This window comes from Notechis scutatus, chromosome 9, assembly GCF_049901735.1.
Source record: "Notechis scutatus isolate UNSWTSFEM ecotype Mainland chromosome 9, rNotScu1.2, whole genome shotgun sequence".
Classification (NCBI taxonomy): Eukaryota; Metazoa; Chordata; class Lepidosauria; order Squamata; family Elapidae; genus Notechis; species Notechis scutatus.
Window position 1 is genome coordinate 17,614,449 of NC_142017.1, and position 281,538 is coordinate 17,895,986.

At 41.7% G+C, this 281,538-nt stretch overlaps 6 protein-coding genes across 13 annotated transcripts; 2 read left to right on the forward strand and 4 right to left on the reverse strand.

The window, feature by feature from the left end:
* Window positions 1-6,301: 6,301 nt before the first annotated feature.
* SMPD3 (sphingomyelin phosphodiesterase 3) lies at window positions 6,302-83,150 on the forward strand. Of its 2 annotated transcripts, none has more exons than XM_087971658.1 (7): window positions 6,302-7,928; window positions 24,866-24,941; window positions 33,830-33,985; window positions 37,844-37,933; window positions 38,790-38,853; window positions 50,946-51,108; window positions 83,086-83,150. In XM_087971658.1, the coding sequence occupies exons 1-7, from the start codon at window positions 6,585-6,587 to the stop codon at window positions 83,098-83,100; spliced, it is 1,908 nt and encodes a 635-aa protein (XP_087827784.1). In that variant the 5' UTR covers window positions 6,302-6,584; the 3' UTR covers window positions 83,101-83,150. The 2 variants fall into 2 exon arrangements, with proteins under 2 accessions (XP_087827784.1, XP_087827783.1); XM_087971657.1 differs by lacking the exon at window positions 83,086-83,150 and adding an exon at window positions 54,682-55,313.
* PRMT7 (protein arginine methyltransferase 7) lies at window positions 78,086-117,892 on the reverse strand. 2 transcript variants are annotated; one of them, XM_087971656.1, is made up of 18 exons: window positions 117,535-117,892; window positions 116,331-116,504; window positions 115,411-115,447; window positions 114,854-115,003; window positions 110,861-110,969; window positions 106,429-106,541; window positions 105,161-105,402; window positions 103,339-103,522; window positions 102,021-102,148; window positions 101,645-101,783; window positions 99,122-99,205; window positions 97,409-97,456; window positions 95,591-95,680; window positions 94,911-95,072; window positions 93,856-93,930; window positions 88,888-89,048; window positions 83,150-83,246; window positions 78,086-80,788 (listed from the first exon to the last, which is right to left on the reverse strand). In XM_087971656.1, the coding sequence occupies exons 2-18, from the start codon at window positions 116,492-116,494 to the stop codon at window positions 80,627-80,629; spliced, it is 2,145 nt and encodes a 714-aa protein (XP_087827782.1). In that variant the 5' UTR covers window positions 116,495-116,504; window positions 117,535-117,892; the 3' UTR covers window positions 78,086-80,626. The 2 variants fall into 2 exon arrangements, with proteins under 2 accessions (XP_087827782.1, XP_026544118.2); XM_026688333.2 differs by having other exon boundaries at window positions 117,489-117,591.
* Window positions 117,893-117,929: 37 nt separating this feature from the next.
* Window positions 117,930-125,680, forward strand: SLC7A6OS (solute carrier family 7 member 6 opposite strand). Its single transcript, XM_026688332.2, has 5 exons — window positions 117,930-118,231; window positions 120,563-120,916; window positions 123,546-123,746; window positions 124,064-124,178; window positions 125,038-125,680. The coding sequence occupies exons 1-5, from the start codon at window positions 118,034-118,036 to the stop codon at window positions 125,166-125,168; spliced, it is 999 nt and encodes a 332-aa protein (XP_026544117.2). The 5' UTR covers window positions 117,930-118,033; the 3' UTR covers window positions 125,169-125,680.
* A 1,379-nt stretch (window positions 125,681-127,059) lies between these two features.
* SLC7A6 (solute carrier family 7 member 6) lies at window positions 127,060-175,839 on the reverse strand. Of its 3 annotated transcripts, none has more exons than XM_087971659.1 (10): window positions 175,629-175,839; window positions 157,026-157,596; window positions 149,798-149,923; window positions 143,180-143,324; window positions 140,864-140,987; window positions 135,862-135,965; window positions 134,004-134,100; window positions 132,310-132,459; window positions 130,122-130,305; window positions 127,060-128,988 (listed from the first exon to the last, which is right to left on the reverse strand). In XM_087971659.1, the coding sequence occupies exons 2-10, from the start codon at window positions 157,552-157,554 to the stop codon at window positions 128,897-128,899; spliced, it is 1,551 nt and encodes a 516-aa protein (XP_087827785.1). In that variant the 5' UTR covers window positions 157,555-157,596; window positions 175,629-175,839; the 3' UTR covers window positions 127,060-128,896. The 3 variants fall into 3 exon arrangements, with proteins under 3 accessions (XP_087827785.1, XP_087827789.1, XP_087827786.1); XM_087971663.1 differs by having other exon boundaries at window positions 175,609-175,629; XM_087971660.1 differs by lacking the exon at window positions 175,629-175,839 and adding an exon at window positions 172,254-172,274.
* Window positions 175,840-187,626: 11,787 nt separating this feature from the next.
* Window positions 187,627-220,864, reverse strand: LOC113426019 (receptor-interacting serine/threonine-protein kinase 2-like). Its single transcript, XM_026688335.2, has 12 exons — window positions 220,743-220,864; window positions 206,583-206,757; window positions 203,586-203,739; window positions 202,315-202,470; window positions 200,493-200,641; window positions 198,473-198,522; window positions 197,784-197,942; window positions 196,773-196,858; window positions 196,332-196,400; window positions 194,272-194,419; window positions 190,084-190,272; window positions 187,627-188,680 (listed from the first exon to the last, which is right to left on the reverse strand). Exons 2-12 carry the CDS (start codon window positions 206,732-206,734, stop codon window positions 188,382-188,384), a joined length of 1,611 nt encoding a protein of 536 aa, XP_026544120.2. The 5' UTR covers window positions 206,735-206,757; window positions 220,743-220,864; the 3' UTR covers window positions 187,627-188,381.
* Window positions 220,865-248,969: 28,105 nt separating this feature from the next.
* Window positions 248,970-272,859, reverse strand: LOC148129845 (cytochrome P450 2J2-like). Of its 4 annotated transcripts, none has more exons than XM_087971667.1 (9): window positions 272,840-272,859; window positions 268,483-268,645; window positions 267,865-268,017; window positions 257,802-257,962; window positions 257,210-257,383; window positions 255,371-255,509; window positions 250,932-251,119; window positions 250,442-250,583; window positions 248,970-249,284 (listed from the first exon to the last, which is right to left on the reverse strand). In XM_087971667.1, exons 3-9 carry the CDS (start codon window positions 267,989-267,991, stop codon window positions 249,094-249,096), a joined length of 1,122 nt encoding a protein of 373 aa, XP_087827793.1. In that variant the 5' UTR covers window positions 267,992-268,017; window positions 268,483-268,645; window positions 272,840-272,859; the 3' UTR covers window positions 248,970-249,093. The 4 variants fall into 4 exon arrangements, with proteins under 4 accessions (XP_087827793.1, XP_087827795.1, XP_087827794.1 ...); XM_087971669.1 differs by lacking the exons at window positions 257,210-257,383; window positions 257,802-257,962; window positions 272,840-272,859 and adding exons at window positions 260,731-260,904; window positions 261,321-261,481; window positions 272,316-272,717; XM_087971668.1 differs by lacking the exons at window positions 255,371-255,509; window positions 257,210-257,383; window positions 257,802-257,962; window positions 272,840-272,859 and adding exons at window positions 259,212-259,350; window positions 260,731-260,904; window positions 261,321-261,481; window positions 272,316-272,717.
* Between the last annotated feature and the right edge of the window lie 8,679 nt (window positions 272,860-281,538).

Below are 281,538 nucleotides of genomic sequence, written 5' to 3' on the forward strand. Positions count from 1 at the left end.
TCTACACTTCCTTTAGGGACCTTCCAGTAGGGCATACTGAAATATTTAAATTTACTGATAGAAGGGAATATTTCTAGCTCCGGGTTCAAATATGTGGGGTCCTTGGTGCTCTCTGCCCTCGGTGAATTTCTTGCAGCGGTAGAGCACTGATGATGTCACCTAGTTTAGCATGGAAACATCTGCAAGAAAACCACCACTTATTTAATTTAGTACTTATATGATATTGTGTTTTTTTTTTTAGGCTTTGTTCATTTGTATAACTATGTAAGCCATCCTTTGTAAGCGTTTTCTCCTATGAACTTTTAACATCGCTAACAATCACAATTTTAACTTCATGTTGACCCTGCTGGACTGGGGAAACAGCAAGCATTAGAAATGAATGGAGATTTTAATCTGAGCCTTCCAGGAGGGTGAACTCTTAATCTTTCTGTTTTTACATTGTGCAATGCACACACCATTTCGAGGAAGCCTGCTGAGTATGGAATAGACAGTCTAATTAAAACCATCATGGTTATTTCTTCCATGTAAATTTGGGGGGAACATTTCCCCCACTCCCGCAGTCTGTATGGCAAGAGTTGGTTCTTTCCAGTGACTATTTGACTCTCTGCCTACCAAAAATAGCAATAGCCCTTAGACTTGTATACCGCTTCACAGTGCTTTACAGCCCTCTCTAAGCGGTTTACAGAGTCAGCCTCTTGCCCCAAACAATCTGAGTCCTCATTTTACCCACCTTGGAAGAAGAAAAAGGCTGAGTCAACCTTGAGCCAGTCAGGATTGAACTGCCAAATTTCAGGCAACTGGTAGTCAGCAGAAGTAGCTTGCAGTACCGCACTCTAACCACTGCACCGCCGTGGCTCATAAAGATCTTCATTTTGACTGAAGAAGTTACTTGGATGAGTCACGAAGCATCTCAGTTTAAAAAAAAAAAATTAATCCAGTTGCCACAATTTAACCTTTTAAGATGACCTCTTTCAGTTTCAAAACCAAGTGAAGAGAAGACCGAGGAGAAGAATTATAGCGGTTCTCCAATACTTGAAGGACTGTCACAGAGGAAGAGGAGGATCAATTTATTCTCCATAGCATCTGAGGGCAGGACAAGAAGCAATGGGTGGGAGTTCTTCAGAGGAGATCCAACCTGGATTTAAGGAGGAATTTCCTGACAGTGAGAACGATTAGGAAGGACTCGAAGCCCTCTAAGATCCTTTTCAGCCCTCTGATTCTATGAAAATCATGGGAATCTTGGGCATTAGTCCAGTGTTTCTCAACCTTGGCAACTTTAAGATGTGTGGATTTCAACTCCCAGAATTCCCCAGCCAGCGAGAACCACTGGTGCAGAATAATACAATTTGTCTATGTGTTAATTTTGTTTAGTCTCCGTTTTTCATTTTTGTGGCTTTTTGCAGAAGAACCTTCTTTTATATTTGCCTTAAAATATATGTGTCTTTTTGTGTGTGTGTGCTTGCTTTTCCAAATGTACACTTTTCTATTTGCAGTTTTAGCGATGTGTACCCACGTTGGTGGTTTTGGCAGGCAAATTAGCACCCCCGACGGAACAGTGTTTCTACAGCGCTTACAAAAACTGTATCATGTTGGTCCCTGGGATCGTTTTGTATTTTAATTGGCGAGATACACTGCAAAATGTAGAAAATTATGACTTCTAGAGAATAGATCTACATCTCACGTTGAACATGCAAAAATAGATAAGGACACGTTAAAATGCCAACTAAGCTAAACAAATTTATTTCTTGGCTGGAAAAAAAATGTATGCAGCTTGGATGATTAAAGATATGACTCCTGCTTTTAAGAGTTCATAACTATAAGGTTGGAGAGCCTCTATCATGATTTACAGAACAGCTACAACCAGAATGATCTTCAGAAGCTGCTTTATTCAGCCATTCCTCTTCCATGCAAACTCATTTTTTCCCCTTCTTTTAGACCAGTGTGGGACCTTGGGAACTTGAAGATGGATGGATTTCAACTCCCAGAATTCCCCAGTGCTGGCTGGGGAATTCTGGAAGTTGAAGTCCACCCATCTTCAAATTGTCAAGATTGAGAAACACTGCTTTAGACTGTGAAAAAAAAAATGCTCCTGGAGCATTTATCTCTGGAATTACATTTCACAGTAGGTTTTGTTGCTGTTGTTGTTGTTGTTGTTATTGTTCCAGCTATTGATTCCCCTGGACATTTCAAGGCTGATTAGCCTAAGACTGATTAAAATGCAAATATAATATAATTTAAGAATTATATGCTTATAATTTGGCATAATTTGCTAAGAGGCAGTTGGTGCTACATGACAATGGCATTTCAAACACACACACACATGCGCGCAGAAAGAGACAGAGAGAGAGATGGGGGGAGAGAGAGAGAGGGAGAGGGAGGGAGAGAGGGAGGGAGGGAGGAGGGAGAGAGAGAGAGAGAGAGAGAGAGAGGGAGAGAGATGATGATGATGATGATAAAAACACCGTTCTCACTCAACCAGCGAGAATGTCTTCCCAGCAAGACTTGAAACTGCTATAAGACTGTGTTTTCTTTCCAAGATGTTCTGCTTCTCATCCAAGAAGCTTCTTCGGCTCATGAACTGAACTGAAGAAGCTTCTTGGAGGAGAAGCGAAATGTCTTCAAGGAGAAACAAAGTCCAGTTGCATCTTGGGATATAGGCTGAGGATCATCTCCGAAACCAAAAGGGTTGTACATCTCTGTTCCTTGTTATTGCTATGTATGATAAGAGATTGGCATTGATAGGATACTTAAAAAGGGTTGAATCAGACTTGTGGTATCAACCTGTACTTCTCCTATTGTTTGCTTAGAGTACTTCCTAGAATTATAGGGATGGAAGGAGCCCTGGGGCCAGTGGTGGGATTCAGATTTTTTTACTACTGGTCCTGTGGGCGTGGCTTGGTGGGTGTGGCAAGGGAAGGATACTACAAAATCCCCATTCTCTCCCCACCCCACTAACCTGCTTTCCAGCTCCGTTCTCCTGTGCAGGGCAACCAAAGAAGACCCAGCCGATCAACTGGGACTCAATGGGAGGCAGAGAATAGATGGGGTTGGTGGGGCAAGTCAGAGGTGGGATTTGCCGGTTCTCCGAACTACTCAAAATTTCCGCTACAGAACTGGTCAGAACTGGTGTCCAAAACTGGTCAGAACTGGCTGAATGGGGGTCTTCTGATCCAACCCCCTGCCCAAGGCCTTATACCAACCCAGGCTAATAGCTGTTCAATCTTTCCTTGAAAACCTCTAGCGATAGAACACCTAGAACTGAGTGAGGAAGTTGTTCCATTGATTAACTGTTCTCACTGTCAGGAAATTCCTTCCTTATTTCCAGGTTAGATTTCTCTTTAATCTTAATTCATTGCTCCTTGTCCTGTCTGCAGGTGATAAGAAGAATCAACACCCTCTTCTTTGTAACAGCCCTTCAAGTATTGGAAGATGGCTGTCATATCTTCTCTAATCCTTTTCTTCGTTAGACTAGATATATCTTGTTCCCTTAGCTCCCAGACCCCTTATAGAATAGAATTTTTTTTTAAATATAATAATTCCATCTTCAGTTGAACAGCATGTTGTCTGGGTACAAATATCTTTGTTAAACAATAATCAAAATTGCAACATCATTCGTTACATAAATATTAATTCTACAATAAATAAAATAGTAACATTCCACGTATTAATTCTACAACATTAAAATAGCAATATTCAACACACTAGTCATAATATTTACTTATCTCTTTTAACATATCTTCTTTATTTTGTTTCTCTGTTTCTAACTTCCATTTTTATTATTTAACCATTGATAAAATAGATCCCAAACCATATAGTATTCAGTTTGCTCTTTGATTGCCAATCTATTCCTTTCTGCACATTCTAATCTTTTCCTAATCACATTCTCATCTGTAGGTATCTCTTCACTTTTCCATATTATGCAAATATGATTCTAGCAGCAGTTAATATATGTATAACTAAATATGCATTTTCTTTACTGTATTTTTCGGGTAGAATCCCCAATAGAAATATTTCTGGTTTTAAATCAATATGCTGTTTTATCATTTTTTCCAACCACATATGTATTTTTGTCCAGTATTTTTTTTTCTTTTTTGCTTTTGGGCAAGTCCACCACATATGATAATATGACCCAGGTATTTGGTGGCACTTCCAGTATTTAGCCGATTTGTCTTTAAACATCCTTGCCAATCGCGTTGGTGCAAAATGCCATCTGTAAAACAAGTTTTCTTTATATGCAGTTGACATTGTTAATTTATAGCTCCTATCCCACAATTTTTGCCATTTATCTAATTCAATTGTATAACCATTTTTTTCACCCGAGCTATCATTTACTTGTTCATCCTCCAGTTTAATGTAAAGTAAGTAGCTATACGTTTTTTAAAATCAATTTTTCCTCTGAGCTTTAGAGCTCCCGGTGCCTTAAGAAAGTTCAAAACATTCTCAAATATCCATCTCATCCTGGGCACCCTTTTTTTGAACTATTACCATCTGGCAGACGGTACAGGATAATAAAAACAAGGACAAATAGGCTGGAAAACAGCTTCTATCCCAGGGCAGCAGCTCTTTTAAATTCTGCTGTATAGTGCAGTGTTGGTGCGGTATTGGGGGTTTACGGTTCAATGTGCGGAGTGCGAAGGATGTGTGTTTGTGTCTATTTTCATGGTCATGATGTGCACTGAAGATGGTGTGTGATTTCGTTGTACAAGGTGCAATGACAATAAACTAAACTAAACTAAACTATCCATCACTTCTTGTCCTACCTTCTGGTGGTTTGAGAATAGATTGACTCCCTCTTCTTTGTGGCAGTCCCTGAGATATTGGAACACTGCTATCATGTCATCCCTAGTCCTTCTTTTCATTAGACTAGACTTACCCAATTCCTGCAACCGTTCTTCATATGTTTCTCTCTTCTACACAACCCAAAAAGTTAAATCCTGGCCTTGGCACTCCTCAGGGCAATTGAAATCCAAGTGCTCTATCCCCATGTTTCCAATTGCCACTGTTTTGCCTAGGAGATAAGATAGACTGGGTTGTGTAAGGGTGATCATCAGCATGGTAGGGAGAAAACTACCATGATGAAAAAGGCGAGGAAGGCCTCCCTAAGGGGATATAGAGAAAACACCGCCAAATGTGCTCAACATAAATAACATGCCAGATATGTTTTCAGTGATTTATGCTCCACTCCTGTGCAAGTTTCTCCAGAAATAAATCGGAATAAACTGCATGGGACCTGCTTCTGAATAACAACCAGGAGGAGCTGGTAAGCTTGATTTGACAGCTCCTTCATTTAGCCACATCTTCATTTTACCCAATTAAAAAAAAAAACCACAGCATTTTAGCTCCATCAATTATCCTCGTTCTTTCTCCTTCATTGTTCCAAACACAAAGAGGCAACGATTGGCTTCTTAGTGGGTTGTTATATAAAATGTTTCCAGCACCTTTTTCCCTTTTTAAACTCTACAGGTCAAAGTGCCAGAATTTGATTTTCTTTTCTTTTTTCTCATGGAAAATGAGCAATCAAACAGAAGGCCTGGAATAATTTTGTAGGAAGAATCACCAAGGCGAGGTGGCTCAATTATAGCAACGGTCTGGAGGTTGGACAATCCAGATGGATAACTTGATAGGATGCTCTTTTTTTGTAGTAAACCTCTTTGATCTAGAACAAACAGATGCTAACCCACTGAGTTTTTCCCCTGGTTATATAAACTATGGCTTAGAATATTAGTGAACCAAGCTAATGGTTTATCCCAGGGGTGGGATTCAATTTTTTTTTACAAACGGTTCTGTGGGTGTGGCTTGGTGGATGTGGTGTGGCTTGGTGGGCATGGCAGGGTAAGGATACTGTAAAATCCCCATTCCCTCCCCACTCCTGGGGGAAGATTACTGCAAAATCCCCCTTCCCTCCCCATCCCATTAACCTGCTTTCCAGCTCCGTTCTCCTGTGCAGGGCAACCAAAGAAGACCCAGCCAATCAGCTGGGACTCAATGGGAGGAAGAGAAGAGATGGGGATGGTGGGGCCAGTCAGAGGTGGGATTTGCTGGTTCTCCAAACTACTCAAAATTTCCACTACCAGTTCTCTAGAACTGGTCAAAACTGGCTGAATACCACCCCTGGTTTATTCCAATTATGGTTATGCACATCATAAGCTTTGTGTAATGTGTGAAGGCCCCTTGTGATTGTAATTTCCTTGTTGCCGGCACATATCTCATAATTGACAGCTATTCTCAATCTCCTTCTTTTTTTCTCTCTCTCTCTCGCTTTCTCTTGTACCTTTTCAGGCACTTGTACCTTTTCATTGCTCATGTCCCGATAACCTACATGCTGCCTGCAGTGAGAAATGAGACAACCTGATGCCTCTAGATCTTTGATGCTCACAGGAATCCTTGGCCCACCTTCTGCTCCTCCTAAATGAAGTTGAGTTGGTGTCCTTCCGAGGATAAATGCTCATTGCAGTCCAGAGGACGTCAACTGCCAGGAGCATGTCCGTTCCCCCTCTTGGCCTGCAAACCCAGATTCTGATGGATGGCGGACGGTGGTGACACCATGTAGAAGGTGCTGAAGGGGGTGTCCTAACTGAGTTGCAATGGTTTTATACACTTCCCCATTTCCTAACGGCTTTCTTTCTGCACTGCATTCCTTCTCCTGGGGCTTAATCTTCCCATGCTATTGGCTCGGGGACCGGCTCCTGGCTTCGTTTGTGCCTACCACTTACGAGAAACGGCAAAGGGGAGATGACCCGTGCTACTTCCATGCTCTCTGCATCATCATCACCACGCCCATCTACTTAGCATTGCTGGTGGTGTCCCTTCCTTTTGCCCTGATCGGCTTCCTGTTATGGTCCCCTCTGCAGTCCGTGAGACATCCATACATTTATTCCAGGCTACAGGACAAAAGCCAGATCAACGGATCCTCCTTACTCACTGAGTGGAAGGCGGCCAACAATGGGAAAAGCTTTTGTTTTAGCAGTGCCAACGTCTGCTTGCTGCCAGACTCCTTGGCAAGATTAAACAATGTTTTCAACACACAGGCCCGAGCGAAAGAAATTGGGCGAAGGATCCGGAATGGTGCCAGCAGGCCCCAAATCAAAATCTACATAGACTCTCCCACCAACACCTCGATCAGTGCCGCCAGCTTCAGCAGTCTTGTTTCGCCACAAGGGGGAGATGGCAATAACCGGGCGGCCAACACGGGCATTAAGAGAACCACATCCATAGAGTATAAAGGGGAGAACGCCGGTCCTAACCATGAAGATGGCAGAGATCCCAAAGCTGGAGGAGATGCTGGGGATGGAGAAGATGGCAACACTTGCATCGTGCGCATCGGTGGTGAGGATAACGGCCACGTTTCAGACCTAGAAGCCGATGGGATGGGAAGCCACATGAATAACAGCAAGGGAGCCGTCAACTGTTCGCCTGAATCAGAAGCAGAGATCCCGAAAGGTCAAACCCCCAACCATAAGCAAAAAGAAGGGGATTCTGGAAGCTTGGATAGCTGCACTGCCTCGCGAGAATCCCTAGTGAAGATGCGCTCTGGAGATGGCCCAGTTGACCAAAGCACCGTGAACAGTAAACTCCTCTACAAGGCCTCGCTTATGAAGAAGACCTCGGTGAAGAAAAAGAAGAATATGGACGAGCCCTTCGACCACGAGATCTCGGCTTTCTTTCCTGCCAACTTGGACTTCCTGTGCTTGCAGGAAGTGTTTGACAAAAGGGCGGCAGAGAAGTTGAAAAATCAGCTGCACCACTACTTTGAGTACATTCTGTATGATGTTGGAGTCTACAGCTGCCATGGCTGCTGTACCTTCAAATTTGTGAACAGTGGCCTGCTTTTTGCCAGCCGCTACCCAGTTATGGATGCTGCCTATCACTGTTACCCCAATGGAAAAGGAACAGATGCCTTGTCTTCAAAGGGTGCCCTGTTTCTCAAGGTAAGAGCTTTGGTGTACAGAATACTGCCCTGTATGTGTCAACAAGGGATGAACACAGTTTGCAAATGCCCAATTTGCAGGGTGGAAACTTGGAAGTGAATATCTTGCCCTCAAGAAGGGAAGCTTGCTAGAATTCAGAACTTTGAGACTGGATTCACACAACATATTAGAGGAGGCTAACATGCTGCTTGAGACAGCATGTTAGATAGCTAGATGATAGCTAGATAGCTAGATAGATAGCTAGATGATAGCTAGATAGATAGATAGATAGATAGATAGATAGAGATAGATAGATAGATAGATAGATAGATAGATAGATAGATAGATAGATAGATAGATAGATAGATAGAATGTATTCTTTATTGGCCAAGTGTGATTGGACACACAAGGAATTTGTCTTGGTGCAAATGTTCTCAGTGTAAAAGATACATTCATCAAGAATCATCAGGTACAACACTTAATAGTCGTAGGGTACAATAAGCAATCAAATCATACCATGGAATCATACTGTGGAAATCCAACTATTGTCTTAGCATGTTATATGATCCAGGTTCTTAAATTAAGACACAGTATGATTTATTGGGTGGACATGGCATGTTATATGAACACAGGGACTGCGTTATGTTAATCCAGTTTTAGGATTCAGCATGTTGTGTTAATCCAACCGAATCTGACAGATTATCCTGCTTTTCTACCTTTTGGATATATCTCTCCTTTTACTTGAGAACTCATATTTAGTTTATTCCATAATTTCCATGGCTTCTCAGCTATGTGTGAGTCTCTAATTTCCAGAACACAATAGAAATCCTAGGAATTAATTATCTTGTTAGCTTTCTTAAACTCAGAGTATAAACCCACGATGAACAAAAGCTGTCATATGAAGAGTTGATGCAATATTTAGCTTCTTTTCATGCTTACTATCCTTTGTCCTTTGAGGGCTCATACCCACTTTGAACAATTAATCTTAATTTCTTCAATATGTGACCAAGTTAATGACCCACAATAACAGTTTTAGTTTGACTTTCTGCTTTTGCTTAGTTGTGGTTTTGGTCATTTAAGTTTACAGAATGGATACAGGCTCATTCAATTTCCCTTCAGTGATAGTTTCCCCTATGCTACAAATGGAAAATGGGACATAGAAATAGGGACTGGTCATCAAAAACAGTTTTTGGATGATTAAGAATTCATCCCATGCCTTGTGCTTTGTGTGGGTGTGAGCATGCCCATGTGTCTCTTGGTTTTAATTGCTACAAGCTGATTCGTTTAGAGTATAATCCTGCAGTTGAAAGAGACATGGGGCTGTTTAAATTTTATTTATTTATTTATTTATTTTCAGTGGTTGCCCAAATCAACCAAGTGACACTAGGTAGCTTACAAGTTTAAAATTTTTAAACAATTTAAAAGACATTAAAAAAATAAAAACATCCACAAAAGAAATACATATAAACAGCAACCATGATGATTAATCTGTTAATAGTGAAGCCAAGTTATGGGTCCCTTCACACATTCCATGCCCCAGGGCCAGGTACACAGTCAGGTTTTAAGAGTTTTAGAAAAACTAGCAGGAATGTCATAGAATAACAGAGTTGGAAGGGACCTTGGAGGTCATCTAGTCACTCCCTGCTTTAACAGGAGACCTGTACCACTTCAGACAAATGGCTGTCCCTTCTCTTTTTAAAAGCCTCCAATGATGGAGCATTCACAACTTCTGAAGCAAACCATTCCACTGGCTGATTGTTCTCACTGCGGGGAAGTTTCTCCTTAATCCCAGCTTGCTTCTCTCCTTAATTAGTTTTCTTCTGTTGCTTCTTGTCCTGGTGCTTTGGAAAATAGGTTGACCCCCTCTTCTTTGTGGCAGCCCCTCAAATATTGGAATATGCTGTTACATCACTCCTAGTCTTTCTTTTCCCTGAACTAGACATACCCAATTCCTGCATCCATTCTTCATATGTTTTAGCTTCCACCCCCCCTAATCAGTGGTGGGATTCAGCCAGTTTGCACCTATTTGCAAGAACCATTTCTTAACTTTCTGAGCAGTTCAGAGATCTGGTTGTTGGAAGAAATCTCCTTTTGTTTTTTTTTTTCCATTAGGGACCCTAATCATCCTTGTTGCTATCCTCTGTACTCTTCCCTCAACATCGTATTCTGAACTCTGAAAGGAGAATATTCCAGATTGCTTTTTTCCCCTTCGCTGATTCTTCCTGATACTGGGAAACCTCAAAGGGAGCATGTTAGAATCAGTTAGAAAGGAACAGCAGGGAGAATTATTGGCAAAACTACTTTTTTTTTTTTCACCATCTGGTGCAATGAAAGTAAGAAGAATGAAAACGTGCCATCTTCCTTTCATTTCAAGGCGACATCGAAGAGGCTCTGATCAGTGGTGGGATTCAAATAATTTAACAACCAGTTCTCTGCCCTGATGATTTCTTCCAACAACCAGTTCACCAAACTGCTCAGAAAGTTAACAGCCAGTTCTCCTGAACTGGTGCAAACTGGCTGAATCCCACCACTGGCTCTGATCTGTCAGAATACTTCATTCAAGAAGCAGAACATCAAATTTCTCTTTTTAAGAAAACCTTAAAATAGAATGAAGAAAGGTACTGGTAAAGACACTGGTTCTGTTTAGAACATAGAATATCAGAGTTCGAAGGGACCTTGGAGGTCTTCTAGTCCAGCCTCTGGCTCAAGCAAGAAACCCTATAACATTTCAGTCAAATGGCTGTCCAGTCTCTTCTTAAAAGCCCCCCGTGATGGAGTATTCATAACTTCTGAAGGCAAGCCACTCCGCTGGTTGATTGTCCTCACAGCTAGGACATTTCTCCTTAGTTCTAGGTTGGATCTTTCCTCAGTTAATGTCCATCTGTTGTTTCTTTTCTTGCCTTTGGGTGCTTTGGAAAATAAGTTGACCCCTCTTTTAGTTCTTCAGCATAAAACTTTTACAAGTGTGCTGAGAGAGAGAGAGAGAGAGAGAGAGAGAGAGAGAGAGAGAGAGAGAGAACCATGAGTGGCAGATGATATTTGAGAGAAATAAACACTCAGCAGGGACCAAGCTACTAACTGAAATGTTGGGGAGGAGGAGAAGGAGGATATGCATCCTGGGCAGAAAGCAAACAAGGAGGATAATTAATTAATTTCTTTTTAAATGCATCCGTCTTCTGGAGTGATATATTTCAGGAGGAGAGGAGCGAGGCAGCCTTCGCATGAATTGCTGGCTCACAGTTTAGAGCAACAAAGGAAGGCAGGGGAGGGAGGGAGGGAGAAAAGGAGATAGCAGCTAAAATGTTGAACAGAGAGTGTGGGAAATAACCAGATAAACGGTGGGAGTATTAAGAAGGAAGCACAGAGAAAAGGCGATGGGATTCTGTGGAAATGTCTTAGAATAGCAGGAGGAACCTGAAACTACTCGGATTTTGGGGATGACATCGCATCATTTAACAAGCTGAGGCATTGCCCGTGTTTGCCAAGAGCTGTTGTGTTTGTAGACCGAAAACAAATGAAAGATCCGCAAATTTCCCACCTTGGTTAACACGTGATTTATGATTGCTCTTCCCCCAGAGTTGCCTGCTTCACATGGCAGCTATAGAAATTGAATAAATAAATAAATAAATAAATAAATAAATATATATATATATATATATATATATATATAAAGTAATAAAATATAACATAAATAAATAAAATAATAAAATAACAGAATAACAGAGTTGGAAGGGACCTTTGAGGTCTTGTGGTCCAACTCCCTACCCATGGCAGGAGATCCTATACCATTCTGAGCAAATGGCTATTTGATCTCTTCTTCAAAACCTCCAGTGATGAAGCACCCACCACCTCTGGAGATAAGCTGTTCCATTGATTAATTGTTCCCGTTGTCAGGAAATGTCTTCTTAGTTCTAGGCTGGATCTCTCCTTGATAAGCTTCCATCCATTAACTTTTTACCCTGCCCTCAGGTGCTTTGGAGAATAGGTTGAGCGCATCTTCTCTGTCATAGCTCTTCCAGTATTGGAAGACTGCTACATAAATAAATAAAAAAGAACACTTTCTCCAACACCCATAGGAGAAGCCACTGTATTAATAAAGAGAGAGCAAACCCCATTCTCTTCTAGAACTGAAGATGTCACCTAGGTAGGCAATGAAATATCTGCACTTCATTTTTTCTTTGAAGACGTTTTGCTTCTCATCCAAGAAGCCTCTTCAGCTCTGACACAATAGTGGGGAAGGATTTATATTCCTTGCAGACAGCTGGTCATTTGCATCCTTTTAGAGGGTCGTTGAGGCCACTTGGAGGTTTATCTGTGTCCACAGGGTCACCTGAGTCTCCTGGTTCCTGTAGTCTGCAATTTTTTTCCTCTGGAAATCCATTGCTACTACTCCCACAGTATTCAAAGGGTGTTCATCCCAAATTGTACAGCTAAAAGTCTGTAGAGATTCTCAATCATTCAGGTCGTGGTTCCCACAAGCTCCCTGAGAAATTTACTTGAGGAATTGACCTGTTGGTCAATTCCTCAGGTAAATAACTTGAGGAATTAGCCAACAGGTTTATCTGGGGGCAGAATATGTAATATTAAAACCCTCCTGTCCCTGGCTGTAAAAATACAGTGAATTAATTCTGTCACCCTTGCACGACATCTCCGAGCTGCTGTTTGAAGCATCTGCTTCAATTACTGAATGATTGGGATCGGTCCCCTGTGAAGCCAGTGAAACTGTCCAAATGGAAGAAGCTGAGAAAAGTTTCAGCAAGAAAGAAATTAACAGAAGGTACGTTTTTCCCCCTTAAACAAGATCATCTCACTCCCTAAGCAAGAATGAAAAGGCTTTGTTTTATTTTTAATTCAAGTGAGTGTTTTTTTTTTAAAAAGAAAGGAACTCCTCAATTGGATAGATTTCATTCCAATCACTGTAGAAAGAATTTCAGATAGTAACAAAAAATATCAATGATAGAATCAATTACGAAGGGGCACCAGGGAGAATTCATGGTTGGTCTATCTAGCACCTAAAATAAAGTTTTATCAGGCTTCAAGAGAATCTGGTACCAAGATTTTATTTTAATCTGGTCTGCATCTCCAGAATATAGTTGGTGTTCAAATCTTTGGTCCTCTTTCCACTTGTGCATATAGACAATGCCATGTAGAATACAAGCATTTTCTTTAAGACCATCTCCATATATTAAGCCATATATTTTTCAAACTTGGCAACTTTAAGAGGTTTGGACTTCATTTCCAGGAATTCCTGCAGGGTTATTCATGGAGTTGAAGTCTACGTATCTTAAATTTGCCAACTTTGAAAAAGACAGTTTTAAATCTTCTACTTATACTGTAGCTTTAGCAATAGCAATAAACTTATATGCCACTTTACAGCCCTCTCTAAATGGTTTACAGAATCAGCCTACTGCCCCAAACAATCTGGGTCCTCATTTTACCGACCTCAGAAGGATGGAAGGCTGAGTCAACCCTGAGCCTGGTGAGATTTGAACTGCCAATTTGCAGTCAGCCGGCAGTCAACAGAAGTAGCCTGCAGTACTGCACTCTAACCACTGTGCCATCAGGGCTCATAGCTATAGATAAGAACAGTGTGCTATTACATTTCTTTTTGTTCTGTTTTGGTGAGATGACCTCCTCCTCCTCCTCCTTATCTTCATCATATCCTAGAATCTGAATTGCTTCTAAATCCTTGGCAGAAAACAGAAGCCACCTCAATTTAGAGAATGTAACTGACTGGGTTATTGGAATTCTAATGCTAATGTTAATGGAATTCAAGAAATATCTTCTCAAATCTTCATTCGTATTGACAGATCCTTTGTAGTTATTATCACTCATATTTATTTGGCTCATAACCCTGCAAGAGGAAGAGGAGGAGGAGGAGGAGAGGAGGAGGAAGGAGAAGGAGAAGGAGAAGGAGAAGGAGGAGAAGAAACTGCAATTTCTCCCACCCAGCACTTACCAGAGTGGCTGTTTCATGGCTAAAACTCCCACTGATTGAGGAATTCCAGGAGTTAGAGCTTTTCCAACTGTAGAGACTTGATGCGGGCCAATGCTCTAGTATTATTGATCAAGATCTAAATGTATTCCTCCAATCTGAGACTCTAGCTTGGAGTTTCAATTGAGAAAATGCGATGTGAACATCAAAAGTAACATCAAAGCTGGTTGCTGTGTGCCAACAGGGCATCTCTTCAAAGAGGAAAACAGTCCAGAATTCCGCTAGTGATGGCATAGATCTCATTTATAGATCAAACTGTTGGCTTGCTTATATAGAAACAGAGACAAACTTACCCACCAAAGTTTCAGCATTTCGCAGCTACCTTGAGCTCATCTTTGGTGGACTTGTCAGCTTTTAAAAACAAGCCTTCTGCATTAGGCCTAGGCAGTAATCTAAATATTTTATAATACATATGCTGCGTCTGCTAATGCAAGCCTTGGCCAGAATCCACCCTTCCTGGCTGCATTCAAGGATCTTCCCTCAACTCAGCATGTTTCAAATTGTCTGCATCTCCAATCATTTCCAACTAGGAGGGAAATAGGGAAGAGGAAATTACGAAGAAGCATTTCTGGCTTTCTGTTGTTAAGCAAAGCAAGACAAATTGCTTTAATAATAATGTTCTTTGCTTTCTTGGGTAAATTGGGTATGTCTAGTCTAATGAAAGAAAGGACTAGGGGAGATATGATAGCAGGATTCCAATATCTGGCACAAAGAAGAGGAAACCAAGCTATTCTCCGAAGCACCTGAAGGCAGGACAAGAAGCAATGAAGGAAAACTAATCCAGGAGAGAAGCAAACTAGAACTATGGAGAAATTTCCTGGCAGTTAGAACAATTAATCAGTGGAACAACCTGCCTCCAGAAGTTGTAAATGCTCCAACACTGGAGGTTTGTAAGAAGAGATTGGACAGCCATTTGTCTGAAATGGTATAGGAGCTCCTGCTCAAGCAGGGGGCTGGACTAGAAGACCTTCAAGGTCCCTTCCAACTCTATTATTCTATGTATTATGTTTAATAATAATCTTTTTCATTGCTTTTCCTTTTTCTCTGTTCTTCTCAATAACTAATGTAGTAGTGATAAGTCTTCCCACTTTTCACATTCATGGGCTGGACTGATAAAGCATACTAAATCTTAGGTTTGGGCTTTGGAAGAAGGATTCTTGCAATTAGAGACCACGCAGTGCCCAAAGAAATAATCCATAACTTAGAGAGACAGATTGCATCACGCTCAAGTTAATGGTTGGAATTCCAGAAACTTGAAATTCCACATTTTTGAGTAGTTCTAGTGTGCTCTGCACAACTAGTCGTGTTCTCCAGCAATCCCAGTAACTGTAAAATGAGAAGGTATTTTTCATTTAGGATGGAAGAAAATGTTATAGCCCTCCTAATGTTATTGAAAGTCTTATTGTTCGTGAATTCAGCTAATCCCCTTCCAAATATTGTGCGGGTGATCACTTCCAACATGTAGAATCCCAGCTTTTAATATAGTGGAGTATATCTCCTGAATCTGTGGCCATGTGGCTTTTTTCCAATCCTATGAGCAGGAAATCTCCAAGGGTTTCACCTTCTGGAGTAGAAGAAGGATGATCCATTTCTCTCCTTGGCTTTCTAAGCTGCTTATGCCAGCAAATCTCTTCGCCTTTGGCCTCAGTGCATTCACCCTGATGTTTTTGAACAGGACCCCACTGTCTGGGTTCACCCCAGATGCTTAATCTGCTCAGCCAAAGACCAGCAAGCTGTGTTTACACCATTTGCTAAGCTTGGTTTATTTTAATTTTAATTAGTGTGTTTGTTTTTTCTGGGAGGCCTAGTGCATGGAGTGAAATCAGTCTTTTGGGTTAGTTCATGATCCAACACATTATGTGAACCCTGAAAATGGGTGGACTCATAAATAGATCGAGCTTGTCTTCCAAACTTAGCTGTTGTGGAATGATGGTGATAAATACCTTTGCAGGAAGCCATCATTGCCAGCCCACAAGCTAATAGTCTGAAGACCCTGCTCAGAATCACTTCTGCAGTCCGGCCAGCCACAATCACAAACACCTTATGGCTTGGTGGCAATAAAATGGCATTCTAAGATCTTCCACCAATTATTAAGCTACCCAATTGGAAGTCCCCGGAGAACCTTCTAATAGTTCCTCACTTAGGGTGGCAAGGCAGATGGAAGCTTCCAGTGACTATATCTCTGCTCCTTGGGAATATCTCATCAGCACCCAACTTATTAGCTTTTAAGAAATAATTGAAAACAGAGCAATTGAGGACACCTTGTTACTACCTATTTGTGCCCCGATCATACAGGTAGTTTTAATTATTCTGGACACCACAATATGAACATAATGTTGGGACCCTAGAAGGGGTGCAGAGAAGAGCAACAAAGATGATTTGAGGGCTGAACCAGTGGTGGGATTCAATTTTTTTTACTACCAGTTCTGTGAGCATGGCTTGGTGGGCTTGCCGTGGCTTGGTGGGCATGACATGGGAAGGTTACTGCAAAATCCCCATACCCTCCCCACCCCACTAACCTGCTTTCCAGCTCCATTCTCCTGTGCAGGGCAACCAAAGAAGATCCAGCCGATCAGCTGGGACTCGGGAGGAAGAGAAAAGATGGGGGCGGGGCCAGTCAGAGGTGGGATTTGCCGGTTCTCCAAACTACTCCAAATTTCCACTACTGGTTCTCCAGAACCTGCTGAATACCACCTCTGGGCTGAACCATATGATGAACGATTGAGAGAACTTGATATGAGCCATGGTGGCGCTGTGGTTGCAATGCAGTACTGCAGGCTACTTCTGTTGACTGCCGGCTGCCTGCAATTTGGCAGTTCGAATCTCACCAGGCTCAAGGTTGACTCAGCCTTCCATCCTTCCGAGGTTGGTGAAATGAGGACTCAGAATTGTTGGGGGCAAGAGGCTGACTCTGTAAACCGCTTAGAGAGGGCTATAAAGCACTGTAAAGCGGTATATAAGTCTAAATGCAATTGCTATGTCTAGTCTAATGAAGAAAAAGAGGAGACACAATAGCAGTCTTTCTCTACTTGAGGGGCTGTCACAGAGAAAGAGAGGATCAACATATTATCCGAAGCATCCCAAGGGGAGGACAAGAACTCGTGGTTGGAAGTTCATTAAAGAGAGATCCAGTCTAGAACTAAGGAGAAGTTTCCTAATATTGAGAATAGTTAATCCGTGGAACTGCTTATCTCCAAAAGTTGTGGGTGCTCCACAACTCCACAAAAATCTCCCTGGAGATTTTTAAGAAGAGATTGGAAATCCATTTGTCTGGAATGGTACAGGGTCTCCTATCTATCTGAGCAGGGGAGTTGGAGTAGAAAACCTGCAAGATCCCTTCCAAATCTATTATTCTATGTTCAGTTATTTTATATGATGACGGTTTTGTACTTATTTATTTATTTTATTTATTTGATTTGCCAATTGTTTACAAGATAATAAGTATAAATGTATACATAGTTGTGAATACATGAAATGGTTACATATAAGAAAAATAAAGAATAAGAGAAACAATAGGACAGGGACGGTAGGCACGTTGGTGCGCTTATGCACGCCCCCTACAGACCTCTTAGGAAAGGGGTGAGGTCAATAGTAGACAGTCTAAGGTTAAAGTTTTTGGGGTTTGGGGAAGAAACTACAGAGTCGGGTAGAGTATTCCAGACATTGACCACTCTATTGCTGAAGTCGTATTTCCTGCAATCAAGTTTGGTGCGGTTTACTTTGAGTTTGTATCTATTGTGTGCTCTTGTGTTGTTATGGTTGAAGCTGAAGTATTCATTGACAGGTAGGACATTGCAATGTATGATTTTGTATACCATGCTTAAGTCAGACCGAAGACGGCGTAATTCAAGGTTTTCTAGTTCTAGAATTTCAAGTCTGGTGGCATAAGGTATTCTACAGCGAGTAGAGGAGTGGAGAACTCTTCTTGTGAAATATTTCTGGACTTTCTCAATTGTGCTAATATCAGATACGTAGTGTGGGTTCCAGACTGATGAACTGTATTCGAGTATTGGTCTAGCAAATGTTTTGTATGCTCTGGTTAGTAGTGTGATATTTCCAGAGAAAAAGCTACGTAGGATTAGGTGTTGGAGTAGAAAACCTGCAAGATCCCTTCCAAATCTATTATTCTATGTTCAGTTATTTTATATGATGACGGTTTTGTACTGTAGATATTTAGCATAATTTGATGAAGTTATAACTTCTGAAAGCCTTTTTGATTGTGGCAGGGAGAAAATTAATAATCAGACTTGGGGAGGCAGGCCTGTTGGGCCGAAGGTTAGATTCTGGATTCAGATTTCTGTCCTTTCAGATTTGCCCTAGAAATGGTCAGCCATTTAATGAAATGCATGTACCCTAAAATACAATTATCAGGGGGTCCTTAAGCATCCTATGATGATAGCCTGGGAGAACAGCCATACTTTAAATACTTACAGAACATCATCCAAGTGGAAGCCACACAGATCTCTCTGGGGTGGGTGGTGGAGATATCATGCCATTACAACAGAGAAGTTGCAGTTCCATGCAGTTTTTCTCAACCTCGGTAATTTTACAATGTGTGAACTTCAACTCCCAGAATTCCCTAGCCAGCATGGCTTTATGGGGAATTCTGTGAGTCGAAACCCGTACATCTTAAAGTTGACAAAGTTAAGAAACACTATATTTAGTTTTAGTTTACTTTATTGTCCTTGCACCTCGTACAATGAAATTAAATACCATCTTCAATGTACATTATGACTATGAACATAAACACAAACACACATCCTTCACATTCTATACATTGAATTGAAAACCCCCGATACTGCATTAATATTGCACTATACAGAAGAATTCAAAAGAGCTCCTGCCCTGGGATAGAAGATGTTTTTCAGCCTATTTGTCCTTCTTTTTATTGTCCTGTCCCGTCTACCAGATGGTAATAGTTGAAAAAAGGGTGCCTAGGATGAGATGGATCTTTGAGGATGTTTTGAACTTCCTTAAGGCAGTGGGAGCTATAAAGCTCTTCCAAAGAGGGGAGAGGACAACCCATGATCCTCTGGGCAATGACGTTCACCCTCTGGAGTGCTGTCCTATCTGCCCCTGTGCAATTGGCAAACCATACAGAGGTGCAGTAAGTTAAGATACTCTCTATGATGCAGCGGTAGAAGGTCATCAGCAGTTTTTTCTTTCAGTTGTTGTTTTCTGAAAAGTATCAGGTAGTGTAATCTCTGCTGGGCCCTTTTGACCAGGGCTGCAATGTGAGCACCCCAGGTCAGGTCCTCTTTTATGGTAACACCCAGAAACTTAAAACTGGCCACTTGCTCCACTCTGTCTCCATTGATAAGCAAGGGCTGGAGGTCTGATCTGTTCCTTCTATATAGTCCACTATCAGCTCCTTGGTCTTATTGGTGTTGAGGACCAAGTTATTGCCTCCACACCACAAAAGCAACCGGTCCACCTCATCTCTGTAGGCAGACTCACCCCCCTTGGAGATGAGATCCACCACTGTTGTATCATCTGCAAATTTAGTAATAGTATTATTACTATAATAGCTGAAAAGTTAGATGGTATTATTTGATCCAAGAAAATCCAAAGACACCGACTGTGCAGCAACCTTACCGAGAGGAGCCAAAAACATAGGAGAGAGGCAATTCCTTTACGTATTCTTCTTGTAAAGAAAAAATCCTGGACATTTCTTGGGCTGGAAATTCTCACCCCTGTTCATGCTGGACAGGGAATTTTGGAAGTTGCAGTCCATCCACACTTAGGGCTAAAATCTCATCTTCAGAACCTTTGTTGAGTGTCCTCTTCTGAACTTCTTATATTTGACAGTTAACCTGCATGTTTCGGTCTTTGGAAAAACCGAGCTTCCATTTCTCTCTGTTTCGTTCTTCCTTCTAACGATCTTTTCGCCATTTCATCTTACGTTTCTTTAGCTCCCCCCCCCCCAAGAATAATTTTCCACCCATCTGGTGACCCCAAATTCCACAAAAAGGGGGGGGGGGGGTGTTTACCCCAGCCACCGGGTATTCCAACTGAATGGGAAAGAAAGCAACTGGCCAACGATTGCAGCTCTTCCCATTAACATTTCATACTTACATTTCATTCTCTTTTAACACGTTTAAATAATAGATCAACTTAGCATAACTAACAGGGCGGCTTTATAAAGCACAAGAAGAAGTCTCTGTAAGCAAGCATGCCAAACTCATAAAAAAATGGATTTTTTGCAAATGTTGTTTAGACCCAGTTTGAAGCCAATCATGTGGTGGGCACTCAGCGTAGAAGCAGGGAAGGCAAAGGAAAACCTTTCAAAAGCTTTAGGTTGGAAATGGCTTTGTGTGTGTGTGTGTGTGTGTGTGTGTGTGTGTGTGTGTGTGTGTGTGTGTGTGTGTATTTTAGCCGGTGCCATAATGGCTTTGCCACACAACTCTCCAGAAAGGCTCACTCAGCTCCCACTGTGCAGCTTTGCTAGAGAAATATGCATCCTAGAAATGGTCTCCTTTCTAAAGTTACAATCCCTGGAATACAATCTGGAGGATGAAAACGTACACAAAAACCAAACTCTATGCATTAAATTAAAGGCGATGCAAAGCACCCTACATGTGGTTGCATCCTGTTTAAACATAGAAGAACACGGAATCATAGGGCTTGGGAGGTCTTCTTGTCCAAATCCCTGCTCAAGGTAGGATAGGACTGTATGCCATTTAGCTCAAGTGGTTGTTGAATCTATTTCTAAAAACTTCCAGCAATGGAGCACCCACAATTCTAGGAGGGAAGCTGTTCCATTAATTGTTTTCCCTTTCAGGACATTTCTGCTTACTTCTAGATTGGATCTCTTTTTGACACACTTCCACCCATTACTTCCTATCCTGCCCTCTGGTGCTTTGGAACAGGGGTCTCCAACCTTGGCAACTTTAAGACTTGTGGACTTCAACTCCCAGAATTCCTCAACCAGCAAAGCTGGCTAAGGAATTCTGGGAGTTGAAGTCCACAAGTCTTAAAGTTGCCAAGGTTGGAGACCCCTGCTTTGGAAAATAAGTCAATCCCCTCTTCCTCTGTGACTGTTCTGACCTAGGCTTCCCAAGATCATGAAGCAAACTCCTTGTCCCAATAAAACCCCTTTTTATTTAGGTTAAAGGGAATTCCTCTACAGCAAAGTCCCGGTGAACAATCTTCCATAAGATTTCTCAACTACAGACCTTTATCAGGCTGGAGAGTTGCCAGGCCAATATCTTCCAAATGCCACACTGTAGCAGCAATTACTTGGCAAGAAGTCAGGAACAGATCTTCACTCTAATGAACTGAACTAATTGTCTCCTGCAAACACCATTCTCCTTTTGCTCCTCTTTATTTTTTATGGGAGGGCCATTCACCATCCACCTGTGGCTTTTCTCCCAAGTCAACCCTTGTTCCTCAGCTGTTCCCTTCTTCTGGCAGCTCTGCGCATGCGCACACTGGGAACAGGCTCCAGCTGTTCTTCTGCCTCACTGATCTCCGACTCGGAAGGCAGCTGATTAACTGTCGGATGCCCCTGGCTCTATCTCTGCCTTCGACGTCAGAGCCTTCCCCAGACTCCAGGACTGGCCCATGTTCCTCCCCAACCTCCTCACTATCCGAGTCTGCCGCCAGCTCCTCTGGCCACTGGCGGGCCACAACAGTGATGGCCCCTCAACTACTGGAGGACAATTATCATTTTCCCACTAATCTTTCTGTTTGATAGCTAGATATATCTAGTTTCCTCAACCCATTCATCATACGATTTAGGCTCCACACCCTTTATCATCCTTGAATCATTTATCATCTTTAGCATTTTTGATAAAGATGATAAAGATCTCATTGATGTCAAGATTATTCTTGGCTCTAATTATAAGATGGGGGGGAACCTCTTTGATTTGTTTAGCATGCAAAATGGGGCCTCTCCTGCAGCTGCCATCAAAGCGTCCATCTGATACAACAGCAAAAGATACTATTTTGCATTTCAGGGTGCAATTTGATAGCCATTTCAGGGATCTCTTAAGTCTTAGAGAGCTGATGGAAGAAGGCTTGTAACCAGCCTAAAGGTTTAAGGAGTAGCAAAAATTTATGGAGGAGTTTATACCCTCTTTCCGAGGCCAATTACATTAGTGGTGGGTGGGGGGCTGGACTAGCAGATCTCCAAGGTCCCTTCTACCTCTGTTATTCTATTAAACAAACACAAAGGGAGACAATTTTGGTTGGAGATGAGAGAATTTCACGGAACCATCGTAGGAATGAGTCAATCAAGTCCCAATCCAGTTTTCCATAAAACTCTGCCCCTACATTGTTTTAAATGTATTCATAGTTTGAGTGACACTTGGAGGTACCACTTTTTAGAAGAAAAGGCTGAAGAAGGGTTAAGATGATGATTATGTACCATCAAGTCATTTTTGACTCTAGTGACCTCCATGACAATATTTCCTCTTCTGGTCCTTCATGTCTTCCATTAGTGTATTGATCATCTCCCTAACTCAGTTTATCTTCCTTTCTGCTGGTTGTTCTCTTCTTCTCTTTCCTACCCCTTTTTCAAGCTTCGGGGCCTTCTCCAGAGAACTAGATCTTCACATAATGTCTCCTCAAGTGAGAACTCTGGGTTTATTTGTTCAATGATCTATCAGTTTGTTCTCTCCACAGTATTCTCAGGAATCTCCTCCAACACCAAAGTTCAACAGCATCCATTCACTTCCTGTTCTGCTAATTCAAAGTACAACTTTCACCACCATAGTGTGTCATAGGAAATACCATGACTTGGATGATTCTGATCTTTAAGAATTATACAAAATATTGTATTAATCTAAAAATCTCACCCCGGAATTGACCCCTGAAACTTGCCATGAATTTCCCAGTGCAAGGTTGAAGCGATCTCCCTATTGACAAAGGCCAAAAGCCTTTTCAAGCATTGTGAACAAATTTCAGAACAGTCCATAACACAATTTTTCTCTTATGCCAGAGCATTTTCCCCTTATGCCTAAAAAGAAAATTGTCGTCTCATATTACCATTCCAAAGTCAATCTATTGTTGTGTTATGTTGTAGTTGTTTGAATTTTAAGTGGGAATAGGGAGGGAAACCAGATGAAAGCCATACAACAATAGTGGCCAATACTCAGAGAAACTGATTGCAGAATTAAATCCAGACAATGCAGGGAAATTTTACATACAGAAAAAAGCTCAAGTGGAGAAATACTATTAGATTGAACTTATTAACACGGGAGTTGGTTTTTCTGAGTCTAAGTGCTACCTGGAGGTAAAATGCAGTATGGGCAATTCTTTGACTTCTATACTGTCAGATTTTCCCCACCAGTGACACCCTGGATATATTAAGACTACATATCCTATAATTCTCACCCAAGAGAGTAGATGTAGAAGAAGAACAGGCAGAGCTGGGAGTTGGAGTTAAAGGCATCATTAGTTTAGAGTCCTTGCCTTGCTATAATCAATCCAAGTCCACACATACCCTTGAATTCTGTTGTCCCTCATCTCGCACCAGTTTAATGCTGAGCATTAGTCCCCAGATTCTTGTGTACAGTCTTCAGTAAATCATTTATGCTCCAATCAACATGAATGGAACTGGTAGTAGATGGGAATTGCAGTCCCAACATATTTGTTGCTATATGAAGACACAAGGCTAATTCCAGCTTCAACAGCCCTTTGTCATGCTTTCTTGGGATAGCTTTGAGCTGAAAGGGGAGATTAATCAGAATAACAGAATTGGAAGGGGGCTTCGAGGTCTTCAAGACTAACCCCCTGCTCAACCAGGAAATGCTACACCATTTCGAACAAATGATTGTCCAACCTCTTCTTAAAAACCTCCAGTGAAGCACCCACAACTTCTGGAGGTGAGCCGTTCCATTGATAGATGGTTCTAACAGTCAGGAAATTTCTCCTTAGTTCTAGGTTGCTTCTCCCCTTAATGAGTTTCCACTCGTTGCTTCTTGTCCTGCCTTCAGGTGCTTTGGAGAATAGCTTGACTCCCTCTTCTTTGGGGAAGCCCCTGAGATATTGGAAGACTGCTATCATGTCACCCCTAGTCCTTCTTTTCATTAAAATACCCAATTCCTACAACCGTTCTTTGTATGTTTTAGCTTCCAGGCCACTAATCATCTTTGTTGCTGTTCTATGCATTTTTTCAAGAGTTTCAACATCTTTTTTTATGTCATGGTGATCAAGGTAGACAGCTACAAGTTGCCATTTTAAATCTCCCACAATCTCCTGGTGGAGAAAGATCCAGAGCATTCTGGGAAAGCGATACCATGGCAGGGATTGAATATGAAATTCTAAAAAAAAAATCTGTTCTGGCAAATTGAGAACAAGAGCCAGAGGGCCTGACTAATATCTTTGTAGTTGCCAGAGGGCATAAATGCTGAAGCTAGTTGTCAAAAGGCATATCTGATGTCAAGACCATTTACTACTTATGGGCTCAGCTACCTCAATCCTCTCCAAAGTAAAATTAAATGGAAGCAAAAGCCAAATGTCCCTCATGTGCACATCTAGAAACAAGATATGCCTTCTGACTGGATCACTTTCCAGCCTAATCTTTTTCTGATTGTTCCCTCTTGGCACCCTGTTGAAAGTGATCAAATGTGCTGCTTTGCAATCCTTTTCTGGAAAATAGGCAGTTGTTTGTAAGTGATTAATATATTGTTGCTAACTATTTAACTTGTAAACACAGTCCTTCTTTTAAAAGCAAAATTGAGTCCTTTTTGTTGTATGAAAATATTGAGAAAAGAAGATGCTATTTTTAAAGCAGACAAATGTTCACCCATATTTTAATGCCATTAATTTCAGACACGTCTATTCCCTTGCTGTGTGGTTCTACCTTGAGAATGGATCTGCTCGTGTAAAATAAAACAGATCTTGTGTTTGATCATTGGGTTTTGAGGTTAGATGGAGACCAAATATCTCACTAACTATTCTCTCTCTTTCTCTCTCTCTCCCTCTCTCCCTCTCCCTCTCTCTCCTTCCAATCTTCCAGGTGCAAGTGGGAAGTACACCTCAGGACCAAAGAATTGTAGGATACATTTCCTGCACCCACTTGCAAGCTCTGGCAGGTAAATATGGATCTGTTCTTTCAATCATCCTTATGTGGTATGGGAAAGTTTCTATGGTTTTGACTTCATCTGCAGAAAACAGGTTGGATCATTCTTCCTTGGACGATCTCCTATCAATGCCACACATTTTGAACATAAAAATGTCGCATGCAGGATTAGACTAAGGTTTAATACTCTATGGAACAACAACACCAAGCTAGGCGGTAGCAGCCAGTCAAGCTTGTCTAGTCTGGGAAAGCTAAGCTGAATTCTTCCCGCTCTCTGTCTCTCTCAACCTCTCCAAAACAAATTCTGTTTCATGAAACTGAGGAAGGTAGATAGAAGAATTGCAGAATAATTTTTCTGCATGCCATTAATATATATTCAGTGTGCTTCAACAACGTAGAGCAATATAAAAATGAGATGGAAGAATATCAGAGTTGGAAGAGATCTTGGAAGTCTTCTAGTTCAAACTCCTGGCTCAAGCAGGAGACCCTACACCATTTCAGACAAATCTGTGTCCAGTCTCTTCTTGAAAGCCTCCAGTGATGGAGCTACCACAACTTCCGAAGGCAAGCTGTTCCACCATTTTATTGTTCTCACTGTTAGGAAATTTCTTCTTGGTTCTAGTCTGCTTCTCTCCTTGGTTAGTTTCCATCAATTGTTTCTCATCTTGCCTTTTGGTACGTTTGGGAAAAGAATTGATGGATGGGCATATGCAGAAATGGAACAAGATATGAATAAAGGAATCCAGGAGCCTCATGAATTTATAATATGCCTTGGCTTTCTTCAGTGGCTTTGCAAATTAGTTTTCCATGTCTAGCATGGCTGATCCTAACATATGGAACGTGATCTAAAGCAAGTTCCATCTTTCAGTAATGATGTATTTCCTAAACATCATGCAATAAACCATTCTGGTACATATAAATCTTTTCTAACTATCACATGAATCTTCAGAAAATGATGCCTGTTGAAAATCAACTTGTGAGTCTCATCGGGTGAAAAATAATTATAGTTCATTATTTCTTGGTTGCATAAAAGTACTTGGAAACAGCTTTGGATGCCTGTCGTGCTTAACTAGTCCTATTTCAATAAATAGTTGTCTTTTTTTACCCACAGTAATGCAAAATAATCTAAATATTATATGAATCTCATCTCAAAATAAACGGTGTGTCATCTGGTAATGCTTTGGGATTAAGTTCTACATTCAATGTTTCTTTTAAAAATGAAAACATCCAAATTAATGATAGGTGGGTGAAAAGTCACTTGACAGAACAAGTGCCTTTTTAGTAGATATATCCAGATTCTTAGCTTTTCAACATTTAACATAAACAGTTGCCAAAGGTTTAAGAGGATGGCTTGTTCTGAATAAATTGCTACATGTAGTACTGGCGATAACAAAGTAAATAATTGTTTTTAAAGAAGGAAAGAAAAGTTAGCATGAAGTAGTGATAAAGAAAATTAGGGCTATCACATTTGACCAACAAAACATTGGAAAATCATTTGATTGATTGACTGAGTGATGGGTTTAATTGATTAATGGATTATTAACTCTTAGCAATCATATGTATATTCTCCGGGATTATTTGCTCACAGCCTGGTCCTTCAGAATAAGAGAATAACAGAGATGGAAGGGACCTTGGAGATCTTCTAGTCCAACCCCCCCCCCCCACTCAAGCAGGAGAGCCTATACTATTCTGGACAGCAATTCCTTCAGCAATTCCAAAAATGGACTTATCATTTGGTCTCTGGTCCACTCACCTGGCTGTTCTCTTCTCTGCAAGCTATGAATGTGAAAACTTAATCAGTGGGTTTCTATTAGGTGTTGTGTCATAGCTTATTGATGAAACAGGTGAATACGTGTTCTGATCCAAACCCTTTTCTAATAAGACAAATAATAACCAAAGAGAACAGAAACCTTTTAATGATTCTTGCGAATCCCCGGTTAAAAGGCTGCTGCAAACTAATTAACTTTGATAAGCACAAGTTTTGCCAAAACTGTGCTAGTCTGCCAAGAATAACATATAAGAAATATTTCACAACACAAGAGTCTTCAAATACCAACTTAAAATACTGTAATGTCCATGAGGCTGAGTTTCAAAACGTCTTTGCTTCTTGCAAAGAACGTTCGCTTCACAGCTGGCTTTTATCTTCTTGAAGGAGGGGTGATTACCTTGCAGCCTTACTCCCGAGTCACCCAGGCTGTTGTGGCTGCTCTTTCCTGTGAGCAATCCTGCACGCATGCACACTTGGCACAGGCTCCTCGGGAACTTCTTCATCACTACTGTCAGCCCCCACAATCTCTGAAGGCAGCAGTCCACTCCCTAATGGTCCTGGCCTCTCACCTGAGTCCTCGCTCTCCTCAGCCATCCCCACCTGCTGCCGGCTAACCACAACAATACTAGACTCCCACAGTAACAGAATAATAACAGAGTTGGAAGGGACCTGGCTGGTCTTCAACCTCCTGCTCAAGCATTGAATTCCACAGGTTTTAAAGTGGCCAAGGCTGGACACCCCGATCTCAATTTTTCTCCCCTCAAAACGTTTGATGGATTTTGAGCAGCACTCCACAAGGACAGTTCAGCAATCAGCTAACGAAAATATACCATGCATGTAGTGCGCTCATATGCTGTTATTGGCGATTTCAAAGGAAGCCTTCCAACCAACAGCGCATTATCTTAGAATGATGGATGAGTCAAAGGAGTCAGAGAAGGACATTTACAGCCAGTGCCTCTGACTGGTTGGCCGGCAATAAATCAAATTCTACAAAGTAAGGACGAGCGCCATAATGATGCAACCCTGGCTGTATGTAGAGTCCTTGAATGGACACACTTTGCCTGACTAGACAAATACACCGTCGCACTGCATCTGTCACCTGTAAAGCTACGGATGTCAAGAGCCCACGTTCAGTTTGCATTTTGCACCAAAAGGTTTTTTTTTCCCCCTCTCTCGCTCTGTCTCTCTGTCTCTCTCTCTCTCTCCCCCACCTGGTTAGACTACACAGAAGAGCCTTTTGCCTTCAGCAGCTCACCAATCCCTTCCTTCATCATCCCTTTTGCAGACATAATAGCATTGATTCTAATATGGGCAGCTCCAGGAATGTTGAGCCCAACACTTCTATTGCAAAGTAAGCAGTTCTTAAGCAAATTTTAACCTCACGTTGTGACCTTTTTGGCCACGGCTAATAAGTGATTCACTGCAATTAAGTGACTCATATGGTTGTTAAGGCAATCTTGCTTCGCCCGTTGACTCCCTCGCCATTGTCTGGAGAAAAAAGAACTGGGGATGACATGAGGGGAAGAGCACCTGGGAAATTTTGAAGACGAGGATTGGAGCAGCTTTGAGCCAAACTATCACATGTCCTACTTCTTGAAAATTCTTCTGGCTGTTTGTCACCGTGTGTAGACAGTGGCACAAGCAATTTCTGGAAATCAGCCATGCCCTCTTGGTAATAGTATTAAAAAGTGCCAGAGCCAACATTAAGAGTAGAATACAGGAGAGGCAAATCCACTTTGCATCCAGGTTATTTTAATTTAGATACCGTAGAATCAAGTTTAATCTTGAAGCCTGCAGCTATTGTTTATTCAATATCTCAGATCCATATTATAAAACATCATATAAAAAAAAGGATTGTTCCATGGTAGTTCTATCTGGGGAATAGACTAGAGGAAAAAATCTGTATTGTTAGAGATTTTTCTCTTGGTTCTGGGAAGGTTGACTCTGTAAAACAGGGGTCCCCAACTCCAGGGCCACAGCCTGGTACCGGACCATGGCCCTGTTGGAAGAAATATCCATCTGGGTTCTGTTCCAAGTGGGGAGAAAGACACTGGAAACATGGAGGCTGATTGGCAATATAGTTTATTGGTGGACAGGACCACATGGGTTTGAGGTCCTGGACAGCTGAGCACATGGAGTGGAGAGTGAGGGTTATTTATACCCTCTCTTGGGTCTAGCCCTTGAGCTTCCTGTTCCTGCGGCGAAAGCATGTATTCTATTGGTTGTCAGACTCCCAGGGGGTCATAGCTGAGGTTGTCTGAGATATGTTTGGTTGAACCTTGCTGGGTGATGATGTAATGAACAGATTTGTGTTCTGTGGGCAATTCCTGTTGTGTTTTAATGGCTTTGTCCTGGTTTGGATCTTGAGTGATGGACTAACCCTACCATTATACCTTTGTTCAAAATATCATGTCTTGAATGGATTATCAAATTTGCATTTCTAAAAGCTGGCCTCAGCTTAGCATCAGCTTAGGGGCAGGGAACTATGGCTCTGAATTTCTGTCTTTAGAAGCATGTTTCGCCTTTTCTCATCCAGGGAAATATAATATTCTGTCTTTTTAATATTTCCTAAAATACTTCATTCTTCTAGGAGGGTTGGGTGCTAACTTTCCTCAGCCCTTTTGGAACAGGGCCCTGCAAGGCACAGATGTGGGAAGTTCCATTGCACGAATGGCGGGCGCTCATGTTTGTGTGGGAAGCTCCAATAGTGACAATGTCAGGTGCATCTGCCACTTGCATAAATGGACCTGTGAGTGCATGCCTGCTGTTTGTGTAGAAGCTTCCCTTCTTCCCACCACCTGCCGGTCCACAAACTCAGAAATATTTGAAGACCCTTGCCATAGAATATGTCCTCCTAGATCTATAACATGAAGACCAACATCAAGGATGCATGTAAGGTCTTGTCCTGGAGCAGTGATCTCCCATTCTGAATTTTGGAAAATATATCTATATCTACAAAAGCGGAATACCACTCACACATCATCACAAAATCTCCAGAATCGTAAAGCCTACTAACTTGAAATTTGGCACGTATGTTCCTCTTGGCTTCTAGGTGCTCGCTAAGAAAGGATTTTTTAAATGACCATCAGAGTATTAGCATTTCCTATATTATTATTATTAACACGCTCTGATGCTAAGGAGTTCTACTCCCCCTCTCCCCCTGAAAAGAAACCTGTCCCAAATACAAAACACAAGCAGAGGAGAGGAATTTCAGTTTCAGTTTTAGTTTCACAGCACCAAGCAGTTTTAGTACAGAACAGTTGAGCTAAGCCACGCCCAGGCTCCTTGCCGTCTCCTTCGTGCTCACACAGCAAATACTCAACTCCCTCACACACTGACTGACAGGACGCTAGCCAAGATGAATACCGATGGATGCTGGTAGGCAGAGGCAAAATTTCCCCCCCTTATTTTCCTCCCCAAATACTAAGCCCGATCACATAGTTTCATAGCGAAGCACAGATATCAGGGGTGGGATTCTACCAGTTTGCACCTAATCGCTAGAACTGGTTGTTAACATTCTAAGCAGTTCGGAGAACCGGTTGTTAGAAGAAATTACTGGCCTAATCCTGTAAGGAAGGCAGGAAGGAAACATTCTGGTGTTGCTTACAGAAACTGCCTCTCCGCTAACCCTTATTACATTCTTGGCAGGACTAGACTTCCTGTCTCAGGAACATCTCTGGAGTTTTTTTTCCCCTCCTTTGCTGGTACTTTGCTTGTGTGGAGTGACCATTCAAAGTTACAATGGCACTGAAAAAAGTGACAGGACCATTTTTCACACTTACGACTGTTGCAGCATCCCCACAGTCATGAGAGACCAGGCGAGGAGATGCGTGCCTCGATGTGAGTGATATTGAGTTGGCCACACCCAACCAATAACATGACCACCAAGCCACGTCCACCCAGTCACATGACCTCCAAGCCACGCCCACCACCTAAGCCACGCCCACAGAACTGGTTGTTAAAAATTTTGAATCCCACCCCTGACAGATATCGAACTAGTATATATATATTGCCATAGCATCTCCTTCTCACCCAGTCTCTCTGCTTAAAGTCGGTTGGTCCTTTTTTCTGCTAGGAAACAGCTCAAAGTGCAGTGAAATCCCCGCTGAACGTTATTTCAGATTCAAGCTTTTTAGAAGACCTTTCCTGGAGATGCTAGCAATTGCAGCTGGGGCCTCTTATATGCAAATCTTCCTTTTGAAGCAATGCAAGGCTCTCCAATGAATATTTAATCACCTTTAGTCTTTGATTTTTTTTCTCTGTAATTGGCTCTCTGCTTCTTGTTCCAGTCCCACTTATTCATACTTAGATTTCTCCAGGTGCCCATCTAAAATTTATACTCGTTTGCTTTCTGATTACAGGTCAGCTAGGAATGCCTGCATAGTTTTTCTCTCTTTTGGGGGAGGTAGATGCCAGTTTATTTTTATTTTATTTTATTTTGGAAAAAAAAAAAACCACTTTTTATTGCTGTTTCTGCCTCTGAATTATCTTGAAGTACCCGTAGCCAAGGAAAACCAGCTTTTCAAATTTCAGGCAGGAATTTTCTCCTATACAACGAGAGCCGCATTTGCAGCTCTTTGTTTCATCTCACTGAATGGCAACCGCTTATCCACAGTGGAAAATCAGAACCTAGAGCTAATTAATATCTACTGCGGTCCGAGCCATTTAACTTATCGTAGTGGGTGGTGGAAATGTTCTCCGGTGTCTTGGTTAAAAGGGGGGAAATGGAATCGGAAAAATGCTTTGGTGTGGTCGCTTCAGAATACTAAAAATGTCATCCATTAATATCCTCACCCTGCTTTTAAAACACCCATTATTCAAATGTGGTTGTGAATTATACATGTTAATATTTTGTCTGAAAAAAGAGAAACACATTTTTCTTTTTAAGTGTATCACTTGGGTTATTTTTAACCAATTGATCAAGCTCTTCTGGATTCACGACATAAGCCTAAGGTTGAAAATCAGATGCTGCATGTTTTCTATCCTGCTCTACAGAGTGGAGAGTTGGTCTCTGACAGAAAGCCACTTGAAGAGACCAGAAGCACTTGAAATGTGGATTTTACAGGCGGCTGATATGTATAAGCTGGGTTGACAAAATCAGAAATGAGGAGGGGATAAGCTGCCTGGGAAAGCCAAGGGAAATCATCAAAACCATAAAAAAGTGAATGTTTGAATATTTTGGACATGGGATGCAACACCCGGAAAAATACGCCATACATCACTTAATCCTCCAGGGAAAGATTGAAGGCAAATGAGATCCAGGCAGAAGAAGAACATCATGGCTTCAAAATCTAAGGGACCAGTCTGGACAAAACTCAACAGCACTTTTTGTCCAGCTGTTGATAAAAATAGGATCGCCAACATGATCGCCAATGTTCAATGATGGATATGGAAGAAGAAAGAAGAAAGAAGAAAGAAGGAAGAAGGAAGAAGAGGAGGAGGAGGAGGAGGAGGAGGAGGAGGAGGAGGAGGAGGAGGAGGAGGAGGAGGAGGAGGAGGAGGAGGAAGAGGGAAGAGAGAAGAGAGAAGAAGAAGAAGAAGAAGAAGAAGAAGAAGAAGAAGAAGAAGAAGAAGAAGAAGAAGAAGAAGAAGAAGAAGAATTGGTCATGAAGTTGTGTATAGGGAGGGAAAACCTGGGATGCTTGAGACCATCCATTAGTTTGGGTCAGGTTTCTGCAAGAAACTGGTAATCTGTATAATTACTCAAACCTTCTTATATACAATACAGGTAATCCTCGATTTATGACCACAATGGAGCCCAGCATTTCTGTTGCTAAGTGAAAGATTTGTCAAGTGAATTCTGCCCCATTTTACGACCATTCTTGCCACAGTGGTTAAGCGAATCATTGCAGTTGTTAAGTTAGTAACATGGTGGTTAAGTCAATCTGGCTTTTCCCATTGACTTTGCTGGTCAGAAGTTCGCAAAAAGGGGTGGCCCCAGGACATGACCCCAGGACATTGCAGCCAGTTGCTAAGCATTGGAATTTTGACCATGTGAAAGTGAGGAGGCTGAAATGGTCATAAGTGTGAAAAAATGGTCATTAGTCAAGTTTTTTCCAGTGGTGCTGTAACTTTGGACGGTCCCTGAATGAACACTTCTAAGACCCTGTGTTTGGGTTCTGGAATTTGGGTAACCTTCCGCATTTAACCATTGGCCCCAGCTGCTGAAATGGTAACCAAATTCACTTTGTAAAGCAGGGGTGTCAACTCAAGGACCAAGGGCCAAATCCTGTTTGCAGGGTGCTTAGATCTGGCCACGGGGGGGCCCCCCTGGAAATAGCAAAGAACCAACCCGCAGTGCCTCTGTGTTGTGGTTAGCCGGCAGCAGGTGCAGATGGCTGAGGAGAGCGAGGACTCAGAATAGAGGCCAGGACCATCAGGGAGTGGACTGCTGCCTTCAGAGATTGTGGGGGCTGGCAGCAGCGATGAGGAGGTTCCCGAGGAGCCTGTGCCAAGCGCACATGCACAAAGGATTGCTCGGAGGAAAGAACAATTACAACAGCGCAGGCAACTTGGGAGTAAGGCTGCAAGGTAATGGCCCCTCCCTCAAGAGGATAAAAGCCAGGTTTGGAAAAGCATTCTTTGCAGACAGCAAAGAAGCTCTGAAGCTCAACTGGTGGACATCTTAGTTCGTGTTTGGAGAATTTTGTAAATTAGTCCTTATCTCTGGGTTTTTGGCAGCATTGACGAACACCTTGGCAAGGCTCTTTCTTGTCGGAGCTAATTAGTGGAAAGCAGCCTTTTATCTGTAAAGGAACAGAATTCGTGATTAAACCTTGAAAGGTGGGGGCTGCTGCCTTTGTCTGTGTTTGCTCTTTGGGAACCCGGTTGGGTCAGAACACTCTGCCACCAAAAACGGAGCTCCATTTTCACTGGCAGAGCACCTGGGCTACCACAGGCACCCCAGATATGAGTGACATCATGCTGGCCACGCCCACTCTGGCCACCTCCACCATGCTCCCCCCTCCCGAGGTCAAACACAACCCTGATGTGGCCCTCAGTGAAATTGAGCTTGACCACCCCTGTTGTAGAGGGTAGGTGGCATAGACACTTAATAAATAAATAAATAAGTACACCTTCTTAATTAAAAATTGGTGATTAAATTTGAATGGCTTGCTTTGTCCTTTCCACAGAGGACACAACCGTTCGATGCGAACAACTGGATCTGCTTCAGGATTGGCTGGCTGATTTCAGAAAATCTACCTCCTCTTCCAGTACAGCCAACCCAGAGGAGCTGGTGGCATTTGATGTGGTCTGTGGGGATCTGAACTTCGACAATTGCTCATCAGGTGAGGCTTTTTTTCATCTAAAACTCAAAACAACTGACGCACCCAAAACCCCAGGGAGCATTCTGTGTGATGATCCCCTTTAGAAGTTTTCATTGAGGTTGTAATTTATACACACACACACACACACTCACACACACACACACACACACACACACACACACACATATAAAAGCAAAATACCACTCATGCATCATCAGAAAATCTCCAGAACCGTAAAGCCTACAAACTTGCAATTTGGCACGTATGTTCCTCTTGGCTTCTAGGTGCTCACTAAGAAAGGATTTTTCAAAATGACCATCAGAGCATTAGTGTTTCCTATATTATTATTATTAACATGCTCTGATGCTAAGGAGTTCTACTCCCCCTCCCCACCTGAAAAGAAATCTGTCCCAAATGCAAAACACAAGCAGAGGAGAGGAGTTCCAGCTTCAGTTTTAGTTTCGCAGCACCAAGCAGCTTTAGTACAGAACAGTTGAGCTAAGCCATGCCCAGGCTTCTTGCTGTCTCCTTCTTGCTCTCACAGCAAATACTGCTTCAGTTTCCAAACAGCCCTCAACTCTCTCACTCACTGACAGGACTCTAGCCAGATGAATACCGATGGATGATGGTAGACAGAGGCAGAATTTTTTCCCCTTATTTTCCTCCCCAAAAACTAAAGTCGACCACATAGTTTTGTAGCGAAACATGGGTATCGAGGTAGTTTTTAATATAATAGAAACAGGGGAAACATTTGAAAGGCATGTTGGCATTTTCCTCAGCATCTCATTTTGTGGGTTCAATGGAAACTAAAAGGGTCCTTTCCAGGAAACTCAAAGAGCCCAAGATGGCTTCCTACTTGCCAACAGTGGGGCATTCTTAGAACATAGATTAAGAGGACTGAAAGGGACCTTGGGAGATCTTCTAGTCCAATTCCTGCCCAAGGCTTTGTAGTACTCTGGCCAAATGACTATCCAATCGCTTCTTAAAACCCTTCAGTGATGGACCACCCACAACTTCCAGAGGTGAGCCCTTCAAGGGGTTAACAGTTCTCACCATCAGAAAATCCCTCCTTCGTTTCTAGGATCTCTCCTTGATAATCTTCCAGCTATTCCTCCAGCCTGCCCTCTTTAAGAACTAAATCTAGAACAAGACATCCTAGGATGTAACAATGGAACTCAGTTGAATCCAAGGTTCTTCTGGCATGTCGTTCATTTGTTATGAATATGTTCTGATAAGTCCTCCATTACTTCCCCTGCCCTCCTGTGCACTTGTTTGACCCCATCCCAGGTTACAGATTTCCCTCTTTCCTATGGACAAGACCACTATCTCTGTCATTTATAACAGGGGTCCCCAACCACCGGTCCGCGGAACAAGTCCTACCGGGCCGCTGGTTGCTGGGCGCCGCCATCTTTTTTTGATGAAAAAGTGCTTCCGGTGAGCTTTTCCGGGTAGAAAGCTCACCGGAAGCACTTTTTCATCAAAAAAAGATGGCGGCGCCCAGCTGATGCCGGTACCGGGCCGTGGCATAAAAAAGGTTGGGGATCACTGATTTATAACATGGGGGAACATGTTTTGTGAGGTTGCATTTTCCTGCCCTACTCATTGATAAGGTCAAGGCAAAGGTTCCCCTCGCACATACGTGTTAGTCGTCTCCGGCTCTAGGGGGCGGTGCTCATCTCCGTTACAAAGCCAAAGAGCCAGCGCTGTCCGAAGACGTCTCCGTGGTCGTGTGGCCGGCATGACTAAAAGCCGAAGGTGCATGGAATGGTGTTCTCTTCCCACCAAAGGGGTCCCTATTTTTCTACTTGCATTTTTTACATGCTTTCAAACTGCCAGGTTGGCAGAAGCTGGGACAAGGAACAGGAGCTCACTCCGTAATGTGGCGCAAGGGATTCCAACTGCCGAACTTTCTGATCTTTCTGATTGACAAGCTCAGTTTCTTAGCTACTGAGCCACCATGTCCCTTGTGCTCATCGATACCCACAGGGCAATTTGATCTCCACCCAATAAAAGACTATGTCCAAAATGCAGGTCCTTTTAGACAATCCAGTTGTCTAAAATTACCTTCCATGCACGGGTATATTTTTAGCTTCAGACGAAGTTGGCTACACCTTCCCCCTCCCCTTTTTCCCCCTCCTTTGCTAAAACCTCCCATTTATGAATTGTGTTGCCTTGACAGTAGACAATGATCAATGACATCATTAGTGCTTCTGGAAGAGCTACTTCTGGGCTTCCCTTGAGAGAAGCCAGGGAAACACTGCAACCTCTTTCTCCAGTGGCACAAAGGAAACATTATTAAGAGGTGCTGTTAGATAACTGCATTTGAACAGGGTTAGATAGATGGTAGATGAGACCTTAATGTGTTCTGGTACTGAACAACGCTCGGCAAAGTTAAATGGGAATCAATCCCCTCCTATATCCTGCAAAACAATACATTAAAATATCGACCCTTTGCAATTGCTTCCTTTTCTTCTATGATAAAGCCTGTCTTGGCAAAATATATTAGACACAGTCCTAGGGACTAATAATAATGATTAAACTTGTAGACTGCCCAACTCTTAACAACTCTCATAGCAATCCAAGAAAGAAATGATCATTACAGCTATTAAACATATTAAAAAAGGAAAGATAAAAGATGGCAAGACTAATGAAGTGAGAGTTCTCAGTCTCCCTGAAAGCTTAAGTGAGGAGTTACATGTACACGTCCATTCCATTTTCTTGGTTAGATTAAAACACAAAGCTAAACCATCCATGTAATTCAAATACAACCATTAAAATCCAGTTAAAAACTATAACAGGAAAAAAAAGGAGAGTGCATTCTACCAGCTAGAATAGTTTTGAATACAAAATTTACCAATCCTCAAACAAACTTTGTAATGGCTATCCATGGATCCCCAATTTGTCAGGCACAAGGAAACAGAATCAATCGTAAATAGCTGAAGTCATTAACTTTATTGTTTATCACCTATGTTACAAGTATATATATATGCCTAGACTGCTTGCCTTCTCCTGGGAATGACGGGATAAGATTTTGGGAATCTCAAGCTTATACCTTTTGCAATGGCGCAAGGACTCTAAGCTAAATACACACTTGATCTCCCCCTCCCACACTAGCTGGCAGTTTCCCAACAAATTGGCTTTTTCCACTCCAATTTTGTGAATACAAAATTTATCAATCCTCACTTTCTAAAACTCTTTGGAATGGAATCAATTTTATAGTCGAAAAGAGGAGTTAAAAAACAGTTGGTCAAAGAAAACTTCTTGGCGAGTTAGTCTGTCATCAATTACAAAGAGTAAACTCAAGAGAAAAATAATATTTAAAAAAGACTAAAACAACAGCAAAAATCTTAAGATTTGGACAAAGAAAGTTATGAAAGTTTAAAGGAGGTGGTATTAATTCAAACATGCTTGGGATAAACACACGTCCATCATCCAGCAAAAACTTAAAAAATAACACTAAAAAATATAAAGTATAAAAATGATTTTAAATGATTGATTAATTAATTGATTGATTGATTAATTGATTGATTGATTGATTGATTAACAAAACAAAAAAACCTACAAATAAACTCAAAGGATAGACTCAATGAACCACTAGGTCTTTTTCTGCTGTTAGCTTTCTATCTTTCTTTGTTTCTATTTCATGGGCTCCACATTTCCATAGGATTCCATAGGAATACCCACAATATACCTTAAAGGCTCATATTTTTCTGGAATTTGGTCATAAATATTGGCTCCATTACCCCTCTCCCATGATTCTCCGAGATGTACACGTCAATTTCAATTTCATTGTACACATGTTGTGCATTGACAATAAAGGTTTGATTTGATTTGATTTGACGTTATGGATCTCCTTCATTGCCTTTCTTCTGGTTGCAGATGACAAGCTGGAACAGCAGCACTGCTTGTTCACCCACTACAAGGACCCATGTCGCCAAGGTCCAGGGGAGGACAAATCATGGGCAATTGGTAAGATGGAATGCTGTGGCCCAGAAATGGGACAGATGTCCCTTTAGCTAGGAGGAGGAACCTGCTTAGAGTGGCTAGATCCCCCATTTTTGCTAGCTTGTGCTTTGGTTTTAGCCAAGGTAAGTAAGTTGCCAACTATAAACATCTGATATCAGACACACGGGCACTATAAAGCCTGTGGTAGAAAGTGGCATGAAAATCGGACTCTGTCTTTAAAGATATTGCAGCCTGCCTTCCCAACAGATACCAAATTAAAGATAGGGTCAACACTTTGGCTGGGATTTGCACAACATGTTTAGCCTGAAACCTGGATTAACAAATCATAATTGCAAGGTACAGTGTGCTCCCCTCGATAAACCATAAGATGATTTTGCATGATAGTGTGCATCACGGAACATATTAAGTCAATGACTAAATTCCCACAATAAATTACTCTGTCCATCCATCCATCCATCCATCCATCCATCCATTTGGAATGGAGAGTTATTGCCCGATGTGATATTCATCCATCCATCCGGAATGGGGTATTATGCCCCAATATTATATCCATCCACCCATCCATTCATCCATCCATCCATCTGGAATGGAGCATTATTGGCCAAAATGATATCTATCCATCCATTCATCTATCCATCTGGAATGGAGCATTATTCCTCAACAGGATGTTCTCTTGGACTATAATTTCCCAGAAGTTTGAGCCAACAATTGTGGAATTTATCTGGGGACACAGGATTAGAAAAGCTGAAGAATTCCAAATAGTTCATTTTAAAATACAGACAAACTCTATTTCAAACTTTTTTGATCCCTTTGCTTTGAAATAATAGCAGACTACTGTATACATTTCTTTTTTTCTCAGGAACCTTGTTAGATCCAAAAGGACTATATGACGAAGAAGTGTGCACTCCAGATAACTTACAGAAGTATGTATTGTTTTGCTTTCCATCTTATTTCTATCACCAATATAAATGGGCTGCTCTAATTTAAACATTTCGCTTGTTCAGATTTTACTTGTGTCTCACAGATTGACTTCTATTGACTTGTTTTTTTAATGTGATGTATTTGCTTTGCATGGTGGTACTTAAGTCTCACACGGTGAAAAAATTTAACACACGAAGAAATTTAAGCAATAAATCCTCAGTATGTGCTTCTTATTCAAAAGTCTTAAAATATAACTCAAAAAAAGGGCAAAAGGTGAAGGATGTAGAATTGTAAGGTTGAGTAAAGCCTTATTGTAGGGTTGAGTAAGAAATATTTGGCCTTTGTAATGTGGTATTCAAATTTTTTTACTACTCGTTCTGTGGGCGTGGCTTGGTTGGGCGTGGTGTGGCTTGGTGGGCATGGTTTGGTGGGCGTGGCAGCAGAAGGTTACTGTAAAGTCCCCGTTCCCTCCCCACCCCACTAACCTGCTTTCCAGCTCCATTCTCCTGTGCAGGGCAACCAAAGAAGACCCAGCCAATCAGCTGGGACTCAAGAGGTACAGAATAGGTGGGGGTGGGGCCATTCAGAGGTGGCATTTGCTGGTTCTCCAAACTACTCAAAATTTCCGCTACCGGTTCTCCAGAACTGGTCAGAACTGGCTGAATACCACCTCTGCTACACATGCATCCCCAATTTGTCAGGGGCAAGAAACCAGAAGCAATTGTAAATAGCTGAAGTAATAAACATTTATTGTTTATCACCTATGTTGCAAGTATATTCCTAGACTGCTTGCCTTCCCCTGGAAATGACTGGATAAGGTTTTGGGAATCTCGGGGGAATATCAAGTTTATACCTTTTACCACTGCGCAAGGACTCTAAGCTAAATCCACACTTCATCTCCCCCTCCTGGACTAGCTGGCAGTTTCCCAACAAAATGGCTTTTTCCACTCTCCATCCACCCTTTCCCCAAAGCAACCTGTAATAATCTTTGCTCCTACTCACCTCAAAAAGCAGGCAAATGAAGTTAGCCAACACACACACACCCAAATTGAAAAACAGAAAAAAAGGAAACACAACAAATTGAAGTTTCTTCTTCTGCATTCATTGGTCATTATATTTACACATGCATTCATTCGTCTGGGCTTTGTAAAAATATTTAAGAACCAAAACCCAGAGGTTGATAGGAAAGGAAGCTATGCAGGAAAAAGACTGTTGTAAAAACACAATCGCACACACACAAAACGACCAGGAAGAAAAGTACTGGTAGATCCACACACCCCAAACTTTCCAGCCAGTATCCATTAATTTGTTGGATATAAAACCTACTGTGAGTTTACAAAGCAAAATGATCATAACATCACCATTTTGCAGGTGGGTCCTTTCCAAATAATTGTTTTTTGCAGTTAGAGTAAAAGAAATTGGAGTCAGGCTTTAACCAAAAGGTAAAGCTTTCCCCAGGCTAGTCATGGCCAACTGTAGGGGTTGGTGTTCTTCTCCAAGCAGCAAGAGAGCCAGTGTTTTTCATGGTCATGTGGCCAGCACAACTATACACTGAAGTGAGCGGAATACTGTTACCTTCCTACCGGAATGGTACCTATTTATCTACTTGCATTTGACTTTCGCATTGCTAGGTGGGCAGGAGCTGGAGCAAGAATGGAAGCTCCCCCCATCATGTGGTGCTTGGGTCTCAAACCTGGGCTGTCATCTTTCTCAGTGTCTTTAACCGCTGAGCTATCGTGCCCCCCTTTTTAACCAAGGGATACTGGAAACAGGATGTTGAGTCTCTCTTGGGATTGGTGGAAGCATTAACAGCTGGCTTGAGACCAGATCCAGGGAGGGAAGGGGAGTCCAAAATTTCCACTAATGAGAAAACAGGCCTTCACAATGTCTATGGAGCTGGAGCATCTTTGCATCCATCTTGTAATACTTTGAAAAACACCAGAATAGAATCAGAAATAACTCAACTCTGGAAAAGATATAATTGCATGCACAAAATTAGGTGCACAACTGATCCTGAAGGAGACCAAAAGAGTGGGTCTGTAAGTGTTGCCCTTAGTCGTTCAAAATCTTAGTTCAGCCTCATTTTGAAAACCTTTAGTAACTGACATATTGCAACCCTGACATTATATCATCATTAAAACGCACACACAGAGAGAGAAATAATTACATATCTGAAATGGCTAATGTCATGGGCCAACTAGATTAGGCTTAAAACAGACCCATACGGAAATTGTTCAATAATAACATTTGACAAAGGCATAAAAACCTAATTTATCACCCAGTTAATATTGGCACTGGTACATCTGGAAATAGCACAGTAAATTAGACCTCTGTTAGGTCTCCAACGCTAACCTCAGAAAACCTATTAATAAAGTTAAGAAGGCCGCAGTTTTAAAGACATGACTGAGAATAATCTAGATCTACTTCTTTAGAAGAAAAGGATCAATAGACATCAATGCTTCTGGAGTATGTGCCTTTATTGTTGCTTTAATGATTAAGGAAGTCTGTGACGATTTTTAGGTCCATAAGAGTCGGCCAAAAGATTGTGATATCACCAGGATGGCAGCACATGTGTTATGAAGACATCCCATGTTACCTAATTGCATCATTTGCACAATGAACTTGTGATAGTTCTCATCCTTCCTCTTGCTCATCATGGAGCCCCATACTTAAGGCAAGGAGCGAAAGAGGTTATTCCTCAAAGATATTGAAAAGGCTGAAATGCTTTAATTGTCGACTGCTTTAATTCAATGCCCTTCTACTGCACGCAAATTTGTACAAAATTTGCTGAAGCGAGAACACTTAATCAGTGGAATACATTGCCTCCTGGATTTATGGGTGCTCCATTCTGGAGGTTTTCAAGAAAAGGTTGGACAACCATTTGTCCAGGATGGTATAAGTGGTTCTCTCTTGGGTAGAGGATGGACTAGAAGAACTCGAAGGTTTCTCCAGCCCTATTTTTCTATGTTTCTATTAATTGAAAAACACAATTGTCCACCCAACTTATTCCTGTCCCTTTCATCTTTATCTATTTTATTAACATGGTCCCAAAACCAGTTCTTTCAAAGTGTATCAGGAGGATCAGATCTGATTAAGATGTTGGGTGAATTGGCTGATGTGAGCTTGGGCTCTCAAGCATGATGGGAGATGGAACACATGAAATTTACTTCGCCTCTGGTCAGCTTCTGCCTAGGAGAATGGAAGGAGGAACTATTTTATCCTTTGTGTCAAACAATACAAAAGTCAACCAAGAAATTAGAGGTGAAACTGATCAGTGGCTAATCTTGCTACCGAAGACAGAAGGCTCCATTAAACTAGGTATCCATTTCCTACAGTTATCTCATGAAATGAAAGGTGATTGATTGGAGCCTTAAAAATGTTCATTATAGGTGGTGAGCTACCTATTTATCAATTGTTATGATATTTCCCTACTATTTGTCAATGGTTATGATACTTCCCTACATTGAATATTTAGCAGTCCTCAAAATATGGACTTCAATTCTCCCAGGTCCTCAAATGGGGGTGGGGGCTTGCTGAGAATTCCTGGTAAAGAAAATCTACACATCTAGAGAGGCAGTAGTCAAGCCAGGAACCAAGGAGCGGAAGGGCCCCAGGTATACACACTGAACACAAACACTGTTTGTAGTTTAAATAGTTTTTAATCCAGTTAGAGTTTAAGCATTGTCATTCAGTCCATTAAGTCATTCACAGTATTTCCATCCAGTAAGACTCACTAGTATAGTCCAAGTTAAGAGTCCTTGCAATATCTTTATCAGCCGATAAAGATATCTTCTCCTCCTCCGGTTTCACTCTCCAGAGAAACAAGCGCTGGATATTCAGCAAACAGTAGCAAACAAAAACAGTTCAGTCACAGGCACTCACAGTCAGTAATCACAGTTAGTCGCAGCAGCACACAGTAACAGTTACAGCCAGACAGTCAGCAAGTAAGCTTTCCAGCTTCTAATGCTTCCTTATATTGTAACTTCCTAACCGCACCTTAATGTTATACCTAACACTGAGAATTCCTGGTAAAGACATCTACACATCTAGAGAGCAACAAGATAAAAGTTAAGTAGCATAATGTAGCAGCCGTTCACAACAGCCCAACTCATGTATTGTCAGGCATGAACAATCAGCACCACAAGAATCCAGTCAATTAATGGTCAGCGCTAAATTGGTGCTAAATAAGAGTCAACGGAATTGAAGAGGGGCTGGACTTAAACAGTTTGTGGGACCGTAAGGATTCCAGGCTGATTGCTCTCTTGATTCCACCCTAGGTTCTGCCTGTCCTTCACATATAAACTGTAGGACAGAAAGAGAAAGAGAAAGGATAGAGAAATGGTTGCAACATGTAAGAGTGCTTAGAAAATTGCAGTTTAGAAAACGATTTCTGTTGTAAGATATCCTGGAGGACAAATTCCTACAATGAGCATAACTCCATCTATTTCTCAGCTTTTTGTTTAATTTCCCATTATAAAGTATCTATAATTGGCTGGTCTTTCAAGAGAGGTCAATTTTATCAAAACCAAAATTATTCGTTGACTCAGGCAATGAAAATTTCATTCTTTCACATCCCTCTCTGAGCAGACTGAAGAGTGATCTGCCAAGAGTACTACTGAAGACAATTAATTAGACAACGGTTTAGGCTGAACCATCTTTGTATCAAAATAAACTTTCTGCTGGGCAATTAAAAATACCCATCTGTGAACATTGCAAATTATTGATTCCATGAAACTTAAATTAACCAGAAATGGCAAGCAGGCATTAATATATTAGGCCTCTAGAGATAAACGTCAGAACATGTTAAGAGGATATTTTACATTTAAAAGCCTGATAACAGATGAGTAATAAGAATAAATGGCAGCCATTATTTTAATGTATTTCTAATTTTCTAGAAAAGGAGCTGCAGACTTTCAAATGTTATGGAGGTTTGCTTCTAAAAGGTAGGGACTCATTTTTCAGAGTGTAGTCTAATTGATGATTTGGCTAACAACAATTCTCATGTCAAGTACATTTCTTCAGGAATAATCTTATCATCAATTCTACATCTTCACCAGGTTGTACATCATCTCAGCCCTTTAAGACTATAATGAATTTACCCAACTGGTAGAACTATGTATAGCCCACTTAAGGCACATGCCATCAGGTTGGGTCTGATACTTGATGTCCACATAGACAAATGCCCACCAGCTCTGCTTGCTACAAGTAAAAGCCCATAACTTTCCCAAGAAAATTGCACTGTTTTTTCTGTCCTACTATTTAAGGGAGAGGGAGGGAGGGAGGAAGAGAGAGGGAGAGAGAGAGATAGACAGACAGAGACACACAGAAAGAGAGAGACACAGAGAGACACACACAGAGAGAGACAGAGACAGACACAGAGAAACAGAGAGAGAGAGAGACAGAGAGACACACAGAGAGAGAGAGAGAGAGAGAGAGAGAGAGAGACACAGAGAGACAGAGAGACATACAGAGAGAAAGACAGACAGACAGAGATCAAATTCTGAAGCTCAAGCTCAAATTCTTTGGCCGCCTAATGAGAAGAGAGGCCCTCATGTTAGGAAAGATGGAAGGAAAAAGGAGAAGAGGATGGCAGAGGATGAGATGGTTAGATTGTGTGATTGATGCAATGAACATGAATTTGGCAGACTGTGAAGGCACAGCTTGGAGTGTTATGGTTCATGGGGTTGTGAAGATACAAATACAGCTGAACAACTAGATTAGGTAAGGGAGGTAGGGAGGTAAGATAGGTAGATAGATAGATAGATAGATAGATAGATAGATAGATAGATAGATAGATAGATAGATAGATAGATAGATAGATATGATAGATATGATAGATAGAGATAGATGATAGCTAGATATGATAGAAATAGAAATAGAGTTAGATAGAAATATAGAGATGGAGATTGATAGAGATAGATAGATTTAGATAGATAGAGGTAAAGTTACACATATACATAGTAATAAAGATAAACAAGACTTCAGTCATGGAATGGTATGAGGGGATGGCTTTGGGAGACAGGAGGAAGAGCAGCCCTTTAGGCAACAGTCAGATCAGGGGTGGCTGAGTCTGCAGAAGCAACAGGAGTGTACCCAATACTAAGGAAACCTCCCTAGTATCTTGGACTGTTAAGATGAATGGGGGAGGGATAGATTTGCAGCTTTGCAAGATTCTGTGAATGTAACCTTACACTAAAGAGAGAGTTACCAAATCCTAAATTCAAAGGGCTCTCTCTTTTCTCTCTCTCTCTCTCTCTTTTATGCAATATCCAGTTTGAAGAGCTATGCTTTAGAACTGGAACGAATCCCGCTTTAACTATTCTGATCTCTGTTGTCCCTGAAATACTCTTGTCCTTCTTCATCATGTCTACTTTTCCAAAGTTTTTCTCCCTAGAGGGTAGGTAGCTTGTTTTCTCCACCACATGATTGCACGTCTTCTTCTGTTCTTGAATCTGAGAAAACAAAATGATCAATCACCCTCTCTTTCAACTGTCAGTTCATTAGCATGCCAGCTGACCTTATTTTTGTTTTTAATATTTCAAGTTTTTCCACTCTCCATTCTTAACTTTCTTTAGACATTTCTTCTAAATTATTGTCTTCACCTAACAGGTTGGTTAGTCCTAACATCTCTGTTTCAGTCACTTCTTTTGATTTCAGCCCTCCTTTATTGCAATCCTGTCTTTTCATTCTTATTCCCTTACAGGTAGTCCTCAAATAACAACTGTAATTGTTACACTGAATTATGGTTGTAAAGTTGTGACAGTGATTAAATTGGTCACCAGAGATAAACACATTCATATTTTTTTTGCTACTTTTGCTTAACAACCATTGCTAAAAAAATAATAATCATAAAATCAGATTGGTTGTATTACTGACCCATTTTACAATTGTAATTTGGCAGATTACATTATGGTCGTATTTCAAGGACAAGCTGTGTTTGAGAGTTGGTCATACTTCTCTTTCTAGTGGAGTCAGTTACTGAATGATGGGGTGTTATCTGATTTTTTTTCTGTTTTTCTCCCCACGTTATGTATTCATTTGAAAAATGTTTATAACCAAGTTCGTTTCCAGTTTACGTTATGGGAGGAGGAAGAAAAGGAGGAAGAGGAGGAAGAGGAGGAGGGGGAGGAAGAAGGAGGGGGAGGAGGAAGAGGGCAGGAGAAGGAGGGGAGAAGGAGGAGGAAGGAGGAAGGGAAGGGGAGGAAGAGAGGGAGAAGGAGGGGGGTAAGAAGAAGAGATTTACAATTTACAAGCAGTGTCAGACTGAATACAAATATCAAAGTAACCTCAGGTCAATCCTACACATGAAAGCATCTTGCAAAACTGCAAAACATTATTACGCCAGTATGCAGAACTAACAATATTAGAATACGAATCACAGAATGAGACGGAGAATTGGCAAAAACATAACTTAAGGGTTCTGTGCCCTTATTCAGTGAATCCAATAAAAGCTTAGGTATTAAAGATTTAGGGGTGACACGATCACTGTCTTCCAGTACACGAGGGGCTGCCACAGAGAGGAGGCGGTCAACTTATAACCCCCTGAGGGCAGGGACAAAAGTAACAGGTGGGAGGTTATCAAAGAGAGATCTGACCTAGAACTAAGAAGAAACTTCCAAACAGGGAGGACAATTAACCAGTGGGGAAAAAACTTGCCTCCAGAAGTTGCGGATGCTCCATCACTGGAGGTTTTTCAAGAAGAGATTGGACAACCATTTGTCAGGGATGGTATAGAGCAGGAGTGTCAAACTCAAGGCCCGGGTGGGGGCGGATCTGGCCCGCAAGGTGCTTAGATCTGGCCTGCCGGGCAACCGTGGAAACAGCAAAGGACCGTCCTGTGGTGCTTCTGCCAGGGAAAACAAAGTTTGGGGATGGGGCCACCCGCGGCCTTCCTTAGCTCTGTTTTTGCTGGCGGAGGGTTGCAAGAAGCCGTCGCAGACTAAAACAGAGCTCGGGAGCCCGTTATCGCTGGCAGAATGGCTCAGGCCACCAGAGGCCATACCACCCCCCCCCGGCCACGCTCCCCTACCCCCCAAGGTCAAACACAACCCTGATGAGAAATTGAGTTTGACACTCGTGGTATAGAGTCTCCTGCTCAACCAGGGGGGTGTACTAGATGATCTCCAAGGTCCCTTCCAAACCTGTCACTCTGTGTTTTATGTTCTCATTTCTTTGGCCAAACTGAGGTTAACCTTACTATAATGGTGGCTTTAACCTACTTGATTTTAAACTATGTAGAGTTTTTATCATTGTTCTTCTCTTTGGGCCCATCTGGATGGCAAGTGTGTTATACCTTAGAGATACCTGGAATTTTTAGGGTGCAGGTATATTAAGATACCAGCTTGTTTATTCTAGCCTTGAATAGAGTAATAACTCTCAGCAATAACTTCTTCCGTGTGGAAAACTGTCCTCTAAATATGGAAGAAAAATGTCAAACTTTCACAGGTAGCTTTGAAAGGAATGCTGCGGTCAGACAAAAAGCCGCAAGGAAGTCCCACCCCTGACGGTGCCAGTATTGAAATAAAAGTTTCTTATTTTACAAGAGTGCCCGCAATAGGAATTTGCAAGGTGAGAAGTGTAATTTGAAAGCAGCAAAGTGGAAACCAAGCACGTTCAATTAGTTCCTTTAGGATTTAAGTGGATTTGAAGTGGATTAGGACACGAGTCTATCGGAAAGAATAAAAATGACAATGACACCCAAAAAGGACACCACTAAATATATGGTTGGCTAACAACCCAATGACACCAGCACCAGGGGTGGGTTCCTACCAGTTCTGTCCACCTCTGAAGAGCAAGCAGCAGACATATGTCTGCTGATGTTTTTGCCCACACGCCCACCCGGGCTCTTACCTGATCTTTATTTCCTGATTTTTCAACTTCAGCTGCTGAACGAGGCACAGCTGCAGTTAACAAAACAAGAACAGAGGGCTGTTTCAAAGGCTGCTTCTCTGCACGCAGTGTGCTGATGACGATTTACAGGCGTGCGGCTCGCAGCGTGCAGGGAAGCACATAATAAATCACCGAACCTCGTAAATCCTGAACTGGTAGTTAACCCTGTCGTATCCCACCCCTGACCAGGACCATATTTATTAGAATGAACTGATATCCAGGCATCAGACTTGTGTGTGTGTGTGTGTGTGTGTGTGTGTGTACCATACTGTCAGGTTTCTGGCAATTCTAAATCATGAGTCTTGAGCCAAACTCCCAAAATTTCAAAAGATTTATTGGAAGTCAACATGTCAGCATGACCTGGGTGTAGCCGACTCTGAGACACATCATTCACTGTCACCCTTGAACCTGCTTCCCCCACCCCCACCCCTCTGGGTATATCATAATTCATATTCTCCAATAGGACACATCCATAGCCCAGAGTCATCAATCATGCTCTCCAGTTAGAATTTTGCACGGCAGAAACTTCAGTCACCTAGCGAACTATCTTTGAAAACATTTATGGAATGCAGTTTTGGTTTTGCAACTCTAAAAAGACCATAGAAATACTTTATGAGTTGACACATACTGTAAATTAGGGCTCCTAAGTTCTTATAGAATGAGATTGGTCAACTAACAGTCTTGCTAGTTACAATGAGCATTGGGTGAAATCCAGCAGGGAATCATTTACTTATTTCATCTTTTTTTTAAAAAAAAAATCAGTTCATAACAGCTGCCTATTTCACAGCCCTATTTTCCTTGAAGATAGAGCAGCCAGCCGATCAAGTGTTAGCTGCTCATACTACAACCAGGCAATATGACCCCTACCATGCCCCTGGAGTCTTCCTTTCAATTTTGTTTTTGTTTAAATTGAGCGGAAAATAAATGGAAAGCTGGGCTGCTGTCAAGGGCCAGCAAGTAGCATCTTCTTCATTCCAGTGTGTCTCCAACCAGATCAAAGAGAGGTTGGCTGCTCCCATCTCTGCCCCTGACCCTCCAAAATAGCAGGGAGCATTGGCAAAAGTTGTAGCTGCCGTACTTGTAATATTGTAAAAGCTGTTGCTGTTTGAGAGTGCAGCTATTTGCTACGACACACAAAAAAAGAAGATGCTGTACCCTAGAATGAGTGTAGAGAAAAAGAACAAAAGGCCTGGGGCTACATAGTACGATGGTGAATAGAATAGAATAGAATAGAATAGAATAGAATAGAATAGAATAGAATAGAATAGAATAGAATAGAATAGAATTCTTTATTGGCCAAGTGTGACTGGACACACAAGGAATTTGTCTTTGGTGCAAATACTCTCAGTGTACATAAAAGAAAAGATAAATTAGTCAAGATAAATTAGTCATGAGGTACAACACTTAATGATAGTCATAGCATACAATAAGAAATCCAATCATACTAGGAAATAGTCAATAAAAATCATAAGGATACAAGCGACAAAGTTACAGTCATACAGTCACAAGTGGGAGGGGATGGGTGATAGGAATGATGAGAAGATTAATAGTAATAGTAATGCAGACTTTGTAAATAGTTGGACAGTGTTGAGGGAATTATTTGTTTAGCAGAGTGATGGCGTTCGGGAAAAAACTGTCCTTGTGTCTAGTTGTTCTGGTGCGCACTGCTCTGTAGTGTCGTTTTGAGGGAAGGAGTTGAAACAGTTTATGTCCAGGATGTGAGAGGTCTGTAGATACTTTCACAGCCCTCTTTTTGACTCGTGCAGTATACAGGTCCTCCATAGAAGGCAGGTTGGTAGCAATTGTTTTTTTCTGCAGTCCTAATTACTCTCCGAAGTCTGTGTCTGTGTTGTTGGGTTGCAAAACCAAACCAGACAGTTAAAGAGGAGCAGATGAGGGAGCTGGGTGTGTTTAGCTTAACAAAAAAGAAGATTTGGATGTGGGGGGGGCATGATAACTGTCTTCCAGTACTTGAGGGGCTCTCACAGAGAAGTTGACTTATTCTCCAGAGCCCCCGAGGACAAGGAGTAAGAATGTTTTAAAGAGAAATCCAACCTGAAAGTAAAGAGAAATTTCTGGACAGTGAGAACAATTAATCAATAGAACAGCTTGCTTCCCGCAGTTGTGGGTGCTCCATTACTGGAGTTTTCAAAAATAGACCAGACAACCATTTGAATGGGATGGTATAAAGTCTCCTGCCTGAAGCACGGGGTTGGGGTAGAAGACCTCCAAAGTCCCTTCCAGCTCTATGATTCTATGAGTCTAATTCTATGATTCTAGATTGATTCTATGATTGATTTAATTATTGAGTCTATGAGTCTGTGATTGATTCTATGACTCAATGACTGATTTTATGATTGGTTTTATGATTGATTTTGATTGATTCTGAGTCTATGATTCTATGACTGATTCTATGATTCTATGTGATTCTATGATTCTCTGATTTTATGACTGATTCTATGATTGGTTTTATGATTGATTTTGATTGATTCTGAGTCTATGATTCTATGACTGATTCTATGATTCTATGTGATTCTATGACTGATTCTATGACTCAATGATTGATTTTATTATTGGTTTTATGACTGATTCTATGATTCTGTGATTGATTCTATGATTCTATGACTGATTATATGATTATATGACTGATTATATGACTTAATGACTGATTTTATTATTGGTTTTATGATTGATTTTGATTGATTCTGAGTCTATGATTCTATGACTGATTCTATGATTCTACGACATTCTCTGATTCTCTGATTTTAGGACTGATTCTATGATTGATTCTGTGATTGATTCTATGATTCTATGATTCTATGAATGATTCTATGACTGATTCTATGACTTAATGACTGATTTTATTATTGGTTTTATGATTGATTCTGATTGACTCTGAGTCTATTATTCTATGACTGACTCTATGATTCTATGACTGCTTCTATGCCTGATTTTATGAGTATGATTCAACGAGTGATTCTATGATTCTGTGACTGATTCTATGATTCCACTGTGACTTTGCCCAAACAAGGGTTGCTGCATGAACATCCTTCCCAACCAATGAGTGATTTCATTCCCCTTCTTAAAAGCTTCTTGCCCTTCCATGTAATGGGAAGCCACACTTGCTTTATGAGCAAAATTGTGATGGATGAGACTGAGCTAGAGCTGAGCTGACCTAAAACCTCCTTGTGTGTTTGCAAACCAGGACAATGGAAAGCGAAGACGGACGGAAAGCCTTCCTTGTGTTTCCGGCCAGTAAGAGCCAGGCCTCGAGTCAGAAAGGGAGGAAGGGAGCGCTGAAAGGCAACGGGAGGAGGATTGACTACCTGCTCTACAGCAAGGAAGGACTCTACCTGGAGTGGAAAACAGTAAGCTGCTTTTAATGACATTTAAAGCTAAAATTTCAGGTCCGCGGTAAGGAAAAGTGCTTCATGATACAAGGCTCTTCCCACCAGGAATACCAAGTAAGAAATTTGCATGCTAAGGGCTCAACAATATAAGTGGAAGGGAGAATCTGATCTTTCCACGCTGTAGATATTGCACGATGTGCCCTGAATTCAAGGAAAGATCTAAATTTAATTATCTGTCAGGCTTTATTTCATCCCCAATGTTCTGGTGCAGATTTTATTTTTTTAAAATTTTATTGTTTTTTAAGACAAACATAGACAAACAAAACATAAAAACATCAAGCCATCTTCCATATAGTGTGTCGGTTGGTTTACAAATCGTTTTGTGCTTCCACTTCGTAGTCTTCAATTACAATTACATTGTATATATTCTCATATTGTCAATCAAATATTAAGTACATTAATATCATTGTTAATCAATCATTTGACTATACTATTATTCATTCATGTTTTACGAGATAATCCATATTTTACTTAATTTGTTTTATGACAGTTCATATTATCATCTCAAATCTATCCTACAATCATTTTGTAGATATAATTAAAAAATACATCTTTATATATTCATTATTTTCTAAAAATCTACATATTTCATTGCTATGTTTTATTGTCTAACCATTGATAGAATAGATCCCAAATTTTATAAAATTGTTTATCATCTTGTTCTCTGATTTCAAATGTCAATCTACTCATTTCAGCACGTTCCAATATTTTCTTAATAATTTCCTCCTGCGATGGTATTTTTTCATTTTTCCAGTTTTTGGCAAATACAGTCCTAGCTGCTGTTAATACATTTACAATCAGATATTTCAATTATTTACTATATATTTCAGGTAAAATTCCCAATAAAAATATCTCTGGTTTCAAGTCTATATGCTTTTTTGTCATTTTTTCCAACCATGTGTGGATTTTAGTCCAATATTTTTTGGCATCCGCACAAGTCCATCACATGTGGTAATATGAGCCAGGTACCTGATGACATTTCCAACATTTTTCAGATTTGTTCTTGAACATTCTTGCTATTCTTGTTGGGGGAAAGTGCTACCTGTAAAACATCTTATACAAATTTTCTTTATATGCTGTTGACATTGTCATTTTATAATTTTGAGACCACAATATTTGCCATTTCTCTAGCTCAATCCCATATCCAAAATTCTTCCCCCAAGCAATCATTGTTTCTTTAACTTGTTCTTCTTCTAGTTTAATTTCTAATAAATATCCACACAATTTTTAATCACCTTTTCATCAGTACCTGTCAAAATCTTATCTAAATCAGTCAGTTTATCATAGAAACCTTCTGTTTTAAAATCTTTATCATACCGTGAATATATTTGCGCATATGAAAACCAATTCATCTTTATATCTTGTTCCTCTAATTTTTGCATGGTTGTTCCTTTTTATATATTATAGGATAGGAAAATGCTTCAATAGTCGATAGCCAGACTGGAATTTTCAAATAACATTGCCTTTTAGTCTTCTCCCAGTTTAACCACAGAGACTCCCGTATATAATGTCTTCTAAAATACCCCTGTGTTTTAGTTCCTTACCATAAAAAAGCATGCCACCCCAACAACAGATCATGTCCTTCTAATGTCAACAATCTAGCATTTCTTAATATTCTGGTGCAGATTTTAGCTAAGAACTACCCTATTGAAATCTGTGCAGAAGAGCCCATTTTGAGAAGAGTGATACATTTAAATGCATGTGTGTGTGTATGTATGAGCATGTGTATGTGTGTGAGCATATTGCTATGAAGCAGGTATATACAACATATTCTGAATTCCAGAATCTGGGGACAAATGTGAATGCCAATGGTTTTGGAAGCATCCATGTACTTATGTACAAAGAAAGCTAATTTATGTTATAATTGTTTCATTCTCTTTTTCCTTTCTTCAGACCAGCCCCCTCCACTTCTTCACTAAATTGTTGTGCAGATGAGTTGGGACGTATATTTGGGGTCCTGGGAGTTTTTTTGCTTAGAAGGCAAATGCAATGTAGGGGCCTAGGCACTCTCTGACTTTGGTGGTTTTCTTGCATGCATTTTATTACCCAACTAGGTAACATCATCAGTGCTAGATGGGAGTCTGGTTTGCTCTCTTTTTATATACAGTAGCTTGCCCTGACGGTGTTGGTGAGAGTGGTGGTTCCTTGAGTAGGGTTGTTATTTCATGTTTGATTGTCTGAGTTTTCTGTTTTGTATTCATTACCTTTTATGATAAAAGAAAATAAATATATTTTTAAAAATGCTTGCATAATAGCAATAGCACTTAGACTTATATACTTCTTTATAGTGCTTTCCAGCCCTCTCAAAGCGGTTTACAGAGTTAGCATATTGCCCCCAACAATCTGGGTCCTCATTGAGCCTGGTGGGATTCGATCTGTCAAATTGCAGTAGGAGTAGCTTGCAGTACTGCACTCTAACCACTGTGCCACTGAGGCTCTTGGTACTTTCTTCTACCCCTGATGATTTATTTATTTATTATTTATTTATTTGATTTGTCAATTGTTTACAAGATAATAAATATAAGTGTATACATAGTTATGAATACATGAAATGGGTACATATAAGAAAAATAAAAGAAAAATAAAAGAAACAATAGGACAGGGATGGTAGGCACATTGGTGCGCTTATGCACGCCCCCTAGAGACCTCTTAGGAAAGGGGTGAGGTCAATAGTAGACAGTCTAAGGTTAAAGTTTTTGGGGTTTGGGGAAGAAACTACAGAGTCGGGTAGACATTGACCACTCTGTTGCTGAAGTCGTATTTCCTGCAATCAAGTTTGGTGCGGTTTACTTTGAGTTTGTATCTATTGTGTGCTCTTGTGTTGTTATGGTTGAAGCTGAAGTATTCATTGACAGGTAGGACATTGCAATGTATGATTTTATATACCATGCTTAAATCAGACCGAAGACGGCATAATTCAAGGTTTTCTAGTTCTAGAATTTCAAGTCTGGTGGCATAAGGTATTCTACAACGAGTAGAGGAGTGGAGAACTCTTCTTGTGAAATATTTCTGGACTTTCTCAATTGTGCTAATATCAGATACGTAATGTGGGTGATGTTACCTAGTTGGGTAACAAAACCTCTGCAAGAAAACCTAGTTCAGAGAGCACAAGCACCCATAGTCCTCCTTTGCTCCTTCTCCTCCTCCTCTTCCCCCAACAAACCCCACTCCCTTCTAGCACTGATATTACTTACTTTGGTAATGAAACATCTGCAAGAAAACAACCAAGCTCAGAGAACCCTTCCCCCCAGTTCAACCCTGAGCTATAAATATTCTAAATCCAATATAATTAAAACCCTTGACAGCTTGCAGCATTATTATTTTTTGTAATCACCTTGTGCCATCAAATAATGACCAAGCTGATTTGTAGAAGGAGACTTCCCTTTCAGCCAGACCTCATTCAGGGGCTTGATAGACTCAACAGAAGGGAGCCTCAGAGCCCCTGAAGATTACTAAGACCTTCGTTTGCTCTTTCTAAAAAAATAAATAAATATATATATATATATATTTCTTTTGTTGTTCCCTTTGCAGGAAGTAGAAGAATTCAGTTTTATTACCCAATTGGCAGGACTCACAGATCACCTGCCTGTTGCCATGCGTCTAGTGGTTTCAACTGGAGAAGAAGATTCTTAAAGAAGGAAGGAAGGAAAAATGTCCTCAAGAGCCTAGCGGAGGGAACTTCCACATTTGTGACCAAGACGCAAGAGTGGTCTTTTTCTGGTGCCCCCATGCCTCTAAACCCCTCAGGACGGACCAGGCTGGTTTCCAATTGATTTTTCTACATTCAAAACCCACTTTGGAGGCTGTTGAAAAGAAACACAGAGGCGTATGTGAACATATGTGGGGAGTTGGATGAGATGAAGGTCAACTCTATTGACAAGTGTCACAAGTTGCCCCAGCAACCAGGCAGGCCTATATTTCTATACTTTCACTGTGGACTTAAAAGAAACCAAGATAGAAGTCCCAATTCCTTTGAATCAGTGCCATTCTTACTCAATCTACGTACACCCACATCCGCACATATGCCCACCCACATATATATCTATATATAGAGATAGAAATATATATAGGTATATACAGATATATAGCACAATTTAGTTTATAATTGGTCTGTGTTTGTGCTGCTCCAGAAGTGAGTTTTTGCTTTATTTCTTTAGATATCCTTAAAATGTTAACTCTTTCTTTCTTTTCTTTTCTTCCTTCCTTCCTGCCTTCCTTTTCTCTTTCTTCTGTCTTTCTTTCCTTCTCTCTTTCTCTTTCTCTCTCTCTCTCTCTCAATTTTTTTTAGCCTTGTAAAGTTGTAGCAGCATGCTTGGATTGGATGCATGTGTTTACATTGCATGACATCACTTTGAAATGAAGTGGTTGTAAAAGTTGGAGGGTGGATGGGTGGGTGAAATGCTACCCCCCCCAATGGTGACTCAAAATCAAAAGAGGCCAAGGAAAAGCATTTTAGAGAATGAGCCCCTCTTCAGGTTCATTGATGAATACTAAAAGGCAACCAGGTCAGTTCAGTATGGACCGTGGAGGAATGAAAAATGCAGAACTCCAATTCATGTCTTAATGCAGCTCCCACTTTTAAGAAGAAGATAATGCCAACAAGGATCAACTGATTCATGAAACACACTGAAGTGGCGCTGGTTTCTTTGAAGAGTGTTCCCAAAGATTGCAAGAGAGAGAGGATTAGAGAGAGAGACATGAACAAAGATGATCTGATCCAGCTGGTCATTCTGAACCAATAGACTAAACTTTTGATCTGAGGTCACTCCCATCCCAAAGACCCTTTTAAATTGAGGGGAGCAGCAGATCTGAAACTTCATATATGGAATTCCAGGGGCCATCCCTTGACCAAGAAGCTCCACTGATAATAGGCATTGTCCAACGTTCCTATATCTCAGCTCAAAAACTGAACAGCACTGTCATAAGACAGAGAACCATTGTGTCAGGAGAAAGCTAGCTCAACCTTTCACCCGGACATGTTCATTTTTTAAGCATAGGAAATGGTGAGAAAGAACTGAGATTTAAAAATAATAATAATAATGGCCACCTTCTGTATGATGCAGTATTTCCAGGGTAAACTACAGTGTTAGATTCTGCTAAGCAAATGGATGTGGATTACTACATCCGTAGCACAGGCTCCTATCCAGCTCCTAGTAATGTCAAGAGGAAGGATCTCTGAATAAGATAGAACAGGGTTTCTCAACCTTGGTGACTTGAAGATGTGACTTCAACATTGCTGGCTGGGAAATTCTGGAAATCACAAAGGTTGAGAAACCCTGAGGTAGAATGAGGTTATAAGGCCAACACCATTAAACTGATAAGGTACTGCTACGATCATCTTCTTTTAACTCTTTGCAGGGTGGAATCTGGGGAACTGAATGGAGCTAACAGAGTGTTTTAATGGCCAGATGCCCTTCCTTTCACCAATGCGGAGTTTTGTTCAGCAGATACATTCTCAGAGGGCCCAGAGAGAGAAACATCTGCCTCTATACCTAGAATTGAACTCCTCACCTCCTGATTGTGAGGCGAGTGTTCCACCTCTAGGCCAACTGCACCACTCTAAGGTACTGCTATGATACAGTAATTAATGGCTCTGATATTTTATCAGTATTATCAGAGCAATAGGAGATCCACTTGAGGAAAGTGACCAAGTGCTATAAAATGGAGCATGGTTTTGATTCCAAGGAGGAGAATCAAAAGTCAAGGCAAACTTCAAAGCAAAGCAGATAGGTTTTCCTGTCGAAACTTCACAAAGTTCTACCTATACTGCAAGACAAGAATAAGGAAAAATGGTTGAGTCAAAAGATTTGACACCTATTTTGGGAGGAAATATAACCGAAGAGCTTTGAGTAAGAAAGCAGATCCCAGAGCAGAAATCCCTGACTACTAGTTAAGTAATTAGTAGTATACCGTAGTAAAGTAGTAGTACAACAGATTCCTGCTGTTACAGGAATCGCTCTCCACTTTGAGTCTGTTTTCCACTGAGCAATGCTAACTTGCACCACATCATTGTGACATATTCCCATTGGAAAGAGCTCCAGGTGGTCTTTGACTTACAATGGTTCATTTCGTGACCATTCAGAATGACAAAGGCACTGAAAAAAGTGACTTATGACCGTTTTTCACACAACCGTTGGCAAACTGACTCTGTTATATGACGGTTGCAGCGTCCCAGGATCACATGATCTCCTTTTGCGACCTCCTGATGAGCAAAGTCAACGGGGAAGCCAGGTCCGTTTAACAACCATGTGACCAACTTAACAAAACCGCAGGGATCCATTTAACAAGCCTGGCAAGAAAGTCGTAAAAGGGGACAAAATTCACTTCACGAATGACTCGCTTAGCAAAACAGAAAATTGGGGCTCCATTGTGGTTGTAAGGCAAGGACTACCTGTACCTAACTGGCTGCAGTCAGGCTGTACTTGCATGCTAACACTGACATTTTCCCAATGTGTTGGGGTTAATCATGTCCATAAAAAACTTGTCCATTTGGGGGCAGGCTTAGTGTCAATCATAGCAACTATAATTTTATACTTCTAGAAATTGTGAAGTCCTTGGTGCTCTCTGAGCTGGGTTGTTTTTCTTGCAGATGTTTCATTGACCAGCTAGGTAATATCATCAATGTTAATGAGGGTATGGTATGCTGCCTGTTTATATACAGCAGCTTGTCCTGCCAGGGTTGTATTCTGCTTGGTTTTAACAAGGAGAAAGCTACTTGGATTTTCAGGTTTCCTATGTTACAGTTTTTCCAACGCTGGCAGGAAACTGTGGGCACTGTGTATACAACACAGAGCACACCCCACAGTCACTAGCACTGATATTCATCTATTGGGCTACAAACTTCATAATTTCTGACCAGGACTACCAATAATCTTGCTCGTTTGGAATTATGGATGATATTAAATAGGGAAACACTGCTCCACCAATTATATATAACATCATGAGCAGCACCAGTACCACAAAGGTGTTACTGCTATTTGCAAGTGGTGACAATCAAAGTTTATGTTATATTCATTTTACTTGCCCAGACCCTATTCAACTGGAAGCTAGCATGCCCCCAATGGGATATCCCATTCAAAAATAGTCATACATCAATAAAGATGCCTTCCTATCAAGAATAACATATATTGGGTGGGTCTAATGCTTGTTACTGATGGCGTGAATGCTTTGTGAGGCTAATGTTCCTATTGGCTAAGAATTCTGGGAGTTATAACCTCATTGCATCTGAAAGATAGTCAGTTGGGGAAGGGCATCTTAAAAGAAATGAATAATCTGCCAGGTAAAAGAATAACAGGTATGAACTAAGAGACCCCTGCAGAATGCAGATTTTAAAATGTGGTGTCCAAAGGTTGGGATTTTGAGCAGTCTTGATAGATCTCTGTGTCCATGGCACTCTATCCATCATTGTGGAAAGCTTTTACAAATGAATGTGACTTCAAAAATGCCTCTCCTTTGAGAGACAGCCAATGCTCATCCCAAAAGTGCATTTTCAAAAGGCAACTGTATGTTTTGCTTTTACATCCAAGAAACTTTTTTGGGGGATGAGAAGCGAAACTTGTTCAAGGAAAGAAAAAAAAGCCCCGTTGCCTTTTAAGAAAGCATCTTTCGGACAGCCATGACCTGGGTCACTGAGAATCTCCATAGTCACAGCCTACACACCTGTGAGAAAACATTTTTGACTTGCTACGCCACACCTCCTTTACTGCATTAGGTAAGAAAGGTCAAATCCAGAAAGATCTAACCTAGACAAACACCAGTATAGTGGTTAAAGCATTTGATTAGAAACTGGGTGACCAGGAGTTCTGGTCCCACCTTAGGCATGAAGACAACTCTCTCTCAACCCTAGGAAAGCCCCTCTCTGTCAACCCTAGGAAGGAGACAATGGCAAACCATTTTTGAAATCTTGACAAGAAAACTGCAGGAATTGTCCAGGCAGGTGGCAGGAGTCAACAGTGATTTGAAGAGGCATGCACATGAGCGCGCACACACACACAAACGCACACAACTAGTAGAGAACGTCTGAGAAGGGTTGGTTTATCTTCTGGTCAATGGATGTTTTGCAAGTGGGCTTTCCTGCCAGATCATTATGGAAGTATGCATCTTCCATATAGGGTGTCAAAATAGTTGTTGATCCCCAGCAGAGAAGGCAGAAAGTTCTAAGTCAGGGGTCTCCAAACATGGGAATTTTAAGACTGGTGGACTTCAACTCCCACAATCCCCCAGATCCCTGTTCTAAGTGGATATAATATAGGATTCAAGCAAGCTAGAAATGAGGATATATAAGATCCATAAGTGTACTTTTTCCTCATTTCTAGGGACTATGCAAAGAAGAAGAAAAAGTTGCAATTCAAGAGCTGTTCCAACACTGAGAACCTTCTCAGATCTTTATCTTGTCACTCTGACTCACGCGAGGAAATGCAACTCAGGCATCCTCCACTCAGTTTATTGAATAGACGAAAACTGGTTAGAAGCTCATTCAAGCTGTGCTTAGAAAAATCACCCAAATCAAAAGTGACAAGTTTTCTGCAGGTGGCACTCTTCCACTCTGCTAGATGAAAGATTTCAACCAAGAAGCCACCAAGTACATTTTTTAAAAAAAGAATCCTGCATAAATGAGGATCATAAACACAAAAATCTGTTAAAATGGCAGCAAAGAAAGATGCATAAAACTCTTTAGGATTCTGATACCATTTCATGGTTGCTAAAGTTGGTGCAGCCCCGTCCTAATCAACTTCATAAAATCTTCTCCCAATGGCACTTTTTCCAAGAGGCAACTGGACTTTGTTTTTCCTTGAAGACATTTCACTTCTCATCCAAGAAGCTTCTTGCGTTCTGAACTGATGAAGCTCCTTGGATGAGAAGTGGAATCTCTTCAAGGAAAAACAAAGAAAGTCCAGTTGCCTCTTGGGGGGGACAAAAAAACACCTTTGGGATAACCATGACCTGGATGACTAAGAATCTCCGCAGATGTCTTCATAAAATCTTGTTTATGGGAAAAATGAGATGTGTCAGGAAAAGTTAAGTCTCTGTAGCAGTTGAAAAAAAAAAGGTAGACCGTACATTTGAGCGGAAAGAAGGGAAAGCTTGAGGAGATATTTTCTCCCCCCCCCTCCTTTTAAAAAAATCTTTCTTGCCTATTGTTCCTGCCATATATGACAATCACGTGTGGGCCTGCTGGTGTCATTCAGAGGAGATACAAAAATACAGCCATTCTATCAGTTGTTTCCTTACTTGCATCCTCTCATTCATAAATATGTGATTCCGTGTTTATCTGTGTGTGTCTGTCCCAGATTCCCTGGTTTGAGACTCTTATAGAATAGAGAGCATTCCACCGAGCTGTCATTGGCGCCATCTTGGATCCTTCATGTTTGATTTGGTTGTCCTCTTGAATCTCAGCCAACCTAACCCCACCCAGCCTGCAGAAAACGAGAGAATAATATGAGGCTTGCTTATCACCCAGGACAGGAACCAAATAAACTAGAATGAGGTCTGCCAGACACCCAGAAATAGGAAACAAGAAACTCTGAGAACAGGAGACAAAATTTATGAAGTCATCCATATAGCTCAATGTTGCTTCTACATAGGTGAAGCAAAGTTTACTAGCTCTTAGGCCCAAGTTAACACTAACATTTTGGCTTTTCTGATCATTGCTTCTTGTTTTATTTTCTTTCTTGCTGGTATTTTACTGCTTTTTTAAAAAAAACCTATAAATTACAATGTGTGTTGTCCATAACCTCTATGTAGAATTTCTGCCACTAGTATTAATACTAATACAAGATGCAGTATTTTAATAGCTTCCTTAACAGTGTACACAACTGTCAGATTTTATACACATTCTCTGAGTAGCTGAATATACTGTACGGTAGACGGTATCTTGCCAAACAGTGCTACGTTAGTTACAGTTAAAAAGCTAAGCAGGAAAAGAAACAAAATCTACCACCATCCATAAGTCTCATTTGGTTGCATTTGTGCATCTTAAAATTACAAGAGTATTCCTTTTACCTCCCTCACGTTTAGATGAACTGAAACTTTTTACATTCAGAGGGGTATCAGTTTTGAAGTTTATAAGTCATGGATACTGTATTTCCCCTTTTTAATTGTACAAAACTAGCTAGTTGTAAAAAAAAAAAAAAAGATGTTGATTACTTTTGGATTAGCCATAACTAATGTCGTTTGTTATCACTGAATAGTCTTGTGGGTCAGACTTTTGGAAAACATAAAGACCTTTGGCCTTTTTAGTGTACTGACATCGTGCCTTCTGATGCCTTGATATCCTATGGGGAAAAAAGTCCTAATCCTATTAGAAGGCAAATAGAAGAATAATATACTTCTCATTTGAAAGAATGGTGTTTGATGAAGAAAGAGGACCAAAATAATACTAACGATAACCCTGGTGATCAGATCCGTTCCCTGAATGGCAAGTCTGCATTCTGTTCAGATGACTGTGGTATGATGCAGACAGCATACTCTCCGTGGGGACCAATTTTAATTTCTGTGAGGCGAAAGAGAGCCAAGTTGGAAAGAAGTGGGCACCTGACTTTGGAGCGTTATCCTGCATAAGACCAGCAGGAGCCAACTCCACTCTACAGGAAAAAGACACGCAGAAGAAGTTGTTTCAAATATCTCTGAAAAAAAAATATCTTTGTTTCTCCTCGTTTGCCAGTCACTATCTGGAGCTAATGAAACTATGGTGAACAAGGAGCGCTTTTAAAAAAAATAACAATAATTCAATCACTCGTCTCTGGAATGGGGACAATTCAACCTGAATGTTTGATTGGTCCAATACATGGAGGCAGTTGTCCTGAGGAGTCCAGCTGGGGGCCAATTAGTTGGCTTTGCCCTACAGCAGAAATGCTGATTGGAGGACAATGGATAATCTGTAGCCCGTTGCATTGCATGGCCAACTTAGAGGAGTCACCACACATTTTGCTCCATGTATAAGCAATCAATGTATACACAAAGTGTTCTTTATTGAAGGAGTTCTGTATGAAGCAGAGTTTCGGTCTTCAAGCTTCATGAAGGAGGGATCTGATTCTTCCCCAGTTGCACTTGGCTTGACCTGTATCTGGTGAAGACAAAGCCCCTTTTGTAAGCCCTTTTAGTTACAAGTGGTTGTAAGGTTGACTTCCTCATCCCATGGGGAGGTTGAGGGAAAACAGCAAAGAAACCCATCTCGCCTTGGAATGCAGATTTTTGAGCATCTGAAGAAGGCTGTAATTTTATTATTATTGTTTCTGTATTTTGTACCGGGAATTGGTTACGAAGGACAAAACAGGTTGGCATTTGGCACACCGCCTTCCTCTCCCAATGCGTTGCTTGTGATCTTTCTCACAAGAAAGGCATGAAATCCAGGAAAATGAAAATGTTGACATTTGAAGAAGTATCTTGTGCTTTGGAATGGTTTCATTAAATTGACGTTACAGGTATAAGTCCCCACCCTCTATTTATTTCTCATGGAAGCTGGAAATCAATCCGACTTCAGCCTTGCAGCTCCCAATGAAAATGGCATTTTTCAATAAGATGTTTACTTGAGATGTTTCTCAACTAAAATCCCAAGCAATTAAAAACCATCATTATTCAATCACTTTAGTTCACTCTGAGTGAATGAGAGCAATGAATGTCATCATGTAATATGTAAATCAATACCAGGGAAAACTGTACAGCAGTGTTTCTCAACCTTGGTGACTTGAAGGTGTCCAGACATCTTCGAGTGACCAATGTTGAGAAGCACTGCTTGACAGCTATTGGAGATCATGTAAGATGGTAGAGTGTGTAATGTATAAGCACAGCCATGTTCTTCTCTTAAAAATATACATATACTCTATATGTAGCACTGCTAGCAATTTCTCTTAAGCCAAAGTGCTAGTTAAAGTTGCCCTCTAATGTCATCAGAGGCAACGTTTCCAGATGGGTTCGGTGTGTGGTCCTCAGGAGAAACATCTGGAGAAAGCTAAGGTTATGAAAGGGTAGAGCAAGTATCCCAACTTGAATGACTAGAAAAGAGGCCACTCATCAAAATAAGCTGTAGAGTTTGTATCACTCAATTTTATCATCCCCGTTCTCCATCCCTTGTCTATTTCATTATTATTGGAGTCTACTGATGAAGGCTCCTTCCCCAAAATTAAGATGTCCAGAGATCCAGGTGAGACTTGTATATAAGGTGTGTGGTGCTATCTTTGAGGTGAAGAATGTCAAAGGTAGGAAAGAAAAATTATCCTGTCTTTCCCATGGTTAAAAGGGCAGGATTTCCAAGAGAATGTAAAGGTTGGAGGGGGTGTTAGCAGTCATGGAATGAAACACACGTTCTCCCTCAAAGAATAAACATTTCAGTTGCCTTTTGAAGAAGCACATTTGAGACAACTATGACTAAGAATCTCTATAGACGTTTAATCTGCAATCCTTAGGTATTTATGTAGAAATAATCCTAAAGTAATTCATTAGAACATACCCCTGAATTTCCTAGACTTGAATAGGATTGCACTGTTGGGTATGTGAATGGATATGGATGTGCAGTATAGCATATAAACCTCCACCCATCTCTTCCATTACTGCATGTCTCCCAAAGGAACTCTAAGTCAAGTTTCTGCCTAAAGTTACTACTATATGGGACCCCTAAATTTACTTCCCACTAATTCTATGTCCTAAAGCCAAACTTTATCTTTCAACATCCATGCCAGAGATGCAGTTCTTTTTCCAATTGCATTTTGCCCTGATGCACATTGAAGACAAAACTTTGTCAGTGCATTCAACTGAAGAGGTTGTGGTGATGATGATGATGTCCCTTCAGTGTGGACACTGAAGAAAGGACAGTTGCACCAGATGCCCTGAGCTCTTTCAGGAAGGCAGGATGCTTGAAAGCTAACAAAGGAATCAATGAGTTCATTTCAAGGTACTTAAAACTCACTGATATATCTGCCCGTGAAGGGTTTTCTTTATTCTTATAATGATTTTTCTCTTCTAATCGGGATTGAGGAATTGGCTTTTTAAAAAAAAAAATGAAACAAGCCTATGTTCCTTCTATTTGGCTTTCTTTTTCAAACCCTTTTTAAAGAACATTAAGACCCCTAAATCTATTCCATGCTGTTAGGTTGAGCAGGCTAAAATGTCCCGACCACTCTCATCATCCACAGACTGAAGGGCTTGCCACAATATCGTAACAATATTTGCAGGAATATGGACTCCTTTCTCATGAAGGGCCATCTGCCCCAAAGGCCGCCTTGCTTAAACATGTGGGAATTGTGCCAAATGAGAGAACCCTCAAATACCTTTTTATTCCACCGGACCGTTCTGGGTCCTTCCGTGGAGATTTTTGGAAGGCAGTTTAAGTGGCTGGCTTAAAGAGTGAGTAACAAAGTTGGAAAGATGTCACATGGAGATTCCTTTTGAAGAAAAGAGGTTGATGTGCATCACAATGTCCTTTAATATGGAACAGCCAGCCCTTAAATTAAGCCAGAAGTTGTGGGCACTTCAAAAACTGGAGTTTTGTAATAAGAGATTGGACAACCACTTGTCTGAAATGGTATAAATTTTCCTGTTTGAGCAGGGGCGTAGAATAGAAGATCTCTAAAGTCCCTTGTTCTAAGAAGAAACATCAAAGGATGTCCTGGCCTTTAACTGTTCTTCCTCTCTTCCCCGGCCAACCCCGCCCCCCACCAAAAAAATATATACGAATACAATTGCACTGCATGCCAATCAACAGGGCACCAATTGCAAGATGAGTTAGTAGGAAAACACACAGCAGAATGACCTTGTGGTAGGATTATGTAAGAGTGCCGTGCTCAAGTAGTGTGACGAGAAAGAGAGAGAGAGAGAAGCATCACTGTGTGTTTATGGCAATGTCCAAAATCTACCCTAAGTTACAGGACCAAAGGACAATTGACTCCGCTCAGATGTAACAAGTTGAAAAGCAAGGATTTAGCAGACTGAAAACTCCCGGTAGGCACTAGGCATTAAGAGTCAGCTGGATTTTCCAGTCCAGACCATGTAACCTTACGAAAACAAAAATATTATCCATCCTCCTGGCACATAGCTTAATGGTACATTGGCAGTGTTTATTTGAGCCAGTCTTGGATTTGATTTACACTGGGAGGCAGTGATTTAAGAACTATTTGCTTGACTTGTAAATTTGGATCATGGTCATGCATTACAATTCTCTTTGCAGTCAGTTCTTAAATCATGGCTTGTTTTTCAGAAGTAAATGGAACATTTGTTAACGGAACAATTCACCGAAGGTGAGGGTGATGTATTTTTCCTCCTCCCCTTAAGCTACATTTATCTATGTTTTGGAGCTGTAAACATTCCCTTTTAAAAGCCTTCCGTATGGTTACAGAAAAGTGCACTTAATTCTTACTGCCTATCTCATGCCGCCTTTATTAAAATCCTAACTGGACCATTTTTTTTTAACCCATGAGTTTCTACTGGCTAAGGGAAATCACTTCACAATAGCAAAACTACCAGATTTCTTGTGTAGGTCTCTACATTTCTCCCCCTCGATTCTTAGGCTGATTTATAGAAAAAAAAAAATTCTCCTTGCATCTCCCCCAAAGACTTTTAGTGCATATCTTACAAAACAGTTAATGGCAAGTAGTAACATTTGAAGACTTTGTAGACTGTTGTAGGGTAACAATTTCCCATGAGGGATACACTCTAGGTCTATGTTTATATACATGCAGCAGGCTTAAAAGGTGTACCCAATATAAGTTTATTCCTCATTGACAGGTTGCCTGGATGTCAATTCTCCAAATTTCTAGCTCAACCTAGCCATGCCAGTAAGGATTACAATGGGCCAACACAACTAGGGAACACCAAGTCAGAGTGTGGTGCTTTGAGGTATGTGAGAGAGAATAAGAAAGGAAGGATATGGCACAACTTCTCAGCCGACACTTAACTAAGATTTTCCACCAAACCCGTTCCTTTCCCATTATCAACCGATCCCAAAGATTTCAGAATCTACCAATGAAGGCAAATTCAAATTCCAAATTCCATACAGACTATGAGTACTACAACTTCTGAACTGTCGTGCTGAGGAAATTTGTCTGAAAATTCAGTCAAACCCTCTGCAAAAAATAAATAAATAAAGTGACCTCTACCTTAGTATTGATCTTTCTAAGCCCAGAGAACTCCAACTAAAAGTATATCCAGTATATATATATAAAAAAACTGAATTATCTCAAGAAATCCTCAGAGATTTTCTAGATTTAGAGGTGACCAGCCACAATCCCTTCATATCTCATCTGACTTTGAGGTAGTCCAAATGCCAGCCCAAGCCAGTTTGGAGAGGGTGATTTATTTCATGCCTGTATGTAAGTTACCCGGATCATCTGACTATCCATTTTTGGTGGGGGGGGGGGGGAGTCTAATGAAACTTTATTCTGAGAAAGGAAGGCAGAGTCTAGAGATTAACTTTGTTAGATGATTCCACCACTTTTGCTCCCCTAAGATCAACTCCTCCTTTTTCTTTGGCTACTTTAGAGATATACCATTTATTTTCATTAGACAAGGTAACTTTCTATCTGCCCCTCTCCATATTAGGAAACAGATGATCCATGGTCAAGTGAACTCAGTCTCTATCATGGCTTGAAACCTATTCTTCAAGCTATGGTTGGTTAGGCCATGTTGATCTGGGTTTAGCCTGGAATTCATTTCAACAAAGATGATACGACTCCGTCCAGTTTAAAGTTCGGACATACAACTGGTTCCATTCAGGGAGGGAGGGAGATTATGTAGACTTCAAGCATGTAATATAAAATGCCCACATTAATTGTTCTCATTGATAACACAGATAAAATAAAAACTGGTATTACTGAAGAACTCATATTCCTCCATCCATAACCTGCACATATTTTAACTATAAATCTTTGTCTTTTAAACTATTGTATTGATAGGTTTAGAAAGCCTAAAAAAAAAATCTTTTTTTTTAATTTCAATGATTTTTCTGTATTGTATCCTTCTGAAAAATTAATGTTTTTATATGGTAAGCACATACAAACCTTCTGGCATTTTGGTTATTATTAATATATTATATTATATTATATTATTATTATATCTATATTAAAGAAAGCCAAATGAAAAAAAAGTTTCATCTATTTTTTGTGGGTATCAAATGGAATACAGATCTTCCAACGACAAGAAGAATGAGGAACTTGACCATATTAATGATTTTATTATTTTTACAAAACATACAAATGAAAACTAGCATAAACTAACAATAAGAAAGAAAAATAGAATTGTGCAGAAAAATATTTTTAAAAAGGAAAACAAAAATATATTCAAAGCCATGACTTCCAATTTCTTCTACTAAGGATGTGAGAAATACTGATATTCAGATCTTAATTTAAGACTATAATATAGTGTCCATTTCCCCCCCCAAAAAAGATTTTTTAAAATTTTAGCAATCATCAAATCTATAATTTGATTTCTTTTCCCTATTTCCTGCAAAAAAAGAACAAGGCACCTGGCAAACAGTAGTCCTCAACTTATGACCACAATGGAGCCCAAATTTTCTGTTGCTAAGTGAGACAGTTAAGTGACTTTTGCCCTATTTTACGACCTTGCCACTGTTGTTAAGTGAATCACTGCAGCTGTTAAGTTAGTAACAGAGTCATTAAATGAATCTGGTTTCCCCATTAACTTTGCTTGTCAGGTCACAAACATAACCCTGGGACACGGGCAACCATCATAAATACGAGTCTGTTGCCAAGCATCTGAATTTTGATTATGTGGCAGTCAACAATAGGTCCTTCACTAAGCCAAGTGGCAGTTTCAGCTGCTTGGCAAAGCTTATCTGAAGCCCACAGCCTTTTTGTAAGTATAGGTGGTATGTCTCTAGTCTTAACAAAGAGGAGGACTAGGGGTGATATAACAGCAGTCTTGCAGTACTTAAGGGGCTGTCAAAGAGAAGAGAGTCAACTAATTCTACAAAGCACCTGAAGGCAGGACAAGAAGCAATGGATGGAAACTAATCAAGTGTTCTGACCAAGGCTTCTTGAGACCATAATTAACCACACGCTTAGTCCAAACAATCCCTCGAGATAAGCACCCACCTTTCTCTCCTTTGAATTGCTGCCAACAACTCAAGTGCCAAATTAACTGTAAAAAACCAACCAAAGTACAAAGTCCACACAGAGCTTCAAGGTTTAATCTGAACAGAGTGAACGACTTTGCTTTCTGCAAAGGTTCCTGTCCCTTTGCTCCTCCTTTATATCTTATGGGAGGGGCAATCACCTCCCAGCCTTATTCACTAGTTGCCCCTTTGGTCTCAGCTGCTCTTGCCTTCTGGCAGCTCTGTCCACATGCGCGCTGGGAACAGGCTCCCCTGGTTTCTCTGCCTTGCTGCTGCCAGATTCCGGAGGCTCCGGAGTCAGCACACAACTCCCAGATGGTCCTGGCCCCGTCTCCGCATCGGATGCAGGACCCTCATTCGAGTCCTCCGCAGACTCCCGGACTGGTCCCCGTTCTTCCCCACTGTTCGATTCCGCTGCCGTCTGCACAGGCTGCCGGCAAACCACAACATCAAGGAGAGAAGCAACCTTGAACTAAGGAGAAATTTCCTGACAGTGAGAACAATTAACCAATGGAACAGCTTGCCTCCAGAAATTGTCGGCTCTCTGTCACTGGAGTTTTAAAAGAAGACATTGGACAGCCATTTGTCTGAACATTAGCCAATATTATTTTCATTTTTTTTCATAGACCAACGTAGCTATTTAAAAACAAAAACATGTTCCCACTTCAAATCTATAATACATCCACTTGAGAAAAACATCCTAGATTTACAAGCAGGTATTTCAAGGAGAAATTTTCCGACAGTGAGAACATTTAATCAGTGGAATGGCTTGCCTCTGGAGGTTGTGGAGGCTTCCTCGCTGGAGGTTTTTAAGAAAAGATTGGACAACCATTTGACTGGAATGGTATACAGTGTCCTTCTTGAGCAAGGAGTTGGACCACAAGGCCCCTCCCGGCCTATTATTCTATGTTCTATATTCTCTTTTTTAAAATGTAGTTATATATATTCTCTTTACATACAATAAGTGCTTGCTGAATAGCATACTGTCTGAGTCAATTTGCTGACATAGTAATAATTTTTAACATCCTAGTTTCTACCTCTGTTATCCAACCATTGATAAAACAAGTCCCAAATTCAAAAATACTCTGTGTCTTCTTTTTCTTTTATCTTCACTGCTAATCTGTCCATTTCTGCACAGTCTAAATTTTTTAAAATTATATCTTTTTCTGTAGGCATTTCCTCATTTTTCCAGTATTGTGCAAATGCTATTCTTGCTGTTGTCAAAACATGTAATATCAAATATACATTTCCTTTATCATATTTTTCTGGGTTTATGCCAGTGGTGGGATTCAATTCTTTTAAATACCAATTCTGTGGCTGTGGGTTGGTGGGTGTGGCAGGGGAAGGATACTACAAAATCCCCATTCCCTCCCCACCCCACTAACCTGCTTTCCAGCTCCGTTCTCCTGTGCAGAGCAACCAAAGAAGACCCAGCCGATCAGCTGGGACTCAGGAGGCAGAGAATAGATGGGGTTGGCGGGGCCAGTCAGAGACGGTATTTGCCGGTTCTCCGAACTACTCAAAATTTCTGCTACCGGTTCTCCAGAACTGGTCAGAACCAGCTGAATACCCACCTCTGGATTATGCCTAACCGAAATAGTTCTGGCTTATAATATGTACTACCAATATGTTCTACGGTCTCTTGACAGGCCAACATGGCCTGCTCAGGAGTTCTGGGACTTGAAGTCCATAGGTCGTAAAATTGCCACCCCTGCTCTTGAGGCCAACCCTGACAATTCAAAGGTCAATGAAATCAAAGGCAGAAAAATGATTTAATGGTCCTCTTTTTTTTAGATGCATCCCACAGAGGCAGATTTATCTAACTTATGCTGGAACAAATAAGGATCAATCGCACAGCTGGCGTCTGGAGTCCACTGGGACCTTCTAAGACGGGTTCTCCACCCCTATTTCGAGGCTAATTGTTGCAGCAAAATCTCATTAAGCTGACATTTCTTTCTTTATAGATGAACGTCTGGCTGCTCTGGTGGTTTAGAGACCAGCCCTTGAACAAGTTAGTATAGATTCAGAAGAACTGCAAGCGACCGAGACAGTTGAGATTAATCGGATCTCCCGAAAGCTGGCAGGCAGACCGTTTCGATCAATGGGAAAACAGCCACCCAAATCAACGAACTTGTTGTACAATGCATGTATTTTGCACAGGCCTACAATACGAAGCTCTGGAAGTAGGTTGACCCAACATCCTCAACCCCTATTTATTTTTTTAATGAGGAAGAAATCAATACAACGCTGGTTAACTGAACCAAGAAAATAAAATAAAAAAATCTACTTTACTTTTAACGAGCTCACACAGGGTACCAGTCTCTTAAAAGTTTCTTTCGGTTATATTTACAATTATCTCTATACCCATGCTTCACTATGAAACAATATGATTGGGCTTAGTTTTTGGGGAGGAAAATAAGGGGGAGAAATTGTGCCTCTGTCCACCAGCATGCATTGGTATTCATCTGGCTAGCGTCCTGTCAGTGTGTGAGAGAAACTGCCTGGAAACTGAAAGAGTATTTGCTGTGAGAGCAAGAAGGATGTCAGGGCTACGGCAGTTATCCTCATTTAAATCATGAGTCTCTTATTTAAAGCTTAAATAAGATTTATTAGGAGTAAACATGCTGGTACTGCCTGGGTGTAGTCGACTCTAAGACACATCATTCATTGTTGACCCTGGTTTCCCCGGGTGTAATTCATGTTCTCCAATGGGACATCCATAGCCAAGAGTCATCAATCATATTCTCCAGTTAGAATTTTGCGTGCAGAAACTTCAGTCACCTAGAAACTATCTTTGAAAACATTTATGGAATGCAAGCTGCCCACTGCTCTCCCCTCCCTTTCTGTTGGCAACTCTAAAAAGACCATAGAAATATTTTATGAGTTGGCAAAGGAGACAACAAAGAGCCTAGGCGTGGCTTAGCTCAACTGTTCTGTACTAAAACTTGCTGCTGTGAAACTAAAACTGAAAACTCCTCTCCTCGGCTTGTGTTTTGCATTTGGAAGAGATTTCTTTTCAGGTGGGGAGGGAGAGTAGAACTCCTTAGCATCAGAGCGTGTTAATAATAATAATAATATAGGAAATACTGATGCTCTGATGGTCATTTTGAAAAACCCTTCCTTAGTGAGCACCTAGCCAAGAGGAACATATGTGCCAAATTTCTAGTTTGCAGGCTTTACGGTTCTGGAGATTTTGTGATGATGCATGAGTGGTATTTCACTTATATATATATAGATTACAGTTCTTGCGTGATTTGAAACATTGGGCAGGACTCATTTCTGTGCATTCCTGACAGGGTGCAAACAGGGACATTTGTGGGTGAGACGCTCATTAAACTCACAAAAGGGCCAACAGTGTGATGGAAACTCTTTTAAAATGGGTTGCATGTAAAATTCAAATTCAATTCGATCTTTTATTAGGATCACAGACCGGAATAAAAATGAAAACATTAAAATAAAACAGAGTGGAGCAATTAATGGTATCTTGTAATGAATGGTGGAATTGCATGTAAAACAGGAATGGGGCCAGAAGTAGATTTGTGTGTGTGTGTGTGTGTATGTTTCAGTAAAGTTATCTGCTATACAAAAGGGTCACGGCTCCACGTTTTTAAAAATATTAGTTTTATCCTAAGAAGTAAAAAACAGAAAAACCAAACAAACAAAATGAAACAAAAGCATACATTCAACAACAGCAACAACAAAAAAGAGAAAAAAATAGCATACCCCCCCCCCAAAAAAAAAGAGGAAAAAGGAATCAAATTTAACATTTAACAGGTAGGATCCACCCTGGCTGGGCGCTGAAGAAAGAAAAATTCTCCTCCCCCCATTACACTAATCTTCAAATCCCTCTCTTAACCATATATTAGTGTATTTAGTGCGTAGAAAGTTAATAATTCTTCCAAAAACTTTTTTTCTGACCACAATCCAGTATCGTTACATCTTAAATGTGGTCCTCCGTCTTTTCAATGGAGATGAAATGAGTCTGTTTTGCAGAGACCACAGATGGTTAAAGAATGTAAACAGGTATACTTCTAGACTAATTTTAATCATAATTTAGGTAAGGGATCCAATCTGACGACAGTTTGGGATGCTTATAAGGCTAATGCAAGGGTCAAGGCTCCACTTGGATTGCCACATCAGCGATACACATTCAGAGATACGGTACTATTGAGTAGACACAGTAGATTGGCTCCAAATGAACGCCCAGGGCAATGTTAGAAGGGAGGAGGAAGGGGGTGTTTGCTGTAATTAGGAAAAACAAATAGAACTTGAAATGGAGTGAGCTAAATTATTCACCCGAGAACTTCAAACGATTCCTCCCAAAATAAACAAACAGGAAGAGGAGCAAAGGAACTGGCGAGCAGATGCAACAAAGAAGAATTTTGTATATTGGCCATATCCCGTTTGAGTTTCTAGAATAGGTTGGAAGAAATGTCCATCGGGGTTCAGTTCCAAGTGGGAAAAAAGACTCTGGAAACATGGAGGCTGCTTGGAAGGATGGAAGAGAGAGGGGGAGTGGAGGGAGAGAGAGAGGGAGGGAGGGAATACATCGTATGTATATATATTACATACATACATACATACATACATACAGAGCTTCCTGTTCCTGTGGCAAGGGCATGTATACTATTTGGTTGCAGTCAGACTCCCTTAGGGCTATAGTCATAGCTGAGGTTGTCTGTGTCCCAGGCTTGGTGGGTGATGCAATGAAGGGCACTTTCCTATTGTGGCTGAATGGCTTTGCCCTGAAGGATAATCCCATTACCCTGGAGCTGGAGATCTTTTGTTTTGTAGATAGACTGGCCCAGTCTTGTTGTCTTGTAGATAAGCTGGCACCAAAATATCTGCTGGGGGCAGGGAGCTGGGGTCTTTAGTTTCTGTTTCCTTTTAAGACTTTTATTTCTTTTAGGGGAAATATTCTGCCTTTTTAATATTTCCAAGAATATGTCATTCTTCTAGGAGAGAGGTGGGTGCTAACTTTCTACAAAGAGCATAGCCTTTAGACTAAAGCCATTAATTTGGATTTCCAAATGACCTGCAAAGTTTTGTAAACCATAGTAACAGGGATTTTTAACCAGGTTTTCAATTGCTTCCTTCTAAAAACTGCGTACAGATTTAGCATTCTTCTGTTATTGGGTTGGAAGGGAGTATGTGTATATGTGTGTGCATGGCTGTCAAAACTCCAAAAACAGGTCAAGTAGTTCTGGGGAGGCCAGTCATAAATTAGAACGCTTGTTAAGCAACCGGCCATTAAGTGAGGACCACTTGTATTTGGTTTGCCAGTCACCAAACCATGCCCACCCAGTCATGTGACCAGCAAGCCACGCCCACCCAGTCATATGACCAGAAAGCCATACCCACCCAGTCACGTTACCAGCAAACCACACCCTCAAATTAGGCCACGCCCACAGAAATTTGAATCCCGCCCCTGGGTGGTGGGCATTGAGGATGAGTTTGTAGCACCAAGGGGGCGGTGGACTGAAAAAGTTTGGGAACTACTGATATACATGTTAAACCTTAGCTAGCATTTGTGGGCAGGAATTTGGAAGTTAAATGCATGGCTAGCCAAGGGACAAGGTCACATATCTGTGACTAGGCTGGGCAACATCTCTCGCTGTTTCAAAATAATGGGAAAAGACAATGGTACCATTCTGAACCGTTCTGTTCCATTCTATCTATCACTCATGACTCATGGGGACATTGGCTTGGAAACTGTTTAGCAGGGCAGCACAAGAAAGCTTACCAATTTCTTGGAAACACGTTTCATTTCAAAGTATTGGTTTTGATGTATGGAGCCTGACATGCAATCTTAGCTATCTTTGCTCTGTATGTCCTAGTACGGCGTTTAAGACGGTGCACTCTCTAAAGTGAGTATTGGATTATAGCCTGTTTGTTTTGTCATTCAGGAATAAAGTGGCTTTAAACAGTTACGATGTGGGCTAAACCGGCATTACAGAACAAGAGAGTTGGAAGGGACCTTGGAGGTCTTCTAGTCCAACCCCCTTCTGTAGCAGGAAATTCTATACCATTTCAGACAAAGGACAGTCCAAATCTCCTCTTAAAAACCACCGGCGATGGAGCACTCACAACTTCTGAAAACAAGCCATTCCAGTGGCTGATTGTTCTCACCGTCAGAAAAGTTCTCCTTAGCTCTAGGTTGCTTCTCTCCTTCGTTAGTTTCCACCCATCGCTTATTGTCCTGACCTCAGGTGCTTTGGAGAATAGCTTGACCCCCTCTTCTTTCTGGCAGCCTCTTAGATATTGGAACATGCTATCATGTTTCCCCTAATCCTTCTTTTCATTAAACTAGACATGCCCTCACGTGCTTTGGGAGAATGGGCCAGTCCTGTCTTCTCTGTGACAATCCCATAACCATTGGAAGACGGCTATCGTATCACTAGTTCTGGAAGATGTTACTAAGGAGTATATGGCCTTCTTAAATGAGGGTTTCTTTGTTCTTTGAGGGTTTCTATTTGGTCTTCTCCTTCCCAGGACTCGAGGCTACTCCTGAACCCTGTTGAAAAAGTGGAAGGATAGCAGACTTACTGTTTAAAAGCTTGATAGCCCCAATGTTAGCCACGGTGGAAGAATAATTATTACACAAAGCCTCTATTCTCATCCAGCCTAGCTATTTATTATGTTCTCCCTCTGATCACTGTCCTAACTTCTTGCCAAACTCATAAGGATTTGGCATGCTGGGAAGACTACCCCAAAAACTGTCTTGAAGTCAAAATAGCACCAGCTTTCGACTTTTGAAACACTAAAGATTTCAAATCACTTAGACTGAAACCAAAAATGGGATACCATCAAAATTTACATAGATGCAATGTTTAAATTTAAATTTTGCATTGGATTTTGTGAGGTCATTTCATCAGGCTTCTCTGCCGTGGAATTATTGGCTTCTGTCTCCATGCAGTGAATGTCCCCTCCAGCTGCATGAATGCCAGCTTGCCAGCAGCGATCCAATCACTCTCAAACAATGGCCAAATGTATGTCCTTCAATAAAAGCTCACACGGAAACTCAGTGGGGATTGTGACACTTGCAGTTCGAACAACACTGAATTGACCAAGGGTTAGTATCTTTTGGAAGCGATGATCAACGCAGACAGCTGCATTTTTCAGAAGTCTGCCTGTTAAATTTTCATAAATTGCCAAGTTATTATTTTTAAGATGGGACTGTCAAGCCCGAAATTGACATTTTATTAGCCTTATTATATATTCCTTTTCTTTCTTTCTCTTTGCTGGTTATGGGGGGGAAGGGTCTCAAGCTTGCCACATTCCTAAGGTGGGAGGAATGGAGATAAGAGTTGTTTAGGCTAGGTGGTTCTCCTTCCCGTGGGAACAAAAGCTGGCCCTGCTGAGACTGGAGGTGGAGGTTGATGACACCAGGCAACGTTGATTTACTTCTCTTGGGGAATGTGACTTTTGGGGGCTGTTTCTAACTTCCAATATTACGTGGTGTAATTCCAGGTTGTGTCAGATCCAGAATTACAACAGACTTTGCCAATTTGATGCTTTCCTAAATAAAAGAAATTGTTTTGGAAGATGGACTTGGCTCTTTTCGTTTTAAATGGATTTCATCATTTGGAAACCTGACAGGGACCTGTAACAAGTAAAACATCTAAAGATCACTAAGGAATTGTTCAGATTTCCCCAGCTGTGGGCACTGAATACAGGTAGTCCTCAACTTACAACAGTCCATTCAAAGTTACAGAGGTACTGAAAAAGTGACTTATGATCGTATTTCACACTTGCAGCATCCCGATGACCATGTGCTCCAAATTCAGACATTTGGCAAATGACTCATATTTATGAGCCACAGTGTCCCAGGGGAGGTCATGTGATCCCCTTTTGCGACCTTTTGACAAGCAATGTCAATGAAGACAGATCCACTTAACGACGGTATCACTAACTTAACTGTTAACGATTTGCTTAACAACTGTGGCAAGGAAGGACGTAAAATGGGGCAAAATTCATTTAACGAATGACTCACTTAGTCGCATAAATTGTGGGCTCAACTGTGGCCATAAGTCAATGATGTTTTCTGCAAAATCTGCTGATCCTGTAATTCTGTCATGCACATGGGGGATGCAGAAAGATCTTCGAACAAACGCATTTGTTACTCGCACAACAGGGCAAACGATGTGCTTGTTCTATGCAGAGAGTTGCCCTCAAACTGGCTCTTGGCCATTTCTTAGCCAGCCCGATTACAAAACTGCTCCAATGCCAAGGAAGACATAAACTTCAGTACCCCCCTGTGCAGTTTTGAGCTCAACGCTCATCTCTTAGCTGCTGTCATAGCTTGTGATTTCTCAGGCTTCTTGGGACCAGCAGAAAGAACGATTTTGGAAAAATAACCTGTCATCCTCTTCCTGCCACAGGAAGCTTCTAAGGAAGTTTTGCATACCTTGGTCTCCCTCTTGCATTTCAAATATCCCGACAGCTCTCTGCTTGCAGGGAGTCTCTCCTTCTTTGTAACATGCCTACATCTCACCTGAACATGCCAAGGATTGATCTTGGGGATGTTGGAAGGCAAAAGCAGAATGTTTGCAGGATGCTGTATTGTCATATATTTTGCAAACCAATCCTGGAAGGGTAAAAAAAAAAATTCTTCCTTTATACGTATCGGGGATAGATGAAAACTTTTGGGGATAAGAAGCACATCGAAATGTTGGAAGGAGGCTATGTGTCAGATCCGTGGGTCTGCCATTCTTCACTGGAAGAAGAAGGGGGAGAGGGGTTGATACAAGTAATCTGTGGTCTCCCGGTTAGAATCTGACTCTGAGGGAGAGGAGGAACAGCCGACAGGGAGTGGAGGTGTGACTCCGGAGGTTCTGGAGGAAACAGGGAAAGGGCACAGGCTGGCTGGGCATTCAGAGGAAGACCCAGGCCCATCCCCTCTTCATCCGAGGGCATGCAGGTCGGAGCGGATAAGGAAGAAACGTACGTAAATGGCGTGATATTTTTAGTATTTTTTTTTAGTATTTATTTGATTTGTCAATCGCTTACAAGATACAGGTATAAGAATAAACATAGTTTTGAAAAATGAGATAGATACTTATAAGAAAAATAAAAAGAAACAATAGGAGAGTGCATGAAGGGGGTGAGGTCAATAGTAGACAGTCTAAGGTTAAAGTTTTTGAGGTTTGGGGAAGAAACCACAGAGTCAGGTAGAGTATTCCAGACATTGACCACATCCCATATCTGTTGCTGAAGTCGTATTGCCTGCAATCAAGTTTGGTGCGATTAACCTTGAGTTTGTATCTATTGTTTGCTCTTTGGTTGTTATGGTAGAAACTGAAGTATTCATTGACAGGTAGGACATTGCAATGTATGATTTTATATACTATATTTAGATCGGACCGGAGGCGGCGTAGTTCTAGATTTTCTAGGTCTAGAGTTTCAAGTCTGGTGGCATAAGGTATTCTGCAACGAGTAGAGGAGTGGAGAACACTTCTTGTGAAATATTTCTGGACTTTTTCAATTGTGTTAATATCAGATACATGATATGGGTTCCAGACTGATGAGCTGTATTCATGTATAGGTCTAGCAAATGTTTTGTATGCTCTAGTTAGTAATGTGATATTACTAGAGAGGAAGCTACATAGGGTTAGGTTAACAACTCTTAATGCCTTTTTGGCTATGTAGTTACAGTGGGCTCTAGCACTTAGATCATTAGAGATGAGTATTCCAAGGTCCTTGACAGAGTTTGGATCCTCAACAAGGTCTTGATTATTTAGCTTGTATTTTATTTTCTGGTTTTTTTTTGCCAATATGTAAGACAGAGCATTTATTTGTTGAGATTTGAAGTTGAACACAGCAGATGTGAACCTGAATCATGGACTAGTTGATTTCCTACTGGATTTTTTTCCCCTGAACCAATTCAATTTTTCCTTTGCTGGTTACTCTCATATCTGATGATATGAAAACTACTATCATCCCAGTGCCAAAGAAGCCCTCCATCAGGGAACTGAATGACTACAGACCAGTTGCTCTAACATCTGTAGTTATAAAAATCTTTGAAAGGCTTGTGCTGTCCCACCTGAAAACCATCACGGATCCGCTGTTAGATCCCACGCAGTTTGCATACCGAGCAAATAGATCAACAGATGATGCTGTTAACACGGCTCTGCATTACATCCTACAACATCTTGAATCTCCAAATACCTACGCAAGGGTCCTCTTTGTAGACTTCAGTTCAGCATTCAATACCATCATTCCAGACATTCTTCTAACTAAACTATACCAGCTAGAGATACCTGAACACACTTTTAAGTGGATCAGAAGCTTCCTAACAGACAAGAAGCAACAGGTGAAGCTAGGCAGAAACACACCTGATACCTGTACAATCCGCACAGCCCCCAAGGCTGTGTGCTTTCTCCACTTCTCTTCTCCCTATATACCAATGACCTTACCTCAAACGATCCATCTGTTAAAATACTGAAGTTTGCTGATGACACAACAGTGATTGGTCTCATTCAAGACAATGACAAATCCGCATACAGACAGGAGGTTGTACAACTTGCCTCGTGGTATAACCAGAACAATCTGGAACTGAACATACTCAAAACCGTAGAAATGGTGGTAGACTTTAGAAGAAACCCTCCCGTCAGCATTTGCACCAAGACAAATTCCTTGTGTATCCAATCACACTTGGCCAATAAAGAATTCTAATTCTAATGAAAAGGCAGATGGATAGAGCCCTAAGCCGCTTTACGTAATTTCTTTCCAACATTCTGTTGAGCTGGGAAATTAAAAAGGTCTAACAGTCCTCGTTAGCACAGTGGTTGGGAAGCAGTACTGCAGGCGAACTCTGTCCACAGCCTGGAGTTTGATCCTGATGGGCTCAAAGTTGACTCAGCCTTCCATCCTTCTGAGGTCCATAAAACGAGGACCCAGATTGTGTGTGTGTGGGGGGGGTGCAATAGGCTGACTTTGTAAACGGCTTAGAGAGGGCTGTAAGGCACCGAGAAGCACTTCATAGTGCTTTACGGCCCCTCTCTAAGCGGTTTACAAAGTCAGCCTGTTGCCCCCAAGTCTAAGTGCTCTTGGCCCAGATGTGCTTTTTCAAAAGACGACTGGACTTTCTTGTTTGTCCTTGAAGATGTTTCGCTTCTCGTCCAAGAAGCTTCTTCAGTTCTGAGGGCTACCATTGTGAATAAACAAGGACGGTGAAACATATCCCAAGTTTGCCTTCTGATAAATTGGGTGTTTTGTGATAGGATAGCAACCTACAGTCCAGCTTTCCACTCCTGGTTATCGAGGGTGGGGGTGGGGAGGGGTTGAAGGGTTTTCTACTTCAAGGGGCACATGGGAGTATGGACCAGATGATAAGCCTTCTTGGTGTTGGCGCAGGGAGACCATTCAACCCCAACCTTCCTTGTGTTGGGCAAACAATAAAATTTGAAGGATGCCAGCATGACTTTGGCTGTGGTTGATTGATTCTAAGCAGCCAACACAGGAATTTTGATAATGACCTTCTTTATGGCTCCGTGAACTATTTGTATTCTGCCACAGTGAACTGTTTGTGTTCTGCCACCCACAATCTGTCAGGTTTGGGGCAAATTAAATGTTGTTAAATAATTGTCTTCGTCACATTGGGCTTGAAATGTGTCTCTCCCCCCATCTAAATCCAGCAGTCTGATACACTGTGCCTATCTTTTTTTTTCCTCTGGCTCTGAAATTGGGTAGCTTAGCTGGTCTGATTTTTCTCAGTCTGGCACTCAGCAAAACCCAGTCAGATCATTTCAAACAAGATCAGTGTGTTGAAGGCCTTAAACCAGGGGTGTCAAACTAAGGCCTGGGGCGGGCGGCAGATCCAGCCCGTGGGGTGCTTAGATCTGGCCCGAGGGGCTGCTGCCATGGAAACAAGCAAAGGACTGGCCTATGGTGCCTCTGCCAGAGAAAACGAAGCTCGGGAGGGCCGCACGAGCTCCGTTTTGACTGGCAGAGAGTTGCAGGAGGCCGTCACAGCCCAAAACAGAGCTCAGGACCCCATTTTCGCCGGCCGAGCGCTTGGGCCACCACAGGTGCCCTCAACACGAGTGGCATCGAGCTGGTCAGGCCCACTCTGGCCAAACCCCACCCCGGCCCTCCGAGGTCGAACACAACCCTGATGCGGCCTTCGATGAAATCAAGTTCGACACCCCTGCCGTAAACCAATTCTGACTTACCTTCAAACAAAAACGGTTGACGGGCCAGGGAATTGGGAAGTTGCGATCCTAAACTTCGGAGGGGGCTCAAGTCGCCTAACTCAACGGTGGGCCACTTCTTGAGAACACATATAACCCCTGGAGCCCCCTGCCCCCTTCACAAAGCTGCAGGTTTATTAAAGCTGTCTGGGGATGCGTTTATTGACCCAGCTAAAAGGGAAACAAATGTTTTTGGTTTTTTTCCCCTATCCCAACAACTATATTAAATGAAGGGTTTAAAGTCCATGTTAACCTCTCCCGTTGCTGGGTTGAAGCTCACAGCGTACGCAACTGCTGAGGCAACAGCGACAGGAGAATTTGGTTCAAGAGCCGAACTGAAGAAATACACAGCCTGCTTGCAGTGAGGAGTCCACTGACAATAATCCTGTACAGAAAAGAAGCAAGAACGATCAGGTGGGAAAGGAAGTGAAGGTGTCAAACATTCCCAGCTATCTTTTTTCTTCTTCTGTAGTAGGTCAACATTTCTTGCTTCAACAAAGAGATTTCCAGTTTGAATTCTAATCATTCAGAATATAGAAGAGAATAACACAGTTGGAAGCAGTGGTGGGATTCAAATTTTTTTACTACTGGTTCTGTGGGCGTGGCTTGGATGGCGTGGCAGGGGAAGGATATACTGCAAAATCCCCTTTCCCTCCCCACCCCACTAACCTGCTTTCCAGCGCCGTTCTCCTGGGCAGGGCAACCAAAGGAGACCCAGCCGATCAGCTGGGATTCAATGGGAGGCAGAGAAGAGATCGGTTGGCGGGGCCAGTCAGAGGTGGGATTTGCTGGTTCAACGAACTACTCAAAATTTCCGCTACCGGTTTTCCAGAACTGGTCAGAACCTGATGGTTGGAAGGGACCCTGGAGGTCTTCCAGTCCAACCCCCCGCTTAGACAGGAAACCCTACACCATTTCAGAGAAATGCTTGTCTGATCTAAAAACTTCCAGTGATGAAGCACCCACAACATTCACAACCTCTGGAGGCAAGTTGTTCCACTGGTTAATTGTTCTGTCAGGAAATTTCTCCTTAGTTCTACTTTGGTTCTCTCCTCGATTAGTTTCCCCCCATTGCTTCTTGTCCTGCCCTCAGGTGCTTTGGAGGATAGCTTGGCTCCCTCTTCTTTGGGGCAGCCCCTGAGATATTGGAGCACTGCTATCATGTCTCCCCTAGTCCTTCTTTTCGTCAAACTAGACATATCCAATTCCAGCAACCCTTCTTCATCTGTTTTAAGCCTCCGGTCCCCTAATCATCTAATCGCCTTCACCTTTCATCCACAGCACTGTCCGTAGAAATTTTAAAGTGTGATTCTCACTTATTTGATTCTCTACTCGATGCTCTTGTCTCAATTATGAAGCAGCCAAATTGCATCCAGTTTTGGTCACCGCACTATAAAAAAAGGTCTTGAGACTCTAGAAAGAGTGCAGAGAAGAGCAACCAGGATGATTAGGGAACTGAAAGTTAAAACTTATGACAAACAGTTGCAGGAACTGAGCATAGCTAGCCTAGTGAAGAGAAGGACCAGGGAAGACAGGATAGCAGTCTTCCAATATTTGAATACTGGGCTGCTACAGAGAGGAAGGGGGCAGGCCAGTGGTGGGATTCAAATTTTTTTTACTACAGGTTCTGTGGGCATAGCGTGGTGGGTGTGGCAGGGGAAGGATACTGTAAAATCTCCAGTCAGAAGTGGTTTTGCTGGTTCTCTGAACTACTCAAAATTTCCGCTACTGGTTCTCCAGAACTGGCCAGAACCTGCTGAATTTCACCTCTGGGTCAAGCTGTTTTCTAAAGTACCCAAAGGCCAGACAAGGAATAATGGATGGAAACTGAACAAGGGGAGATTCAACCTAGAAATAAAGAGAAATTTTCTGGCAGTGAGAACAATCAACCCATGGAACAGAAGTTGCCTTTGGAAGTTGTGGAAGCTTCATCCCTGAAAGCTTTCAAGAAGAGACTGGGTTGCCATCTGAAGAAATGGTGCAGGGTCTCCTGCTTGGGCGGGGGTTGGACTAGATGACCTAAAAGATCCCTTCCAACTCTATTAATCTGTTAAAGTCAGTTTGTTCAGTGCTGTCATTTAGTGAACAATGAGTGATTGTAGGTTGAAGACGTCATGACTTGACTTGTTGACTGCAACAACTGACAACCAAAATTCTGGGCTCAGTTGCATTTGTAATTAAAAGTCGACTCGTATTATTGGGTTTCTTGATCTACGATAGTATTAATTCAGCTTTTTTTCTTTCCCTCTTTCTTTGCATTTTAATTTAAATGGCATGATTATATTGCAACTATGTTTTACCGCATAAAGCTATTTTTGGTTCACTTTAAACTGCAGAACTGCTCGGGAAGCCTCCAAGCAGGTTGATCGAAACCAACCCCAATTCAACTTTACGTTCCATCAACTCCAATCTACATCTGTAGTAAATCCTGTTCTCTGTTATAGGTCCTTAGTAAGCCTGCCCATCCTATTGTGCACCGCACAATTCCGCTCTGCAGAAGCTTCCAATCACATGCATTCCATTTAATTATAATGGCAGATTCACCACCATTAATTATTAAATCTGTCTCCTGCGTTATTTCTGGCAACTACTACAACTGAATTCGTTCCAAATGTGCTCAAAAATTCGGCACTGGAACTGAGTAGAATTGATGGTCTTTTTTTTCTCTTTCTTTTCCTATAGGACAATGCAATATGATGGTTCACCAACTCCTTATGCAGCAGGGTTGAAACAGAACATCACCAACCTTTTCATTGGAATCCTGCACAAGTCCTGTGCTGATGGAAATGTTAGGTGCCAGGTGGTATTCCATCCATAGAACGGCTCCGTGACTTTTCGCACACCTGCAAAAATAAAATAAAATCCTTAAATATCGATTTCCTGCAAACTCTGAAGAATACTGATAGACCAACACATGCATTATGTAGTATATAAACCTCTTTTGAAATATGAATAGTACTTTCTTTCGTCAGAAGTCTAGATAAAAGGCCAGAGATCAGCCTACTTTGGGAGCAAACACAGGCTGAAAGAACCATTTAAAATGACTTACTTTCCCATTATATGTTATCTGGGGGATTGTGGTGACACTTACTGTTCTATAACTACCTACCTTATGATTACTGGAGACTTGATTGTGAGAATAAGGAAGACTCTTAAGTAAAGTGACTTTTGATTTTTGGAAGCTGCCTGGAACTGATGGAAGCTAAATGGAACTGATTAATAATCGTGAGATGTAAAGAACTACGATGATTGAACTTTCTGAGAAGCAACATTGAATATATTGTTTTTGGACTTCAATAAGAACAGGACTTATTAAAATAAGACAAGATGCTCCATCAGGGGGAAATGAGTGAGATTTCAGGAGAAATGGCATTGATCTTTCAAAGCATTAAGGGTACACTATGTTAAAGAATCACAGAGATAAAAAACCTAATGCAAGGCATAAATGGGAAAACAGAAAATGTGCTACAACTGGTAATGTTAAAAGCTAAGTCTTAATCAAGATCAAGTATGCACTCTGCCAGGAAAACAAACTGTCTAGTTTTCAGAGTTGAAGAGAAAGTTCCAGATAAAATCCTGATAAAGTGGGTGGAGGGGGGGAGAATTTAAAATAATCAGGTAGAAAAAACAGCATGGAAAGGAAGAAAGCAAGAGATAATGAACATTAGAAAGTTGCATTCTCCAGGATGGATAGTAATATAGTTCTCAAAACAATGCTGTTTCTGGTTAACATATCAGGGCATTCATATCTAAATAATAGCTTTTTGGAAAATGAAGTATTGCTGGAAGACAACAGCAGGACCAAACAGGACCAAAGAACATAAAATAATCTATCAGCCAGTCCCGAAAACTAATAAATATTCCTTCTTTTTTTTGTTACTTTTCTTAAAAATAGCAAAGGTACCAGAGCTTTCATATGTCTCTTTGATATTTTCAGAATGTTATACTGGAAGAGAGAGAAAAATTCAAACAATTGCTTCAAAGTTTGAACTCACAACGCCTTCAGGAGATGTTACCAAGAAGACTGATTGTAAATCCACACCCTCCTTGCTTAAAAGTAGGTTTTTTGCCAGTTCTTGGAATTCAAAGTTTTCAAGACATCTTCTATTTGTCCAAATATATATACACAAGCACACATTTTTCATTACAGACTCTTCAACAACAAAAGCTATCAAATTCCCAGCAAAAGCTATCAAATTAGCAAAGTGATGCTTGTCCGTAGCAAGTCACTCACTGCATCCTAAAACAGTGTCCAAAGGCTCGCTTGATTTACTTACTTACTTATTTACTCACTTATTTACTTTTTTATTGAACGTATATTACCGCCTATTCACCCTTGGCGACTCAAGGCAGCTTACAGAATATAAAATCACAATTTAAAACAATAAAAACTAACAAAAAGAATCAAATAAATTAATAAAGCGCAATATAAGAGAATCACTTCCCCTCCTCAATCCCACCCATCCACCCTGACCCAGATCACACAAGCTATTTAATGGCCTCCATTCCGCTCTGGGTTCCGCAGGGCCCCTGGCAGAACCAGGTCTTCAGCGCCTTCCGGAAGAGTATTAGAGTCAGGCCAGTCTAATTTCCAGATGTTCCAGAGAGAGGGAGCCACTACGAAGAAGGCCCTTCTTCTGGGTCCCACCAGGTGTATCTCCCTCGGGGATGGGACCTGCAGCATTCCCTGTCTCCCTGCTCTAAGGGGTCGGGTAGATGTGACCAGCAAGAGACGGTCCCTCAGATCACCTGGTCCCAAGCCATGAAGGGCTTTTAAAGGGGGAAACCAGCGACTTGAATTGCACCCGGAAGTAAATCAGGAGATTTGCTCTTCCTGCAGGAGAGGTGAAACATGTGCACACCGGGGTCTGCACAAAACCGTGCGGGGAACACTGCATTTTGCACCAGCTGGAGCCTCCTTCTCTAACATTTGGAAGACATTGCAATCATACTACAATGTGATGATTTAAAAAAACAAAACAAAACACCATCTAGAGATTGAAAAGTTTCGGGATTATTGCATGATGCAAAATAACCAGGAAGAAGGCATTTCAGCAAGGCTAGGAATCCAGGAATCTGAGGATGAGATCCACAGGGGAAAAGAAAAGGATCAGGATCTTTGCATTGGCGATGTTCAAATTATATGTTTGCTACATGCTACCTGGCACATTCTCTCCCAAAATATGAGGACTGGAATAATCTTCAAAAGGAAGTGGTGGTGCCTCCTTCTTCCTTTTGGTTTTGTGAAAGAAATCAAAAGTACTTTCCAGAAGGTGGTTGTTTGTTTGTTTTTACTAAAGGACAAATGGACTTTATTTTTGCTTGAAGACATTTCACTTCTCATCCAAGAAGCTTCTTCAATTCTGATTGAATGGTTCATTCAGTCAGAACTGAAGAAGCTTCTTGGATGAGAATGAAACGACTTTAAGGAAAAACAAAGAAAGTCCAGTTGCCTCTTGAAAAAGAGCACCTTTGGGACAAGATTCAGAGAATCTCCAAAAGACATTTTGCTGGGTACTTTCTGGTTTTAATATTGTTAAGATGAGTTAGGATTTTTTTAAAACATTTTTACTCCCTGTTGTAAAGGATCTTTTCCAAAAGGCAATTGGACTTTCTCGTTTTTTTCCTTTGAAAACATTTCGCTTCTCATCCAAGAAGCTTCTTTAGTTCTGAAGAACTGAACTTCAGTTCAGAACTGAATTAGCTTCTTAGATGAGAAGCGAAACATTTAAAAAAAAACAACCCAAGAAAGTCCAGTTGCATTTGGGAAAAGCACTTTTGGGAAAACCATGACCTGGATGACTGAGAACCTCCACAGACGTTTACACTCTTTTTACTTTGCACTAAATGCTTGGTTGTTTCTAAATAAAGTGGTTGGACTACCAAAAGGAAATTATTCATGGTTTGATTTCAGGAAAAAGAATCTCAAAAAGAATCTTAAAAGCCCAACTTTTTGCCACGATGAATTACGGGATATTTTCTCAAAAAAGTACATTTGATGTTTAAATAAGGATCACTTTGCAGGCAAATATTGATTTTTACAACGTATTCCAGCATTTTACAGCTGGCACAGCAATAACACCATAATTGGGTGCAGTGATAACCCCACAGACTCTGCTGTATATGTTTCAGAAAGAAATGTTCAGCCAGGCAACAGATGGCTGTATTTGAAAAGGAGAAATAAACATCGTTATAAATCAAATCATTCATATGGTACCAGATAATTTATACATTATTCATTAAGAACAATATGTTACCTCATATGTGGGAGATTGTTTTCATTCAGCTATGACACTGCAAAATTGGCCTATTTTTAAGGAACAGTTCCTCTGAAGGTTCAAAGTCTCTTTTATTTCAGTTCCCAAACATTTTGTCCTCTGCCTAGAAGGTACCGTACTTAGCAGGATACAGAATAAGATTATTACAGGTAGTTTTCAACTTCCAATCACAACTGACCCCTAACTTTCTGTTACTAATGAAGAGAGTTGTTAAGGGAGTTCTGTCCCATTTTACGACCTTTCTTGCCACAATTGTTAAGTGAATCACTGCAGTTGTTAAGTTAGTAACATGATTGTTAAGTGAATCTGGCTTCCCCATTGAAGCTTTGTCGTCGGAAGACTGCAAAAGGGGATCCCATGACCCTGGACACTGCAACGGTCATAGCGATAGAAATAGCCCTTAGACTTATATACCGCTTCACAGTGCTCTACAGCCCGCTCTAAGCAGTTTACAGAGTCAGCCTAATTGCTCCCAACAATCTGGGTCCTCATTTTACCGGCCTCAGAAGGATGGAAGGCTGAGTCAACCTTGAGCCTGATGAGATTCAAACAGCGGGCAGTTGGTGGAATTAGCCTGCAATACTGCATTCTAACCATCATGCATGGATGGATGGATGGATGGATGGATGCATGCATGGAAGGGCAATAACACTTAGACTTATATACCGCTTCACAGTGCATTTTACAGCCCTCTCTAAGTGTTTTACAGAATCAGCCTCTTGCCCACAACAATCTGAGTCCTCATTTTACCGGCTTCGGAAGGACAGAAGGCTGAGTCAACCCTAAGCCAGTCAGGATCAAACTCCTGGCAGTGGGCAGAGTCAGCCTGCAATACTGCATTCTAATCATCATGGATGGATGGATGGATGGAAGGGGAATAGCACTTAGACTTATATACCGCTTCACAGTGCTTCCCAGCCCTCTCTATGTGATTTACAGAGTCGGCCTCTGGTCCCCAACAATCTGGGTCCTCATTTTACCCACCCCGGAAGGATGGAAAGCTGACTCAACCTTGAGCCTGGTGAGATTCAATCTGCCAAATTGCAGGCAGCCGACAGTCAGCAGAAGTAGCCTGCAATACTGCACTCTAAGCACTGCGCCACCAGGGCTCATAAATATGAGTCAGCGGCCAAGCATCCGAATTTTGATCACGTGATCAACGGTCGTGAATGTGACAAATGGTCATAAGTCACTTTCCCCCCCAGTGTCGTCGTTAACTTCAAACAGTCACTAAATGAACTGTTGTAAGTCGAAGGCTACTTGTAACTCAAATGTACATAAAAATCTGTTTTAAAACAAAGAGCAAACAAGGAAAGAATGCAATCTTTTTAGAAAAAATTATAAGTCATCCTAAGTGTACTGAAACCAGAAAGTAGCTAAGTCCAAGGCAGGTTTTCATTCCATATCACTCCAAGAGGACTAAATGCTGATTTGTTTACGTTTTTTATGTTGATGTGCTATTTTATCACCCCCACCCCCAATAGCCCTCAGCCTTAAAGGATCTCATGTCAATCAAGATATGATTGATTAACTGGAGACTAAACTGTACAATGAACGGTTGAGAGTACCGTCTAGCCTATTGAAGAGAAGGATTGGGGGGACACGATATACTGCCTTCCAGTATTTGAGGGGCTGTCACAGAGAAGAGGGAGTCAATCTATTCTCCAAAGCACCCGAGGGCAGGACAAGAAGTAATAGATGGAGGATTATCCAAGAGAGATCCAACCTAGAACTAAGAAGAAACTTCCTGATAGTGAGAACAATTCACCTTGTGTAACTACTCTGGAAGTTGTGCATGCTGCATCACTGGAGATTTTCAAGAATAGACTGGACAACCATTTGTCTGGAATAGTATAAGGTTTCCTGCTTGAGCAGGGGGTTGAACTAGATGATCTCCCAGGTCCAAACCAGTTATTCTATGTTACATTGCCGTTACTGCAATGACAGATACAAGGAACGGACTGCTGATGAAAGACAGGGCTACAACTTGGAATACAACTTCAGGGCAGGGTTTCCCGCACTGTGAAAATCCCAACGGGCTAGACTTCAACTCCCAGAACCCTCAGCAAAGGCCACCCTGAGTGAGACACTCTAGGAGTCGAAGTCCACACCGTTGGAAGTCACCCCAATTCGGAAACAGTGTCTTGGAGCGTCCTGTAAAACATTAAAATACTGCAAGTTTAGTTTTTCCTCCCAGGATACTGACCGTGACACGCTTATGATGCCTTCTTCCGTGAGAGGATGTTCTGGTATAGCTTGCTGGAAGTCAAACGTCAGAACCGTGAGGGGGTCAGAGGTGGATCTGCATGGGTATTCCCAAAGTGGATGGGGCTCTGCTTCCCTGGATTCTCGGAAGTCTAAGGAATTCTAAAGGAGGTGGCAAGAAAAACCGGGTCAGCGCTGCCGAATTTAGAAAGAAGCACTTTGTCAAGCTTTGGAAGCCATATTGAGATTTGATGCTGCCACAATTGAGCCTGAGAAAGTGGGAGGGAGGAATTCATTTGAGCATACCTAGTTAGACAAAATAAAATTCTTTTGCTGGTTCAAGGTCACGGAGTGTGACACATAATGAAATGGGAATCTTGCTTTAGGATGGAGGGTGATTGGACCATGTGATGTGATGATGGCAGACTGTTTTCCCAAAATAAAATGCTTAACCTGCATTGGTGGACAATGGATACTGGGTGGCCCCAGGAAAGGAAAAAGGGGTTTCGTTGTACTGTGCTTCACACTAAAACCTCAAAACTGTCTTTGCTTCTTCTTTGCCTGCACGGATCTGTCAGTAAAGTTTTACTCTTGATAATAAAAATGTCCCAGCAGTTTCTTGTCCTGAGGGCGGGAGAAGAAGCAAAGGGTGGAAACTAATCAAGGAGAGAAGCAACTTAGAACTAAGGAGCAATTTCCTGACAGTTAGGACAACTTGCCTCCAGAAGTTGTAAATGCTCCAAACACTGGAAGTTTTTAAGAAGAAATTGGATAAGCACTTGTATGAAATGGTACAGGGTTTCCTGCCTAAGCAGGGGGTTGGACTAGAAGACCTCCAAGGTCCCTTCCAACTATCCTACCATGTTTCTCATATAATAAGGCTGGGTCTTATTTTTTTTTGAGCCCCGAAAAAATGGCTTGGCCATCTTTTCGGGGGTGACTTAATTCCCCCCCCTGCATCTTTGGGCAGGCGGGCGGCGACGGCTTGGATGTTGACCTCGGCGTTGGTGGGGCACTTTGTATCAGGGTCAACGCAGGCAGCACCATATCCGGGTGTGCCACAAAAGTACTTCCTAACAGCAACCCCCCCCCCATTTCACATGTTTTAATATAGGCCTTAATTTGGGGGGAGGGGCTTAATTTCATTTCATGCCTATAAAACATGCTGGGACTTCCTATTGGGGGAGGCCGTATTGTTGGAGAAACAGGGTATCTATCCTATCCTATCCCTTCTGTATTCTATTCCTTCTGTATTCTGTTCTATTCTATTCTATTCTATTCTATTCTATTCTATTCTATTCTATTCTATTCTATTCTATTCTATTCTATTTCTATTTCTATTCTATTCTATTCTATTCCTATTCTAATCTACTCTATTTCTATTCTATTTCTATTCTAATCTATTTCCATTTCCATTTCCATTTCCATTTCCAATTCCAATTCCATTTCCAATTCTATTCTATTCTATTCTAATCTATTCTATTCTATTCTATTCTATTCTATTCCTATTCCTATTCCTATTCCTATTCTATTCTATTCTATTCCTATTCCTATTCCTATTCCTATTCTAATTCTATTCTAATTCTATTCTATGTTTCTTCTATTTGTATTCTATTGCCATGCAGGCCAACGGGACGGCTGACATTACCTGCTTCTCCTCTAAAGCCAGGACAAAACTAATCCATCATGGCTGGTTTCACACATTGCTTCAGACCTCAGGGATCATGTGATTGGTTTAAGTTTTGGTTGAATGCAACCTTAACAGAAATGTACAACACAGGTTTGATCTAATACACAACTCAAGTGAACATGTGGCAAAGGCCCAGGTCCAAAGCAGAGGGCTTTACGAGAACCCAGGAAAAAAATTGTCTTCATTAATTGGGGAAGGGCTCCGTGTTTGGGCCCTTTGAACAGCAGGTTTTGCTACAGCCTCACAGCTGCTAATGTGACTCATTAAAGCCATCATCCCAGACATTTCTAAGTAGTACTTTACAATAACTACACATTTTTGCAATTAAGTTAATTGGCCCTATACTCTCCAACAATGAGGGTTGAGCACTTGCAAACCCCTTATTACCACGGAAAGGATGTGGAACAAAGGTCCTTGTGGGAGTAACTCAGTATTTTAAGCAACATTGTTGAACTTTCATTTCTTGGCTTAGTTTTGGCTGCGGCAAAGATTTCGATTACTGTGGCTGCTTTATATTGTTTGCTTGGGTTTGTTATACAATTGCCCCACTGCGGAGTTTTGTAACTATTTTTAATAGATTAGTACTATTTTTAAAGGCATGGAAGTGTTGCTGTTCTTACGTTATTAGACTTTTAGTATTTTGTTGTTGTTGAGACTCTAGATAGAATGCAGAGAAGAGCAACAAAGAAGATTAGGGGACTGGAGGCTAAAACAAAATAAGAACGGAATTCGGTTATGTCTAGTCTGATGAAAAGAAGGACTTGGGTTGACATGATAGCAGTGTTCCAATTTCTTAGGGGCTGCCACAAAGAAGAGGGAGTCAAGCTATTCTCCAAAGCACCTGAGGGCAGGACAAGAAGCAGTGGGTGGAAACTAACCAAGGAGAGAAGCAACTTCGTGGAGAAATTTCCTGACAGAACAATTAATCCGTGGAACAACTTACCTCCAGAAGTTGTAAATGCTCTAACACTGGAAGTTTTTAAGAAGAGATTTGATAACCATTTGTCTGAAATGGTACAGGGTTTCCTGCCTAAGCAGGGTGTTGGACTAGAAGACCTCCAAGGTCCCTTCCAACTCTGTTATTCTACACCAAAGCCAGATCCGACATTGATGGGGTCCTCGGTGCTGAGATTGATGGTTTTCTTACAGGCATTTCATTACCAAACAAGGTGACATCATCAGTGCATCTGATACCTCAGAAGATATGACCATTACCCAGCTAAGCTCTCTTCCCTGCCTCATTGCTCAACTTTGGCATTGCTCAACTTTGCTCCCCATTGGCCACGTAGGTTGAGAATTGTGCGTGAATAGGGCAGCGTGGTTCATTTTAACATCTGCCCTGATTCGCTTACAATCCATGGCAAAATAGTTCATTAAAATCAGGCACAACTCACATAACAACTGCCTTATTTAGCAATTCTGGCCATAACTGTAAGTTGGGGTTTACCTGTAAACACATAGTAAGTGGAGGATTATTTGGATAGACATGGTATACCTTTGCAAAAGTTTACCCTGTAAGGCAGGCTGCTTTACTCTCTATTTTTAGCACAGAGACAAAGTTGTGTCTTCTCTGTTAGTTCAACATCTTAAGTACACATAAACCAAGTTCTCAGGAAAATTGAGTATTTTCTCAATATGAATTTTCTGTTTCAATTAACAGCCGCAATATGAACCGTGTCAGTCACAATCTCTGTTTCTATGGATAGATTACACCCAAAAGATCTTACAGGTAGCTCTAGACTAACAATCCCAATGGAGCCCAAAATTTCTGCTGCTAATCGAGACAATTATGTAGTGAATTTTGCTCCATGTTACGTGGTGGGTTTTTTTTTTGCCACACTTGTTAAGTGAATCACTCCAGTTGTTAATTTAGTGACACGGTTATTAAGGGAATCTGGCTTCCCCAATGACTTTGTTCGTCAGGACACAAAAGGGGATTATATGACCCCGAGAACTGAAACCGTTGTAAATATGAATCAGCCACCAAGCATTTGAAAATTTCGATCACGTGATGCTGCAATGGTCATAAGTGTGAAAAATGATCGTAAGTCACTTTTTTCAGCGTCATCGTAACTTCAATCACTAAATGAACTGTTGTAAGTCAAAGACTACCTGGACTGAAGAAATGAGAGACGTGAAGCAACTTTTATCTGAAGAGTGTCAACTAAAAAGATACTCCTTTGGTCTTTTTAGCTGCCAGAAAAAGGGAGCGGGGGAAAACAAGACATTCTTGAAATGCCTAATCACCCCGACAGCCCAAAGTTGTCAGAGCAACTTTGAAAGAAGGTTATTGGAGAACATGATGGATGACTCTTGGCTATGGATGTGTCCCATTGGAGAATATACATCCAGGGGGTGGGGGGAAGACCAGGGTCAAGGGGGAAATGTATGATGCAATTTGGTAGTTGCCACGCACCAACATGGCAACTTCTAATAAACCAATTTACTTTTCTCTGAGATGCAGCTAGAGACTTTTGACTTGAATGAGGGTGGATTTATTGGAGCTCTGACAAAGAGATAGTGGTGGGATTGGATTGACTTGGAAAAGAATACCTGACTGGACAATACCATAGGAAATGGCTGCCGTTTTAAAAACCAACAAGGAAAATAATACAAGTGATCAACCAAGAAAGTACCCTAGATAATTCTTTATCGGATTTTTTAAAAATAGGTCAATTAATTACCCCCATTAAATCATGAGTCTCGAGCCAAACCTCCAAAACTTCAAAAGGATTCAAAAGGCAACTTTAAAAAGACCATAGAAATATTTTATGAGTTGACAGCCACAGGAAGACTCTGAATTGAGAATGAGACCGAGACGAAGATAAATCAAATTCTATGACAATTCTTGAATGAACTAAAGATTAAGACTGTTAAAAGTAAAATGAAAGCATGTAAAGTTGGTTTATGTGATGACCTTTTTAAAAGAAAACCTTTATGGACACTTTGCAGGGGAGATGGAGAGTTACTAAGCTTGTTCATGCTCGTTATGATAAAGGTTGGAAGTCACTTTACACATTTCTCTTTCTATATGTTATTCTTATTTTTCTCTCCTTTTTCCCCTTTTTTTTTGCACTTTTTAATCTCTTCTCTTTTTAAAGTTTAGTTTATAATTAGATTTTATTACTGTAATCAAAAATCACCCTAAAAGTTTTATATCATGGATTTTATTTAAAATACATGCATTTAATGTTTCATGCGCAGTTTAGCTACTACCATGTAAAGGGCTAATCTCACCACATGATAATTCATTTGGCCTTTCACCAGGTGATAACTCACCTTTATCATGTCATCCATAATGCGCATATCAAAACCTTCACAGGTACCACAAGGGCTTCGGATACGCCACAAATCCTAGAGAGGAAGGAACAAGTGGTCTTTCTCAGCACTGTAAAGTCTAGTTATATGATTTGACACTGCAGACTTCTAATACTGTGAGTCAATCCTTGGTTCGCAGTATTAGAAGTCTGCAGTGTCAAATCATATACTAGAAACTTTATATTTGGCAGAAGTTTTTGGCCATAGCGTGGCAAGTTATATAACTGAGGAGAAGAATAGGTTTGCAAAAATACAGTGAAAGATTTCTATGATTACGCAACACATGTAAATAGAGTGAAAAGGTCTGTGATGAAATGACTTCGGATACCTAAGAAGAGGCAATTTATTTAGGGGAAACCTCTGGTAAGCTGGAGAAAAGGAAAGAAGGAAAGGAAAGGAAAGGAAAGGGAAAGGGAAAAGGAAAGGAAAAGGAAAGGAAAGGAAAAAAGGAAAAAAGGAAAGGAAAGGAAAGGAAAGGAAAGGAAAGGAAAAAAGGAAAAGGAAAAGGAAAGGAGGAGGGAGGGAGGAAAAGGAGGGAAAAGGAAGAAGGAAGGAAAACATCATTTTGACAAAATACAAAAGTGAATTGTGAACAAAGGACTCAAAGGAAGAATCTCAAAAACAATCATTCATTCCTCTACAATGAAAGGAAAGAATTACCTATAACTTCATAATAGATAGAAGATGATAGATAGATAGATAATAGATAGAAAGGAATAGGAAGTAGGGAGGAGAGAGAGAGAGAGAGAGAGAGAGAGAGAGAGAGGGAGGGAGAGGAGGAGGAGGAGGAGAGAGATAGATAGATAGAGATAGAGATAGATAGATAGAGATAGAGAGATAAACATAGACGTTCATAGATATTAATTTGACCAACAACTCTCTGCTTTCCTACCCCATAAGACAATCAAGGAACCCAGCAAAAAAGTTCAGATGGAGGTATACAATGCATTCCTCAGATAAAAGTTTGAAACCAAAACAAATTATTACTGGAAACCAAAAAGACAACATGTCCTCACCTTGAATTCCACAGTCATCAGGTGGAGAGAAGCCGATTGGGGAAGGACAGTCACATCACTGGTGAGATGACTCTGCAATGCCGTCCGGGCGTACCAGAAAAATAGATTATGCCACGGCAGCAAGCTTGTAGAGAAAAAGGGCTCGGCAATTAAAAGAGATATCTCAGGGGAAGAGAAAGAGAGAGAAAGAAAAAAAAGACATGAATATTTTAACCAGGCCTTTGTGGATAGAAATACCCAGAGAAACTCAATTTTCATCATCAACCCCAGCGATTTTTCAATGTGCATGTCAACCATTACTTGGTCAATCTCTTCCTACCCTGCAAAGCAGCACAATTTAAAATATTCTCCTTGTGGCTAAAAGGAGAATTGTGGCTGCAGTCTCATTCATTCATTCATTCATTTTCATTCATTCATTCATTGTCTTGAATTGAATTATGGCCCCTGCATCATTTCTTAGAGAACTCAGAAATTAACTTCAGGGGAAGGAAATGGAATTGGAGAAATTTTAACTAATTCTCCCAGAAAATCCTCTTTGGCTCATGTTTTCAAAGTCTGGGAAATCCAAATTTAGGAAAACTCCCACCCCTCCCTCTTCACAACCCTGGCTTTAGGTGGAGGGAAATCATGTCAACAGCACCACCATTTCCTAACTGGAATTGCCTGCTCAGATGTCTTACCTTTCTCTCTTCAAAATCAGAGGGGGTTAACAATTCTGGAGGTTTCTCTAGAATTGTAATTTTATCTTCCAAACGGTTTGCCATAAAAATCTTTAAGGGGGGAGGGGGAGAAAAACAAAAGAAAAACTGTTAATTTGGATATAAAAGTTGATATGTAATTATAGTCACGTTTGTATTATTCTAAAACCTGGAAACACATTGTTCACCTAATGAGATGTTTTATAAAAGATAAAAAAATTTAAAAAAAAATAAAAAGAAAGAAAGAAAAGTGTTGCAATTTTCAGGTGAGGTCAGGTGATTTTATCTTTATTCTTTTATATTGCAGGTAGTCTCGACTTAGAGAAACATTTGTTTAGCAGCCATTTGTAGTTACAAAGGCACCGATGCTCAAATTTATAGCTGTTCCAACACTACAATCACAGGATCAAAATCCAGGCGCTTGGCATCCAGCATCTATTTATGAGAGCTGAAATGTCCTGAGGTCAAGGGATCGTCATTGGTGACCTTCCTAATCAGATTCTCACAGTCAATGGGGAATCAGAATAGAGCTGGAAGGGATCTCGGAGGTCTTCTAGTCTAACCCCTGCACCATTTCAGACAAGTGGCTGTCCAGTCTCTTCTTTAAAACCTCCAGTGATGGAGCGCCCACAGCTTCTGAAGGCAAAGCTGTTCCACTGGTTAATTTTCCTCACGTTTAGGAAGTTTCTCCTTAATTCCAGGTTGCTTCTGTCCTTGATTAATTTCTTACCTTGCCTTCTGGGGCTTTGGAAAATAAATTGACCCCCAACTCTTCTTTGTGGCAGCCCCTCAAATACTGGAATCCTGTTATCATATCCCCCCACTAGTCCTTTCTTTTCTCTAGACTGGCCAAATCCTCCAGCCATGTTTCATACATTTTAGTCTTCAGGCCTTTAATCATCTTAGTTAAACAACAGTGTGATTCACTTAATTACTGCAGTGATCTGCAGTAACAACTGGGTCCAAAAAAGGTCATAAAACCGGTTGCAGCTCTCTTAACAATCGCCTTGCTCGGCAATGGAAATTCTGATCTCAGCTGAGATCAAAAGTCAAGGACTGCCTGCATTGATTATTTCGGGATCTGACTGTCCAGACCGACTTGAACGTTCACCTATATTCCGCTTTGCTCGCCGCTTGACAGAGAATGGTGAGCGTGCGTGAGTGCGTGTGTGTTAGAATGCAAGGGTGGGGCGACTGGCCTCCCAGCATCGTTGCTCCTCCCAACTCAAGGACACCCAGAGCAAATGCCAACGCGTGATCAGTGAGCAGAAGTGATTTGGTGGATGTAATGGACTGTGCGTGGCTCGTGGAGAAAAAGAGAAAGGAACCATGCGTGTGTTTGCGTGGGAACCGCAGAGCTGGTTTTGCTTCTTCTGTGCCAATGTGGCTTTATTCAGTAAAGTTTATACTCTTGGTAAAAATAATGTCCCCAAAGTTGGGTTTTTTTCTGGATTCGTCAACTGGACAGTTGACATTAAACCAGCTCTGAGCTTCCTGTGCAAATGCACACATAGTTCATTTCCCCTTTTCCCCCTTTTTCCATTATTCTAAGTCCCAAGAGTTTCTTTTTCTGGATTCGCCAACTGGACAATGGACACTGCTTGCTACTAAGAATAGCAAGAAGTTAAGCCCAGCATGTAAGATAAGTATAGGCTGCTAATGTTTCGTGACCAAGCCATGGTGGGAAAATAATAGATCAATGGGAGTTCACCTAGGAAAGAACAGTGTACTGAAGACACAGTGACTTTAAAAAGCAATGCTCTATGTTTGCAAAGTCTCGACGAAAAACTTATTACTTACTTTCTGCATGAGTGAGCGAAAAAGCGAAGAACACTCCAGCGTAAATACCTAAAGGAAGAAGATTGTGAGGTTAGATTCTTGATTCTAAACCACTTCAGAAGACCTGGGATGTGATGATAGCAGTGTTTTGCCCAGTATGCTGGCTAGGGAATTCTGGGAGTTGAAGTCCACACATCTTAAAGTTGCCAAGTTTGAAAAGCATCGGGTTACCGCAAATGAACCGAACAGAAATGATTTATCCCCTTCAACATTATGGTGGAGCCATTCTGATATTCTTCCTAGTAGTTTCCTCTGTTTCACCAGTCTTTCTACTGGTATGCAAAGAAGCTTCCAGCTGGCTGTGCATATTATAGTACCCTCAGCTGTTCTCAGGTTGGGAAACAACCATGACACAAAGTCACAGCTCTCCAGAGAACAGGACATTCTGAGTCTTGTGTAGAGCAAATGGCTGTTTGTGGGTTGGGACACATTTTCCAAGATTGCCATGTCCTCGGAGAAACCTCAGAAAGAACACCAGCTGTGAGAGCTCAGCCCATTCAGGCACAAGCATCTGCTTCACAGGAGCTGATTAATTAAATCAATAAGACTGTGTCACTGCATTCAGACTCAGAATGTACTGAAAGATGCTCTCTGGATAAAAGTGACTTTCTTTCATGGTTGGCATGTGCGCGCGCACACACACACACACACACAAAGAATATGAAGATGTGTGTATTTATATCTATCTAGATATATATATCCATATTTTATCTCTATTTCTATCTATATATCTCTATCTAAGATATCTATATCTATCTCATCTTTACCTGTCTGTCTGTCTGTCTGTCTGTCTAAGATATATATCTCTGTATCTATTATATATCTAAGATATGTATCTATATCTAATCAATCTCTCTCTCTCTCTCTCCCTCCCTCCCTTCCTCTCTCATATCCAAGAGTCCCCAAACTTTAAGACAACTTTAAGGCAACTTTAAGACTTGTGGACTTCAACTCCCAGAATTCTCCAGCCAGTATAGTTTGGAGACCTCTGATCTGATCTGATCTGATCTGATCTGATCTGATCTATCTATCTATCTATCTATCTATCTATCTATCTCTATATCTATCTATCTATCTATCATCTATCTATCTATCTATCTATCTATCTGTCTGTCTGTCTCTATCTCTATATCCATCTAAGTGTGAAAAACATTCATAACTCACTTTTTTCAGTGCCATTGTAACATCGAACGGCCACTAAATGAACTGTTGTAAGTTGAGATCTACCTGTATACTATACTGATTGTCAGCCCTGAAGATGGCCTGACTGTGGCCATTTTGGGACTTCAGCACTGACACACCGGAGAAGAGGGCAGGGGAGGTGGGGGGGGAGAAATAGAGATAGTTGGGGTGTTGTAGCCAAAAAAAACCTGCTTTCTCGTGGGAACCAAGGACATTCCTGCAGGTGCTCGGAAGGAGGGGACTGGAGTCACCTAGCAACTGGACAATATCCTGATTGGACCATGTGACTGTTTTGAGAAAGCGACAAACTTTCACTTTTAATTAGGTGAAAACCACAGGAATATTCAGAGTCGGTTTTCACCAGCCTGTACCAATATGACATATCCAATAAACCTATTCTTTGAGGAATTTGCCTGTCTCAGAGTTTTGTTTTGCCATTCGTGTGTTACTTGGAACACTGACACTGATATTGTAAATGGGACAACTTTGTACCTTTTCTGCTCCCAGGTGATGAGCAAGAACAGGGAGAAGGCTACCGTCACTGATGCTCAAGCAGACACCGTTTGGCTTAAGAACCTGCCAAGAAAATAGTTATCATCTCATTAGTGTCAGCCTCAAGATATCTTCCATAATATCTATATTCTGCATTCTAACTATTGCTTCTCTGCAGCTATGCCAATGTGTTTATTTCGGCTGTCATTAGCAACGGAGGGAGGGGGGAATTTGGAGGGGAAGAAGGCTGGAGGTGTTTTGCATTCCTTTGCTGGGTTAGCAAAGTGGGGGGAGGGATTCTTTTCTTTAACTTTCCATTTCTTGGCTAGCTTCTGTCTCCTTTTGCGCAACTGCGAACTTTTATCAAAATATGTCAAGGTCAACTGACAGAAGTCTCATCACCACCTGGAGATGGCCACATGATCATATTCAGAACTTTTAATTGGAAGAGTCATTTGGACTTTGGGGAGTGGGAGCATTTCCATTCCTTTGTATATGTGATCTGCCCGCCAATTTCTCAGTTTCGGAATTGAATCTGTAGCTTTCACTTTATTTTCCAGTAAAAGGATAACTTTGCTCTAACCATGGAGTCTGAGTATTTCTTTCTTGGGATTTGAAGGGAGCACAGACTGACAATTAGTTTCATTATCAAATGCAAGGAAAAGATGGCAGCATTCATTTGTAAGACTACAGGTGGCTCTTATCTGAAGGCTGTCTTAAATTCCCATCAATCAAGCAGCACTTAGGATATTTCAAGGAAACAAACTGAAGCATTACTTACAGTAAGCAGGCAACTACCTGCAAGAGAAATCCATATACAGTATCTTGGGAGCCAATTTCAGAAACTAATTAATTTTTTGCAAAACAAGATGGATGGACAATATGGCCATTCAAACAACTGCCCTCCTAAGTAAATAAGCAGGTAGATTTCTTAGAAGCAGAGTCAGTTTGGCATCAAGCTAGACACTGGGAGACTGTGAGTTCTAGTCCAGCCTTAGGCACAAAGCCAAACAGGGTGACCTTGGGCCAGTCACTCTCTCTCAGCCCTAGGAAGGTAGCAATGGGAAACCCCTTCTGAAATCTTGCCAAGAAAATTGCAAGGACATTTTAGGAGTCAATCCTTATTCAAAGGCACAAAGACTAAAAGATTTCTTTAAAAATCTAGTTTTCTTCTATTTCTGGGGGGATCCTACCACGATATCCTAACAAGGAAAACTCTATCCAGTAAGTTCTTGTGTCACTGAACATGTTTTTGTTCAACTGGTGCTTGACAAATAAGGATCCATTTTTATTGACTAGGCTTTCAAACTTCTGTCGCCACTTCTGGTGTGTAATAAAAGAAACATTTTGTCATGAAAATATGAGATCTGATTTTTTTTTTACACTTGCATGAATAATAGCTTATTGTCCTAGGTAAGGTGCAAAATCACAATAAATACGACTGAGTAGCAGGACTATGACGTTGCATCATATTTCAGACCTTGGAAATTCAGAAATAATGTAGCCTCAGATATATCTGGGGAAGCTTTACTTAAATCTCAGAGGTTAGGGCAGGAGTCCCCAAACTTGGCAACTTTTAAGACTTGCAGACTAGCTATGCTGGCTGGAGAATTCTGGGAGTTGAAGTCCACAAGTCTTAAAGTTGCCAAGTTTGGAGATCTCTGGGTTAGGGAGTACAGATCTAAAAGAGAAAACAAATCTGCTTACAGTTCTTTAGTAAAAGATATTCCACAGAATTAGCATTACAGAATTCAATCGGAGAATTTAATCTAGCTTGTCAACATTATAGAAGTTACTGTTTTGGATCAGAGTAAACTCAATAATCATATTTAAGTACATATTTAATAAGGTTAATGACTTGCAAAACTCTAATTCTTGTAATAAGCAAGCAGATTCATAACCTTTGATTTCTTGATTTGTATTTTACTGTATGTCAAAGGCTTTTAGCATCTGTCATATCAGCTGAAGATTCAGAAGACTGCAATCTTAACACATCTCCAGAACCGGCTTCTAGGTACTCACTAAGAAAGGGTTTTTTGAAATGACCATCAGAGCATTAGTATTTCCTATATTATTATTATTAACATGCTCTGATGCTAAGGAGTTCTACTCCCCCTCCCCACCTGAAAAGAAATCTGTTCCAAATGCAAAACACAAGCAGAGGAGTTTCAGTTTCACAGCACCAAGCAGCTTTAGCACAGAACAGTTGAGCTAAGCCACACCCAGGCTCCTTGCTGTCTCCTTCTTGCTCACACGGCAAATACTTTTTCAGTTTCCATGTTTCAGTTTCCAAACAGCTCTCAACTCTTTCACACGCTGACAGGACGCTAACCAGATGAATACTGATGGATGCTGGTAGGCAGAGGCAGGATTTTCCTTATTTCTGCCTCAAATACTAAGCCCAATCATATAGTTTCATAGCGACGCACGGGTATGGAGCTAGTGGAGTTATATAGGGATAATTTCCCTAGCAACCCAGACATCAAGGCAGGAAGTCATCACAGGCGATTATGTAAATCTTACCTTCTTCAGAGCTTGAAGATAGCACAATGTGCGGTCCCAGTCATTGAGTTCTCCAAACCGTGGCCTGTTCCATAACAGGTGGGCCTGACACACACACACTGGCCTATCGGTGTCTTCAGAAGCCTTTGACTCTTCATTTCTAAAACCGCAGGATTGACTTATTATTAGCAAAATGACCTCTACATTTCAAATCAGCTTACTTGAGCCAAAATTATGGAACAAAGGGATGTTTTACAGGATGCTCAGAATGTCCAGATCGTTGTCTGATGTTCCCTAGTGATCGCCCAGCTTTCAGAGATCAAGGAATGTGAGATTTACCGGTCTAACACGCTTCATTTGATGAGTGGCTCTTCTTTCCATTGGTGAATGGAGTTACCTGCTTTTTTGAAGCTTAAACCACACAGAGTAATCATCGTGAAAAGCCGTCAAGTCCATGCTCTGGCCTTGAGTCACAGGTTCTTCATTTGGAAGGAAATAAACACACTGCATCCAATGGTCTCTCCACTGAAAACAATGGGATAAGAGAGTAATTTGAAAAAGCAGAGCGAACTAATTGCCCATTTCTTCAGCAACGTCGCAGGCAGCTTTCATTGGGGAATCAAGCAAAAAAAAAAAAAAAAAACATGGACTCCAGCAGCAAACAGCAAGATTTTGCTTTGTGGGCAAGACCGCTGCCTAAGCACTCATTTTCCAGTTGCCGTTTTGCATTTGCTATAGAGGTGCCATTACGGTGGATATCACACATAAGCAGATACGTGTGTGTTAGAAGAGCTATTAAGGCCCCGTGAAAGGTTTGTCTGTTACTCCTTGGTGAAGAGATAGGTTTGCAGGGCCTTCTGAAACACCATCTTAGGGAAAGCTTCATGCCAGGGGTCAGGTGCTGCTACAGAGGTGTGTTTCCAGGACCCTGATAATGCTACTGTTTTAATTGAAGCAATCCAGAGCATGCCAACCTTGCTGGATCAGATTGGTCAGGCAGGTATTATGGGAGACAAGGAGCCCTGCAAGGAACTGGGCCCTAAGTCATGTAGGGGTTTATAGGTGGCAACCAGCACCTTGAATTGCACCCAAAAGCAAATTGGCAACTAGTGGGTCTTGGAAAGCAATAGGCGGCCATTTTGAGGCATGCCCTTCATTTCTCACCCGACTGCATTCTGAACCAGTTGAAGCTTCTGGGCAGCCTTCAAAAGCAGCTCCATGTAGAGTGCAATACACAAGCTGTGAGATGGCCAGGGCACGAATGAATTCTTGAAGGCCTCCCATTCTAGGAAAGCGTGCAACTGGCACACCAGGGGAAGCTGTGCAAAGGCCTTCCTAACCATAGCTGCTATTTGCTCCTCAAGCAGGAGCTGTGAAATTCCCCCCAGAGTGCAATCCCTTCCAAGGTCAAAGATAGATTATCTCCAGATCAGGGCAGTCCAAACAACCTCAGCCACTCCGTGTTAGTAAGACGGAGTGAAAGCTGGTTGCTCCCCTCATCCAAACCGATAGTATAACCTCCAGGCACTGGGACAGAAGCTCAGCAGCCCCACCTGGCCGGCCCAGAGTTGAGAGACATAATTAGGTTCCATCAGCACATTGATGATCTCAAAACCCAAACAAGCAGTTGGCCTCACTCACTGGTTTCATATATTATACCATCTTTAGGGCATGATATTCTTGGTACGACGACAATGAAGTGTTGGAAGGCTTACCGGCGGGCTCTCTCCAAAAGTGTTCTGTACCCAATAGGGGGCCAACGAGCATTTGATGGACCCAGCAGGGTCCATGTCAATCTCCCACCAGGAAAGGACCACCTGGGCTTTGCCAACCTTGACGGGTTTCAGCTTCACTGTGTGGGATGCAGAAGCTCTGCTGACCGGCTTACTGAAATCTATACTGTGGAAAACAGCAAAGTGAAATCAGCTCCTTTTAAATGGCAGCTTTTCCCCCTGGGCGGTTGAAGGGTTAAGCAACCTTTATGTACGCGGACACACAAAATAAACTTACAAGATAACCAGGCAGTCCTTGACTTGCAACTGTTCATTTTAGTGACCGTTCAAAGTTACAACAGCATTGGGGGGGAAAAAAGTGACCCTTCTTCACGCTTATACGACCGCTGCAGCATCCCCATGCTTGTGTGATTTACATTTGGATGCTGGACAACCGGTTCATATTTAGGACCGTTGCAGGGGTCATATGATGCCCTTCTGAGAATGCCTAACAAGCAAAGCCAATGGGGAAGACAGATTCACTTAACAACCGTGTTATTAACTTAACAACTGCAGCCATTCGCTTAACAAACGTGGTGTCAGCATCCCAGATAAACTCGACTCCAACGGATAACTCTGAACCAGACATGTTCTCAAAGTTCCCTTTTATTAGAGTAGATATACTGGCACATCTGGGAAATCCCAAATCTGAAAATCCCGGCTTTCCCTCTAATAAGTAAAATATTGCAAGTCCACCCCCTGCTCCCATCATTACATCACATGCCCCAATCACCATCTGTCCCAACTTGAGACGTCCCCTCAACCACTCCTCAGCCAGGTGCAGCAATAACATGACCTTGACTTAGAAAAAGAATGCTATTATGTCTAACCACATACGCTCTAAGAAATTCCCCCCTCCCATCATCCCACATTCAAGAATGTGGCAGCGTGGAAGCTTCTGGTGCTAATAGTTTAGTTTAGTTTAGTTTATTGTCATTGCACCTCATACAACGAAATCAAACACCATCTTCAGTGCACATTGAAAATAAAACACAAACACACACCCTTCACCACATTGAACTGAAAACTCCTGACACCGTACCAACACTGCACTATACAGCAGAATTCAGAAAAGCTACTGTCCTGGGATAGAAGCTGTTTTTCAGCCTATTTGTCCTTGTTTTTATTATTCTGTACTGTCTGCCAGACGGTAATAGTTCAAAAAAAGGGTGCCCAGGATGAGATGGATATTTGAGAAGGTTTTGAACTTCCTTAAGGCAGCGGGAGCTATAAAGCTCTTCCAAAGAGGGGAGAGGGCAACCAATGATCTTCTGGGCAATGCCGTTCACCCTCTGGAGTGCTATCCTATCTGCCCCTGTGCAATTGGCAAACCATACAGAGGTGCAGGAAGTTAAGATACTCTCTATGGTGCAGCGGTAGGAGGTCACCAGCAGTTTTCTCATTCAGTTGTTGTTTCCTGAGAAGCGTCAGGTAGTATTATCTCTGCTGGGCCCTTTTGACCAGGGCTGCAATGTGGGCACCCCAGGTCAGGTCCTCTTTTAGGGCAACACCCAGAAACTTAAAACTGACCACTTGTTCCACTCAGTCTCCATTAATAAGCAAGGGCTGGATGTCTGATCTAATATGGCTTCCAAAGCTGACACGTGGCAAGGAAAGTCATACAATAGGCCGAAGCTCGCTTAACAAATCTCTCACTTAGCAACATAAAGTTTGGGCACAATTGTGGTCGTAAGTTGAGGATTATCTGTATCAGGAAAAATACACACATTCCCCATGAACAGAACCACTACAGGATAGGACTCACCTGAACATAGGGACGACTTCACTGAGCGGCACAAAGTCACGCATGGGCACCTGATTCAGTTGGATGTCACAGACCGAAGGTGCCCCAGGGCAAACGTCCATTTCCGGAGGGAAGACAATGGCCTTCTGGACACCTTCTGCTTGGATATGAATGGGAGACAGCTTGTTCCACGACCACATGCGTTTGGACTCCACCAACTGGGCATAAATGGTGGCTCTGTGAGGCACTGCCTCACATCCCTCCTGCTCATTGAAGGATGAATAGGAAAGAAATCAAACACGGCTCATGTGCTTTGGGAGAAAAAGAAACAATGACATGCAATAGCAATAGCACTTAAGATTTACATACCGCTTTACAGCCCTTTCTAAGCAGTTTTACAGAGTCAGCATTATTGCCCCCAACAATCTGGGTCCTCACTTTACCCACCTTGGAAAGGAAGGAAGGCTGAGTCAACCTTGAGCCTGGTGAGATTCAAACTGCCAAATTGCAGGCAGCCGGCAGGCAGCAGAAGTAGCCTGCAGTACTGCACTCTAACTACTGCGCCACCACGGCTCTATCTTAAAAATAACAGCTAGGCAAAAAAACTTACTTTCAGGGATTTGAGAATTGGGTCTAGGATAACTCGCCGGGGCTACTTCCCCACGGCCATCTTGCTGCGGCCAACACAGTGCAGGCGTTTTGCCGTGGCCATCTTGCCGCAGCCAACTCGCCACAGGACAATCCATGTGGGATAACTCAATGCAATCAATATTATCTGCCAGTGTTTCTTCGACATTACTTGCACTTTTGTCAATGGAAATAATGTCAAAGGAACAGTGGCGGATAATATTTATTGAATTGAGTTACCCCGGGTGAAACTGTCGAACAGTGAGATGGCAACAAGGTGTCCCCTTCCGTTCGGAATCTTCTAGAACCTCAAACATTCCTCACAGACCTCTTGGAAATTGTTAAGCTATTTTATCCCATGAAACTGGACGTTCTCAGAAAACGTCTCCGTGTATCTTTCCTATATATACTCATCATATCCCAGTGCTGGTCTCTAAAAGCGCGATCATCTTCTCAAAAGCTCATTTAATTTAAGGCACAGATCAGAATAATGACAGGCCGAATATCCGTTTCATCATTTTGAGAGTTGTAAGCTAGTGAACAAAACTGAGCAGCTCAGAATCGGGAAATGTTTCACCCTGAGAAATTTGGAAGTCGACTGTCTTTCTACCCGCCACAGAACGCAGGTGAATTTATCTGCTGTGGCCTAGTTCACTCCTTACCTGTACGAGATGCTTGTGAGCATGTTCGTAAGATGGCAAGGCCCCTTCCCCAATCAGTTCGGTGTCGAACAGTTCTGTGATCAGGATGTTTGCACGCGATTCCATGTCTCCGCCTGGAAAGCATCATACATCTGGAATTCAGCTTGGAATGTTCCCAAATAAACTCTGCTTTGTTTCTAAGTTGCCATGCATATAGGGAGGAGGGGGATGTGAAGACTGTAGAATGTTTTCCTCTACAGTGCCGGGCATAACAGCGATGAGGCTCTTGAGAACCAAGATCAACTGAACGCGCCCTAGCAATGGCAGGAGGGAGTGATGAGAAGTTCATTGCCTGCTTGGTTGGCTAACATGACCTGTGACACAAAGGGATTGGACAATATCTGTGTCATGCCCCTGTCGGAATCTGATTCCGAAGGGGAGGCTGAGCAGCTGACAGGGAGTGGGAGTGAGGCTCCGGTGGCTATGGAAGAAACTGGGGATGGGCAAAGTCCAGCTGGGCAGAGCAGGGGAGAGGCAGAGCAAGGGAGAGGGGATTCAGAGGAAGATCCAGGCCCACCCTCTCTTCATCCTAGGGTACACAGGGAAGAACAGAGAAGGGAGCAACAGGAGTTGCGTGGCTTACAGGGGAGGAAAGGGCCCTGATTCCCTTCATTAGCTGCAGCTGGGAATACAGTGTTTAAAAAGGAAAGCTGCGCACACCAACTAGTTGGAAGCAAATCCTGAGTTTTCTGTTATTGTCGAGGCTTATCTGGGTTCCTGGTGTCTCCCCGACTGTGTGTTTTGCTGGCCTTTCAAGCCTGCAATTCCTTATCCTGCCCTGTCAAATTAATTGCTGCAGCGTGGTTTGTGTGGATTGTAAAATCAGGCACAGTCACAGGCTGACCTGTTTTATGACTGTCACAACTTAAAATTGTGGGCTTACAATTACAGTTGTAAGTTGAGGACTACCTGTATGGGCAGCATCTTCTTTTTAAGATATATAACCAACTGTCCCCCTGCCACTAAATCATAAGAAACAGGGTTAGGAGAAGGAGATGCAATGAGATTTATTTATTCTCTTTTTCATGAAATTTTCTCCTGTTTCTTTTCCATGCCCCTCCTATGTCTGATTCTGGCCACCAGCTTCTGTGGTTGGCCCAAGAGAAGAACAAATGGTTGCAGGAACTTGGTTGTGTCTCATGGGTGGGATTCAAAATTTTTAACAACCGGTTCTGTGGGCGTGGCTTAGGTGGTGGGTGTGGCTTGGTGGTCATGTGACTGGGTGGACATGGCTTGGTGGTCATGTTATTGGCTGGGTGTGGCCAACTCAATATCATTCACATCGAGGCATGCATCTCCTCATCTGGCCTCTCATGACTGTGGGGATGCTGCAACAGTCGTAAGTGTGAAAAACGGTCATAAGTCACTTTTTCCAGTGCCATTGTAACTTTGAATGGTCACTCCACACAAGTAAAGTACCAGCAAAGGAGGGGGGAAAAACTCCAGAGAAGTTCCTGAGACAGGAAGTCTAGTCCTGCCAAGAATGTAATAAGGGTTAGCGGAGAGGCAGTTTCTGTAAGCAACACCAGAATGTTTCCTTCCTACCTTCCTTACAGGATTAGGCCAGTAATTTCTTCTAACAACCGAACTGCTTAGAATGTTATCAACTGGTTCTAGTGAATAGGTGCGAACTGATAGAATCCCACCCCTGGTGTGTCTAGTCTAGCGAAAAGAAGGACTAGGGGAGAGATGATGGCAGTCTTCCAATATTTGAGGGGCTGCCACAAAGAGGAGGGAGCGGGGTCAATCTATTCTTCAAAGCACCAGAAGGCAAGACAAGAAACAATGGATGGAAACTAATCAAGGAGAGAAGCAACCTAGACCTAACAATACAAAATGTCGCAGAACATCTCCTGTGCTGTTGGTTGACTGGGCAATACAGTTCAGTTTGGGCCCTTTTCAAGGCAGAGACCTCTCTGAATGTATCCCAACTTTCCAAATGAAGGCAGGACAACAGAACCTCCGGCATTGTTGAAGGCCTTGAGAAACCTGGTAAAGAAAAATATCTTTCAAGGGGGCATCGGTTATCTAGTAATAAGAACTAAGTACTAAGAATTTAGAACTAAGGAGAAATGTCCTGACGGTGGGAACAATCAACCAATGGAACAACTTGCCTTCAAGGGTTGTGCGTGCCCCATCACTGGAGGCTTTCAATCCTTTTCCTGAAGTGTTATAAAGTTCCCTGTTTTGAGCAGTGGTCGCCAACCAGTGGGCTGGGGACCACTGGTGGTCTGCGAGAAAATTTTGGTGGTCTGCAGAGAAATGTCACCCCCAAAGCAATTAATCCAGGTTGCGTGGAAACACAAGGCTTGCATCACTTGCATTGCAAATAACTTGAGGGGGGGGGGGGGGGGGGGGGGGGGGGGAGGTTTTTTTTTTTGGGTGGGGGGGGGGGGGGGGGGGGTGTTTTTTTTTTTTTTTTTTTTTTTTTTTTTTTGGGGGGGGGGGGGGAAGAGAAGATTTTTTTTTTTTTTTTTGTAAGGGAAGGGGGAGGGGGGGGGGGGTGGGGGGGGGGGGGGGGGGGGGGGGGGGGGGGGGGGGGTATTGTTTTTTTGGGGGAGTGTGGGGGGGGGGGGGGGGGGGGGGGGGATTTTTTTTTTTTTTTTTGAGGTAGTGAGGGGAGGGGGGAAAAACTCAATATTGGATTTGGGAGAAAGAAAGATCCAGTTTTCCCAACAGTCTCTCCAAAGAGTAAACAGAATCTGGACCTGCACTAGGTATTAAACTGTAATGTGGTTAGTCTGTTTTTTTTTACTTAGCCTCACTGATTGAATCTAGCCAATTTTAGCATCTTCAACAGATCATGGTGAAACAAGCCACGGTATATGAGCCTAGCCTAAATGTTACAACACAGGGCAGCTGTAATATAAGCATGGTGACAATTCTCCCTGTTGATAGAGAGGGGCTGTAGAATAACATTTTCCAACTCATTTTTTTTACAGAATTTGCAATTTTACAAGAAGTTGTTTTCTTGTTCCTGGTTGTTACTAGGAAGGCTCAGGGGGAAAAGCAGACTGGCAGGAGAAAATAATATTCCTATCCCCCAAATACACTAAGATATGTTTCAAAAGGGAAAAAGCTATTCTATGCATCTCACTAAATGCTAGTTTTCAGCATATCTTAAGCGAGAACACTGGTGCAGAGCTAAAAAGCAGCTAAATGTCTTCACAAATGAGCAAGAATGAAGATAAAACTAAGCAGAGCTCTGAATATTCACCCACAACAAAATTCCATACCCCAAGTAAACCATGGTGTAGTAAAATAGTTTTTGTATGGGGTGTTTGAAAACATCAGCATCAAAGCTATCTGTCTGTCTGTCTGTCTGTCCGTCCATCCATCCATCCATCCATCCATCCATCCATCCATCCATCCATCCATCCATCCATCCATCCAGCTATATAGCGAAAGAAAGAGAGGGAGGGCGGGGAAGCACACAGGTTTTGAGGCACACAGCAATGAAAAAACCGCAACTTCATTAACTTTGTTGAGAAGTTTCCTAAGCAGAAAATGCTTTCCCTGGGGAAAAAAAAGGCTATGAAATGCTAAACTAAAATCCTTAATTTCCTTTGGACAAACTTTCTTTCATAGTGATCAGATTATGAGCTAAAAATGCAGATAAACCATAATGTTGTGCATTTTTGTAGCAGAAGGCCCAGGGAAAAAAAAAGATCCAATTCTATCGATCAACAACTGGCAATCAGAGGGAGAGAGAAAAGTAAATTATTTCTTAGGTATGGCATTCCACTGAGGTACACAGTGCCAATACAGCAATCTTAATTCGTGCTTAGGATGAGAGATTTATCTTCTCCCTGAACATTTCGATGAAGGAGTCCTCTAATTTAGTTGCATTTTTTAAAAAATATTTTCTTGGATTGTAGTTTGACATTTGTATAATTACATTATGCTTTATACGCATCCTCTTTTTTTTTTTTTAAAGAGAATAGTCCTTGACTTGCAACCATCCATATAGGTACCATTCGCAGTTACAACACTGAAAAAAGGTGACTTATGACCATTTTTCATTCTTATGACCGTTGCAGCATCTCCATGGGCACATGATCAAAATTCAAGATGTTTGACAACTGATTCATAATTATGACGGTCGCAGTGTCCTGGGGTCACGGGATCCCCGTTTTGCAACCTTCTGACAAGCCAAATCAACGGGGAAGCCAGATTCACTCAACAGCCATGTTACAATCTTAACAACTGCAACGACTCGCTTAACATTTGTGGCGAGAAAGGTCGTAAACATGGAGCCAAAACTCGCTTGTCAACTGTCTTGCTAAGCAAGGAAAATCATGGGCTGAATTGCAGTTGTGAGTTGAGGGCTACCTATGTATTAAAAATATTCTGTTCTCTGTAAATCAAGCCATAGAGTCCCCAGGAACCTTACCTGATCCCACGGTAACTTCGGTAGAATGCTTGTTAATTATCTTTATTTTGCCCCCAAAGCCGTTTTTTTCCACTATCTTCACAGCTGTGTTGGCCATTGGCTTAAAGACCTGCAACGTAAACATCCTTGGTATTTATACGGTGTATTCAACGGTTCAAAACACTATTTAAATCTGACAAGGCCGCCCACTCCAGTAGATCCTCCGTAATACATTTAAATATGCCATCTATATTACCTCATTAATTTTTTAAAAGCTCTCCAGTGTAGAATTGTCATTTGAAGTTGAGTTGTCCGTGACAAAAATTGAGGGCAGGAGGGAGCAGTTTTTATCATGTAAGTTCCTGGGTTTTGAGACCAGGATGGGATTTTGCTGCTCTAATTGCTAAGTTCGTTGCTCTAATGCACGGGGTCTCCAAATTTGACAACTTTAAGACTGGTGGACTTCAAGAATTCTGGGAGTTGAACTCTACAGCTCTTAAAGTTGCCAAGTTTGAAGAACCCTGCTCTAATGCAACTGCTTTTCATTTTTAACTTCCGAGCTTCACGTCAGCCTTTCTCATTCCTGGCTCAGATTACAACTCCCAGATTCCCGCAGGCGACTAAAGACCAAGCTAGATGAGGATTTGAGAGCTGTACAAAAGGTCCAATATATATCTGGAGTGCATCCGGTTGGAAAAGACTGAGCTAGATGACCAGGAAGTTGCCTATCTAGCCCCAAAACTTAGATGTCTTACAATATTTTCACTACATTCTTGGGGTATGCAAAGAGGAAGGAGACCCTGGGGAAACTGCATCTGATTGGTCTGAGACCATAAAGTTTTGATCCGAGTAGAACTTCTATTATTTTTTTTTATGTTCCTTATTACAGAAGAACCTTCATTGAGCAGATCTAGGTTGGCTAAGAAAGGTGGGTGAGTTTCTGCTTTTAAGAACCGCTCAAAAATTCACTGCTCAGAACGGAACCAAAATCTTCTTTGATACAATTCCCATTATCATTATACCGGGATCTCCAAATTTAGCAACTTTAAGACTATAGATTTCAACTCCCAGAATTCCTCAGCCAGCCATCCTGGCTGGGGAATTCTGGGAGTTGAGGTCCACAGGTCTTATAGTTGCCAAGTTTGGAGACTATTCCAAACTCTCTCCCAAAAAAACAATTCAATAGGATCTACTTTCCGGGTTCAAAATACTATCAGAAAATTACTACAGCCAGTTTTGAACATCAGTTATTGCAAAACAACATAGCCAGGCACAAACAGTCTACAACTTCCAACAAACACCCAGCTTTTCCAAAGTAGCTTCATGCCACCTTAAAAACAAACCATTCTACTTATTCTTTTTTTATATTGGAAAGGGTTGATCATTTATTCTCCTTTGCCAACTGGCAAATGCTGGGTTAAATTTTTGCATGGACTTGGGCAGTTGAAACAAGGCAAATTATAACAACTTAGCAAAGTGTTCTGACTTTGTATTCTCAAGGCCACAAAGCTTCTGTTTATATTAAAACATGCCTCTAATTAATGAATGATTCCTGACAAAAAATAAAATGCCTGCCACATTCCAAGCTGTCAAAAATACTTTTTTTCCTGCCAAAATGTAAATGTGAAATAAAAGTTGTGGAAATGCACAGATGGCGACAGGCCACTGCTGGCCAAAAAAAATCTTTCATTAGTCAATGGTTTAATATAAAGACTAAACCAACCTTTGTCCCTATCTCCTCAAAATACAAAATTTCCTACCTAATCAGACCCTTATTATTATTTCAGAGTCATAAAAAAGAGGTTTTCTTGGAAGCTACCCAAGCAGAAACTAAGTGTCTGCATGCTAATAAGCAGACTCTAATGTGGGAAAACAAATTGTAGTTTCAGGCATCTGCGGACGAATCCACTTTTTGAAACTCTATTAAGAGATTTTTTTTACATAAAGGAGGAAGAAATGGTGTCCCCAAAACACTATCATCCATTTTGTTGGATGCAAATACAGATTTCTTACACGTACAAATGTCTCTTTCTTAACTACAAGACAAAGCAAGTTCTACATAGGAGATTCAGGTAATACACTTATCAGCTGTTAAAAACAGAGGATCTTTGAGATACTGAAGTTCACAAACAAGAAGACTTAATTTAGATATTCTCTGATCCCATTGTGCAAACTTTGGCATAAAATCCCTGGCATGGATTTTGTAAAATCTTTGGATAAAAATTGCTCAAGAAAATACTGGGAAGGAGAGAAGTGCTTTCTATTTTTAACCCCTCTATTTCCTTAGTTAAGGAGTTTATCTCCTTAAGTAGTTGATCTCCTGCTTAAAAATGGGTCCTTATGTGATATCTTCCCTCTGGACAACAGTAAGGGATGCAAATTAGATGATGTGCTTAAATCAAATCCTCAAAAATAAAATCGAAGCTATTGGTGACATAATGGTTAGAATGTAGTACTGCAGGCTGACTCTGCCCACTGCCAGGAATTCGATCCTGGCTGGTTCAAGATTGACTCAGCCTTCCATTCTTCTGAGGTTGTTAAAATGAGGACCTAGATTGTTGGGGGGTGATATGCTGACATTTGTAAACCACTCAGCAAGGGCTGCAAAGCACTATGAAGCAGTATATAAGTCTAGGTATTATTGCTATTGTTATTCTAAAATAGGAGCAGTAAGCAAAGCAGAACGAGATCTTTGAAAACTTGGGGCTTAGCCATCCAATGTAACCATCAGATTATTATTTTTAAAGAATAAGGAATTATTATTGCATGACTAGAAAGTAATCATACTTGCTGTATTTAATTTTAACAACATTTAATTGTAAACCAAATCAAAACAAGTTGAGTTTTTAACTTGGTCCCACTCACTACTTTTCAGCATAATCCCTAGCATACAGTTCAGTTGTAGCCTTGGTCCCAAGGAAAAAAAGTGTGCATCCATATATTAAAATATTAATTGGATTTACTGGTTGAGAAAGACTACAACGGCAGTATACCAAAGAAACTAGAAACTATAAGCAGCTTTCACTATCCCACATATTTCTTTTATATTTTGAATGCAAGAGCTCCTGAACATCTACTACAGACACTCTCCAACATTCTCTCTTTACTGTCTGCAAGAATAACATATCTGATGAATCACATTTTTCAGACTGTAATGCGATCATCTTTCTTCAAAAGTTGGTATGCATGCATGGCACAACATTCTGCCTTTCAAGTTTGAAAATCAATTCACATCCCAAGTGCCCCAGTCTAGAACCTCAAGAACAGAAATTAAATGCTGGGAGTCACAAGGAATGCTCCGAAAAAGAGAGAGCATTAATAAAGCATCTTCAGGACCTTGGAGAGCTCACTAGAGGAAGTTATAGATTGGGTAGTCTCCCAATAAAAAAGGTATTTCAGCATCTGTTGGAATCAGCTGGGGTTTTTTGAAGGCTGGGCAGCAACAGTAGATGCTTTTAGCTTAATCCTTTCCTGCTACATGATTTACATATATTCATACACACATACATATTCCCTTTGGGACTAGAAAAACGTCATTGAATTGTCATAAATCGAAGAGGGCCTGCACAGGAGAGTCATCTTCTGAATAGTTCAGATTCAGAAGATGATGCCCCTATACAGGTATTTATGACTATCAACTAACAGGAAGGCTAAAATCTGAGGATTGAATGGCAAAAAAGAAAAAAAAAGAGAGAAAGCTAATGGCTTCCTTTGAATTAGAATTAAGAGTTCAACACGCTCAGAATTTGCAGGGGTTTTGCTCAATAGATATCCCTGGAAACATGGCAAAGGATTCTCAAGCACTATACTAGCAACGATAAAGCAGGGATGTAAACCCTGTTAACAATCATACTTCAAGAAACATTCAAGAATATGGACTAACCAGAGAAAAGAACCTTTCTGAGCTTCATATGGAACAATGACAGAACTTTTTTTTTTCATTCACAGAGTCAAGAACTGTCTCCTCAATTGATCCGTGTGCATGACTCACAGACAAGGGAGAAAGATGCTCACCTCAATGCCATAGCAGAAGTCAGCTCCTGCTGTCACCGCCATCATGGACAGGAGTCCAGTGCCAGTCCCAATGTCCAGGACAATGGCTTTTTCCCCTCTCTCTTTCACTCTGCTAACTGCAGCACGAATACCTTGAAAATACTTGGTGTTCTGTTAAAAAAAAAGAAGGACCAGTGTATTCCTATTTCTTAGGCCTGGACAAATGTGCCTTACCACGATGGTTTTGAGATCTGTGAGCATTTGCAAAACAATGGATTAAAAGGTAAACTTTCTGAAAGATGTTCTATATAATTCCAGATGTGGCTGTACCGGGCCCACAGTACAAAAACTACCCCAAACATCTGAAATTCAAAATTTCCAATAATTGCACACAGACATCTGAAAATAAGAAGGCAAAAAACAGATACTCAATACTTTTTCTTTAGAAATTATCAGTGTCATTTAGACAATTTGTTTTTTTGCCTCACAGTTTAAGGCACTACAGAGTGGGAGTTCATGGAGCTACATAAGGAATTTCAACCCTAATAAAACATGGTTAAAACAGATAAATAACTTACTCGGTCCTTGTCATTCAACATGTCTGCATAGCAGGACCTGTAAATAAAATTCAATTTTCAGGTCAAACACAGTACAGAATCAGAAAGCTGCTAAGGAGTGCCAACATAATCAGAAAAGAGCTAAATAAATGGCAGGATGAACAATTCCTATTATGGCATATTATCGAATATAAATGCACAATGACTGCATTACTTATACAATGACAGGGGGAAATATCACATTTATGCACAGTACCCTATGTAGTAGCACACAGGGAATAGGACTCATGCTCAAAAAGGAATAAAAATTGAATCAAAATCAAGAGTGGGGAATGGATATATCCTTAGATAACCTGGTTCAGAGCTCTATGAGGCCTCGACAAGCATCCTGAATTGCATTGATAAGAAAACTAGTGATTCATGCGGTTCCCAAACAGGGGGTCACCCACTATTATCCAGATGTACCCATCATTGTCTATATCACACCTACTTGCATGAGGTGCAATTTATGAATGCTTTTCAAGAACAGTGCATATAGACTGTATTACAGAAGTCCAGATGAGAGATAAGTCAAGTCTTCAATGACCAGGAGTAAGACTTGTTTGTTCAGGAATGGTTGCAATTTGTGCAAAAATCTTGACAACTTGAAGATACTCCAGTCACACTGGCTGGGGAATTCTGGCAGTTGAAGTCCACAAGTCTTTAACTTGCCAAGCCTGGACATCCCTGATCTATAAGAATACCATGAATGAAGGTATCAAAAGTTGCTGAGAAACCAAGGAGGACCAGTAAGATTATATACTGCCAATTCTCTCTCCAAAAGCTGTCAAGAAGTTCAACCAACAGTTTTTATGCTATATCTTGGCCTGAAACAAAGCTGCCACTATGCTATTTCATATACTAATAACATTATATTTTAATATATATCTATCCCAACAGACCTTGCTATTTCCTGGTGGTAATCATAATTCTCGTCTTCCTCTAACCACTCCATGGCTCCAGTTGTCGGATTGGCTCTTCCACAGAAAACCTTCATCACCGGCTGTCTTGTTTTGTTATTTGTGAGAACGGTTCTTTTTAACACAAATCCTGTCTTTGGATACATAAACTAAAACCTATTGCAACAGAAAAGAAATTGCAGTTTAGGAAATGATGCGTACAACGGTAATGCCATTGTCACATCAAAACAAAGCCCTGTGGTCTTCTGGGATGAGATTTAACCCAAGAACTGAAAAGAATGACTCGGCAGTCACATTTATGCACATATATAGTGGGGCTACCTTTTACAGGTAGTCCTTGACTTACAACAGTTCATTAGTGACTGTTTAAAGTTACAACAGCACTGGAAAAAGTGATATATGACCGTTTTTCACACTTAAAAGTGACATAAGACCGTTTTCAAACAACCACTGCAGCATCCTCGTGGTTACATGATCCAGAATGATGCGACTTAAGCCGATGAAATGGGCAGCTATATCCATTAGATTCAATGAATAAAAAAGAAAAGAAAACTTGGGTCGATTTGATCAGACAAAAACACACACACACACACACACACACACACACACACACACGGAGGGAGGGAGGGAGGGAGGGAGGGAGGGAAAGAAAGGGAGAAAGAAGAGACTTGAGACTTTCACTGAAGGCTTTCAAGAAGAGACTGGACTGCCATTTGTCAGAAATAGTGTAGGGTCTCCCGCTTGGGTGGGGGGTTGGACTAGATGACCAGCAAGGTCCTTTCCAACTCTGATTATCTGTTATTTGTTAAGAAAGATAAACTAAACTAAACAAAACTGATTCGTAGTATCATTCATTCATTCAATCATTCTTTGAGGATCAGGAAATCTGCCCATGCCCAGGAACCCTGCTTTTCTGGATCAGGGAACCCGAGAAACGAACTCCACGCATGCTCAGAGGCATGAGGGGTAGCAAATAGGGGGCAGGCGTAGCGAGCCGCCTTCTCATCCCCTGGTGAACCGAAATGCCCTGCTCAGAGAGAGGGGGGAAATGGGGGAGTAACATTTCCCACGGGAGACACACACCCACCCACCCACCCCACTCGGCCGACCCACGAGCTCAACCGTCCGCGTTTCACTCACCGGGCGCCGCCATCTTCCCAGCATGCAACGCGCGGAGTTTCCTTACTGGTTGGGAAACGAATCTCTTTGCTTGCCAGAGCCGGAGGCTTGTGGGGACAAAGAGGTATAACGTCGCCGTTTCATAACACTTCCGGTTAGAAGAGGATCTCTGTCCAAGCGGGGCGGAAATCGTGGCACAATTGCCTTCCTGTTCCTGATGCTCTTTGTAATGACAACAATGTATGTCAAAGAAGTCCACCACGTTCAATGTTTTTAAAGATTATACATTTTTTTATTTTCTTGCTAACTGCATCAAAGTCCTTCAGAAGGCAGGGCAAAGCACCACTGAAACTAATAATAATTTAAAACTATTGTTGCCTGGAAGAACCGGACGTCGCGCTAGGCTAGGGAATCATTCAGACCTCAGCCCCTCGAGGAAATGTAGATGGCGTCATCAAACGGGGACGCGGAGCCGACATCAACTACAAATTACGCCGAGGACGGCAGGACAGGCGAGAGAAGTTCCCATAGTCCCTTGCGCGTTAGAGCGGCCTGGTCCGGTTGCCATGGAGACGGCCGCCGTGCTGCGCGTAAAGAGAAAGCGCGGTGGGTCTTTGCCGGCCGAGGCGCTGGTCCTTGCCTGCAAGCGTTTGCGCGGCGAGGCTGGGGCTGCCGCCGAGGCCGCCTCCTCCTCCTCCTCTTCGGCCGGAGAGGGCGAGGTGGAGAAGACTCTCTTCAAGTTGGTAGCCACCGTAAACTCGGAGGTGAGGCTTCGCGGGTTTTGGCTGGGATAGTTAGCGAGGAGATTAAATGTCTGTTTCTAATTATCTTTTAAGTTAATACTGGGATGTGTTTCAGCGCGGCTGGCTGGGGGATTCTGGGAGTTGAGGTCCCCAAGTCTTCCAGGGGCGAAGTAACACTGATCTAAATATAGGCAGTCCTCGATTTACAGCAGTTCGTTTAGTGACCATTCGAAGCACTGAAAAAAGGGACTTACCACCTGCGGCCTTTGCAGTTTCCCATGGTCATGTGATCAAAATTCTCATATTTATGACGGTCGCAGCGCCCCGGGGTCGTGTGATTTCCCCTTTTGCGTCCTTCTGACAAGCAAAGTCAAGGGGGAGAGCCAGATCCGCTTAACGACGCTGGTACTAATTCAACAACTTGCATTGGTTCCCTGAACAAACATGGTAGGAAAGGTTGTTAAATGGGGCAAAGCTCGCTTCACAAATTTCTCATAAATTTTGGGCCCAGTTGTGGTCATAAGTCCAGAGGACTTAGGAGTGATTTTTATTCTTGTAATCTTTCCCTGGGCAAAATGGAGCATCATAGGGTCACAATTTTTGAACCAAGGGAACTCAAAATAGGTTAACTTACAGAAGGTGTCCAAAATCTGGGACCTATGACTACGGTGGAATTGACATTTTGCAAAGTGTATCATCTTCTTTTAATGACCCCATAATCCCTTGTAGGGTGGAGTCTGGGCAATTGAATGGAGCAAAGTGTTTACTGGCCAGATGCCCTACCTGTCACCAGTGCGGAGTTTTCCCCCCAGCAGATATATTCTCAATGTGCCCAGAGAGAGAAATATCTGCCTCTACCTAGTATAAAACAGTGCATGACATAAACATTACCATAAAGCAGGATGTGACATAATACAAAATGCCATAAAAGATCTCCTGTGCTGTTGTTTTGACTGCAATATACAGTTCAACATTGGGTATCTCAACTTTTCCAATGAAGGACGGGATATCAAAAGCTCGGTCATCGTTATGCGCTGAAATGGACAAGCTAACTTTAGAGATGAAAAATAAAGACGAGTCGGCATATTATGCAATTTGGGATAGATTCTATCATTGGTGGGAGCAGAAAGGAAAGTCTTAAGTTGGGAAAGGAGAGTTGCTGAGAGGGCAAATGAATGTATGAGATGAAAATAGGATCAACGATGTTAGAAATTATAATGTATGAGCGAACAAATGTATATATTTGAATAATTGTATCTAGGAATATATATATCCATGCGATACTGACCCAAAGTTAAGTCAAACCAACTTCGCTATGTTCAATGTTTTTAATTGTTTTGTTCAGTAAAATATTTATTAAAAAACAAAAAAGCCCAGTCATCGTTAAAGGCCATGGGGAAATATCACTGAATATATTTCTTCATCCGAGGGCAGGTTAAGAAGTAACAGGTAGAAGATTATCAAAGAGAGCTCCAGCCTAGAACTAAGGAGAAACTTCCTGACAAGTGAGGACAATTAATCAGTAGAACGTCTTGTCTATAGAAGTTGTGGGTGCTCCATCGCTGGATGTTTATAAAGAGAGATTAGACAACCATTTGTCTGAAATGTTACACTTTCCTGCTTGTGCAGAGGGTTGGACTAGAAGACCTCCAAGGTCCCTTCTAACCCTATTATTCTATATTGGTTTTGCACAAGGCTGGACTGAATTGGCCTGCATCCTGCCCCTGGTGGGGTGGAGGTTATTAGAGCATCTTGGACTGCATTTAAACATCCTGCTTTGTTTTAGGGCAGAAACAGAAAGTAGGTTGGGTGTAGCAAGTATATTGTAGATTAGAACATTCAGACTCAAAATGTTCTCAACAACCAGCAGGGATCTTGCCCCAGGACACCTGCCCTATTCCAAATATACTTATTTTGCACATCCCAGAATTATGTGTCAATATTTAATATATTTTTTATCTTAAATAGATGTCTTTTTCTATTGGAAAACCCTAAGGGATGAGAGTGGAGATATTATGCTGAGTGTCCCAAAGGTGCTCTTTCAAGAGGCAAATGGACTTTCTGGTTTTTCTTTGAAGACTTCGCTTCTCATCCAAGAAGCTTCTTCAGCTCTGAAGAAGCTTCTTGGATGAGAAGCAAAACATCTTCAAAGAAAAAAATATAGAAAGCCCAGTTACCTTTTGAAAAAGCACCTTTGGGACAGCCATGACCTGGAGGACTGAGAATCTCCATAGACATTGTGCTGAGTAGGGAATTCTGGGAGTTGAAGTCCATGCACCTAAAAGTTGTCAAGATTGAGGAACACTGCTCTAATCCCGGGTGCTAACTGAACTTCTTTAAAATGTCTTTTAGGCTGAACCTGTTGACAAATACATACAAGAAGCTTTTACCCAACAGAAAGGAGGCCGGATCCTGCGACCTGCTCTAGGGAGTGCTCAAAGAATAATTCAGGATCTTCGTTCTTCAAAGCAAGCCAAAAGGCAGGAAAGCCGTTACCGCCTGGTCACTAGCCTCCGTCCAAATCTCAGTGATGGAGAAAATGCTGCTCTCAGAGCAAATGAGAAAGAATCTGATGAAAAGAAACAGTCTTCTATGTCTGAGAAAGACACAAATGGCAGCACCTCGGGCTGCTGTAGAGACTTTCAGTTCTTTGATATTATACAGGAGGAGGATGTGGAAAACGATACACCTTCCTCCCATTTACAGGTTAGTACTAAGTCACGGACCATCTGAAGCCTGTATTAAAATGGGATAAGAGTCATGGTAGCACAGTGGTTAGAATGTAGTATTACAGGCTACTGCCGACTGCTGGCTGCCTTTAATTTGGCAGTTCAGATCTCACCAGGCTCAAGGTTGGCTCAGCCTTCCATCCTTCCGAGATGAGTAAAATGAGGACCCAGATTGTTGGGGGCAAAATATGCTGACTCTAAACCGCTTCGAGGGATCTGTAAAAGCACTGTGAAGCGGTATATACATCTAAGTTGCTATTGCTATAAGAGCCACTGATGCAAACACGGTAACAACGATCCCAACGACAAGCTGGCTCATAATGTATCTTAGGTTTAGAATAATGTTTTTCACTAGGGCCTCTTAACTCCTGTACAGTCTATCTCATAATCTTAGATTGTTTAAGGAGTTTGTGAGTCCTACTGTAAAAGCATTGGACCGTATGTGGTTACACCTGTTTTTATAGCAGGACTCATATTCTGGAATATTTGCTGTTGAACCCAATTTCCTCATTACGGTGGAGGATGGGGCTCAAAACATTCTTCCAACACTCCTTTTAATGGTTTTCATTGCATCAACATTTTAATTGTATTTTGAAGATGATATTTTTTTCAAAACATTAAAAATGATTTAAACGAAATGAAGAATAATTGCAGAAATTTAAAGTGTAATATAAAATATTTCAATAGCAGTTGGGAAGAAAAGGAAGGAAAAATGGATATTTGGTTTTTTAAAACTTTTTGTTTTATTTTGTCTTTTATTTCTATCACTAAATCAAATCTCATCTTTATTTTTTTTTTACTTCAACCCTAACCTCTGTGTAAAATCTTTGTGATAGCAATAATATTAATTATAAATAACAAAATTGTGTTAGGGATTCCATGGTTTTATACATGCATGCATGTATGCATTATATTACTTTGCTTTACTTCCTGTTTGCTTATGGGGTTTCTTTTTATTCCATTAATTAAAAATATTTAATGTATTAATAATATTTTAAGAGTTGCTTTAATTGTATTCTATTTGAACTGCATTTAATTCTATTTGAACTGCATTTAAATAGCTGTCCTGAGCTGTTAAGGGAGTGGATACTATACAAATATCAATGCATAATATGGTTTGTTTGGTTTGGGTTTCATTGTGAATCCAGCTATTACAAAACTCAGAGGTAATATTTCCAGTAACTGATCAGTGACAGAAGTTGCCATACGTTGTCCACATTTCCAGTCATAACAAGGTCAAACTTTATGGTTTAGAAGCAAGTTCTAAAAACAGCAAGAGTAACCCAGAGCAAAGTGCAGTGTGTGAACATTGTGTTGCAACAGTCTACCGCCCTTTGACTTCAGATAGTCCTGGGCTAAAATACCTTTTGACATTATGCCACCTTTATGATGTGTGGCACTCTTCCAGCCACAATAGCCTCTTCAGCAGCTTGGAAAGCAAGCAAGAGACAGGTTCCACCTTATCTAGAGAACATCAACACAAGGAAAACCCAGCTAAAATTCTACAGTGCCTGTAGATTCATTTATGTTGGTACAATGACCTCAAGGAGAAAGAGGCTGTTATAATTGTGACATTAGATGTCGTCTACGAACCCTGGTATTTAATCTTATTGGGACCTTAAAATGCCTGGTGCCTGGTAATTTGGACAAGATATGGCAACTTTTCATTGATCAGTTACTCAAAATAATATTTTTGAGTTCTGTTTTTTAAAAGTACATTTTACCGAGCTTCTGGTGTTATTAAAAGATCAAATACTGTAGTTAGTGGACAGCTGATTGTTGTTCCTTAAAATTATGTATTTCTAGCCCTATACGTAACTAAATAATAGCAGTCAAATAGAGTGAAGACATTTTATAAAAAGGTTCCTTCTTGGCAAGTTCATATTTGGAGATGACAAAAATATAATAAATATGAGATCAAAAGATTAAGTAATACAAGGATTGCAGCTTTTGGTACCACAAGTCCTCTGTCCCCCTCAATTCTTTGTGAATTACAAACTACCTACATTGGCATTGAATCTAACATTAAAAATGAAACATTGTGTTCTCTTGGATCCTTTTATCAAAATTGGCTTCACTTAACACAAAATAGTAACAAGTGAGTTAATTCTTGAGAATTCACAAGAACATTTAACTATGTAAGAAAGATACTGTGTTGCCCAATTAAACAGTGTTTCATTAAATATTTGCTCAGAGATAGGGAAAGAAACAAATAGTTTATTTTTAATAAGTTGCCTTTATCCAACTTAGTCTTAAGTCAAGAAATAGTGTACTTTAAACATTAAACACTTAAAGTCCAACTTTTTTCTTCAATTAAGTATGAAAAGGCTAATTTGGAGGAAAGGTTTTAAGTTTAGAAACCTTAACAGGGTTGATGTTGTATATCTGATTCCATATACTCTGTATGCGTGTGTATAAATGGATGAATAGATGGATGGATGGAAGAGGAAAGGGAGAGGGAGTTAACAGGATGAGATATTGGTTAAGGTATGCATGCCATTGTGAATTGACCAAAAATAAAGGCAGGATAACATTCTAATAAGTAAGCTCTCACTTTTTGTTTTTTAAGTTGTCTGTTGGCTAAAAAAACATGTAAATCTTAACAGAAATCAGATCCAGATGTGATTCTCTGCAATTCTGTAGAGATGATTCGTGAACGTTTAACCATAACTGACAGTAGTAAAGAAGCAGAGGATTGCTTAAATAAAGACGAATACGTCTATGATATTTACTGTACGGAAACAGCTACTCCTGGGTGGATCGAGAACATTCTCTCTGTACAACCTTACACCCAAGACTTTGACTTGGTAAGTAAATCAAAAATAGCATCTTCTAAGGAAATATAAAATTTAGCAAGGCTTGTTTCTTTCCTCTTTGTAAAACATACTGTAATTTGTAATTTAGAAGTGATTCAACTAATAAAATACAAGCGGTACCTGTATCTCATTGCCTTAAAAGCTTCAACTGCATGTTTTTCTCACTCTTACGCCTCTACTTTCAAGATTACTGATGCTAATTGCTTTCCCCTCATATATCTTGTTTTTCATTCGGTCAGACTGACCCATGTTACGTGCTTGTAGCACATTTTTCCTCCGTGACAGTGATATTATGTGTTGACATGCAGATGGATGAGGAGCACCTCCCTGAAGAAACCTATGAAGACGAAGATGATGAGAATAATGAGAACAACTGGCGTAACGACTATCCAGATGAAGATGAATTTCTTGATGAAGATGAAGGTGGTATTTGTTGATAATCATATTTGTACACAGGTAGTCCTTGACTGACAAATGGTTCTGTTTAGTGACAATTCAAAGTGACAACTGCACTGAAAAAAATTACTTAAAACCAGTCCTCCTCACTCTTAAAACTACTGCATCATCTCCAGTCATGTTATCAAAATTTGTGTGCTTGCCAACCAACAAAGGTTGCAGCATCCTGGTCACATGATCTCCAGCTTCCAGCAAGGAAATTTGAATGCGGGAAGCTCCTTTGTAATATGCCGGAAGTGATAATGTATGGCCCAGTTTTACCTCAGTGGTGTTTTCCTAGGGAACAATCAGTAAGAAAAACTTGAATTATCATCATCCTCTTTTAAGGTTCCCATAATTCCTTGGAGGATGGAGTCTGGGCAACCGAATGGATCTGAGTGTTTACTGGCCGGATGCTCTTCCTGTCACCAGTGCAGTTTCTTTCAGCAGATATATTCTCAGTGTGCCCAGAGAGAGAGAAATACCTGCCTCTACCTAGGATCCTCCCAATTGTGAGGCGAGAGCTCCACTTCTAGGCCACCACACCACTCAAAGTAGGAAAAACTTGAATCAATCCAATAAAATCTGTTAAGGGCACAAGGTATTTTCCCTTTATTTGTCCTTTCCCAGTTTTAGTTTCTGCCACCAGTCTCTCATTCTATGGGAAGGTAAAAGAGATTCTTAAAATTCATGAAACAGTAATAAACTTAATCTTTAAGTTGTTTTGGAGCAAGTAGGAGAAAGAATTTGAGATACTGTGTTAAAAAAATGTCAATAACCAGGAAAAAAAAAAGACTTCCAAAATCACTCCTGCTTGCCATCAATTTGGTTTTCGGTTTTCTTCCAGAATCAGAAAAAAACAGTGGAGACACCAGTGATGAAGATTGTGGATATATCAGGCGATCATGGGAGAAGTATGAATCTGAAGTCCTGCAGGAGTTTGAATATGATGGAGTCAAGGAACTGGATTCCGAGTAGCTTGCAGGATTCCTGAGATTCCTCCCCCCCCCCCCGCCCCGCCCCCATGTGTGATGTGCCCTTAGCAAATCGTGGCACCACAACCCTCACGTGTCATGCTGTTTTTTGACCAGAGCATCTTCAAATCAAGAGAAAGCAGATTGCCTTGATCCAAGTGACGTTTGTAATTTTTGGATCTCAACCATGGCGTTGTGCAAGAAAAGCCTGAAATTGACAAGATAGATTTGGCCATTTTGGGATGCCTGACGACTCCTTTTGACATTCAAGGCAGAAGTTTCCAGAAAAAAAGTCTCCTAAAAAGATCATCTTTACTACAAAATTGGAAGTTTTGTTGTTAACCTTATTGAAGCAAATAGTTTGTTCTTTGGCAAGCATTGTGGGATCACTGTAGATAGGTCTGTACTTGAAAATGATCATTCAGATTGGAAATTTCTGCACTTTAATATAATTCTCACTTGTTTTTCTTTGCATAGTTTACAAATATAGTAGTTAAAATATACAGAATTTGAAGTTTGCCTGACCTTGTTTTCCCTGTGGAAGTTCTGTGAAGGAAAATATTTTTTTTACTAGCCATTATTTAGCTGATGCTTTCTTGTATTCCTTAGGTGTTTATTGCAGTGCTCCATCATCGGAGGTTTTCAAGAAGAAACTAGACAAGCATTTGTCTGGAATGGTATAGTGTTTCCTGCTTGAGCAGGGGGTTGGACTAGAAGACCTCCAAGGTCCCCTCCAACCCTATTATTCTATGTTCTATGAGTTTATCAAATTAGTTCCGAGTGAAGTGCTTGTAGTTTATAGATAAACATCTCTAGTCCATCCCCTTTTACTAGTCCTACATGTGGAGCATGGAAAACCATAGCTTTTGCTTCATTATACAGAAAAGGACAATGCCAACAAAATAAGTACCTTCAATTACATAAGGATTTTTTAAATATAAACTATCAAGCCTAGTATATTGATTATCTCAAAACCTAGTTGTGGGATCTTTGGTATTCCCTGAAGTTATTTTCTTGCAGACCTTTCATTACCCAACTAGGTAACATCATCAATGCTAGTAGGAAGTGGGGTTTGCTCTCATTGCCCTGTCGGTGTGGGTGCGCGTGATCTTGGTAGTTCCTTCATTGGATTGTTGTTTACCTAATTCTAATGATCTGGACTTAGGGCCTACCCCATTCCCCTGCGACACTCCTATGCTCCTTAACTCTTGCCATTTCTCACTTAACCCACGTCTTAAAGAATCAGAACTGGGTCTGCTGAGATTGTTGTCGGTTTGCTAAGCAATCACATCACTTTGTAACCCAAGGATTAGCTATAACTTACCATCTTTGCTTCAACAGTTTAACTGGCATTTTGACAGAAGCGAACTAGAGAAGCTGACCTGTGCCAGCCCCTGGAAACTGAAAATGATGGTTTAGCATTATGGGTCCAAACTTTACAATATCTGCAATAGAATGGTACTTGCATTCTTTGCAATTCTTGGCTGCAGGTAAAGCAGTAGAGATACTCTACTCTTTCGAGTTTGCCTTGGGTGACCTGGTTACATCTGTGCAATTTTCTTACAAGACTGCTTAAATGGAGTGTCTGGCTTAGCTGCCAAATAAGGTCAGAGTCTCACGCAGAAAATAGTTAGCATTAATGAAACATAAGTTTCCCTTCACAAACTGACTCATGTTCTCATTTTTTTTTAAATTTCCACATGGTGGAATTTTAATTTTCCCCCTTTACAGTTCTTGTACATACAGGAACTACAAAATTTGCTGTTGTGGCAACTAACTGATCGGATCAGGAGATAAACAGTTCAGTCCTCCTATAAAACAAAACGCATTTTAACAGCAGAATGGAGTATAAAAACAATCCAGGGTATAGTTTAAAATTTTAACGCCATCCTGTTAAACTAAATAAAACATTTATTGGCCACATTTCTATTGCACTATGAGACGGAAACCTAATTAAAAAGCACCGATAAAAAGATGTAGTACATTTTTGAGACAGTTTTGATCTAATGTGGTTGATTCAAATCATTTGGTTTTCATAAAGACTGAGAAACAAAGCTTCAAACTGTTGCTTTCTGGGTTATTCACCAATACAATAAATAGCACACCTCTTTCTAGACAGATAGTCAGACTTGATTATAACTGGATTCAAATCTGAAAGCAAATCCCATTTTTTGTTTGAATAAAAAAAAAACCTGAATAATTATATGTATAGCTCTGTATTTTTTTAACTAACTACTTTCCATTTATAACATGATGGGCTTAAAAACACAGTACCAATTATTTTGACAATTATGCTCTGGAAATTTACACATACACATAGACCAGGTGATTAAAAGTGAGCAAAGCTCACAACTGATAAAGGAGCCTCTTCTCAGATGTAATCCATTGTGAGAGTACTTACATTTTTATTCTTTAGCACCCATCAGTTTAACAAATTGTATACAAAGAAGAAGCAAAGAAATGGACGTTTCTATCATTTCGCCTCTTTGAAAGATCTGTGCCTCTAGAAACAACCAAGAGCCACAAAAAGACATAACATGACAGACTTTTGAAAAGATAAATCTGCTTGGGGGGTAAACAAGATGTGCATTCAGAATTGAGAGTGCTTTTCCTTAATAAGGCCCAAGCAACCTTTTCTAATAAAAAAAAATTATTGATATTGATTTGCAGCTGATAATGGTGGAAATGTGGTCCCACAGTGAGAAGATATAAATGGACAATCAAGACATTGATAAAGTCAAGTGGACTGTCAGACTACATTGGGCCTGAATCCGTTCTTAAGCTTTCCCTTGTTTATACTAACAACTAGCATAATCAACTGAGAAACTATTTGCCCCAGAAAATAGCTTCATGGTTTCTCCCTATACCGCTTTACAGAAACTTTTTTCTACTTGCATTAAAGAAAGTGCCTTAAAAATGTGCATTTTTAACCCTATGAACTCAATAATAAAAGTTTTAAAAGATCCTCAGGACAAGTCCAACTATTACACCAAAAACAGTTCTGTATAAAATCCTTAAAGAATCAGAGGGCTGAAGCAGCATGAATTTGATGTGTCCAATGCCCAACGTTGAGAGAAAGCCAAATGAAGAAATGTGCTTATTATGCTCAAATGTTGACTTCAAGGCCCTAGGCTTAGTACCCTACCGTGTTGAGTTGATTCCAGTTTGACCTACTCAAAATACACTTCCATCTAAACCTCTGCTTTGAACAAAGCAATTGAAGTTGAGAAGAGATGACCAGTAGCTTCTGAACGTCTTGAGGATATGTGCTGTGGATGAAGGATGGAGATAAACTACTTCTAAAGATCAGAAAGCAAACAATCTCCCTAGCATATTCAATCACTTGGGTGGAATAGCTGGTCACAATCATCAGTGCAGGATTAAACAACTGATTGCTTGGTAGACCTGATGAAGTTTTCCAATTCTAGTAAGTTGCACAAGATATTTCCTTTTGACACACTAATTGTCTCATGTCCACATCCTCATCTTCGGGCACTTTCATTAAAGACCTTTGATTTGGCCGTTGAAAAACGTCGGATTAAAAACCGTGGTGAATTTTACGCCTGAGAATCCTGGTGGTGAGTTTTCCCATTTTTACAAAACTAACAAGCGAAAAGGCAACCAAAATTATGTCAACCGGATAGAATCTCCAAATCCAGAGAGAAGATCTGGACTGCGCTTGCACATGCAGACCTTCATCCGAGCAGCTGGTTGGTCTCCATTTTTCAGTCTTTAATTAGATTTGTTTTCTTCTTTTTCTTCGACAGCATCCATTTCTGTCAGAACACAGTAGCAAATTAACTGAGTGGATCGAGTGACAGCACCTGGGGAAGGAGAAGATTTGAGAGTGAACTGTGTAATTGTGAACGATTACTTCAAAATCGAGTAGCTTGCTAAATCAAGACTGACCTGGGACGTCTTAAAGCAGAGGATGTTTCTGTTTTTAGGCATCCACTGCAAATCTAATCACCCAGTTTAATTTTCCCATAAATTGTGGACACTGTAATGTTTCCTTTAGTAACAATGCCTGCTTATCTGTTGAGCAGATATTACACTAGCCAAACATTAACTGCTTCGAAAAAGGAAAGAGTTTCTCTGTAATCTACCACCAACACAACTTCTCCTGAGATGAACATTATTCCTTCCTCCGCTGAGACTAAATTTAACAGTGGACATGAGGTTTCCATCTGCACAAAAATGGACCCAACCATACTGTTCCTTACATGCTTCTCTTTGTCTTGGACTTTCCTCTTTGCTGAAAGTCAAGGTCTAAACTTCCAATTCAGCATTTGCAGTACAATTTAAATGCAGAGCATCCCATCTTTTTAGCCAGATTAAAATTTGGGAAACTGCCAGTTACGCTGGAATGAGAGGGTCAAGCTAGGAACTAGCTTGGAATTGTTACACAGTAACAATTTATTTATGTTTATGTTTATGCTATCTTGTACATGTTTGATAAATAAATAAATAAGTATAATAAGCTTGACCCCCCCACCCCAAGTTCCATGAAGGGATCTGGTTATTCCCAGGGGTAGGTAAGTAGCCTGGGGAATATTCTTGTACAAAAGTAGAAAGCAATAAAGTTGCTTATATTTAGCTGTTCATGACTGGCTCTGACTGCCTGCACCTGATATAAATGGCAAATTTAAACTGAAGACCTTTATGAATAAGTGTAAATTTTCTTAAACCCAACCCATATCTGCTCTTCTCCAGAGTTTTTCTTTTGTTACAATTGCCTAAGAAGACGGGAAAAAGCTAACATACCCTTATTCACATTTACTACTGAAACGAGTGAACAGCTAGCTGTAAGACACGGAGTGGTATGGAAAGGGTGGCATGTGGAATATCCCATCATTCAGTGCAGTTGACTAAGACCTCAATAAAAGATAATCAGCAGGGGGTTGAAATAGAAGACCTCCAAGCCAATTATTCTATGCTCTATGAAAACAATCCTTACCTAAGACTTTGCTGACCAAAGGTGGCCTTTTGGATACAGGCAAGTAGACCCCCATGAAGTAGACTGGAATTCCAGAGAGTGCAATTCCAATGCCAATCAGAGAATTAACGGTGTCACTGTAGAGTGGCACAACCACTAAAAAAACCGAGCACATACAGAAGACGATTGGGAAAAACAGGCTCAGCTGGAAAACAGAAAATACAGCACTGAATAAGGAGGAAGAGGAAGAGGAAGAAGTCATGTTCCAATGTACAGTTTTTCCCATAGTCATTAGAGGTAGTCCTCAACTCACAATCGTTTATATAGCAACCCCTTAAAGTACAACAGCACTGAGAAAAGTTATTTACAACTAGTCCTTGCACTTACAACCATCATAGCATCTCCATGGCCATCTGACCTCAACTGCAGTGAACCCCTTAACAATGCACCCAAAAGGTAATAAAATTAGGCCTGATTTTGCTTAGGAATAGAAATTCTGATGACAATTGTGGTTATAACTCAAAGACTAACTGTTCTGTTTCCAGAAATAACCTTTCACCCATTCAGAAATTACTAATAGGCCCACAGAAAAAACCAGGACCACCCCCAATACAACAAAGTATAGTGTTCCTCTTTGAAAATCACTGAATTTGGTAACTCAGCGCATTTTAATGTGGAAAATTTTGTGCCGGTACTCGTTGTTTGTTTGGTTGGTACTCAACGCCCAAGCTAGAACTTGTCAGTGTTGGCTGCTTTGTACTTTGCTGGCCCTTTCCAGTTTGTTTTGTACTCATTGTTTTGGTACTTGTTGCATCTCCCAGAACCAATTAATGACGAGTATCGAGGTACCTAGAGCAGGGGTGGGCAAACTTTTTGGCTCGGGGCCGCATTGACTTTTAAAATTTGACAGACGGGCCGGGTCAGCACAAGATTTTTGGGAATCGCCCCCTTCCCCCTTCTCCTCCTTCCCTCCCCTCGGAGGCCGAGTCAGGAGTTGCTACCGCGGCGCGGCCCGGCTGGCTCCAGTCCTGCGTTGCCTCGGGAAGGGAAAGGCAAAAAGGAAGAGCTGCGGTGGTGCTTTGCAATGGGAGCAGCGGCACCGGAGGCTCAGGCTCAGCGGCTCCTGGTTTTGCCTTTTCCTTCCCAAGGCAACGCAGGACTGGAGCCGCGCGGAGCTGCGCCGGTGGTAGCAACTCCTGACAGCCCCAGCCGGACACCTGAGCGGAGCCCGGGCGAAGCTGCCTGTTGCTGCTGCCGGAGCACCGCCGGGTCGCCTCCTCCAAGCAGCCCACCCGCCCGCCAGGCTTCCCCTCTGCCGCGCGGCTCAGGGCCAGGCGCGAGCGCCCGCGAGTTAAAGGGAAGGCCGAAAGTTGCTGGGAAGTTGCTCGGGTGCTGGGAGCAGGCTTTTAAAGTGCTGCCCGAGCAAAGTTTAAGCAGTCCGCCCACCCCGGGCGGAACCCTTCCCGCTCCTTGGCGGGAAGACGCTCCAGCCTGCAAACTTTGCCTTTGCAAAGTTTAAGCCTGGAAGCCCGGAAAAAAAAGGGGATCGGCGGGGACTCACCTTCGGAGAGGTCGCACTCAAGGTGATTTCAAACTCCCAGCCGAGGCCTTTGCAAAGTTCTTTTCTTTCCTACCCGAGAGCGCTCCGCACTGTTTTGCAGCTTTGGGGGCCACGCGGCACAGGGCAATACGCCACGCCCAGCGATTTTTTTTCAGGGCGGGCCGGATTGGACAGACCAACGGGCCGGATGTGGCCCGCGGGCCGTAGTTTGCCCACCCCTGACCTAGAGGGATGCGATGGCTCAGTGGCTAAGACGCTGAGCTTGTCGATCAGAAAGGTGGGCAGTTCGAATCCCTAGCGCCGCATAATGGAGTGAGCTCCCGTTACTTGGCCCAGCTTCTGCCAACCTAGCAGTTCGAAAGTATATAATAGGGACCCCTTTGGTGGGAAGGGAACAGCATTCCGTGCACCTTTGAAGGTGTTTAGTCCTGCTGACCACATGACCACAGAGACGTCTTCGTACAATGCTGGCTCTTCAGCTTTGTAACGGAGATGAGCCCTACAACCGAAAATGACTAGCACATATGTGCAAGGGGAACCTTTACCTTTACCTATTAAGTTACCACTGTAGTCTTAACCTCTTTGCAAAAAAATATCAGTGATTGCTTTTCTATAAACGACGGGTTTAATCTTGTGTTCGTTTCCTACCTTGAGTGGTCGATGGCGATCTGGTTGTTTCCAGCGGAGGTAGAGCTGTCCAGCAATGGACAACCCGACAAAGAACCAATAGCTGAAACTGAAATAGTTAATAAGCAGAAAGACATCTTCGACGGTCAAGTAGATGAGGCTCATAGTACACTATTAAGAGAAGAGAAGAGAAAGGCATTAAAAATTCCAAGCACAGCATTTTCTGAATTCTATATAAGCAGCAACACTTTGACCGACTTACTCTTTGGGCGAGTAGGGTCACTTTGAGGCTAAAACATCATTCCTACAGGTAGTCCTCGACTTACGACCACAATTGAGCCCAAAATTTCTGTTGTTCGGTGAGACGTTTGTTTTAAGTGAGCTTTTGCCCCATTTTACGCCCTTTCTTGCCACAATGGTTAAGTGAATCACTGCAGTTGGTTTTGCTTGTCAAAAGGTTGCAAAAGGGGATCGCGAGATCTTAAGACACAGCAACAGTCGTAAGTATGAACCCATTGCCAAGCATTTGAGTTTTGATCACGTGATTATAGGGACGCTACAAGGGTCGTCAGTGTGTAAAAGGGTTATAATTCACTTTTTTTCCAGTGCTGTTGTAACTTTGGTCACTAAAGGAACTGTTGCAAGTCGAGGACTACCTGCAATGGAGAAAATAGCAGCAGGAAGCAAATGGGAGCAAATTTAGATTCCTTTATTTCCAGGGTTCTAAACATCTTTAGTGTTTTGAGGCAAGGCAGAAAGCCAGAGCTGGAATACAATTTTATCCCGCCCTCACTATTCCTCACCTTTGCTGGATATTTTCTGAGATTTCTCACCCTTCCCCCACCCCAAAAAGGCTTAAAGGCCAATGGGAATTGGAATCCAGAATCTGACCTCCCCGTCATGTTTCAGAAGAGTTAGGTTCAGAGGTGGTATTCAGCCGGTTCTGACCAGTTCTATAGAACCGGTAGCGAAAAATTTGAGTAGTTCAGAGAAGCGGCAAATCCCACCTCTGACTGGCCCCACCAACCCCATCTCTTCTCTGCCTCCCATCGAGTCCCAGCTGATCCACTGGGTCTCCTTTGGTTGCCCTGCACAGGAGAACGGAGCTGGAAAGCAGGTTAGTGGGGTGGGGAAGGAATGGGTATTTTGCAGTATCCTTCCCCTGGAGTGGGGTGGGAATGGGTATTTTGAAGAATCCTTCCCCTGCCATGCCCACCAAGCCACGCCAACCAAGCCACGCCCACAGAACCGGTAGTAAAAAAAAAATTGAATCCCACCACTGGTTAGTTTGCCAAATTTTGCAATGGCCTCTGCAATGCTCTCCCAAGGTTTAGAAAATCCCCATCACCTCTGTCCATTATCCACATTAAAGAGGTATGATGACCACAGAGAAAATAAGCTTTAGCAGTTTTCTGGGATCAAAAAGTCTTATTTGTCTTCTCAGTCCATAGATCTGTAGTGCAGGATGAGCATAACGGACTGGAATTTTTACTCTTAACAACTTGGTAATCCCTTGCACCGGGAGCGGAGTCGGTGTGATCGAACAGAGCATCAGCGTTTATTGGCCGGATGCCCTTCCTGAAGCCTAAGTGGAGTTCGCAGCAGACAATAACTCATTGCGCTGAGAAATATCTGCCGCTGCCTAGGATCGAACTCATAGCCTCCCGATTGTGAAGCAAGAGCTCTACCTGAACAATCACAGTAAATTGGCTTACATTGAAGAGAAGAGCTGGGACGGGTGTAAACCTTCCAATATGGATCATGGATAAGAGGTCAGGCAGATGACCTTCCCGAGATCCTACGAAGAAGAGCCTAAATAAAAGAGACAGCAGGCTTAATATCCTATGCAGTATAAATCGAAGAACAGTTCACAACCTCCCTCTCCATGGTTTCTATTAAATGAAGTGAAAATTATCTGTAACAACAGTCAGAAAACTCCATTTAGATCACTGTTTCTCAAACTTGGCAGCTTAAAACAGGGGTCCCCAACCACCGGGCCCCAGACCGGTACCGGTCCGTGGAACATTTTCTACCGGGCCGCCGGTTTGCTGGGCGCCGCCATCTTGTTTCGATGAGAAAGTGCTTCCGGGTGAGCTTTTCTGGTTTGGAAAGCGGCGTTTGGGTCCTGAAGGAATCCTCGCGCCTTAGTTTCATCGAGGGGGGGGCGGCTTCGAATGAAACTAAGGCGCGAGGATTCCTTCAGCACCCAAGGCAAGGCGAGCCGAGCGACCGTCCCGAAGCCGTCCCGAAGCCCATCGACAAAGGTACAAAGGATGAGTTGAAGGTGGCGGGGAGAAGCGGGGGACGGCTGGCTGGCCGGTCGCTCAGCTCGCCTTGCCTTGTCATGCGTGCTGATGCTGGTCCCGGGCCGTGGATCATTTTGTGATGCCGGTACCGGGCCGTGGCACAAAAAAGGTTGGGGGCCACTGGCTTAAAAGATGTGTAGACTTCAACTCCCAGAATTCCCTAGCTACCCTTATTTGAAACAACGAATTTAAGCTGGGTGATGGCAGGATGGAGAAGGCCGAAGAACTGAAAGTGAGGGAAATGATATTGAGAATATGGAATAAATACAAAGCACAGGTTGTGCCCCAAAACACTGTTATGGTTCTCAGCACAAGAGGCATTTTATAGAGAGAAATAATAGGCAATCACAAATGGCAATTCCAGCAGGCTTTAGGGATTATTTTGGTTTCAATTATCTCCTTCTGCAATGGGATTAAGAGGGCAATCCCACTGCAGGAGGAGATAATTAAAACCATTTGTTTGTTTCTTTGCTTATTTTATTGCTAATTCTTATGGTTTTGACCCTGGTTACATATGACTGGTATCTCAGATGTTCAGAATCAGGATTACTGAGAATGGGATATAAACTAAGTAAATAAATAAACAAATGCAAATGATATGATGTTTGAAAGCATCCTGTCATATTATGTCACCATGTGGTTTGGAAGAATTACTATTTCAGACAGGAAGGCTGTGCAGAGAGTGGTGAGGACAGCAGAAAAGATTATTGGACATTCAGGAGCTGTAGTGGTGCAGTGGTTAGAATGTGGTAATGCAGGCTACTTCTGCTGACTTCTGGCTGCCAGAGGTTAGACAGTTCGATTTTCACCAGTTCAAAGTTGAGTCAGTCTTCTATCCTTCCAAGGTGGATAAAATGAGGACCCAGATTGTTGGGGGCAACTGCTTAGAGAGTACTTGTTAACTCTCAAAACTGTGTTTTTTCCCCTGCTACGTATTCAAAATGGACTGTGATTAATATACATATATGTATATGCATGTATGTGCATGCTATATATTTTCTTTTGAGAGCAGGCACCAGAATTTCATTTAAAAAAAAAATGTGTGCCAGTATGTTTACAGAAAAAAGTGACAATAAAGGTTATCTTGCAACTTATCTTATCTTAATCTTATTTCCTCTTTCATATAAACAGAAATGATGTTTTCATATAAACAGAAATCAAATTTTAAACCAAATCATATCTTCAATAAGCTTAGATGTAGAATATTCTTGTGGTTAGGGGTACACAGCAAGTACGATAAAGCAAAATTAAATTGTTGTTCTTTTACCTGGATGAAGCTAAAATAGAGGCATTCAGTCCCCCAAAACAGGACAAGGCGACAGCTATTGGAATGGTCCAGCTGAAAATCCCAAATACTTGGTCAGCAAATGTCTAACATGATAGAAGAGAAAAGGAAGGAAAAATTAGAATGCATTTAACATGCACTGGAACGGTGATTTCAAAATGTTAAAAGTTCAGGAAGTTCACAGCCAATCTCAGCAAGTAAACAAATCTGTAGTGCTTTTCTTGTCTGTGCTTCCAAACAGCCTCGTACAAGCACAAAGCCGAAAGCACCAGCCTGAAGATGGTGAGTGGGACCTCGTCGAAACGTTGCCTAGATACTCTCAATCTTACACGGGAAATTATATATATATATATATATAATATATATGCTCGATACCCGTGCTTCACTACGAAATTATGTGGTCGGGCTTAGTTTTGGGGGAGGAAAATAAGGGGGGGGGATCTGCCTACCAGCATCCATCGGTATTCATCTGGCTAGTGTCCTGTCAGTGTGTGAGAGAATTGAGGCTGTTTGGAAACTGAAACAGTATTTGCTATGTGAGCAAGGACACAGCAAAGAGCCTGGGCGTGGCTTAGCTCAACTGTTCTGGACTAAAGCTGCTTGGTGCTGTGAAACTAAAACTGAAACTGAAATTCCTCTCCTCTGCTAGTGTTTTGTATTTGGACTTCTTTTCAGGTGGGGAAGGGGAGTAGAACTCCTTAGCATCAGAGCGTGTTAATAATATAGGAAATACTAATGCTCTGATGGTGGTTCGAAAAATCCTTTCTTAGTGAGCACCTAGAAGCCAAGAGGAACATACGTGCCAAATTTCAATTTATAGGCTTTACAATTCTGGAGGTTTTGTGATGATGCATGAGTGGTATTGAGAGAGAGAGAGAAAGAGAGAGAGGGAGGGAGAGAGGGGGGAGAGAGGGAGGGAAGGAGGGAGGGAAGAGCAGGCAGGCAGATATTTAATTGTTTATGCTTTCCTAATCTACTTTCTTATTTTGTTCTACCTTTCTTAACCCTATTAGAGAGGTTGAAGGTTTTTCACATTATGATCAGCTGAAAAGTAGACTGTTCCCAGTCTCTCACAAATGCATGTATTTGCCACAGTAGCAGCATTTGGTATTTACATCCGGAGATCTGGGGTTTTTTCCTGTCACCCCTAGACCTAACAGACTTTAAATCCCAATTTACGCAAATATATGTGACTGCCATCCAACATATACACTTTATCCATAACGCAACAACTAGCAAACTACCACAAACCACTTTCCTGCCATAAATAGTTCCCAATAACTTGGTTTTCTGCAATCTCTGGAACACCCCAGAATGAGAACTATCAAATATTTTCACTTAGGGATTTTGTATTTTTAGGCATTTGAGAGTAGGATTTGGGGTTCACTGGGCAAAACTCTAAGAAAGAAGGTATGCCAAAAAATTTTTTAAAAAAAGACAATTGCAAACATACATCTGATTATTGCCACGTGACAAAGAAGGTACGTCAAATAAGAATGCTAAGGGGGCTCATGTTCCTGAAAACAATGTTGCACAGATGAAAAACGTGGTCTCCTGAACTTTGAAAAAAAGGAATAGTTCAACCACCCTTCAAATTTTTCAACCCTTGCCAGAATGATTAATTTCACTTAATTTAGCTGGCAGTTATCAACCAGGGGCGGGGCGGGGGGGGAGAGGCTGAAAAAGTGCAGATGCCTTACAGTATGGGGAAGATTGCCAAAGTGAATTGCCTTCCCTTGCTTAAACCTGCTCACTGTTTAAAACAGAACAGAGCACAAATGATAAATGGGACCAACTGTAACTTTAGTACACCAACAAACCTGGCAAAGAACAACAGCGAATAAAGCTGCTTTTCACAAACAGGAGATAATGTAAGGCATTACATTCACTGAACAAAGTTCAGGATTAGGAGTGGCCACAGGGTGGAGATTCATGCTATCAATCCATGATCTAAACCTTTCTGAGCTCATGATCAGCACCTGGCCATCTCTCTCACAGATGTTTCACCCACACAGTCTTTATTTTTTCCCCCTGCAGATAGATGAATCACTGATAACCGATGAAGAATTGCTAGGTGCGGTAAATAAAACGTTGGTGCTAATCACAGGCCTATCCATTGGCAGTAAGACAGATGGGTCTCCATATTGGTAGGATCTGTGATTAGCGTGCAGTACTGCAGGCTACTTCTGCTGACTACTGGCTGCCCGCCTGCAATTTGGCAGTTTGAATCTCACCAGGCTCAAGGTTGACTCAGCTTTCCATCCTTCCGAGGTGGGTAAAATGAGGACCCAGATTGTTGGGGGGCAATAAGCTGACTTTGCAAAACTGCTTAGAGAGAGCTAAAAAGCATTGTGAAGTGGTATATAAGTCTAAATTCTATTCTATTGCCATGGTGGCGCAGTAGTTAGAATGCAGCATTGCAGGCTAACTCACTGCTCATTGCCAAGAGTTCGATCCTGACTGGCTCAAGGTTGACTCAGCCTTCCGTCCTTTGGAGGTGGGCAAAATGAGGACCCAGATCGTTGGGGGCAAGAGGCTGACTTTGTAAACTGCTTAGAGACGGCTGTTAAAACACTGCGAAGTGGCATATAAGTCTAAGTGCTATTGCTATTCACATTTTCACGGTGGTGACTGTAGGATGAACAATTGCAGCAACTGGGAATTTCCCAGCCTAATGAAGAGAAGGACTAAGGCATCACATGATGGTGATCTTCCAGTATTTGATCTCCAAGGCAACTGAGGGCAGGATAAGAAGTAATGGATTGAAGGACATCAAAGAGAAAGCCAACCTGGAAATAAGGAGGAATTTCCTGACAATGAGAACAATTAACTAGTGGAATAGCATGCCTCAAGTTGTGGATGCTCCATTGCTGGAGGTTTTCAAGAAAAGATTGGATAATCATTTGACTGGGATGATTTAAGGTTCATGCCTTGAGCAAAAGTTTGGGCTAGAAGACCTTGGAGGTCCCTTACAGTCCTATGATTCTTCATACTACTTCCAACTTGGCTAACACGAAGGCAAAGGTAAAGGTAAAGGTTCCCCTCGCACATATGGGCTAGTTGTTTCTGGCTCTAGAGGGCGGTGGTCATCTCTGCTACAAAGCCAAAGAGCCAGCACGGTCCGAAGACGTCATGTAGTAGCCAACATGACTAAACACCGAAGGCGCACGGAACACTGTTACCTTCCCACCAAAGGGGTCCCTATTTTCCTACTTGCATTTTTTTAACATGCTTTCGAACTGCTAGGTTGGCAGAAGCTGGGACAAGGAATGGGAAGCTCACTCCGTGACGCGGCGCTAGGGATTCGAACCACCGAACTGTTGACCTTTCTGATCGACAAGCTCAGCGTCTTAGCCACTGAGCCCTTTAACACGAAGACAGAAATACTCCTCAAAAATGTCCCGATAGTGAGAACAATTAACTGATGGAATGAGTTGCCTTCAGAAGTTGTGGGTAAGTTGTGGTAACTTATACACTGAAATTGTTTGGCTTATTTGTTTCTGCTCTAAGCTTGGCCAAGGTTTCTCAACCAAATAAACACAACGCAAGCAAGTGAAATCTTGCTCATCTCATTTCCAGTTTCAGCTTGTAATTTAATAGTGCATGAAAAAAAATATTTACAGGTTTTGAACAGAGAAAAACAAGCGGGCCTCTAAAGAGTTTTATCCTTAAAAACGGAAGGAATTCAGAAGTTAAAATAAGAACAGGAAAATGATAGTCCATTGGTGGAATGAATGGCCTGTATGTCAGAAATTGTGTAGGGTCTTTTGCTTAGGTGGGGAGAGGGGGGTTGGACTAGATGACCTACAAGATCCTTTCCAACTCTGTTAATCTGTAATCTGTATGAGTGTGAAAAATGATGCAACTAAAATAGAAAATGACACATATAGCTTCTTCTAAAGATTCTCACTAAACTTCACTTAAATTGTCTCCAATTTTAACAAATGTTTGTGACTGATTGGAGAAGTACCCTTGTTTTACAGGTAGTTCTTGATTTACAATGGTAATTCAGCCCGGAATTGCTGTAAATAATTGCAGTCCTTAAGTGACTGTAAAAGTCATTCAGTTGCCAAGCAGCCAAAATGCAATCATATATCTTTGTGTATGTGTGTTTGTGTTATGCATGCACTCATCAGAATTTCAAAATTGCGTCATACCCCCTTTTTGGTGGTCAATATCACTTTAAATGGTTGCTAAGCAACCATTTAAGTGAAGACTATCTGTAATTGCTCAGCATTATTTTTTTGTACTGCTTTACTTTGTGCTCAATCGGGGTCAGGCTAGAAGCCCTCCAGGGTCCCTTCTAGCTCCATGAGTCTAAAATGAAATGTGAAATGTTCATTTTTGCTCTGTATGAGGGCCCCTCCGCAACGAACCCACAGATATCACTTACAACCTGCTAAAAGCAGAAATACTCCTCATTTCACTGCAATTTTAGTCACATGTTTAGGTCCTAGGATCACTAAGCTACCCTGAAGTGTTAGGAAAGTAGGCCCAGTTCACCAGCCTCTCAGGCAGAATCACCTGTGGAGAGGATAGCATCCAAGTTACATTAATTGCATTTTTCTCCTTTGGTAATTAAAAGGGCTTTCAGTTAAAATCACAGCTAAGGGTAGCTGAGGATTTAATCCAATAAATCTTCACTTAGTTTAGTACAAATTTCAACTCAGTCTCCTGATTAACATCAAATCCAGAGGAAATGCAATTTCACCAATTAGTCACCAGGTATAGGAAGCTCCAACAATATTTCTAAACTTGAATGACTGCCAAATCACTCGGGGATAAAAGGCATAACTCGGCCTTCCCTTTTCTTTCAAGCGGAAAAGTTAAACAGTTATCGAGCTATTAACAACTGGGGGGGGGGGGAAATAGAAATGAGGTCATTGAAACCATAATTCCAATATCAAATTGTTCAGGTGGAAGCAGGGACTCAAGAGCCGAATCTAACAAAATAAATAAAATAAAATCGTACAGCCAGACTTACCACTGCAACGGCATCGCTAGAAAGTATAGCATTAATATCCAGCACTGTATAGTAAGCTATATTGGTCAAGATGTAGATAATTGTCACAATCGGCATAGAAATAGCAATAGCAAGAGGCAAATTCCTGGTCAAATAAAACAGAAAGAAAACACTTCAGTATGAATCGCTAGGAACCCTTTTCCCCCTCCTCTCTGACAAACCCCTGCTTGAAACCTGGAATAACGTCTGTTCATATTTGCAGTGTTTATAGAACCATGTGAAAGTTTAAGAAAGGCATTAAAGCACATTAGGTTTTTCAAAAAGTGCTTTATTTACATTATCCTGGCACCCCATCTGTTCCAGAGGTTGTAAATGTGTACTGATTATAGCACAGCAGAGATTCACATGATGGGAGGATCAAATCAGGAACTCAGAAGTCTGTATTCCTTCCCAGTCACCGCATATGAAAAGTCAACATTGCGAAAAAGGAGAATATTTCACGGGGTTGAAAAGTCCAACCTCTCTGAGGCTGGCTGGTTTTCTTGCAGATGTTACATTACCCAACTAGGTAACGTCATCCGTGCTAGAAGCTAGAAGCACTGATGGTGTTACCCAGTTTGGGTAATGAAATGTTTGCAAGAAAATAACCAAGCTCAGGGAGCACTTAAGGACCCCCTCAAAAGTCAATATATCATCAACAACAAAAAATTAGATTAAAACGTCTCCCTCCAAAACATGATACGTTTCTATGGAGCAGCATTTCAGACATGGAAGGCTGTAATACATAATGTCAAATCTAAATGTGGTATTAGGGATACGTGAATTCAAAAAAGACCACAAAAAATTAGAGCAAGTTGAGAGGAGACTAGGAAGACGGTGAAGGGTCTGGAGACCAAGCCTTATGAGAATCAGTGGTGGGATTCAAAGGTTTTTTTTACTACTGGTTCTCTGAACGTGGCTTGGTGGGCGTGGCAGGGGAAGGATGCTGCAAAATCCCCATTCCCTCCCCACCCCACTAACCTGCTTTCCAGCTCCATTCTCCTGTGCAGGGCAATCAAAGAAGACCCAGCTAATCAGCTGGGATTTGGGAGGCAAAGAATAGATGGGGACAGGGCCAGTCAGAGGTGGGATTGGCTGGTTCTCCAAACTACTCAAAATGTCCGCTACTGGTTCTCCAGAACTGGTCAGAACCTGCTGAATACCCACCTCTGATGAGAATGCTTCAATGATCTGAATATTGCAACTAATTTTGGTCCCCTTACTACAAAATAGATGTTGAGACTTTGGAAAAAGTTCAGAGAAGATCAAACTAAGATGATTGAAGGCCTGGAGACTAAAGCATATGAAGAATGGCTGCAGGATTTGGGTCCGGCTAGTCTAAAGAAAAGAAGAATTAGGGGCGACATGATAGCAGTATTTCAGTATTTTGAGGGGCTGCCACAAAGAAGAGGGGGTCAAATTATTCTCTAAAGCACCCGAAGGCAGGACAAGAAACATTGGTTGGAAACCAATCAAGGAGAGAAGCAACCTGGGATTAAGGAGAAACTTCCTAGCAGTGAGGACAATTTACCAGTGGAACAGCTGGCCACCAGAAAACATGGGTGCTCCATCACTGGGAGGCCAGCCACTTGTCTGAGATTGTATAAGTTCTCCTGCTTGGACAGGGTGACACATGCAGTGGTGAACTTCCCTTCCCTGGACATCTTCAACAGGATGGATGGTCAACTGTCAGTAAAGTTCTAATAGATCCTGCTCTGGTTTGATTAGATAGCCTCTAAATGCCCCTTCCAAGTCAATGATTCTATGGTTCTAAAGTATGAAAGCCAAACTGAAGTCTACAAGGGAGGTTCAGATGCCATTGTTTAGGAAATGGAACTCTTCTGAGAATTTTAGAACATTCCAATTTCTCCTCCAGACTACATGGGTTCAGCCCAGTGCTTCCCCATGCTTTACTCCTATTTGACTGGAAGTCTGGTCCAGCCCTAAAACAGTTTCCTTCATCTATGTCCAAAACATCAAGATTGTACTAATTAGCAAGGGATTTGGTGCTTCCAAGCCTTCACAATGCCAGTCCTGCTTTTATTCAGAAAAAATGAGAAGATCCTGACAATGGTTGGAGCTCCTTCTGTGCTTTCCATCCATTCTTCCATGTATATTTTTTAGAGTCCTTTTCCTCTTATTTTTGCAGGATTCAAAGATACTGATATTAATGCAAACTGCTTCCTTCATTTATGGGATCAAACTCCTTTGTCAGTTGAAAACTAGGTGAGGGTCTTTAAACTTGGTGAGGGTTTTTAATTTGTTGTTAAAAAATAAATGCCCCAAGAAGCCTCTTACCTTTCTGGGTTTTTTATTTCTTCAGTTACAAAATTCAGAGTGTCCCAACCTGAGTATGAGAACAAGGCAGAATAAAGTGCAAGAGAAATCCCTCCGAGGTTCCAAGAAGACCCCTCAAAAGAGTCCTGAAAATGTTCTGAGTATCCTGAATATGAAAGGAAAAACAGACAAATAAATGCAACCTTGGAAACATACAAAACGAAGTAGTTGGTTTAGAACAACATAATAAGGAAAACATCAACTGTACAGAACCTCTGATATCTATAATAAGACAATACCTAGTATGATCTCACAAGGTTGCTGAATCTGACAAGCATTGGTTAATCCCACCAGAAATGTAGCAAGATTCCATATTAAATCATAGCAATCAGCAAAAACAGATTGCTGTCGAAACTTGATTCCATAAACTTCAACTCAAAGACATCTATGCTCTCAGCAATTCCAAGAAATTCAAAACGCCTGTTCTTTAAGCACCCATTTAAAATAAAGTCATTTCTCTCTTTTTTTGGAAATGCAAAAAAATAATTCCTCTTTGCTTTAATCTAGAACAGGGGGTGTTAGAGTCAGTGTCTTAATTTCAGATTCATGTCTCAAATGTCCCTATTAGTGCTAGGATTGTAGAAGTCTTCTCATTCAGATGCTAACTCCCTTATTTGAGGTCTGTATTGAAATAATCTAACTTTTTAGACCAAACATATATTAAATAGCCAATATTAGGGTAAAAATTGTTTCAAAAGTACATGGAGCCATCCAGGTTTACTCTTATTTTCCTTATTTAGTCTCATCCCCTGGGAAATAGTTTTGAAGCTACTCCAATGAGATCAAATTGTCCATTACTAGAGCAACTATTACTGTTCTTGCCTTATGAGATGGTAATGAATGGTAAAAATTCCCAATTCATAATCAGGCAATACATTTAGAACATATATTACAGACTAATAGAGTTGGAACAGAACTTGGAGGTCTTCTAATCCAACTCCCTGCTTAAGCAGGAGAACCTACACCATTCTGGTTGTCCAATCTCTTCTTGAAAACCTCCAGTGATGGGCATCTATAACCTCTGGAGGCAAGCTGTTCCACTGGTTAATTGTTCCTACTGTCAGGAAATTTTTCCTTAGTTCTAAGTTGGATCTCTCTTTAACTACCTTCCACCCATTACTTCTTGTCTCACCTTTGGGTGCTTTGGATGACCCCTTCTTCTCTGTGACAGCCCTTCAAGTACTGGAAGACTGCTATCCTATCACCTCTAGTACTTCTCTGTGTTAGACTAGAATTATTTAGTTCCTTCAATCATTCATCAAAACACCTTACAATAGTGGCTTCAAATCTTTCTTGAAACTTCATCCAACTGGATGTTGAACAAAGAAAGGGACACAAGCTCAGTGTTAAAGCTGTAAATTCACCTTTAATCTCAGCTATATTGAAAGGAGTGTCATTTTACTAAACCATGCCCACTCTTCATTTTTCAGCACGCACACACTATCTTTCCAAGTTGTGGCTGTTTGGGTTTGATTTGTTTTTGAACAGTGGATAAAGTTTAAATTAAAAAAAAAAAATACAACCAGCAGTTGTTTTTATTCAGTGGCACTTAAGAAAACAAACTGCAAAGTTGCTTATCTAGAATTCTCTGCAATATTTAAAGTGATGAACACAAAACAATGTAAATCACCTTAAATCCATTTCCACATCTTGCCTGCTAAGGAAGAAAGGATGGTGGCTAACATAATATGAGAAAGGATACACATGCCTTATTATGATAATGCATGACTCTTCGTGGCCCCCACTGGTGAATAAACAATACACAGAAGGTATAAACGCATTTTCAGCACAATGGAAGTACAGACTTCCTATTTTCTCGTCCTAGTGTGTGATTGAAATTTCCAAGCCAAACAGGAATAAAGAATTTTAAACTGAATATCGTGATAAACCTACAACAGCTCAGATACTGCAGCTCAGAAGAAAAACAGATTAGCGAGGCCAGGTGGCCGAAACTGAACAATAGACAAATAACAAAGGAAAAACACGAAGTATGACTAAAGGAAAGAGACTCAGAGACCTTGGCTTCAAAACACAAGCAACCTTGTCAGCAATAAGCATACAAAGGTTACCAAAACAGCTTTTTAAGGTCATTCCCATTATTGGTTTATAGGCCAAATTATATTCAAACAGTAATATAATTTAAGTACATTACACATTTCTGGATCAAATGAAATGTGGTATTAACTGGATGAGTTGATAACAGGCTCTCACCTACATGAACACCCATTGCAGAGAACTTTGAACAAGACATAATCTACCATATACAATAAAGTAAACCCATAAGTGACTCTACAAGACTTGAAAAGCCATATAGAAGTCACAGCTTTATTATAAAGTTCCCAAACTTGAAAGAAATTGATTTGTCGATCCAGATACATGTGAAGCCTTCATTTAGACTCTGAGAAATATATTAATCACTCAGAATTGCTTCATTATGGGAAGAAGGAAGGAAGGAAAGGAGGAAGAAGGAGAGAGAGAGAGAGAGAGAGAGAGAAAGAGAGAGAGAGAGAGAGAGAGAGAGAGAGAGAGAGAGAAAGAAAGAAAGAAAAAGAAAAAGAAAGAAAGAAAGAAAGAAAGAAAGAAAGAAAGAAAGAAAGAAAGAAAGAAAGAAAGAAAGATGGAAGGAAGGAGGGAAGGAAAGAAGAAAGAAAGAAGGAAGGAAGGTGAAAAGAAGGAAAGAAAGAAGGTGGAAGGAAGGAAGGAAAGAAGGAAGAAAGGAAAGAAAGAAAGAAAGGTGGAAGGAAGGAAAAGGAAAGAAGGAAGGAAGGTGGAAGGAAGGAAGGAAGGTGGAATGAATGAATGAAGGAAGGTAGGTAGGTTGGTAGACTCTAGCTGGCTTACAGATGTTGAATAAAATGCAATATAAAACATTAAAACAATAAAGGTCTTAAATTTTAAATAAAACTAAACTTAAGCAGGAGGGAGAGGGAGGGAACAAAGTGAGCACAGGGAAGAAGTGGGGTGTTCTCCACTCCATCAGCCATTTCCAATTGGCCACATCCCCATTAGGAACTCAGGCTAGTTGGCACAGCCTTGTCTTCAAGGCATTTTGGAGGCCAAAAGAATGGGAACAGATCTGACGGGGGGGCAAGTTGTTCTGGAGGGGAGGAGCCATAGCAGAAAACCCTCTCCTCCTGGACCTCACCAGTTAAAATTCCTTGATTGGCAGGGTCTACAGAAGGCCCCTTCTACCATGTGGGTGGGGTGCAGGGTAAGCTGGTTTCTCAGAGAGCCTTCTTTCCCCCAGAAAAATTTCAGCTCAAGATGACACCTTTCACAAGGGTTTGTTTAAATATATGCATCAAGAAGTTAGTGACCACATATACCTTGTTCACAGATTCAAGTTAGGTTGTAAACATAGTCCGAAGGAGTGGTCATTTTATCCAGGGGTGGGCTTCCAATTTTTTAGCAAGGGGCTCTCTGCTCTAATGACTGGCTGGGGTGGGCGTGGCTCTGTGGTCATGTGACCAAGTGGGCATATTGGGTGGGCATATCTAGGTTGTCATGTGACTGGGTGGGTGTGGCCAACTCAACGTTGCTTCTTTGCTCTAATTACCTTAAAAAAAAGATAATATACCAAAAAGTTGTTTATTATTTTGTGCATTTAATACTTAAATAAAAGACTGGGTGTAACCAGGCTTAATAGCCGTGACTGTGAGAGGGATCTTGGAGTCTTAGTGGAGTTACGTGATCCTTATTATATGGGAATTAATCCCCTCAGAGGCTAGTGGCTATATTATCTGATTTTCTCAATGGCTCTCCCTTACAAGCGCTGAGTGGATTGTTTATCTAGCTTGCAGCACTTTTACGAGGTGTGAAGTGCTCTTGGCTGAATGCCCAGAAGTTCAATTAAGCCTATTAAGAGCTTTCCCTTGCTACTTGTCTTTCTCTGGTTATTGGGGGCTCTCCAAGCCTCGCAGTCTTAGCTAGGGGCTCGGTAGCTCCCAGCAGGAAGACCACATTGTGCAGATCCTCTTCAATTAATGAATAGTTGCTTAACAACCATCCCAAGTTGTGACGGACCTCCTCCAAACACCCCGGATTCAAGGTTTTGACAGCTACCCTCCTCGTCACATGACTGCATTTGGGGTGCTTGGCAACAGACTGGCTTTACAACTGTTGGCAGCATCCTGTGGCCAAATGACTATTTTTTGTGATTTTAGGAACATTTACTTCCAGCATTTGCTTCCAGTTCCTGGCAAAAAAAAAAGCCCATTGTGGTCTATGGGTTTGCTTAATGACTGCAGCATGTTTTAGGACCACCACAAAAAAAATTGTCATAAAATTGGGTCTGTAACATGGGTGCACTGACTTACTTCTTCTTGTTTTGCCATATCCGTCATCGGACGTTGGCGATCCTGTTGGCAATCCTATTTATGCACTGACTTACATATCAGAGCAATTCTGGGTTTCATTATGGTCATAAGTCAAGGATTAAAGGTAACCAACTTACTATGGAATACGGTAAGCTTTTGTGGATTACAGTTCTTTTTAATCAGACGCAGGGAGCATTTCCCCAAAACAACAGTATACACGCAACTAAAAAAATGTTTAAAAGGGGGATAAGAGAAAAATGAATTGTGGAAGAGCTTGGCAGTGCTAAGTGCAAATAAATAGCGAATGTTCTTAAAATATTTGTTGGGTATAGCATAAATCCATGCATTGCTAAGCGGATTAATGCTGTAGCTCAATGAGAGCTTTTCTCTCCGTTAAATCTGTTGAAAATATTGCTAAACCTTTCAGTTCCAGTTCAGCTTATATCACAGTATCTCATTCACGCCTATCCATTCATTCATTCAGAGGAACAGATCTATTTTTCATAAAGGGAAATTGTTCACATCAAGGAACTCTTTTAACACAGGTGTCCCCCATCTCTGGGCCGTGACCCACTACTACTGGGCCACAGTCTATTTCAGAGGTGGTATTCAGCAGGTTCTGATCAGTTCTGGAGAACCGGTAACAGAAATTTTGAGTAGTTCAGCGAACCAGTAAATCCCACCTCTGACAGGCCCTGCCCCCATCTATTCTCTGCTTCCTGAGTCCCAGCTGATTGGCTGGGTCTTCTTTTGTTGCCCTGCACAGGAGAATGGAGCTGGAAAGCAGGTTAGTGGGGTGGGGAGGGAATGGGGATTTTACCATATCCTTCCCCTGCCACACCCACCAAGCCACACCCACCAATCCAGTAGTAACATTTTTTGAATCCCACCACTGGTCTACTTGTAACCGGGCCATGTAACTCAACTCAATGAGCGTCGCGCTGGCATGAATGTGCACGCAGCTCAACTTGTGCAAGTTGAGCTGCGCGCCGGTCGGATGCTCACACGGCCTGGTTCCCCTCTCCCCACCACCACCAGCAGGTCCACCAAGGTGCAAAGATTGCGGACCACTGCTTTAACATATCTTCTTGGATCAGCCTAGCTAATGAGGGGATCAACAAGTGTTATACCTTCTGATTAAAAATAATCCAAATGGATGCTTCTGCAATATACGGTTTTGCTGCTCAATTTTTATCTTTATTGTTTTGTATTCTAGGCAATGTTGACTTCTGGTATTTGCCTAGACTAGTCCCCTGCAGTTTTCTTGGCAACGGTTTTCAGAATTGTTTGCCATTGTCAACTTCTTATGGCTAAGAGAGAAGGACTAGTAGCCCAAGGTCACCCAGCTGGACTTGCACCTAAGGCAAGACTATTGTCAACTCATAAAATATTTCTCTGGTCTTTTAAGAGTTGGCAGCAGAAAGGGAGGGGGGAAGTAGTACATTCCTTAAATGCTTTCATAGATAATTTTTAGGCGACCAAAGTTTCTGGCACGCAAAATTATTACTGGATTGATGACTTTTGGCTATGGATGTGTCCTATTGGAGATTATATATCCAGGGGGTGGGGAGAAGACCAGGGTCAAGGGTGAAATGAATGATGTGTCTCAGAGTCGGCTACACCCAGGCAGCACCAGCATGTCTTCTCCTAATAAATCTTCTTTTGAGCTATGAAAATCAGGCTAGAGACTCATGATTTATATGGGGATCACTACTGGAGCCCTGACAACTAGAATTCCCAGTCTCCTGTTTTCTAGCCTGATGACTTCACCGCTATATCAAAGTAATTCTCTTATTTTAGTTAGTCTTGACTCCTGATTAACGACATGGATAAGTTGCTACAAGGTTTGGAAGTGGTTGGTGGTGGTGGTCTTCTTTCTTCTTCTTCTTCTTCTTCTTCTTCTTCTTCTTCTTCTTCTTCTTCTTCTTCTTCTTCTTCTTCTTCTTCTTCTTCTTCTTCTTCTTCTTCTTCTTCTTCTCCTTCTCCTTCTCCTTCTCCTTCTCCTCCTTCTCCTTCTCCTTCTCCTTCTCCTCTTCTTCTCCTTCTCCTTCTCCTCCTTCTCCTTCTCCCTCTCCTCCTTCCCCAGGACTGAGAAAGAAATACTGGCCCAAAGCCACCCTCCTGCTGGCTTCGTGCCCAAGAAAAGTACCAGATCTCCCATTCTCCCAGTTTCTAACCTGTTGCCTTTAACCACTAGAACCCAACTGGTTGTCAATGCAAAACAATCGATACAAACCTCTGTATGTTCAGCTATTCATCTTACCCTGGCATAGTTTAACAATTCCTGTAACGATGATGACAATTAGAGCAATGACTTTGGCATAGGTGAATGCATCCTGCACCCTTGTTCCCCACTTAACATAGGCACAATTTATAAACGTTAGAAGACCTACAAGACAAAAAAAGGGAAGCAAGGAAGGCATTAGAAAGCGATGGTGACGTTGGTTGTTTTAAAGCAAGTCCTGGTGAGAAGTTCTTTTCCATGCTAGAGTTAACAGTCAACATGCCGTATTAGTAAACAAGCTAAGAAGGTTGTGTTAAAGAGAACTATAAGGTTTAAAAAGGGGCAGACAGCCAATTTGTTTGCTCTTTAACACTTCCAGTGGCAAAACAGGAAGGACCTCATAAGGCAAACATTATGGCAAGAGTACCAAAAGACGGGAAAATATTGTTCGTTTTCAGATTCTTGTTTGCGATCCACATCTTACAAATGTTTATTTTTTACCGACAACTTTCTGTTGAAAATAGGAAATGCCACCTCAAATCTGTCACTTGGCTATGAAAACAATTGGAGGGTCTTAATTTTAACGAAAATTATGGTATCTAAACTAAGGATAGGAAAAAAATAGAATTAGTTCCAGTGTATTTTTGAATCATTTTAACAGGAACTATTTCTTTCTGATGTTTCCTCAGCTGTAGAGCTGGTTTTGAAAGTAAAGATACAGTTAGATGCATGGTTCACTTCAAAAAACATACAGTAGTAATGTATTTTTTTAAAAACTTGGTTTCAGTTAATGACACTTCCTACTAAAATATATCTTTTATGTGAAACCAATTCTACAGAAATAATACTTAATCACACAGTGATATTCTAAGTTTTACCAAAGAAAACCTTTAAAAGGTGTTCAACTCTACTGTACAATCCATTAGACTAAAATATATTATTTTTCCTCTCTGAAGTTTCTCATAAAAATCTAAAGTGGTTAAATGAGTAAACAGGTTGGATTTATATATTAAACTATAGGTTGCTAAGTAGTCATAGTAGCCTATGTCACATCTATATGCAATAAACCATGATTCAGAGATAACAATAATTAGATACATATATCATGCTAGGCCAAAATCAAGCAGTGTCATTTTCTTTGGTGTTTGGGCCTGAACAACAGTATGGGTAGTCCTTGACTTATGACCACAATTGAGCCTAAAATGTATATTGTTAAGGGAGACATTTGTTAAGTGACTTTTGCCCCATTTTACGAACTTTCTTGCCACGGTTGTTAAGTGAATCACTGCAGTTGATAAGATGGTAGCCCAGATGTTAAGTGAAATCTGACTTCCCCGTTGATTTTGCTTGCAAAAACTATCACATGCAGCAACGGTCATAAATATGAACCAGCTGCCAAGCATCTGCCTTTTGGTCACATGATCATGGCGATGCTGAAAAAGTAACTGTGAAAACGGTCCTTTTTTTCAGTTGCCGTTGTAATTTTGGACAGTCGCTAAATGAACCGGTGTAAATTGAGAACTACCTGTGTGAAAAATCAGGACTATTTCTAGCATTACAGAAGGGCAGGCATGTTAGTCTGTGACAGCCAAAAGTCAGAAGGAATCTGGGAGCATCTTTTCTGCCCAACAAACTGATGCCTTTGATGGTTTGTAGCTCATGAAAACTCGTGTCTTTTTATGAAATTTGCTGGTTGGGAAATGTGCCCCTAAGCTCCTTCTGAATATCTCTTAGTTTTCCCTTCTTCCTTCCCAGATTTTCTTTATGCTCTAATTCAGTGTTTCTCAATCTTAGTAATTTTAAGATATGCTACAACAGGGGTGTCAAACTTGCGGCCCGCAGGCCAGATGCATCACCTGCTGGCCACGCCCCGTTTAGCGAAGAGGGGGGGGAAAGTCGCGATACGTCACATGGTGACTCTGTGACGACAAGGGTTTGACATCCCTGTGCTAGAATAACAGAGTTGGAAGGGACTTTGTAGATCATCCAGTCCAACCCTCTGCTCGAGCAGGAGAATCTATATCTTTTCAGACAAATGGCTTGTCCAGTTTCTCCTTGAAAGCCTCCAGTGATGTTGAAAGTTGACCCACAACTTTTGAAGGCAAGTTCTTCCACAGATTAATTGTTCTGTCCAGGATAATTTCTCCTTAGTTCTAAGTACTAAGTACTAGTTCTAAGTACTAAGATCTAGTAGTTAGTTCTTAGTACTAGCTAACCCATGCCCTGATGAAAGATATTTCTTTACCAGATTTCTCAAGGCCTTCAACAATGCCAGAACTTCTGATATCCTGCCTTCAACTTGGAAATCTGGGATACATTTGAAGATGTCTCTGCCTTGAAAAACAGCCCATACTGAACTGTATTGCACAGTCAACCAACAGCACAGGAGGAGTTTCGCAACGTTTTGCATTGCGTCATAAAGTGCTTTGTGGCAATGTTTATCTCATAAAATGTTTTATGAAACTTGCTAAATGACAGTCCCATGGAATCCTGGATGTTGGACACATTCTGAAGTCCCTTTGAAGTCTATGGTTTCAAAAATTATTTTCCTGTGATGCGCCGTTTTGCTCAGTTAAAGATTATGTGAATAAGACTTAGTAGTTTATTGCCAGGCACAAGGAATCAGGACCACGTGTTAAGTTCTAGTTAAGAAGATATATTACTCAATCCTATGCAGAAACATCAAGTCAACTAAGGCTCAGAAGTAGATTGGCATCCAATAAGACTTAATGGAATTCAAGTTGGGGGGGGGGGGGCTGGACCTGGAATTGCTTGTGGGAACATAATGACTCCATACTAATTCCTTTCTTGACTCCGCACTCAGGCTCTGTCTCTTCCTCTCCTACATGTATAGAATTTAGAATAGAATAGAGCTATAAGGGACCTTGGAGGTCTTCTAGTCCAGCCCCTTAATCAAGCAGGAGACCCTATACAATTTCAGACAAGTGACTGTCTAGATTCTTCTTAAAAACCTCCAGTGATGGAGCACCCACAATTTCTACCCTCAAAATGACGCTATAGAGCACTGCACAACAGAACAACTAGGCACAAGGACAGTTTTTCCCCGAACCCATCACTCAGCTAAACAAATAATTCCCTCAACACTGTCCAACTATTTACAAAGTCTGCACACTACTATTACTATTAATCTTCTCATCCTTCCTTTCATCCATCCGCTCCCACTTGTGACTGTATGACTGTAACTTTGTCGCTTGTATCCTTATGATTTATATTGACTGCTTCCTATTACGATTTGATAGCTTATTGTTCCCTATGACTATTATTAAGTGTTGTACCTGATGATTCTTGACTCTTGAGGAATGTATCTTTTCTTTTATGTACACCGAGAGCATTTGCACCAAAGATAAACTCCTTGTGTGTCCAATCACACTTGGCCAATAAAGAATCCTATTCTATGCTATGCTATTCCAGGTTGCTTCTCTCTTTGGTTATTGTTTCTTGACCTGCCCCCTGGTGCTTTGGAAAACAATTTGACCCCCGCCTGCTTTTCAGTTTGCTTTTCAGCATTTGGACTTTTATCCGTTTCAAAGGGCACCCCAACTTAGTAACCTTTTCAAAAGCTACTTAACTACTAGAAGTTGTTTCTCTTCTCCCACGGCAAATCAACCCACCAAACTCAACTCAGTATCTTGTCAGAACCCAATTTATGAAAATGCTCGGTAAACACAAATGTGATGAAATCCTCCATAGACTCACAGGGTATTCTGTCTAGTGGCTGTTGCATAAAGTTTCCATCTATTGCAGCTGTAACCCAAGCTTCTGAGGTCACTTATTACCATGAATGAAAAGGTCTTTAACACACCCTAAGATTATCCACCCATGATGATTAATACTCTGACATATTATTGTACTCATCTATAAGGAGTAGGTCTCTTGGCTCAGCAGTCACAAACAAGCTTCGCCCTCTTCTCTAGAATGTCTCAATATTTTTCTTTTAAGTTTCCAATTAGTAAGTCTGTTTTCCTTTGATCCCTTCTGAGAAGCACCGGCTTAACTAATATATTTCCATAGGATTCCCATAGAGTTGAATTGTGAAGTGTTAAATAAAAACAACAGCTATTCCAATGCAATCGTGGAAACAATAAATCAAAACAGTGTAAAAACACATTCTCGGTGAGAGAGAGGGAGAGAGGGAGGGAGGGAGAGAGAAGAGAGGGAGGGAGGGAGAGAAAGAGAGAGAGGAGAGAGAGAGGGAGAGAGGGAGGAAGGGAGGAGAGAGAGAGAGAAATGAAAAACAAACCAAACTTTGAACATTTTATAGGGAAGATCTGAAAGAAGAAATATTTGTAACAGATGCTTACAAGATTTGAGGCCTTTGGGATTCTTGGAGGTGATCACTGTAGCATGGAGGAAATCCATAGACCAGTTTCTCAACCTGAACTATTTTAAGATGTGTGGATTTCAACTCCCAGAGTTCCCCAGCCAAGCATGGGAGTTGGAATTCACACATTTTCAAGTGGCTAAAGTTGAGAAACTCTGCCACAGAGAAAGGCTTCCGTGGGATGGCCACCAGATGAAACTTATCCATCTGGGACGACTTCCGATTATCCTGCCTTCAGTCAAGTTTGTAACAACAGGAAACCTATGGCTCCTTGGTGCCTTCTTTTTTCATTTAAAAAGGAGCTTTGAAGTGTGCAATTTCATGTCTGCAGCCCCTTAAGCTGCTTAAGCGGGGAAGTTGGACTCACTTAACAATGGGATGACCAACTTAACAGTGTCCTGCCCCTGTCGGAGTCTGAATCCGAGGAGGAAGACAAGCAGTTGACAGGGAATGGGAGTGTGGCTCTGTTGGCTGTGGAGGAAACTGGGGAAGGGCAAAGTCCGGCTGGGCAGAGCAGGGGAGAGATAGAACAAGGGAGAGGGAATCCAGAGGAAGACCCAGGCCCATCCTCTCTTCATCCTAGGGCCATGTTGACGAACCTTTGCCACACATGCTGGAAGTGGCAAGCAGAGCCATTTCCCCCGGCACACGAGAGGTCGCCCGGAAGAGCCCCACTGCGCATGTGTGCGTGTGCTGCCACCCAACAGCTGATTGTCGGGTATTTGGCGTGCATGCGCAGGGGGTGGAGGGGTGTGTGTGGGAGGGGTGCGCACATGCTCGGAGACGCACTGTGTGCAAGGGGGAATTGCAGGCGCATGCACAAAGGTGCGTGGTGCACAAGGAGGATAGCACACACATGCACAGATGCACAGCACATGAGGGGGAATCATGCACACATGCGAAGGTGCATGGCAACACGAGGGGGATCGCGCACGCATGCCCAGACGCGTGGCGCATGAGGGGGGTCATGCACGCATGCGCAGGGGGCGTGGGGGCCCCAGCATGCATTGCCTTCTGGGTGCTGGTATGTGAGCGAGCACAAGTGAGCGTGCATGCAATTATTGGCACAGGAGCCGGAAAAGGTTAGCCACCACTATCCTCGGGCATGCAGGGAGGAAAGGGCCCTGATTCCCTTCCTTAGGCAAACTTAGGAAGAGAGTTTGAAAGAGATGCAAGCTGAACACAGCGTCTGCTGGGAACAAACGTGAGTTTATCTTGTGTTGACTTTGGTTATCTGCATTGCCAACCCCAACCAGGTTGAATTACTGCCGTTCCTTCACGCCTGGAATTCCTTCTCTTGCCCTGCCGGGCTAATTACCTCATTTTGTCTTGATTGGACTTATAGTTACAGTTTTTGTTGACCATGTTTTGGACTTGATTCTCTGCAGCCAAAGGCTGTTCCTGGGAGAGTTTTTCTCCAGCCAGAAGCTAACCGGGACACTGGGGGCAAAGTTGGAACTAATAAAGGGACTCCTACTGATTATCTGACTGTGTTGCCTTTGTGTCACACCCCTTTGGGGCATCACAGGCCATGATTCACTTAGAACTGTGGCCAGAAAGTTCTTAAAATGGGGTAAAATTCACTTAACAAATGTCTCACAATTGTTACGCTGTGTAGAAAGCCAACTTAGCAGTTTGAAAGCATGTAAAAATGCAAGTAGGAGAATAGGGACCACTTTGGTGGGAAGGTAACAGCACTCCGTGTGCCTTCGGCGTTTAGTCATGCTGGCCACAAGACCACGGAGACGTCTTCGGACAGCGCTGGCTCTTCAGCTTTGTAACAGAGATGAGCACTGTCCCCTGGAGCCGGCAATGACCAGCACATATGGGCAAGGGGAACCTTTACCTTTAGAAAGCTATTTGTGTGCATGTTTCTCCAGAAAAAAAAAAAAAAAACATGTCAGGATAATTTTAAATCTGTCTTTTCAAGCCATAACAACTGAATCTTGGAGAGGCAATGTAGTGTAGTAGTCCAAGGCATTGGACAAGCATTTAGGAGACCAAAATCCATAGTCAATCATGGAATTCTATGGTTGATTCTGGTTTGAGTTTACTCCAGAAGATGCCATCTTGAGCTTCTGAAGGGTGGACTTGTCCCTCAGTTCAGTAGAACCATAGTGGACACTTGCCTTTCACCTTTTTCTGGGCGAAAACAAGGGTATTTCTTGTATTTCTATCATATGAGCTCTGCTTCTGTGCCAGGGTGTATAAAAATCAATGATTTTTTTAAAAATCGGATCTTTTTTTTATTTATATCAAATAGTTTTGATTTAAATCGGATTTTTTTTTAAATTTTTATCTATTTTATTTTAATAAAATGCTTTTGGAGTAAAAAAATCTATCTAAAGATAGTTTTCTATTTAAGATACATTCATAATTTAGTTTACTCAGCATGAAATGGAGCTCAGTTATGTAGCCTGAGGTTGTATATATTCTGCAATATTTACATTTTTGGTAAACTCATTCCGTGAATCCAAGCTCTGCAAGCTAAATAGGAAACCTTCATTTTGTTTGCAAATAACGATATTAAAGATTCTAACTACCAGCAGGAACGAGTCCTTGCGTCTAAAGAGCATCTACCACTTCAGATCCATCATGGCAGCATCCCTCACCTTGTTGTGTTCCTGTCGCATCACCAGCTGTCCCATTAAAGGGAATGGGACTGCTGGGGAATCCACAATGGTCAGAGGAGGAGCTACTGCAGGATAGAGGTGACAGTTGTTCTTTAAAAATTATGATTTAAATCAAGCCTTTTTACTAGTGATTTAAATCATGATCCACCCTGTTCCGCGCTAAGCAAACCCCATTTTTAAAAGCACGGTAGACCAACAGCACAGGAGGTCTATTTCTGACCCTCCTTCCCCCACCCACCCCCAGCTCTGACGGAAGCAAATTCAGGCCTGAGGATCTGTGGGGAATACTCACATACACAAGCAGCGGCGATAAGACGGCAAGCAATGTACGGAGGCTGGCAAGAAGGGAAGACCGGCTGCACAATATAGTTGGCAAAGGTTATGGCGATGATAGCCTGGCTGGTTGGTTCAATGATCAACAATGATGTCCACAGACGTATAAAGGCAATGAAGCCGCCGAAGGCCTCCAAGATATATGCATAACTGGCTCCCGATTTGGTGATCGTGGTGCCCAGTTCAGCGTAGCAAAGAGCTCCGATCACGGAAAACATCCCCCCCAGGGCCCAGATGACTAGGGATAATCCATAGGACAAACTGTAGTTAAGCACTCCTTTGGGAGAAACAAATATCCCGGATCCAATCATATTTCCTACGATAAGGCAGATGCCGTTAAGAAGAGAGATTTCTTTTTTCAGCTGCATGGTTCTTTGGTTTCCACCATTCGTTTTAGCGTTGCTGCTCTGGTCAGTTTTATCAGCTGTCCCGATTGGCTGGTACTCATTCAAGGAGTTAAGAGGTGGAAAGTTTTCCTTCTTCTCCATGGTGACACCCACAATGGGCCCTCTGCCAACGCCGATGTCAAACTAAAAAGAAAGCAAGATTTAGACATACGATGTCAGGTTCAATTAGAGCCGCTCATGAATAGCTTGAGTCAGCAGCTTTATTGACTTCTTCCTGTATTACAAGAATCTTCCAAGACTGCTTTCTTTCTCCAGGGAGTAAGCAGTTAAAGCTTCATGGATCTCGGGGGTGGGGAAGCTGAGGTAGGTGTACATCTCTTGTGGCTGCGCAAGGACTCAAGGCTAATTCCCTGCTTTGACTCCTCCTTGCAGCCTGCCTGACAGCTTCTCAGTACACAAGTTCCTAATGTGAAAGGTGAAATTCAGCTGCGACTAAAACATTGCTCAAGTATTCCAGTGAAGTATTGTTCACAGCCAGGTTCCTCAACCTTTAACAACTTAGACATGTGGACTTCAACTCCCAGAATTCTCCAGCCAGCTTAGCATAACTCATTTGGGGAGTTGAAGTCTTAAAGGTGCCAAAGTTGACAAACATTGTATTAGAGGGAGACTCGTTTTTCCTATGATATTTTAACTGTAAGAAATGAAGCAAAATGGAATATACATATTATTGTGTGCATTCATTCTTGTAATTATTCAGGAATTCTTCACGCCAAAGCTTGCATCAATTTTCAAGATGTCTAAAAGCTACATAAATGTTCAGGGAGCCTTAAAGTTGTAGAGTTTTTATGAAGGTGGTGTACTTAAAAGTTTTCTCTCCTGGGAACAAACCATTTCAATAGATCTACTTCTGGATCAAAGTTAATAATAAATACATGCGTGAGATCTGGCTAGTGAGCTATGATTTAAATGCATGTTAAATAAGCATTCCTTTGATTTCCCACTCACAGCATAGAACGTTCTGAGAATCTGGTTGGCATGCAGGCGTCCACTGTCAAAATGGACCACCTCTACACAGAGGTTTGCCTGATGTCAGGACCCAAGCTTACTTCAACGCATGCAGAATATGTTCTCCTATCACACTAAACCAGTCGAAAGCCACAGTTTGTGCATCCACACAAACAGCTCTGCAAGCAACAGTCTCATTGGTCTCATTATGACTTTGTATAATGTGTGAACTCAGCTAGTGTAAAGAATGAACTATTCAGCCCTAATATGACATAGCTAATAAGCAGTGGAAGTCAAAAAAAGTTTTACTACTGGTTCTGTGGGTGTGGCTTGGTGTACGTGGCAGGGGAAGGATACTGCAAAATCCCCATTCCCTCACCACCCCACTAACCTGCTTTCCAGCTCCATTCTCCTGTGCAAGGCAACCAAAGAAGACCCAGCTGATCAGCTGGGACTCAATGGGAGGCAGAAAATAGATGGGGTTGGTGGGGCCAGTCAGAGGTGGGATTGGCTGGTTCTCCGAACTACTCAAAATTCCACTACCGGTTCTCCAGAACTGGTCAGAACCTGCTGAATGCCACCTCTGCTAATAAGCATGGACAAGTAAGCTAGTAACGCCACATGTGTGTGTGTGTGTTTATCTGTAGCTTCCTGTAAGGACTGCAATCAAGCCTTTGATTTAAAATGATGGGGCTGGACAGTGTCTATGGAGTTTCTCAGTCATCCAGATCATGCAAAATAAAGAGAATTTTATATTAGAAAAATAATATAATTACAAGTAGTCATAGCCAGCTCTAGTGTGGAGGGGAAGACATCTGACTAGAGACTGGGAGACTGTGAGTTCCAGTCCCACCTAAGGTACTGTTGGAAGGAAAATCCAACTGGTTCAGTTCCAAGATGGGAGAAAGACACTGGAAATAAAATGGAGGCTGATTGGAATGAAAGGTCCATTTATTGATGAACAAAACCACCAGGGTTTGTGGTTCTGATGCAGCTGACAAAATGGAGTTTAGCATGGGTGGGTTTTTATACCTTCTGGATTCCTATGGGGGGGACATGTAGAAGTTACGTAGGGGTCATAGCTGGCTCTATAGGCAAAAGAGGAAGTGCAAATTTGTCTGTCTGAGCTAATTTTGTCAACCTCTGATTTATTGCTTATCTGAGTTTCTGTCTTGACCCAGTTTTTCTGAATGGATTACCAAATCTGTCTTTCTAAAAGCTGGCCTCCTCAGTTTCTGCTTGGGGGTCAGGGAAACTGGGGCTGGTTTCTGCTTCCCTTAAGATGTTTTCATTTTTCCTTTAAGTAAAATATTTTAGCCTGCCTTTTTTTCTCAAAATATTTCATTTTTCCGAGGAGGGGGAACTTCCCACAGCACAAAGCCAGCTGGGTGACCTTGGGCCAGTCACTTTCTCTCAGGCCTAGGAAGGAGGCAATGACAAACCACATCTGAAAAACCTTGCCAAAAAAACTGCAGGGACTTGCCCAGGTAGTCTCTTGAGAATTGGACATGATTGAACTGAATAAATTGTTTTGGTAGAGTAACTTCTATGTCAAGCAAAAGCTTGATTCAAGATAAGACCTGACCAAGACCACAGCTGATGTTTAGTTACTTAGTTGGTTGTTCGTTAGGAAGCTGATATTTGGAATTTAATTCCTGCATTAATTTCATTCAGAGATGCTTTGTTAAAGAATTCTAATCCAGTGACTTGGAAAGCCATTGCTAATCAGAATAGACATTATTAATGGGACCTAAAGAACACCATGTCACACAGAAGCATCTCAAGGAGCCATGAACTACATGATTCCTTCTGACACAGTCATCATCTCAGGGGGAAAAATGTCATTGCCAATATTGTCATTTGGGAAAAAAACATTTACTTAATCATAGTAGCATGCATGCACAAAACAACAGGAGAGGAATTAATTTATCTGGTCATATCTGCATAGTTGCTATGTTCTGGAGTAGCAAAAGGCAGCAAAAAAAAGCATGTCGAACAACCTATTTAATTACATTTCAGATTTTAAGAATGTTGCTTTGCAGTTTGACAGCCCTCGTTGACTACAACGTAAGCTCTTTTGCGTTCTCCATTTATTTCAGGCTACATTAAATAGAGACATGGAGAAAACCATACACCCAACAAAACGGGCAGGGCTTGTAAGTCCTTGACTTATGACTGATTAGTTAGTAACAATTCAAAGTTACAACGGACCCCAAAAAAGATCCTTATGAGCAGATTTGAAATTCCAAAAATGCCACCACAGCTGTGTAATTGCTTTTTGAGTGCTCAGCAACTGGCCCACCTTTAAAACTGTTTGCAGAGTCCAGCAATCATAGGACTGCAATTTATGGTGCTTTTTTTGGGGGGGGGGGGCTGGAAAATGGCATTTACTTCCAGTTTCTGGCAGAAACACCCATTATGGACAATGGGTTCACTTGACAATATTGTGATTTACTTAACGATTGCTGCAAAAGAGATGTTGCAAAATTGGGTCTATCACAAGATAACCTGTTTAACAACTAGCACAATTCACAAGTGTAATTCTAGGCTCAATTACGGTCATACGTTGAGAATGTGGCGCAGTGCTTAGAGTGCAGTATTGCAGGCTACTTCTGCTGACTGCCGACTGCCTGCAATTTGGCAGATCGAAGCTCACCAAGCTCAAGGTTGACTCGGCCTTCCATCCTTCTGAGGTGGGTAAAATGAGGTCCCAGATTGTTGGGGCAAGAGGCTGACTCTATAAACCGCTTAGAGAGGGCTATAAAAGCCCTATAAAATGATATAGAAATCTAAATTCTATTCTATTCTATTGCCATGGTGGCACGGTGGTTAGAATGCAGCATTGCTCATTGCCAAGAATTCGACCCTGACCGGCTCAAGGTTGACTCATCCTTCCATCCTTCCAAGGTGGGTAAAATGAGGACCCAGATTGTTGGAAGGGCAAGAGGCTGACTCTGTAAACCACTTAGAGAGAGCTGGAAAGCACTGTGAAACGGTATATAAGTCTAAGTGCTATTGCTATTGCCCTTCCTTCCTTCCTTCCTTCCTTCCTTCCTTCCTTCCTTCCTTCCTTCCTTCCTCCCTCCCTCCCTCCCTCCCTCCCTCCCTCCCTCCCTCCTTTCTTCCTTGTGGTTAGAATGCAGTATTGCAGGCTAATTCTGCTGACTATCAGCTGTTCAATCCTGACCAGCTCAAGCCTTCCTTCTTTCTGTGGTGGGTAAAATGAGGACCCAGATCGTTGGGGGCAAGAGGCTGACTCTGTACACCACTTATAGAGGGCTGTAAAAGCACTATGAAGTGATATTAAGCCCAAATGCTATTGCTATAATAAACAGGGAGCAAGCCCCACTCATTTGCACTGATGAAGTTCTTTAGTTGGGTAATAAAATGTCTGCAAGCAAACAACAAAACTCAGAGAGCACCAAGGACTCTACATAAAATAGTCAGGTCATGAATACCTACCTTGTTTTTTTTGTGTGTGTGTGTGTGTGTGTTTTGCTTTTTGCTACATTCCAGACAACCAACACATTGTTGACTACAAATACAATAAATTATACAGATTGATAACCTGTCGTGGGTTTTTCTATTGCAACAAAAACAAGTTCATTAGAGCAAGAAGTTTACCTAGGTCTCCACAGGAAACAATACCTGGCCGAGTTCAGTTGTGTTGCAAAGCTAAGCAGTGCCAGGTTTGAACAGGAGCAGGTAAGCTCAGGCTAAAGAGTAAACAAGGAAATGGAAGTTTAAAACAATAACTCATCCCTTCCAGGCTGCCAAGGAAATTGCATAAATCCAGGCAGGCAGGCACAAACTTAACTCAGGGGTGTATTTTTCTTTACCTTTAGCCCAATTGGCACTTCAAACTTTTTTAATATTTACATTTTAAGTAACTGAAACAGAGGAACATGATTTATATACAATATGTAAATAAAATTAATTGTATCAGTAAAAATGCTTATTTTATTAAGGACACAGTTAATTTATACGCAACGCAATGAAATAACATAACAGGTCATGGGCTTCTTCAACTGTCAATCTTACCAAGAGCACAAACTTTAACAGATTAACAAAGTTGGAAGGGACCTTGTAGGTCATCTAGTCCAACCCCCCCGCCCAAGTAGATGACCTTACACTATTTCTGACAGGTGGCAGTCCAATCTCTTCTTGAAAGCTTCCAGTGAGGAAGCTCCCACATCTTCTGAAGGCAAGCTGTTCTTATTTAACATCTTCACCACCTCAGTACTAAGCACTACTGAATCTGTTTCCTAGCCTTGTTTTAGCTGACCAGAAAAACATTCTCTTCCTGTAGAGTGTTGACAATTGCTATTAAAAAGCCCATCCCCCCAACCAGTGCAATCCTAGGCTGCATTAACATAGGGATAGAATCAAGATCACACAAAGCGTTATAAGGTCCTTGGTAAGACCACACTTGGAATATTGCATCTGGTTTTGGTCGCCACAATATAAAAAAGATGTTGAGACTCTGGAAACAGTGCAGAGAAGAGGAACAAAGATGATTAGGGAGCTGGAGGCTAAAACGTATGAAGAGCATTTACAGGAATTATGTATGTGTAGTCTAGTAAAAAAAAAAAAAAGGACTAGGGTGACACAATAGCAGTGATCCAATATTTGGGGGTGCTGCCTCAAAGAAGAGGGGGTCAATTTGTTCTCCAAAGAACCAGAAGCCAAGATAAGAAACAATGGATGGAAACTTATTAAGGAGCAACCTAGAACAAAGGAGAAATTTTCTGACAGTGAGAACAATTAACCAGTAGGACGGTTTGACTTCAGAAGCTGTGGGTGTTGCAACACTGGAGGTTTTCAAGCAAAGACTGGACAGCCATTTGTCCAGAATGATATAGAGTCTCCTGCTTGGGCGGGGGGTGGACTAGAAGATCTCCAAGGTCCCTTCCAACTCTGTTATTCTGTTATTATATAGCAAAACCTTCTTCACTAGGGAACAACCTGATTTAAGTAAGTTTGTTCAAAGTATGGCGGTAATAATAGTGATTAAACTCCCTGCTGAATATAAATAAATAACCCCCCCTTCCCCAATTCTAAGTAATAGTGCTTGACAGTTCATCTGTTTCTTGTTACAGTTTATTTTACTTCTGGTTTCCTTCTTATTTTTCAGACTTTAGCCATGAGATAGTTTAATGGATGGAAGAGTATATTAACCTTCAAATCTGAGGCTCAGAAACTGGGGGAGGAAAGACAAATATCTATATTAAAATCTGTATTTCCTTTGTGAGCCAAATAATCCACTACCTGAAGGAATCGTTAGGTTATTAATCAGAAACATAGACGAAACAAGAACTTTGTTCAAATACTGCTTTTATCCTGAATGATCACTCAGCAAATCTAGAAATGTGTGTTGTTCGTGTTTTTCCAAAGATTTTCACTGTTTTATAGCCAAATATTTTGTGTTTGACAAAAATTCATTCCTAAGCCAAAACTTTTCAGCACTCAAACATGTTTTTTTTCTTTACAGGAATACTTTAAGGCAGATTTCCCAGAACACTTGAGACTCAGTTCCCAGAAGCATCAACCTAAGGAACTTCATGTACTGTACATCAATTATTTAATGCCAGCTTCTTTCTTGGGAATTCTTTCACTGAATGCATCTTGCAATGAAACTGACTAGATGATTTTGAACAAGCAGTTCACTCTCACCTTAACCTACACAATGTTATTATATAAGTAAAACTATAAGCAAAACACAATATTCCATTTATAGCATCTTGAGTTTCTTGGAAATGGGTCAGCCTTTTACTTAAGTTGAAAAGAGAGAGAGAAAGAAATCCTGAATTTAGCTTCGTAACATTGTTGACTGAAGTAATACATCACGTAAATCACAAACCACAAAAGCTCCGGCTTTTATGTATTACATAAATACTGTATCTCGTAAACATACTTTATACTTTAATGTATGCAAATGCAGTCAAGTATAATTTAGCCTTAAAGCATGATTTGTCAATAAACACAGAGGATATACTGTTAGGTTCAAAGATGCCAACAGACAGACAGCAACTCATATTCAGCAAATGCTGGGGATGGATACAAAAATCAGTGATTTATTTTAGGGCAAGCAAATTTTACAGTGGCTATCATGTAGCAAACACTATCACTGCCTGCTCTGATCTGAAGATGTCTTGATATCAAACAGGGATCTCTAAACTTGTCAATTTCAAGACGTGTGGAATTCAACTCCCAGGATTCCTCAGCCAGCCATGGTCCCAATTCTGAGAGTTGAATTCCACAAGACTTAAAGTTGCCAAGTTTGGAGACCTTGATGTAAAACTTCCACTGTAAAACTTACAAAGGATGACACTGTTTTAATCCAACAGATCTAGAGATCATCAGGCTGGGGGAAATCATGCCCCAAAGTGTCAACAATGCCTGCACAATTTACAACAGAAGTTGTTCCTATCATTTATTTATTTTTTTTGCAGACAAGAAATTGGGCAGCTATTGGTTGGGATCCAGCTGCTGTCTGGCCCTTTTTTTAAAATAGTAGGAAATAATCAACTCTCACTTTATAACAAAATAACATGCCAAGCTGGGATTTGCTTAATCATGATTTCTGAATACAGTTGGCTAAGTCCACAGCATGAATCATAACTGTTGATGTGCAAAACCACGCTGACAAGGTTTGTATCACCGTATCAAGACAATGGATGGATCAGGCGGGATTTGTGAGTGCCCAAGGAACCATGTGTGTGAAGATCTAGATCGAATAAAACAGGTCACCTCTGGCTCATGCAATACTGTATACACACAGATCTTCTCTCCCTGATAGGAGAACTTTGCAAAACCTCACAATAGTTCTACTTAAGTAGAAAGGCCTAGGAAAGAGGAAATTATTTTACAGAAAAGAAAATTATTGGGGAATACAAGAGAAAATGGCTTGTTTCTTGCACCAGATGCAATGTTTCATATGATATGATAGCATTATTCCAGTATTGGAGGGGCTGCCATAAAGAAGAGGGGGTCAAATTATTTTCCAAAGTAGGAAAGACAAGAAGCAATGGATGGAAACTAATCAAGGAGAGAAGCAACCTGGAATTAAGGTGAAACTTCCGAACATTGAGAACAATTAACCAGTGGAACAGCTTGCCTTCAGAAGTTGTTGGTGCTCCATCACTAGAGGCTTTTAAGAAGAGACTGGATAGCCACTTGTCTGAAATGGTATGGGCTCTCCTGCCTGGGGTTGGTCTAGAAGACCTCCAAGGACCCTTCCAGTTCTATTCTGATTGATATTTAGGACTCCGATTTCATCAATCTTCATAAAATCTTGTGGGTTTCTCTCCCCTGGAATACACCATGGCACAACTCCACTCCAACCATACAACGAGGAGTATTCTCCATTTTAAAAGGGGGTCCTGGTGTTAGGAAGCAGAGGGGGGAGGGGTTAACCAATTTTATAAGAAGTCCTTGACTTACAACCATAATTGTGCCCAGAGTTATGGTTGTAAGCTGTGGTCATTAAATGGGTCGCCGTGCGACTGCGCCCTTTTACGACTTTTTTTGCTGTAGCTGTTGACTGACCACGGTGGTTGTTAAAGAAATTAATTATACCCAATGGGCTTTTTTTTAATTTTTTTGCTGGACACTGGAAGTATAGGCCAGAAAGTAGAAAAAAAAAAGGCTTAAAATTGTGGACATGCGACCATGGGATGTTACAAAGAGCAATGAGTATGAGCTGGTTTCCATGTTGAGGTATAATGATTTAAGAGCTGACCAGCAGCAGTAACAGCTGCCAGATGTGGCTGATGAAATGAAAGTGATTCAGCATATCATGGGTATTTCCCTTTAAGACTGGGGATGGGTTCTATCCCTTTAAGAGGTGTTTATATAAGAGGCAGCCACTAGAGGGCGTGTCCTCTCTCCTTGTGTCCTGTCTTCATTGCAGAGTTCTCAGTGTAGAAAAGAAGATTGCTTCTTAAGGTATTTTGCCTACACATATATTTCTGTATATAACTGTTGTATATAAACCACCACTGTTAAATGTCTTAAGTCTCTGTATGCTGTGTTTTGCTCCTGGGTTGTCTCATAAGAGCCTCAGTGGCGCAGTGGTTAGAACGCAGCACTATAGGCTACTTCTACTGACTGCCGGTTGCCTGCAATTTGACAGATCGAATCTCACCAGGCTCAAGGTTGACTCAGCCTTCCATCCTTCTGAAGTGGGTAAAATGAGGACCCAGATTATTGAGGGCAAGAGGCTGACTCTGTAAACCACTTAGAGAGGGGTATAAAAGCCCTATAAAATGATATAAAAATCTAAATTCTATTCTATTCTATTGCCATGGTGGCACGGTGGTTAGAATGCAGCATTGCTCATTGCCAAGAATTCGACCCTGAGGGCTGTAAAAGCAGTATGAAGCGGTACGGAAGTCTAAGTGCTATTGCTATACTAGCAATCATGCTGCAAATGCTGTGACATTCCAAGCACCCCAAATGTGATCACACAACTGGAAGGTTGTGTGTCCGTGGGAACTTCAAAAACTGGCCATAAGTAGTTCTGGGAGGCTCACTGTAACTTTGAATGGTCATTAAAGGACTGAGTTGTTAAGCAAGGACAACCTGTTGCGTTTCAGGCTGCCAATTCAAGTGAAATGCTTCGAAGGGCAAATCGTTTCTTAACCTAAGGAAAAAAATCGGGGTGGGGGGTGGAATCTGGTTTTAAGCCTTTCTGAAGTCAGTTCAGAGTGCACTGCTTATCTTTCCTTTATTATAACCAAGGTAGTCCTCGAGATACGACCACAAGGGAGCCCAAAATTTCTGTTGTTCACTTGAGTCGTTTGTTAAATGAGTTTTGCCCCCATTTTACGGCCTTTCTTGCCACAATTGTAAAGTGAATCACTACAGTTTGATAAGTTAGCAGCAAGGTGGGTTAAGTGAAATCCGGTTTCCTCCTCGACTTCGCTTGTCAGAGGGACACAAAAGGGGATCGTGTAACCCCAGGGTACTGCGACCGTCATAAATACGAACCGATTGTAAGTCAAGGACTATCTATAGACTGTGTTGAATTTTAAGTGCATTCTGTAAACTTCAGTTCTTCAAGTTTCCCTGAAATTTTGCAAGTAAGGAATTGGAAACAAAATTGAGGATCTTTTTCTGGGCCTGGCTTAGAAAAAATGGTTTTCGGCTGCTTGTTTTTTAAAAAAACAAACAGCTTTGTTAACAATAACAAACAGCCGTTCCAGACAAATAAGTTAACACCGCATTGTTCTTTTTTTAAACCAGTCATGCAAAAGGAAATGCTGGAGGGTAAGAAAGTATTTGCTTTTTAAGGAAGTGTTTGTCTTTTAGAGCTGATTACACAGTCTCACCCTCTACCAGTCAATGTAACTTTTTTCTTTCTTTTTTGTTCCAATTCATTTTTTATTTTTATTTCTTTAAATACATCTTTGGGTGAACAGTGTGATTCCAGGTTTTTACATTCTGTCTAATTTCGTATCATTACCTATTACTAATTTTCCATTTTATATTCTCATGTACTACTTTATAACAATCTCTACATTCTTAATCAATCTCTATATTCATTACTCATATTCCTTATGTTCATCATATTTGCAAATTTTATCAAATTATATCATTCCACTAATCATTCATAAATTCATCTTAATTTGTTATCCAGTATTTATCCCCTTTTCAATATTAATCTAATTTGCTACCTTCTTTATATTACACAAATTTTGTTTCCCATCTTATTTCCAGTAAACAAATTATATAAACTAATAACAATATAGTCCTTTTGGTCAATTAACATATTCTATGTTCATATTCATCACTACATTATGTCAATATGTTTTCCATCTTATTTCCCCTTAATATTATATTTATATAATCTAATATCAATATTCTCATTTTTATCTGTTACCATATATTGTATACATATATGTTTTCTATCAGATTCCACATATTTCTTTCCTCATATTACATATTAATTTTCTTGTGTATTCCAAAAACATTTATATATCTTTAGTAATAATTATACACACACACACACACATGGTATTCAGCTTTGTTCGGGTATTTTCCCACATCATTATAGTTGTGCTTTTAAAGTTGTAGCAACGTTTCGGCAGAATCTCATCTGCCATCATCAGGCTTCTGTATTGTGTTCGTCTGTGAGTCAGACTTTTACAGTTGTTTCAGTTTTAAATTTGGGGCTAGCCTTCTGCTGTGCCAGAATGGTTTTTTCTTCATCCTGATTGGTTGGGAGTCTTGGTCTGTGTTTATTGGTCTTGGAGTTTGCTGTGTTCTGCCTGATTGGTGTTTGTAATATCTTCTGACAGCAAACTCCACGACCAATAAACACAGATCAAGACTCCCAACCAATCAGGATGAAGAAAAAAAACATTCTAACACAGCATGAGGCTAGCACCAAATTTAAAACAGAAACGGCTGTGAAAGCCTGACTCACAGACCAACACAATACACAAGACTGATGATGGCAGATGAGATTCTGCCGAAACGTCGCTACAACTTTAAAAGCACAACTATAATGACATGGGAAAATACCCGAACAAAGCTGAATACCATACATATAGATACCCGCAAAAACTTAAGAATATATAATGGAAAAAAGATCACTACAAAACAAACGACCCAGGAGATTACAGCACAAGATCCAGGATATCTCCACAACAAAACTCACAAGGCCATCACACAGCCCATTATACCAACGTCAACTCCATCAACCAATCAAGAGGCAACAGCGCAGCCAACCAGCCCAGCACACCAGCCCCCACCACCAGTATTTATAGAGACGGCAGCTCCTATCACACACTACTTGCACTGGCACGAAGCCGAAAGCACCAGCCTGAGGATGGCGAGTGGGACCTCGCCAAAACGTCGCCAAGATCCTCTTAATCTTACACGGGAAAAGACCTGAACATACCTAGACCTACATACCTGTACCCGTGAAAATCTACGAATATGAATACACATACACACACACACACACACACACCTTTTTTCAAAGGGCCAGAATTACAAGAATTCTCATATTCCTTTTTAAAAATCTTTAAAGGAAAACAGGCCAGGAGAGAGCTAAGAGATAACAGGAACAAAAATCTGAAAAGAATGATCCTAGGAAAGCTTTAACAGAAAGAGGCCCTCCGATGCTGAACATATAGAGAGTCCTCGACTTACAACAGTTCATTTAGTGACTGAATTAAAAAAGTGACTTATGACCGTTTTTCACACTTATGACTGTTGCAGCATCCCCACAATCATGTGATCAAAATTCTGATGCTTGGCCACTTAACAACCGTGTGACTAACTTAATGACTGCAGTGATTCGCTCAACAACTCTGGCAAGAAAAGTCGTAAAATGAGGGAAAGCTGACTTAACAAACTTCTCGCTTAGCAACAGAAATGTTGGGCTCCATTGTGGTCGTAACTCAAGGATTACCTGTATTAAGAGCAATTGTGACATCACACACACCTTCCTCTTCCAAGAACTCAATACACATCCCATTAGATCCAAATCATGTATTTCCTCAGTAAACTTGGTTAACCTGTTCTAGAACTTGGTTACAAAGGATTTAGGTAAGCATTAGCTACAGCCAATCTATTCTACAGTAACCTTAACCTTGGCAGCTTAAAGGGGTCTGGACTTCAACTCCCAGAATTCCCCTGACAAACTCATGCAGTGGAATTGACAGGGCACCTGTGGGCGCCCAGTACTACCATGCTTACTCTGAAAAGAGGGATGTGTTCTGACCAAGTCTTCCTGAGACCATAATTAAGCACATGCTTAGTCCAAACAACTCTTTCGAGATAAGCACTCACCTTTATCTCCTTTGAATTGCTGCCAACAATTAAAGTGCCAAAATAATTGAAAAAAACCAACTGAAGTACAAAGTCCACACAAAGCTTCAAGATTTAATCCGAACAGAGTGAATGACTTTGCTTCCTGCTAAGGTTTCTTCACCTTTGCCTGTCTTTTATGCCTTATGGGAAGGGCAATCACCTCCAAGCCTTACACCCGAGTCATCCCTTTTGTCTCAACTGTTCTTGCCTTCTGACAGCTCTGCGCACATCCCCTTGTTCCTCTGCCTTGCTGCTGCCAGACTCTGGAGGCTCCGGACTCAGCACATAACTCCCAGATGGTCCTGGCCCCACCTCTGTATCGGACGCAGGACCCTCGTCCGAGTCCTCCCCAGACTTCCGGACTGGTCCCCAATCTTCCCCGCTGTCCAATTCTGCTGCCACAACAAGATGTTTCTCAAATGTGGCGTCATTTTAAATCTTAAACACTGATCAAGTGGAAGTGTGGACTTCAACTCCCAGAATTATCTTGATATTATTGCAAAAGATAGCTTTATTCAGATCAGGGATGTCAAACTCCCAGCACACTGGCTGAATGCATCACACGCTGGCCATGCCCACACCCAGTTTAGCAGATGGGGGAAAAGTGATTGCCGCCATGATGATGTGAGTTTGACACCCCCGGCTTACATCTTCTGATGGTACCTCCAACACCTTAAACCAGAGGTGGTATTCAGCCGGTTCTGACCTGTTCTGGAAAACCGGTAGCAGAAATTTTGAGTAGTTTGGAGAACTGGCCAATACCACCTCTGACTGGTCTCAACCCCCACTTCTATTCTCTGCTTCCCGAGTTCCAGCTGATCGGCTGGGTCTTCTTTGGTTGCCCTGCACAGGAGAACGGAACTGGAAAGCAGGTTAGTGGAGTGGGGAGGAAATGGGATTTTGCAGTATCCTTCCCCCAGGAGTGGGGAGGGAATAGGATTTTGCAATAACTTTCCTCCTGGAGTGGGGTGGGAATGAAAATTTTGCCTTCCCCTGCCATGCTCACCAAGCCACGCCTACCAAGCCACGCCCACAGAACCAGTAATAAAAAAAATTGAATCCCACCACGGCCATAAATCATCAACCTCTGCTTATCCCAGCTCCTTGGGAAGAACTTGAGAGGTGAATAAAAAGGTTAACTCCTATCTGAACATCTGGCTGTGTGCTGAACCATTAATAACTAATAAGGGAATACTTAACAGTGCTTAATAAGGTATTTATTAATTGAAAGCCGTCCAGAGCCATTAATGAGTGGCTATGATATATCTAGTTTTGCATGTATTGACGCAGCAAGGATTCTATTTGCACAATACTGGAAAAACGAGAACACTCCATCAGATGAGGATGTAATTCGGAAAATATTAGACTGTACAGAGATGGATAGATTGACATTAAAAATAAAGGACAAAGAAGACACAGAATATTACTTAGCATGGAACAGATTTTAGGAATGGTTAGAGATAAGAGGTAGAAATTAGATGAAGAAAGATTATTGCTATGTATGAACTAAATATAAAGATGGCTTATAATTATAAATATGCCAAATAACAGAACTACAAATAAGCTAATATGAAGAGAAGGATCCGTCCCTTCTGCTATAGCCACCAAAAGCTAGTTAAAATTATTCTGTTACACTATTTCTATTATTAGTATATATGTTAACATTCCTTTTTGTCCTTTCTTTGCTTTTCTGTAAATGATATGCCTGACAATACATTGTATTCAAAATGTTTATGAATAAATATATACATGTACAAAAAGAGAGAGAGAGAGAGAGTGGGGAGCCATGCAATTTCTTCCCCATAAATCAATAAACTGGGAGCAAGGTTTGTTTTAATAGGTTATGTGAACCCAACCTGTTTGGGTTTTATTTTAACTACTCTGGTTATGCAAACCATGACTTAAGGCCAGTGATTCTTAACCTTGATTCAAATGTTTGTAGATGTCAATGCTCAGAACTCCCATTCCACTCATGTTGGCAGGAGAATTCTGGGAGTTGAAGTCCTCACCTCTTAAAGCTGCCAAGATCTCTAGAAAACAAAACAAAAATAAAAAAACTGGTCTAGATGTTTTGCAAATGAAGGGTACCCACATCTTGAAATAGCTGAGAACATTAACTTTTTTTAAAAAAAATATTTTTTTTAAATGCAAACATTCCATCTTCCATTAAATAGTGAGTGGTCTGGTTACAAATATTTCTGTGCAATAACAATCAAAATTACAACAGTATACAACACGTTAATATTGTTTTTCTAATCTTACAATTGTGATATTTATATAATAAACCTATTCATTTCTCCCTCTTAACGTATCTTCTAATAAGAATATAGTGATAGTGTTAAACATACTAAGCCTAATAACCATATCAATAACAGTCATATTGTTTACATCTCTAGCTTAACATATTTTCTATATTTCACTAATCTCTTTCTAACTTCCACTTTTCTCCTCTAACCATCGATAAAATAATTCCCATGTCATATACTATTCAGTTTGTTCTTTCTCCTTAATTGCCAGCGTTAATCTATTCATTTCTGCACATTCTAATATTTTCCTAATCACATTCTCATCAGTACAAATTCTCCTCACTTTTCCAATTTTGTGCAAATACAATTCTAGCTGCAGTTAATATATGGATATTTAAATATGCCTTCCTTTTACTGTAAGTTTCAGGTAAAATCCCCAACAAAAACATTTCTGGTTTTAAATCAATAGTCTGCTTTATCATGAGAAAATTTCACCGGTCATTCACTACAGCATGACACATCCAAACAAGGGAGATTTAAATGCTGATTTAATAAAAGGCCACTTTTTAGTGGCGTTGAGTCATTGTCAATTCCTGGCAATTGCCTGTTCTTCTTGGCAAGAGTTCAGAAGTGCCATTACCATCTTCCTAGGGCTGAGACGGTGACTAACCCAAGACCACCCACTTGGCTTTGTGGATAAAGCAGGGCCAGAAATAGGGTTGGACGGGACCTTGGAAGTCTTCTAGTCCAGAGGTCTCCAACCTTGGCAACTTTAAGACTTGTGGACTTCAACTCCCAGAATTCTCCAGCCAGCTCTGCTGGCTGGAGAATTCTGGGAGTTGAAGTCCACAAGTCTTAAAGTTGCCAAGGTTGGAGACCTCTGTTCTAGTCCCTACTCAAGCAGGAGATCCTATACAATTCCAGACAAATGGCTGTCTAATCTCTTCTTGTGAGGGATGGAGCACCCACAACTTCTGAAGGGAAGTCGTTCCACTGATTAATTGTCTCACTATCAGGAAATTTCTCCTTAGTTCTAGGTTGTCTCTCTCCTTAATGATCCATTGCTTCTTCTCCTGCCTTCAGGTGCTTTGGAAAATAGGTCAATCCCTTCCTCTCTGTGTGAACAGCACATCAAATTCTGGAAGACTAGAACTCACAACATCTTGGTTTCTAAGCCTGGTGCCTTAACCACTAGACCAAGGGTCTTCAAACTTGGCAAGTTTAAGACATGTGGACTTCAACTCCCAGAATTTCTGAGCTAATATGACTAGTTGAGGAATTCTGGGAGTTGAAGTCCACACGTCTTAAAGCTGTCAAGTTTGAAGATCCCTACACAACCTAAAAGAATTGATTTCCACTACCATCATCCCATACAAAAGACTTTTCCTGTATCCACCTGAAATAGTCAAAGGTATAATGCAAATCCTCAGTTGCAAACAAAGCCACCCAAAATCCAAGGCTCACCATTCTATAACCATGTCTTTCTCCTCTCTCATTGCAACTATTTATTGCTAACAATGCCTTGCCAACACAAGTGTGTAGACTGAAGGCTATGGTTTTCCCAGTTGCAATGTATGGCTGTGAAAGTTGGACCATAAGGAAGGCTGAGCGCCACAGAATGGAGGCCTTTGAACTCTGGGGCTGGAGGAGACTCCTGCGAGTCCCTTGGACTGCAAGGTGATCCAACCGGTCAGTCCTAGAGGAGATCAACCCTGACTGCTCTTTAGAAGGCCAGATCCTGAAGAGGAAACTCAAAAGACTTTGGCCACCACATGAGAAGGAAGGACTCACTGGAGAAGAGCCTAATGCTGGGAACTATTGAGGGCAATTGAAGAAGAAGGGGACAGCAGAGAAGGAGGAGGCTGGATGGAGTCACTGAAGCAGTCCGCGTGAGCTTACATGGACTCCAGAAGATGGTAGAGGACAGGAAGTCCACGGGGTTGCGATGGGTTGGACACAACTTCACAACTAACAACAGCAACATTTTCTACCAACTTCCTACCACAAGGTTACCAAAGCAATACACAACTTTAAAAAAAAAAAAACCACACAGACCTAAGCCAGCTCTTAAAAACCACCTTTCAAAAATTAAAAGTCATCAAAAACAGAGATGATTTCAAAGGGCAGCCTGGAAGGGAAATCCCCAAACTTTTCCTCCACCCCCACAAACAACCAGGAATTCAGTCAACAAGAAGAGACTACCTTTTTTTAAAAAAAAAAAAAACATTTAATTTGTACCTTAAACAATAATATCAAAATAAATGCAGTCACACTTTTTAAAAAAAGAAAGAAAGAAGAGAGGACCTCTCGCCATTTGTCAGAAACGGTGTAGGGTCTCCTGCTTGGGCAAGGGGTTGGACTAGATGACCTCCAAGGTGCCTTCCAACTCTGTTTAATCTGTAAATGGTTTCTGCAGGTACAAACGCACCACATCGGAGCAGGAAGAGAAGGCAAAAATCTGCCTCCCGAGAAGGGGTGTGTGTGTGGAAATAAGAAGAAGGTCAGCCTTTAACGGCTCCTCGTTTGCAAGGCGATACTCTGGACTTTTAACTGCAGGAGCCCCCAAAACCAGGCACTGCTCTCCTGCCACCCCCCCTCCCCTCAACTCCGATCTCCCAACTCACAGCGATTTGAGGGTGCAACAATCCGGAGCCCACCCCCAACCCCCAAAGGCAGAAAGCTGGAAGCCCCTTCCAAGGCCGGCGACCACCGGAGGCTCCTCCTTGCATCGAGACCACCACCCACCCGTTCCGCCCACCGCCGGCTTCGGGGACCCCCAAATCAGCCGGCCGGGAGCCCCCACCCCCCACGCTCCTCCGCCCTGGCTCAAGGCTGGGCCGACGCTGCTGCCCTTCCTTCTCCGGGGCCACGGATGGAGCGAGGAAGGCGAGCCAAGAAGGGGGCCGAGAGAGAGAGACCCCTTTGCTCTCGTCTCTTTGCAAACCGCAGGGTCTGCGTTGCGCCAGGCAGGCAGGCAGGCAGGCTGCAGAAGAAACCATCATTCGGGGCTTAAAAAGGAGCAAGCCAGGTTTATTGACCAAAGCAGCCAAGGGTGCCTTAGCCCGGAATCCACTCAAGCCATCGAACCCCACCCAGTCTTCCCAACCCATCCCCGCACCTGGCCGGGGATGTCCTCACCTCCGGCTCCCCGAGGGATGCTGCTGCTGCTGCTGCGGCGGCGGCGGCGGCTGCAGCTGCGGCTCCGGCGGCCTCTGCGCTTTCCTTCCTCCCTTCCAGCCAGCCAGCCGCCCCTCAAGGACGGCCGGCCGGCTACTCCGCCTCCGACCTGCCGCCACCGACGCCGGGCGGCAAAGTAGAGGCGGCGCCCTGCCCACTCGCTTCTTTTCCCCCTCTTGCAGCCGGACCCCCGCTGGCTCCTCCCCCCACCCGTGGGGGCGTGGTCCCCGCCCCGCCCCTCCTTGCGGCGGGGAAAGCGCTTTGTCTCCGCCGGACGCTGATCGCGGTTTGGCTTGACCGGGGATTCATGGAGTGGGGTTGGCCGGCTGCGGCCGCGCGCCTGGCGCTGGAGGGTCGGACGGGCTTTAGGTCGCCCGGGCAGGGGGCGGGGAGGGGTGTGGGGAGCCTGGATTCCGGGCTGATATGACCGTAACTTTGTCGCTTGTGTTCTTAGGATTTATATGGACTGTTTCCTAGAATGATTTGATTGCTTATTGTACGCTATGACTATCATTAAGTGTTGGACCTGATGATTCTTGACTCTTGACAAATGTATCTTTGCTTTTATGTACACTGAGAGTATTTGCACCAAGACAAATTCCTTGTGTGTCCAATCACACTTGGCCAATAAAGAATTCTATTCTATTCTATTCTATTCTATTCTATTCTATTCTATTCTATTCTATTCTATTCTATTCTACTCTACTCTACTCTACTCTACTCTACTCTACTCTATTCTACCCTACTCTACTCCATTCCATATTCTATTCTATTCTATTCTATTCTATTCTATTCTATTCTATTCTATTCTACACTACTCTACTCTACTCTACTCTACTCTACTCTACTCCATTCCATATTCTATTCTATTCTATTCTATTCTATTCTATTCTATTCTATTCTATTCTACTCTACTCTACTCTACTCTACTCCATTCCATATTCTATTCTATTCTATTCTATTCTATTCTATTCTATTCTATTCTATTCTATTTTCTATTCTCTTTCCCGTTCCATCCCATCCCATCCCATTCTATTTAAATTCTATTCCTGTATCCTTCTATTCTATTGTACCCTATGACTATTATTAAGTGTTGTACCTGATGATTCTTGACTCTTGATGAATGTATCTTTTCTTTTATGTATACTGAGAGTATTTGCACCAAGACAAATTCCTTGTGTGTCCAATCACACTTGGCCAATAAAGAATTCTATTCTATTCTATTCTATTCTATTCTATTCTATTCTATTCTATTCTATTCTACTCTATTCTACTCTACTCTACTCTACTCTACTCTACCCTACCCTACCCTACCCTACCCTACCCTACCCTACCCTACCCTACCCTACCCTACTCTACTCCATTCCATATTCTACTCTACTCTACTCTACTCTACTCTACTCTACTCTACTCTACCCTACCCTACCCTACCCTACCCTACCCTACTCTACTCCATTCCATATTCTATTCTATTCTATTCTATTCTATTTCTACCAGGGGTGGGATTCAACCGGTGTTACTACCGGTTTGGTGACTACATTTGGCGCATGCATACGTGCTTCGCATGCACATGTGCGTTATAAATCCTGAAGTTCTGCCATCCAGACAGCTGAAAAAGGGCTGCGCACAAGTGTGCAGCGTTTGAAAAGCCTCTTTTTTCCATGTTTTTTCAACCGCAGCTGTGCCACGCAAAGCAGCTGAGGTTGAAAAAGCAGGAAATAAAGGTCAGGTAAGAGCCCGGGCAGGTGGGTGGACAAAACAGTAGCAGACACAGAACCAGTAGCATCCTACTCCTGATTTCTACTCTATTCTACTCTATTACTATTCTACTCCTATTCTATTCCTATTCTATTTCTATTCTATTCTATTTCTACTATACTCTATACCTATTCTACTCTTATTCTATTCTATTCTAAATTCACCCTTGGGCTGGTTTGGCCAATAAACCAGGTTGCTCCCTTAAACCCCAAATGCTGGTGGACAACCAGTTAAATATGAGTCAAATGGTATGCGGCGGCAGCCAAAAAAGCCAATGCAATCCTAGGTTTCATTAACAGAGGGAGAGAATCAAGAGCAAGAGAGGTACTAATACCACTCTATAAAGCCTTAGTAAGACCTCACTAGAGTACTACATCCAGTTTTGGTCACCACACTATAAAAAAGATGTTGAGACTCTAGAAACAGAGCAGAGAAGAGCAACCAAGATGATGAGGGGGACTGGAGGCTAAAACATATGAAGAACAGTTGCAGGAACTGGACTTGGCTCGTCTAGTGAAGAGAAGGCCCAGGGGAGACATGATAGCAGTCCTCCAATATTTGAGGTGCTGCCACAGAGAGGAGGAAGGGGTCAAGCTATTCTCCAAAGCCCCCGAAGGTCAGACAAGGAACAATGGATGGAAACTAGGAGAGATTCAACCTGGAAATAAGGAGAAATTTTCTGACAGTGAGAACAATCAACCGATGGAACAGAAGTTGCCTTCAGAAGTTGTGGGAGCTTCATCACTGAAGGCTTTCAAGAAGAGACTGGACTGCCATCTGTCAGAAATGGTGTAGGGACTCCAGCTTGGGCATGGCGGGGTTGGACTAGGTGACCTACAAGGTCCTTTCCAACTCTGTTAATCTGTTAATCAGATCAAGATCAAAGATTAAATTGGCTCCATTGGCCTAACATTTTAAAGCAAAACAACTATCAAATGATCTAACCAGGTACAAACCCAACCATAGTTGGTATGTTAGCACAGGGTATGAAACCAAGCATTTGTGACTTATCTACAAACTGTGCTTAAAATTGGCTCACCAACAAAGCAGGTAGTGACTTCGAATTAATATACTGAGGGATCAAAGACAAGAGAACACAAAATACTGTACTTGCATGCAGCCTGATCAAGGCCTATGTTGAAACGAATAAGAAATGTCACCGGTCAGATCTCATCTAGAACATTATGTCTAGCTTTGGATATTTAAGAAGGCCAAAGATACAAGTGGTCAGGGTCAAAGGAAAGGAGCAAAAACAGTCACAGGCAGAGAAAATAACCTCCAGAATGGCTTCAAGTTGGAGAAAGGAATTCACCTGGCAAATATTTGTCACACGGAAGAGAGTAAAGCAAAGAAAGAAAAGCACAAGAACAATCTAGACCTAACAAGCTTTAGTCCCTAAAAATATTTACAGACAGGGAAACAATGCTTTAAAAAAAAGATGATTCATACTGACTCCACATTCACCTCCTGTACAGGTAATCCGTGACTTAGGATCACCCTTGGGCCCAGAATTCCTGTCACTAAGTAAGGCAGTCATTCAAGCGAACCATGGCCGATTTGACAAACATTTTTTGCCACGGCCATCAAGTTAATTATGCAATTGTTAAATTGCATCCTGGGAAGGTCATAAACGGCCATCACATGACTGTCGGATGCTGCAACCGTCATAGATAAGGCCAGTTGCCAAGCCCCCAAATCTTGACTAAGGCACCATGGAGATGCTGCAACAGTCGTAAGTCTGAGGATTCATTGTAAGTTGCTTTTTTTCAGCACTGTTTCTAACTGTGAATTTTCACTAAACGAATGGTTGTAAGTTGTGGACTACCTGTCTTGTCATTCCAAGGTTATTTTAACAAATAACTATTTAGTTGTGTTGTCTTCACCTAGTCTAATGTACTCTCCTGCTATCTTAGGGGTGTCAAACTCGATTTCATTGAGGGCTGCATTAGAGTTGTGTTCAGGGGTGGGATTCAATTTTTTTAACAATCGGTTCTGTAGGCATGGCTAGGTGGGCGTGGCTAGGTGGGTGTGGCCATGTGACTGGGTGGGGGTGGCTACTTATTTTTGCAGCACCACCCCTCCCTATTTTTTTTGCCTCCTGTTTTTTCTCCCAGGAAGCTTTGCTGGGGCCCAGGAAGGCAAAAAATGGAGCACGGGGGGGGGGCATGCAGCAGCCCCCTGCCACCACCACCCCACGTGCCCCTTTTTGCCTCCTGGTCTTCAGGGAAGCCTTCTGGGCAAAGCAGTAAGACAGCGAGAGGGAGCCAGGCACAGCTGATCATAGGAACAGCTGATTGTCGGAAGGGAAAAAGAGAGAAATACCTTAAGGAGTGACTGGGCGGGGGACAATGCACTCACCGATGTCATGCATGCGATGTTGCGCATGCGCTATAAGAACTGACTGGGCGGGGAGGTGAGGGGTGGGCGGAGAGGGGTGGGGCCAGCCAGGGGCACGATTTGCCGGGTCTCTGAACTGTGCAGAATCCTAACAGCCGGTTCTATAGAACCGGTCTGAACCGGTAGAATCCCACCCCTGGTTGTGTTTGACCTTAGATGGGTGGATATGTTGGGTGTGTCCAGCTCAAACTCACTCATGCTGGGGTACCTGTGGTGGCCAAGTGCTAAGGCAGGACTTCCCTGAAACACTCCCTCACTCTCATTATAACCTACCTACCTTCCTTCTTTTTCCTTCCCTCCTGCTTTTTTCTTCCTTCCTTTCTTCCCTTATTTTTCCTTCCTTGATCTCTTCCCATCTTTCCTTCTTTTTCTTCGCCTTTCCTCTTTCCCTTTCTCCTTTCCTGTCCCTCCTTGCATGCTCAAATGCAAAAGGGGCAACATTTCTCCTTTTGTTTTGTTTTGGGTTTGTTTTGATAGCCCTCTGCCAGTGAAAACATCCCCCCAAACCCAATTTTTGGCCGTGATGGCCTCCTGCAGCCTTCTGCCTGCGAAAATGGAGCCCGGGGAGGTGTACATGCCCCCCCAGCTCCTTTTCCACTGGCAGAGGCACCATGGACCGTCCTTTGCTGCTTCCACGCCAGCCCCATGGCCCAGATCTAAGAACCCCGCAGGCCGGATGTGGCCCATGGGCCTTGAGTTTGATACCCCTGTGCTACATGGTTTACTGTTGGTTTAGTATTGATGTAATGCAGTATTGCTTTAATGCATTTTTGTTTTTAAAAAAATCACTCAGGACCGCTTCCTATTTTTAAAAAATATTGGGGATCCCAAAACCGTTTTTGATTGTATATCAATATTTACCATATTAAAAATTAAAAAATGGCACATTTGCTGTGTCATCTCAGGATTGTTTGATGGGATTTTAATCTTGTGTTAAGGCTGGAAATAGGCTGGAAATAATTTTGATTTTGAAGATCCCCGAGGTCTCTGGGGACCCCTCCAGTGGTTCTTGGACCATATTTTAAGAAACAGTGGCTTAATGTATTCAGTATCCCGAATCATTGCAATTTACTAACTCCGGTGTCTAAATACAGCTGATTGGTTTCTTCAATACAGAATGTACCAACATTATGGCTTATCAAAAAGTGAATCCAAGCAGAATGCATGTGCAAATATTTATATGTGCTTGGAGACAGCAGAAATGAATTAAAAAAAACCCTTATCCATCCAACAAAATTTGAATCTCAGAAAATATCTTCCTAAATTTTTTTTTTAAAGGTTGACTTTCCAGAGTCTCTAATAACCTACCTGATCCTACTGAATATTCAATAATACCTTTCCTTCAATAATAGCTACAGTTGACAAGATTGAATATTCTCCAAAATCTTTTCCACTTTAAGTCTCTGGAGTGATACAATCCCAATGATTTAGACCTATGTTATAATCATTTCCAGCTAGATAGGTACCATCAGCTATTTTACAGGAGTCTTCAAGAAAAAAAAATGAATAGGAAATGACCTTCCTGTAGAAGAATGTTAGTCTAATAAAGGAAGCAAACTTTCGAGATATGAGTGTCCTAAATCTGCCCTGAATGTTTAATTAAATGGCCTTAATTATCTTGTGATTTGGATGGACTGAATTTGCACAGGGTATGTTGAATTATTTAAGGGAAACCAGTGTCTAATAATAACTAGCTGTTGGTTCACAGACTGCTTTTATATATCACCCAAAACTAAGAAAGTTCTGATCATGGCCCATGACAGAGAAATTTTAAAAAAATGTAGAAGGGATTGAATATTTCACTCACTCACACACACACACACACACACACACGCACGCACGCACGCACACCAGAATAAGAGAATAATAGAGTTGGAAGGGAACTTGGAGTCTTCTAGTACAACCCAGAATAGAATAGAATAGAATAGGAATAGGAATAGGAATAGGAATAGGAATAGGAATAGGAATAGGAATAGGAATAGGAATAGGAATAGGAATAGGAATAGGAATAGAGTAGAGTAGAGTAGAGTAGAGTAGAGTAGAGTAGAGTAGAGTAGGAATAGAATAGAATAGGAATAGAGTAGAGTAGGAGTAGAGTAGAGTAGAGTAGAGTAGAATAGGAATAGGAATAGGAATAGGAATAAAGAATTGGAAGGGAATGGGAGTAGGAATAGAATAGAATCTGGAAGGGACCTTGGAGGTCTTCTAGTCCAGCCCCCTGCTCAAGCAGGAGAACCTATACTATTTAGATAGGACCGTCAGTCTCTTCTTGAAAACCTCCAGTGTTGGACCACTTATAATTGCATTTCAATTGCAATGGCAAGCTGTTCCACTGGTTAATTGTCCTCACTGTTAGGAAGTTTCTCCTTAATTCCAGTTGCTTCGCTCATTGATTCATTTCCAACCATTGTTTCTTGCTCAAGCAGAAGACTCTGTACCATTTCAGACAAATGGTTGTCCAGTCTCTTCTTAAAAACTCCAGTATTGGAGCACCTATAGTTGTATTTCAAGGAAGAGGTCAAAAGAACTTCAAATGAAGTCTTCTAACAACCATTCTCATCTGACTCAAGATATAAATGCAAACTGGGAGGGCAATTCTTTGGGGGGGAAAAAAGCCCTCTTCACCTAAATAAGCATATTAAGAAATTTCCAATTTAAGAGTTGGAAGAAATACATTTCTTAAATAAAAAAAACAACTATATCCTGATATGAACTTTATATTATGTTGTACCAACTTCAGAGGAGGGGAAAGGAAACTGAGAAATGCAAAAATATGTTTGCTTTGGATTGAAGTGGAGATAATGTTATTTAAGTCTCCTTAACCATGTCAAACAGTGGTTTTAAAAGTGTACTCCCCGACCTTTTAAAAACATTTTTTCTTATGCCATCCCACAGGATATAAATTACAAAAGAGTAGCTTTGTTAGGTTCCTGAGAAAACCATAACCAGTCTTGTCGATTTTAGATATGGGAAGATTCTATATTTTGGGTTTTGTAAAGATCCAATTCTTCTGAAAAGAATGGACTTTTCCTTCTTGGAAAAGTCTTGTCCGCCAAAAATCCAACAATGATCACAACCAAAAAGATGCACCTCTCAATCTGCAAACTCAAAGATGTTTTGGGAATCACTGCTACCATGTCTGAAGCTGGAACTCCCAAAACACAGACTTCATTAACACATTGCAAAGAAAATACACACTATCACACTTGCCTTAGGTAAAACAGACTGGGCACTCAAGCCACAGTCATCCACCATGGCAAATTCCAAATTTCAAAACTCACGACTAACGAAGCTGGGGAAAAATGCAATTCGATGATGAGAAAAAATAAGGTCATTTCACATAGGCAAGAAAAAGCAAATGCACAGGTGCAGAATAGGTGGTACCTGGAAAGGATGCAAAAGTTCAAAGTGAAAGGTGTGTCGGGTGGTGCTCCATTCAAAATTCAAGAAAGAAAACTTAGACTCTTTAGATTAGAGCAAAGATAACTTTTACTGAATTTGAAGTGGTAACATCAGTAGAATTCTGAATCTGAGAAATTAGGCGCGCAGATCACATATACAAAGTGTTGGAAATGTTCCCACCCCTCATAGTTCAAATGATTCTTCCAATTAAAAGTTGTGAATATGATCATGTGGGCATCTTCAAGTGGTGATGAGGCCTCTGTCCGTTGACCTTGACATATTTTGATAAAGATTTGCAGCTGCGCAGAGAAAAGAAAGCTAAGCGGGGAATAGAAACTTAAAAGCAGGAATTTATACTCCCCCCCCCACTCCTCATTTACACAACACAAGAATGTAACACCTCCAGCTCTCTTCCCAGACAAGATCCCCCCTCCTCCCCCCCGTTACTTATGGCAGCCAAAAGATGCAAGGCAATAGGAAAGATGCAAAGCAGTAATAGAAGATCTTGAAGGCTGACAAGGTGAATGATAAAAATTAAAATATTTTAAACATTATTTTAAATAATTCAAGTGAATGGTTGGTTGTTCCGCAGCAAGTTGGCTACAGCGAGTTATCTTCCAGCAAATTGGCTGTGGCAAGTTATCTCTGTTGTGGCATGTCAGCTGCCGGCCCCTCCAGCAGCCAAATCAGAGGAGGAGGATGTAGCACGGGAGTCAGGATCAGCATCAGGGCAACCTGGGAGCTCCAAGGGGGAAGAGGGACTGGAACTATCAGACAGAGAGGGAGGGAGGGAAGGAGGGAGGGAGGAAGAGAGAGAGAGGTGGAACCCGGGCCATCCATCAGCCCTCAGATGGAGAGTCAACAGCCCCCAGGTCTGGAGGTGGCTGATGAGGAAGAGGAGGAACATCTGGGCCCAGTGCCTGGCATGTGGATGCACAGAAGGCAGAGGAGAGGAGAGAGCAGTGGAAATCTATGGGCCGGTCCTTGGGATGGAAGAGCCACCACTGCTAGCAAAGCTCCACCCGAGCTCTGGGGATAAAAGGCAGGGGGCAGAGATGAATAGATGTGGCAGGCCATTATTCCTCTTCCAAATGGATGAACTTGTTAGCCTGTGGTGAGAAACTTTTTTGCTGGGCTGCCGGCACTTCTAATTAAAGGAATCATTGGTTTAACTTCAAAGGGTTTGTTGTGCATTGGGGAGTTGGGTCTCATTCCAGTTTGCAAAAACCCAGTCAATGTGAGTTGAGAATGAAGACAAGCTAGGCTGAGTTCCTCATTTTTTTTATGTTTCCTTATTGGTGACTGGTCAGCTGGAAAGAAGTTGGGAGTTCTCTGCATTTGAAAGATGTGGGTAATCATGAGCCATGTTGAAAAGATACGGGTTGGCCAGATATGTCAAGGGTGATTCTCCTTGGGAAGTCCTTTTGAACAAACGATAGTGCCATTCCTAAATCTAACTAGAGAATATTGGAGCTCAACATCTTTCCTTATCCATTACTCCTTCCCTCCTTGGTGCACCTGCTCCACAAACTGCAGACCAGCTGGGGCGTGGGTGGGTGTCAAAATCTGCAAGAGGATGGGTTTGGTGTTGCAACTGACAGCCCATCCTTTTGCATGTTGAAATCATCGCTTGCAGTAATCTAAGACATTCCATCTTGACAGGAACAAGGTGGTTTAAAAAAATTGGACACAATCCTGCCAACGGTTACCTGCCCTTGCATGAAAATAAGAATTACACACCTGCGTGCTCCCATAGAATATTAATTCAGTAATATCTTTGCTGGCCTCCCCAGCCTGATCTCCGATGAGTATCTTTGCAGAGTTCAGTTCTCTCTACAGGCAGAAAGGTGGGAATTGGAAATTCCACATCTGGAGGGCACCAGATGTGGCACAGCTATTTTAGAAACACTATTTAACCAACTTGGATGCTCTGTTTATGTAAACATGATTTTCCCCTGCCAGGGAGGGAGGGAGAGAGGGAGAGGGAGTGGAAGGGAGAGAGGAAGAGAGACAAAGAGAGGGAGGGAGAGAGAGAGGCGGGAGAGAGGTGGGTGGGAGGGAGAGAGGCGAGAGGGAGGGAGAAAGGGAGAGGGAGGTGGAGAGGGAGGGACACACACACACACACACACACAGAGACAGAGACTGCTGGAGTTTGATATTTTCATTGTTAAATACGTGAATAATGAGCAGCATGCTCATGGTGAAGTTGCTTGCCTCCTATTCGGGAAATTGAGAATTTGACCCTAGGCGGCGGCAGTTGTTTCTCTCTCAGGGAGCAGAAAGAAAATATTTACTGCAAACTCAGCCTAGGAATCAGGAAGGGCATCAGGCCAGTAAATGCTCAGCTCCATTTAGTCACCCCAACTCTGACCCGAATTAAGGGATGACGGTTGCAAAAAGAAAAAGAAAAGTTAAATACATGAATCCTACTAATGAAAGAGAAATAAATGCAAAACCACAGCCATTGATAGCATTCATTAATACAAAGCAATTCTGTAATGAACTGCACCAGGCAGCCTTCATTTATAAAAAAAAATAAACATAGATTTAGAAACTAATAATATTTAGAAACTAATAATATTTAGAAACTAATAATATTTAGAAACTAATAATATTGGCATGACTCAGAGCCATTAAAAGGCTTTAAAAGCACTTTATTATTTGCCAGTTGCTTAAAGACATGGGATGAAGAGATTTTTGACAGAAATGTCAACAGGCAGTGAAACTGAAATTGTATTTGTCTTGATGAAGGAGGAAGCCATTTCTTTATATATATTTTTTTCATTATATTTTTCTCTTCTCCTTTCTTTCCTCTGTATTTTTAGTTTTTAAAACATTTTTATTACGGTTTTTACCTTTGTAGTTTTAAACTGTAATGAAAATTATTATTTAAAAAAAGACTTTGAAAGGGAATGATTTCCATAATTCCTTCTACAAATGGTTGGAACTTTATTTTTCTCAGTTTAATACTTTATGAGGTAAAGCATTACAGTTCTATATCCTGTGAGATGCTCACCCTCTTCGGCTCATCATTCTTCTCAGTGTTTTTGACATTTATCCATGATTTACTCACTTGTTAAATCCACCCGGGGTGGGATTCTACCGGTTTGCACCTATTCGCTAGAACCGGTTGTTAACATTTTAAGCAGTTCAGAGAACCGGTTGTTAGAAGAAATTATTGGCCTAATCCTGTAAGGAAGGCAGGAAGGAAACATTCTGGTGTTGCTTACAGAACCTGCCTCTCCATTAACCCTTATTACATTCTTGGCAGGACTAGACTTCCTGTCTCTGGAACTTCTCTGGAGTTTTTCCCCCCCTCCTTTGCTGGTACTTTGCTTGTGTGGAGTGACCATTCAAAGTTACAATGGCACTGAAAAAAGTGGCTTCTAACCATTTTTCACACTTACGACTATTGCAGCATCCCCACAGTCACGAGAGGCCAGGCAAGGAGATGCGTGCCTTGATGTGAGTGATGTTGAGTTGGCCATGCCCAGCCAGTCAGATTACACCAAGCCACGCCCACCAACTAAGCCACACCCACAGAACTGGTTATTAAAAAAATTGAATCCCACCCCTGAATCCGTATCCTTCTTTCTTCCAGGATCTCAGCATGGTGGTAATGATGATGTTCTTGTAGGAGAGGACCAGGCTGTGCCTGAAGGCGGAGTCAAATGTGTCATCAGTTTGAAGTCACTACATTCCCACAAGAGACCTAAGTTCAGCCCCCTTTGAAGTCCATTGACTCTTATCTGGTGCCAATTTGCCTTGACCATTAGTAGAGAATCACAAATATTTGTCCAGTCTTTCTGGAAAACCTCCAACAATGGAGGGCTTTGTTTACTAATGCATATTAATGAACAATTTCTAAACAAGATTTCTGAATCATTTGAGGATCTTCATAAACGAGCCATCCATACTTAATATTCTTATCGATCAATTTTGAAGTTGTCTGGTGCTTTCCTGAGGCCAAGATCTATTATGTCCATACCATTTCCACAGTCTGCTAATAAAGTTAAATGAAAGAAATTAATCTAAAACGATTTGTTCCAAATAATTAGATACCAAGCTAGCTTTGACCATAGGTAAACATATTTGGATCAGTCCCCTTCTTATTTTCCTTGGGGTTATAAAAGAACTTCAATGCAATTAACCTAGTTTGGATCCACTTATTGGACCTGGTTCACACAACACATTATATTTGAAATAGTCATTTAATGAATAAACCATAAATTGAATTAAAACGCAACACATTAGGGCACAATGCAGTTAATTTGGATTGGCTCAGTAGCATTGAGCTATAGTTTAGGATTTTTGGCAAACATAGTCTAAATGTAAATCTAAACAGACATAGTTTATTGTAGTTTATTCAGAAAAAAAACACAGTTAAAGAAAGTTGGCTGAATAAAATGCACGAACGCAAAGTTTATTTCTTTTAACAGTATGGTTTTTGAAATGAAAGGCAAGCACCAGATTTACATGTGCACGTTTACATTTCCTGAAAATTAACCCACACATCTTTAAGCACCAGATTTACATGTGCACGTTTACATTTCCTGAAAATTAACCCACACATCTTTAATTCATCTGATATAACTTGCAGATTTCCTAGCACCAAACCTGCTGAATTTCAGAGTTTACCATTATTCTCTGATCCATTGCTGACAAATAATCCCAGTTGTAGTTCCCCATTCCTCAGCTGAGAAAAACCTGAATTCTGAATTGCCTTTGTGTCACCTCGATTTCAGGTGTGGAGAACCAAAGGTATAATTTGCTCCAGGAGATGGACCAACTGCCTTACTTCTTGCTTGAAGCCATTAGCAACATCACTTTTACTCCCAGAGGTTTACTGGGAAAGCCCTGTCCTTAAGTGACTTTTTAATTTCCCACAGCTCCACAAGCCGCTTTGGCACAACGCGAAAATAAAAAGCTTGTGCTCTGCTGCTTTTGAGGAAAAACAAGAAAGTTTGAGAGTCTACTCAGGTTGATATCATGCCAAAATCAGCAAACCTTGATGCTTTTCCTTCAGGTAGTGGGCAGCCCGTTCTTTTTCATCCAATCCAGGCATTTATTGACTTATTTATTTAAGAGGATGAGCATTTCTGAAAAGTAACACGAGGCATCCCTTGGCCACGGTGTAAACCGAATTGAGATTTAGGTTTAATTCACTGGGTTTGTCCGGAGCCTTCTCAGCAAACGGCTGCCTTTACTGCTGGATAATACAGTCACCACTGTCTCAGCAGCCTGTTCCCCCAAACTCAGACAAGTGTCAATCAAAGCACGGGTCCGGAGTGTCAAAGTTGGGTAGGACGTGATCATTTCGTAATCTGCCTTGGGTAAGAGCTGCTGGGCACGTAAGACGTCCAGGAGATGGTTCAAACGCCCATCGGTCATTGAACTTAAGATGGTTTCTCGCTCCAAGGTGAGGATGGAACAGTTTTTTTCTTTGCAGGTAGGACCTGAAAGGCAATGGAGCAAAGATTGTGAGAATGCAAGCACCAGGCATTTCTGATGTCTGAGCTGTGGTGGCGCAGTGGTTAGAATGCAGTACTGCAGGCTACTTCTGCTGACTGCCGGCTGCCAGCAGTTCGGCAGTTTAATTCTTACCGGCTCAAGGTTGACTCAGCTTTCCATCCTTCCAGATTGTTGGAGACAATATACTGACTCTGTACAACGCTTAGACAGTCTATAAGACACTATGAAGTGGTATATTTCTAATTGCTATTCCTTCCTTCCTTCCTTCCTCCCTCCCTCCCTCCACATCCATGATGCATAGTGGCTAGAATGCAGTATTGCAAACTAAGTTTACCCACTGCCAGGAGTTCGATTCTCACTGGCTCAAGGTTGACTCAGCCTTCCAGATTGTTGGAGACAATATGCTGACTCTCTAATTGGATTAGAGAGGGCTGTAAGACACTGTGAAGTGGTATATAACTCTAATTTCTATAGCTATTGCCCTCCGTTCCTTCATTTCTTCCTTCGTTCCTTCCTTCCATCCATCCATCCATGATGCACAATGGTTACAATGCAATATTGCAGGCTAACTCTGCCCACTGCCAGGAGTTCAATTCTCACTGGCTCAAGGTTGACTCAGCCTTCCATTCTTCTGAGGTGGGTAAATTAAAATTGTTGAGGCTGACTCTGTAAAACCGCTTAGAGAGGGCTGTAAAGTCCTGTGAAATGGTATATAAGTCTAAGTGCTATTGCTAATGCTATTTCCTGTTTCCTTCATAAACCATTTGCAAATTGGAATTTGCAACTAGAAAGGACGATCTCTTCCCTGGACAGTTCATCACTGAAAGACCCTCCTAAAATAAAGAGATAATGATAATATTTTAACCACATCTTTTCACATAAAAGCAAACAACCTGTGTCCATGGAGATTCTCAGTCATCCATGCCATGGTTGTCCCAAACAATGTTTTTGGTGCTTTTCCAAAACATTTTGCTTCTCATTCAAGAAGCTTCCTCGGTTCTAAACTGAACTGAAGGAGCTTCTTGGATGAGAAGCAAAACCTTTTTAAGGAAAAAAATCAAGAAAGTCCAGTTTTGGAAAAGCTCCTTTGGGTCTTGCCTCCTACAGTGTATGAACACAGCTCTTTGAAATGGGATTCTAAGCCACGCTTTTATCAAAAGTTTGTTGAATAAATCACACCTTCCTGGCTTTACACCTGTTGAGCTATAAACTATGATTTATAAATCACATTGAGGTTGTGCAATATGTTAAGTCACAGCTATTACGATTGAGCACAGTGGAAAGCAAGCACAATACAATGAATATTATGCTGCCAGTGTTTCTCTTAATGAATGAATTAAAGTGGAATGCACTGTACCCACAACCCTGGTTTAATTTCAGTTCTCACCTATTAATGTGCTGTTGGGCCAACTGTTTGGACAGTTTTTGAGAGAAGCTGGTTCTCCCACTGTTTGCGGAAATGGAGGCTGGTGACCTTTGGACTCATTGCCGAAAGACCTAGTTTTATTGTTGCTTGTCTTTGAATGGGGTGGAATGGATGGAGGACTTGATCCATTGCTGGCAGCTGTAGATGGATCTGCAAGAAAGAATGCCAAACAACAATGAAAGTGTTGAGAGGGACACATGAATGGTTTTATTGGTCACGTCAAAAATGGTAGAACATGCATTTAGTTCGGTTCATACCAAATAAAGAATACATTGCATTGAGTTCGTTTGTTTTTCAGATTTACAACCAATCAAAGATTCTTGATGTAGGTAGCTAGAAAAGATGATAGGGAAACAGGTAGATTTTAAACCTGAATTGTTCTTATTAGGTATAATATCAGAAAAAAATTGATCAGAAAAGTATGTACTTAATGTTACATGTCTTAACAGCAGCAAGGATTATATTTGCATAATACTGGAAAAATGAAGGTACACAGTGAGATGAAGAGATAGTTAGGAAGATACTAGATTGTGCAGAAATGGATAGATTGATATTGAAAATTAAGCAGAAGGAGAACATAGAATATTATCAAACACGGAATTTATTTTACCAATGGTTGGAAAAAAGGGGTGGAGATTAAGAATGTAAATTTGTATTGTTAAGCAAATTAAATACCCAGACAACATGAAGTTTATTAAGCACTAAGAAATGTATTTAATAGAAAATCAATTAAAAATACTCTTGGTGGCTTCCACAATTTGTAACAGAAAAGTTAAAACACTCATAGTATAACTAAAAGATTACATCACAATCACAACAATTGTGAAAATAAAAATCAAGAAAGGGATGAAGGAATAGTGATAAAGTACAGATAAAATTCATTTACTGAATAAAGGAGAAGAGGAGGAATCTTGACATAGCTTCAAAGCTTTTCTCAATGTGAAAGTCTCAGACTTTTGATTCCCATCCCAGAATCATGTGCTACCCAGTGAAGGTCAGATCTTGCAGTCTCCTGGCTATCATAAGACCATGAGATTATGATGCCAGATTTTGATAAAAATCTGTTTGCTTGAGTTAATAACAAAGCTAAAGTCTCTTTCTTCAGTGGTATACTCATTGTTTCTAGATCCAAAATTGCCTGGGCACCTGATTTTTGTCTCAACCCTTGGCAGAACTGATGAATTTGTAATGAATTATAATAATAGTGCTAAAGTTCTCCAACTAAATCTAAAACTTTAAAAAATCCATATAATATTAATCCACAACTAGATTAAAATTGTTCATTGATTCATTCATTGATTCATTCATTGATTCATTCATTATTCCAGGGGTAGGCACCTATGTCAACTTTATGACCTGCAGACTTCAACTCCCAGAATTCCATGGTGGCTCAGGAATTCTGGGAATTGAAGTCCACAGATCATAAAGTTGCCCACTCCCAGTATATTCCACTCTTTCTCTTCAGCACCTGAGCCAACTTCCTTCCAGCCTCACTTGAGACTTTCGGGAAGAGATTGGACTGCCATTTGTCAGAAATGGCGTAGGGTCTCCTGCTTGGGCGGGGGGTTGGACTAGATGACCTACAAGGTCCCTTCCAACTCTGATTATCTGCTATCTGTTAGCCTCACTGGCTGGACAGAAGAAACCACTCAAAACATGATGTTCAACTGGAAATGCTCAAACAAAGCTGGCAGGCAATCTATTTGCATACTGCAGGAAACCTCTCCGCCTAACTCCTGAACTTTTACCTACCATTCAAGCCCTGAAGGGGGAAAGCTGGATGAACAAAGTTGCATCTTTGCAAAAAAGAAGACAAAAAGAATATACAAGATTATATCAATGTCCCCTGTTCTCCTGCAGAGAACAGGCTGGGTATTGGAAACCTCATTTTAACTGGAAGCGAGGGGTGTCCATTGTTCACAAAAGTCCATTAAATGCAAAAGAACACAATTGGGGCACTTTATACTCTAAGCATGATGATGTCATTGCACAACTGACATCACTTGAACCAATTTGCATAATCGGTAGGGTGATGTTTACATCAATTGAAGAATTGATATCATATCCATGGACACAGTTAATGGACACTTAAATGAGCATGAAACTTGGTCTGTTGAATGCACAATAACAGAATAATAGAGTTGGAAGGTGGAGGTCCTAGAGGTGCTCTAGTCCCAACCCCTAGTCAAGAAGTCTACGTCATTCTGGACAACTGTTGTCCAAGTTTATTGAATCAAGGCCCAACCAATTGACCTTCCACTCTAGCTCGCTCTCCTTTCTCCTCCCTTTATGGGAGAAGGTTTGATATAAGATCTGTATGAACTCCAAAATCAGTCGTAGGGAAGATGTTTGTAAACAATGTTTCAAACTATTGCTTCCAATCCTTGAATGTGTTTACAAATGAGAATTATGAACAGATGATTATAATGAAATATGGTCATTCTTTAGTGACATATAAAACTGTATATATGTATATTCATGCAAGCGAAGCCCCCATATCTTTATTGTTTTTCCTTTTTCTATTACATTTTTTTCCTTTTCTGCTCTGTTTCAGAAAACTCCATCTACACGCACAAGTTAATTCTCTAATCTGTTCCTCCCCTTTATGTAATATTAGAAAAATACTCTGATCTTCAGCTTAAGGTTTTCTTTGGATTTTTTTTTCATCAGATTTTCTAATGTCTTGGAAGCAGTTGTCCAATCCATACATGCATATGGAATCACCAAAGATGTTTTAACAAGCATTGGGGAGATTTCCTAAGTGTGCTTTTTTACACCTACACACACACACACAAAATGAGGTGTTCCTGATCTAATCTTAAAAACAGAGTGGAGGAGAAATCAGATGGGAAGTAACTCTAGGGTGACCTTCAAACCCCAGCGTTGTTTGTTCAGACTTGTTTTACATCCTGCTGACATGTGACAATCTTGTTAGAAAAATAACTTATAGGACAGGCAGACTAGTCTCAACTCTTCACCTATTGCTCTGCCCAGAGAGTCTGGATGAACTCACTCGAGTTCAACAATCAGCAACAGAGCCAACTAAAGAAGAACATTAACTATTTGAACACCCAAAGGAAGGATGTTGTACTGTAGATTAAGGGTCTCCAAACCTGGCAACTTTAAGACTTGTGAACTTCAACTCCCACTATTCCCCAGTGACCATGGCCTGCTAAGCTATTCTGGGAGTTGAAATCCACAAGTCTTGAAGTAGCCAAGTTTGGAGACCCCTGTTGTAGATCATGATCACTCTTTGGCTAAAGGGAAACAATATATTTTTGGGGATCTTGATTTCTGGGTATGAGACTGGCTCTAAGTCTCAATGGAGAGTCTCAAATATCCAGGTCATGGTTGTCCCAGAGGTGCTTTTTCCAAAAGTCAACAGGACTTTCTTGGTTTTTCCTTTGGAAACATTTCACTTCTCATCCAAGAAGCTTGGATTCATACGTGCATGTAGAATCAACAAAGATGAATCACCACCAAGAAAGTCCAATTGTCTTTTTGGAAAAAAACACCTTTGGGACATCGTCTCCATGTCTTAAATTAAAAAAGGGTCTGTTTATAGGTTTACTGGGAGAGCGTAGAATAGATATCTTCTGTTGGGCTTCTGCCAATGACATTTTGAACACAATTCTTTGATGACCAAGTAAACCAGGATAGACATGGCCTAATCATTGCGGTTGGATTGCATGTTCTTTAAAACCACTCATATGGTTTGCAAAACCCGTTAGCCAAATGCCTTAACGACAGTGCTTGCTTTTCCTTCATACTCTGTTAATTTTTATGTTTTTAGATAATCTTCTATTTTAATTTCTGTTCCACACTTAACAGTTTGTTCACAGTTAACACTATTTCAGGTGCAATATTGGTATTCGATAATGATTTATTTTCCATTTTCCAACACAATCAATCATGACGTTCTGCCTGGTTGCATTTCTCAAGGAGAAATTGCATTCCACAAGGAGAATCCACACAAATACACACCCATATTCATAAATCATGGTTTCTCCATATAATTGCCAACATCTTGCTGAATTAGGACTCAGAGGCACATGCCTCTGACATTTCCTCCCCAATCTCACTGCACACCCTTCTTTAGAATCAACACCTTTCATTTCAACTGATTTAAGAGCTAACACAAACATTTACCTCTTCCTAAGGCTGCGTCTTGAGGTGTATTGCTGACAAGGAGTGTCTGGTTCAATTTATTCCCTGGATTTCCTGTTTCATGTGATAAGCTCTGCGGTTTTAACACAACTTCCTTGTTGGGCACATTGTTATTCTGAGGACAGATGATCTAAAGCAAGCAACGAGAAAGGACATCATTTGCAAAAACAATATTAACCAAACGTTTCTCTTTCTTAGAGCTGCGCATCTTTAGAAAGTTGTATGAATTCTAATGAGAAGATTAAACAAAACCTGATAACAGGTAGTTCTTAACTTACCAACCCAGTTGAGACCAACATTTTGGTTGCAAAATAACACGGTGGTTAAGTAAAATTTTTGCCCCATTTTATGACCTTTCTTGCCACAACTGTTAAGTGAATCACTGCAGGTGTTAAGTTAGTAACAGGGTTGATTTTGCCCTCAGAAAGTGATCACACAAGCCTAACACATTTCAACCGTCATAAATATGAGTCAGTTACTAGGCATCTGAATTTTGATCACAGGACCATGGAAAGGCCACAATGGTTATAAGTGTGAAAAATGGTCCTAAGTCACTTTTTTTCAGTGCTTTTTGTAACTCTGAACACTCACTAAACGAATGATTGTAAGTCAAGGATTACCTGTACACTATGAACCACTTCCTAGCAAACTCCTGGCTACGGTGAAAATATCCACATTGCCATGTTCTACACCAAAAAAAAAAAAAAAAAAAGATAAACATTTTGGTATTTTCCAGAATATTTAATCCCCAGAATTGTGGGTATATTTGTACCAATATTTGGGATTGGATTGGCATCATATACGATTTTACTATCACAGATAAAGGAAAAAGATTCTCTCTCATTGGAAAAGTATTGGTATTCGCCCAAACTCAATTCATGTATGCAATCATAGGCACCATCTTGATTTCTGATTCATCTTGAAGATGCCCCTGCTGTAGGTAGTCCTTGACTTACGACCGGCTGCTTATTGACTTCTCAAAGTTAAAACAAACCCTGAAAAAAGGGACTTGTGGCCCAAATTCAAAATTTTGACATTCCAATCCCCTTCGGGGGTTGCGTGATTGAATTTTAGGTGCTTGGAAACTAGCCCACATTTACAATTGTTAGGGAATCCTGTCGTCAGGTCACCACAATTTATGACCGTTTTGCCAGAAACTGGGGTTTACTTCTGGTATTCAGCAAAAATCTCCCCATAGCAAAGTCTGCTTAATGAGCATTGAACGACAGCTGCAGAAAAGGTTGTAAACTTAGGTGTGGTCATGAGGCAACTTGCTTTATGAGCATCATGACTTATGACCGAAATTGGGCGCTCAGTTGTGGCTGTATGTAGAGGATTATCTGTAATCAAATATAAAGGACATTGGAGAGATTCTCCGTCATGCAGATCATGGTTGTCTCAAAGGTGCTTTTTTCAGGAGGCAACTGGACTTCCTTGGTTTTTCCATTTGAAGATGTTTCGCTTCTCATCCAAGAAGCTTCTTCAGCTCTGACTGGATGGTGGGGAATGGGAGGATTTATACTCCTTGCAGATAGCTGGTGATTTGCATCCTTTTGGAGAGTAATTGAGGCCACTTGGAGGTTTATCTATGTCCTCAGAATCACTTGAATAGTGTTAATGGTTCCTGTAGTCTGCAATTTTTTCCCCTCTGGAAATCCATTCCTACTCCCACACCACTCCAAGAGTGCTCATCCCAAATTGTATAGCTAAAAGTCTATAGAGATTCTCAGTCATCCAGGTCATGGTTGTCCCAAAGGAACCAGGAGCACTAACTCAGGTGGCCCTGAGGACACAGATAAACCTTCCAAGTGGCCTCAACCACCCTCTAAAAGGACGCAAATGACCAGCGGTCTACAAGGAATATAAATCCTTCCATTCCCCACCATCCAGTCAGAGCTGAAGAAGCTACTTGGATGAGAAGCGAAACGTCTTCAAAAGGAAAAAACAAGAAAAGTCCAGTTGCCTCCTGAAAAAGCACCTTTTGGCACATAAAGGATAATAGCTAAATTTAATGCAAGATTCCTAAACCGTCTTCTACTCACCTCTAAATTGCGCATCCCTGTTTCAAGCATGTGAGAAACTGGACCTTTGGCAGCATTAATTGCACATTCCTGAAAGATACAAAGGAAGCCATGAAACCCTTTTCTTAGATTTCTGCTTCTGAGAAAACCTCTTCTCTTCAATTTCATCACTTAGCACTAGAAATTTAGGGCTTCATTCTGTTCGTAAGTTGAGGACTATCTGTACTTTTAAAAAGAGCTCAGTTTAATTTCTCGTGCTGAAGAAGGGAAGGGAAAATGCCAACCTTGCTATAGCAGAGGGTATCATATGATGTACAGTATATCAAGCACAACAGGTGAGATCATGATTATCCTAATCACAATTAGAGGATTTTGTCACCACGCCTTTTTAAAATGGTGGTTTTTGAAAAGAAATGATCTACAGCCAAACAATGGGGGATCCCAAACCCTCTTTTGGCTCACCTTGGCATGAATCAAGTTGTAAATTCCATCAGAAATCACCTCCTTTGGAAAGGTACTGAGGATATCCTTTAGAAATGCCGCACATTCTGTCAACAGAAAAACACAGTAACAACTCATTTGTGAGTGGAGTGGAATGGAATGGACTGGACTAGACTAGAATAGAACAGAATAGAATGACAGAGTTGGAAGGGACCTTGGAGGTCTTCTAGTCCAACCCCCTGCTTAGGCAGGAAACCCTGTAGCATTTCAGACAAATGGTTATCCAATCTCTTCTTACAAACTTCCAGTGTTGGAGCATTTACAACTTCTGGAGGCAAGTTGTTCCACTGGTTAATGGTTCTCACTGTCAGGAAATTTCTCCTTAGTTCTAAGTTGCTTCTCTCCTTCGTTAGTTTCCACCCATTGCTTCTTGTCCTGCCCTCAGGTGCTTTGGAGAATAGCTTGATTCCCTCTTCTTTGGGGAAGCCCCTGAGATATTGGGACACTGCTCTCATGTCTCCCTTAGTCCTTCTTTTCATCAAACTAGCCATACCCAATACCAGCAATGGTTCTTTATATGTTTTAGCCTCCAGTCCCCTAATCATGTTCACATTTACAAAGCTTCCCTCCGCCAGTCATTTCCATGCAATCTTTGCTTGAGTGTGGCTATTTCCATGCGTTATTGCAGCCAGCAAGACTTTCACAGAGATACCTCAGAATAACATAGCATTTCTCTAGAGCAGAGGTCTCCAAATGTGGCAACTTTAAGACTTGTGGACTTTAACTCCTAGAATTCCTCCTCCAGTCATGTAAGCTCAGGAATTCTGGAAGTTGAAGTCCACAAGTCTTAAACTTGAAGACCCTTGCTCTAGAGCAGTGTCTCTCAAACTTGCCTACTTTAAGACGGATGGACTTCAACTCCCAGTATTCCCCCAGCCAATCACCACTGTTTTTAGGAGCAGGGAATCCCCACTTCTAAATCAGGTGTAAAAAAGCCAACTCAACTTTTTCAGCAGTTGAGAAGAATATTACCTGCGGCACCAGGTCTGAAGTGAGGTTCTTGGTGCCAGCAGAGAAGCATCAGCCGAACCATCCTGTTCCGATGAGGTACATTTGGTATGAATGCTGCTTCGATCCCTGGGCGTAAACCGTTGCAGATCCCAGTTATAGCTCGAAGCAAAGTCTTTTTTCCTATAAGAAGGGGGAAATAAAAGTTATGTACAGAAGAACCCTGCTATTAGCAGCCTATACCAGTGATGCCCAACCATGGGAAGTTTAAGACCTGTGGACTTCAACCCCCAGAATTCCCATGGCTGCCTGCCTTATATATACACACACAACATGAAAGAAAAAAAACACAAGGGGGCAGCATTAATCCAAAAATCAGACTTTTTTTTCTTTCTTCTAATTTTTTTTTATAGCAATTCTTCACAGAACTGGTCCAAATTGCAACCACTGATAATAGTTTTTTTCAATTTCCATATTCCACGGAGGATGCGTGATCATTGGAATTTCAGATCCAAGTGGTAGGTCCCCCTTTTCAGGAAACCTGTAACTTCAGATGATTACTAAGTGATTGGTCATGAGTCAAGGCCTAACCTGGACAGTATTTTCCATTATACAACAGCAAGAGAAGGTGAGATTCCAGTCAGGTTACCTGCAGGAAAGGACCCACTCAAAGGAAGATTACTTTAGGTTGAGCATTTTATTAGACTGCTTACCTGTCAGTGGCTTTTGTCGACTTAGGAGTTCCCAACACATCATGCCAAAACTAGACACAAACAATGAAAAGGAAAACCAGGTGTTATTTGGTAACATCTCTTATCTAGACAGTTTCCCCAGCCCGATGCACCTGTTACGTTGGAATTCAAATGACTCCTTAACACCTCTTGACCTCCAAGAGCACCAAAGGCCCCTCATTTCAACCCTGAGCTACAAATATTCTCCTTTATTGATCAATATGAGTGTATCCTTTTGTCTGAAGGAATATTATTATCCCTCTTATCAAGATCGTGTGAAGTATTAGTACCGCTTGGAAAAGCCTTAGTAAGACCATACTTAGAAGACTACGTGCAGTTTTGGTCAACACATTATAAAAAAAAAGATGTCAGGGACTCTGGAAAGAGTGCAGAGAAGAGCAACAAAGTTGATTAGGGGGTTGGAGACTAAACCATGTAAAGAACGGTTGCAGGGATTGGGTCTGTCTAGTCTAGTGAAACAAAGAATCAGGAGTGACATGGTAGCAGTGTTCCAATATTTGAGGGGCTGCCATGAAGAAGAGGGGATCAACCTATTCTTCAAAGCAGAACAAGAAGTAATGGAGACTAATCGAGAGAAAAAACCTAGAAGTAAGGAAAACTTTCCGAAGAGTGACAACAACCAGTCGAACGGCTTGCCTTCAGAAGTTGTGGGTGCTCCAACACTGGAGGCTTTTAAGAAAAGACTGGACAGCCATTTGTCTCAAATTGCATGGGTCTCCTGCTTGAGCAGTGTTTGGATTAGAAGACCTCCAAGGTCTTTACCAACAATATCATTCTGTTATTATTTTCCGGATGGAAATTCCTCCAGAGCACACTGAATAAATAGTAACTGCAGTGATTATTGGTGGGTTTTGGAGGCCTTGCATTTGATTCTACAATGATGGGATCATTTCTTGTATGCTTAACTGATCACAGCAACCGTACCGTTTCCACACCTAGGATGATGTATTCTTTGAGTAAAGGCAATATTCTTCTTCTGGATATTACAATATTTCAGCTTTAACCACAACAACACAAGAGCACACAACAGATATAAACTAAATGCAAACCACTCCAAACTCGATTGCAGGAAGTACAATTTCAGCAACAGAGTGGACAACGTCTGGAACTCACTACCTGATTCTGTTGTCACCTGCTCCAACTCCCCCTCCTTTACCCTCAAACTAACCACTATTGACCTCACCCCATTCCTAAGAGGTCTGTAAGGGGCGTGCATAAGCACACCATCGTGCCTACCGTCCCTGTCCTATTGTCCCCAATTATTGGTTCCTATTTCTTGTATTTAAACTTATGTTTATTCTTGTTTCTGTTGTATTGCAAGCTTTTGACAAATAAACAAACAAACAAATACATACATAAATCAAATTTATATTAGCTGTTCATTCCTTGTTTTACAAAAACAAATTGGAAAGTTGACTTGGAAAAACTCTAGCTACAGTTTCTAAATGTAATAGAAACTGAGTATTCTTGGACTTAACAAAATCTGTTTTGATTAAAATCTAAGGGTACACAATGCATGAAAAAAATGAAATGGGACCCCCACCAAAGACTAAATTCTTGGCCAATCTGTTGCTTCTGAAGAAGCCATAATTAAGACACAGTAATAACTCTCCTGCTTGCATTATTCCACAACTAATAACACATTCCTTTTGTAGTTTCATCCTGCTAATATGCTCCTGCACCTCCAAAGCCAGTTTTCCTCACAGTTGGAACTCAGCAATCAGTAACAGCCTCTTGATGAGGAAGAATCAGCTTCCAAAATACCCATTACTCCATTGCTAAGGGAAAATGTATGACTTCCTTCTTTCTCCAGTTTTGAAATCTAATACAAGCTTACTATGAAAAGTAAAGAAGCAACCTGGTTGGGCTCCTGGTCAGACAATCCACCATATCTAGATTAGCTAACCCGGCCATACAGTCGAACTATTGCTTCACCTTGACAAACAATGCCCTGAGATTCTTTTCTTAAAGTAAGACTCACCTATAAACATCTCCTTCTTGTGAGAATTGACCTCCTTGAAGTATTTCAGGAGACAGGCAGAGCAAATCCCAGCAACTACTGTTGTTACAGTTGTGCAAAGCTGCCCTCAGCTGCTGTTTTCTCCAGGCGGGTTGGCCAAAATCTGAGATCTGCAAAATTAGATTGGGATTAGGATTGGGGTGGAATGGAATGGAGCAGAATAGAATGACAGAATTGGAAGAGACCTTGGAGGTCTTCTAGACCAGGGGTCACCAACCATTTGGACCTCAGGGACCACCAAACTCATAATTTTAAATCCCGAGGACCAGAGACCCTGGGAAAATCCCCCCCAAATCTGCAAGAAAATTCCCCACCCCATTTTCCTACCGATCGATCATTCTTTATTTGGGATCTCAGGATACCAACAGCTCCATTCTCAGAGGGAGGGAGGGAGGGAGGGAGGGAGGGGGAGAGAGAGAGAGAGAGAGAGAGAGAGACTTTTGGCTTCATGCAAGGAAAGCAGCAGAAGCAGCAGAAGTCTTTCTTTCTCTCCCTCAAACTCCACCAGAAATGAGTCTTTGTGAGATTTGTTACACTGGTGCAGCCTCTTGGAGCAGGATGCCTTGCAGGGTCCCAAAGACTCATTTCTGGCAGAGTTTGGGGGAGAGAAAGAAAGACTTTTGCTGCTTTCCTTGTGTGCAGCCAAAAGCAGAAGAAGAAAGAAACGGAAAAAAGCAGCCCGGTGGCCAGGCCAGGCATGTGGGGCGAGTAGGGCAAGTTCCCCCCTCCACTCTTTCTCTCCTCCCCTCACTACCTCGTGTTGTTCACAATGCAAGCGACATAAGCCTTGTGTTCCTGTGGGTCATGTGGTGGCACAGCCTTGTGTTCCCATGCAGCCTGGATTGATTGCTTTGGGGGTGACATTTCTCTGCGGACCACCAAAAGTTTCTCATGGACCATCAGTGCTCCCTGGCCCACTGGCAGCCCCTCAAATATCGGAACATTGCCATCATGTCTCCCCCAGTCCTTCTTTTCATCAGACTAGACATACCCAGTTCCCATATCCAAATGGAAAGATAACTTATGAAACCAGGCAGGTGTTCACTACAGGTAGTTTTCAACGTACAACCATTTCCTTATTGACTGCTTGAAGTTATAACAGCACTGAAAAAAGGCAACTTATGACCAGTCCTAAAACGTATGACGGTTATAGCATCCCCATAGTCACATGATCAACATTTGGGCACTTGGCATCTGTCATGCATTTACAATGGTTATAATATCTTGGAGTCATGTGATTGCCATCTGTGACCTTCCCAAAGTCAGTGGGGAAGCCCTGTTCGCTTAACAGCCAAATGTTTCATTTAACAACTGCAGTGATTCACTTAATATTTGGGGCAACAAAGGTTGCAAAGTCAGGCATGACTCACTTAAAAAACACCTTTGTCGTCAGCAGAAACGGAGTGGGGAAAGCAGCACATTCCTTAAATGCCTCAGATAATCGCCTTGGCAGCCCAATATTACTGGAGAGCATGATTGATGACTCTTGGCTATGGATGTGTCCGATTGGAGAATATACATCCAGGGGAGTGGGGGGAAGACCAGGGTCAAGGGGGAAATGAATGATGTGTCTTAGTGTTGGCTGCACCCAGCTAACGCCGGCATGGTCACTCCTAATAAATCATTTGTTTTTTACTCTGAAAGACGCGGCTAGAGACTTATGATTTGAATGGGGGTGGATTTGTTGGCACTATCTATAGTTCAGGAAGAGTCCCCAGGTGCAATTAAAGTTTTGTTCTGACACCCAGTCAAAAAGAAGGGAGGAAATGTTTGAAATGCCTACCTTCGCTCTGTATTCAAGATCTAACAAGACATTGGAAGGTTTGAGATTGTGGTGAAGAATGGGAGGCTCCAAACTGTGAAGGTAGCTTAGACCGGTGGCGACATCTGACAGGATCCTTATGCTCAAAGGAACAGGCAGATCTGGATAGAGTTCATGCTGAGGGGGGAGAAAGTTTATTGAACACACTGTTTTTCAAAACACTGATTTAACATGCAGGCTGTATTTCCATATTAAAGGTATTAGAGATTTGCAGGAAAATCCTGAGCTCCTCCTTCTGCTAGTTGAAAATGGATAAATTAACCCAGAATGTGTTGCTTCATGTGAGATACTGGTTGGGTGTGGCCTTTCCAAGCTAAGATGATAAACCAACATTTGTTTTTAAGAAGGGTAGTAGTTCATTTGAAGGAACAACCTAAAGTCCTATTCTGCTGTGCTAAGATGCTGAATCTCTGCTTGTTCTATTCCAAGAGCTTCTCTTCTGGGCAACAGTGCCTTATCTGAGCCTCACTCTCTTCATGCCATTGCTTCATTGCCAGGCTCCCAAAACCAAGAAAGGCATGTGTTGTTTCTTCCGAGTAGATGCCTTTATTATTCCACCCTTGCAGACAGAATCTTGCCAAACGGAAGCATGCTGCTATCTGCAATAACCCTATACTCTGAGAACTGTTAGGGAGGAGCCGTCTTCACCCTTTTCTCTCACACAAACTATCTGAGCTGAACTGCCTCTTACTCCTCTGGAATGCAGCCCCTCCCTCCTGCGAACCCAACTCCTTACTACATTCCATCGCACCCCTCCAAAGGAGAGCCAGCCAAGGGGATTTTTCCAGGGCTGGGCTGCTGGGGGTTTGCAGGGGTTTGGGAGAACCCCTAGCTAAGATTCTGTGCAGTTTGGAACCCCCCCAAATCCCCGCCCACCTTACCCCGGCCCTCCCAGGAATCCCCACGTGGCCCATTTTGGATGCAGGTAAGTGCAGGGCACGCACAGAGACCCAGGGAGTTGAAAAACAGGCCTCCCAGAAGTTCGGGAAGGCCAGAAATGGGCCCGTTTCTGGCTTCCAAAGAGCCTCCGGAGCCTGGGGAGGCCGTTTTCACCCTCCCGGAGGTTCAAGGAAAGCCCAGGGAGAGTGAAAATGCCCCCCCACCCCCGTGGTGCAGGAAACCGACTAGGCCATGCCCATCATGGCCATGTCCACCTAGCAAATGGGCAGAGAACCCTTTGCTACAATTTTTGAAGCCCGCCCCTGGATTTTTCTCTTGCTTCTCCAACTTACATCATGAATGAGCAAAGAGAGAGAACCATTGTGCATCCATGTCGTTGCAATCCCAATGAAACCTTGGAACTGGCAAATACCCAAAAGCGGCAAGAGATGGTTGCATTGTAAACGTTGCGTGTTTGCTGCTTCTTGAAGCAGGGCCCTGAATTCTCTGCAAGGGGGAAAAGATCTGCACGTCAGACTGTTTCAACAGAACAAGACAACGATCATTTGTTACGGCAAAACGATCTATCGGTGTGTGCTTCCATTTTCTCTCCTTTGATTGTAGCTGCTGTGACAGGAGGGACACCATGACAGCTGCAATTTTGTGCATCATGTTAAGAGCAGACCAACAGTGAAGCTGATGCAATATAAGGCTGATACAATAAGGACGAATCAGCACAGCATTGGTACTGCCTCTTTAAGGCTGAGGATGGGTTCTACCACTTTAAGAGAAGTTTATATAAGGCAGCCTTGTTTCTCTCTCCTTGTGTCCGATATTCATTGCAGAACTCTCCGTGTAGAGTTAAGAAGAAGAAAGATTGCTTGTAAGGTATTTTGCCTACCACGTATATTTCTGTATATGTCTTGTACGTAAACCATTGTTAAGTGTCTAAGTCTCTGTGTGCTGTGTTTTGCTCCTGGGTTGTCTCATAATAGTAGTCATGCTGCAAATGCTCTAACACATCAGTTGTAAGTCTCCCAGTTCAGTGCCAACATAACTGATACTGAACGAGTGGTCCTTCAAGAACTAACTATAGTAACTTTTCTTCAGGCTCCTTGGAAGGAAGGTCTGCATGAGGTTTTATCCAATCAAGATGGTAGCCACAACACAACACACACAAAAGAGGGGGCAAGGCTTCAATTACATTGTGGTCAACATCTTGAGTTTTCTTTTTTAATTGTCTTAAAAAAAACTTTTCATGGGGAAAGCATGAATGGCCTTTCCGACTACCACCAATTATGCAGTTGTGTTTGGGAAAATAGCAGGAATCAGTACATCCAAAGCACAATGAATGAGCGTTACCTGTAAGAGAAGAACAGGCAAAGCTAGGGGGTGGAGTTAAATGAGTCATCAGCCTAGAGTTGTTAGGTTGCCACAAATGTTCCCAAGTCCAACCCCTCTTGAATCCCATTAATCCTTATCCGATGCCAATTTAGATTTGAACTTTGGTTGACTAGATTCTTGTGTATCGGGCATGAGCAATAAATCTTCTGAATGATAACTTAATGTATGGTCCTGATTCTTTGTGCCTGACAGCACCCTGGCACATGCTCCTTCATGATCAAAGTCACTTCCTGGTCAAATATGTCTTTTATATACACACACATACTGCGAGCACCCTTGCTTCTGAGGAAGTGTGAAAAAGAGGTGATTTCAGAGAATAGCAGAGCGGTGTTGGATATCCAGAAACTTTCTAAAGTGAGCTCAGCTTGTGCTCTTTGAGAGCCTTCCTCATTCAACAGTCAGGAAATCACACCGAAGCACACGTGTGATCGGTGGCAGAGAATTATGATAAAATAAATAAATAAAATAAACCATGGGAAGACAAAGCCTCACACAGCCAGCATGTTAAAAGAAAAAAAACAGCAGGGAAAACAAATAAGAACAAGAGCTGGCAATGGCTAAGAGCTGTTGTGACCCCCCAGCGGTTGGCAGAGCTGGCAACAGATTCGGACAGTAGTGAGGAAGTTGGGGAGGAAACTGGAGGCTGAGGAAGGCTCGGACAAGGGCTCTGCGTCAGAGGCAGAGATGGGGCCAGGGCAGGCTGGCAGTCATCAGCTGCCTTTCGGCTTGGACAACAGTGAGGTGGGGGAGCTTCTGGAACCAGTTTCCAGCCTGCACATGCGCAGAGCTGCCAATAGGGAGGTGCAATTAAGAACTCGGGGTTGACGTAGGAGGAAGGCCACAGGTGGATGATGAATGGCCCCTCCCATCAGGATTAAAAGAGAAGCAAAAGGGGAGGGGGCTCTTGCAGGAAACAACTTGCTCATTTGGTCGTTTGTTTGTTTTAGCCTCTTGGAGATTTGTCTGTATACCCAGCCCTTCCCTGTCAGCAGTGAGTGTGGAACTCTTTACCAGGCAGCGTTGCAAGATTGATAAAGGTCTAAGCTCATGAGTCTACTTTTGCAAGACTGTTTGCCAAGCTGTTGGCTGACTGTGAATGAAATAAATTCACATTCATGTAATAAAAGAGATTATTCCCGGGACTCAGAATTGACTTAGTGCTTTTTGGGGAGGCCTAGGACAGAACAAGAGCAGGTATGTTGAAGAAAGAGACAGAGGGGCTAATTCTGCACAAGACCCTTAAGAACAAATGCATGCAGAATTGAGGAGACAGTTTAGCAAATGCCACCTCTGCAAAGAAGCTGGAGAAACAGTGTTTAGCTGTTGCAAGAAGATTGCACAGACTGACTGCAAACAACGGCATGATAATGTAGCAACAATCCTGCACTGCAAGAAGTACCATTTGCCTGCAAGCAAAAACTGCTGGGACCAGAAATTAAATACGGTAATATAAAACTGAACTGGGACTTTAGAATTCAGACAGGTACCTGCCGCTTAACACCCCAGACTTATCAATTGTCAGTAAGAAAGAGGAAAAAAGTCTGGTTAATGGATGTGGCAGTAGCTGCGGAAAGCAGAATAGAAGAAAAGGAACTGTGAGAAAATAACAAAATATAAGGACCTACAAATAGAAATAGAACGACTGTAGCAAGAGAAAGCAAAGGTAATTCCAATAGTCATAGGTGCCTTGGGTGCAACCTCAAAACAACTGGAGCAATATTTGAACATCATTGGCATTGACAAATCCACCCGTAGTCAATTGCAAAAGGCAGCCTTACTTGAAACAGCTTACATCCTGCAATGATAACTCTGATACCTAAAACATCAACATTTGCCTATGCCAGCTCCTTGGGGGGGATTCGATAGGTGGACAACAATGCCAGATTCAGTCTGAACATCTATCTGGCTGACTGTGTAATGAATCATAATAAAATAAATAAACCAACCTTTCTCCTGCTCTTTGGTTACTCAACAGCTTCACGGAGACATCCGTGTTCCAAGCCACGTGGAAGGCTTTCAGCGAGATGCCAAAGCCTGTCTGACTCAGGGAAATGTTCTCGAGATCTTTCTGGGAAATGATAGGCACCAGGTTGGACATTTTAGGATGTCTGTCCAGGATAACTGAAAAAGAAGTGAAACTGTTACAGAAAAGGAAAGAGAAGAGAAGAGAACTAAATTTGCAACGAACGAATTATTGTGGACACTCACCAGCCAAATCCACAATTTTGCAACTAAATGATTAAAGCCCAAATAAAAAATATGTATATAAAAGTGATAGTAAGCTAAGTACAAATATATGGTAATAGTAGGCTGATAAGAAGTTGACATAGATAGCAAAACAGGAACTGCAATATTTATGTGACATTAAGATCTTAAAACTCAAGACACAGCAACAAAAACCACAAACAGGCACAAGGTCTAGCCGTGACTGGTTGTTCAGCCTGCAAATCTTCCTAATTTGCCACAGCAAAAAAAGGCAATGAAAGGTATTTTTTAAGCTCAAAATAATCCCATATTAGTCAAAATCAGGCTGTTTTACAATCATGTTGTGTTGCAGGACAGTGGAAATGTAGGCACTTGCTTTTCAAAATTGGAATGCAGCCCCAGAAAGTTGAAAAGTTCATTGGGAAAGCATCAAAACAGAATTGAAAGACTACAATCTATTTTTCTTTCTTTCTCTTTCTCTTTCTCTCTCTCTTTTCCTCTCTCTCTCTCTCTCTCTTTCTCTTTCTTCCTTTCTTTCAGAATTTGGGTCTTTTCTTTTTCTTCTGGAGCTGTGGAGAAAACTTTTTTGTTTTTGTTTTGGTCATCCTGTTTCAGGGGTAGGATTCAAATTTTTAACAACCGGTTCTGTGGGCATGTCTTTGGTAGTGGGCGTGGCTTGGTGATCACGTGACTGGGTGGACATGGCTTGGTGGTCATGTTAATGGCTGGGTGTGGCCAACTCAATATTACTCACATCGAGGCATGCATCTCCTCGCCTGGCCTCTCATGACTGTGGGGATGCTGCAAAAGTCCTAAGTGTGAAAAATGATCATAAGTCACTTTTTTCAATGCCATTGTAACTTTGAACGGTCACTCCACACAAACAAAGTACCAGCAAAGGAGGGGGAAAAAAAACTCCAGAGAAGTTCCTGAGACAGAAAGTCTAGTCCTGCCAAGAATGTAATAAGGGTTAACGGAGAGGCAGTTTCTGTAAGCAACACCAGAATGTTTCCTTCCTGCCTTCCTTACAGGATTAGGCCAGTAATTTCTTCTAACAACCGGTTCTCCGAACTGCTTAGAATGTTAACAACCGGTTCTAGCGAATAGGTGCGAACTGGTAGAATCCCACTCCTGTCCTGTTTACTGAAGATTGTCACCTCCTGAAGCTGACTGTGTAAAAAAAAAAAAAAAAAGCAGAACCAACTCATTGCAAAATTTACACGGGCTTACGGGCGTTGGTGAAAGATCTTACGGGTACAACTTGCACAAAACTCTAAACAAAGAAGTGGGTTTTCTAAAACCTTTGACAGAGTTGCTTGGTAGTCAGATGGGCAGCATAGGCAGTAAATTAAGTAAATAAATCAATAAAATCAATTCAAATGTAAAAAGATCAGAGCAGAAGGGTCCATGAAGGAGTGGGATGCAAATATTTTTTTTACTACCTGTTCTGTGGGTGTGGCTTGGTGGGTGTGGCCATGTGACCACATGGGTGTGGCTTTTTTGCAGCAACATCTCCCCTGCCCCCCCGTGCTCCGTTTTTTTTTTTTGCTTCCTGGGCCTCAGGGAAGCCTCCTGAGAGAATCAGTAAGACAGGGAGGGGCATCCCAGGACAGCTGATTGTCAGAACAGCTGATTGTCGGGAGGAAAGAAAAAAAAGAAAGAAATACCCGGCTGAACCAGGCCGAACCAGTAGAATACCACCACTGGGTCCATGGGATTAGATGGTTTCATCCAAACATGTGTTCCTGTTGTGATCCCCAACTCCACCTATTTCATACATGCACATGAAGTCCCAAACCATTACAGTAGTCCTCACCTGATGACTTCAACTGAACCCTAAATTTCCATTGCTCAGCAAGACAGTTTCCCCCCCTGCCCATTTTATGACCTTTCTGGCCATATCTGTTAAGTGAATCACTGCAGTTGTTAAGTTATGTTGAGTAAATCAGACTTCTGAGTTGTCAGAGGATCGCAAAAAGTTACCACATGACCCTGGGATGCTGCAACCATCATAACTATGGGCCAATTGCCAAGCACCCGAATTTTGACCACCTGTCCATGGAGATGCTGTGACGATCACCAGTGTGAAAAACGCTCATATGTCACTTTTTTTCAGCGCCATTGAAATGTCAAACAGAATGTCAGCGTTCCAGCAAACCTCCTCTCCAACCAATAACTCCGAGACAGACATCGCTCAAAAGTTATTTTTATTTCGGATAGTAATTGGCACAACTGGGGGAATCCCGAATCTGAAAATTCCGGGCTTCCTTGCAATAATCAAAGCTACAAATCCATCCCCTGCACCCATCATCATATCACATGCCCCAATCACCATCCGTCCCAACTGAAGACTTCCCCTCACATATGCACACAATAGCATGATCTCGAACTACAAAAATAATGTTATTTTGTCTAACTACATATGCCCAAAGAACTTCCACCCTCCCACTCCCAGGCTCAAATGGGGCAGCGTGAGAGCATCTGGTTTCAATATGGCTTTCAAAGCTGACACAGTCATTAAACAATCTGTTGTAAGTCAAGGGCTACCTGTATCAGAGATCCCCCTGTTTTGGGGGGTTTGGATCATATTGAATTGTTGTGGCTCCGATTCCCGAGCCTGTGCTGTTAGAGGAAGAGGACTCGGAAGATGATGAGGAGGAACAGGGAATGCCTTCCTCCCCAGGACCTTCCTCTCTGGCAATGCCTTCCTCCCTGATAATGCCTCAGGTTTCAGCAGACAACCGAGAGGAACAGCCTGAGATTAATCAGGAGGAGGAGGGCATATCGGAGCAGCCCCTGACAGGGAGTCAAGAGGACAAATGTTGGCTTGATCCTAGGCAGCGTCATAGGGTGAAACGTGAGCAGCAACATAGAAGGCGTGGGAGGGTCAGAGAGTGAGCTGAGTTATTGAGCCACACCCCACAGGGGATAAAAATGGGTGTGTTGTGGGCTGGAACTTTGTACGGGGCAAAGTTTACTCTTCTTTCAGGTTTTTCGTCGTGAATGTTTTTCGTGGTCTGCCTTGTAAGTTTCAGTGAGTAGCTTTTATCTGTTATCATTTCGGACTTGGCAGGCAGAGCGTGTTGGAATGCCCGGGACATTATCCGTTATAAAGAATTAACTCTGTGAAGTCCGAGTCAGCTTGCCTGCCTGTGTTTGTGTGAGTTTGTACTCTTTCATCTTTTTGGAAAGAAGAAAGGCGAGACAGAACATTGAATATTGCAACTATGGAAGTGTTGACAAGACAACCCAGACAGTAGCATCCAGGAAGGATCATTCACAGCCCGGTTGTCTTCACAAGGCCCAAGAAACTAAAAAAAGGCATCGCAAGGACTATCCATGGCTTGATCTTATCTAAGGGATGCTAGGAGGGAGAGCATTTGAGGAAGACTTCCGAGAAAATTAGCTCACACTCTTTTATCCAGAAGGTTTAATCATGCGTAAGCTTAATCTTTCTTTGCTTATTTTGTTTCAGACAAAGAGCACAAAGAGAAAGCTTGCAAAAGAGAGAAAATTCCCATTAGATAGCTGGATTCACTGAAACAACATGTAATCTGCTTAAAAACCAGGAAGTTTTACAAGCCATCTAAAAATAGAACAGAATAGAATAGAATATGAATTAAGGATAGAATTGAGCAAAATAGAATAGGAAATAAGAGTAGAGTAGAATAGAATAGAATAGAGTAAGGAATGAATAGAGTAAGGAATGAATAGAATAGAATAGAATAGAATAGAATAGAAGAGTTGGAAGGGATCTTGGAGGTCTTCTAGTCCAACCCCCTCCTTAGGCAGGAAATCCTCTACCACTTCAGACAAGTGGTTTTCCAATCTCTTCTTAAAAACTTCCAGTGTTGGAGCATCCACACCTTCTGGAGACAAGTTGTTCCACTGATTATAGATTAACAGAGTTGGAAGAGACCTTGTAGGTCATCTAGTCCAACCCCTCCACGCCCAAGCATGAGACCCTACACCATTTCTGACAAATGGCAGTCCAATTTCTTCTTGAAAGCCTCCAGTGATGAAGCCCCACAACTTCCAAAGGCAACTTCTGTTCCATTGGTTGATTGCTCTCACTGTCAGAAAAATTCTCCTTATTTCCAGGTTGAATCTCTCCTTGTTCAGTTTCCATCCATTATTATTCCTTGTCTGGCCTTCAGGTGACTTGGGAAATAACTTGACGCCCTCCTCTCTGTGGCAGCCCCTCAAATATTGGAAGACTGCTATCCTGTCTCCCCTGGTCCTTCCTCTTCACTAGACTAGCCATGCCCAGTTCCTGCAACCATTCACTGTATGTTTTAGCCTCCATCCCCTACTCATCCTGGTTGCTCTTCTCTGCACGTTTTCTAGAGTCTCAACATCTTTTTTATAGTGTGGTGTCCTAAACTGGATGCAGTACTCTAGGTGTGGCCTTACTAAGGCTTTATAGAGTGGTATTAGTACCCCACTTGATCTTGATTGTATCCCTCTGTTAATGCAGCTTAGGATCGCATTGGCTTTTTTGGCTGCCGCTGCACACGGCTGGCTCATATTTAACTGGTTGTCCACTAAGACTCCAAGATCCCTCTCCCAGTTACTGCTATAAATCAAGTTTGGTCACATGATGGCCACTTAATGACCAAAATCCTGGGGTCAACTATGGTCATAAATTGAGGACTACCTGTAAACAAGTACGATCCATCTGAACACCCATCTTATGTGGGTTCCTCTATTTGAAATATAAACACAATGCCTAACCAAACGGATGTTTGAACTGTATAAACAAAGACGCCAAAAACTGCTATGTGGAGAGGAGGGAAAAATAATTGGAAACAATGTTGGATTATACACAGTAAAATCATAGGCAGTAGAAATCCACTTATACTTTCTCAATTTTTTTAAAAAATCCCCTAAATATCAATCATTACAATCCTGAAAGTGTCAAAGTTGCCCGAGGAAAGTTTTGATTCTGGAAACTTTTGTAGAACATATTTTATTCTGGGAATGTTTTCAACAGGTTCCCAATTTTTCCTTGTCTCTGAGCCAAAGGATGAGTATTTTTAACCTAGGACTGTATGTTATGTAATGATTGGCTTAGCATGTTGCACGAATCCAGCCTGACTGGTTAGTTTTTATGAGGTGCTGTTCAATGTCAGTCCCCAAAACGAGTCAACTCTGTTACCAAATTAAGTCTGTTTATATAACACTAGCTTGATACCTGTGCTTCAGTATGAAACTATGTGGTCAGGCTTAGTTTTTTGGGAGGAAAATAAGCGGGGGGGAATTGTGCCTCTGCTTACCAGAATCCATCAGCTAGCATCCTGTCAGTGTGTGAGAGAGTTGAAGGCTGTTTGGAAAGTGAAACAGTATTTGCTGTGTGAGCAAGGAGACAGCAAGGAGCCTGGGCGTGGCTTAGCTCCACTGTTCTGTACTAAAGCTGCTTGGTGCTGGGAAACTAAAACTGAAATTCCTCTCCCCTGCTTGTGTTTTGCACTTGGAACAGATTTCTTTTCAGGTGGGGAGGGGGAGTAGAACTCCTTAGCATCAGAGCATGTTAATAACAATAATATAGGAAATGCTAATGCTCTGGTGGTTATTTCGAAAAACCCTTTCTTAGTGAGCACCTAGAAACCAAGAGGAGTATAAATGCCAAATGTCAAGTTTGTAGGCTTTACGGTTCTGGGGGTTTTGTGATGATGCATGAGTATTGCTTTTTATCTATATATATAGATAAAATAAGCACCTTAGATGAAGTCAGGATGGGAAGCTAGAAGTTGGCTGGACTTAGAACATAGAATACAGAATAACACAGTTGGGAGGGGCCATGGAGGTCTTGTAGTCTAATCTCCTGTTCAAGCAGGGGACTCTATACCATTCTGAATAAATGGATGTCCAATTTCTTCTTGAAAATCTCCAGTGATAGAACACCCACAACTTCTAAAGGCAATACAGGAGATGACCAGGCTGAGGCCAGGGGAAAGAGTCATCAGTCCCTTCGCGCCCACAAGAGATCCAAGTCCAGTCCACCTTGAATTCCTTCCACCCTTATCCCAAAGGTGCTTTTTCAGGAGGCAACTGGACTTCCTAGTTCTTCTTTTTTCTTGCAAGATGTTTTGCTCAGGGGTGGGATTCAAATTTTTTAACAACTGGTTCTGTGGACGTGGCTTAGTTGGTGGGCGTGGCTTGGTGGGTCATGTGACTGGGTGGATGTGGCTTGGTGGTAATGTTATTGGCTGGGCGTGGCCAACTCAATATCACTCAAATCGAGGCATGCATCTCCTCGCCTGGCCTCTCATGACTGTGGGGAAGCTGCAACAGTCGTAAGTGTGAAAAAGGGTCATAAGCCACGTTTTTCAGTGCCATCGTAACTTTGAATGGTCCCTCCACACAAGCAAAGTACCAGCAAAGGAGAGGAAAAAAAACTCCAGAGAAGTTCCTGAGACAGGAAGTCTAGTCCTGCCAAGAAGGTAATAGGGGTTAATGGAGAGGCAGTTTCTGTAAGCAACACCAGAATGCTTCCTTCCTACCTTCCTTACAGGATTAGGCCAGTAATTTCTTCTAACAACCGGTTCTCCGAACTGCTCAGAATGTTAACAACCGGTTCTAGCGAATAGGTGCGAACTGGTAGAATCCCACCCCTGGTTTTGCTTCTCATCCTTCTTCAGCTTCTGGAATGAGAAGCAAAACGTCTTCAAAGAAAAACCAGAAAGTCCAGTTGCCTCTTAAAAAATGAACCTTTGGAATCAACCATGAACCTGGATGACGGTGCATCTCCATAGACTTCCACTCTTATCTACCCCCAATTTCCTTTATCTGTTAGTGGTTCAGATTTTTGCAAATAAATCCATATAGTCATTTGAACAACCTGGTCCTTCCTGATTTCCCTTGGGGCTAGCCAAGGGAATGGAACCATTAATGAATAGTTCTCACTATCAGGAAATTTCTTCTTAAGTTCATGGTTGGACTTCCAACCCTTGAAGAACTCCCCAGACTGTACCTATAGTAGTTGCCTAGCAGCATCGAGGAAGTCTTAACAGTTCCTTATCCCTGCCACCTATCTCTTAAGACACCTGTTTTTTGTCCAGCACGAATCTCTGAATTACAACACAAACCTGGCACTGGATCTCAGTGAAACTGAAGGACTAATTACAGAAGTTCGCTCACTGTTGTAGACGGGGAAGATTAAATCAAAGAGATGCTGCCTGCAGCAAGGAAGGAAACTCCCACATGGAGAATTAAAGGCAGGAAGGTTTCCTAAAACTACAAAGAACTGAACCGCCATTAAAGCGCATCACTCCCAGAAGCTAGCATGGAAGAAGAATTTGAAGCAAGGCAGGTGGTCCTCAACTTACATCCACATCGGTGCCCAAAATTTCTGTTGCTAAGTGAGACTGTTGTTCAGTGGGGTTTTGCCCCATTTTACAACCTTTCTTGCCGCCGTTGTTAAGGGAATACTGCGTGTGATGACCCAAAGGGGCGTGGCACAAAGGCAACACAGTCACATAAGTAACAAAAATCCCTTTAATACCTCCAACTTTGCCCCCAATGTCCAGTTACCTTAGGCTGGAGAAAAACTATCCCAAGAACAGTCTTTAAGTGGAAGAAATTCAGTCCGAAAGCAAAGTACATATAAACTGTAAATAAAAATCCATACAAACCATGCTGCAGCAATTAACTGGACAGGGCAGGATAAGGAATTGCAGACTTTAAAGGCCAACAAAACACACATTGTTGGGAAGACGCCAGGAACCCAGACAAGCCTCGACCATAAAAGATAACTCATGCAAGCTGTCCGCAAACTCCCTTCTTAAGCACTGTGTTCCCAGCTGCAGCTAATGAAGGGAATCAGGGCCCTTTCCTCTCCCCATAAGCCACGCAACTCACTCACGTTGCTCCCTTCTCTGTTCTTCCCTGTGTGCCCTAGGATGAAGAGGGGGTGGGCCTGGGTCTTCCTCTGACCCCCCTCTCCCTTGTTCTACCTCTGTCCTGCTCTGCCCAGCCGGCCTTTGCTCTTTCCCAGTTTCTTCCACATCCAACGGAACCACGCTCCCACTCCCTGTCAGCTGTTCGGCCTCCCCCTTCAAATCAGATTCTGACAGGGGCATGACACTGTGGCTGTTCAGTTAGGAACATGGTTGTTAAGTGAATCAGGCTTCCCCACTGACTTGTCAGTTGGTCGCAAAAGGGGATCACATGATCTTGGGACACAGCAACGGTCATAAATATGAGTCAGTTGCCAAGCTAAATTTTGATCCTGTGGCCATGGGGATGCTGCAATGGTCATAAGTGTAAAAATGGTCATAAGTCACTTTTTCCAGTTGCCAGTGTCATTTCAAATGGTCACTAAGTGAATTGTTGTAAGGCGAGGACTACCTGTAATTTAGAAACAACAGAAGGCTGCTTCGGTATTCCCTCAGCAGAGAATATTGGACCCTTTTTCTCCAGAGCTGAACTGTTTTCCTTAATTTGAATTGGCTCCATAAACAGTTGAGGAATCTACCTGCCCCAGAGTTCTACTTCCTATGGGGTGCACTACTTCGAACGCAGACCCGGAGTTTATACATGTTATACATAACCAAAGAGGTTTTTTTTTAAAAAGACCACCAAAAGCACCAAAGAACCACTGATTCAATGAAACAGCTGCTCCTCCGTCTATTCCATTTTAAGAGCTAAACTTGAGACAATGAATTATTTCCTTGTTTGTCTAGAATGTGGGGAATTCAAAGCTGTTTTTGTTCAGTTTAAGAAGGGATGGGAATTAGCAAAGTAAATGAAAGGTAGTTAAATATTTATGCCAGGGGATTTTTTAAAAAAATTGTTGCCTTGGGAGTCATGAACAAAAGGCCAGCACGGTTTACTATTAACTCTTATCCCCTACCAGGAGCCAAACGGGGATCTAGACTACAAAGGAAGGCAAACAGAGTCAGACTGTTCCACCCTTCCTGCTCAGAAAAGAGTCGCTTCAATGTTTGTTTCTTCCATCTCCACACTTTCACTTTTCCTTTCCTATCACACCAATTAAGACTGAATCTGCAGGCAAAAAGCTGGACTACAGTGGTACTGTGATGACCCCGGGCATGGCACGAACGCAACACAGTCAGATAATCAGTAGGAGTCCAACTATTATCTCCAACTTTGCCCCCAATGTCCTGGTTACCTTCTGGCTGGAGAAAAACTCTCCCAGGAACAACCTTTGACCGCAGAAAATTAAGTCAAAAACATGAGCAACACAAACTATAAATTAAAGTCCAAACAAGTCAAACTGAAGTAATTAGTTTGGCAGGGCAGGAGCAAGAATTTCAGACTTGAAAGCACGGCAAAACTCACATAGTTGGGAAGATGCCAGGAACACAGATAAGCCACGACAACACAGGATAAAGTCACATTTGCTCCCAGCAGCCTGCCGAACGCAGTCTGCCTTTCGTATCAACTGTCAGTGCCGTTGTAACTTTGAATGGGCACTAAATAAACAGTTGTAAGTCAAGAGTTTTGTATGGTTTTTCCATACAAATCCAGGAATGGGGTGTTTGAAAGTCAACTGATTAAACAAAAAGGTTGGAAACCATTTTAGTGGCAAAAAGTGCAGGTCGTCCTTGACTTACGACCACAATTGGGACCAGAATTTGTTACAAAGCAAGGCAGTTGTTAAGTGAGCCACACCTGCCTTTATGATCTTTTTGCCCCGGTTGTAAGTGACTCGCTGCAGTTGGTAAGCAAATTGTATGATCGTTCAGCAAATCGGGCTTCTCCTATTGGATAGTTGCTGTTCAGAATTTTCCCTGGGAAGGTCACAGAGAGTGATCACGTGACCTGCACCTATCCGAAATACTTGCCAGTTGCCAAGCAACTGAGTTTTGATCAGGTAACCATTGGGATATTATGACAGGTTGAGAACTCATCGTAAGTCACTTTTTCCAGTTATCGTAACTTCAAACAGTGGCTACATGAATGACTATAAGTCAAGGACTTCCTGTACAGATTTTTAAAGCCAGCTGGGTGACCTTGGGCCACTTCCTCTTTGCCAGCCTTAGGAAGGGGGCAATGGCCAACTATCTTTGATATCTTACAGAGGTGGTATTCAGCAGGTTCTGACAGTTCTGGAGAACCAGTAATGGAAATTTTGAGTAGTTCTGAGAACCGGGAAATCCCACCTCTGACTGGCCCCGCCAACCCCATCTATTCTCTGCTTCCAGAGTCCCAGCTGATTGGTTGGGTCTTCTTTGGTTGCCTTGCACAGGAGAATGGAGCTGGAAAGCAGGTTAGTGGGGTGGGGAGGGAATGGGGATTTTGCAGTATAACCTTCCCCTGCCATGCCTACCAAGCCACGCCCACAGAACTGGTAGTAAAAATTTTTGAATCTCACCACTGATATCTTACCAAGGGATTTGGCCAGTCAACAGATCCAAAGGCACACAGAGAGAGGAGGAGGAGGAGGAGGAGGAGGAGGAGGAGGAGGAGGAGGAGGAGGAGGAGGAGGAGGAGGAGGAGGAGGAGGAGGAGAATTCCCTATTGGTACAAAAGCAGTTCTTGATGACTTGGCTGATCCAGCTCCCAGCACAAACCTTGAAAATGTTGTTCCAACCAGAAATACAGTTGTCGCAAAGCCAACGTAATGCAACAATTAAAGCATGGAATCATGACCGAGAAGGTCCAGATTCAAACCCCATTCAGCCAAGATATCTCTGGACCATTCCTGACTGGCTTGGCAAACTTCATGAATCTAATTTTTAAGTAGAGTTTGTGGAAGAAGGCACAATGGGCACAAAAGACATTTAAAAAAAACCCACCAGAAGTTGGAGGAAAAACCAACACCCCCAAGGTAGGAGTCTTCATACCATTTCAGACCAATGATTGTTGAGGTTTCTTGAAAACCTCCAGCTATGGAGCAATTCCAGAAATAGGGGAATCCCCTACGAGGTGTTGAAATTTCAGGAAAAAAAACTTTGACTTCCCCGCATCTCTTGCAACATCTACTGGTAGCAGCAGAGAAAGCTGCAAAAATATTTGAAGGTGAACGGGGAGACACATTTCAAGGCACAAGTAGCCCATCCCTTAGTTACTCTGTTTTGCAAGCATCCTCACCATAAGTATCCATATCCAACCCACAACTGAAGTAAGGAAAGTATGCAGAGAAAAGCAACAAAGATAATAAAAGGATCTGAAGGGTAATCCATACAAGGGTTTAATTCAGAATAGAGCTGGAAGGGACCTTGGAGGTCTTCTAGTCCAGCCCCCTGCTCAAGCAGGAGAACTTATACCATTTCAGACGAATGGCTGTCCAGTCTCTTCTTAAAAACCTCCAGGGATGAAGCTCCCACCAACGTCTGAAGGAAAGCTGTTCCACTGGTTAATTGTCCTCACTGTTAGGAAATTTCTCCCTAGTTCTAGGTTGCTTCTCTCCTTGACTGGTTTCCAGCCATTGCTTCTTGTCCTGCCTTCAGGTGCTTTGGTAAATAAGTCGACCCCCTCTTCTTTGTGGCCTCAAATTCTGGAAAACTGCCATCATGTCACCCTGAGTCCTTCTAGCTAGGTATATCCAGCCTATTGAAGAGAGATATTAGAGGGGAACATGATAGCAGTCTTCAAGAACTTCCAATACTTGAGGGACTGTCACAGAGAACAGGGGGTTGACTTATTCTTCAAAGCCCCAGATGGCAAAACAAACCTGGGTGGAAGCTTTTCAAAGAGAGAGCCAACCTAGATGGAGAGAAAAAATTTTTTTGACAGTGAGGTCAACTAATCAATGGAACAGTTTGCCTTCTGGAGTTGTGGGTGCTCCATCACTGAAGATCTTCAAAAATAGACTGGACAACCATTTTAATTGGATGATGTAAGGCTCCTGCCTTGAACAGAGGATTGGACTAGATACAGGGGTCTCCAACCTTGGCAACTTTAAGACTTGTGGACTTCAACTCCCAGAATTCCTCAGCCAGCAAAGCAACCAAGTAAAGCTGGCTGAGGAATTCTGGGAGTTGAAGTCCACAAGTCTTAAAGTTGCCAAGGTTGGAGACTCCTGGACTGGAAGACCTCCAAGCCCTATGATTCTATGTTCTATGAACCTACCTTGTGACGGACACCACAATGACTACTTCCTCACTTGATCTCTCTCCCTTTAGCCATCTGTGTTCCCAGCAAATCAGATTGGCAAAGGCTGTCTGGATGCTCACTAAACATCTCATCTCCATGTACTTTCTGTCTCTGTCTGCAGGGTATGATAATAAAAAAATGAAAATGGTGGCTGCAACCCTTCTTTTTTAAAAAAATGTACATTGCACACTAGATAGAGGCTAATATTTGGACTAGACTCTCCTGCTCAAGCAGGGGGTTAGACTAGATGACCTCCAAGGTCCCTTCCAACTCTGTTATTCTATGTCACTTGGGACACACCAATAATGAACTTGCTATTGCATCATCATAACCCAGGGGTCCCCAAGCTTGGCAACTTTAAGACTTGTGGACTTCAGCTCCCAGAATGGGAGTTGAAGTCCACAAGTCTTAAAGTGGCCACATTTGGAGACCTTTGTCATAACCGATGTCTTGAATTTGCTTTACCTTACTCCTTGGTGGTGCCTGACATTTCCTCTATTGCTTTCCTTGTGTAAAATGGCAGATTTTAAATTCCCTGAAGGCAGGGCTACTCAGCTGTTCAGAGATGGCTGACTAGCAATCATCATCTTTATCATGGTCATTATCATTGAAGGCGTGACAAAACCACAGCCTTACAATGCATCAACGAGTCACCGAAGAAGCAATAGGAAATTCAACAAATAGGTCAAACAAAAAGTAGAATCAAAACCAACTAAAAGCAAATCCCTTTCCTACCTCAAACAGGAACCAGAAGCTTGCAGAACCTCCAAAACCTGGAAATCAAACCCATTATTCCTGACCAAAGATGATTTAAAATATCCAAACCATCTTCTAAGAAGTCATGAATTGGCAGCTTTTCTCAATAGGGAAAGAAATATGTTTGTTGACAATTGTAAAAACCATTCCTCATTTCCTTTTATACAAGAAAATAAACAGGACAGTTTATACTACTAGAAAATTATTCTCTGACACCACAGTGTAAACATGCCCACTTGTAAGTAAAACCACCCCATTCTATAGGACTTACTTTTACAAACCAACTTGTAAATGGCCACACAATGGTTTCTTAACGGCACTTAAGGATGAACCATTTGCATTATTGTTTTGCAGAAAGGAAATGATTGAAAAGATTAGATTCCATTTCAAATCTAACTGTAAACAAGAATTAGGGGGAGGAAATCCTTCAGGGGGAATAAAAGGGAAACAGTAAAAGAATATTTTTAATCAGCTGATTTTTTTCATTAACATAAAAAAAGAATTCATGAACAATCATTCAGTAATACATGTCAGGGAAATAATTATAGAAGGGGCTGGATCATTACACAAATCACTTTGAAATGAAGTGGCACAGACATCTTAAAGAGGGAGGGAGGGAGAAAGAGAGAGAGAATTTCCCGATACGGCAAGAATAACTTTCCATATCTCATTATCAACTGATCAACCCACGAAGTTTTTCAACCGCATGTCATTGTGCTCCTCATTTAAGTGTTTCTTTGCCTTATCAGAGCTTGCAAATCATTAAGTGTTCCACCTTATGATTCTTGACGAATGTATCTTTTCTTTTATGTATACTGAGAATATTTGCATCCTTGTGTGTCCAACCACACTTGGCCAATAAGGAATTCTATTCTATTCTATTCTATTCTATTCTATTCTATTCTATTCTATTCTATTCTATTCTATTTACTCTTCTAAGCAATAAAACACTCAAACGTATATATTTTTTACCACTTGCAATAGTCTGAAGGCTGCTCGTACAACAAGGGAGACCAAACTACCCCTTGAATTGTGGAATGCAGAAGAAACTCCCTGCAGGGGGAAAAAAAATCTGGACTTACCTCCAAGAATTCAAGTAGAGGAATGTTCTTAACCTAAATTGGTGGACAAAATTTCTAGCAGCCGGATCAGCAAAACAGCTTCAAGCTCAGATGGCAATGAGTCAGTTGCAACGTAAAACTCCTCCTCCTTGTTCAGCTGACCGAGGCCCAAAATTCCCCCAGGCAGTTCAAGTTCTCATTGTAACTCTTTCGTGCCTAATAAGAGTTACAGCTCATTTTCCACCAAGGTTGTAAAAGTCTCCAGAACATCAATGAATCCAACAACATCACTACCTAGCTTCATTACTAGGTTCAGTAATTGGAGTGAGTTTATTATGTCCCAAACATCTATAATTGTTCTCAAAGTTGGATAAAAATCTAATCTAATCAGAATAGACCTGGAAGGGATCTTGGAGGTCTTCTAGTCCAACACTCTGCTCAAGCAGGAGACACACACTATATCAGACAACTGGCTGTCCAGTATTTTCTTAAAAACCTCCGGGGATGAAGCACCCACAACTTCTGAAGGTAACTTCTCTTCCATTGGTTAATTGTTCCCACTATTAGGAAGTTTCTCCTTAATTCCAGGTTTCTTCTTTCCTTGATTAGTTTCCATCCATTGTTTCTTCTCTTGCCTTCTGGTGCTTTGGAAAATAGGTTGACCTCCCCCCTTATTTGTGGCAGCCCCCCAATACTGGAATACTGCCCTCAGGTTCCCCCTGAGTCCTTCTTTTTCTCTAGACTAGCCATGTCTAATTCCTGCAACTGTTCTTCAAACATTTTAGTCTCCAGGCCTTTAATCATCTTAGCTGCTCTTCAATCTTTTGATATCAATCTTTTGATATCAATCTTTTGATATCAAGAAGATAATGCATTGATTTCCAAAAGAAGAACATCACAAATGGTTGCTTTAGTGTATTGTTGTTTATGCACAACAAATTGTGCATTTGTTCCAGATGGGATTTAATATTTCTATGATGGTAGGTAATGCATTGATTTGTTTACTTGGGATGTTAGATTGTTGGGTTGAATAATTAAGGAATCAACTTGTTCTGGAGAACAGATGTTTGTTTTAGTGTGTAGGTGAAGTATATCATCACGTTGAAAGAAGTAGACAATCCTGTTGAAGTATGTATACATACACATGCTACATGCACACAAAAATTGTGTTTTGCTTATCTGATTTTATCACTAATATATTAACTTAGTTATGAAACTGACTCATTCTCTGAGTTTCAGGGAATGGCAAACTAGCTAAATCATCCCTGTTCACACAACAAACTGAACCACTCAAAATCTAACCAAAGTTGGCATGTTTTACAAATGTTCCTCAAGACACTTAAGAGGGATGGGCAACCCCTTTGAATGCTTTGGGGGGGCTCCTTGAAGTCCATGTAAAAATGGGAATCTGAGGAAAGATTAATGTTCCATTTCGGACAGTGGTGGGATTCAATTTTTATTACTACCGGTTCTGTGGGCGTGGCTTGGTGGGCGTGGCAGGGGAAGGTTACTGCAAAATCCCCATTCCCTCCCCACCCCACTAACCTACTTTCCAGCTCCATTCTCCTGTGCAGGGCAACAAAAGAAGACCCAGCCGATCAGCTGGGACTTGATGGGAGACAGAGAAGAGATGGGGTTGGTGGGGCCAGTCAGAGGTGGTATTTGCTGGTTCTCCGAACTACTCAAAATTTCCACTACCGGTTCTCCAGAACTGGTTAGAACCTGTTGAATACCACCTCTGGTTTTGGACAAATTAAGGACAATAATGGTGTAAATGGTTTTTTAGTTGCATTTCTTGCCAACCTCATTAGTGAATGGGAAGCCCAACCATTGTTCATTTTCCTTGGATAGAAAGTTTAGCCAGCTTTAAAGTTGCTTAAATGGCAGTTTGCCTGCCACTTAAGACCGGCTTGTAGAGACGTCTTGTGCTAATGACTCAGTTTATTTTGGAAGGTAGAATCTACCACTGTTTTGGAAATATGCTAAATCTATGTCCAAAAATAGCCCCGTTAGAGGAAGTGTGCTGAGTGAAGCAAGAGGGACTCTCCTTGATGCTTCTCAACCACTTTTCATGCTTCTCAACAACTCCTCCTCCATCCCTCCTGACCTAATTCTCTATTTTTGGACATGGGTTGAGATCTATCTCAGAAGCATGCTAAATGCACGTGAAAAGATAGAACACAGAGTGCAGAATAATAGGGGTGGAAGGAAACTTGGAAGTCTTCTAAGTCCAACCCCTTGGAGACCTTAGATCAGGGGTATCAAACTCGTGCCATCACGACAGCGTCATGTGACATATCAGAAGTTTTTCCCCCCTTCGCTAAACCAGGCGTGGGCATGGCCAGCACATCTGGCCCACCGGCTGGGAGTTTGACAACCCTGCCTTATACTATTCCAGAAAAATGGCTGTCCAGTCTCTTCTTGAAAACCTCCAGTGGTGGAGAACCCATCATTTCCAGAGACAACTGTCAGCTTTGGAAGCCATATTGAGATCCGATGCTCCCACGCTGCTACAAGTGGGAGGGGGGATTCAAATGAATAATCTCTAAGTAGACAAAATAAAATTATTTTGTTAGTTCAAGGTCACTGAGTATGGCGCAGAATGAAATAAGAATCTTATTTTAGGATGGATTGTGATTGGGCCATGTGATGTGATGACGGCCAAGCGCGGGATGGATTTGTAGTTTTCAATATTGCAAGGAAGCCCAAAAAACTTTCAGATTCGGGATTCCACAGATATGCCAGTTACTATCCAAATAAAGGTATCTTTCAGATATATCTGTCTAGGAGGTATTGATTGGAATGGAGGTTTGCTGGAACACTGACAAAAAGACGTTCCACTGATTAGTAGTTCTCACGGACAGGAAATTTCTCCTTAGCTCTAGGTTCAATGGTGGACTGTTAGCTGGTTTGGACCGGCTCGCCCGTACTGGTAGTTATGACCACTGGTTGGGCCCGCCCATCAGCCTAGGCACTATCCCGTCCTATATATCTTACATTTTTGCTCCTCGCAGCCCAGCTGCTTTCCACGATCTACTTGCCCTGGCTTCTGCGCACAGTATATTCCCATGGTTTTGTAGCTGTGCGAAGGGGGCGTGCACACACACACGCTCACATTTTTGGCGAACTGGTTGTTAAACCGGTTGCAGCCCACATCTGTCTAGGTTGGATCTGTGTTTAATGAATTTCCATCCATTACTTCTTGTCCTACCTTCAGGCGCTTTGGAGAATAAATTGACAAAGAAGATCACCTGAGTTGCTGGTCCTTGGCACCAGGCAGAACTTGTGGTGAGCATTGGAGGGCACTCCTACCTACTGTATATCACTCAGCGTCCCCTGGCTGTGCCTGTGACCTGTCACTTGAAAGGGGAAGAAATAGGCAAAATTCTTATTAATTTCCTTCTAATCTCTTTCAAATTGGTAACCCTCAAGCAGGTAGTAGTGACGCTGGAAAGTGGGCATAGTAGAAGTCTTTAGTGAAAGTGGTACAAAACGGCATCTTTGTTGAAAGTGGTGCAACATGGCGCCCTAAACCATAATTTACAAACTACAGTATCTGGCATCACATCTGCACTGAGCACAATGAAGTGTACCAAATGTGGGTCAGCTAATGTCACAAAAATGCTCACGCACGCTCAGTTAATGCTGCCCTATCGCAATCCTCCAAATATGAAATATTGTGTGTGAGAGCAATGCAGACTGAGCAATTGCAATAACTGAGTCAGAGTATCAGATTGAAAAACACTGCTAATAGAAGGCATGTTGGTTACCCACATACCACAACCATTACAATATACAGAAAGCAAGGACTAGAATAGCCAGTCAATGAACAACTGGGACACCAATCTAGTTAATCAGGTTGGACATGTTTCTCTGGCAGCATCCAACCGAGAGATCAAACTGTACACCTTTGTTTCTTCTTGCTTTCTGCCATAATTCCAAGAAGATCAGCACCTTAACTCTTAAGTCAATGAGGGAATCTGTTTGCATTTGGGGAAAATGTAGCGGTTAAGCCACATCAAACTGGGAAACTGGGAGTTCAAGTTCCCCATTCCCTCCCCACCCCACTAACCTGCTTTCCAGCTCTGTTCTCCTGTGCAGGGCAACCAAAGAAGACCCAACCAATCAGCTCAGGAGGCAGAGAATAGATGGGGGTGGGCTAGTCAGAAGCTGTATTTGCCAGTTCTCCAAACTACTCAAAATTTCCACTACTGGTTCTCCAGAACTGGTCAGAACTTGCTGAATACCACCTCTGGTTTGCACAGTGTGTGAACTGCAGGTGTCTTGTTAGAAGTTGCAAAGCCAAACTCTCAGAACAAAATATTCCCAATTCAAACCGTACCTTTATTTTAATATTAGGAGGGTACAGTTAAAGCGTTCTTTTTTTTGGATGTAACTTCGTCTCTGTAACACAAGAGGAAAAGCAACCATAATCGTAATAGTCTAATAGTCGGGGGAATGTCCACAAGGGGGATTTAAAAGCTAAAGCAACGTTTGTGGCCACCTGCCGCCTTCTTCTTTTTAATTGCATCATCCATGCAGTGCAGATAAAAAGGGCAAGAGCAGTGCCCATACTGCACATACACCCCGTAATCCAACAGCTGCTGTTTCTTTCAGGATTGTTCTTTAGATATACAATATTCTTCAAGCTCTCTAAGATGCTTGAAAAAATGCAACATCATACCAGCATATAATACCAAAAGAATGCAGAAGAATACAGCAGTCCAAAACCAGCAGGCTAAGGAACAGCTTCTACCACACAGCAGTTTCCTTACTGAACTCCTCAATTTGTCTACCCCCACATACACACTGTTACTTCCCCTGACAATATATAATATATCTTGTATAAACACTCTGTGCATTATACTTATATTCAATATGTCTGTGCATTATACTTATATTCAACATGCTCATAAACACTCTGTACAGTCGTATATATTTCTTTCATAGATATACATTCTGTATATTCATAGATATTCTGCATATCCATATATAGTTATATATTCTGTATATTTGTCTATACATATTTATATTTCATTGCTGTTTTGCACTTCTGGTTAGATGCTAACTGCATTTCATTGCCTGTGTTCATGAGCAGTGACAATAAAGTTGAATCTAATCTAATCTAATCTATTCTAATCTAATCTAATCTAATCTAATCTAATCTAAAGAATACCAGCAGATGTTGTGACTCTGGAAAGAGTGCAGAGAAGAGCAACTAGGATGATTAGAGCCCTGGAGACTAAAACATGGCAAACGGTTGCGGGAATTGGGTATGTCTAGTCTAGTGAAAAGAAGGACTAGGGGTGATGTGATAGCAGTGTTCAAGTATTGGAGGGGCTGTCACAAAGAAGAGAGGGGGTGGTCAACCTATTTTCCAAAGCACCAGAAGGCAGGACGAGAAGCAACAGATAGAAATGAATCAAGGAGACGACCTAGAATTAAGGTGAAACTTCCTAACAGTGAAAGCAATTAAGCAGTGGAACAGCTTGCCTTCAGAAGTTGTGGGCACTCCATGTCGTGGTTCGGCGGCAGACGGTGCAGACAGCAGCAGAATCGGACAGTGGGGAAGAACAGGGACCAGTCTGGGAGTCCTGCATCTAATGCAGAGATGGGGCCAGGACCATCTGGGAGTGGGGTGCTGCCTCCGAAGCCTCTGGAGTCTGGCAGCAGTGAGGCAGAGGACCCAGGGGAGCCTGTTCCCAGTGCACGAGTGCGCAGAGCTGCTAGAAGGCGAGAGCAGCTGAAACAAAAGGGGCGACTCAAGAGTAAGGCTGGGAGGTGATTGCCCCTCCCCTAAGGGATAAAAGTCAGGCCAAGATGATGAAACCTTTGCAGGAAGCAAAGTAGTTCAGTCGGTTCCAAGTCATTCTTGAAGCTCTTTGTACTTCGGTTGGTTTCTTTTCTAGATAATTTGATACTTCTGTTTTTGGCAGCACTTCACAGAACTGAAAGGTGTGTGCTTATCTTGGGGTATTGTTTGAGATTAATTCCAGCTGGGAATGAAAACAATTCCCAGTGTTGCAATAAAATAGGTTTTGTTTTTAAAATAAGTTTGTGAATAATTACAGTTTATGAAACCTGGGTCAGAACACTCCATCACTGGAGGTTTTTAAGAGGAGATTGGACACCCATTTGTCCAGAATGGTATAGAATCTCCTGCTTGAGCAGGGAGTTGGACTAGATGACCTCCAATATCCCTTCCAACTCTGTTGTTCTGTTATCTCTAAGCGAGGCTGATTGGGTCCAAGATTAGATTCTGCAGATGATTCAAATTCTGGGACATCTGGATGTGGGCCAGTGATTTCTGGCAGGTGTGCCACTGAAGTCCACACTCCAGTAACCTGTCCCACCCATTTCCTCCCCCTTTTCTTGCAAGTTTGCTTCTGCAATGTTTCAGAAACCAGAAGGACAGACAAGAAACTTGATTGTTTTGATCTGCTATTTAGCGTCTACAAAGATAAGTGTTGCTATAGAAGTAGTCCTGGACTTACAACTATTTGCCTAGTGACCGAAGTTACAACACAGTGGTGGGATTCAAATTTTTTTACTACTGGTTCTGTGGGCGTGGCTTAGTGGGCATGGCTTGGTGGGCATGGCAGGGGAAGGATACTGCAAAATCTCCATTCCCTCCCTACCCCACTAACCTGCTTTCCAGCTCCATTCTCCTGGGCAGGGCAACCAAAGAAGACGCAGCCGATCAGCTGGGACTCAATGGGAGGCAGAGAATAGAGAACAGAGGTGGTATTTGACAGTTCTCCAAACTACTCAAAATTTCCGCTACCAGTTCTCCAGAACTGGTCAGAACCGGATGGATACCACTTCTGGTTGCAGTGTGCCAGAATCATTTACAAGCAAAATCAAGCAAAGAATCTGGGAAGCCAGATTCACTTAACAACTGTGTAACTGATTTAACAACTGCCAGGATTCATTTAACAACACTGTCAAAAATAGGGCAAATCGCTTTAGCTGCTCTGAACTAACTTCCTTTTGAAGCTTAACCACGAATACAACGCAGAAACCATTCTTAGGCACCGATTCTATTGCCTGCTACATGCTTAATATGCTCAAGAGTTCCACGCTAAAACATTGATTAATCTTAAAACTGCTTATATATTCTTCCACTTCAACCAGAGATAGTCGCTTAAGTTGCAATCATATACATTTTCCAGATAAGTAAACACAGTGCACTGATGCTGTTGGGTAATTTGGTAATGAAACGTCTGCAAGAAAAGAAAACTCAGCGAGCACTGAGGACCTCACATGAACATATTTTCCTCCTCCTCTCTTCTACCTCCTTTCTGTTACTTCTCATCTTCAGCTCCACCAGAATCTTGTGATCAGCCAAGCATGGTCAGCGGGGTGGTTTATCTGGGTTTTCTCCAATTTTATTATCTTGATTTCCCCTCCCTTCCTTTCCATCACTGCCAAATTCCTTTCATTTTTGGAAATGCTGTAATACGGCTGGAAATTTCAAATTCAACTGACTTCTATTTATATTTTTAAAATGACCTTAGCTGATATGGAGAACTGGGGAAGGGAGTTTCCCCTGCAATGCTCTGCCAAAATAGTTTACCATTTAATTCATTGCAGTTCTTAGCAGGCTATTTTTCAATAGAGGAACTTCCCAAAGACCATTCTTAGCTAATTTTAGAATTCAATGAAAGCCCCTGAGAGGCAGGAGGAAAAAACTGAAGCAGGAAAAGGTGTGTACCAGATTATAAGAAAAAACATACAAGGAGGAACTCTTAATACTTATTTATTTATTTATTTTTTTATTTATTTGATTTGCCAATTGTTTACAAGATAATAAGTATAAATGTATACATAGTTGTGAATACATGAAATGGGTACATATAAGAAAAAAAGAAAAGAAAATAAAAAAGAGAAACAATAGGACAGGGACGGTAGGCACGTTGGTGCGCTTATGCACGCCCCTACAGACCTCTTAGGAAAGGGGTGAGGTCAATAGTAGACAGTCTAAGGTTAAAGTTTTTGGGGTTTGGGGAAGAAACTACAGAGTCAGGTAGGTATTAAGTCGTATTTCCTGCAATCAAGTTTGGTGCGGTTTTTCATTTTGAGTTTTTTACCAGTGTTCTTGTGTTGTTATGGTTGAAGCTGCTGAAGTATTCATTGAAGGAAATGCTTTAAGTCAGACCGAAGACGGCGAATTCAAGGAGTCAGTCTGGTGGGTACAACGAGTAGAGGAGTGGAGAACTCTTCTTGTGAAATATTTCTGACTTTCATCAGATACGGAGTGTGGGTTCCAGACGTGAACGTTATTGGCAGCTTTGTCGTAGTATTACCGGAAAAAGCCAGGTTAGGAACAACCATGCCTTTGGCAGTCAGTGGCTCCATGCTAGGGTGATCGTCCTTCAGAGGAGCCACAAGTCTCTCAGCTTTTTTTTTCATTTTTTGAATTTAACACTTTTTGTTGAGTTTTTTACCTAGAGAAGGGGTGTCAAACTCATGGCCCATGGGCCGGATGAGTCGCGTGCTGCCCCCCCCTCTCCCGGCCAGTTTGGAGAATTCTGGGAATTGAAGTCCACAAGTCTTAAAAGTTGCTAACCCCAATCTGGAGGGGTTTCCGATGCCATAACTGGGACCTTGGGACCCATGTTTAAAAAGGGTGGGAGTTGGATTTATTTATTTTATTTATTGATTTTGTTTTGTTTATCTGATTTGTCAATCACTTACAAGATAATACGTATAAGAATAATCATGAGTATGAATACAGGAAATAGGTACGAATAAATGGTATAGGACAGGGACGGCAGGCACGATTATGCACTTATGCAACCCATCCTAATAAAGTTTGGGGAGAGATTGAGGCTCCCTCAGAAGATTCTCCAGAGCTGGCACATGTCCTTTCCTCCTAGTCCTGATGGAAAGATCTGTTCTAGTCGGTTGGGGTATGCACAACATGCAAAGCACAAGGACAAGGCTGAATAGTCAAGACCTTGTTGATGATCCAAACTCTGTCAAGGATCTTGGAGTACTCATGCCAAATGACCTAAGTGCTAGAGCCCACTATAACTACATAGCCAAAAAGGCATTAAGAGTTGTTAACCTAATCTTACATAGGTTTTTCTCTGGTAATATTACACTTATAACTAGAGCATACAAAACATTTGCTAAACCAATACTCAAATACAGCTCATCAGTCTGGAACCCACATTACGTATCTGATATTAACACAGTTGAGAAAGTCCAGAAATATTTTACAAGGAGAGTTCTCCACTCCTCTACTCGAAATTCTAGACCTAGAAAACCTAGAACTACACCGCCTTCAGTCTGATCTAAGTATGGTATATAAAATCATAGATTGCAATGTCCTACCTGTCAATGAATACTTCAGCTTCAATCATAACAATACAAGAGCACACAATAGATACAAACTCAAGGTTAACCGCACCAAACTTGATTGCAGGCAATACGACTTCAGCAACAGAGTGGTCAATTTCTGGCATACTCTACCTGACTCTGTGGTTTTTTTCTCCAAACCGCAAAAACTTTAACCTTAGACTGTCTACTATTTTATATAAATAAAAATATAATTTTATATAAATTATTATTATTATTATTATTATTAATCATCATCATCATTTCCCAAGGATCTAAAAGCCTTATGAGAAAGAGGATCAAACCAGCCCTTCCCTAACAAACATACAGATAAATGAGCCATTAATCTGGAGGCTAGTTGGCCAATTTATATTTCTCAACCATGTCCGCTGTTGTTGTTCAGCTGCTGAGTATGCCTGACTCTTCACAACACCACGGACTACAGCATGCCAGCTCCCCTGCCTCCCGGAGTTTGCTCAAATTCACGTCCATTGCATTGAGGACACGATCTAACCATTTCACCCTCTGCCGTCCTCTTCTCCTTTCACCTTCCATCTTTCCCAACATCTTTCCATCTTTCTTTTCCAAGGAATCCTCTCTTCTCTTCTCATTTGCTGGCCAAAGAATTTCAGCTTCAGCTTCTGGATCTCTCCTTCTAAAGAATACTGGGGTTGATTTCCTTTAGGATTGGTCAGTTTGACCTCCTTACAGTCCAAGGGACCTTCAAACCACCTTTTAATAAATCTGCTAAGAAGGCTCTGTGAGAGCCCAGCTTGTTGGAGGGTGAGCAGCTGCCCTGGGATAAGGCAGGTCACATTTTGCAAAACAGAGGTCTCCAAACGTGGTAACTTTAAGACTTGTGGACTTCAACTCCTAGAATCCCAAGAGATCCTCTGTACCAAATGGTGGGTGTTTTCATATCTCCATAAGGTTCTACATATTTTTTCTCCAAATCCTGGATGAAATAAAAATTGTGTCTCATGTAGACAAGTTAACAGACAGACAGACAGACAGACAGACACACATGCACACTTTCAGTTCTTTCTGCAGCAGCAAAAATGTTGTTGTTAGTTGTTAGTTGGGCAATCATGTGCGACCCATCGTGACCCCCAGGCCTTCTTCCTCTACCATCTTCTGGAGTCCATTTAAGCTCATGCCAACTGCTTCAATGACTCGATCCAGCCACCTCCTTCTCTGCTGTCCCCTTCTTCTTTCGCCCTCAATCGTTCCCAGCATTAGGCTCTTTTCCAGGGATGGGATCCGACCAGTATAACTACCAGTTCTGTTGCTCTGCGTCGCACGAGTGCAATTTACAACCTACTGAGCTGCCCGGACAGCTGAGCAGCGCTGCATGCGGGTGCACAGCGGTTGGAAAAGCCCTTTTTTCCTGCTTTTTCAACTGCAGCTGTGCCGTGCAAAGCAGCTGTGGTTGAAAAAACAGGAATAAAGGACAGGTAAGAGCCTGGGCGGGCAGGTGGGCCAAAACAGCAGCAGACACAGAACCAGGTCTGTGTCTGCTGCTTTTCAGAGCTACTGGTTTTGTAGAGCTGGACAGAACCAGTAGAATCCCATCCTTTCTCCAGCGAGTCCTTCCTTCTCATGAGGTGGCCAAAGTCTTTGAGTTTCATCTTCAGGATCTGGCCTTCTAAAGAGCAGTCAGGGTTGATCTCCTCTCGGACTGACCGGTTGGATCACCTTGCAGTCCAAGGGACTCGCAGGAGTCTCCTCCAGCCCCAGAGTTCAAAGGCCTCCATTCTTCCTCAGCCTTGCTTGTGGTCCAACTTTCACAGCCGTACATTGCAACCGGGAAAACCAGAGCCTTGACTATGTTAGCAGACATTTAATATCCAAGTGGACAAGAAGTCTTCCTTGATCCAAGTCCTTGAAGGGGTCCCTGAACTGAAGAAGATTCCCAATCAGGGGGAGCCTCCATGGTCCAGGGAAAAACCTTTGGGACATTTGCTTTTCCAAAACCAGAGAAATAGGAGGGAAAGAACGATTAGCCAGCTGAAAACAGCCATATCCAAAGCAGAGAAATCTCCCACTGTGTTTCTCTGCTGCTGCCTCTCTGAGAAATCAACCTTTGATTAAATCTTTACCCTCAGGATGAAAGAAATTTTGAACCAAAGCCAAATTTCACAAGGTGTAATTTAGCGTGGAGATAACATCAGGATCTTCAGGTGGGGAAAAAAGAGAATATGCTGCCAAAATATACCAATGCATTCTTGTCTAAAATTTCAGGAAGTATTTTATCCCTGAATCTGAAGAAAAACACAATTAACAAAGCAAAGTTAAAGTTAATAACCTTATTTTGCGAAGCTTCTTCTCCGGCATATTGTATTGCTAACTAGGGCATACAAAACCTTTGCCAGACCAATTCACAAACACAGCTCATCCGCCTGGAACCCACACTGTATATTGGACATTAACACAATTGAAAGCGTTCAGAGGTATTTCTCAAGAAAAGTTCTCCACTCCTCCACTCACAATAGAATTCCCTTTGCCTCTAGGCTCGAAATTCTGGGCCTGGACAATCTGGTACTGTGCCGCCTGCGGTCCGATCTAAGCACAGTACACAAAAATGTCTGCTATGACACCTTGCCTGCTGACAACTTCTTCAGCTTTAATCACAATAATACATGGGCAAACAACCGATATAAACTCAAGGTAAACTCGATTGCAGAAAATACGACTTCAGCCACAGAGGGGTCAATGCCTGGAATGCCCTATCAGGCTCCGTTGTTACAGCCTCAACCCATCACAGCTTCAACCTCAAACTGTCTACCGTGGACTTCACCCCACTCTTAAAGAGATCCTTAAAGGGGTCGTGCATAAGCATACCAGCGTGCCTACCGTCCCTGTCTTACTGTCCCCATTTATCTGTATTTACTTCCTTTGTCTTGTTTATGTTCATACTTATATTTGTACATGTTTGACAAACCAAAAAGAGAAAAAAAGCGAAAGAGAAAAAATACCATCTATTAAAATCTGGCATCCCTTGTATCAAATGCAATGAAGTATTCCTTTTCCTCATACCTGGAGATCAAATGCTAAGAGTTTCTCGTGTCTACTTTATAAAAATGTCTGCCCTAAGGAGCGGCTCAGTTGATCCAACAGACTGTGCCTTGTTGTCTCCTTGAATCTGGTAAATACTTCTGTTCCATTGTGGAAATTTCATCCTTGTAGTTTGTTTGGTTTGTTATTTCACCTCTATCTGCTCATTAAATTTGGACTGTATTGCTTTCTTCTGAAGACTATTTTTGAGTACATTTTATGTCCAACTGAGTATTATTGAACAGTGGGGCCAAACTGGAGGCATTAAAGGACACTTATTTATGTTTTGGATTTTGTTATGTTTGTGGGTCATCACAGTTCCCTAGTATGAAGGGCTCAGATTTAAGAAACATCTTTGTTGGTGCAGTGACCTAGAAGTGGAGCTCTCGCCTCACAATCAGGAGGCTGTGAGTTTGATCCCAGGTAGAGGTTAATATTTGCTCCTGCTTGCGCAGGGGGTTGGACTAGATGACCCTTCCAACTCTGTTATTCTATGTTCTAAGTGACTCTAAGACAGTGATGGCTAACCTTTTCAGCTTGGTGTGTCGAAAATCAGGAAAAAGTGTAGCCTTCCTCGGGTCGTGTGTCACTTCAAGAAATATCAATAATTTGGTAATATTTGCAGCCCTAATAAAGAAAGAGTTATATTTTTAATATATTTATTATATTTATTAGTTCAAAAAGCAAAAAACAAATAATGATTTACCTCAGTGACTTTTCTGTTGCTGAATTGCATTTGCTAAATCTTCAGCCGCAGAAGAAGAACCCTGCCAGGAGAAAGAAATTAAAGTCAAGATGATGTCCAAAATAAGGGTTTTTTTTGGTTTGTGTTTTGGAGATATTTTTTTTTGGAGGGTTTGCATGGTGCTCTGTGAGGATGGTGAGAAGCAAGAACTGCAAGAGGTGCTATGGAGGCAATTAAAGCTTAGAGGAGCTGGAGAGGGGCTGAATGCTGCAGACTAGACATCCAAGCGTTTTACAGTGGGAGAGAAGAAGGGAGAGCCACAAAGACAGAAATGCAGATTTTAGTATTAATTGCACTTACAGGACAGCCACCCGATGCTGCTAATCGTGAGCACTGTGTCTGGTTGTTGTGGTGCAGTCCTCCTGCAATGTTTATGACGGACTGGGCTGGGGTGATCGCACAGGGCTGTGAAACTCGTCTCCCTGGTCTCAGGGCTGCAGGTGCAGGATGTGGGGATCGGAAGGCCACCTTACAGGGCTGTGAACCTCATGGATCTCCTTTCCTCCTGTAGCATTCCTGAGGTAATGAAACTGACAAACCTCAGTTTATGGCGGTTAAAACTGGTTCTCTGCTGCAAAGATCTCGCTGCAGCGGTGACACCACGCCTCCACGCAACAAGCAGGGAGCAGGGATTGGAGCAGAGCACAGGCAGCCTCTAAATGTGCAGGTTTTCCCCACACCAACAGGCGTGTCAGTCAAAGTGCCTCGGCGTGTCATGAGTGACACGCGTGTCACAGGTTAGCCATCACTGCTCTAAGAGATCTCCAGGAAATTTGCCAAAGGCAACTAGCCTATGTTCCATGAAAGGATTTCAAAAGGAAGAGAGAACTGGATTGACATGAATCTCTTGCTTGATACACATCCCTCAGATCGGGAAGACGCAAATGGACACATGCCAATTCACCAACACTTCATGAGAAACAATTAAAGCTTTCTGGGGGAAGCGGTTTCCTTGGGAATTTTATAGCCAAAAAGCTGCACATCTTTTATGGGTGTGTGAGAAAATCCAAGAGGACCAACATTTGAAACGCTTTGAGTTTCATGAATGATGGCATCTGTGATGGGCTACTTTCCTCCATCTTCGTATTTCAGGCTTACCTTGTTTCCCACAACTGGGTCTATTTTCTCCCAGCATTTCTCTGAGGAACAAATAGCTCAGATACTTTCTGGAAAACATTTCATTGCCTCTCTGTAGACATATTTGGTATTTAGCAGCAGCTATAGCAATAACACTTAGACTTATATACCGCTTTATATACCATGTCAACTCATAAAATATGGTCTTTTTAGAGTTGCCAGCAGAAAAAAGGGAGGGGGAGCAGTGTGGCAGCTTGCAAACCAAAACTGCATTCCATAAATGTTTTCAAAGATGACTGAAATTTCTGCCGCATAAAATTCTAACTAGAAAGCATTATTGATGACTCTTGGCTATGGATGTGTCCCATTGGAGAATATGAATTACGATACACTCAGAGAGTGTGGGGAAACCAGGGTCAAGGGTGACCAATGAATTATGAATCTCAGAGTCTGCTACACCCAAGCAGTGCTGGACATGTTAACTCCCAATAAATCCTTTTGAAGTTTTGGAAGTTTGCCTTGACACTCATGATTTAAATGGGGATAACTGCCGGAATCCTGACATATTGCTTCACAGGGCTTTACAGCCCTCTCTAAGCAGTTTACAGAGTCAGCATCTTGTCCCCAACAATCCAAGTCCTCATTTTACGAACCTCAGAGGGATGGAAGCAGCGGTGCTTACATCCTCCATGTAGCACCACTAAGGATGAGAAATGTATTGCATTTTGCCCCATTTTATGACTTTCCTTACCATATTTGTTCAGTGAATCACTGCAGTTGTTAAATTGGTAACACAGTTGTTAAATGAATCTGGTTTCCCCATTGACTTGGCTTGTCAGAAGGTTGCAAAATGAGATCACATGATCCTGGGACACTGCAACCGGTAATGGTAAATGTCGGAAAACATTTCACCCGGAGGTGGCATTCAGCAGGTTCCGACCGGTCCCGGAGAACCGGTAGCACAAATTTTGAGTTGTTGGGAGAATCAGCAAATCCCACCTCTGACTGGCTCACCCCCATCTCTTCTTTGCCTCCCATCGAGTCCCAGCTGATCGGCTGGGTGTTCTTTGGTTGCCCTGCACAGGAGAACAGAGCTGGAAAGCAGGTTAGTGGGGTGGGGAGGGAATGGGGATTTTGCAGTATCCTTCCCCTGCCACGCCCACCAAGCCATGCCCACAGAACCAGTAGTAAAAAAAATTTGAACCCCACCACTGATTTCACCTCTGGAGAAGACTGCCCCCTAATTAACCAAGCAAAAGGCAACACTGTGTATTCAAGTTTGTAATAGCTGGTATCAACTGCGATTGGGTATTTGGGTTTGGCTTGTCTAGAGCAAAGAATGGACTAGGGGAGACACAATACCAGTCTTCCAGTATTTGAGGGGCTGCCACAAGGAAGAGGGGGTCAAGCTATTCTCCAAAGCACCTGAAGGCAGGCCAAGAAACAATGGGTGGAAACCAATTCAAGGAGAGATTCAACCTGGAATTGAGAAGAAGCTTCCGAACAGGGAGGATAATTAACCAATGAAAAAGAAGTTGCCTTCAGAAGTTGTGGGTACTTCATCACTGGAGGGTTTTAAGAAGAGAATGGACCATCCCTTGTATGAAATGATATAAGGTCTCCAGTGTCAAGCCCGAAATTGACATAAGTGTAGCCATTTTAGTTGTCTTAGTATAGATTCTTTTTCTTATTTTCTCTGTGGCAGTAATGGGGGGGGAGGGGTTTCGGGCTTCACACATTCCTAAGTGGGGAGGAGTGGAGATAAAGAGAGTTGTTTGGGCTAGGTGATTCTTCTTCCCGTGGGAAATGAGATGTCCGCGCTTGGGGCCCTGGAGGTGGAGATTTATGACATCAAGCAACGCTGAATTACTTCTATTGCAGAATGTGACTTTTGGGGGTTGTTTCTAACTTGTAATATTATGGGGTAATTCCGGGTTGGGTCAGATCCAGAATTACCATGGACTTTGCCAATTTGATGCTTTCCTAAATAAATAAAAAAAATCTTTTTGAAGATGGACTTTGTTATTTTCTTTTAAAATGGATTTCATCACTTGAAAAACCTGACAATTTCCAGGGGGCTGGACAGGGGGCTGGACTAGAAGACCTCCAATGTCCCTTCTAGCTCTATTCTATTCTAGGTCATTCATGTGCCATACTGATAAGTGTTTCTTGAGTCTAAGTTAAGATGAGGATAATGGGAATAGGAATAGAGCAGTGAAACAACATGATTTACCTCCAGCACGCGGCCCTCCCGAGCTTCTTTTTCAATGGCAGAGGGCTGCAGGAGGCCATGGCAGCCAAAAACAAGCTCTTCATTATGACTGTTGAGTGTCATAATGAAGAGACTGTGGGAATGCTGCGCTGATGCAAATTGAAGAACGGATCATAAGTTCGTTCCTTCAGCAAAGTTGTCATAACTTTCTTTTTTTTTTTGTAAAAGATGTTTTTATTTTTTAAAGACAAACACTAACAAACGCAAACATAAACATCAACATAATATATATGTATATATATATGGAAGAGAGCTGATGTTTTTATGTTTTGTTTGTTTTGTTTGTTTTTAAAATATCAATAAAATTGTTTTCAAAAAAATAAAATAAAACCATCTTCCAAAATACAGCATGTCGGTTGGTACATTTCTTTCATGCAATGTCACAATATCAACAGTCTTCCCTTCCAAACGTACATTTATATTACATAGGTCAACTATACATATTATATTATGTTATATTGTATTATTATTGTATTGTTATTAGACTCAACTACAAAGTTATATATTTCTTATTGAGCAAATCTCAGTTTTAACAAACCTGGGAACCTACAATTCATTTCCTTATATTTAATTATATAACATCATTACATCATATTATCTTACATGTTATACTATTCCTTTTCATGACATAGTTTACTTCTGTATTTTCTTGTCCAACCATTGATAAAATAAATCCCAAATTTTATAATATTCTTTATCTTCTTGCTCTCTAATTGCTAATGTCAATTTACTCATTTCTGCACATTCCATCATTTTCTTAATCACGTCTTCCTCATTCATAAAATAAATTTCCTTTCCCCTTCTAGAATCCCCCAAATTTCTGCAGTGGTTTCTGGACAAGAAGTATTTGATTTGGAATATTTGAGGGGAGCCAAATCCACCTCAAAGAGCCAACGAATCTTTCAGAAGATAATTGGATTCACTTAGGAATGAGGATTCCTCTGCCTCAAATGGTCGGTATTTTCCCATCTCCAAAGTTCTTGTCCAAACTTTGTGGCCAGCAGAAAGGGGATCTATGTGGAAAAGTTAAGAGGCAGCAGCCAAAATGTCAGCAGATACACCCTGTGGAGTTGAATGTACGAGCTGAAATGAACATTACCTGATCTAATGCCTTGAGAGGCTCCTTCTTACTAAACTGAAGCAGGTTCCCAATCAGGGGCAGCCTCCACGGTGCAGGGGGGAAACCTTTGGGACGTTGGCTCTTCCAGAAACAGAGGAATAAGAGAGAAAGAACAATCAGCCAGCCGAAAACATTCATGTTGGTAGCAGGAACGTCTCATTCTGCGTTTCTCTCCTACCAATATCCATGCCAAACCGCCCAAAGATTAAATATTTAAAATCAAGAGGGCACGTGGTGTTCAGAAGCCAGCTTTCACAAGTTTTGGCAGGCTGAAAGTTAACATTAGGAACATTATTAAAAGAAAAAAAAAACAAAGGGAAAAGGATCTTGATCACATCCCCAGTGGGGCTGCAAAAATATGCCTTATGCTCCTTTCTCTACACTCCCCCACAAGACCTCATGAGATGGAGAACTTGCACACACAAAGTTTGTAAGCAAATTTTGCAAGCTTTTCTCTTGGTGTGCATTATACTCATGGGAGATTTCAGAGTAATTGAATCGCAGAGTTAGAAAGGAGCTTGGGGGACTTCTAGTCCAACACCATGCACAAAGCAGGAGACCTTGTACCATTGTAAACAAATGGCAGTCCGGTATCTTCTCAAAAGCCTGTGATGTTGGAGCATCCACAACTTCTTCTTTTTTAAAACAAACTTTATTGATTATACAAATAAGATGTCAAACAAACACATACACAACACACAGAAAAAAAAAAGGAAAAAGGAAAAAAAATGATTAAAAACTAGCAATTCTATTATCGACAGTCTGTGGTTCCTTGTTTGTTATCAATATTGGTGACACATTTACAAATACATCTTATTGCGAATATATAAATACTACCTCTTTTACATTTTACGTTGTTTACTAATATATTTTCTATTTTTGTTCTATCCAGTCATACCAGCGTTCCCAGCTTCTATAATATTCTGATGTTTCTTTTTCCTTGAGTGCTAAGGTTAACTTATCCATCTCTGCACAGGCTGTTATCTTCTGAATGACCATTTCCTCTGTTGAAATATCTGCTTATTTCCAACACTGTGCAAAGGTTGTTCTGGCTGCAGTAAGAATGTGCAATATTATATATTTGACTTTTTTAGAAATTTATCTATTAAATATCCCCAATAGGAAGAATTGTGGTTTTAATTCAATTTGCTCCGCCATTATTTCCTCTAACCATTTTTTAATTCTGTGCCAATATCTTTGGGCTTCAGTGCAGGACCACCACATGTGAAAGAATGTTCCGTATTTTTTTTTACGTTTCCAGCAATTCGGATTCATGTTAGGAGACATTTTCGGCATTCTCGAGGGCGAGAGATGCCATCTATAAAACATTTTATAGGCATTTTCTTTATATGTTGCTGATTTTGTAATTTTATTATTCCTTGCCCAGACCTTTTCCCATTCTAATAATGTAATGCTGCGTCCTATGTTTCTACTCCAAGCTATCGTGTTGCCTTTGACTACTTCCTCTTCTAATTCCATCTCTAATAAATAATTATAAAATTTAGTTATATTTTTTTTATCTGGACCTAATAGGATTTTATTTAATTGTTGTGCCTTAGCATAAATTCCAAAAATTTTCTTGTCCTGGCTATATCTATTTTGAATTTGCAAGTAAGCCCTCCGGTCTACTTGTAGCCCCTATTCTTGGAGATCTTGCCATGATTTTAAAGTTCCTTGCGCATCAAGAAGGTCTTTGTATTTTATCATTTTATTAAGATCTAGATTATTTGGAGCATCCACAACTTCTGAAGGCAAGTTGTTCCATTGACTGGTTGTTCTCACTGTTCGGAAGTTTCTCCTTATTTTCAGGTTGCTTCTCTCCAGGGGTGGGATTCAAATTTTTAACAACTGGTTCTGTGGGCGTGGCTGGGTGGGCATGGCCATGTGATTGGGTGGGCGTGGCTTCTTCTTCTTCTTCTTCTTCTTTTTTTTGCAGCACCTCCCCCTGTTGTTGTTTTGTTTTTTCCCTTCTGGACCTCAGGGAAGCCTCCTGGGATGGAGGAATGTTTGCTCCGAGAAGGCTTCCCTGGGACTTAGGAAAGGAAAACACTTTTTGCCTCCTGGGCTTCAGGGAAGCCTCCTGGGCAAAGCAGTAAGACAGTGAGGGGGATCCCTGCACGGCTGATCATTGCAACAGCTTATTGTTGGGAGGGGGGAAGAAATACCTTAAGGAGTGACTGGGTGGGGGAGAAGGCAGTCAACAATGTCACGCATGTGCAAGAAGGACCGACTGGACATGGAGGGAAGGGGCAGGAGGAGGGTGGCAGGGCCAGCTAGGGGCACAATTTGCCCGTTTTCTGAACTGGGCAGAATAATAACAATCGGTTCTATAGAACCGGTCCAAACCAGGAGAATCCCATCCCTGCTTCTGTCCTTGGTTAGTTCCCATCCATCCTGCCTTCTGGTACTTTGGAGAATAGATTGACCTCCTCTTCTTTGTGGCAACTCCGTAAACAATGGAACACTGCTAGCATGTCACCCCTCGTCCTTCTTTCCACCAGACTAGCCAGTCCAAATCCCTGCAACTGTTCTTCATATATTTTAGCCTTCAGGCCCCCCATCAGTTTTGTAGCTCTTCTCTGCTGCTACTTCAATGTCACTGAAGATGACATCAGATTTAACCACATTTCAAATTTTTCCCACTAGTTTCTTGAGATTGAAAAGCAGAATTATCTAGTTACTAGCTCGATACCTGTACTTTGCTATGAAACTATGTGGTCGGGCTGAGTTTTTGAGGATGAAAATAAGGGGCAAAATTCTGCCTCTGACTACCAGCATCCATCGGTATTCACCTGGCTAGCATCCTGTCAGTGTGTGAGAGAGTTGAGGGCTGTTTGGAAATGGAAACAGTATTTGCTGTGTGAGCAAGGAGGCAGCAAGGAGCCTGGGCGTGGCTTAGCTCAACTGTTCTGTGCTAAAGCTGCTTAGTGCTGTGAAACTGTAACTAAAACTCCTCTGTTTGTGTTTTGCATTTGGAACAGATTTCTTTTCAGGTGGGGAGGGGGAGTAGAACTCCTTAGCATCAGAGCGTGTTAATAATAATATAGGAAATACTAATGCTCTGATGGTCATTTTGAAAAACCCTTTCTTAGTGAGCACATAGAAGCCAAAAGGAACATAGGTGCCAAATTTCAAGTTTATAGGCTTTACAGTTCTGGAGATTTTGTGATGACGTGTGAGTGGTATTTCACTTCTATGTATATCGATTTTATCATTATCGTGCTATTATCCGTGCACTTTTGTATTCTATATTTCATTTTTATTTCTTGTTATATATGTTATACAGGTACTCCTCAACTTACAACCACAATTGAGCCAAAGATGTATATTGCTAAGTGAAAAATTGGTTAAGTGAGTTTTGCCCCATTTTATGACTTTTCTTACCACATTTGTTAAGTGAATCACTGTAGTTGTAAAATTAGTAACACAATTGTTAAATGGATCTTGTTTCCCCATTGACTTGGGTTATCAGAAGGTTGCAAAAAGGGACCACGTAACCCTGGGACATGGCAACCATCATCAATGTGAGTCAGTTGCTGCAAGTCATAAGTGTGAGAATGGTCAGAAGTCACTTTTTTCAGTGTCATCGCAACTTTGAACCCACACTAAGTGAACTGTTATAAGGCAAGGACTATCTGCGTATGAACCTAGTTGTGAATTACTGCATATCTGTGTGGCTGTTTGGGTTCATGTGTCTACACACATACATACATAAAACTGCTTTTCAAGTTGTATTATTCTTTCTGCACCAACTCAGAAAGCTCAAACTGTCCAAAGAGGTGCTGATCCAGTTCTACAGAGGAATGATGGAGTCTGTCATCTGCACCTCTGTGACTGTGTGATTTGACTCTGCAACCCAACAGGACAGACACAGACTCCAGAGAGTAATTAGGACTTCAGAAAAAACAATTACTACCAACCAGCCTTCAATCGAGGACCTGTATACTGCATGAGTCAAAAAGAGGGCTGTGAAAATATTTACAGACTCCTCACATCCCGGACATAAATTGTTTCAACTCCTTCCCTCAAAGTTACACTACAGAGCACTGCACACCAGAGCAACTAGACACAAGGAGAGTTTTTTTCCCAAACGCCATCACTCTGCTAAACAAATAATTCCCTCAACACTGTCCAACTATTTACAAAGTGTGCACTACTATTACTATTAATCTTCTCACCACTCCTTCTAACCCATCCCCTCCCACTTATGACTGTATGACTGTAACTTTGTGGCTTGTATCCTTACTATTTATTTTGACTGTTTCCTAGAAGAATTTGATTGCTTATTTGTACCCTATGACTATTATTAAGTATCGTACCTGATGATTCTTGACTCTTGACGAATGTATCTTTTCTTTTATGTACACTGACAGCATTTGTACCAAAGACAAATTCCAATGTGTGTCAAGTCACACTTGGCCAATAAAGAATTCTATTCTGTTCTGTTCTGTTCTATTATTATCTTTCTTGGCCTTATGGCTGCAGTACATTTTTTTTATTTGAACTGAAAGTCGTGCACTGCTGTCCATCAGCCTTGCACTTATGCCAAAGCAAGAAAGTCAAAAATAATTCTTTTAGATATGAGTGCATAGAAGTAATCAGAAGAGGCAAACAACCCAACTGTATTTTGGCAAGGTATATTTTGTATTTTGGCAATACTTCTGATTCTTTTGATCTAGGATTCCTCTCTTATGACTTAAAAAAAATGCGCAACTCATCCAGGTTCCGCTTCCATGATAATGGAGACTCTTTGGCCACAAATAATCCAGGTCTTTCTGTTCAGACTTCACAAAACCTCAGAAATAATTGGAGAGAAGATAACTACACGTTCAGGAAGTCACGTCTTCCTGAATATCTAAGATCAAGAGAAAGACAGTGTGTAAATCCAGCTCTTAGGTGTGTAGAGATCCTGCATGGAGGGAAAGGGCTGTCTTTATTCCCCAGTTCTGTACAAGAAGATCTGGAGATTCTTGGATAACACCTTCTGTTACGAACTAACTAAATAAACTCCTTATTAAAAACTCTTCGAGCTCCGCTCCAACTACAGGCTCGTAAATCTGCAGCTCGGATTGGTCCGCAAGTAAGCGATCATGATTGGCTGCCTTCAGCTAACCTGATTGGCTGACAGCGGCCATCCCTGATTGGAAGAATAAGCGCGGTTAAACTCGTTCCCATTGGTTATTGCGGCAGCAGCCAGCTCTATAAAAGAGCTGCTGCTGCCCAAGTGTTTGCTCTGTTCTGAAGTCACTATTAAAGAGTTCAGTCACTACCCGATGGCTTGTCTCCGTTATTGCGTCCACTCCTCCATATCTAACACTGGCGACGAGGATGGGATGCGGAGACAATAGAGCCAACTAAGCACTCGCTGTACACCCAACAGAGCACGTGGCTGAAAGAGCGTCAACAACGGCAAGATGGCCAGCGGCGCCATACCACCCGCTCCATTTGACCCGGCTAACGAAGACTGGGACTCGTATATGGACAGGTTCCAGATGTTTTTGGAGACCAACAACCTGAAGGACGCTTCACCTGGCAAGAAACGAGCGGTTTTCCTGACCCATTGCGGGCCTGCCGTTTTCAAAATGGCTAAGGCACTTGCAAAGCCTGCAGAGGTTAAGTCAATGGATTGGGATAACCTCGCTCCTATTCTTCGGCCCATTATGCACCAGCGTGCAACCCTCATCAGAAGACACGAATTTTACCAGAGGGACCAACGGAAAGGCGAGAGCGTTGGAGACTTCATCGCTGACCTCCGGAACCTTGGTGGACTCTGTGGTTTTTCAAACCTCGAAGAAGCTATGTGAGACCACATAGTTCTGGGATTAGATGACCACACGGCACAGAGCAAGATCATGGCCAAAGGGGACATCGATCTTGCAGATGTCATCGCTGACGCTACTGCAGCAGAGGCAACCAGGAAATCGGCCGCTCGAATGCGCCGCACCAACGCACCGCTCCGTCAACTCGCCAATGATACTTCGCCTTTCCCAGAAAAGCACTCAACAACGGCGCACCATGAAGACCTCGAATCCCCATCGGAGGAAGAAGAGGTCAACTGACTCCGGTCAGAGCGCGACCAGCGAGACCAGCAAAACCAAAAACCTTCGCGTCAATGCGCCGGGTGTGGGGCAAATCACCCGCGAGCTGATTGCAAATTCCTCGACGCACTCTGCCATTCCTGTGGAAAGAGGGGCCATATCGCAAAGGTCTGCAGGAGCAAGCGGGGGTCAAGTCCAATCCGTAGAGAGAACAACTCCCACCAAGCTACGGGCAGCCCACCCATGAACCGGGATCGCCTGAATCACCAATGGAACCACTATCACTACAGAAATCAAGCGCCTGCTGCGTCAGCTAGACGAGAAGAGACGCATCAAACCATCACCATCGGTCACGCCTCATCCTTGGATGCAAGGAAGATCCGCGTGAGGGTCGCCATTGAGAATCATCCATGCGTAATGGAAGTAGACTCGGGTTCATCCCTATCAATGGTCTCGTGGAGGACTTTCAAACAGCTGATCCCTGACACCCGCCGTCAAGACCTCAGCACCCAGAAAGTCATATTAAGGGACTATCAGGGAAACCGAATTCCCGTTGCCGGGTCCCGCCACGTCCAGGTCTCCTTTAAAGACCACACCGCAACTCTGCCTCTTACCATCGTCGATCGAGACCGGCCCAGTTTGTTGGGCTTACAGTGGTTCGCTCCATTGGGGATTGAACTAGCCGGCATTCACCAGACCGGGAGCAGTGACTGGGAAGCCGCCCTCGTTCAGGAGTTCCAGGATGTATTCACAGGGAAGCTAGGCAAGTACAAGGGGTCTCCCATATCGTTTAGCCTCAGCCCCGATGTTGCGCCCATACGCCTTAAGCCTCATCGAGTGCCTTTCACACTCAAGCCAAAGATTGATGAACAATTGGACAAATTGATAGCCCAAGGAGTGTTAGAACCAATCGATCACGCCCGTTGGGAAACCCCGATTGTAACAACCATAAAACCGGACGGATCGATAAGAATTTGTGGGGATTACCGAGCCACCCTAAACCACGCGCTTCAGCAAAGCGCTTATCCTGTACTGGTGGTTCAACATCTTCTTCACTCCCTGGGCGGCGGAAAGATCTTTGCAAAATTGGACCTAGCCCAGGCATACCAGCAGCTACCCATAGATGCAGAGACTGCTGAGGTCCACACTATCGTCACGCACAGAGGTGCATTTAAATGTAATAGGCTCCAGTTCGGCGTGAGTGTAGCACCGGGCATTTTTCAAAGCCTGATGGAGCGATTGCTGCAATGCATAAAAGGGGTTGTGCCTTATTTCGATGATGTCTTGATAGCTGCCCCCAATAGAGACGTGTTGGAGACCCGACTCAGAGCGGTTCTCCAAAAATTCAAAAACGCCGGGTTAAAGGTAAAGAAGGACAAGTGTCAACTTTGTACTGAGAGGGTTGAATTCCTGGGGTACCTCCTTGATAAAAAGGGAATTCATCCTACCGAAAAAAAAGTAACAGCCATAAAAAACGCCCCCAGACCTAGGAATAAAACAGACCTCCAAGCTTTCCTGGGACTCATTCACTTTTATAATATCTTCTTGCCCCAGAAGGCGACTGTAGCTGAGCCCCTACATCGTCTGCTAGACAAGAAAGCTTCCTGGGTCTGGGGACAACGGGAAGAACGAGCGTTCCAGCAAGTAAAAGATCTCTTGACCTCCGACGCTGTATTAATGCAGTATAACGAGACTTTGCCTTTAACTGTCATGTGTGACACCTCGCCGTTCGGGGTGGGAGCCATTTTAAGCCATGTTCTACCAAACGGCAATGAGGCACCTATTGCTTTCTTTTCCCGAACATTATCAAAGACTGAAAGGAACTATAGCCAACTCGATAAAGAGGCTCTTGTGATTGTAGCCGCTATTAAACGTTTTCATGAATATGTCTATGGACGGCCATTTACTATAATAACCGACCACAAGCCATTGCTTGGCATATTAGCGGGGGACAAGCCTACTCCCCACATCTTATCACCAAGGATGACCCGTTGGTCAGAGTTTCTAGCCGCATATGGTTATCAACTGCTACAACGCCCGGGGAAAGCCATTCCCCATGCTGACGCTTTGAGCCATTCTCCGTTGCCGGAAGCCATAGACGATCCAGCTCCAACCCTTACTGCGCTCCAGATTGAAACTCTTCCATCGCCACCCCTGACTGCACGAGACATCGCAGCGGAAACAAAGAAGGACCCCACATTGGCTCGGGTCCTCAGCTGGGTGGAAAGAGGCTGGCCTGACAACGAACCCGACAACATCTTCACACCATTTAAAAACTGACAGATGGAGTTGTTCTCACAGAAAGGCTGCGTTTTGTGGGGAGACAGAGTCATCATTCCTGAAAAATTACAACACAGCGTCCTAGAACTATTGCACGATGGCCATCCAGGCATCATGCGGATGAAGGCGTTAGCGAGAAGTTACACGTGGTGGCCAGGTATCGATAAACAAATAGAAGCCTGGGTGGCCACATGCAACAAGTGCCAGGAAATCCGCGCTGCCCCACCGAAGGCACCTCCAACTGAATGGGATCCACCTCGTGGCCCCTGGTCCTGCATCCACATTGATTTTGCGGGACCCACCAAGGGACACACCTTTCTAATAATGGTGGATGCCTATTCAAACTGGCTCGAAGTCCACAAAATGAAAAGTACCACAACAGAAGCCGTCGTTAAAAAGTTAAATAGACTATTCGCTACGCACGGACTGCCGGACGTTTTAGTCTCGGATAATGGCCCCCAGTTCACTGCCCTTGCATTCGAGCAATACCTAGCGGACCGGGGCATCCTCCATGCCTTAACTTCGCCGGCTCACCCTGCAGCCAATGGCAGGGTCGAGCGTATGGTACAATTCATTAAAAAAACATTGCACAAAATGGAACATGGTGATATTGACGACAAAATAAACAGGATGCTTCTTCTTCAACACATCAAACCGCACAGCACCACGAACAGAACCCCGGCTGAACTCTTGATGGGCCGGAAACTCCGCTCACACCTCGATCGCCTACACCCAACCTACACGCCAGAAAAACCTTGCGGTTCCAGCAGCAAGTGTCGTGCATTCAAGGTAGGCGATTTAGTTTTTGCGAAAAACTTCTCGGCTGACCCATTGTGGGTCCCCGCTACCATTACGCAGCTAACAGGCCCCAGATCGTACCATTTGCAGACTAATGACGGCAAACTGTGGAAGCGCCATATAGACCAACTTCGTTCCTGTTTGGCACCTAACTCTCTCTTACCCCCTGATTTTCCAACTGGGGGGGGAAGGGAAGACGAGGGGGCCGAAATAGAAATAACAGAGGACCCAATCAGCGAAGCCCAGCAGACGGTACAACCAGCCAGGGGATACTCACCACCCGACGGAAGCCCGAGCTGAGGGATGGCCTCGCCACATAGCAGCCCAGTCAGGGAAGCAAGCCCAGAGAACCCAGAAAACAACCAAGAAAACAGCTTTGATTCACCCAGCGAGACAGTGGAACCGTCGTCACCACCCGGTCCTACAAACAATCCACCGGAACCTGAACAGGAACCGGTAGAACAGCGGAAATCAAAAAGGCAGGTGAAACGGCCTGCCTATTTGCGAGAATACATCACCCCACCCCTCAGACGGAATCTAGGGGTGAGGGGTGTTACGAACTAACTAAATAAACTCCTTATGAAAAACTCTTCGAGCTCCGCTCCAACTACAGGCTCGTAAACCTGCAGCTCGGATTGGTCCGCAAGTAAGCGATCATGATTGGCTGCCTTCAGCTAACCTGATTGGCTGACAGTGGCCATCCCTGATTGGAAGAATAAGCGCGGTTAAACTCGTTCCCATTGGTTATTGCGGCAGCAGCCAGCTCTATAAAAGAGCTGCTGCTGCCCAAGTGTTTGCTCTGTTCTGAAGTCACTATTAAAGAGTTGAGTCACTACCCGATGCCTTGTCTCCGTTATTGCGCCCACTCCTCCAGATCTAACACCTTCTCTGGTGTAAAGTAGAAGAATTTGGCTCTGGCCTTGAGAAGGAGATGAAAGATGTGAACATTTACAAAAATCTGAGAAAGTAGAAATTGTGGGAACAACACTTTGTTGTCCCTCTAAAGAGGCCATGAAAGAGGATGAAGAGTCTTTCAAGAGTCTGTAAATACATCCTCCACATAAAATGGTGCCTCTAAAGAGGCCATGAAAGAGGATGAAGAGTCCTTTAAGAGATGAAGAGACTTTCAATATATCCTTCAAATAAAGTGACATTTCTGAAATCCTAGTGGTGTCTGTTTCTTGGCCTGGCCATGCATGTCTGGCTGACTAGCAAAGATCAAGGCAGGTCATCCCCCAGAAGAGAAAAATCTCCCCTACCCTGTACAGGAACCATATCCTCCTGCCAGGAAGATAATTGATTTGATAAAGAAGCCATGGACTCTGTTCTTCTCCATTCTTCCTTCCAGTAACCTTGAAGATAGAGAAAAGAGACAAGGGAAATTAATTTCACCTCCTTCATAAACAAGACTGATCATCCACTGGAAAATGTGGCATAAGATAGCCCCTTTATTTTATTTTATTTTATTTTATTTTATTTTATTTTATTTTATTTTATTTTATTTTATTTTATTTTATTTTATTTTATTTTATTTTATTTTATTTTAAACGATCTTCTGGTGAATTCAAAGTAGAGGCGCCCTCCGGCTGTTGGAGAGAATGGGATGGTCTTCTTGAATCAGTTGCCTTGCAGATTCTCCCTTCGATCTACCCACTTGGCTGGCGATATTTCAGCAACACCTTAAAGCGAGATGGAGATTGCGTAACCCCAAAGTGTGGTGTGAAATCTGGAGCTTGGGTTTTATCTGGCCACAATAACTGGAAGTTCCTGAGAATGCTGGTGAAGAAGAAGAAGAGCTCCATCCGAGCCAGGTTTTCCCCTAAGCAGACTCTCGGCCCTGAAAAGACAAAGTGAAGGAGAGAGAAGCCATTCAGAGTGCTGAAGACTGGCAACCAATTGCAAATGCTAGACTTGTTTGTTTCTCAGTGCTATGACCCCAAATCAGTGCTATGATTTTCAAAGTTGGTAACGTCTTTTGCATTCTTTCCTTCTCTAAAAGATTCATTTTCTAGGCATCTATGCAGCACACCTCATGTTGTTTAGACTTTAAAAAGATGTTGAGACTCTGAGTGCAGAAAAGAGCAACAAAGATAAGTTCATACCTGGAGGCTAAAACATATGAAGAATGGTTGCAGGAATTGAGTATGTCCAGTCTAGTGAAATGGTGGACATGATAGCAGTGCTCCAAAATTTGAGGGGTGCCACAAAAAAGAGGGGGTCAAACTATTCTCCAAAGCACCTGAAGGCAGGACAAGAACCAATGGATGGAAACTAATCAAGGAGAAAAGCAACCTGGAACTAAGGAGAAATTTACTAACAGCAAGGACAATTAACCAGTGGAATGGCTTGCCTCCATTAGTTGTAGCTGCTCCATCACTCAGGGATTTTAAGAAGAAACTGGACAGCCGCTTGTCTGCCATGGTATAGGGCAGGGGTCTGCAACCTTAAACCCTCAAACAGCCATTTGGACCCGTTTGCCACAGAAAAGAAAAGACCGGGAGCCACAAAACTCTTTTAACTATCTAAAATGAAGATAACATTGCATATATCCTTTTTTACCTTTATGTTGCGTATAAAAGAAAAACTATACTGTGTTGTGTTTATGAAATCAATGAACTGCTACAGAGAAAACAATTTTTTATTTCTGCGTGCAAGAAAAATATTTTGAACTCCGAAAAATCTCTCTCTCTCTCTCTCTCTGTGTGTGTGTGTGTGTGTATCTCTGTCTCTCTGTCTCTCTCTTTCTCTCTCTCTCTTTCTCTCTCTCCATCTTGGTCCTCCACAAATGATCCTAAATGTCACTAAATCCTAAATGTCATTATGTCGGTGAGTTTTTTGGGCTTGCTTTATTCTTTAAAACACTCAACTTCTCAAATCAATCTTCACTTCTTTCCTCTCTCACTTCAGTTCCTGTTTTCATCTCTAATTCTGACCTTAGAGATCAAGTACTTACCTATCTCATTCTGAGGGGGGGGGGGAGATGGAATAATTCACCTGCTGAAAATGCCAAAAAGGCTTCCGGCTTCACAAACTCTCCCTCTTCATTCAGGAAGTTGGAGGGGTTGAACTCATTGGGGAACTTCCACTGGGATTCATCATGATGGGCAGAATGGATATTGACCAAAACCATAGTGTCCTGCACAAGCCAAGACAAGCACACAACAACTATAAGCTGATGGCGCTCCCATAAAATGAGATTCAAAAGGAAGGCTCCCATTGATCTCAACCTCTTGCTTTCTCTTGCTCTTACATACAAACACAAATGCCTCAGTTGAGGAAGACCCAGGTGTCTTCATCAAAACTTCACTTCATGTAAAGCAAGGGTCTTCAAACATGGCAAGCTGAAGACTTGTGGACTTCAACTCCCAGAATTCCTGAGCTAACATGACTGGAGGAGGAAATCTGGGAGTTGAAGTCCACCAGTCTTAAAGCTGTCAAGTTTGAAGATCCCTGATGTAAAGCAATGAAAGGTTTCTGCTTTTACCTTGGGAATTTTATATCCAAAAAGCTGCACATCTTGTATGGGTGCATGAGGTACTCCAAGAGGAGTAACATTTGAAACACGTTGGATTTCATGAATGACGGCGTTTGTGTAGGGCAATTTTTTTCTGTCTTCAAACTTCAAGATTGCCTTGTTTCCCACAACTGTGTCTATTTCCTTCCAGCATTTCTCTGAGGAACAAATATCTTGGTTACCTTCTGGGAAATAATTCATTGACTTTAAAGTACACAATGGTTTGTTTTCCTTTTTCTTTTCCCAATATTTTTTGTAACTATATAAAGAAAGAGCAGCTATTTCAATGTCTATATAAACAGCATGTTGTCTGGTTACAGGTAGTTTAAGCAATAGTCATTACCATAATGTTCATTAGTTGTGATCCTATAATAACAGTATTTTCTCCACATACTATTAATACTTAATTATTAATACTAAATCATATTGATAATAAATATATCATAATAAACCCTCATGGTAAAATTAACCTTTTGCTTATAATTTTAAGCATTCTAATTTCTGTTTCTGTTAGTTAACCATAGATAAAACAGATCCATGTTTCAAAATATTCCATATCTTCCTTCACTTTAATTTCAAGTGTTAATCTATCCATTTCTGCACTTTTTTTTTTACTATCTTCTCATCTGTGGGGATCTCCACACCTTTCCAATGTTGTGCAAATACAATTCTGGCTGCTGTTAACACATATAATATTAAATACATAGTCCCTTTATTATAATTTTTCTGGTATGATACTCAACAGAAATATTTCTAGTTTTGAAGGACTTCCGGTGGCACTTCCATCAAAGATGGATCAGGGTCCCCGATTATGTGCTGCTTCAATCCCTGCTCTACCTGTTGGAGGGTCTGGTGAATAGGATCGGAGCCGCCCTGTAGGGATGGTGAAAAAAGGGGAGACCAACTGCCAGGTTGAGGGGAGCCACATCTACCCTCCTTGGCTAGGAACCCTCCCTCGGAAAGCAGGCTGCAACAGTAGCCTTTTAATGGCTGCCATGAAGACGGGAAGCTATCCGGGAACTAAGTTTGTGCTGGAGCGGTGAAGTGGTGAACAGTGTATAGACCAGGCAAAATACTCTGGTTTTTTAAAAAGTAATCCTGGAAAACAGAAGGAAAGAGTACTCATTAAGGATTGTAGAAGTGGTGATTTGAAAGAAAAAGGAAAATTGGTAAAGGTAAAGCAATTGGACTTGAAAAAGACTTAAATGGAAGTGATATTATTCAGAGAAGATTCTTTAACTATAACAGAATAAGAAACTGATTATACACAATATGGATGGATGATTATACAGAAATTGGCATTAATTAGGCATTGATTAGAATGCTGGAATTGACTATATTTAAAAGAAATAACAGCTAATGATTGGAAATTAGCAGAGTTAATACAAGCTTTAAAAAGCAGAAACTAAAAGGTGGAAAGTGAAAACTGATTTAAGTGCGCCACCTAACAGTAAAGGAATTTTTTTTCTGACTCTATGGAAAATTTCTGATCTAGCAAAAGTGTGAATTTGAAATAAAATAAAAGGTTTTAATACAACAACAACCCCAGAAAGTGGAATATTAAAATACTACAGTAAACTGAGTCATCCTTCTCTTTTAATTCTAAATTCAGTATGGGAAAAATGGTACCATTGGATAAACGATAGAAATAAGCAATTAAATAAATAAGGAATGTATAATTTAGAAAGATAGAGATATATACATACAAACAAATAGGAGTATAAAATAGGCACTAGAATAACAATTGAAATGTAAGCACTGTCAAAATGGATTGTAATATATATAACACTTTCATTTTAAATATTTGTATTGTATTTTGTATTTTAATGTTTTAATTTTTCAATAAAGGTTTATTTATAAAAAAAATACTACAGTAAAGGGATACATGAAGATATTATTCTGGGACTGATTGGTGGACTTGGGACTGTTTGTCAAAGAGCTAGAAGGACTAACATTGGAAAATAAAGAACAATGGACATTGTTGGTAACGATTAAAGTTAAAAGACGCTGGCCTTAACAAACTATGGGACAATTTAATTGGATATAAACATCAAAGAAGATATAGAGGAAGTTAGGTAAAATGAATGAACTATGCAAAGAACTTAGATTGGATTTGCAAAGCATGAGGGGAATAATAAAAGAAAGTTTGGAACTATGGAGCATTATGGCAGAAAAAATGGAAATGGCGATGCAGATCACAGAAGAACAAAGAAAGCCCAAGGGGGAGGAGTTGAATAAAGAGGAAGTCATCTTAAAAAAGCAAAGAAAACAACGGACATTACAAAAGGACAAAAAAGGAATTTAATCTAAGACTTTAATGATTGATGTGACAAATAAAGGGGAAATATTTTAAAGATTAAATAACAGAAGAAGTTACAGAAGAGGAAACTACAGAGAAAAAATCAGGAGAGGGGGTTAAAATAAACAAAGGAGAGATGAAACTAAGAAGAATAACAGGGGCAAAAGGTTAAGAAAAAGGACTGAAAAATGATAGAAAAGGGAAAGCAAGCTAAGATTAGAAGAAATTATATAGCCAAGAAACCAAGAGATGGTTAAAGATATAAAGGATGAGGGATTCCACATGGAAATGTATTTTGGTATTTTAGAATATAGATATATAAGCTAGGGAGTTTGGAATTAAAAGTTTATTGGGAATTATTGTTAAAATAAACAAATAAATTTAATCGGAATAGAAAGGGAAATAATTATCTAAGATATAATTATATGATGTGGAAAGTGGATATGGTGTAAGAGAATTAAAAATGATTGTATTGTTATCAATTTTTTTATAATGGATTAAATGGGAATGAAAGAGAAAATATAATTTGCTATATAAATGTTATTGGAAGAATAAAGAGTATGGACATTAAAAATGATTATATTTTTAAATAAGGATTTAAAATAAGATTATTATATAATAATTAGTACAGTGATGAAGAAAAAGAATACAGAGTATGGAAATTAAAAAGTATAATATTGTTATTCATATTTACAATTGGTTAAGCAGAAATAAAATGTGAAATATTAAATTGTTATACAAATGCTTTTGGAATAAATATAAGATTTATTATGTAATAGGGAAACAATAGCATGTGGATTGGGGGAAAAAGAAATATATGCATATATAATAGTAAATAGGAGATCATTGTTGTTAATATAGGATGTCTACTAAAAATGGCTATATTGATACTAGAGTTTTTTTATTATATATTGGGTGTAAGGGAATAAAATGGGGAAAATATTTAAAATAAAAATAGATGGCAAGATTGAATTGACAATGAAAGGGGATAAATATTGGAGAATATATTTTAGGATGAAATTGTTTTTTTCTGAAAATGATGAATGAAATAACATGAAGTGACAAAACATATTAAAAGAAAAATGGAATAGGTAATGATACAATATGAAACTGGATAAGAAAGCTGAAAATGTAATTATGATTATGTATGTATGTTACAACCTGGAATCTCATTGTTCACTCAAAGAGATGTTTACAGAATAAAAATAAAAAAATTATTGGAAAAAAAAAGGAATATTTCTGGTTTTAAATCTATATGTTCCTTTGTCATTTTTTCTATTCAAGTATGTATTTTTGTCCAATATGTTTTTGCTTTTGGGCACATCCACCACATGTGATTGAATGAGCCCGGACTCTGATTACCTGTAAGCACTGGACTTTCCCCCTTCAACCGAAAAGAATGAACTTCTGAAAACTAGGTACTTCAAAAGGAATTCTTTATTGAAAGGAAGTGGTCCCGGTACTAGTCAAAGCAGAATCTAAGATGCTTCCAGGCATACAGTAATAGATAAAGGGAGTTAGAACCCCTCCCCTTGTCCTGATGTGGATTTAGCCAAACAAAGAACCAATATGTTAATTCCCCCCCACTCTTTTCTGGGAATGGGAACGTATCTTAGAAAAGTTTCCCAGGGAGTATCTTTCACAGCTGGAATTTTTATGGTCCCTTCTCCTCTTGCTATCTCTCCAAGAGGTGACAAGTTTCTAGACATCTGGATCCAGTCCTCCAGTTGTATATCATGTGCAAGTATACAGATTCAATATAAGATTTAAGATATTCAGGTTACATAAAAAAGGATTACTTGTACCAACTTCCCCCCCTCTTCTTCCATTGAAGAATGGTAGATAAACGGATCTGACATTACCCTTCCAACATTTAGCTGACATACCTTTATACATCCTGGCTAATCTTGCTGGTGGAAAAATCCATCTGTGGAATGTTTTATATAAATTTTCTTTGTATGCAGTAGACATTGTTTTCCAAGCAGGTGCCCACAAGAAGTGAGGGGAATGAAGTTGTTTCCAGCCATGATAATTCAGGAACCTTCCTCATTTTGCATAATAAATAGTCGTTACTATTACAGGTCAAGAACCCTATTTTACAATTCTTTACCTTGGATCTCTGGAAAGGCCATCAAATACAGCAATGCCCACTGCAGTGTTGCCGCCATCGTCTCTGTTCCAGCCACAAATAGGTTAGACAGCAAGATTAGTAGTTGCTCTTCCTCAAAACTTGAACCTTTCCTCTCCGGCTTTTATTAGTTAAAACAAAGTATATTATTACAATCAAATGGGAAAAGGACCTCCTCCCAGTCATGTATCTTCTTTAATTCAGTTGATAACTTCAATTTAAAAGCAGGAATTCATTCTGAAAAATATGACTCAAAATAGAAAGGAAGTAGGGAGAGAAGCAATAAGCAACTTCTGGTGATAACACTGTCAGATCCATGTATCTGCCATTCTTCAATGGAAGAAAGGGGGGAATTGGATTTGATAATGTGGTGGGATTCAAATTTTTTCACTACTGGTTCTGTGGGCGTGGCTCGGTGGGCGTGGCAGGGGAAAAATACTGTAAAATCTCCAGTCAGAGGCGGTATTTGCTGGTTCTCCAAACTACTCAAAATTTCTGCTACCGGTTCTCCAGAACTGGTCAGAATCTGTTGAATACCACCTCTGATTTGATGCATTTAATTCTTTTCCTCTGTATGTATCCTAAATATCCTATTTCTTATATTGGCTTTGTATAACCTTTTACATGATTTATAACTGTTGCCTGGTGCCCCAGAACCCTAGAAAAATCTCACCTCTTTGAGGGATGTAAGGGGAGAAGGGGCTGTGTGGATTGCAGCACCAGAAGATAACTCCTGGGAACTTTTCCTTATCTGCTTTCTCAGCGATGGTGGGATAATAATATGTTCACCCCTGCAGATTGGTGGAATCCACATCAGACTGCCGGGAGGGGTCTCTAATTCCCTTTATCTTAGTTGCATGCCCTGAGGGACCCCAGGCCCTGCTTTGAAGGTTGATCTGCTTTACCCCTCTTCAATAAAGGATTCCTTTTGAAATACAAAGTTTTCAAGAGTTCATACTTATACTTTGAAGTGGGTGGGGGGGGGAGAGGCTGGTCCTTACAAACACATCATAATAGAGTTTGGGGAGAGGATGAAGGTCCCCTAGAGCAGTGATCCCCAACCTTTTTATGCCGTGGCCTGGTACCGGCATCAGCTGGCGCCGCCATCATTTTTGATGAAAAAGTGCTTCCGGTGACCTCACCGGAAGCACTTTCATCAAAAAATCCGTGAGCTTTCTCCGGAAAAGGAGCTCGCGCCATCTTTTGATGAAAGTGCTTCCGGTGAGCTTTCTACCGGAAAAGCTCACCGGAAGCACTTTTTCATCAAAAATGGCGGCGCCCAGCAAGCCAGCGGCCCGGTAGGACTTGTTCTGCGGACCGGTCCCGGTCCGCGCGGACCGTGGTTGGGGACCCCTGTCCTAGAGCAGCGGCTCCCAATCTTTGGGGATTGGCTCTGGAGAGAGAGAGATTTTTCCATGGACCGAAGGAGGCATGGTTTCATGTGCTGCCTGCATCCTACAGATGGGGTTTGCTTGTTTGCATGGCCCAGTTTCTGGCAAGCTGTGGCCCGCTAACTGGTTCACGGCCCAAAGGTTGGGGACCCCTGCCCTAGAGAGTTACCCTGAGCTGGCAAAAGGTCCTTTTCTGCCAGTCCTGATGGAAAGATCTACCCTAGGTGGTTGAGTCTGCACGACATGCAAAACAAAGGGGCATTGCTTCACTCACACAATGTGTCAGAAAATGGACTTGATGCACCATCTACAAAAATCGCTATCAATGATTTTGTGATGTTTTCAGGATGTATAAGGTCAGAAAAATAGATCCGAGGTGAGAGGAAAAGAAATCATTGCAAATTCAACCAGAAGAGATTGAAGGATCTACCTTCTGCATTTCTTCTAAATATGCATCGGTGAAATCTTGAGGTTCTCCTGGAGTCAAAGACGCCTTGTGCTTGTCTATCTCTTCTTGAAGGAACGCTTCTATTTTATTAGTAAGTATGAATAATTGCTGATGGGGCAGGGGAAGGCTTCTCACTAAGGGCATCTCATTGTAAAGCTACCAGCAAAGAGAAGAAAAGGCAACATGGATTAATTTAATCATGATCAATATACCCTCCTTTGTAGGATAAATGGAGCAGGAAAAGAAACCCCTTGTAATATCTCTTATTCACAATTTGATAGGGAGTCAAATGCCCCAATCAGATAAAATTTCAAAAAAAATGTCCCAATAAGGTAAACTTTTCCATGATTAAATTTGGTTAACTGAACTTTTTGATCAAATAACTCAGACAGAAACCTCACCCACACTTCCTGGCATTCTGATGAGATATTATTCTAATTATAAGGAAAATTGGCTGTTCTAGTTGCTGAGAAAACCAACAGTTTCCAAAATAGGTGAGACATGAAAACTCAAATTCCCACCACCTAATTGCACATTTATTTCGGATATTCTTTTGGATTCTTGTTAAGGATACCAAGGCCCAGGGTCCTGCTATCATTCGGGAATTTTGATGTATCATATCCAGCAGAGCTTTGAGGAAGCTGTCATCATATTCAAAATGTTTTTCAAATAATACGGTACATATTATGTTGGCAACTGCAGCGTCCAGAAAGCCAAACGGATCAAAAGGCACATCTGTCAAAGACAAGAAATTAGGTCCCTATCAATTCATCTGCCTTCATGCTCCTTTACAGGAGTCACAATGTCAATATAATAAACCCTTTCCTATAACTATAAGGAAACTGTCTGTCTCCTTGCCTGCCTGCTTATCTCTCTCTCTCTTTCTCATTCCTTTCTCATCTATTTACTATCTATCTATCTATCTCTATCATCTATATCTGGCTATTTTATTCATTCATTTATTTAATTTGTCAAGCATGTATGACAAAGCAAGTATAAGTATGAACATAACATATATGTTTATGTTATATTCATACTTATACTTGTCAATGCATATGTATTGTATTGTATATGACATTATCATTTCAGAATGTTTTAGGACAGTTACAAAAACTAGGCTCCATACATGGAAGGAAGCGGTGAATGAACAGTCACGAGAAGAAATTTTTCCTGAGAAAAATGTTGGTGATTCAGAATCAGAGCAATCCTTCAGAATGCTGCTTTCCATCATGAACTGCAAAATATGTATTCTTAATTCAATATCAACTTGTTGCGTTCTTAGTCTTAAATCTGTTACAAGCATATCTTGGTAAGTTTTGCCTCTAGGGGATGATTGCCTTTTAATCTAAAACCTTTGGAGGCCAGCACATTGCAAAAGGCTACCAGAACATCCCAGGGACAACATGGAGTATAGTGGGTGGTAGACCTTGTTTGTGATGGCCAAGAATATTCCATGAAAATAGAGATTGGCAACCGGTTGTATTATCTAGACTAGCCTTTTTATGTCAGTGAATCTTCCCCCCTTATCCCCAATTCTCTATGAACATCCAAATTCTAATCTCCTACGAAGAACAGAATAATAAAGTTGGAAAGAAACATTGGAGGTCTTCTAGTCCAACCCCCTGCTCAGGCAGGAAACAGTTTCAGACAAATGGTTGTCCAATCTCTTCTTAAACAATTCCAGGGTTGGAGCATTCACAATTTCAGGTGGCAAGTCATTCCACTGATTAATTATTCTCACTGTCATTTAGCTGACATACCTTTATACATCTTGGCTAATCTTGCTGGTGGAAAATGCCATCTGTGGAACGTTTTATATAAATTTTCTTTGTATGCAGTAGACATTGTTTTCCAAGCAGGTGCCCACAAGAAGTGAGGGGAATGAAGTTGTTTCCAGCCATGATCATTCAGGAACCTTCCTCATTTTGCATAATAAATAGTCGTTACTATTACAGGTCAAGAACCCTATTTCACAATTCTTTACCTTGGATCTCTGGAAAGGCCATCAAATACAGCAATGCCCACTGCAGTGTTGCCGCCATCGTCTCTGTTCCAGCCAGAAATAGGTTAAGCAGCAACATTCGTAGTTGCTCTTCCTCAAAACTTGAACCTTTCCTCTCCGGCTTTTATTAGTTAAAACAAAGAATATTATTACAATCAAATGAAAAGAGGACGTCCTCCCAGTCATGTATCTTCTTTAATTCAGTTGATAACTTCAATTTAAAAGCAGGAATTCATTCTGAAAAATATGACTCAAAATAGAAAGGAAGTAGGGAGAGAAGCAATAAGCAACTTCTGGTGATAACACTGTCAGATCCATGTATCTGCCATTCTTCAATGGAAGAAAGGGGGGAATTGGATTTGATAATGTGGTGGGATTCAAATTTTTTTTACTACTGGTTCTGTAAGCGTGGCTTGGTGGGCATGGCAGGGAAAAAATACTGTAAAATCTCCAGTCAGAGGCGGTATTTGCTGGTTCTCCAAACTACTCAAAATTTCTGCTACCGGTTCTCCAGAACTGGCCAGAATCTGTTGAATACCACCTCTGATTTGATACATTTAATTCTTTTCCTCTGTATGTATCCTAAATATCCTATTTCTTATATTGGCTTTGTATAACCTTTTACATGATTTATAACTGTTGCCTGGTGCCCCAGAACCCTAGAAAAATCTCACCTCTTTGAGGGATGTAAGGGGAGAAGGGGCTGTGTGGATTGCAGCACCAGAAGATAACTCCTGGGAACCTTTCCTTATCTGCTTTCTCAGCGATGGTGGGATAATAATATGTTCACCCCTGCAGATTGGTGGAATCCACATCAGACTGCCGGGAGGGGTCTCTAATTCCCTTGATCTTAGTTGCATGCCCTGAGGGACCCCAGGCCCTGCTTTGAAGGTTGATCTGCTTTACCCCTCTTCAATAAAGGATTCCTTTTGAAATACAAAGTTTTCAAGAGTTCATACTTTGAAGTGGGTGGGGGGAGGGGGGAGAGGCTGGTCCTTACAAACACATCATAATAGAGTTTGGGGAGAGGATGAAGGTCCCCTAGAGCAGCGGCTCCCAATCCTTTGGGATTGGCTCTGTAGAGAGAGATTTTTCCATGGACCGGAGGAGGCATGGTTTCATGTGCTGCCTGCATCTACGGATGGGGTTCGCTTGTTTGCATGGCCCAGTTCCTGGCAAGCTGCGGCCTGCTAACTGGTTCACGGCCCAAAGGTTGGGTACCCCTGCCCTAGAGAGTTACCCTGAGCTGGCAAAAGGTCCTTTTCTGCCAGTCCTGATGGAAAGATCTACCCTAGGTGGTTGAGTCTGCACGACATGCAAAACAAAGGGGCATTGCTTCACTCACACAATGTGTCAGAAAATGGACTTGATGCACCATCTACAAAAATCGCTATCAATGTTTTTGTGATGTTTTCAGGATGTATAAGGTCAGAAAAATAGATCCGAGGTGAGAGGAAAAGAAATCATTGCAAATTCAAGCAGAAGAGATTGAAGGATCTACCTTCTGCATTTCTTCTAAATATGCATCGGTGAAATCTCGAGGTTCTCCTGGAGTCAAAGACGCCTTGTGCTTGTCTATCTCTTCTTGAAGGAAAGCTTCTATTTTATTAGCAATTGTGTATAATTGCTGATGGGGCAGGGGAAGGCTTCTCACTAAGGGCATCTCATTGTAAAGCTACCAGCAAAGAGAAGAAAAGGCAACATGGGTTAATTTAATCATGGTCAATATACCCTCCTTTGTAGGATAAATGGAGCAGGAAAAGAAACCCCTTGTAATATCTCTTATTCACAATTTGATAGGGAGTCAAATGCCCCAATCAGATAAAATTTCAAAAAATGTCCCAATAAGGTCAACTTTTCCATGATTAAATTTGGATAACTGAACTTTTTGATCAAATAACTCAGACAGAAACCTCACCCACACTTCCTGGCATTCTGATGAGATATTATTCTAATTATAAGGAAAATTGGCTGTTCTAGTTGCTGAGAAAACCAACAGTTTCCAAAATAGGTGAGACATGAAAACTCAAATTCCCACCACCTAATTGCACACTTATTTCGGATATTCTTTTGGATTCTTGTTAAGGATACCAAGGCCCAGGGTCCTGCTATCATTCGGCAACTTTGATGTATCATATCCAGCAGAGCTTTGAGGAAGCTGTCATCATATTCAAAACGTTTTTCAAATAATACGGTACATAGTATGTTGGCAACTGCAGCGTCCAGAAAGCCAAACGGATCAAAAGGCACATCTGTCAAAGACAAGAAATTAGGTCCCTATCAATTAATCTGCCTTCATGCTCCTTTACAGGAGTCACAATGTCGATATAATAAACCCTTTCCTATAACTATAAGGAAACTGTCTGTCTCCTTGCCTGCCTACCTATCTCTCTCTCTCTTTCTCATTTCTTTCTCATCTATTTACTATCTATCTATCTATCTATCTATCTCTATCATCTCTATCTGGCTATTTTATTCATTCATTTATTTAATTTGTCATGCATGTATGACAAAGCAAGTATAAGTATGAACATAACATAAACATATAAGTATAAACAGGCATAAGTATATACATAATAAATGGATAAATGGGAACAGTGGGACAGGGACAGTAGGCACGCTGGTGCGCTTATGCATGCCCCCTTTAAGGACCTCTTAGGAATGGGGTGAGGTCCACAGTTGACAGTTTAAGGTTAAAGTTTTGGGGGTTTGTGGATGTCACGACAAAGTCAGGTAGTGAGTTCCAGGCATTGACCATGCTGTTGCTGGTCATATTTTTTTGCAATCGAGTTTGGAGCGGTTTATTTTGAGTTTGTACTGTGTCTGTTGTTTGCTGTGTGTTATTGTGGTTGAAGCTGAAGTAGTCTATCTGTTTATCATCTATCTATCATCTATCAATCAAATGATCACCATCATCTATCTAATTCAGTGGTCCCCAACCTTTTTTGTACCAGGGACCAGTTTCAAGCACAAACACTTCTTCAAGGACCGGGGGGGGGGAGGAGAATCCGAGTTTGGTGGTTTGCTTGCAGACGTTTCATTACCTGACTAGGTAACATCTGATGTTGTTACCTAGTCGGGTAATAAAACATCTTCCAGCAAACCACCAAGTTCAGGGAGCGCCGGCCCTGCCTCCTCAGCCCCATCCCTCAGGTGTCTCCCTCCCTCCCTCCCTCCCTCAGGTGTCTGCCTCGTTCTCTCTCAGTCGCTCTCTCGCTGCTCCACCAGCCCAGGAAGAAACTGCTTCAAAGAAGCAGGGGGTGGCTTTTCCTGTCGCCGCAGCTCCTCCGAAGCGCCCGTTTACCCCCATCCCGCCTGCCTGCTCGCGGTTCAATCCACAGTGCTCCGTTCTGCCTGCCTGCCTGCCTTCTTCATTTCGGAGCAGGTTCGGCTGATAAAAAGAGGCGAATAGTTATTATTCTCACCAGAAACGAAGAAGGCAGGCAGGCAAGCAGAACGGAGCACTGTGGATTGAACCAAGCGCGGGCGGGCAGGGTGGGGGTGAACGGGTGCTTCAGAAGCACTGCGGCGACAGGAAAAGCCGCCCCCGGCTTCTTTGAAGCAGTTTCTTCCTGGGCTGGTGGAGGAGCGAGAGAGCGACTGAGAGAGGAACAAGGCGGGAGAAAACCAAGCCGCTGAGCCAGAGAGCAGGACAGGCTTTGGTTGCTTCCTCCCTCCCCTTCTCTCATTTGTGTCCTTGATCCCCGATCCCAGCAGCATTCACCGAAGGCGAAGAAAGCCGCCATTTTTTTCTTTTTTTTTCTTTGCGGCCCGGTACAGAGTGCTCCACAGACCGGGACCGGTCCGCGGCCCGGTGGTTGAGAACCCCTGCCTTAAGCCATCAGACTTGAAATTCTAGACCTAGAAAACCTAGAACTACGCCGCCTTCGGTCCGATCTAAGTATGGTATATAAAATCATACATTGCAATGTCCTACCCGTCAATGAATACTTCAGCTTCAACCATAACAATACAAGAGCACACAAGAGATACAAACTCAAGGTCAATTGCACCAAACTTGACTGCAGGAAATACGACTTCAGCAACAGAGTGATCAATGTCTGGAATACTCTACCTGACTCTGTGGGTTTTTTCCCCAAACCCCAAAAACTTTAACCTCAGACTGTCTACTATTGACCTCACCCCTTTCCTAAGGGGTTTGTAGGGGGCGCGCATAAGCACACCAACATGCCCGGTGGTTGAGGACCCCTGATCTAATTTATAGATCTGTCCATCTTATAAGCCAATGACTCTGGACAGCATACAATTTAGAACAGTGAGAGAGTGGTGGTTCATTCTCTGAACTTGCAGGTTGGTTTCCGAATGTTTCATTACCAGGCTAGATAACATCTTCAGCTGAATTTAAGGAATGCCAATGTTGGTGTTCTTCTGATTTTGGACAGTATACAGCAAATGTTGCCCCCTAAGCAACTTTACTGTTTGCAGAGGCATCATCAGAAGCACACAAAGTAAAAGATTTCAGTTCTCTGATCAGCTCGCCATGAACCTTGGGTTGAAAGAACCATGAAGGCATCTGCTGTTTTCAATCTTTTTCTAATAAACAAAAATCTTTCTTAAATCTAAAACAATGTACAACTAAACATTTTAGCCCTCCCAGGTAGAGTAGATCATTAGCAGAACCAGGTATATGAGCTCTATCTAAGGTACAACGGAAAACACTCCTTGGGGATTGTCAATGCATATGTATTGTATTGTATATGACATTATCATTTCAGAATGTTTTAGGACAGTTCCAAAAACTAGGCTCCATACATGGAAGGAAGTGGTGAATGAACAGTCACGAGAAGAAATTTTTCCTGAGAAAAATGTTGGTGATTCAGAATCAGAATGCTGCTTTCCATCATGAACTGCAAAATATGTATTCTTAATTCAATATCAGCTTGTTGCGTTCTTAGTCTTAAATCTGTTACAAGCATATCTTGGCAAGTTTTGCCTCTAGGGGATGATTGCCTTTTAATCTAAAACTTTTGGAGGCCAGCACATTGCAAAAGGCTACCAGAACATCCCAGGGACAACATGGAGTATAGTGGGTGGTAGACCTTGTTTGTGATGGCCAAGAATATTCCATGAAAATAGAGATTGGCAACCAGTTGTATTATCTAGACTAGCCTTTTTATATCAGTGAATCTTCCCCCCTTCTCCCCAATTCTCTATGAACATCCAAATTCTAATCTCCTACGAAGAACAGAATAATAAAGTTGGAAAGAATCATTGGAGGTCTTCTAGTCCAACCCCCTGCTCAGGCAGGAAACAGTTTCAGACAAATGGTTGTCCAATCTCTTCTTAAACAATTCCAGGGTTGGAGCATTCACAACTTCAGGTGGCAAGTCATTCCACTGATTAATTATTCTCACTGTCAGGAAATTCCTCCTTAGTTCTAGGTTGCTTCTCTCCTTGATTCGTTTCCACCCACTGCTTCTTGTCCTGCCCTCAGGTGCTTTGGATAATAGATTGACTCCCTCTTCTTTGGGGAAGCCTCTGAGATATTGGCTATCATGTCACCCCTAGTCCTTCTTTTCATCAAACTAGACATGCCCAATTCCAGCAACCGTTCTTTATGATATAATATACTTTTATTTTGGTTCCAAGATATAAGGACCCTGGTTCAAAAGATAACCAAAGGCCCCAATTACAATCTTACAGCAATTTTTATAGTCAAGGGGTGGTCTCATTCAGCTCTTTGCCCTTCCCCTAATAATGCATGCATAACAGATCATATTGATTGGTTATTTGGATCTTAGCCCCCTACATAGCTAAATGTTGCTTCATCTGTTTTTCACCCCAGGTCACAGGTATCTTGCAACGTGTCCTAGTTTCATGTGCCAGCTATGTGGTTTGGGGTTTTTTCTTATAAGCAAGCTATTCTTGTTCCTGACATCCTGGCTAGTGGTTTAAGGTGCTAACTTCTGCCTCGCTAAGAACCCCTTTCCTATCGCAGAGCAGGTCAAAGCTGCACCCCACTCCCCGTGACTCCCCTCCTCCTTTTTTTATATATATATTCTTTATATGTTTTCGCCTCCAGTCCCCTAATCATCTTTATATGCTGTGCTCCTTCTAGTGTCTCAACATCTTTTTTACATTGTGGCGCCCAAAACAGATATTAACAGATCAACAGATTTGGAAGCAGCAGTGGGATCCTACCTGTTCCAGTACCGGTTTGGTCATTGCGTGTGCGTGCATGCACACCTAACGTGCACCTAACGTGCATGCACCTAACACGCGCGTGCAGCTTTCCCCCACACCATCTGAGGCCTGCAGCTCCAATCAGCTGAAAGGATAAAGAAAAGTGAAGGCGCCAGTGGGAGGGCCGATCCTGCCCTTTTCTCTCCTTTCTCCTCTCAGCTGATCATCAGAGTCTTTTTTCTTTTACTACCAGTTCAGCTGAACCGGTCCAAACCGCTAGTATACCACCACTGGTTGGAAGGGACCTTGTAGGTCATCTAGTCCAATCCCCCCCCCCCAAAGCAGGAGACCCTCCACCATTTCTGACAGATGGCAGTCCAGTGTCTTCTTGAAAGCTTCCAGTGATAAAACTCCCACAACTTCTGAAGGCAAGCTGGTTCCATTGGTTGATTGTTGTAGGACTCCTGCTTTACATACATTACAAGCACAGAAACAAAAGGAAGAAAATGTCTTACATTGGTCAGTGGGACTTGGAATTTATGCAACCAGAATTCTAAGCTCCTCCCACTCTGGTGATCACAGAAAAAGAAGTGCAAGATCTTTTACACAGACAGAAGCCAGGAAAAGCACCAGGGCCAGACAAGATAACTCCTTCTTGCTTAAAAGTCTGTGCTGACCAATTGGCCCCCATCTTCACCCGAATCTTCAATAGATCACTAGAGATGTGCTATCTTCCTTCCTGCTTCAAACGCTCTACCATCATCCCAGTGCCAAAGAAGCCCTCCATCAAGGAACTGAATGACTACAAACCAGTTGCTCTAACATCTGTAGTTATAAAAATCTTTGAAAGGCTTGTGCTGCCCACCTGAAAACCATCACAGATCCGCTGTTAGATCCCATGCAGTTTGCATACCGAGCAAATAGATCAACAGATGATGCTGTTAACACAGCTCTGCATTACATCCTACAACATCTTGAATCTCCAAATACCTACGCAAGGGTCCTCTTTGTAGACTTCAGTTCAGCATTCAATACCATCATTCCAGACACTCTTCTAAGTAAATTAAACCAACAAGCGGTTCCTGACCACAGTTGTAAGTGGATCAGAAGCTTCCTAACAGACAGGAAGCAGCAGGTGAAGCTAGGCAGAATCACATCCGATACCTGTACAATCAGCACAGCCCGCCCACCCCCCAGCAAGGCTGTGTGCTTTTTCCTCTTCTCCCTATATACCAATTATTGCATCTCAAACAATCCATCTGTTAAAATACTGAAGTTTGCTGATGACACAACAGTGATTGGTCTCATTCGAAACAATGATGAATCTGCATACAGACAGGAGGTTGTACAACTTGCCTCGTGGTGTAACTGGAACAACCTGGAACTGAACATACTCAAAACCATAGAAATGGTGGTAGACTTTAGAAGAAACCCTCCCATACTACCACCTCTTACAATACTAGACAACACAGTATTAACAATAGAGACCTCCAAATTTCTAGGTTCTACTATATCACATGACCTAAAATGGACACCTAACATCAAAAACGTCATCAAAAAAGCACAACAAAGTATGTTCTTTCTGCGCCAACTCAGAAAGCTCAAACTGCCCGAGGAGCTGCTGATCCAGTTCTACAGAGGAATTATTGAGTCTGTCATCTGCACCTCTATAACTGTCTGGTTTGGTTCTGCAACCCAACAGGACAGACACAGACTTCAGAGGATAATTAGGACTGCAGGAAAAAAATTACTACCCACCTGCCTTCAATCGAGGACCTGTATACTGCATGAGTCAAAAAGAGGGCTGTGAAAATATTTACAGACCCCTCACATCCCGGACATAAACTGTTTCAACTCCTTCCCTCAAAATGACACTACAGAGCACTGCACACCAGAGCAACTAGACACAGGAACAGTTTTTTCCCGAAAGCAATCACTTTGCTAAACAAATAATTCCCTCAACATTGTTCAACTATTTACAAAGTGTGCATTACTATTACTGTTAATCTTCTCATCACTCCTTATCACCCATCCCCCTCCCACTTGTCATTGTAAGACTGTAACTGTGTTGCTTGTATCCTTACGATTTATGTTGACTGTTTCCTACTATGATTTGATTGTTGATTGTACCCTATGACTATCATTAAGTGTTGTACATTATGATTCCTGATTCTTAACGAATGTATCTTTTCTTTATGTATACTGAGAGTATTTACACCAAGACAAATTCCTTGTGTGTCCAATCACACTTGGCCAATAAAGAATTCTATTCTATTCTATTCTATTCTATTCTATTCTATTCTATTCTATTCTATTCTATTCTATTCTATTCTATTCTATTCTATTCTATTCTATTCTATTCTATTCTCTGCTTCAACACAAACACTTAATGGTCAACCTTGAGACCAACTCAGTTGGGTCCCATGGAAACCAAAACCAACCCTGGAATGACAATTCCCCAACCATCCCATCATCTCCCAGGAGAGCTTACTCATGTTTTCAGTGAATGTTTGAATCAAACAAGTTGCTTCCTCCAGGATCTTTTCTTCCATGGATTTTCTGCTCACTCCAAAGTTTCTGAGAAGCCTCCCTGAAAACCTTCTTTGCTCCTTCCACATTTCACCATAACTTATTGTCAGTAAACCTAAAAAGGGAAAATCATCTTGGACTTAATAGCCCTTATTTTGCTTATCAGTAAAGATGTGGTCTTTTTTTATTTTATAAAAAAGGTTTATTTTCAAAAACAACAATATAAGTAAATGAACAGAATTATGAAATTATATATTTCATGTTCAGCTAACAAAATATAACTATGCCAAGGATAATACATTGAATAGGTTTTATTACAGTATAAGAAAAATGGGATTTTTTTCCCATTTGAATACCAAAATTTCTACTATATTTTTATTCATAAATGTTGCAAAGAAAAGAAGAAGAAGGGAGCTAATTCTAACATTTAAAGAGGCTATTCCTTCTCTTACTAGAAACCTTGGGTCAGAACTCCAGAATGCAGACAAAAAAGATTATTTGCAACTGGGTCACAGAATGGGAGCCCTACCAAGAACAAACAGGCATTTGAAAAAGACAAAAAGAAATTATATACAACTACCTTTCTTCCTAGTGAGGTAATCCAATATAGGAAATGCTGGCCTCCCAGCAAATTCGGTGTCTTTTATCACGAGAACCTCCTTTGCTGAAGGAAAGCCATGGGTCAAGACCACAGGTGTTCTTCCAAGATAAAGACTGAAGACAGGGCCATATTTTTTTGCTATCTGAAACAAAGTAATTATAGTACTTAGACTCATATACTGCTTCACAGTACTTTACAGCCCTCTCTAAGCTGTTTACAGAGTCAGCCTCTTGCCCCCAACAATCTGGGTCCTCCTTTTACCCACCTCGGAAGGATGGAAGGCTGAGTCAACCTTGAGCCGGTCAGGATTGAACTCCTGGCAGTGGACAGAGTTAGCCTGCAATATTACATTCTAACCACTGTGCCACTGAAGGCTCAGTTGCCAGGACTGTCAGCAGAGAGGCATCAGGAAATCAGTTGGGAGGAAACACTACAATATTTGCGGCATAATATGTCTTCAAGGATGACACTGAAGAATCTACGTCAGCTCCATCCAACTCTATTCCCCAACTCTATTCTATTGCTCCCTCTGAGTCATGCCTAGGTCTACATGTCAACATGTTTACATGCAAAGTTTTAATGAAACCACCGAACAAGGGAGGGATTTTTATCCTGCCTGGCAGAAGTGCAGAAGCTTTTATTTTGGCCAAGCATTTTTCTTAGAAGATTGGAAACAAACAAACGCTGCAGTGACGCAGATCAAAGAAGGCACTCAGAAAGTATCTATAGCTCCTCTATGTCTAGAACTAGAGTGACTACAGATAATTTCCAGCTTACAATTGTTCATTTAGTGACCGCTCAAAGCACTGAAAAAAGTGACTTATGACCACGTTTCACATGAACGTTTCAGTGTCCCCATGGTCATGGGATCACAATTTGGCAACCGATTCATATTGATGATGGTTGCAGTGTCCCAGGGTCCTCTTTTGCCTCCTTCTGAGAAGCAAAGTCAATGGGGAAGCCACCTAACCACTGTGTTACTAGCAATAGCAATAGCATTTAGACTTATATACCACTTTATAGTGCTGTACAGCCCGCTCTAAGCAGTTTACAGAATCAGCCTTTTCCCCCCGAGAATCTGAGTCCTCATTTTATCCACCTCAGAAAGAGGGAAGGCTGAGTCAATCTTGAGCAGGTCAGGATCGAACTGCTGGAAGTGGGCAGAGTTAGCCTGCAATACTGGACAGATGGATGGATGGACAGATGGATGATTGATAGAAAGAAGGGCAACAGCAATAGCCCTTAGACTTATATATACCACTTTATAGTGCTTTCCAGCCCTCTCTAAGCGGTTTACAGAATCAGCCTCTTGCCCCCAACAATCTGGGTCCTCATTTTACTGACCTAAGAAGGATAGAAGGCTGAGTCAACCTTGAGCCTGGTTAGATTCGAACTGCCAAATTGCAGGCAGCCGGCAGTCAGCAGAAGTAGCTTGCAGTACCACTGCGCCACCGAGGCTCTTTTCTAACTTAACTGCAGTGATTCATTTAACGACTGTGGCAAGGGAGGTCATGAAATGGGGCAGAACTCACTTAACCAGTGTCTCACTTAGCAATAGAAATGTTGGGCTTAACTGTGGTCATAAGTTGAAGACTACCTGCATTCACTAAATTTGTGCACGCGCACAAAAATATCTTCCACAAAGTGATTTATGTGCCTGGAGAAAGGGGCGAGTTAGGAGAAGATGGGGAAAACCAGGATGCCTTCTAGATTCAGAAAACATGTCATTTCCAGAGTGGCCAGGGAAGGGTTACTGAAACACTCTTGAGTGGATTGGTAAAAGGTCATAAAAGGATGGAGGTGGAGGAGAATCCTGGGAAAGAGACACACCTATTCACCGCGGATGGACATAAGGACATCTTCCAAAGAGGGCAACATTCTGCTAACGTGAGAGATTTCCAGCCAAGTGTAATGAATACCCTTATTTAACTCCAATGAAAGGGAAGGTTTTAATTTAAATCTTGCTGCACAGATGAGGGAGTTTAAGTAAATATTCTGACTTTGGAAAAGAGTCTCATGACGGAGTTTAAATAGCAATTGTTGCTTTATTTCCTTAATGTACACTGCCCACTGTCTCTTTCTTTGTTCATTTGGTGAAAATATTGGCTATAATTGGATGAATTAATCCAATTTACTTAATTAAAACCTTTACAGCATTTGCCAAACTAGTAATGCTTGAAAATAATAAATCATAAATAATAAATGTTTGTTTGTTTTCTGCTTTTTCTTTCCAGCTCATTGCTGAAGGTATTTTAAAAAAGGAAGAACTTTGTGATTTTTTCTTGCTGCATGTCTACAATTTATGCATCACCAGGTACTGCAATGTCAATGAACCAAACCTTTTTCTATATAAATATTATATAAATAAAAATATAATTCTATATAAATTACTATTATTAATCATCATCATCATCATTTCCCAAGGATCTAAAAGCCTTATGAGAAAGAGGATCAAACCAGCCCTTCCCTAACAAACATACAGATAAATGAGCCATTAATCTGGAGGCTAGTTGGCCAATTTATATTTCTCAACCATGTCCGCTGTTGTTGTTCAGCTGCTGAGTATGCCTGACTCTTCACAACACCACGGACTACAGCATGCCAGCTCCCCTGCCTCCCGGAGTTTGCTCAAATTCACGTCCATTGCATTGAGGACACGATCTAACCATTTCACCCTCTGCCATCCTCTTCTCCTTTCACCTTCCATCTTTCCCAACATCTTTCCATCTTTCTTTTCCAAGGAATCTTCTCTTCTCTTCTCATTTGCTGGCCAAAGCATTTCAGCTTCAGCTTCTGGATCTCTCCTTCTAAAGAATACTGGGGTTGATTTCCTTTAGGATTGATCGCTTTGACCTCCTTACAGTCCAAGGGACCTTCAAACCTCCTTTTAATAAATCTGCTAAGAAGGCTCTGTGAGAGCCCAGCTTGTTTGAGGGTGAGCAGCTGCCCTGGGATAAGGCAGATCACATTTTGCAAAACAGAGGTCTCCAAACGTGGTAACTTTAAGACTTGTGGACTTCAACTCCTAGAATTCCAAGAGATCACTGGCTTTGACCCAATTTTGCTGACAGGGCAGAACCATGAAGGGAGAGTGCAGGAAAAAATTGTTCCCTTTGCTAACTCTCACCTTTTGTCAAGAGCCCAAACAACTCTTTGTTGCAATGACAGTGTCCAACAAATAACTCTTCAAAGCCTGCCTAAAGGACAGAAGTCTCTTTCTTTCGCTCCATCAGAACTTTGAACAGGCACTGAATGAATGATCATTAACTGAGAACTACTTTAATAGATTTGTTTACCTACCTGCACTTCATTCTTCTACCTGTTTCGTCTATCTATTATATTCTCTCAAAGTATAAAACTATTCAAAGCAGGGGAAGAAAAAGAAAAAAATAATGGACTGATTTGAAATTCTCCAAAACCAGAATCATAAACGATTCATTCCTGCAGATAAACCACACTTTTCTTTAGACTTTTAAAATATCAAATTTCTCCAGTAATCTTCAGAAGGGAAAATGTTTCATTTGGAAACTTGGAAGGGAAACCAAATGTAACTTTGAAAGAGCCCATGAATCGTTCAGAGGAAGTTCAATGCAATTAGGAATTAGGATTCTTCGGCATCAAATGACAGATGTTTTCATATCTTCATAAGATTCTAAATATTTTCCTCCAAATTCTAGATGGAATTAAAAAATGTGTCCCATGTAGACAAGTTAAGAGGAACATGCAAACCCTTTCAGTGCTTTCAGCAGGGGGAAAAATGTCAGCAGATTCACTCTCTGAAGTTTAACATGTGGATGGATAAAGAGCCTTACCTGGTCCATCTCCTTCAGAGGGAACTTCTTAGTGAATTGAAGCAGGTTCCCAATCAGGGGCAGCCTCCACGGTGCAGGGGGGAAACCTTTGGGACGTTGGCTCTTCCAGAAACAGAGGAATAGGAGGAAAAGAGCAACCAGCCAGCTGAAAACAGCCATGTTGATCAGAGGTGTTGATCAGCAGGTTCTGACCAGATCTGGAGAACTGGTAGCAGAAATTTTGAGTAGTTTGGAGAACCGGCAAATACCACCTCTGACTGGAGATTTTGCACTAACCTTTCCCTGCCATGCCCAACAAGCCACGTTCACAGAACCGGTAGTAAAAAAAAATTGAATCCAACCACTGATGTTGATAGGTTCTGGCTGTTGTACTTAGCAAACTAGCCAAAGATTAAATCTTTAAAGTCAGGATAAAAGGCACATGGTGTTCAGAAGCCAGATTTCACAAGCTTTGGCAAGTTCAAAATTAACATTGGGAACCTCGGGGGTAGGGGGTGGAGTTGAACAAATACAGCATTACCTACTTGTTTCAAATGTCGGAAAATATGTCATCCATGAATCTGGAGAAGATAGACCTCTAATTAGCCAGTGAAAGGCAACATTATTGAAAGAAAACGTTGCTACAACTTTAAAAGCACAACTATAATGACGTGGGAAAATACCCGAACAAAGCTGAATACCATACATGTAACTACCCGCGAAAACTTAAGAAAACATATAAACAACATATAGATACAAACAACAAGTGTATATACAAACAAGATAACATAATCATAAGACACCAATAGGAAAAGATAATAAAATAGATGAGAAGGATAATAATAATATATTAATATATTTATTTATTTTGGCTGCTCAAGAACAAGCCTTAGCCACAAATTGCATGAAGGCAAAGATTCACCATGTCATCACCAACAGCAAATGCCGCCTCTGTAATGAGAAAGATGAAACAGTTGATCATTTAATCAGTGGGTGCAGCAAAATTTCACAAACTGACTACTTAGAATGCCATAATTGAGTTGCTAAAATTATTCACTGGAAACTATGTCAAAAGTTTGGATTCGAGTATAGTAACAACTACTGGGAACATCAGGTTGAGAAGGAGAACATCTGGAGTAGAGGTGGTATTCAGCAGGTTCTGACCAGTTCTGGAGAACCGGTAGCGGAAAATTTGAGTAGTTCAGAGCAGTGGTCCCCAACCTTTTTGTACCAGGGACCAGTTTCAAGCAGAAACACTTTTTCAAGGACCGGCGGGGGGAGATTCTATTTTCCATTCCCAAAACTTTATGTTTACCCTACAACTAGCATTAAAGACACCTGACTGCAGTCTCTCTAGTTCTAGGTCTTGCCCAGCTGTGTAGCTACAAAATTTCATGCAGATGTTTCTCTTATCTCTGTTTGATGAAAACAGGAATTGAATGAGGAGCATTTAGTCAGGAGTTTTAGTTACAGTTTCACAGCACTAAGCAGCTTTAGCACAGAACAGTTGAGCTAAGCCACGCCCAGGCTCCTTGCTGCCTCCTTGCTCACACAGCAAATACTGTTTCCATTTCCAAACAGCCCTCAACTCTCTCACACACTGACAGGATGCTAGCCAGGTGAATACCGATGGATGCTGGTAGGCAGAGGCAGAATTTTGCCCCTTATTTTCATCCTCAAAAACTCAGCCCGACCACATAGTTTCATAGCAAAGTACAGGTATCGAGCTAGTAACTAGATCATTCTGCTTTTCAATCTCAAGAAACTAGTGGGAAAAATTTGAAATGTGGTTAAATCTGATGTCATCTTCAGTGACATTGAAGTAGCAAGAGAAGAGCTACAAAACTGATGGGGGGCTGAAGGCTAAAATATATGAAGAACAGTTGCAGGAATTTGGACTGGCTAGTCTGGTGGAAAGAAGGACGGGGGTGACATGCTAGCAGTGTTCCATTGTTTTACGGAGTTTCCACAAAGAAGAGGAGGTCAATCTATTCTCCAAAGTACCAGAAGGCAGGATGGATGGGAACTAACCAAGGAGAGAAGCAGGGATGGGATTCTCCTGGTTTGGACCGGTTCTATAGAACCGATTGTTATTATTCTGCCCAGTTCAGAAAACGGGCAAATTGTGCCCCTAGCTGGCCCTGCCCCCTCCTCCTGCCCTTCCCTCCATGCCCAGTCGGTCCTTCTTGCACATGCGTGACATTGTTGACTGCCTTCTCCCCCACCCAGTCACTCCTTAAGGCAGGGGTGGGCAAACTACGGCCCGCGGGCCACATCCGGCCCGTTGGTCTGTCCAATCCGGCCCGCCCCTGAAAAAAAATTGCTGGGCATGGCGTGTTGCCCTGTGCCGCGTGGCCCCAAAGCTGCAAAACAGTGCGGAGCGCTCTCGGGAGTAGGAAAGAAAGAACTTTGCAAAGGCCTTGGCTGGGAGTTCGAAATCACCTTGAGTGCGACCTCTCCGAAGGTGAGTCCCCACCGATCCCCTTTTTTTTCCGGGGCTTCAGGCTTAAACTTTGCAGAGGCAAAGTTTGCAGGCTGGAGCGTCTTCCGCCAAGGAGCGGGAAGGGTTCCGCCCCGCGCGGGCGGGTGGGCTGCTTAAACTTTGCTCGGGCGGCACTTTAAAAGCCTGCTCCCAGCACTCGAGCAACTTCCCAGCAACTTTCAGCTTCCTTTTTCCTCGTGGGCGCTCGCACCTGGCCCCGAGCCGTGCGGCGGAGAAACCCAGAGCGCCGCCGGGTCGCCTCCTCCAAGCAGCCCGCCCGCCTGCTTGGTGGAACCTTCCGCTCCTTGGCGGGAAGCGCTCCGCCTGCAAACTTTGCCTGTGCAAAGTTTAAGCCTCGGCCCGGAACCGAGCAACTTCACAGCAACTTGCGGCTTCCTTTTGCCTCGCGGGCGTCGCGCCTGGCCCCAAACCAGCGCGGCGGAGGGAAGCCGGCGGGCGGGCGGGCTGCTTGGAGGAGGCTCCGGGCTTCCCTCCGCCAGGCGCGAGCACCTGCGAGTTAAAGGAAGCCGAAAGTTGCTGGGAAGTTGCTCGGGTTTCCGGGCTTCAGGCTTAAACTTTGCAAAGGCAAAGTTTGCAGGCTGGAGCGTCTTCCCGCCGAGGCGGGAAGGGTTCCGCCCGGTGGGCGGGCGGGCTGTTAAACTTTGCTCGGGCGGCACTTTAAAAGCCTGCTCCCAGCACCCGAGCAACCTCCCAGCAACTTTCGGCTTCCTTTTAACTCGCGGCCGCTCGCGCCTGGCCCCGAGCCGCGCGGCAGAGGGGAAGCCCGGCGGGCGGGCGGGCTGCTTGGAGGAGCGGCCCGGCGGTGCTCCGGCAGCAGCAACAGGCAGTTCCACCGGGCTCCGCTCAGGTGTCTGGCTGGGGCTGTCAGGAGTTGCTACCGCCGGCGCAGCTCCGCGCGACTCAGTCCGCGTTGCCTTGGGAAGGAAAAGGCAAAACCAGGAGCCGCTGAGCCTGAGCCTCCGGTGCCGCTGCTCCCGTTGCAAAGCACTCTTCCTTTTTGCCTTTCCTTCCCGAGGCAACGCGGACTGGAGCAGCGCGGAGCCGCGCCGGCGGTAGCAACTCCTGACTCAGGGGGCCTCCGAGGAGGGGAAGGAGGAGGAGAGGGGAAGGGTGGGGGGCGATTCCCAAAAATCTTGTGCTGACCCGGCCCGTCTGTCAAATTTTAAAAGTCAATGCGGCCCCGAGCCAAAAGTTTGCCCACCCCTGCCTTAAGGTATTTCTTCCCCCCCACTCCCAACAATCAGCTGTTGCAATGATCAGCCGTGCAGGGATCCCCCTCACTGTCTTACTGCTTTGCCCAGGAGGCTTCCCTGAGGCCCAGGAGGCAAAAAGGTTTTTCCTTTCCTAAGTCCCAGGGAAGCCTTCTCGGAGCAAACATTCCTCCACCCCAGGAGGCTTCCCTGAGGTCCAGAAGGGGAAAAACAACAACAGGGGGAGGTGCTGCAAAAAAAAAGAAGAAGAAGAAGAAGCAACACCCCTGGTTCAGAGAAGCGGTAAATGCCACCTCTGACTAGAGATTTTACAGTATCCTACCCCTGCCACACCCACCAAGCCACGCCCACAGAACCAGTAGTAAAAAAAATTTGAATCTTACCACTGATCTGGAGAATGAAAAAGTCAAGATCTTGTGGGACTTCAGAATTCAGACAGATAGGCATTTGGCCCACAACACACCTGACATAGCAATAGTTGAAAAGAAAAAGGGTTGGTTCATTGGCATGGCAATACCTGGTGATGCACGAATTTAAGATAAGCAGCAAGAAAAAAATCACAAAGTACCGGGTCTTACAAATTGAAGTTGAGCAACTTTGGAAAAAGAAATGGTGTGTTATCCCAATTGTAACTGGAGCCCTTGGAGCAATACCTAAAGGGTATTTTGGAAATCCTGAATTTATCAGACTTGAACACCTTGATTCTACAAAAAACCACCCTACTTGGAACAGCTTATATCTTCCAACGCTACCTGAACAGTCCCTAGGTCCTTGGTTAGGACTCGAGCTGTTGAGTTATCAACCAGCCCCAAAGGCTGTGAATCTCACTAAAGATTAATGCAGACATAAGACAATAAATACTGTGGCAATTAGGAGCTATTCCTCCAATATAATATAATAATAATAATATTCCAATTATAATATTATTTCTTCAATGCTACTAAATATTGAATGTTCCGATGCTAATGAAGATGACACCAGATTTAGCCACTTTTCAAATTTTTCCTGCTTGTTCCAGGGGTGGGATTCTACCGGTTCTGTCCGGCTCTGTAGAACCAGTAGCTCTAAAGAGCAGCAGACATAGAACTGGTTCTATGTCTGCTGCTGTTTTGGCCCCCACCGGCTCACCTAGGCTCTTACCTGACCTTTATTTCCTGGTTTTTCAACCTCAGCTGCTTTGCTCGGCACAGCTGCAGTTGAAAAAGCAGGAAAAAAGTGGCTTTTCAAACACTGTGCAGCTGTGTGCAGCGCTGCTCAGCTGTCCAGGCAGCAAGCTGATGATTCACACGTGCGCAAAGCACACCTGTGGGAGCAAAACATAAAACACCAAACCGGTGGTTAAACCGGTCAGATCCCATCCCTGGCTTATTCTGTCATTATTTTTATATGCACTGTTATATTCTAGATTTCATTTTTATTTCTTCTTGTATAACTTATATATGCACATACTTGTGAATCATTGCATATCTGTTTGACACACATGCACACATACACTCACAAACATGCCTTTTAGACCGTTGCAGCATTCTCCATGGTGACATGATGATCAAAATTCAGATGCTTGGCAACTGATTCATCTTTATGACGGTTGCGGCATTCCTGGGTCAGGTGATCACAGTTTGGGACCTTCTGATAAGCAAACTCAATGGGAAATCCAGATTCACTCAACAGGCATGTTACCAACTTAACAAATGCAATGGTTCACTTAACAACTGAGGCAAAAAAAGTCGTAAAATGGGGCAAACTCACTTAACCAATGTTTCGCTGAGCAACAGAAATTTTGGGCTCAATTGAAGTCGTAAGTCAAGGACTACCTGTGTATCTTTTTTGGCCTTATGGCTGTAATACATTTCTTTGATTTGAATTGAGAGAAGTGCACTGCCCTCCACCACCACCTGCACCCAGGCCAAGACCAGAAATCAAAAACAATTCCTTCAGATAAGAATGCACATAAATACACAGGTAGTTCTTGACTTACAACAGTTCATTTAGAGACCATTCAGAGGGATAACGGGACTGAAAAAAGTGACTTATGGATGTTTTTCACCGTTACGACCTTTGAAGCATTCCAACAGACACAGGACCAAAATTCAGATTCCGGCCAACCGGTTCAAACTTTTGACCATTGCTGCTTCCCAAGTCCATGTGATTCCCTTTTGTGACCGTCTGGTAAACAAAGTCAATGGGAAACCAGACTCATTCAACAACCAGGTTACTAACTTATCAACTGGGACCTCACTCACCTTGTGAGGGCCTCAGATCCTCTTGCCAGGAAGAACCGTTTGATAAACAAGCGATGCACGCTGCTCTTCTCCATTCTTCCTTCCAGTAATCTTAAATGTTAATGGAGATTCTCAGTCATCCAGGTGCATGTTGTACCAAGGTTGCTTTTTCAAGAGGCAACTAAATTTTCTTGTTTTTCTTCGAAGACATTTCGCTTCTCATCCAAGAGAAGAAGAAACTGAAGAAGAAGAAGCTTCTTGGATGAGAAGCGAAACATCTTCAAAGAAAAACAAGAAAGTCCAGTTGCCGCTTGGAAAAGCACCTTTGGGACAGTAATCTTAACAAAATGGAGAAGGGACTTCCGGTTTGAAAGGCTTCGGGGGCGGTAGGAATTCGCGATCGTGCGCGGTTCCTGCTGCGCTCGCCGCTAGCGTGCCCCCGATCCAGCAGGATTTGGGGGTTAATAGTCACCCCGTAGAGGTGACTGAAGATAGAGGAGGCCCAGCAGGGGTCCGGGGGGGATCACAACCCCCCTCCTCAGCTGGCTCAACTCCTTTCTCCAAAAGCGATGGAGCGGCGGTCAGCAATGGCCGCCACATAGAAACTTTCATCCGGACAAGATTGTGCAGGAGGAAGCTGAGAAAGTGAAAGTTTTTGGCTGAACTGGGATAACAAGTAACATCTAAATACCCTGGAAATTCAACTTTCTTAAAAATACATTGTTCCCTAAGAAGATCGTATAAGCGGCAGAAGAAAATGAAAAGGGAAGGGTTTTTTTTTCTCACTCTCCTTCCCTACGGAAATAGCAGAAGGAAATCGGAAAAACCCGTTTTGGCAACAGAAGGTAATTAAATTTGAAAATTAAAACCAAGGGGATATTAAAGATTTCTGAACATTGGAATCAAAAAATTCCTTTTTTGCTATAAGTGGGAAGGGAAAGATAAAGAACTTATATTAAGACTTTGCTGGAGGGGACTTCTTGGAGCTTATAAGATCAGAGACAAACTGTAATAAGACTTCTAAAAAATACATTTGGAACTTTGCAATTGATTCTACCCCAAGAAGAGAAAGTGTAAAAAGAAGAAAGTGCTAAATGAAACAGTTTGTGTTGATTTGGATTGCTTGATGACTTTGGGACTTTTGGAAACTATTTTTTGAAAGACTAAAAACTTTTGGGTTGTTTAAAAAATCTCACAATGGCATTATCCGTTGAAGAATTGAAAATGGAATGTCAAAGGTTAAGAGAAGAGGAACAAGAAGGGAAGGGCTCTTCTGGATCTGTTTTTCACTTTTTGGAAATGGTGATTTCTACTTACCAGGAATTACAACAACAAGAAGGTTGGGATGAAGAAGAAGAAGCCATCTTTAATGAACAAATAACTTTAGTTGAGGAAGAAAAGGGAAAGACGGGAAAGAGAATGGAGAATTCAAGACTTAAAAAAACAACCAAAAAAGGGAAAAATAAGGTGAAAAATCAATATAATGTCAGAAAGCAACAGAAAAGAGGAATACAACAGAGAGGGGAGATTAAGAGGGTGGAGATTAAGAGATGGGGGGGTGAAAAAGCTAGATTGGACAAGAAAGGAAAGGAAAAAGGGAAGAGAAGTTACAAAGGCTTGAAACAAGATGTAAAAAAACATATCTTTTTCAGGGATAAAGGGTAAAATACAATTAAAAAGAGATTCTGCAAAAGCACACAAGATTGTATTGTAGTATTGTATTTGAAATAGAGTTAGAAAATTGGAATATTATATGATTTAATAAAATATTAAAGGGAATATGTAAAATGTTTAAGATTTAATGATAGAGTTTAATTTGTTATGGATTATTGTTTCAACTATATTATAAACGTATTATTTTCTTATTTTAAAATGTACATAGAATGTACTAAGCAGAATCAGAATGGAAATTATATATTATCTTAAGTGTTAAATTTAGGGGAAGGATAGACCCCAGGAAGAGAAAGTTTAAAAAGAAGAAAGGGCTAAATGAAATAGCTTGTGTTTACAGAAGAGACTGGACACCAAGAGGGTGGAGATCAAGAGACGGGGGGGTAAAAAGACTAGGATTACAAAAGAGATTCTGCAAAAGTACATAAGATTGTATTGTTGTATCTTTACTTGAAACAATGTTAGAAAACTGGATCTTTATATGATTTAACAAAATACCAAAAAATGCTTAAGATTTAATGATAAAGTTTAATATACTATGGATTATTGTTTCAAATATATTATAAACTTATTATTTTTCTATTTTAAAATGTAGTAGGTAGTTTTAGAATGTGCTAAGCAGAATCAGAATGAGAATTATATATTATTTTAAGTGTTAAATTTAGGGGAAAGATATAAAGGCGTCATACTTCAATTAGTGATTACAGGAGAAATATTGTGTTAATGAGAAAAGAAAAATAGATGATTGAAACAGAACAGACAAAAGATATCAGTATAATGATCTAAATCGAGATGAAATAAATAAAATAGAATTAAGAGAGTGAAAAGAGGGGAGAAGCCATATAGAAAATATAGAATGGTAAATAAGATATGAAATGGTATATAAAGTGAGCATGAACTTGATTTATGTCTGTACCAAAAGATGTAACCTGGGACTAGGCCGCTTTCCAAAAAGAAGTTTTATGTTTTTATGTTTTGTGTTTTGTTTGTGTATGTTTGTCTATTGAAAATTAATAAAATTTATTTTAAAAAAAATGGAGAAGAGACTTGGAAAATGAAATTCATCATCATCATCATCATAAAAAAAGACCAATCATCCACTGGATGGTTATTGCATAGGATAGCATTTTATTTATGTTTTTAACTAATGATCTTGGGGTGAATTTGAAATAGAGGTGGCCGCTGGCTGTGGGAAACAATGGGATCGTCTTGAATCCGTTGTTTTTTAGATCCTCACTTACAACTATTCACAGGGCTGGCGGCACTTCAGCAACAGCTTAAAGCGAGATGGAGATTGCGAAACCCCAACGTGTGGTGTGAAATCTGGAGCTTGGGATTTATCTGGCCACGATAACTGGAAGTTCCTGAGAATGCTGGTGAAGAAGAAGAAGAGCTCCATCCGAGCCAGGTTTTCCCCTAAGCAGACTCTCCGCCCTGAAAAGGTCAAGCAAAGGAGAGAGAAGCCGTTCAGACAGCTGAAGACTGACAAATTATTCCAACCATGGACCATCCTGGCCCTCCACAAAATGATCCTAAATTTCACTAAATTGCCTATGTTGGTGAGTTTTTTTGCCTTGCTTTATTTTTTAAAAGACTCACCTTCTCAAATTGATCTGTACCTCTTTCCTCTCTCATTT

What these genes read in the sequence shown, in the direction of transcription:
- SMPD3 (XM_087971657.1), top strand. Translation starts at nt 6,585, where the DNA reads ATGGTTTTATACACTTCCCCATTTCCTAACGGCTTTCTTTCTGCACTG. An exon ending in CTTCGACAATTGCTCATCAG is followed by an intron (nt 33,986 to 37,843) that starts GTGAGGCTTTTT and finishes TTCTGGTTGCAG; the next exon opens with ATGACAAGCTGGAACAGCAG. An exon ending in ACTCCAGATAACTTACAGAA is followed by an intron (nt 38,854 to 50,945) that starts GTATGTATTGTT and finishes TTTGCAAACCAG; the next exon opens with GACAATGGAAAGCGAAGACG.
- PRMT7 (XM_087971656.1), bottom strand. Translation starts at nt 116,494, where the DNA reads ATGTATCCAAAGACAGGATTTGTGTTAAAAAGAACCGTTCTCACAAAT. An exon ending in ATCACCTGGGAGCAGAAAAG is followed by an intron (nt 97,457 to 99,121) that starts GTACAAAGTTGT and finishes TTCTTCCTTTAG; the next exon opens with GTATTTACGCTGGAGTGTTC. An exon ending in TTCGCTCACTCATGCAGAAA is followed by an intron (nt 95,681 to 97,408) that starts GTAAGTAATAAG and finishes CCCCCCTTAAAG; the next exon opens with ATTTTTATGGCAAACCGTTT.
- SLC7A6OS (XM_026688332.2), top strand. Translation starts at nt 118,034, where the DNA reads ATGGAGACGGCCGCCGTGCTGCGCGTAAAGAGAAAGCGCGGTGGGTCT. An exon ending in TAGCCACCGTAAACTCGGAG is followed by an intron (nt 118,232 to 120,562) that starts GTGAGGCTTCGC and finishes AATGTCTTTTAG; the next exon opens with GCTGAACCTGTTGACAAATA. An exon ending in CACCTTCCTCCCATTTACAG is followed by an intron (nt 120,917 to 123,545) that starts GTTAGTACTAAG and finishes AAATCTTAACAG; the next exon opens with AAATCAGATCCAGATGTGAT.
- SLC7A6 (XM_087971659.1), bottom strand. Translation starts at nt 157,554, where the DNA reads ATGGAGAAGAAGGAAAACTTTCCACCTCTTAACTCCTTGAATGAGTAC. An exon ending in TATCGCCGCTGCTTGTGTAT is followed by an intron (nt 149,924 to 157,025) that starts GTGAGTATTCCC and finishes TTTGTCTTGTAG; the next exon opens with GTCTTCTAACGTTTATAAAT. An exon ending in TCTATTTTAGCTTCATCCAG is followed by an intron (nt 134,101 to 135,861) that starts GTAAAAGAACAA and finishes TCTTTTATTTAG; the next exon opens with GCTCTTCTTCGTAGGATCTC.
- LOC113426019 (XM_026688335.2), bottom strand. Translation starts at nt 206,734, where the DNA reads ATGTCCAACCTGGTGCCTATCATTTCCCAGAAAGATCTCGAGAACATT. An exon ending in TCTCTTTGCTCATTCATGAT is followed by an intron (nt 202,471 to 203,585) that starts GTAAGTTGGAGA and finishes CTCCCCCCTCAG; the next exon opens with CATGAACTCTATCCAGATCT. An exon ending in GCCCAACAGCACATTAATAG is followed by an intron (nt 188,681 to 190,083) that starts GTGAGAACTGAA and finishes ATTGCCTTTCAG; the next exon opens with GTCCTACCTGCAAAGAAAAA.
- LOC148129845 (XM_087971669.1), bottom strand. Translation starts at nt 272,474, where the DNA reads ATGGCTGTTTTCAGCTGGCTGGTTGCTCTTTTCCTCCTATTCCTCTGT. An exon ending in CTCTGAAGGAGATGGACCAG is followed by an intron (nt 268,646 to 272,315) that starts GTAAGGCTCTTT and finishes ACTTTGTTTCAG; the next exon opens with ATAGCAAAAAAATATGGCCC. An exon ending in TAGCAGGACCCTGGGCCTTG is followed by an intron (nt 260,905 to 261,320) that starts GTATCCTTAACA and finishes CTTTGCTGGTAG; the next exon opens with CTTTACAATGAGATGCCCTT.